Genomic DNA, 222,435 nt, shown 5'->3' with positions numbered 1-222,435 from the left:
GAACAGAGCACAAGGGGAGAGCACAGGGAGGAATAGTAAAACACTAAACACAAGAACCAAAACCCTAGGAACTAAGAAAACAAAAATTAACCCGAAACATAAGATGCCACCAATATTAAACACAAAACGCTGCGTCTAACAACCCAGAACCATGACAAAGAGGTGATGGGAATATGAGAAACATATTTAAATATCTCAGGAGACTGCATGTTAAAAAAGTCATATCTAACCATATGGTTTTAGATTGTTATCTTAATTATCCCAACAGATTTGTATTGGTGGAAATATCAGGTTTGCAGAACAACACTTTTATTCACAAATTCAATTAGTTGACTTCCACACACATATGGACAAACAAACAGTTTTCTATCTTTATAAGGAACCTCAGTGACACACGGACCTCACAAAGATAGGCTGACACATACACACTGGCTCAGCTCGGTGTGTATTTGGGTGAGAGCCATGACGCTTGCTGCTGGTTGACATGTTGCATCGCAGCGTGACTTTCTGAAGCAGCAGTGGGTTGTTCAGAGCTGATGACGCCAATCAGGACTATGAATAACACACACATGCACACACAGACACACACAAAGACAGAGGGAAAGGAGTACACCTTGTGCGTCACTCGGATTATAAATGCCACCAGCTTTCCTCCCAAACATTTGTCTTTCCTTTTTTCCAGTTCGGTTAGTGCTGCAAAATCATCATATTTTCCCATTTTGTAAAAAGATTATTATAAAAAAAACACACAAAATAAAACTACCAACCGGTTTCATTTTTAACTTTTGAAATGCCATCATCTTTAAGCTTAGATAACGTCCCAATCATCCCTCAAATTACTGTATGTGGAATAAAACATTTTATATTCATGTTTTTTTATGCTCAAGCCACAGTTTATTAAGTTCATGGTTTATTTTTTGTTCTCGAAACCCAACTCTGTGCGTGTGTTTGCTATGTTTTCCATTTTCCAAACACTACAAGCAGACAGCAAATAATTTGCCTGCTTCAAACGTCACTCTGTTTTCTCAATCCTTTTATTGGCGTAAGCTCTGAAACCAATTTCAGTAAAATGACAAATATATACCAGAGTGAAGAAGATCATGTAAAAACAACAGCATAAAATTCCCCAAAACAAACCCAAAAAATGTCACATATTATTAAATAACAGCGATGAACATTATTTTGCATAAAGATCTCATGGTGCAAACGATTGTTGGAATTTTAGAGAAGTTTATTTTCAATAAAACCATTTCTTAGCTACAATAACGCCTTCAGATTTTCTCAGTTACGGAACCGGCAAATATGTGAGCCAAATGTGGTCTTACAGTAAGAATGGTCTCTGCACACCTGACATCTGGGCCGTCTAAGTCATCAATGTAGTCAAGGCCAAATATGGCTCACAGAAAACTGCAGGGGTGGGCCACATATGGCCCAAATATTCATTCCAGTGTCAGTGCAATCATTAAAGCAAAACAATTCATTCTTTGATATCCGTGGGCTTCATCTCAAACGGACATATTTTCATTCAACATTGTTGTATTTTGTAGTAATAAACTTTTTGACTTCGCTGTCTGTTGACAATAAATCCAAAATGTAAATCACATGATCCAATTTTTCTGTCCTCGCTAAGGAAACACACCGGAAAAACTCACGGGACTCGTAGGAGACTCAAATGTACAACAAGAGGAAGAAAAAAATAACTGAAAAACAATTCACACACAAACAAGGAGCCAGGAAGAAAATGAAGGAAAAACAGGGCTGCACAACAAAGGAGCACAATTAAAGACCAAGGGGAACACAGGAGTACAAACACTGTGGACTGATTGGGGATAAGACACCAGTGCACACAGGAGAAGATAATCAGACAGGGAGGAAGCAAAAAGTAAAAGAAGAAGCATGAGAAAACCAACAATCAGAAAAGACACCAGAAAACTGAACATGATGCAGAGAAAAGGGAAAACTTAGAAATGAAAAAAAAACATCCCAAAAATCCAACACACACACACACACACACACACACACACACACACACACACACACACACACACACACACACACACACACACAGAATCGGGTCTTGGCAGAGTTATCACTCCTGTCACAGTCTCTCTGGGAGCCTTGGCTCTCGGTATAACAGCGGACAGTTTCAAGGTAAAAACGTGCAGGTAAGTGTGTAGATGCAGGATGTTCCCGTACGTGTGTTGTTTTGTGCTCCATACTTGTGTGCGTGTGAATTTATTGGCTTTGTTCCTTCATAATATTGATGAGTGCAATAACTCTTCTGCAGGGCACGCACACACAAACACACAAACACACAGAGGAGAACTATCAATTCAGCTGATGTCTCTAAGAAGGAAAAGGGTTTGTTGAATCATAAACAGGCTATTTTTATCACTTATGCGTACATGTGTAATTGAAATTGATGCCATCTTTCCCCTGAATCTCCGATAATAAATTTTTCAGATCTACCGCCCCACACACACAGACACACATACATGCACACACACAAACAGCTGTATTACAGCAGTTGAGGCTCTACCCACAAGTCAGCTGGAGCTGACACAGCCTGCAGTGTGGGTAATGTCACCTGAAGGTGCAGTCTGCACATGCTCTGCCTGTCTGGAACAGAGGAGGATCAGAGGGCTGTAGTTATAGTCGGGATAATAAATCACAGACATACATCCACTCTGGAAAACACATTCGGCTGAATTAAATATTCAGTTTTTGCTTTAAATTCCCTTTTCCTTATTGCACAATGCGTGACAGCAACTTATTTAAAGCCTAAAATGTAATCACAATTGATGATGCTGTTCTTACAGTAGCCATGACTGTAAGTTGTAAATAACTCTAACTTTATCAAGAATTGATAGATTAGTCCTACCTAAGGTTGATCAGCGGCGAACACATTTGTGCTACAGATGCAATTAGACATTTAATAAAGTTTGTCTATTAGGGCCAGGGGCTCTGTTAAAACGAAAAAGAAGAGCTGGGAGACAGTTGGGAGACCAAAACAATCCAACTTTGCAGGGGCTAATTTTACATCAGAAAGAGGAAGTTGACTGACAAGCAGCCCTGAAGAATGTTTCACTTGTAATTTGTTTGAGGAACTTGTTTGATCACGATATGCTCGGTAAACGTCTGAAAATCCCTTTGCCTGAAAGTCTGAATCAGAGTGGTGCTCCTGGTGTTTTCTTAATCTCTCAAGCTGAAAACAGGACAGCGTGCAAGATCTAAGACCCCCTTTCAAGAATCTGTTCTTATTTTTTTCACTCAACTTTTCCATCATCTTTTCTGTCCAAATATGTGGTGGACCTGAGAGGTCAAACTCAATGCAACTTAAGCAAACAAAAAAATGATGCAAAAGTAGAACCCGCCCTCAAATCTGTCCTGAGATGTCTCAGGGTCAACGCACAATAAAGTGGAGTGAAGCCTGTGTGAAAGTAAGCCCAGCCTCTCCTCATTCCCAGAGTGCTAATCACTGCCACTTTATGAAAGCCGGGGTGTTTGTGAGATCCTGCACATGCAAGGTGTACTAACTGTTGGTGTCTTATTTAAACTGGCTAACCATGAATGTAGTTTTTTACATGCAGAGTTATGAAAAAGTGCATCTTTAAACCCCAAATCATTTTTTTTACTAAGTATATCCAAGTAGTTTTCATATGTAAATGTAACAAATCAGCAAGTGACACAATAACACTGTAACCTTATATGTTATGTATACATAAATACAAGCTATTTTATGAAAAGAGACATTTATAAGACTATGCAGTAACAAAATGGAGTGATATGTCTGTATTTTCACTGCCGATGAAGAAAGAAAAAGCACAGGCAAAAATAGGAACGTCTGTTATATGATGATTAGATCAGAAGCCATATGCTACTTACAGCTTTAAATAAAGTAGGACCTTTGAGAGGATGAAGGGTGCATTTGGAAGAGACTTGGGACTGGAACCATCTACATCGGCTGTGAAGAACAGCCTGGATGTCTGAAAGCTGCCAACATGGGCACTTGGAGGACACCCAGATGGAGAGGATCCCAAGAGACTCACTGGATCAGAAAACAGACTTCGTCATTTGTCCCGTAAACAAAAAACTCAGATCCAGGTAATGTGTGTGACTGCTGTGCAGAGATATTTTGGTTCAATCACTTCAATGACTTCGAAGAGGTTTAAACCATTTCACGTGAAATCAACAAAACAATTTAAACTCACAAAGAATAAAAAAAAACAAGGTTAAAAAAAATCTGAACATAAAGGGTGGAAAAACTCTAGAAAAGGAAGTCAATAGAAAATCATAATCACAATGAAACTGTTAATATATTTGTGAAAGTTCAAAATTCAGTGGCTGTAAAGAAAGCCGTTTATTTTAAATCCTATAAATAAACTGTTATCCTTATATTTTATTCCTGAGTGCTGAAACCTTTTTAGTGGCACCAAAAAAAGCTGAATTTCAACATCTGACATTTACAGTTTGGCTGCAAAGTAGTGCTAAATTTACAAGCTGCACTTTCAGCCAGTTTTACTCTGACTTTCTTTCTTCTTTCTTTTTCTTTTTCTATTTTAAAATGTTCATTTCTACAGGTCGTCACATTCAGTGCACCGGTGAGCCAAGTTGTCAAAATGATTTCACAGTATTAATTAACTTGATTATTTTATTCATTTTTTCACTTTGCCTGCTAAATATGAATTGAGGAGCTGAAGACATACTACTTTTTACCTAATCATGTTGTAGTATCGTTTCAACAATCAAGTTATTACATTGCTTAAGTTTTTAGATTCCACTTACTGAAACTCACAACACAGACAGCTGGACCTTTATCTGGAATTTCACTTTGACTTTTTTGTGGTAACTACAAAAATCCCTAAAAGCAAACATTCAAGCACCATCTGCACAAACCTACACAAACCCCCGAGGTCTACATGATGAAGACTAATGAGACGTGCAGGTCTGCTGGTACCGTCTGTCAACCCTCCATCTTCAGGTCTCCTTCTCTGCCTTGGTTGACTTCAGCTCCTGATCCGTCCTGTTGCTGATGGAGATAAGATTTGTTTTTAAAATCTGTTTTGTGTATTTTCATTAATGTTGCAGATTAGACTAGAACACCTCACAGGTGAGATATTTCAGGTACATCTTACTGGGAGGAGGCCCAGGAGCAGACTCAGGGCATGCTGAGAGATTATGCCTCTCAGCTGGCCTGAGAAAACCTCGGTGTCCCTCCCTCGGGTTGAGCTGCAGGAGTTGATCTAGGTGCAGGAGGTCCGGGCATCTCTCCTTAGACTGTGATCTAAACCCAGATAAGCAACAATAAATGGATGGATGCTACTCAAGCTTAATGCTCTAAATTCTGGTATATATTTGTGGTTTTATGGTGGTCAAAATTGAAATAAAATTAAAAAAAAACAACAACAAAAAAAACAACCCAGACAAACAAGAAAAGTAAAGTTAAGGTAGTTTTTGTTTGACTAGATTTCCACTTTGATTAGCGATCTCGTCTTCCACGAAGATCACCAAATGTAGAGTGTAGGTTAACTGTTAAGACTATGTAAGCTGGACCCTGAGGTTTATTATAAACTGAGTTGCAGAGTTGCTTTCTACAAGGGGAATTTGTACAGTAGCTGGTGAGGAATGGAGGCTGGAGCTGGCACATGGCTCTGATGGTTGGGCTTTGGAGGGTTTAACAAGGTTGTGGGCACACTGATGAGGCGATGACTGCATGGTGGAGAACGGAGAGAAGAGTTGTGGTTTAAACGCTCCAAGCTTAGTGTGAAGATGAGCTTCAAGTGTGCCAGGTGATTTAGCATGATCTGCTATGCCCAGTGTAACCACCTACACCAGAGAGAGGGCTAAACAAACAGGAGACACGAGGAAGGAGAAAACCGAGGGAAACGAAGAGAAGAGGAAAAAAGGAAAGCGTTTTATTTCAAAGGCAATAATATGTCCGCATTTTTGTTCTTATTTATTTTCCTGGCAAAATTCTGAATTTCCTTTGCATTTATTTCGATTTTTTTTTTACACCGTTTTACTTTCCAAGTGCAGCACTGAGCGTCAGTTTGTCATCGACTGCAACCTTATTTTGAGAATGGCCTGCAGTAATGTGGTATTGCCCTTCACGCTCCAGTGTGCAGTAACTATATCTTGCAGAATAGTTCAAAGCTGACAAGGTCCTTCGGTCAGAAAATTAAACCACATGCATAACTGCTGTTTAACCAAAGCGCTTTGGTCTCGTAAAAAGCAGTTTTTAATCAAAGAGACGCAGATAAGTAACAGGCATAATGTCCACAGAGGGGGTCGCTCTGCGGCTCTGCTCCGGCCTCTAACTTGCACCACAAACGAGAAGATGGTTCCAGTAAACAGCCAACAAACAACTTATCTGCATCCATATCTGGCACTGGTTAGATACTCACCCACAAATGGAACAGATTCACCGATTACAGATACGCTGATTCACTAACGGCACCTGTTTTTTATGTAATTCAACTCAGAGCTGGGAGGGAAAAACAAGACAGTCAGCAGTTTTTCAGGCAGGCAGATGCCAGCTGCTACCTGGAAGTCCTTGGCTCGGTTTGAAAGTGAGCAAGATTTGGTCCTTTTGATGGAATAATGTTACTCTCTCTCTCCCCCTTTTTTTCATTAAATAAATCCCAGTATCCCTGTGACTCAGGGTGTTTTATGAGGTCTAGGTTTCTTGATTGACTTCCAGGAAACAGAAGAAAAACAACATTTGTCATTTCTTCCAAATGGCTAAATCTGTGCATGCAGTACCTCAGTGAGCCAAAAGGGGTCAGTGTGTAACTGTGGTTCTGCAAGCAACTGTTAATTTCCCTCCTTTCTTTCTCTTCTTGTCGCTTGTTTTTCTGTCCTGTTTTTGTTTTGTTTTATCTTTTTTCTTTTCTCTGCTTGCCTTCTCAGATATGAAGATGTTCCATCCTTCCTATCTCATATCGTCTTTCCTCTTTATAGGAAATTTACTCCTCTGTCCCCTCATCTAAATCTTCCTTTGGCCCCCTCATGCATTTCTCTCTCTTCTTCTTTTGTTTTTTTTTTTTCATCCATCTCAAACTCTCCCATCTGTTTAAATGTCTAGTTTTTCCCATCATCTTCTGGCATAGTTATCATTTCCTTCCCTCCCTTTTACTGCTTGTTCAGAATAACACTCTCCTCTCCCCTCTCGATCATCCTTTTGCAAATTTCCCAACTCCATTAGTGTCGACTCTCCTCCCTTTTATAACTTCAGTTATTAAAGTTTCAGTTGTATCATTTCTGCACATTTTATCTCTCACGTTTGTTTTCTTGTTGAAAGAGGGAGGATTTTCCACACCTTTCCTATCCTTCTTCTTCTCTCTGTGCCATTCTCCTCTTTCGTGTCTCCTTATGTATGTCTCCTCTACATTTTTGTCCTCTCTCCCGTCTCTGTTTCTCTCACCACATTAAAATCTTCCATTAACCTTTGTCTCGCTTCCCTTCTTCTTGCTATTTCTCCTTCTACTTCAGCTCGTCTAATCTTCTCATCTCTATATATTTTATCTTTTTTTAATTGCTTTTGGAGATCATGGGAGAAAGCTTTTTGTTGGGTTGCCCATTTTATCTCATCATTTTTCTCCTCTCATCTGACCATGTTTGCTATTTTCTTCTTCTTCTATTTTTTTTAAACAAATGTTTGTTTATAAGAGCAGTTGCCCTAATAAGTAAATTTGCATCTGTTTTGTCCTCCTATCCACTCTCTCGTCTCCTTTGTCCAGTTTATTCAGGAAGCACAGCGAGGCTCCTCTCCCGTATTTCTCTGGGTTAATTTCACCTCCTCTTCTCTCCACTTAAAAGACAAAGGAATTAATTTTAGAATTCTTCATGCTGGCATCTCCCTTAGAGAAAAAAAGAGCTATCACTTCTTTCCATTTGGACACACACACACACACACACACACACACACACACACACACACACACACACACACACACACACACACACACACACACACACACACATAGTTGGGAAGGATTTTTTGCTAATTCCCTCTCTTTTTCCTGGCAGCTAAATATGGAAAGTTGTTTATTCCAATGAACAGATGCCTCTATGACACACAAACACACACACAGACCATCAAAGACACACATACACATATGCACACAGACCTGTAAAGTAGACATATCACATTCAAACACAGAGACCACCCGTGGCTCCGGGTGTGTGTGTGTGTGTGAGACACACACTGAGTTGTGTGTTTCCCACTAAACGAGGCAGTGATCAGCTGAAACATCACACTTTGCCGTTTGATGTGATGCTTCCTCCTCCCGCAGGGAATAAAACTCCAAATATTCTCATTCCTTCTTCTCCTGCGCAGAAGGAAAAATGTGATCTGAGCAGATTTTTTAGGCGGGTATGTTGGATCGCTCAGGCGAGGACAGGCTAAAACCACACTCGGGCCAGATTTACCCTTTGTCAAGTCTCGCCTCTCCTCCGCGCTCCTTGGTTACGGTTGCTCGGTAGAACAAACAATAACCAAAGAGAGTCTGTTTCCATTGAAAACACCTGTTGATTTAATTGACCCGTATTTCTATTCAGCCTCATTCAGCCAGTGTGGTTTCTATCAGAGTAGCAGACGATGAAATGACTGTTCATTATGAATAGCTATAAAACCCAATAAAATTCATTATCAGCTTCATCTAGGGTGCTGATAATGTTCAGAATTAGTTCACAAACATACAACCATAAGTAACCAAATTTCACTGTCATAGGTGGAGTTGTCCTGCAGGACATGATATTTTAGAGCAGTTTAGAACAGCAGGGTCAGCACTGCAAGTCTCCAAGTCTTTGCATAGTCCAAAAACATGCGCACTGGATGAACTGGTGATTGTAAATTGGGTGAGGTGTCAATGTATGTTCGTCTCCATGTGTTTGACCTGCAGCTTGGTGACCTTTTGCCCTATGACAGTTGATGGAGGAAGATGAATGGATAACATATGTCTATATTAAAATATCCAATTTAATGACATTAAAAAGCATGTCTGCAGTTTGTGACTCTATGGATAATTTCCATCAATTTGACTCCGATGCTTGATGGCAGCTGTTGTCAATCACTGTCCACCAATTAGAGTCACTGAACTTTACTTTTTTCAACTGTGTTTGTGTGGTTGGTGCCTCTCAGAGGATTTTTAATGAATTACCTGACCAGTAATACCTACTAGTATGTCTTGATGTGTGTTACAGACAATCCAAGAAGTTTGTGCTTTTGTTTAGGTGAGCGAAATTATTTTATTAATCTTTTACTCAGCAGTAATTTGCAGGTACATTACAGCCACATCTGTATCTGAAGCCACAAAACATCGTAATATAAACTTGTTTAGAAATTATTACCTCAGGATGGACTTGGTTGCAAAATAACCACTTTTTACACATATTTATATTGTATTTATAATTATGATAATAACTCTTTGGGTCAAACATAACACATGTTCATCCAAATGCCACACAGCAATCACAACAGTTGTCGGCACCTTCACACTCTTTATTCACTGTCAGCTTGGCCTTGTGTGGCTGCAGCTTCAGTGCCACTTCTCAGTCACTTGTCAATAAAGACAAATTAAACTTCCAATTCCATTTCCTCTCAGCACAAACACATTACAAAAAGAAAATGCCCGTCCCTCAGAGACTCTTGTCATATTACATCAGCGATGGCGAAGGCCAACCCGAGGATAAAGTCTGCTTAAAAGCTCAAACACCCAGAAGTACGACCTGTTAAAACTCAGAGATGAATTCATAAATCATTCACGTTGTGATTGGTATTATGCAGGAATAAACAGTGTAAATGTGAGTAATAGCAGATGTACGAGTCAGTAATCTGCTGACTTTATACTCAACAAAATCAAAATCGACCCTCACATGATGAAGTGTCAGTGTGATTTATTTAAATTGGAATTACTTGATAATCTCTCAGAGTCTGACGGTGAAAAAGCCAGGGGATTAAAAGGGGTATTATCACTCTTTAAAACTTTATAAGGGCAGGTTTTCACATGTGAAGTTGACCTGTAAGATCATATCAAGGTCTAAAACTATTTCCACCACCTTGGGAGCTGGATCATGTGGAGTTGTTTGTACTTAACAGGGACCATGAATGGTCCATAGTGATTTTTTTTAATGGTGATAAATAAGAGGGAGGATATGCGACGGTCAAAGCTAAGTTTTAACTCTGGGAAAAAATCTGTGTCCACTTCTTTGTGCATATACAAATAGGAATGTATTTACAATGCAGGAGCAGACACTAAAGGTTCATTCCAGGACACGTCACTCTGTTAACCCGAATTATTGTTACTAGTGTGACCTTATGGGTCATGCTAACTTTGTACATCTTGATGCATTCTCAATCATTCAGGAAAGTTAGTCTCCAAAAGTTGATTCTGTTCATCTGGACGTAGCATTTTTGTGGGAGAAACGTTTCGTCACTCATCCAAGTGACTTCTTCAGTCTCAGCTGACTGTTTCCCCAATCTTATAAACAGTACATTTGCATAATGACTGAAACCAGCCCACTGAAGGAACAATGGGCTGGGAGGTCAGTTCCTTAATCATAATTATGCAAATTCTCATGACCATTGATCAGCAACCACTGACCAAAACCCACTGACCAAAACCCACTGATCAAAGACCACTGATCAATGGCCATGAGTACCATTCACAGAGAATTGGGGAATGGCTGCAATCACAGCATTGTAAGATGGCGAAAGATGTACCCTTTGGCCCGCTGGTGGGCAGCTCTGAACACCACATCCAGAACACCCTGGATTTTGTTGAGAAGGTGAGAGATGTCATTATGGAGGCAGATGAAACCATGGTCTTGTACGACGTTACATCTCTCTTCACTTGCATCCCGGTCACGGTAGCGTTGGAGGTAGTCCGTAAGAGATTACAGGATGACACCAACCTCAGCAACAGGACCACTCTCAGCATCGACCAAGTGTGTTTGCTTTTGGAGCTGTGTCTTCATTCCACCTACTTCACATACAAGGGTCAGTTCTACAGGCAGAAACACGGGTGTGCCGTGGGCTCCGCAGTTTCACCCATCGTGGCCAATTTATACATGGAAGAAGTGGAAAAGAGGGCTTTGCTATCCTACCCTGGAACACCACCAAGCCATTGGTTCAGATATGTCGATGACACCTGGGTGAAAATCAAATCTGAGGATGTACTACACTTCATGGATCATATTAACTCGGTGGACCGACACATCAAATTCACCAGGGAGGTTATGAAAAGGGGCAGGTTAGCCTTCTTAGACTGTGAGATTTCCATCAGTAATGGGGGACATCTAAAAGCAGACGTGTACCATAAACCTACACATACGGATCAGTATCTAAGGTTTGACTCTCATCATCCACTGGAGCACAAACTGGGTGTCATCAGGACGCTACAACACAGAGCGAACACCATCCCCACAGACACAGCGGCCAGGAAAGCTGAAGAACAGCACATCAAGAAGGCCCTGAGTAAATGTGGTTATCCCAGCTGGACTTCTGTCAAAGCAGGAAAGGCACCTAAAGAAAGCTCCAGCCGATCCAGGAGAGAAGGATGACCGGTGCCCAGGCGAAAACCTATAATGATCCCATATGTGTCAGGAGTGTCAGAGCAGTTGAGACGGATTTTTTCTAAACACCAGGTCTCTGTGGCTTTTTAACCCCAGAACACGGTGCGCCAAAAATTGGTCCATCCCAAGGATCGGGTCCCCCGACACAAACACAGTAACATAGTGTACGCTGTTAAGTGCCAGGAGGATTGCCAGGATTTATACATCGGGGAAACCAAACAACCTCTGGCGAAGCGGACGGCACAACACAGAAGAGCTACCTCGTCAGGCCAGGACTCTGCGGTCTATTTACATCTACAGGCCAGTGGACACTCTTTGAAGGATGAGGATGTACACATCCTGGACAGGGAGGAACGCTGGTTTGAGCGCAGAGTCAAGGAGGCCATTTACGTGAAAAGGGAAAGACCATCTCTGAATCAAGGAGGGGGCCTAAGGGTACATCTTTCGCCATCTTACATGCAGTGATTGCAGCCATTCCCCAACTCTCTGTGAATGGTACTCATGGCCATTGATCTGTGGTCTTTGATCAGTGGGTTTTGGTCAGTGGTTATTGATCAACGGTCATGAGAATTTGTATAATTATGATTAAGGAACTGACCTCCCAGCCCATTGTTCCTTCAGTGGGCTGGTTTCAGTCATTATGCAAATGTACTGTTTATAAGATTGGGGAAACAGTCAGCTGAGACTGAAGAAGTCACTTCGATGAGTGACGAAACGTTTCTCCCACAAAAACGCTACGTCCAGATGAACAGAATCAACTTTTGGAGACTAACTTTGTACACTTTAACGGTTTTGTTGAGCTTCGGGGGAAAGTCACACAAAGTCACTGGTTTATCTGCACGATAGCACAAGATCTCTACACTCAGGTAGGTGATACAAAGATTATACACAGCTGTGGCACAAAAATGGGTGGGAAACAGAATAGAGGCAGGAAGTAGAATAACTTGGTTATGTCAAAAGTGTTTTCCAAATTAAACATGAAGTGACAAAACTGAAACCAAGCATACCTTACATAATAAAAGATACTTTATATCATTTTGTGTTAGTTTAAACTTCTTAGCTTTTTTCAGCTTAGGTACAAAAAAGATCTTTTGCTTACTAGAGTTACAGGTTCATGATTCCCTATAAACAAACACTTGGTGATGGTGGGGAGGAACAACTTTTTTTCTCAGGTCTCAGATGAGGGCACTCATTTCCTGCATCTGGTTTAGGGGGTGAGAAGAAAGTCAAGGTGGAAAACAAGAGTACTGAGTGACCATTAAAAACAAACAGGACAAAATGTGACTACGGGAAAGGGAAAGGTAATGGTGAGGGGAGAAGAAATTCTTAGTGCATCATGGAAAGTCCCCCAGCAGCCTGAGCCTACAGAGGCATAAGTAAATGATGGTTCAGGGTCACCTGATTCAGTCTTATCTATGAGATTTATGAAAAACGAAAGTTTGAAGGCTAACTGGGTTTGGGTTTTGAAATGTTTGCTCTCTGTTGGGGTAATATGATGCTACAAGGTCTTTAAGGTACGATTAGGCCTGATTGACTCGTTGAAATCTAACTGTACGGGGGAAGACGGATTTAAATTCAGTTCTGAATTCAACAAGCAGCTAATTAATAGAAGTCAGGTATGATCTCGCTCTTTGTTTAATGTCACTGGGGAATTCTGGTCACGGTCAATTGTTTTAAGGCTTGTTAGCATTGACAGCAGAAATCAGGAGCATAGTTATCTGGGCCACAAATTCATGCTTCAAGCACTGGTCATTGTTTACAGTCAGATTATAAGTATATTTTTAAAAGATACAAAAAGACAAATAACTGATAATAGGTGATGGGCTGCAAACAGAAACCAGAAGGCTTCCGGCAACCTAATTACTCACGTAGTTTTATTAGATGCTGAACAATTACAATAATCACCGCCCGGTGATTGACTGTAAGACTGGGACTGTAAGATGCCCAACTCAAACAACAGTTAAATATGGCTGGGCTGTGAAAACGGTGTTGATAAAAATAGCCACATATTCAGTTTTAAATACTATATGTGTTGCTTTATCCGTAAGCTGACATTTTCAGCATGAGCCAGAGAAATCTCCTAAAATTTGGCAGCGGGAGAAAACCCTACTTTATCTTTAGAGTTAATTACAGCTAGGAAAAATGCTGCAGCTAAACGTGGTATTCCCTTTCACAGACACACACACACACGCGGGCGTCCCACCACAGGCTGTCTGCTGCTAACCATTAAGGCATGTAAACAAGGCGATTTGGGTGACATACAACCAGAAATGAGAGCTTTCCCAGGGTGCGCTCACAGATCTATCCTGTGTTCGTTGGCTTGCGGCTCTGACAGAGCGGCGTCGATAGCGTGACTTTGCAAAATAACTCCCAGTTGGGAAATGACATGCTCAGCAACTTGTTTGGTGTAATTGGCTCTTAAGTACTTTCTGACAAATCATAATAGTCAGTGTTTGTGACAAGAAATGTGACTGCAGAGCCAGCAGAGGAGATATTTTTAAGATCGGGTGATCCCCTGAGCAGGAAAATGTTGGTTTTTCATTTTTATTTTTATTTTCTTCCTTGCTGCCAACAACAAGGAAGAAAAAAAATGTGAAACTGCAGCTTTGCTTTCATTATTTTAGATACACTGAATTATGACTGCACTTTGTTTAATGTTAATATGTTTGTCCACAAACATGACTGCAACTTTGGAGATGGGCGACCACCGTTTGGCCAGCCTTCAGGCCTGTCACAAGTGACTCTCTGAACTGGTGCCGGTTATCAGAGACAACCAAACATCCACAGGAATATGGTATCATTACTTCTAGGCAGGATTCGGACTTAGAGGTATTCAGAAATAATCCCATAGATGGTAGCTTAGCACCAATGGCTCCTCATGGAGTTCTCCGTACTGAGCAGAATTCCTATTGCAACAACAGATCATCAGCAGGGTAAAACTAACCTCTCTTATGGAGGTCTAAATCCAGCTCACTTCCTGTGAGAGGAAGAGCGACAGAGAAGCAACGCTGCTATGACTGCTTGTTCGCCACAAGTCAATTATTCCTCTGGTAACTTTTCTGATATCTCCTGCCTAAAACACCGAAAGCCAGAAAAATCATGAGACCTCACTTTTGGGTGTTGGTTAGCACTTTTGTTGTATTTAGTCCTCTTCTAGACAAAATAATGACAGCTTCGTGTCAGGGTTGAGCCAACTAATTGGAGTGATGTTGCATGTTGCATGCGGCACCACAGTCAGTCTGGAATTTTATAATATTGTTGTCCATGAGCATGCTTGCAAAGAGCTGAGAATCATTCACTCTTTTAGTGTCCACTTCATTTACATTCTCTGTCACTACTTTGATACACAGAGATGTTTTTTCTCATTCTGCCTCCTTGTGTACAAGTTTCTTTTTCCTATGTTCTGAGCATGCTTTACATTTAGCTGTGAAGCGATTGTTTCTGCCACATTTTTTGCATTTCTCACCATACACTGGACATCTGAGTTTGGTTTTTTCATGTGATTTCCCACAGTACCTGCAGTCCACTGTGCTGCTTTGTCTCTGGCTAGCTGTTCCTTGGATAGCAATGAACCTGTCCTGAGATGGCTTTGTTGATCTCCTGGGAGAACTCTGCTGCCCTGCAAAGCTGTATGCATGTGTCAAGTATCAAGCTTTTCTCCCGCAGTAGTCTCTCCGTCATGTTGGCATTATGAATCCCACATGTTGAGTGAGTCTCTCAATGTCCAGAAATTGCAAAATTTGTCAGCAACAGCTCAGTGACATAGGTGTTGGTAGGTGTCAATCATTAAAACAGATTATTATTGATTTTTAAAATCTTTTTTGAGTTTCATGTGTACCTATTTTCAGTGATATCAATAGTGGGAAATTAACAAGGCATATAATCCTCTCTTTTTGCCATGTTTTTCAAATAACCTGTATTTGACAACAGCATAATGAAACTAGTTTTGGTGTTGCGTCTTGACCGTCTCCAGTTAGTCCAGAATGCTGCTGCAAGGCTTTTAACTAAGACATGGAAAAGAGCGCACATTACACCAGTGTTACGTTCTGTCACTGGCTTCCAGTACATTTTAGAATTCATTTTAAAATCTTGGTACTGACTTTTAAAGCTTTGAATTGTGATGCCCCTGCCTACATTTCTGATCTTTTAGAACGCAGCCTGAGATCATCTAATCAAAGGCTGTTGGTAGTCCCACGAACTCGTTTTAAGACCAGAGGAGATAGATCTTTTAGAGCGGTGGAATGCTCACCCTCCATCATTACGTTGCCTTGATTGTATTTATTCTTTCAAAAAGCAGCTTAAGACTCATTTATTTAGATTGGCTTTTAATTAGATTTGTGCTGTGTTTGATTATTGATGTATTTTATGTATTTCTGTTTCTATATTACTGTGAAGAACTTTATGGTTTTTATCCTGTAAAATGTGCTATATAAATAAATTGATTTGGTTTGATCCCTCTACATAGATTTTAACAAAGTCCACAACCGCTGCCACCATCTTGTTGACATTTTTTCACATAGAGGTGACAGATTCAAGTGCAGCACGATTCAAATATCAGTCTCCAAGCAAGACAATTATTGTCCCATTTTCAGATTCTGTGCGATCTTATATGACTCTGAACTCATACTGTACAAGCAACAAAGCCTACTGTCTGTCTGTGGTTTGTTAATTTACAGTTTCCATCTTAAGTTTGTTTATTTTGTGCCTTCATCCCTTCGTTGAGTCTTGGCCTGTCTCTTCCATCGTCAAACGCGAACACCAACACAACATATTCGTCTATATATATTTCCACAGAAGCAGAAGTGGACTGACACTTATAATGCACTGGTATTACTGACCACTTAAAGCACTTTAGACTACAAGCCACATTCACCCATGCATTCATGTCTTTGGACTGTGGGAGGAAACCCACACAGAAAGGCGCCGGCCTCCAAAGCCAAAGGCTTCATGCTGTGAGGCAACACCAGGGGGGCACGGAGCAAATGGCGTGGGGTGGATTTAAACTCGGGCCACCGCAGTAAGGATTTAATCGCACAGTACATGTGGAGCATGCTCAACCAGGAGAGCTGCTCCAGTGCTGCACCTTTGAAAGTCAAATGGTTCATTTTGGAGACCAATAACAAGAAATGCATCGTATCACGTGCCCACTCAGCAATTCACTGAAAGGTAACCACATCGGGTCAACAGTATCCACCCCCATTACATCACTTAAATGTAAGTGACTGCATATTCATCCTCCAGTGGGCAGAAACAGATTTTAGGATTTAATCAGAAAGCAGTGGAAACCAGTGAGATAAAAGTGTTTATCCAAAAGCAGTCTTGTTAAACATAAGGCCCAGGGGCCAGAATCGGCCTGGCAAAGACGCCACTCTGGCCCACTGGACGGCTTTGGAAAATGTAATGCAGAGTGTAAATTTTAGTGCAGGTTTTACAGCTTTATTGTCCCCCTGATCCATTCATACTTTGCCAAAGTAATTAAGCAGTGGCTAAATACTTAAATGACAGGAAGGTTCCTGCTTTTTCACTGTCTACAATAGAAATTTCAATTTTTAATAAGAGGATCAACAGTGGAAAAAAATTCTGCAATTAAAAAAAACTTTTTGTAATTTTGTTTTGCAATTACAAGTGAGTCTGGGCATTGAGCTACCAGAATGTATGTTTTCTGTAATTTTACACTTTGATTTCTTATAATTTAGGCCCAAAGAGTCTGACAGATTTCTTTCATTTACTATGACAGCATTTCTTTATCTTGTAGAAAAACTGAGATGTAGTGTAGAAACTATGCTTCTTTTTTTCTTCTATTAAGATATCCAAGGGATTAAGTATGTAGTTAAACTTCTTTACAATGGCAGAGAGGTGAGTTTAACTACTCCAGCCACTTCAAAGATCAAAGTGGGCTGTGATATGAAACGAGTTTGACATCCTTGTCCTAAAGCCTCAACTACAGCTGGGTAACTGCTGACTCAGTCATTGGCTAATTGGACTTAGCTTGCTCAAAATGTAAAGAAGTCTTCATGCTTTAACATTGTTATTCACACGCATGCAAACAACAAAACACATTCTTACAAACAGAGAAACAAAAGCAGTCACACACACACACAGATGCTATAAAGCAACGACGCGCTGAAGTCTCAGGGGAGATTTCCATATGCTCGCAGCGCTGAACCATGAAAACTACACTCGCGCTCACACCCTACAAACTAGTGATGAAAGTGATTCCTCCAAACGCTAATCATGACTAAAATAACTCGCTTGATCATCCTCTATCAAAGGCCACGGGACTCACCGACATGTGGACAGACTGACAGAATAAATGTAAGTTGACACCAACCCAGTTGTGTCAACAAAAAAGAAAAAAAAAAACATACAAAAAAAGAGATGTAGACAGGTAGACATATGTGGGACATGGCTAACAACAGGGACTGTATTAAAATTAGAAAAATGAGTGAGACAGAAAAGAGGGTGAAGGCAGAATAAAGACATTAATACTGTTGGAGTCGCATGTGCCAAAGACTTATTAGCTGACCTTGTTCAAAGACTGTTTTCCAATAGTGTTCATGTTAGACAGTTTGAATTAGTGCTCCTGCTTCTGGTGACATTAAAATCGGACCTATTATTATTATTTATTCTTTGTCAGTACTGCTTTTGGCATTACTACAAGTATAATCTATTAATAAGCACTGGGGGAATGAATCCCTTCCACAGTGCTTAATAATCACCATCTTGTGTTCTTTTGTTTGCAACACATGGACAAGACGTTGAACGGGGTACTTCCTAGAAAGTGTCCCTTATTTATTTATTTTTTTGCATTCTTCAAATGTAATGGAAATGAGATGGAAATAAAGCACCGCTGGCTAAAACCGTCTTCAACAATAGTTTGTTTTCGAGGCTGAAAGACATCATCCTGACAACAGCTGGGCATGCTCTTTTGGTCTCTTATTTTTTTGCAGCGCCAACACAACACAAGCGTCCATCAAAAATTTAAACATTCATTGTTCTTGCATTCAAGTTTTTATTTGCTGCTGTTGGGCTCAAAAACAATTGAAACATGTCAGAAATAAATTTTCAGCTTCTAAGCTTTTGAGGGAAAAAGGCATTGGACGTGTTTGATTGACGGCTGAGTCAGAGGAGGCACAAAACTGAATGTGAACAAATTTTCAAAGACATGCCAAGCAGCCAGGCGTCAGCTCCGAAGTGTGAAAATGCACAAGACACTGTGGACAATGTGTGTCTTTTACTGTGTATTTTGCTGTGGGTTGTTTTTTGTTGTTTTTTAAATGTTTCTAGTTTTAGGATGACCACACGAGCACAGTGTAGTTCAATTTTATTTTTAAATCTTCATATTGTAAGGTAGGGACTCTAAAATAGCAGAGAGAAAACCCCAACAATCAGACAAGCCCCAATGATCAAGCGCTTTGTGACAGTAGGAAAGAAAAACTTCCTTTCAACAGGAAGAAACATCCAGCCGAACCAGGCTCAGGGAGGGCCGGCCATCTGCCGCGACTGGTTGGGCGTGAAGAGAGGGAAACAAGACAAAAGACACACTGTGAGGATGATCGTTACTCCTCACCACGAGGCAACAGGAAAGAGGACCATACAGTTAGAAGTCCAACATATATGTGATGATGAAGGTTTAGGTAGAGGTTACAGGATAGCAAGAATATTCTAAATATGAATGATGAACCACATTTGTTGAATGAACGGGGAGAAAAAAAGGCCTGGTACATATATTGAGGAATACTGAGAGAATGGGAAGTAGGTTTGGTAAATCCAGACATCACTGCAGGGAAGGAAAGTGGGAAACTGGATGGGAAAGAAAGTCAGCAGGCATGTGGTAGATGGATGGAAAATGGCAGGGAGGAGTTAATGCGACTGACAGCTGACTCCCAGTCGGCATTGATGTGGGGAGGCTCTGACACATGTGGATTTACAAGCTGCTTCTCCCCACCTGCCGCTGAGGGGATTGTCAGCATGTTCATGCATTTCCCACACATCCACCCTTCGTGCTCTGCTGTCAGCCATTAGGAATCACCAGGGCAGCGACAAGGACATGATCCCTCACAGGCTCCCCACCTGCCAACACTGCCAACTGTGTTCGAGAGAGCGCAGAGCCAAGACAGAAGCACCACTGTTGGGAATTACATATGGGTCTCAGCAGTTGTGGGTAAGTGGTTTTCTCAAACAGTATGGCGCCCCTTGCTGGGTGCCTGAAAAGAACATGATGGTTTTTCCATATGGCAGCTTGGTGAGCTTAGTGACAGATGTCCATATTTGTGTTTCATAATACTTCACCAAAGACATAAATATGTCAACAACTAAATGATAAGGAATCCTAATACAATCATAAACCAAAACTAGCTCAAATACAAAGTCAACAATCTCTTAAATGGTTGACAACAGATTATGTGATGTTATTATGTTGTAGGTTAAAAGCACGATGACACATGCCTGCGAGAAGGTCATTTTTCACATGTGCAGGTATTCACTGTTACACCAAATGACAACACTCTGGGCCTAAATTCAACTACTTCCCTCGTCAATCTACCTAGCACACAAAGCAGCAACCAGGCAGCTCACGCTCGTGCTGGAGGGGATTTACATTCTTGCAGGAAAATCTACTCAAGAGGCTGGATTCTCCTATCCGGTCGTTAAGTGATGACGTGATGAATCCTACTTCCGGGCCTAAAGTAGTCTGCGTTTAATATGGCTTTTGTGTTGTTAACATGTTTAATGTTATGTATTTTCTTCTATTTAATCTCAAAAAGCTCCTAAAATAGTCAGTGATCACTGTTGACCTCCCTCGGCTTTTATTACCGCTAATCATTTATTTAAGATCAGTTTTTAAAACCTTAGGATGTAACTACAGCCCAGCCCATGCAGCAGTATATGAATGACTAACCTCCCGTTGTTCTCCTGGCTGAAGTTTGGTTCTTTTACAGCATCCTGCCATGCGATTACATTTGTTCCTGACCACCGAGAACACTCATGTTAACTTTTATCGAGTGGAAAAAGGTTAGCTTGTTTATATTATGCTAACATAGCTGTGTCGCTAGCGGTCACGTAGCACATCATTATATACCAGCTAGCCAAACTTCAGTAACCCTACAAACGTCACTGCTGTTTAGTTTTCTGTCTTCATTTATGTTGGAAGTGATAACAGAGCTGTGCGTTTTAATTTGTTTCCAAAACCCCGCAGTCAGGACATGCTATCCGGTGTTCGTCTCCTGGCAGCACTTCCCACTCCTGACAGTGATATTCCACCGTGTAGATTAAATCCTCCCGGAGCTCAGCGGAGGGGTTGTGAGTTGCTGGGTCCATGTCGTGGTCGTAGTCTTCTGTCATGGTTCGGCTGTGTGGCAGGCAGGATGAGGACCCAATCGCAAAACTCACGGACTCAAGGGATGAACTCAAAAGGCAGCTTTATTGCTGACAAGATGACAGGAAAATACAAAACTTAAACTGGGCACAATAAACTAATACTTGGGGAGAGACACAGGGAAATCCACGCAGCATGAGGGAGACTACGACACAGAACTGAGGGAGACGCAGACATAAATACACAGAGGGTTAACGAGGGAAGTGGGAGCACACGGGGAACACAGCTGACACAGATAATCATAACGAGACAGGGCAGGAGTGAACACAACATGACGCATACTGACGAGAGACTGTCAAAGTAAAACAGGAAGTACAGAGGTTCAGACAGGAGGAGAGAGCACGGGGAGAACACAGACATAACAGGCTGGGGAAAACATGGAATAAAACACGAAAGGGGACAAGGGCTCATGAATACATAGAGGGGCACACAGGGGGTGAGAGTCACAAAGGGAAAGCACACAGGGAACCACATAACAGGGCAACTCAGGAAACAGAACCTAAACAGGGAACTGAATACAAAAATACAAGAGAACTAAGAATACTGGGCCAACACGGCCCAGGACCATGACATTTATGCTGGAAGTGATAGCAGAGCTGTACGTTTTAATTTGTTTCCAAAACCCTGCAGTCAGGACATGCTATATTGTATTTAGATAGAAGCTAGCGAGCTAACTCCCTGCTAACTTCTAACTCCGTTAAATGTCATAAATTCCGTTTTCATGGATGCCTGGATGTTAAACTTAATTGTTACACCTGGTAGAGCAAAACGCTGATCATTTTATTAAAGATGAAAGACTTTAGACAGTTTTTCAACTCTCAGTAATGCCATAGTGATCGTTTGATATATGGACCTGCAGCGGAGTTTAGACCCAGACACGGCTAGTGACGTCAGACTGAACAACATTTACAGTCGTTATCAGATAGCAACTTGGGGTGAAGGATCCAACTACCACCCTTCCGATTAGTGGGTGACCTGCTCTACCTCTTGAAATGACAGTTTCAAGACAACATGTTGTAAACTACTGTGGGTTGCAGCTTTACAACCCACTCATTAGCTTGTGTGCATATCTGATATCTGCTTTCTTTGGAGTTTTAGCTGCTCCTCTGCCTGCCCTTGGTTTTTCCATGTGTGCATATGGAAAGGCAAGTGGGTCCCAAACGAGCAAGTGAAAAAAACAGGCAAGAGAGGCAAAAGATGCCAAGAGGTCCAGCAATAATTACCTCCTATATTTTTCTATAAGCAACACTTCGCAAAGTAGACACATTTATAAATATTTTATTAAAATTTCTTGTTAAAGACAAACTGAACGCACACAAAAAAAATTATACTATTCATATTTATTTGAAAACAACAATCCATTTCTTCCACTTCTACTGCGATTCCTTGTTGCAACTGGGGTCATACATGATATTTGTATTAATTCCACAGAACACCATCACAAAAGTTACCCTTTTATATGTATGTTTACCTCTTTTTTTTGTCCTTTTTATGTATTGTTGTCATTTCTATACAATGACTTGTGCTTTGATATCTTCGAAAGAGAGAAAGAGTTTTTAAAGACATCATTGTCATCAGGATAAGTGTACATAACAGAGGATCGAAATAGAAAAAACATTGTAAGAAGAGGATATACTGGTCGAATACACACTGGTACAGAATACAGAGATACACACTCACATTGCAGCCTGCCCGACTCGGCCCGAAACTGTCAACAAGAGTAAAGAGTTGTTGTCCCAACCGCTCCCTTCTTCTCCTGATTTTAGGATTTTTAAGTATGCTGTTGTTGCCTTGCAACAAATACAATCCCTGCTGGTGAGCAGAGTTTTGGCTAAATATTGCTTAGCTACAAAAGGGATATCCAGGAGATGAAGAGGGACCACAGGCGGGCCAAAAAAGCAGTGCAGAAAGCCTTAAAATCACAACTGTTGTATGTATTCTTAATATTCTCAGACAGTTTAGGGTTAAGAGCGCAGAGCAGTTCTCCCCCTAACCACTTCTTTCAAAGTTCGCTGCAAAAGAAAAGGAAAGAAAAACCGATGAATCCCGGGACGTCCACAGAAGAAATATAAGGTGCATTTGTCAGAAAGTTTGATGCATGTGTTTGCATGTGTGTCCCCCTCGAAATAAATCCATTCAGTAAGAATTTCAGTGGGTTGATTGCCATTGCCCAAAAAATGTGCATCCATGACAAAAAATGTGTGTATGTGTGAGTTTAGGGGGAGATGACTGGGTATTTACATGGACTGGAATGTTTTTCCCGTTTACATATCTGGCATTCATTCAAGAATGTGGAGCTACCTTTGCCTCTGCCTGATGTTAATCTTGGTTGCAGATGGATGCATCGGTTGGGCGGGAGGAGTGCGGTGGTGTATGGAGAGAGGCGGGGCAGAGTTAAAACCAACATTTAAGCACAAAAAAAGAAGAAGAAAAAAAAAGCCAAGGTGCAAGAAGGCATTCACTTAATGCTGAGCGCAAATCTGTGCCTTCTAAAAATCAAAAGAAAAACAAGACATAATACCACAAAAGTTAAGATAAAAAAGAGGAAACATCACAAGCAGGGGGCAGGCAAAGAGCAGCAGAGAAAATGTACAAGCAAACTACCATAACCTTAATGTGAATGTCATTCTACATGTTAAGTGCAGATAGATAGATAGATAGATAGATGATAGATAGATAGATAGACAGACAGGTTGATAGATTCTATACACTGTATGTATTAATATGCTGGGTAAATATTCTGGTAAATCTTCTATGTGTATATACCTCCAAGTAGAGGGGGCTCACTTAGACGTATATAAATAGGTCTAACATAAAAAGCCATATTACAGTGTGCATATCCTCGCCCTAATGTAAGCGATAGCAAAAAACCCATGCTTTACATAGAAAAAGGCATCCACGACATTTAAGAAAAAATGTACAATTTATGAAACATGGTAACAATAATAATAAATAGTATTATAGGATTGCTGCTGTACACAAAAAAGCAATTTTTTTAAATTTCACTCATATAAAAATATGTTTTAGTGCAACCGTACGTAATAGTCATATCCATAACTTCACATCGTTTGTCGAGACTTTTAAGTTTAAGGTGTCCAAAAAAAAGAGAGAGAGAGAAAGAAAAAACAGGGATGAAAGGGGGAGGAGGATGAGGGAGGGGGCTGCATTTATTACAAAGCTGATACGTGATAGTATTGTACTTTATTTACATTTACTTTCCTGCTTTGTTTGCTTATAAGAACATAAGCAAAACAAAAAGAGAGAGAGATAGAGAGATTAAAGAAAAGGCACACACGTAGCTGTCCGATGGTTTTTTGTTTTTCTTCGTCGTACCGTTTAACTAGAGTCCTTTGTTTTGTTTTGTTTTTAGCAGATTTTGGTCGGGCTCACGTTGGTGGGAGTTACCGTACATGTGTATGCTCTTTAAAGTCTTTAAATAAGAAAGTCTCTGAGAGCAGGCCCCGTTTAAAACAGGCATGCTGTACACGAACATTAAGAGGTCCGTTTGAGTCTTTCATTTTTCTTTGTATGCATTGTTTTTATGTGTGTAAGAGAGAGAAAATGGGAGAAGAAATTGTATGTAAAGTGTGCAAAAGTCAGTTTTTCTCTCTCCTGTTGCACTTCATCCCTTCCTATTATCCGAAAACAAACAAACAAAAAAAAGGAGACATCCATCATTTCTCCTCCTCCCCTTGGTCCTCCTCTGCAGCACTACGACACGTCTTTGCTTCTCTTTGTGCTTTCTGCCTCTCTGTCTCTCTCCAGCTTGAGAAGTTTGGATGCCATTGGAGGCTGCAGGCTGTCAGATCCGGGGCTTGGAGGGTAAGGGGATGAGGAGGAAGAGGGCGAGTGAGGAGAGGCTGGGACTGATGAGTGGGGAGGCCTGAGTTCCAGGCTGCTAAAGTGCTGAATACCAGGACCTTGAGGAGGAGATGGTGATGGGTGGGGAGATGGCGAATGGTGTTGATGGGAGTCTGGGGACAAAGCTGAAGGAGAGGAAGAGGAGGAAGGCGCTCTGCTTCCGTCTTTCCCGTCATCCACTCTGCCTCCACCTCCTCCTCTCTCAGCAAACTCCTTGGAGTCAATGTAGAGGGAGGCGATGGCCTTCGTGCACGTCTGGATTCCCTCTTCCTGCTCCTGCTCCTGCCTCACGCCTCCTTCTCCTTCCTTCTCCTGTGAGGAGCGGAGAGGTGATACTGAATCCCTCACTGTTTCTCCCACTACTGCTCCATGCCCGCCCCTCTCTGAAAAGGAGGTGAAATGTGCCTCGCTGGTGATGGAGTCCTCCGATATGCTCTTCTGCAATGACATCCGAGCAGCTTGCAAAGCCCCCTGCTGGGCCAGAGGGGTGTTAACGGACGCAGGAACAGAGTGTACAATCTGGATTCCACCGATGGGGATCATTGGGTAAGGCGAGCGCACCTGAAAGAGAAACGTTTAATTCACTCACGTGTTAAATGTCTGATCCCATTTATACTGAACTAAATACTCCACTGGAGCACTTATGCCACTGAAAACAGTCCTTGTTTACTCTGAAGTGAGTAACATTTATGCTCTTTTGCAGTTTTGGAGAAAAAAATCTTTAAAAGAAGAAGAAAAGTTGTTTGTAAATGACAAAAACCTGTTTTCTTAGATAAGATCGATTGTTATCATCTTCTTTAACCTTTATTTATCACATAACAAAACTCTACTTAATTAGCAGAAGTAGCATTATTACATACACACTTTTTGAATAAAATGGCTTTATAATTATGGGAATAATAATTTAACAATAGAGCACTTTTACAACATATGCTTTTTTTTCTCAAATTAAGTCAAGTAATAAATGAAATATATAAAATATTACTTAACTAAGGACATGCAAAACATGAAAATGTCTTAAACTTTCATTCTTTCAAATTTCCAGCAGGGGGCGATTATTCTGGTTGCAAACAAGAAAAAATTACCATACATCTCACCGCAGGAAATACTTTCCTGGTGAGTTTATAGCCTCAGTAGCTAGTTTCATGTCTTTAATAGAACATGATGTTCATTTTGTAAGCGATCAAATGAACAATAAAGCATAGTACGATTAATGCGTGGCTACTTTGCTATCCACCTCTTGCTCGTGACAGCTGGCTTTGGAAAACCAAAAAATGCTAAAGGTTCAAGCTGAAGCTTTAAAACAGGATGGTGACATCATGGTGGTTAGGTCCATCTTTTACATACAGTTTTTGTGAAACAATCAAAATCTGTATTATAAGAAAAAAAATAGAAAAGATACCTGTAGTTGAGAATGTAGGGGAAGGTGACTGAAGAGGACTTGGTGGGGTGGACTAGACTGGTTACCACGGCTACCCTGATCCACTGATGACGGTGAACCTGGATGCTCCTGGAAGAGAAGATGAAGATGAAAACATGCTGCTGGATATAATCACAAACTGCTGAGTTTACTTGAAAATTTCTTCTACATTTTGACAGGCAGCAAATGCCCTCAACATAAACACACATGATTATTGGACAATTCTTCTTACAATAAACACACACAGGAGGTTTTTCAATGTAAATCCAAATCTTATGTAACAAAATAAACAAATGAACCCTGATGAAATGCGCGACGGTGCTGGACAACAGGTGTTGGTACGAGAACAAAGAAATCCAAAGAATGAAGGCTCGCTCAGATTTCTTGTGTATGAAAAATGGTTGTTAAAGCATTAATCAGTTATTTGAAGAGCAGTCAGTTATCCAAGCAGAGTCGCTCTCTGCTTCACGCTTTGTTTAAGTGGGACCAGCAGCAGGAGCTGGAGTTTGAAGTAGAGCTCTTAAGAAGAAAAACAGCCGCGCTATTAACCGCACCAGCCAGCCAAGATCCCATTACCACCAAAACCCAGCAGCCCTATCTTCAATCATCCGTCTCTCCAACCCTCTCAGTCTATCTGACTCGCTCTTTATTCCCTCATCCTCCCTGAATGTTTCTTCTGTCTGCCAGACGGCTTCGTCTCTGTCAGGTTCTTTCTTTCTTGGCTCCCTCTTTCTGTCCTTTTCTTCTATATTCCTAAGTTGCGCTTCGGGTTTTTCACATCGAAACCACAGTCCGCATACTCAAAAGCTCTACCTCAACGGTAGACTTTAGAGAGGCAAATGTTTTTAACAAAACCACAAGCATGCATTTACTGAAAGTGAGGAGAAGTCCATTTCTGTGAACAAAACTGATCAAAATTTTCCTCCCAGACTAATAATTTTCATAAGCAAACTTACAGAGAAATCTGAGCCAAAGAACCTGTGAAACAAGCTAACCTTCTAGTTATGAACATTTATTGTTAAAAAGAGAGAGAAGATATCTTCTGACATGAGCAGCAACAAGAACAGTAGAGAACTACTGTTGACAACTGAGAGGAAAAGGAGGTGGATTTGGGTTGCAAATTGGCTTGCAGCAACATTTCAGAATTTCACATCTCACATCAATGTTCATAACCTAGAGGTAATTTTTCATCAACACTTACAGTATTACTCTCGAGATCTCGTTTGTTGTAATATAAATAAGTTAAATAAAGGATCCAGAATTTCAAAATATGTGCTAGAGATGCTCGTTCATGAATTCATCTGATATAATTGTTAACCCTGCTTCCAAAATATGCATTAGGTTCAAGCTCACAGTCTAACTATCAGACTGCTTATGTCCCTTTCCTGGCCAATTTCCCTCATGTGTCCATGTTATTCTTTAAAGTTAAACCATTGTCTGTCCCATGCACCAATCAGCGTCAGTGTGGAACTAAAATATTTAAACATTGAAGCATAATCATGAACAAAATCTTACCGTCTCCATTTCTGTGCTGGCTGTGTGACGTCCCAGAGCGCTGAACTCTCCCTGACCCAGCGCACCAGTCTGATGACTCAGCCTCAGGCCCCGCGCCCCGCTCTGCTGGCTGGTGGTCACAAATACGGACAAATATCACATTATACCTTAATCAAGTGTAAAATGTGCATCTGTTTATCTGTTAATGATACTGAGTAGTTTTAAGTTGAACTGAGGTTTGCTGTTAAGCTATTTAAGTGAATCAGTTAGGGGTACTGGATTAAATGGAAAAGGTTCTTCTTCGGACCTGGAACTTGCTAAAACCATTAACCATTAAGTAACAAAGTGGCTGAAATCATTCAGAATTTGAGCTTACCTTTGGTGGTGAAGGTGTTGGTGAAGTCCTCTGCGAGGAGACACAGGCCGGATCATCCCCCTGTGGCGGCCTCGTGGTGAAAGGTCTCGCTTGTAATCTCTTCCCGATGGTGACGTGGGCCGAGACAAGGGAGAAAGCAGTGACAGGTGTCCCCTTCTTGGTGAAAGGTCTCGCCTGTATCCCCCTGCTGCTCCCAGGTCTCTCTTAGGGGAGATGTGACGCAGAGGAGAAATGTCCCGCCGGGGTGACAGGTGTCCTGCGCGGGGTGAGAGGTCACGACGTGGGGAGAGGTAACGGCGGGCTGAGGGTGAGGAGGATGGGGAAATGGGGGATGGGCAGCCAGAGTTGTCCAAACCGGGTGAGGAAAGTCGTGATGAGGGGGAGGAGAGATCTGGGGAGGGGACGGGAAGGTCTTCATCCATGGAGGAGGAGGAGGAGGGTGGAACCAGCAACCTGCTACCCTGCGACCGCTGCTGGCCTCTCTGGTACTCTGACTGACTGTGCTCCCGCCTGGCCAGGTCGGTAGGCGGAGCCTGCGGTGTGATCTGGATACTCGGCACGGTGGTGAAATAGCCAAACAGAGGCGGCCTGCTGGTGTTTCCCAGGAGGTCGGACGCTGAATGGTAAGAGAAGTGAGGAACAGGTTGGGAGGCGGCCACAGCTGTGACAGAAAGGGAGGGCAGGCCATAAGGCTGCGGGCTGGTCGAGCGAGAGCGAGTCTTTGGGGTGGAGTCACCATCATAGTCTTCTTCGTCGTCGTCTTCATCATCCACCTCATCACCATCTTCTTCACCACCCTCTGAGTCATCAGCATCTGAAAACTGGTGATCTGCCATCTCGCCTCTGGAATTCTTCTCTGAAGACCTCTGGCCTTCATCTCCGACATCTTGAAGAAGAGGAGAAAGCAGCAAGAGAGAGAAGGAAAAAGAGGAAGTGGAAGAAGATGTGAAAAAATATTATAAGCAGGAGATGAAGAGTGAAAAACAGGTATGAAAAAGAGATAAGGAAAAATAATTGAAGGTGAAGTAGTAAGGCAAGAAGAAGAAGAATGGAAGGAAAGATAAGAGACAGAATACAGACACAGGGATAAGGACGAAAGGACAGGAAGAGGAAGAAAAAAGGGGAAAATGGACGAGAAACAACAACGATAATGTATAAAGGAGATGAGGGAGAAAAAGCAGAAACAAAAAGAGTGGGAAGAAACATACAGAGGAGGCAGAGGAAGAAGAAAAGAAAGCAGAAGGAGTAGAAAGAAGGAAGGAGAGAAACAGGAAGAAGACAAAGAAAGGATAAAGTAAAAGGAACAGGAGGGGGAAACAATAAGGTAGAAGGAGACGAAAAGGACAATGAAGAACAGAAGAATGAGTGGAGAGAGAAATGGTTTGTATTAATAGGTGACAGAGTTTAGGTGTAAAACAAAACACCAAATAAAATCTCATTCCCACCAGCTCAAAACAATAAAACACAATAAAAAGAAAGTTATTTAAACCCTCAACACTTTGGTTTTTCCCACAGGATGGACTACAGCCAAATGTTGGCAGGGTCTTATTGTATAGTAGCAGCAAAGTTACTGCTGGCAGGTAACCAACGCTTTAAAATGCAGCCAGACGATTGGCTGAAAAACGTTAATTCTGGGAATTAAAAAGTTTGTTTGCTTTTTGTGACTTTCAAAAGAGTCCAAGTTGAAACAGAGGCATGTTTTTGTTGTTCAGAGCTTCTTATCTGTCCAGAGAGAGATCGAAAAATATGAAATTGATCTAAAAAAAAAAAAGAAAAAGAAAAAGAAAGAAATTCCATCAGCATTTTATTTTCCCCCCATATGCAGCACAAGGAAGAAGTAGTTAATAAATCGTATTTAAGCAACTATTTCAGCGGAAATCAGTTGCACTAACATTGGACTACTTTTCCAGTTAGTCTTATATACAACAGTTTCTCACAAACCACCAGTGTTTATGTCTCAGTGACTCACTCACTGGATTTCTGTAGTGCTCCCTTTCCCCAAAAACCCCCTGTGTATATGTGGGATCATATCCCAATTAAATGGCATGCCAAAACATAGTTACATTTAATTTGGTGGTCTACATGGTGGGGCGTTACCACCAGCTACCAGTCCCATTCTGGTTAAATATGATGGTAAGGGCTCAGTTCATCCGCTTTTACAAAAATTATGCAAAGAAAACCTACACTTTTTATTCGTAAAACATTTTTTCATAGAAATCTGAAGTGATTGGTTGAGAGATGCTCTCGCTGGTATGTCAGTCAGATATGACAATAAATGCTTTATACTTGATTTTTTATTTGTTGTTTATTTGGTTGCTTAAATAATTAGTTAACGGCTATAGAGAGGTATAGAGAATCAGTGGATCCATTACAAGAGCAAACTAGATACCAAGATGCTGTCCATTCAGATGTTTAAAGAACAAAGTGTAGCAAAGATCAGCTGAAAGTAATAACTGCGAATGGTGAAAACTCCATAGATTATAAAAATAATCCCACTAATTTCCAGCTTCATTATCAAGTCATCAGGAGATTAACGGGAAATCGAGACCACAGCCCCGAGAGACAGCTGATGAATATTTCATGGAAAATCATATTCATTCGTCAATATCAGCCCACGACAAGTTCGCCAGTAATAATTTTCAGATTATTTCCACATCAGCAGATTAATAGCACGGCGTATTCCTTGGCGTATCCTCATGAACCTCGTCACCGAGGTTGACTGGCTAATATTTGTTTCTTTTTCTAAGCTGTAGCTTTAAATTGTTCCTGGAGTATTTCAAGGCCATAAGAGGTGTTTTTAAAATATTTTTTTTAGTCAGCTTGTGTGTCAGGTGTGGTTGTTTGACATGGATGCTGGCTGTCAGGATAAGCTCTGCTTTCCATTACACTAATTGTCTCTGCACAGCTACACCGAGCCAAGAGCTCTGCAGGCTGCACTCAATAAGACAGCAGGATGTAGTCCAGCTCAAGAAGTGTGTGTGTGTGTATGTGTGTGTGTGTTTGTGTGTGTATGTGTAAATGCATGAGTGTGTTTGTCTCCTACCTCCTTCGTCTGCCTCAGTGTCCTCAACGGAAGACATGGAGACTCCCAACTCCAGACACTTTTTCATATGAGCCTTAGACTTCATGTGCTTCGTCAGGTTTCCTGCAAAATGCGCACACACAAGCACAAACACCATTTAATGACCCTTCGACTAGTCTTACTGGAAACCACAGCTTGTTGGGCTGCATCAACACAAGACTGTAAAAGAAAGGATGAAATGGAAATAGAAGCGGATGAAAGAGTGAGACCGCAAGATTGCAATTTATAAATAATATATAATTTATAACAAATTTAATTTAATAACAAAATTACTCAACCTGTCTGGACTCTGCTTCAGTTGGCAGAATGTATAGAATCCAAAGATACGCATACTTTACATATGAATTTGAAAATCTATCCCGTGGATAATGGCTTTTTATTAAAGATCACATATCGGGTAGTCAGCATCTTTAACCTCTGATATGATGGAGGTTCCTGCTGACCACAGCTACAGAAAAACAGCCTTTCTGCATGTTTTATTCATTCATTTAACCACTTAGTGCTGCCCCTTAAGAGTTTTCCTACTAAAAGTCTGCCGTAAAAAGCTGCTAACACCTGGAAAAATGTTTACAAGGTTTACTGTGATGGTCAAGGAGAAAGTTTAGAAGATATTTATGGAGGTCTACAATATCCAGTGGTTACTGCAGTTATAAAATAAATCAAACCCCGGCCTTAATAAGTCACTGCATTACTTGCATACAGAGATAAACATAGTTCAGTCAGTAGCGCTGTAGTCAAAATAAGATTCATTTCCTCTCCACTAACTTATATTCGACACTATAAATGCAAAAGAAGCAAAACCCGATCAGAGCAGACATCAGCGACAACAGATACGAAAAAGCACCTAGGGCGGAGGCGGGTTGCAAGGACGGTTGCAGTTGCACAGTGACTGTAGCCAGGCTTGCTCATAGCATGCTGCAAAACACAATATAAAAGAAGCCCTACCTTTCGTCTTGAATGCAAAGTTGCAGAACTTGCAGACGTAGGGTCGGATGTCGGTGTGCGTTCGGATGTGTTTCTTCAGCATGCTGGGCTTCTTGCAGCGGATGCCACACTCTTCGCAGATGTATTTCCCTCGTCCACGACCACGGACGTAGACGTAGTCCTCATTGGATTTATAGCTGGAGGAAAGAAACAGTGCAGCGATTAGGTTTTTTACATTTTTGCAAAACAGGCACTTTGTTAACACAATAGCAGAAACAATTGTTAACAATGAAGCCATGAAAGTGAGTTTTACTTGTAATATCATAATTTTGTCCTGCCACAGTTGTTATTTATGCTTATGTATACAGTATAAAGATAAATAATGTACTGCTATAATATAACTGCCAGACAGCCCTCTACGGTTGGCTGTGATTCAGTTCACTTCATCACAATTTATTTTTCCCAGCGGGACAATTAAAGGCTGGTGAAACAGTAAACGGATACACACATACAGCACAATGCTAACACACACACAGAGGAAGACACCAATCCAGTTTTATATTAAAAAATATATGAAACATGTATTCCAATCTTCATTGGACACTCTATTCATGGTTATTGAAGATCTTTGTCCTTCACCACAAAGAGGTCAGAGGTCAAAGTCAGAGACACAGATGCTTGCTGACACAGAGGTTCTGGTTAAATAAGACTGAAATGAGGTTTCCTCTGCTCAGATGCATCATAGGGATCAGAGGCTGCAGTAACCATTCATTCATGTTTAAATCCCATCACCCCTGCTGGGATGGTTCATATAGTGCTATATTTTACACCTTGTCATATGTCACTCCGCGGAATTTTTAATTTCCATTTGCAGTCATTTCCAATTGCTTGCCTCAAAGCTGAGGTTAGTCCCATTCATTACCCAACCACTGCATGCCACCAATAACCCCTGGTGACACGATGGACACCAGAAGGACAATACACCCACACCCTTCAAAAAAATGCTCAGGAATGACTCAAGGCACTGATTTGGCCTGTACACTACCACAATCCCACAAGCTGAGCATTCGCTCGAATGATTCCAGTGAAAAACACAATCCACAGAGGTCCCAGTGACGTCTAACAGATCTGATGGGTCAGAGGTGTTCTGGCAGCTTAGGGGCACCAACATATTGTCAGGCATTATCAGTTTTACTCTGAGGAATACACCTGTACACATGTTCATCTGTCTTTTGCACAATCCCAAATCACACATTTGGCATAAACAAAGTCTTTTATTTTGAAAATAAATATCATTGCCACGCCTGTCTCTGCTCATCAGCTCTGCACATCTTGACGCAGCTTCTGTCAAAAATGGAGAGCGGAGAGCCGCTTCTGGGATGCTTTCGAAGCACGCTGTGAAGCAGCTGGTGGCGTATTCCACGGGGGTTATTGCCACAGCTGATCATCGTGTGTTTGTAGTAAGCTGCAACAGATTACTTTGTGTCTCACGATGATTACCATGATTAATGTAAGCAGAAAACAAGCCTGCTGTCTTTTATTATCCCTGTGAATTCTGTTGACCTGGTCGTAACCTCCATACAGATGCAACCTTTCTTTGTTTTAAGCTAAAACGGGAACCACTGGAGCGTTCCACTTCTGGCTTTGTTGTTCATCATCTTTTCTAAAAAAAAGATAACCACATTCCTTCAGCCAGTCCCACTTATTCTTTTACAAGATTTCTTTTTTTTAAGCATCGCTGTCAGTCGTGATTTTCTATCCCACATGAGTGAAAGAGTGGACACTTGGCAGTGGGATCAGTGCATGTCTGCCTGAGTCTGTCAGTCATGGAGGGAAGTTACCACCAACCACCAGTCAAATTCTGGTAAATTCTGTCTGTTTTTGCTCTGCCGCAGAAGCATCGCATTTAGTTCAGTTTTTTTGTACTAAAGAAAAAAACGAATAAATCCTTGTGGAGGAGTAGCAAAAGCTGCTGGAGGATTGTATAGTTTCCTGTTGTGTCTGCAGTGGCTGGAGAAGTGGATAATGTGTAGTTCAGGGCCTCATGTGTTAAAGGAGGTCAAATATCAGGTACATCAAACAATCCATCTGCAGCAGCGAGGGGAAATTTGTCTTTCAACTGCACCGCGGACTGGGAAATACCTCTGAGTGCTCGTCTGAGCCGAGACGTTTGCACAGCTGTGTCCAGTTACCAAAAATGAATTATGATGATTATTTCGTTTTATTCTATTTTATTCAGGGCACACGGTAAGATCATAAAAGCAGATTCACTTTCAAAACTTCTGAAACGTTCGACTGACGGCGAAACGTAAAGCCAGTAAAAGATCTGGTTCTTCGGCCAAAATTTGCACTTAATGGATTTCTGTCATAGAGAAAGATTTCAGGTTTCTTTCTTTTTTTTAAGGTATAGTCTGTTTGTGTGCCTGTTTGTGTGAGTGTATGTGTGCATATGTTTGTCTTTCCTGTGCACTCTGTTTGTGTGCTTTCATCCACTTATTCCTCTTAAGTGTCCTTTGGGGACACCAGAGAATTACTTCACTGTCTGCTGCATTTAATAACTCCCCTCCCTGTATATATGTGTGTGTGTGTGTGTGTGTGTGTGTGTGTGTGTGTGTGTGTGTGTGTGAAAGCGAGAGAGAGAAGGGGTATATTTGAATGTTGTGTGTGTCTGCACCGTCTGTTCCATTCGGTAACCTTGGTCTTACTGGCTCTACTGTAGGCTATAAAACATTATGACACTGTGGGAATGTCTCTCTCTACAGGGGTTAGCTTTAACTCCCTCGTACAGGCTTTATTTGACCATTGAATGTACACTTGAAAAAAAATCCCTTAGTTTTCTATGTGGAAAATAAGCCAGATGTGAGTTTAATGACAACACAATAATAAACAAAACATTTTCTCTGCTTCGTCGCTAGATTTGAGTAACTTTCAGGAATATAAATAGAACATATAAACTTTGACTGCTCAGCAAAAGATGCCAGCCTTCTCAAATAGACGCAGACATGCAAGCCAATTTATGATATAAAGCCAGAGTAGATTAAAGATTTCATGTTTCTTTGCATACTTTGTGCTATAGATACATTTTCTTTAACCAAAAAAGTTTCATGTGGCCATATTAACCTATTTAGGAGCCTCAAGGTGCTGTGGGCCCCTTTTCATCCTCTGTAAATATATTCTACCTCCATACCAGGTTCCTGTAAATAGTGAGAATATATCTGCTGTACTGAAACATTCTTAATATGTCTCTTTACTCAGCTTTATCGTGAATCTATCTGAAAATATTCCGCCAACATGAGAACAATATAAAATAAAACAATTAAAAACTTTATGCACCCGACAAGATGCAGTCCTCTCACAGTATCAGATGCTGGCGGTGTCTCACATACATGCACACACGCAAGCTAAGAATCCTTAATTGTTGGTGCAGCCATGGTGGTACTGGATGCTAAATGTCCATTTTTTATTCTTTTCCCCTTGGACGCCTGCTCAGGTTAACTCGTTCTTCCTTTCTGAACTGAGCGTTTACTCTTGTATTTCACGTCTGCTTCCTGCACCAAATGACAAGGTGTGCATCAGAAGTTAGTGAGGGTTAGCTTACCAGGGCTACCCTTGGAAAACCCCAGAGCCTATTATAATTCTTGTCAAATCGCGTGTTTATTGATATGTAGTGAGGTGTCAAAACATGTCATTAAGAGCACAGGGAGGGTCATCAGATGTCTTTCTGGGGGAAACAGCCCAAAGTTCTTACTAGAATAAAAGGAGCGTGACAGTCTTGAGCCAGAACACACCAAAAACTACACATATTGGTTAAAGGTTTAAGATTTAAGATTTGTCTCTTCTTATCATAACCCTGGATGGTGAAAAATGATGATCATCCAGTGTTTTTCATGTGACCCCCAGAGGTCTTTTCCAACCATTCATACGTGACTAGTTTGGAGTGACAGCCCTTAAATGCGGTTCATCACGGCACAATTGCCAACGAGTATGTGTATCTTTGAGCCGCCACTTTGACTGAACAACAGTATCTGACACTCTGAGACTAAGAAGGAGACATATTTTATTCAATTTTTTAAAACACATTAGTTTGACATGGTTAGATTACCCCAGGCATAAACTTTAGTTAGTTTAGCTGGTGATAAATTTTGCACCTGCAACATCTGTTGTGCTGAAACAATACCTCATACGCTCATTTTTTGGGGAACTGATACATTTATTTGGGAAAATACTGAACACAAGGATGAAAAAGCTAAAGTACGGTTTTAACAACAGTTAAATATTTATGTTAAAAGGAGGGGCAACGTTTGCTGTAACAGTGTGATTAAGCAGTTCATCTGCTTTGAGTCAAAACCAGAAGATAATTCTTAATGTTATGACTTCTGCCAAAGATTTTCTGCTTCTTTCTTTTTTGGCTTCTGCTTTTATTCATCAGCTGACTCGTGTTCACAAAGATGGATGCAAAGTCGCTTAAAAGAGCTTTCTTATCTCATGCAGAAAAAAAAAAACTTTCTAAAGCTCTGGTCAATCTGAACTTTCATTTCCAACGTGTCCTGCGTTTTGTCATCGCTGTATGGTGGAAATCTTTTCAGTTGTGTGGGAGTAAACGAACTTTATGCAGTTCTAAAATGCTGGAAATGTTCTCTAAAAACAGAAATTGGCAAAAAAAAATGCACCGCTTTCAAAAAGGTGCTGCACATTGCAGTAATTTATTAGAACTGCAATCGCACATGAAGTCACAGACAAACAATAAACTTTGAAAAAAAATCTATAAATAATTTGGAATAAAGGCAAAAAACTCGTAAAAATTTTAAAACTAAAATAAAACATTGCGCCGAATACATGAAGTAATCTAATAGGATTTTTAAAAAAGCATTTCTCCTCTCAGCAACTAACAAAAGAAATAAATACTGAAGTTGTTGGTGTCAGAAAAACTGCGTGAAAAAGGCTTTAAAACACAACTAACGAGGGACAAATCCCACTTCACACCAGGCTATAAAACTCAGAGCAAGAATTATGAAAGTTGATGTCCAATTACAGCAATGCAGCCTGAGTCGTTAGCCCGTGATGGGTTTACCAGGCTCAGGCTCTTGGCCCGACTCTCGCAGGCACAAATTAAGCCCAAAGAATAGGCTGTAAAGGGATAAGTCTTCTTTTTTTAATACCTAAGAAGATTTTTCTGACTAATCATGATGAGGCAGATGTCTTTACAGTCCATACAGAGGTCACCAGTGCTCATTTTTATTGAATACTCAGCTGTTAGGATTAAGAAAAAGACAAAAGGCAGCTCAGTATTTTGAATCACGTACTTGTAACAAATCACTTTTCTGTATGCAAGTTTTATACCTTATTCCTGAGTTTCTAAGGGAAAAGCATTAATACAAATAATATCATAAAAGTGGTTATTAGTTAGTATATGCTTACATTTTAAGTAAAGCCTGACCTTTTCCTTTGACGATTTAATTTTGCATATCTTTAGGGTTTTATCTTTATCTGCTCTTTTCATTCACAGAAAAATAAACTGATTTTGACCATACAAGTTTTATCCCTGTAGTCTCTGAGGAAGTGCGAAACACACTACAGAATGATCTCTTTATGTGATCTATGATGCCACAGCAGAAACAGCATTTAAATGCTTTTAAAGGAGCAGCTGATCCCAACATCAAATATTTAAATGTTTGCTACCCTGTACATGATTTCTGTTCATGTTGAAGTGAGAAGGTTCACCAAGGAATTATTTTATTTCTGTACCTCTAGCAACTACCACCAGACAAACATATTGCTGTGATAATGAGAGGCTCCTCCTAGTGTGACAGGATGTAAACATTCGAGCATCTTCCTGAGCTGAGCTCTAAACGTTAGTTAGCCGCATGCTTTTATCTGTTAGAAAGAGGACACTTCCTACATGAAGATTTGTCCTTTTCTAGTCCACAATTTCTCCCAACAAGCTGATGCTGCGTGAATGACATCAACTGGCATGGCTTCAAGTACACAAAAGAAAGAGAGAGTAGTTTTCTGGAGGTTTGACAAGTCATGTTTAGAGGCTGTCCCTGTCCCTTTTAATTGTGTATTTTTATTAGACATACCCGCCTTCGAAGATCTTGATGCGTGTCGGTTCAGCAGCAGGCTGTTTGACTGAGACCTCCTTCTCCACCTGCTCCTCCTTTGAACGATCCCATGAAACCACTCCTTTCATCTTCCTCCCAAAATGACTGACATCTACTGGCATCAGCTCTGGCTTCAGCTAAAGAAAAAAAAAAAGGTAACATAAAGGGCAGATTAAGATTCTTGCGGTTGTGTTTCTCTGTAGTTGTGTCCATGCGTGCATAATTCAATATTTCTCTTGGCAATCTTTTATCCTTCTGATGACTGCAGCACATACCTGATCAAACCGCAGCTTCCAGGCTACAGAAGAGACCAGTTTTCCGGAGCTGGGTGGAGACATGGCTGCTGTTGTGTACATCAAATCAGTGTTCCTCTTCTGTTTGGACCGCAGCAGAGCCAGTGAAGCCTTGGTACTCAGGTTCAGAGGATTGGGATTGTATGAGCTGACACACCATGAACTGTAGACGGAGCTACGCAAAGCTGCCTGGGTGCTGTTGGGTTTGGTGTAGTTCAGGAAACACCAGCTGACTCTGCTCATCGTGCGTAAGCTAGGGAACGGGAAAAGCTGCTGGACATCCGCCACATCTGTGAGCAGCAGAGTCTGACCCGCTGCTCCAGGTAATCCTGGGCTTTGGTTGGCATCGAGCTGAACCAGCATGCTGACAGGCATTTTATTTGAAGTAGGTTGCTTCGTGCTGTCAGCGTCTTCTGCGTCGTTAGAGGAAACCATGGACTCTGGGCTGGAGCTCGGCTCTTGGGCTGAATCGTCCACGTCAAGCTCCTCTGGGGAGTCGCAGCCACCTGAAGCTGGAGAACGGTCTGTGACAATCTGGAGCGGAGGGGTGAAGCTCTGAGGCCGAGGGACGTCAGAGAGATGGGGGGCAGAGGAACGGACAGGAATGGCAATCTTGGTAGCAACTGGGAAGTCACTTAATGGAGGAGAAGAGGACATCCTTTCAGAATCATCCATGGAGCCTTCGCTCTTCAGACCTCTTCCTTGTCCCTTGTCAGGCTTGCTGCCACCTTCAGTTCCACTTAGCTCCACAGCACTCATCTCCTTGACAATCTGTCCATACATCCTCTCCTCCTTTACTCTTTTCTGTTGCTTAGTCTCAATGAAGAGCTCAAGTGAGCTGGTAGGAGAGAGCATGCGCTTGCCCCCTCCGATAGCAGACCCTGATGCATCTGTGGTGGATATGGTGCCTGATGTTAGTGATAGGGGGATCCCTGTGTTTAGACGTTGCTCTGGTAGTGAATCTGGACCCTTCCAGAGTGGGTGCCGCAGCACTGCACCATCCGTCTGCCCTAGGAAATGTGCTAAGTTGAAACCTCCTCCAACTCCTCCATGTGGCTTTGTGACACTCACAACACCAACCGGGGGAGACATGTTGCTGTTGTCAGTACTGCCTGGCCTGGCTGAACCCAAACCTTGTGCTCCACTACCATGAGAAGCTATCAGCTGGCTAACACTGGTGTACATAACACTACCAAACGATGGCACATGGGTTTGGATCCGTACAGGAACCAGCAAACCAGGAAAAGAGGCCTGTGAGCCCAGGTTCTGGGTAGCAAATATGGGTTGGATCTGTTGCAGAAGCATGGAGGAGGTGGTGGACAGCGAGGCTGACAGAGGAGAGCTGCGATTTGAAAAAGAAGCAGAGTAAATCTGAGAGGTTGGATTTTCTGATTTTCCATCATATGGCTGTTGATCGTGGACTTGTTGCAGGGAGTGGAGTGGCTGCTGTTTGTGAAGTGGGAGACCGGGTGACCTGATGTGGAGTTTTTGGAGTTGCAGTTGGGCCTGCTGGGTCTGCTGCTGTCTTGGTGTCTGTTCAGGCTCCTGATTCCAGAAGAGGCCTGGTTGTGGGAAAGAAAGGAAAGGAGGGCCACTCTGGTACTGCTGCATCATATCTTTACTCATGACCTCATGACCTGGATGCTCTCCCTCTGATGACGAGCTTTGGGCCTGCAAGCGATGCTGCTGGGACCTATAGAGGACAAAAACATTATCAATTTTGTTGAAGGCTACAGCAATTTCTGACATAGTACTTGCAGTAATAAATGTGACCCTAAATACAACCATAAAAATGTAATGCAATGATTTTCAAATAATGTAAAGCCTCTTAAGAGAAGTTACAACCAAAATAATAACATTTCAAATATTTATTTTACAGAAATGTGAGAAAAAACATTTTGTGGTCTAAACAATCAAAATCTTAAATCTCTTTTAAGAATTCTTTGGTGTTCTGTATTCAGGCTTTCTTATCACCACAAATTTAAAGGCCAGCATCCATGATACTACTTTCAACTTTAAATTCTATGCAATTCACTACATTCTGTTCTCATTGCGTTATTTTACACAGTTTCCCAGATGTTTTTGAAGCAGGGCTGTACTATTATTATTTTAGGTTATTTCTCTGTAAGTATATTTTGTCTGACCTGCTATAGAGAGGTTCCTCTGGAAGGCTGTCTTCGCTGACACTCTGTTGGAGAATATGCTGGTGGTGCTGTTGATGTTGGTGAGGTCCTATATCTGTGCATAAAATGCATACATTTGAAAAGAATACTCATTTTACAAAAGTAAGCTATAATAGCAGAATGCAATCCATGCACGGAAGGATGTGGGTAGTTTATTGAGTCGAGAAATTTTTCAATAAAAGTTTGGGAAAGTATGATGAATAAAGTATAAGACAAAAAAATGTATAGATAACATACTAAGATGAATGTAAAGCTTACCAGCACCAGTCCCAGTTCTCTTGGTTCTGCTGACTGCTTCGCTGCTGCTGTGAGGGGATCCTGCTGGACCAGGCCATCCACCATGCTCCAAACTCTCCTGTTTGATTGACGTTTCTGCGCCCCCTGGCTCCTGGGTAACTGCCTCTGGATAAACACTCAGTGAAGCCTGCCAAATGCAGAGGAGTGTGGAGGGAAAGTGGTTTAGCTTTAATAAAATTATATTTGGTTAGCTTGACTAAGGATACCATATAAACCTTAATATAGTGCATGATAACATTGTGATTGCATTGTATTGAGATGATAATGTCGGTATAGCATGGCATCATTAGGATGTCTTTGAATGAAGCTGATGGGGGTGCTAAAATACTAAATTATTTTGTAGTGCCTTCATCCTTAATAAGCTCCTAGTCCTCTTCTTCCATCTAGCTCAGAGTTTTTAAATGTTCAGTTGAAGAAGTTGCAAGGTTGTTTACTTTACTCCAGCTCTTTTATTCCATGCATTGTCACTGACAACTTCTGTGTTCTCTTTCTGAGGAATACAAATGGCACACGGCCAAATTAATCTAAATATAAGTTAATCGTTTATACACTACCTGTCTAACAAGATATCCACGCCGACGTTCCTTCATTGCAGAAGCACTGGAGTACAGTTCTCCCTGTCTTGAGGTTGACAAGCTTCCATAGTCAAAGGATTTACTGCGCATTTCAGGCAACTCCATAGGCAGCGTGCATGGTGCCTGTTCTGATGAAGACCTCCTCATTTCCCTCTGCTGGTGGTGGCTAGAATAACCACTACCTGGCACAGTCAGGAACTCTGATTGCTTTGGCCCACCACCAGATACTGAAGAATCATCCTTTACAGAAACAAAGAGACAAAGTTTCCACTTTGTTCAGGATGCAAACCCCTCAGTGAAGACCTTACTATAAAAGAGACGTAAATGCACTTGAAATTACTAAAAAAATGGGGTACCTGTTTTGTTGGTGAGACAGACTTGAGACCTTCATCTCTGTCAAATGACATGGAAAGGGAAGAGGAGTGGGACAAGTTACTCTCTTGACTGGGGCTACGAGAAAGGCTGGTGCAGGTCGATTCAAAGCTTGATTCTCCAGATGAGTGTTCCATGTCTGCTAGGCGGAGCCTCTTCTTCTTGGGTGGGAGCTTTTCTGATGGCATTTGGGATAGTGTGTCGCTTCTCTGTGGCAATTGAAACTCCTCGACATGCTGCTGCTTCTCCAGCTCCTTGGTCATTGGAGCTTCTGTGTCCTTATCAGGCTTGTCTGGCTCCTCTGTCACCCTGATTTCAGGAACCTGGATGTTTGGTTGTCTGACTAGTTTGGGTGGGATATGATAAGGCTGTCCAGGTGAGGCTGCAGCTGATGATGATGAAAGGGAGGCCAAGTCACTGTCACTTTGTGGCTGCTGCTCCATGCTCTCTGTCCTCAGAAGGGTGGATTCAGGACCTAGAGCATCTTCAAAGATCTCTGTGTCAGACTGCTCAGAGTACTGAGTACATGGAGCTTTATCTGAAGGCTGATATGCTGGCTGTTCAAAAGACTCTGACTTGTCGAAGGAATTTGGACGGCTGAGAGAGTTGGTGTGCTGGATAACTGATATGACATTCCCAGCTGTTTTTCTGCCCTCAGAGTCAGTAAATAGTGCAATGTCCTCGGAGCACATGCTGGCACAGGTGTCAAAGCTGTCAGACTGACTGTGTGCACTATGAAGGGAACCTTTACCTGTTGGGGTGGCTCTGGACCCATCAAAACTACCTTGTTTAAAGTCATAGTCCCCTATCATTTCCACTGAACCACTACAGCTACTGTCGCAGTGTCCAGGGCTGTCCTCATCATCCCCAACACTCTTTTCTTTCCTCCTTTTTCTTGTGGCTATTTCTGACATACTAACTTTAGTACCATAACTAAAGGCAACATGTTCTGGAACTCCTGGGCCGCGTTCACCAATCTTCATACCCAGAGACGAAGTTAAATTCTTAGGTAAGTGTCCAAAGCCCTCGGCCTCTCCTACGTGGGCTTCATTGGTTGAATTTTCAAATGCACTCTGTCTTGTGAGCCTACGATGGCCTGGCGGGTAAAACACATCATCTGTCACAACATTGTCAAAGGATTGGCTACCCCGTATCCCTTGGGGAACACTGAGGTTAGGAGGGGTGGAAGTTGGCATGGAGTTACTCCTAATAAGATGCCCAGAATCTGATGGAGGCTCTAGAAGTCCTGTACTGCTTTGACATGGCCCAGTTGGATACTGCTTTGGATCTTCTGAGATTCCTACATCTTCTCTAAAAGAGATGTGATCCTCAGCTATCTTCCCTATTTCCAGAATTGCACCAGGTTGCTTCAAGGTAGTCAAGCTAGTGGGGTCTGCCCCTGCCATGCCTACTGTTATAGAGTGTCTTGACCTGGAGCTTGGTCGGTAGTACCAAGTTCGACCGAACATAATCTCCTCGTACGTCTTGACGTTGGTATTTGGAGGGCTGATCTGCTGCTCTGCGCTCTCAGAGCGTGAAAAGTAGCCAGAGTCTGTGCTGCCTTTGCTGTGAGGACTGAGGAGGTTAAGTGACTGGGACATGGCAAGGTCAGTGTCCTGTCCTTTTTTGTCACTTAGCCTCAGGGCCAAACGTTGCTTGATTGTTGGGGAGTCATCCAGGGAACGTGCTCTTCCACCAGCCTTTGATGCTAACATGTGGTGTGACACTTTTATGTCATGAAAGGGGGGGCACTCCATCCCTGTGGAGGGGACTCCCCCAGGCTTGGGAACGATAAGAATAGGCACTTTCATAGATCCAATGGGTAGCTCTTCAGGTGAATCTGCATATGCTGGTTCGGCACCACCTTTATAGTGGGAAAAATGAAGATGATACAGATTACAACCATTCACAGTAAACAAAATACATGCAGAGTTTATATCACTGTAGCTGAACTGTGTAACAGCATTAATGTAAACCAATACGTTTTTATTTTGGATCATTGTAAACATACCCATAACAAATAGTATTTTAAGCATCAAAAGATGTTCATAGATATAAAGAACTAGCTATGTGTTAAGAAGGGGTTTCTATGAACCAAAACTGTTTTGACTCTTTGGGAAAATTCTACTTAAAAATTTTTTTTTAAAGTGTCTTATAGAAGAAAATAACCTGTATTCTTGTCAGCTTCAAAGGAGATCTGCAGGGTTGGACTGTCTTTGTCTGTTAGCATGGTGGTGGGCTCCACGCCTTCCTCATCCGTATCGGTACTCTGCTCTCCATCTGAATGGACCTCAGCCTCACCCACTGGTGATGCCTGGTCCATGTCCCCACTACGGGCCACAGCTAGCTCTGAAAATGGTACGAGTCCAGCTTTGATGGCATGAGCATGGGACTTGCGATGCTTGTAAAGGTTGCTCTTGGTTTTGAAAGAAAAGCCACAGGGTACACAAGGGTATGGCCTCTCTCCAGTATGTGAGCGGATGTGCTTCTTCAAGACGCTGGGCTTGGCGCACGCTCGACCACAGTAGTGGCAGATGTACTTGCCAGGCTTTTTTGGCTTTTGCTCTTTTTTGCCATAGGCCTCCTCTCCGGGCTCCGGGCCTGACTGAGAATACTGTCCAAAGGAGCTGGGTAAACTAGGAGATTTGTGCCGAGGGAACCTTCCTGCACCAGCCCCATGTGGGTGAGTGTGTCCTGGGTGTCCTGGGAATAGGTCATCCGAGGGCAACTGGCCAGCAAATGGCCAGGCATGAGGCTCTAGGCCTGGCTGTGGTTTGGCTCCTGAGAGAAACCGTTCAGATTGAGGATGTTGAGGGTATGGCTGGCCAAGTTGGTAAGGATATCCCCTGTGGAACCCCTGAGCAAAGTGGCCTTGTGGGTCTTGAGATGGCGGGCCTCCTATGGCCCCAACTGCAGATGGTCCAGATAGCAGCTTTCCAGAATTCCCTGTGATTGGGTACTTCTGCTGGGGTGCTGATCCTCCAGGAGCCTCCAGGTCAGCAAAAGTGCTTCGTTTGGTGTTTGCAGAAGGCTCTGACGCCCATTTTCTTTGTAGAGGTACCTTCTCCCTTGCTAGTTCCTTGTTTGGACATTTCTGCCCTGTCGCAGGTGATTCACGAGCCTCCATTTTCTTGAAGCTCTCCGTGGTTTAGAAGAGGGAGAGAAGAGGGGATGCAGGGAATTTGGGAGGGTAGGTCTTTGAGGGTTACAAGGTCCCAAAACTACCAGGCATGATAGCGGAACCTTTGCTGGCTGCCAACAAGTTCACAGAAACATAAAATATCCATCCATTTCTCAGAAAGACTGATTATAGAGTCAAGCTGGAAACAGGAATTATCAAGTGGAGCAGAAAGGGGAGCTTCAGTGGATAACATCAGAGAGGTTTCTCTCCTTCTGCCATTTTGTAAAAACACGAACGCTGCTCTCTGTTGTTCTTCTGTCCAGTTCATCTAAGAGCAGAAGAAACCTTGAGTGACCTGCAGAGGGACAGAAAAAGAAAAGAAGAAGCACATGGAGAACATTTTAGGCAAATACTGTAGTCAACAATTGTAATAAACTGTGTTTAACAACATACTCAATTACTAACTTTTCTTGAGGGAAGGGTGCTTGTAGATCCTTTTTCTGTAGCTTCAAGTCCTTCAGTTTTCTCACCAAAAGACCTAAAGCAAAGCAAACGAGAGAAAAGGCTAATTAGTGTTGTGTACAAAAATCATCCAACAATACAGTAATCAGATACACAGATGGTAAATAACCTTTAGTCTGACATCACCCTTATAACATAAGTCGGACTGGTGTTGATGTGACATTTTTTACTGCTAAATTCAGCACGCTACCACATACTTTGTTGTGCAGAGACGACTCACTAAGTTGTCAAGTACATGCCTGATGTGCGAATATAAATGTCATTGATTGCTCAGTTAGTTTCTTCACACTGGATTCCATCTGTGCTTGTTGCCTTTTTTCACTCCTTTCTCCTCCCTCCCGCCCTCCCTCCTCCTTCCACTCAGTGAGTCACAGATGAAAAGCAAACCCACACTGTTCCTAAAGAGACACAAAGGCTTATAAATAGCGCTGTGGAAGTGACGTCGGAGTGTCATAATATGTGTAGGCGTCCAAAAAGGCCAAGTCGAAGAGCAGCAATCAGCATTAGCACCTTTTCTTCCTCTCTGGGTTACATCTAACTTGGTATGCACTTGGTTGAAAAGCGATCATGAGAATGCTCACAGATACGCAGAAACAAAAGAAGACACACACAGATGTAGACAGAGTGCTTGCAGGCACTGTAACTGCACTGCAAAACTGCAGTAGACAGTGTATATGTGTGTGTTTCCGTTGTTTAACGTTTCTTAACCACACCAACACCTGACAGCAGAAGGGGCACAGAGCCACAGAGCACATATAAACATGCATGCTGAAGTTGCATTTTTGCTTTGTATTTCCTCATCTCAGAGTTTAAACAACCTCCCTCACACTCTGATTGCGACAGAAACACACACACACACCCACACTGTGGCCTCAGTGCTGGTAAGCAGGGCTCAGTGACGTTTGTGTCTGGGGGCCCAACGTGAGACCTATAAATAGCACCGGAGGAAAACATGTTTTATTCTTAGCAGCAAGAAAGTTAAATTTAAGCTAACTTGTGTTTTTCACATGTACTCCCCAAACCCCTACGCCCACTCAGAAAGACAGACAAACAAATACCAGAAACATTATCTCAACCTTGGGTCATATCTTTGTGTTTTCCATGGTGTTAAGAGTGAAAGAATGTGGAAGAAAACTCCAGTTGGGCAACAATGGGGATTCAATTGAGTTTAGCTAGCATTATAATCCGGTGATGCTGATTGGTTAGCATTATGGTCAGCTGACACAAATGCAGCCAAAGGCAGACAATCTTGGTGATTACTACAGGGGAAGTATGGTACTAATAATAGTCAAGGCAAGGCACAGCTTTTTTTAAGACCTTTCACAGTGTGAATCCAGTAATGTGAATGGCATAATTCCCTTATATTGAAACACTCCAGTATCAATGAGTCATGGCTCATGTGTCCTTTGACGCCTGTAGCACACATCGGATGCGCCAGTGTGCACAGCAGCAGAGGATGTGCCAAAGAGGAAAGTGGATTAACGTCAGTTCTGGGTTAAACACGAGTCCAGAGTGAGTTGAGATTAAAAGTTTGATTTAGCTGTCAAAACAGCTTGGTCACTGAACATACAGAATATAACTCTACACATGAGGATAATGGTCCGAGATCCTGTTCAAAGTAACCAGAAAACCTTTGATTACTTAAACATTCATAAAAGCTGACATGACAAGAAATTCCCGGACCAGCTTTTATTATTATATAGTTTGTAGGAGCTGGATTGGCTTGAGACTTCCTGTTCCATCCTGCGGTCATGTTTTATAAATGCACATACATTTTCAAGAGCAATACGAGGTAATTTCACCCTCAGACCATATCTGGTGATTTTGAGACAGCTTTTCAACAACTGTGATCTCTCTGTTTCTGGACCCATCCACACGTCTTTCCTTTTTGGTTAATCAATAGGACTTTAACTGAAAGCAGAACACTTTGCTTAACAAAAAAGTTGCCCTTGTCTACAGATTGTTTAATATTTATATGCAAATATGTGGTTTGTAATTATCAGAGGTGTTTCCTGCCTTAGGCTTTCCACGTATGAGCAAGGAAGGGCACGGAGGTCACAGAACAGAGCTGCACCATCATTAAATATTGGAGATAGACCATTTTTGACTGAAGGGATTCTGTGTTCCCTCTTAAGCCCATTGGGAACCATATGTCCTTTATTATTCTTTTGACCTAGCAATATACCTTTACACAATTTCTACTACTTGGTGTGGCTTTTTGAAGAGATCTTTTAAAAGCACCCAAGATGACTTCGACTCAGTAAACGTTTCACAATCCTATCCTAAAAAGCCGCATATGGCTTCCTTAAAAATCATCTCTAATAAAAAAAAGACAAAAAAATCACTTGACTTCTACTGTACCTCTTGTTGCCATTTGGAGGTCTCATATGGATGAACCTGCCAGTTGCAGCTGTAGTAGCTGCTATCACGCACACGTCAACATCCATCAGAATTCAACTCACACCCCACAAATAAACCAGCGGTGAAACTGACCTTTCAGCTTACATGGTTAACTTGGCTTAACTTCCCTTCAACCTTATGCAAGGTGACTGGTTTTGTAATGAAAGTTTTGAATGGTCACAATCTGCTGTGTGAGTGGGAGCCTGTAGTGAATGGCTTACATAAAGCTTTATTCATACATTCACCGACACAACCTGCCCCAGTTCCTGTGCGTAGGAGAGACATAGCTACTGGCGCTGTTTGTGTGTGTATGAGCGTGGGAAGTATACGTGCCAGTTGTGCGTGCGTGTGTGTGTGTGTGTGTGTGGGCTGGCAAAGGGCATGACGAGACACCCAAGTTGTAGGTAGGTCAAAACTAAGTACATTCAGAGGCTACACTCAGAGGTAAAAATAGTAGAAGTGATACACACTCAAACACTTGTAAAAAGTGATCTATCAAAATGCCCCAAATAAACACAGTTACTTAACATAAAGGAGCAGAGATCAGCTCTGCTTTCATAGACATGGAAATAGATCTAGGCAGTGTTTTATACCCACGGCATGCTTTACTTGGAACAACACACTCGATCTAAGTTTTTACGTTTGTGTGTAGGCAAACTGAATGGTCCTCTTTTCAGTAAGCATGATAATGTGCCCTCAATCCTCCAACCAAAACACATTTCACACAACATTAAACACAACATTTAAAGACAGTTTTAAGCACACTACATGTGCTGTTTGTATGAATGCAGAAACCTCCACGAATTTACTGAAAACGTGTTCAGGTGTTTTCTCAATAATAAATAATTTGGAGCTTTAAAATATCTATATGAAGGTTAACACATGTATTGATGAAACCTGTTATATTTTGCTTGTGTTATATAAGATCTATACAACCCACCTGCTGTTCAAATCTTTTGTTTGTGAAATGCAGCCAATCAGAAGCTATAGTAAAAGGAGAGGAGCTAACATGATAGTGGATGAGCTGAAGGGCTGCACCCGAGGCCGGTCGGTATAAGGAATAAACAAGGATTAAGTGAACTGCGTCAAATGGCATAACGCTGTACAATGCCATGAATAAGTGCATCCAGCTAAAACAACATAGTCAGATCCTCAGAGACATTTTCAAAGAGCAACATGGAAACATGAAGGGGGAAGGTCATTATTAGGAGGTATGAGGGGGTGTTGTTGGCTAGAGTCAATTTCAGATCATGGTCCGTGTTCAGTTTGTCCTTGTCTCACTTTGCTTCTTACTTTTGCTCTTCTTGATTTAAGGTACCTGGTTAGCTTGTGGTTCTGGAATTAGATTAGTCTCCTTTCTCAGTGTCAGCTATACGTCCTGAAGAATTAGACTTAAAGGTACTCAGTGTGTTTAAAAGTGATGACAAGCAGTCTATAGAGTGTATGAGGAGCTGAAAGTGAAACTCCTCTCACCGTTGCCTTCACCCAGACCTTGTTTGAACTGGCAGTTTTACCTTGGACATGAAACTTGGCACCTTTTCAGCAGTTTGTTGAATCCATCCTCTAGCTTTGTCCTGCTGGGATCTTTCCAACACACCTGTCCTTTAAAACTGAGGAATTCAAAAGGATATTGCAACTACTTCTCAATATCCCAGTTTCCTTGTACGGGAATGCCCTCAGACCTCTTGACAGACTGCTTTACAAAATAGAAGTTTGATGGAAACTAATTAAATAAACATGTTGATATAAATTAAGCAACAAGAGATTCAAGAGAATTCATGTGCTTGCAGGTATGTACAAGTAGACTCATACGCACATATGCCCAAACCCTGGAGGTATGAACACTGTGTGGGCATTAACCATGCAGTAAGAACAAAAGGCTGTGTGTGTGTGTGTGTGCTGCTCTGTGAAGTGTGTGGGAGGCTGTTCAATCCTGAGGGCTGAAGGCACTCTCTCTCTCTCCCTTTCTCTTTCACTCGATTTCATCCGACTTATTGGGAAGACAGTTGGGAATAATGTTGCCAAAACGACAAGATAATAGATCAACATTTGTACAAATCCCTTCCCTCCTTGAATCATTATGAGAGTATGCATGCATCACTAACACACCCACATGCACGCTCACCAGTAATCCCTCTCCTACAGTGTCTTGTTCAGATATGCAGTAGATAAGCCTCTCATTTACTTTCAGTGAAAGAAACAGTTGAGGACAGAGCTCTGTGCGCGTGTGTCTGTGTGTTTGCGCGCGTGTACGTGTGGCTAGTTATTCTTAAATTGGCCCGCTAGGGTGCTGCATACCAACTCAAATGGTTGGAATTCCTGTGACAAAAAAACAGAGAGAAAGCATATTTGCAAGTGTTTGTCTTGCCCTGTCTGTCACTCATTGCATAATATATTTGTAAAATAGACACAAGCAGAATACAAATTAGATCCCCGTTCCATATTTGATACTCTATGATTAAGACTAAAAGGATAAAGAGGGAGAACACATGACAAAGATGCAGGGAGGGTGCAAGGAAACAGAAAGGGAACAATCATACAGGACACAAATGAGGAAACAGGTATGGATTATAGGATAAAGAAGGAACAAAGCCACTGATGAGGACTCAGATAAGGGAACAATAATACATAAGGAAATAAGAAAGTAGGGATCCAGTTGGAGAAGGGATACTTATGGGTATTAACTTACAGGAGAGAGAACAGGAACACAAAAGATGGAACAATTAATGCTCGTTAAGAAAAGAAAGGGGAATTTATAAAGAAAAAAAAAGATAAAGACGTGAACAATCATAAGGGATCCAAGGTAGAGGTAGAGAGAGAAGGAACAAGGATGTAAAAGGCAGGTGGAGGATTTTGGGAAGAATACACAATGAACAGAAAGAGGACAAAGAAAAGGGAACACGTACCCAAGAATACAGATGGACGGAAAAAGCACATAATGTAGAGAGTAAACGAGGGAGAAAAACTGTTTGAGAAGAGGAAAAAAGACCAAAAGAGCAGGAGAAAGGGCACAAATTACAGGAAGGTTACACAAAGAGCGAGGACAAAGCTCAAGGACATCAAGGAGGGGGGAAAGCACTTGTCAAGAAAACCGAGACCTTGCTGAGATGTGGAAACCAAGAAAGGAGAAAAAGAACAAGGATGCAATGGGATCGGGACAAAGTGGAAAGACTAAGGACTCGCTTGCGGGAATAAAGATGAAGGAGAGGTGAGGAAACAAAAACGACAAGCACTCAGGTGAAGTTAAATACTAAGAGTGAAGAAGACTAAATGAGGAGTCTAAAGTAGAACAAAGGTGAGGAAACAAATCTAAAGAAAGGAGACAAGGCAAAACATCAGTAAAAGAGCACACAATGACAAGCCAAAAAAGGAGGATAGAGAAGGTATTTAAGGTTAAGGTTTAAATTGAAAGATTTAGGAGTTTGAGAATAAGTACTCACAAGAGTAATCAAGGAGAGTGCAACAGGACAGAGGTGAGGAAATAAACACTACAGAAAGGTAACAAGCATAGAAACTGGGGAACTAGGCCACAGCAGAGACAATTCAGGTGAGGTAATGGTATGTTTACAAATGGAACGTAGCTGGTGAGGAAGAGGGTCATGCAAGCTGGTGTCAGATGCCTTTACTCTACTAACACACACACACACACACACACACACACACACACACACACACACACACACACACACACACACACACAGTTATATGTATACCAAATAGATGCATGCATGGACTGATCACACACAAAGCCTGGGTTCGAGTTTCTGAGCAGCAGCCGAAGTGTTCTGGTGCTTTGGGTGGTCAGAGGCTAAGTAAATTATTTAAACATGTTACTAATGGTTTCCATTCAGTGATTAACAACTTTATACAGCCAAAGAGAGAGAGAGGGGGGTGGGGTGGGGGTGGAGGGAGAAGGGCCGGTTGAGGGCAGCTGGCAGTGTGTTTGTTTTTTGGCTCTGCTCTGTTTGGCCCCAACTGGACTGAAACCACACACACCTCCAGTAAAACTCTACCTTTGTTTTACCTGGAGGGACACAGAAGTTACTGGAACAATAAGTTGGACTGCTGAGAGAGTGTGTGTACACCCATGCCTGTGTGTGTGTGTGTGCTGTTAGAGTGCACCAGGAGCTGGTTCATTTACTGGCATAATAACTAGGTGTTTCATCTGCCCTTCAACCATCTGTAGATGTAAATTGTGCCAATAAGGGCTGAAATATCCACAACATCTACTACTACTTAAATCCATTCTAAAGTAAGCTGAATGAATATGATTTGTGCAGTGTGCCTATCTAATCCTGGCCCAGTATCCTAAGACTGTCATTCTCATTGGAAGAAGAAAAAAGACACACTTCAAGCATGAATGACAACACAGGGCTCTACCCTCTCCAAGCCCAGTGAGCTGTAATATACCTCTCTTGGAATTAGATTCAGAGATAATGTGGTTGGATTCAGTCATCACTGTCATTGTGTTATAGTCATCAAGTAATAATTGAACCAGGCAGGAACAGGAAACGAACGCCTGCTGACCCATCCATCCACCCCAGTGACCACAGTGCCCAGGTCAGATTGGTGTAATCACCCACAACTCTCACCTGTCACCCGATTCCAATTCTCTCTTTTGGACTTTTAGGGTTTTTAGTTCCCTAAATGTATATCACCCTAAAAAAATGCCCCCCCAATATTTCCTTTTGCAAAGACATTTCCAAGAAAGCACAGTTTGATGCTAATTATGAGTCAAAAAAATGTGAAATTAAATTTGAAATCAATTTTTTATCAATTGAAGACAGCAGTGCAGTCCATAAAGATTAGTATAATCTGGACAAAATGTGAAGAAAGGGAGTTATGTCTGAGAGAAAACATCCTTTTATATTTCTGGGTGAAAACAAAAGTGGCGTATGTGTGAACCACAGCAGCACGCTGACTGCAGGTTGCTGCAAAGTTAAATTTAAAGCACTTTAAGACTTCTCTGTGCCAGGCCAAATAAAATCTGTGGCCAATTTCACCCCCTGCCAAAAGTTTTCTAAATAAAAAATTCACTTTCTCAGCAGTTATATTACAATACCTGCTTTCTTAAATTAGGCCAGGTAAAAGTTTTACACAACTCCGTGTCGAAAATTAAAAAGCCATGTGTGAATTATGATGGTTGCACAAGGCTTACGTCTTAATGGAAATTAGAAACATCACCTTCCTTCTACACACTTACTGTGCCCTTGAGCAGGGCTTTTGAGCTCAAGCTGGTCCAGTGAAGGCCAACAGCAGGAGTCTGTGGTTTCACCAGGATGTTCCCAGCATGAAATAAGTGAAATGAAGTTTAGCAGAACAGGAACACATGCAGCTCTACCTACTGACAGAAAAATCCAGGTCTTAGGAAGGGAACTGTAACACTTTCTCCATCCCAACTACCCTTCAAAATGTCTCCTTGACTTCTATTTCTGTTTTTCACTTTCTACATTTCCCAAAGAGCTTTGACAGCCTCAAAAGAGAGTGCCTGAGCTGGTGCTGTCACCTCTGGGTTATACGTGTAGGTGGTCAGAGAGCTTTTCCAGGTAAAATACACTCAGACTTTTTCATAACCCGTCCTGTCTTTTACTGCAGCTGCACCGAATTCTGGTCTATTTTCTGCTCTTGAGGGTGCAAAATTCAACCTTCCTGCCTCTTTAACAAAACATTTCTTCTTTTGAGAACGTTGAGTGGCACCACAAGAAGGTAACTCGAAAAAGAAGCCCTCGCTGTTCGATTCAGAGGGACTGACGCCAAAATGTGGGCAATAAGCTGCCAAAAGCAGGTCCTCATTCTCTAAAAGAAGGCAGATGGAATAATAAAAGAAGCAATAAAAAACAAGCATTTACATCGTCGCAAATAAAAATGTACAAGCGCATTGAGCGCGAAAAAAGTTATAAACAGCAATGAGATTCAGTTTATAAGATCGACCGCAGATATATAAACTGTATACGAAAGATATACACCACATAAACCTGCAATTCTTCTAATGGACAGCATTTGTTTGAAAAGTCAGACACTATAAAGGCCTATGAGAAAATGCCCATGACCCCAGTCCCTGGTTTCATGATGTTCATTTAAATTATAGTTACATTTTGAGTGAAATAAATTAGGTTGTGGCTATATTGTGATTTACAGATCACTATGGTAGTGACAATCACAAGGAAGCCGTAGCGCTGACCCCTTTGACTCTAGATGGAGACCAATTAAATGAACCAAAAATTAACAACTGAGGCCATAAATGTATTTGAAAAAACTCGAGAGAGCTGAAAGGTCATTTTCCAAAAGACTTCTGCATAGTAAGTCTTTGTGGTCTCTGGCCCACTGCAGAGGAGGGGTGGCACGGTGAGCTCCTGGGGCGGCGCAGAGGCGTGGCTGAACAGGTGTTTGTTGTGACTCTTCTTATGTTTCAGTGACAGTCGAGGAAGGGAGGGGAGTGACTACTGAGCGGGAGTGTCTGTGTCCCGTGCGCTGAAGCCGAAACCACGGCTATAATAAAATAAGTGAGTGTCACTGTACCCACGGTGTGTGTGCGTGTGTTGGGGTCCGACGTCACAGTCTTCTTTTTGAAACCTTAGCCGTCACCCCCTGCTGGTCATTGAAGATTTAAGAGCATGTCTTTTGTCCTGTCTTCCTTCTCTACCCCCAACCAGTCAAGGGAGATGCCCGCCCCTCCCTGAGCTTGGTTTTGCCGGAAGTTTCTTCCTGTTAAAAGGGTTTTTTTACTTCCCACTGTTGCCAAAGTGCTTGCTCATAAGGGGTCATATGATTGTTGGGTTTTTCTCTGTATGCATTATTGTAGGGTCTACAATAATATAAAGTGCCTTGAGGCGACTGTTGTAGTAATTTGGCGCTGCATAAATAAATTGAATTAAGGCGCTTCTGCACTGACCTTACTTTTCAGTATGGACTGGCTGTGTTTAAATACCAAAAACTTGGCAGATACTTAATTTTTCGTAAAATCATTCAAGTTGCTTCATCCATACAGCAAATTACAACAGATACAACACATTTGGGAGCTTTGACAGGTGAAAAAATGCTGCAATTTTATCTAAATAAAGAATTGGCATGATAAACTCTTGTTCATGTTCACTGTTGTCCTATCATGTCACCTCATCAACGAACACAGTCACTGTACCAACAAGGTTTCTGTGTAATTTCATGTAAAGTGATACAAAACATAATTTCCTTTGTCATTTCCTGGTCTGAATTCGCACTTCCACCGAGATTTAGCATTACAAAGTAGATTTTTAGGGTTAAGACTGACTTGAAATGACTAAGAATGGGGTATTATGATTGGCCGCAGAGGCAAATGAAGACATAGATTCATTTTGGACACAAAAATAATAGCACCGAAAACTGATTATTTTATCTCCAGAGTGCAAAACTATCATCATTGTTTTGTCAGTCAAGCACTCATGTTGCCCACCGTTCATGTTGAGGCAGCCGTGTTTGGTTTTAATTTAGTGCTGTCAATCATCAGGTCGGCAGATGCACTGCTGGATTTGAAAGAGAAAAACAGAGAGAAGAGGCTCTCCAGAAATGACTGAAATTTAATCTAAAAGAGTGTGAGAGAGATGAATCAAATGAACTCAATTTGAACTGTGATGCACAACAAACACGCACGCATGCACATGCACACACACACACTTGAGCAGGCGGCTTGTAGACACTGATTTACAGCAGGTAGGAAGTCATTATGCTACTGAATATTTCTCTCAGAAAAAAAAATCTGAAAATATGTGTGTGTCTGTGTGTACAAGTGTGTGTGTGGGCCCAGAATAGAGTAAATGTGTGGGAGGTGGCAGCACAGGCAGGTTTGCAGAGACAGGATGAGGGTGTATGTGTGTGTGTGTGCGTGTGCGTGTGTGCGTGTGTGTGTGTGTGTGTGTGTGTGTGTGTGTGTGTGTGTGTGCGTGTGTGTGTGTGTGTGTGGGAGGAGGAAGTTTTTGGTGTGCCAAGGTTATAGTTTTGCTGCTGCTGAATTACAGTTATAAAAGCTTCAGTTACACAACGGAAAATACTCCAAACTTATCACTACTCTGTGACGGAGAAGAAATCTAACTTTATCTTTTAATGCTAGATATAGATATAGATATATAAGGACTGGAATGAACAAACTGATGCATAATTCTTTCTGTACCCACATGATCTCTAAGAACATTACAGAAAGTACAAAGGATTTTTCTCATCATTATTATTATTTATGTCAGAAATTAGGACAAATCCTCTGACAACTTGAATTCTCATTAAGTGAGAAAAACATCAACCTGTAACATCGGTAAAACGCTGCTGACATAATTGATGCATCATTACAGCCTTGATGCACATAATGATGCATCAAGGCTGAATCTGCGTGCTTTACTCTTTAGTCTTGATACCAGTAAGACTGAAGAATGCAAGACATTTACTCATAATGCAGTATTTTCTTACTTTGCTTTATGCTTCTTTAAGTAACAAGTCTACAGTACCAGCAGTGTAGAAATGCTGAATGACTCATGAATCTAAACTCAACCAACAAATGGGTTTAAAAAACAGACACGAGAAACACAAAATTTGGGCGACATGATAGGCGGAGCGGTTGGGGTCCCCTGAGCATCTGATCCCTGCTTCCAGGTGGCCGGACAGTATGCTGAATGTCATCGTCCTTTTCTCTAGCCTGCTTAACTGTCTTCATCGAATTGTTAAGGAACAGCTAAAAAGCCAGTGCAGTATAGAAATGCTGTTTAATTTACAAATTTAAGAAAATACAGAAAAATTAAATGATGAAGAAGGAAATATGTTTTTTTAAAGAAAATATTTCTGGCGCTCAAATGAAAAGAAAGCACCGCAAGCTCATAAAGTCCAAGGGGAAAACAATATGAGGGTATTTGTATGTTTTCCTACACACGGATTCTTCTTCCAGGCTTGCTGGTGGAGTAAATACATGTGAAAACTGTGTGTGAGCCTGCCAGTGTGAAACATGTGAATCAATGATTGCTTTATGGTGTTGTATATGTACACACGAAATTATATGTTTTCAGTCTGAAAGTCCTGAGCGGTGAGGTCACTCTCTGGTCTGCTGCAGCGCTGTCCAATGTCCACATGTCTGTATGTGGTTTCAGCTTTGAAAGACCACGACCATATTAGTCCTGGAAAAGAACCTTCAGTGTCAAATCAAATGACATCAAGTTTGGCTTTTCTCTCACAAATTACATTTTTTTTACTACTGTATAACCAAAGGCCGATCTACTTGACTTCTCAAATTGTTTTCTAATTTAGTCCCATTTGTTTACCTCTGTTTGCTCTTAACATCAACCATCTGTTTCAAATTAAAATGTTTCTGGCTGCTTACTGGGGATACTCCCCACCCTTTGCTGGGAAGCTTTAATTGTGAAACCCTTAAGGAAGTGTTGGGTTTTATTAAGAAAGCATGCTCAAAAGCATGGCGAACACTAACAGAAAGACAGGAGGTGGAGCTGGAGGTGGCAGAGCTGAAGATGTTAAGATTTTAATTGGGAGTGACGAGGACCGACAAAATTAGAAATGAGTACATCAGAGGGACAGCTCAGATTGAGCAGTGTGTGACAAAGGTAGCGAGGCGAGGCTGAAATGATTTGGACATGTGGATAGGAGGAATTGTGGACAAAAGGTGTTGAATACAGAGCTACAACGCAGAAGGAAAAGAGGAAGACCACAGAGAAGATTAGTGGATGCGGTGAAGAAGAACATAAAGGGAATAATGCAAGGAATAGAGTGAGATGGAGGCAGATGATTTGCTTTGGTGACCACTAAAGGGAGAAGAAGCCTGAAAGCATCACCGATCAGACTTTATTAAAGTGCATTAATAAAGATGTGAGGACAGGCTTCTTGTTTAGAATTAAACACTGATTTGCAAGATGACTGTTTACACAGTGGGAGCTATGAAAATGTGTGTCATTGCGAAAACTGGGGTTTGGTAATTGGCAATTTTGGTTTTCCATATTTTTCCCCCAAAAGCTGAACCCATCTGTTAAAATCATAAATTTTAGTCGAAACAGACTGTATATAAAAGATGTTCCAAAAAATACCAGCACCACCACAAATACTGACTGATCCAGTTCTGTGACTTGAACTAGCAGAGTTGACCGATATGAGCTTGTGTCAGTCAAATCAGTTAATTCTGCCAAACTTTGAGCCCTAATGAAATTTAAAAAGGGGCCTTACATGCAGTTTAGCATGTTCAGTTATAACTGAAGGGGGAAATTAGCTATTGGGACCAAAACTGCATATCTGGATGCCAGGGTGTAAACTGTTAATTGCTGCCGTAAAGCAGAACATTTTAACATCGGGGTCTATGGGGACTGACTTGCTTTTGGAGCCAACCTCAAGAAACTTCTTTCTTGAATTAGCTTCATTTTTCAGGCCTGGAGGCTTTTTCTTGGGCGGAACTTTCTCTGTTAAATAATGTTCATTTCGAATTTGGAAACAGTGGGAGCCAAAACCACATGGCCCATTTAGTAACTGTCCTGGAGGTATCAGATGTATTAAGTTCGTTAGCGGATCAAGAATCTGCAGAGCTACATGAGAAGTACTCATGACAACTTGGCAAACTTCGTCTGTTAGGCTAGATTGTGTGCTAAAATCAAAAGATCCCGAACAGCTACTAAGCAATGATTAAATTTTGTCAGCTCTTCAGTTTAGTATTTTTCTTTATTTATTCTGTTCTCATGCTGCTCAATATATTGCAGTGTACAATTACTGAGCCACAGTGATTCTGAAGAGGTAACAAGAGTTTACACACACACACACACACACACACACACACACACACACACACACACACACACACACACACACACACACACACACACACACACACACACACACACACACACCCTGGGAAAGATAATGTGACACAGCACCAATTCAGGCTGTTAAAGAATTCCGTGTTCCATGTTCAGGCTCCTGGCTCACGCTCAAACATACAGTATATGCACTGTACCTACAGAGTTTTCTTTTCCGACACAGCAGTTCTTCCACAGCTGTGGCTGTTTGACCAACATGTTTCCATTTAACAGAGAAAGCAAAAAAGAGAGATGGTGAAAAAGATGGAGGAGAGAGAGGAGGGGGGGGGGGGGGGGCAAAAGAGACAGAGGGGAGGGGGGTGAAGAGGTGAGGAGGGGAAAAACAGGCGTCCTGTTGGTGTAAATTGCCAGTGGAAAAGAGAAGGCAGTCATATTTTCCACAGGGCTGCTGGGCCAGCCTTGAAACTATTACTGAGTTAGCCGCATGCATGTGTGTATGTGCGTGCACGTGTGCATGCATGTGTGTAGCTTCATTACATTTTCCACAACAGTTTGCAAAACGCACTAGGAAGCGAGATGGACAGAGGAAGAGGTAGTTAAGATTTTTTTCAGGGATGGACATCTTCTCATGGTCTGTTAAAGGTTCTTCTGTAACCCGGCAACAGCCAATAAGGAGCGTAAAGTTACACAGAGAAATTATACCGTGTTGGAGGTTGGTGGAAGCACTGCCATATTTCTTGAACATGACGGAAATCCAGGGTTGTCATCTGGCCCCTGAGTTACCGTCAGATGGGCAATGCTACCCGGTTTGTCTGAACCACTTTAAATCTCCTCCTGGAGAAATGCTTTAAGTGCACAGTCCACAGTCAAAAAGTTGTTGAGGATGACGGCACGTCTCTTCTTGCTCAACCACAAGTCCAGAAAGTGAGATTTTGGTGAGTCCAAGCTTGGCCAAAGCAGCATTAAAAATAGGTATGTTACATTAGCTTGATACTTGATTCTATTGTTTTGATGTTTAAATACAGCAAATCCTGTTTTCTCCTTTTGAACCAACGCCTCTGCTTGAAAGACAAAATTGCATGGTCATCAAGTGACAAAAGTCTGACTCAGTCAGGAGGCTCCATCTGGGGCTGAAAAATGAACCCAATGTGGAAGTGCCCCAAACTGCAGTTCCTCAAGTAGCTGACACTGGCCACAGAAACACTCCTGTGTTAAAATGCGTATCAAACATGTTAAGAAAAAAAAGTTCTGTTCTTGTTACAGCTTAAGGCTAGAGATGTGGCCACTTTGACTGACTAGCTGTGGCCGCTCGCTGTCTGCTATGCTAAAACCCTGTGAACTGGAGCTCTTGACAGTGACTGTGGTGTTGGTGCCATTTGGGGCAATGGAGGAAATTATTTGATGAATATCATTATTATAATAAGTAATACATCTATGCAGTTATTTATACTAACAGCCCATTCAGCGGGACGTTGCTCCACTTTTGGGGAATTTGGTTTAATTTAATACTTTATACTTATTCTATACTTTACTTTCTATATAGAAGGACACCATACCCAATTAAATGGGAGCACTGAGGCAATGCTTAACCCTGCTGTTGCAGCAGTACAAAAAAAACAAAAAACATAAGACTTCTGCACAGTCGCTATCGGTCTGAATCATGTGTGAGTTTGTGGCATGTTTCGAGGTTTAAGAGTCGCAGAATGCACAAAGAAGACACAAACTACAAACCACCAAAGCTACTGCAGGAGATGCAGGAAATGAAAATGTAACCCAAGTAACCAAAGAGCAAGAGCACTAGTGTATCTGAAGAAATGCAACCAGAGTTGAAATTAATGACTAATTGTTTAAAGTCTAAACAGTTCAAATGTTTAATGAGATGGATCATTCAAACAATTAGCTATGCTAAAGCCTGTTTTAACCAAAAGCTTGGCCTATGTTCTTCTCCATGAGATGTAGTTTAATAGGATTTTTAAAACTATTTTCCAGTTTAACCAAATTTACTTTTGGCTCACTTCGGTAACGTAGGTACAAGTAGGGATGGGTTCAATTCACGGTTTTGAGTTCAAATTCCAGTTTCAGATTTGGGTCAGTGTTTTTGTTTACAGGTTTCAGTTTCACACCCTTGTAGACCTCTATTGGAGACCAGGGCAGCGTGTCAGAGTAGCTAACACTCTGATCTCCTTGATCTGGAATTTCATTTATACTTGAATCATCTCCGAGCTGACCTGAAGCCATACCAAAACAATCGCTCCTCTTTCCTGGTTGATGTATATTTAGCCGTGATGCCTGCAGCTGCGGCCGCAGAGACGTTGGTGACGCAAACTGCAGAACCTCCGCACACTAGCAGCTATTGTAGGAGCCCTTCTTCATGCATTCATGTTGAATTAGCAGCGTGCACAGTGGCAGCCGTTGTAGAAGTCGGTGTGTTTTATGTAACTTGCCTTTAGAGATCCGTGAGTCTTTGAATGAAAAGATGCATCGATGCTCTGCTGCTTCCAGAGTGGGAGCTTCCAGCCCACAACAACTCTGTAAATGTTTGACTCAAGACTATTCCTGGTGTGTGTTTGCGCATATGGGCATGATGCTCACACTTATGTAAGTGTCTTTCATCTGCATCCCTCTTCCCCACTACACTCTCCTCCCCTTGTTGTTTTCAGTCCCCTCTTCTCTCCCAACTCAACGCTTCCTTCGATTTTCTGCTGCCTTGTTTACGCATCTCTCTCCTCTTTCAGCCTTCTTTTCCTTTCCATTCACCCCCCTCCTCTGCTCTCCTCTTGTTAAAAAAAGCCTGCAGGCAGGTTTTAGCAGCACCTATAATGCTGAGTTAGTTTTACTCTCAGGAACCAAGTGTCATCCTGGAGGCCATTTTTCACTGTGTTACATCAGAATCTGCAATCCAAAGCTTGCAACATCACCAATAATAGAACTCCTACTATGTAGGGCAGATAATTACCAAAACTTTCAGTCACACACTTCAGAAACCAAGCGAGATGCACTCGGGGCTTTTGTTACCCTCATTTATGTCAGGAAGGCAGACAAAGAGTATTCCAGCGCAACTACTTTTCTGGCTCCAGGCATTGGGAGTTGCCCATTGTGGTGGGCAATAAAATATGTATATTATGGAAACAACACCTTGTACTTGAATGAAGGAACATGCAGTCCTGTAAGAACTGTTGTACTCTACAAAAAGAAGACTAGTATTACTCAGAATTGCAGCCTAGACTTAGAGTAAGTGCTTTTTGATAATCACAGTCTTTTTCTCGGGCATTCACTGTAAATCTTAACCTTTTATGCATTCATCTCAGTGCCTCTGCGGCATCAAAAGCATCTTTGGACTATCTACTGGAGAATGTAATTTTTAAAAGAATGGGGTTAATTTCCTAAACTTGCGAGTTGCCAGTGATTTAGCAACAGATTATTTTAACAACCTCCAATTACAGGAGGTTCATCTTGTAGCTACAAAACAAGCACATTTTAACCTTTTACCACCCATCAGGGTCAACAGTGAACCACTTTGGGCTAAGGTTTGAGTTAGGCTGAATTTTTGATGAATGCTATAACAGACATACTTTCAGAAAGTTGAGGATGTCACCTTTCAAATTTGGACACAAAAGATCTTCTGTAGCTACTAAGATTCCTTTATGGGTATCCCAAAAACATGAAAATTCCATATGCTCCAGGCACAGATTTGAAGGTAACACTAACCTACCCGCTCTAATTGCAATACAGTAATGATAATAATATATCAATATTAGCTTGGGGACACATCTCTAGGCTTGAGCAACACATTGGATGAGAGTGTCCAATGATAATGGCTGAAACTCAGAAAACTGATCTAATCTGCTAAACATCAAAGATACCAGTTGTTTCAACATTTCAGTATAAGCACATTTACACCATTTAACTTGCAATACAAACTTAAATACACTCCCTTGTTCTTCAAATGGCTTTTCCACTTTGCTTTGTGGTGATCTGAATGGTTAATCCTCAATCCTAACCACTTGGTTTTCTAACCCTAACTTCCTCTGCCATGCACTGCTTTTTGCATTTACACTTCAGCCTTCTGTCTACCATAACCCTAACCTCTCATCACCTCTGTGCCTAAGCATAATCTTGTGGATGTAGCTCATCTGCCTGATGTAGATCTTTAATCGAGTTATAGGTTTTGCTAAACATGACAAATACTCATCCACCTCAGAGGCCTTTGCTTGTGCAGCTACGGCACATTACTTCTGTCAAAAAAATGTTGGGTATGGAGCAAAACCCGCATCTTCAGTCCAACATTATATATTTACACGGTTCAGGTGTTTGTCACAAGGATCTCTGTATCCTCCAAAAACACTCAGGCGAAGTGAACCGTGAACACATCGAGCTGTGTTTGTTTGACTGCCAGAGCTGCTCAGCATCATCTGAATCATAGCTGGTGTTTCTGATACGAGCTTCCAGCACTTTCAGTAATGTGTCACAATGACATCATGGCATAAAATAAATCTTTTACACAGCTGCAGTATCAACATGAGAAATTCTCTCCGCTCCCAACGCTTTCTTTTCACCTTAAAGGTGAGAGAATCATCATGGCTTCGGGGCTCGATGTGAGTTTTTCGTTTCTTGTTGTGTTTCCATATGAAACTACTTTTAAACTACTGTTAAAAGCAAACCTATTAAAAGGCAGAGTTGGGGTACAAATCTGCAGCTTAAATCTGTAATTCCACTGTATGAACATGTCGGGATGGATCTGTGAAGACGTAAGTGCGACGAAAAGGGAGTAAAAGCTGCTTCTAACATGATAGGTATTCCAAGAAAGCAGCAGCCATCACTGTCGCTCAAGTGGCCAATTCCCCCCTCTGCCAGTAACTTGATGTTTACAGAAGAATACAACTCCAGAAGGACCAAATGATGGTTGGTTAGCTGCAAAATTGGCCGACAGAGTAGAAAAACCCAGACTCTGCCAGAATGTATCCCAACTGGATAGCTGCCGGCAATTTCTGAGTCTGTTTGTAGCATCTTATCCTGTCCTGGCTGGTTATTTATAAGCAGCAAAATGTATGTGCTGTGCATGCTGTAGGTGTGTGTGAGTGCACTGCAGTTTATTCTTGACACAATGGGGGCGGGTGGTTGAATGACTACTGTCCCCAACACCCGTTACTTGCACGCATGCGCGCACGTATACACACACACACACACACACACACACACACACACACACACACACACACACACACACTCTCTAGTGCTGACTGTCCACCCACGCACTAATCTCTGTCCCTTCACATCCGCAGAGCAGCAGGTAGGTAGGAGGTGTGTGGTCTGAGTGTGTGTGTGTGTGTGTGTGTGTCTGTTCACCAGTATGACTAACATCTTACAGAATTAAAAACCCTCAGTAGCACAGATGGCTCGGTGAGCAAACTAGACGGACAAGAGTTGGCTAATTTCAACTGATTAATGCATGAAATTCTTCCTAGATGTTACCGCATTTTCAGGCCAGAAGCAGACACATCCGTTTGTTTGCGTGCACGCCCCACCTGCATGTAAAACTCTTCCTGTTACATTTGCTGCTGCAGTTTTTGCTGCTGATTTGCATCTCTCTTCCTTCTTGCCCTCACACTTTTCAGCATGTAAGACAGAGAATGGCCAGAACTATGCGGACACCTAAACATGACATTGTAATTCCCAAGAAGGTCAACACTGACATTACAGCATGACCTTTTCTGTATTCTCGCTCTTCTCTTTTTAAGTCTGCCTGATATTTTTCACATGGTGGTTGTTTAAGGGTTCCCTACATGTGATGAATTATCTTATTCTCTACATTGTGGACACAAAATGGTAATAAATTGTACTCCTATTGTGTTCATTCACCTCAACAATGGTCAAACATTGAAATAATAAAATTGTTCAGAGTTTTAACATTTGCAGACTGAATGCTCTTGTAAGTAGGAAGTAGGTGATGCTGTGCCAGAACCCTATACATGTTGCTCTCTGACGCACCAGAAGGAAAATGTGTTGTAAGAGAACTTCCAGTTTAGAGTCAACATTGTTTTTGCACAATAGGATGAAAACATGTCTCTCACTTTAGGTGTCACTTTGTTCCATAAAAGACACCTTAACTTGTCGCTATAGTATGATAGTATGATGTCTTGAGCCAACCCCATTTCTTTATATTTTTCTGAAAAATGTTAAATAGGTGCAGTGATGTATTGAGACATCTGACAATATAAAATATACACATAAAAGGCAAAAAAAAGATTCTGTAAAAGTATGTGTGAGTGTTTGCATTTGGTATGACCACTCTTTGAAGGACATTTAAAACTTTTCTTTGGCTGCCTTTTCTCACACTGCCACAGTGATATTGAGGTCCAAGTTCTGGGGAGGCCAATCCATGATTAATAGTTAATAATACTATAATAATAGTAGTCTATTCAGGCATGCTATTACTGCACTGGCAGTGTGTCTGGCATCAGTGTCAGGCTAAAAAATGGTGTTGCCAATCAAATACTTTCCATATCCCAACACCACTGCCAGAAATGCAACCATGTTTTCCAGACAACTGTAGAAACCCACTGTTGAACCTCTCTCTTGACCCCCTCCATACATATTGACAAATATTTTAACCAAAAATATCTAAATTGCATTCATCACATCATCAGACCTGTTACCACTGATTGTCAGTCCAGTTCTTCTGTAGTTTGGCGTACCTCACCCTTTTCATCCTGCTTCCTTTCCTTATGAATGGCTTCCTGACAACCATCTACTGAGACTTCCTGATGAAGCTTCAGTGAACAGTAGGTGGATCAACAGGAGAGCCAAATGCATGGCTCAGGTCCTGTGTCCGGATACTGTTAAAAAATATTGTTTTATGCCTGTCAAACTGTGTTATCATTAAGATTTTTCATTGATTTTTCTTTTAACATTCAGTTCAGTGTTTTTGCAACAGACGGCTAGTAACAAAGTGTGAACATACAATTTAAAGTTGTCTGCTATGTGTAAACACAACACTGGATCAACCCTCGAGGTAGGTGTCTTTTCTATGGTTGAATGATTCATAGGTCAGTGGCTTAACAAACAAACAAAAAAACATTCCTTTGAAATGGTAAGGTACAAGGACTGGACTGAAAACGAGTGAAAAAGCAGGACTGGAGAACTGTTGCTCAACAAAACAAAGTCTGGCTCCTTGGAAGCAAAATACAAAGAAATAAGGAGCAGCTCAACAAATATGCAGGAGAAATATTGAGATGTTGGCATTTGGATTAATATTTTAATCCAATCATAAATTTTACCATTGTGACCCTATCACATGACTCCTACCATATGATTGATGATGGTGTTTTTTAATACGTGATTGTCTGCTGAGGAAGAGTAGTGCTCTAAACATCACTCTGTTTGAGATATTTCAGTACTGGCTTTTTAGGGTGTAGCAGCTGCCTGCTTTAGCGTGGATGTGCCTCTCTTCCTTTTAGTGTTGTATATACTTAATCATTACTTTCTACCTGAGCTTGAAACTCCATTGCTGGGATTTTCCTTTCATCGAGACACAACAAGACAGAACTTTGACATGCAGTCTGCTATGCTGACCGGGTCGTCTACATACCTTTGGTCACATCATATAAATCGACATCAAAGCATCAGTGAGAAACTTATCAGATTTTCTAGATCTACACGGCTGCATTATACATGCCTGGGTGAGTATACTGTATGTGTACAGTGCTGGACTGTAGACAAATCCCCAAGTGTTGTAAAAATATCCCGCATGAAGGGCGCTGACATCCCGTCTCTGTGGAAACCAGATGGATGTTTACAGTCCAAACAGCACACCTGATAGAAGCACACTGGACCTTTCAGCTGTGGCTTTTTTGTTTTTTTTCCAGCAAGTGAATGAGAAAAAGAGACATCCAGAGGGACAGAAAGAGAAGCAGAGGGTTAAGTTAATTGGATGGAGGACAAGAAGCAGGGAGAGGAAATGTAGGAGAGAGATTGCATAAAGCCGGAACAAAAGGCTTTACAGCAGATGAAAAAGACACAGAGAGAGAATCGTGTGCAGAGGTCAGGTGAATTTCAGCTTCCAGGAAACAGAAACTTCAGACTGATTAAAGATTCCTGCTTCCTGCTACTGTTCCTGCCTGCAAAGATAGAGGTTTCCATTCACTCAGAGTCCTTAGAGGCAGAGCTCAACACAGAGTAGCCATCTTGGTCACACCTCCACTCCAGTATGTCAGTGCAGGCTAACTAAACTAGTCCTGACCATCATGAAAAGTGCTGGTAAATTTTCTAAAGTGTTCCCAAAATATCCTTTTAAATCAGTTTCCTTCCTCACAGGACGATACAACCACCATGGTGGCGGTGCATTATTTTTCTGTAAATTTCTATTCAGCTTTGTCTTTAATTTAACACCTCCAACTCATATAGTACACAGTATAAATATACTCTGATTTACAATTCACATTAAAAAATATTTTCTAAAAAATGAAATACAAAATGTGAAGAAGAAAATGTGTGCTACTGGAACAAACAGAAGTAGTAGTTCACTTTTAAATTAGCACAAACCTGCAGCGACTGATCGGTAAACATGGCTTCGTTTAACTAGGACTTAAACCCTTCCCTAAATTTAACCAAGTAGCTTCTGTGCCTAGACTCTACCACATCTTAACCACAGTGCTGAAGGATCATGAGACACGCATATGCTCATTTTTGGAACAATCACATGGATGAGTTTTGAGATGCTGATAAACAAGTAAGTGTGGGGAATTTAAAACAGATGCAGAGACAGACTCTGTCTCTTTACATGGTATTGATTATTAGTATTTGTGCTTAACTCTTAGCGAAATGTGCAATTCTTAGCTTTTTCCTGGGCTTTATCAGCAAAAAATATTACAAAAGTATCTGGTGAAGGCTCACTCACCTCAATAAAAACCAAATTAAGAATTAATTAAGGAGAAAAATGTAACAAATAAATCAGATGACTGTCACTAAGAAAGACTAGTGTAAGCACTTTATGTCCAAGGAAGTTCTACCTAATCAAATATTTCCAGAAGTCCATCCATCCATTTTCAGCAGCCCAAGCAGAGAAGCCCAGACCACCCTCTCCCCAGCCACCTCCTCCAGCTTATCCAGGGGAACATCAAGGCGTTCCCAGGCCAGCCGAGAGATATAATCTCTCCAGCATGTCCTGGGTCTGCTCCGGGGCCTCCTTCCAGTGGGACATGCCTGGAAAACCTCACCCAGGAGGCGCCCAGGAGGCATCCTTGTCAGATGCCTGAACCACCTCAACTGGCTCCTTTCGATGTGGAGGAGCAGCGGCTCTACTCTGAGCCCCTCCCGAATGGCCGAACTTCTCACTCTAAGGGAGAGGCCAGCCACCCTTCGGAGGAAGCACATTTCCGCCGCTTGTATTCATGATCTCGTTCTTTCGGTCACTACCCACAGCTCGTGACCATAGGTGAGGGTAGGGGCGTAGATCGACCGGTAAATTAGGAGCTTCGTTTTTAAGCTCAGCTCTCTCTTCACCACAACAGACCGGTACAGCGTCCGCATCACTGCAGCCGCTGCACCAATCCGTCCCTTCTCCCATCACTCGTGAACAAGACCCCGAGATACTTAAACTCCTCCACTTGGCACTCCACCCTTTTCTGGCTGAAAAGGGTGGAGTGCCTCATGGTGGAGTGCCTCTCATTTCCAGAAGTGAGAAACTATTTGGATTTTCTTTTGGCTTTTACCCTCACACTGAGGAGCTTATAAGGTCATTGTAGGCCACGCTGTGGGATATGGATCTCATAAACATTGACTGCACACTGAATTGGCAGCAACTTTTTATTTTGCATGTTTTACTTCTGTCTTTTCCTTTTTTTCTTTAAACAGTGACTGTGTCAACGATCCACTTTTTTTTCCCCATGTAAGACCATTACCCCATCTGACATCACGACTCACATTATCACTACGACTCTTTTATTTGAGTCTCCTGGGATTTTGGTTACCTCGAATAGCGTCATTGGTAAATGCCCATTTTATGCTACGTAAACACATGAAGGCAAAACCACATGCGTGATCAATACCAGCCACACATGGGCTTGACACAGTTCTTGTTTTCTCCTGCAGTCTTTACTACTGTCTTGTTTCACACATGCACACACAGAAGGTGAGGAAACCAAAGGAACAGATGAAGCTGCTGTCAGCAGCACCTGCTCCTCCTCCACAGCTCACAGTCCTCCCCTGATCCCTCTTGTTTCTCCCCCCTTTTTTCCTTCATATCTTTATCGCTGTTCTCCCTTCTCTGTTTTCGTTTGTAGTCTCCACTCAACTCTCTTTCCAACTTCCTCCTCACTTCACCCAACCACCTCCCTCAACAGTCTTATTTCTTTACTGCCGCAGCCTCTTTAACCTCAACGCGGGGTTACAAAACATTAACAAAATCACACGAGGTGAACCATATAATTTGCTGGAAAAAAAGATTGGGAAAAAAAGCTGTTTTCATTCTACAACTACTTTTGCTTTTCCTTGCAATAACTTTTATGTTCTCTTACAATACTTTTGGTTTACCTCGCAATAAACTTTGCACTGCCTTGCATAAAACTTTGCATTTCTTCCCTAAGCCATATGAACAGCTGATATGTCACTTTAGTCCAGTTCAACACACCACCAGTTCAGGGAATGGCATGACCGATGATGTGACGCGCTACATAAAGCATTTGCTGCTCATTACTCTGTTAAACATGTGGATCCCTGACGCTACGCAGCCACTGGCTGTGAGGACAGCTGCGCTGCTCAGCCTTATTTGCACTGCAGCCACAGCTTTGCATGGGGATAGATGGTTATACTGCTCACACTGCAAATGCGCTTGAATTATTATATTAATTAGACCATGGCAGCAAAGGATTTGAATCAGCAGTGCTTCAATTCACCAAAAACACTACAGTACTACAACCACACATACAACTCCTTTATGTAACTGGTGCCGATTCCATAAATTAATGTTTCGCAACCCTGCCATTACTTTATAACGCAGTATAGGAAACACATTAACATTTGACCTGTACACTTAGAGAGAGGGGTCAAGAGGCAACTGAAAATTATGTGAATTAACTACTAGAACATTTGCAGCCACCACACATCAGACTACTTGAACACCTCAGAAGATTTTAAATGCATTAGTACACTATTAGTGTACGCAACTCAGACTATGATTGGATGGGCTACTCAGGTGTATAAATAACAACTGAAATATTTTTTGATATACATTTCAAGATTTTCATCCACGTTATTTTGTGGTTCTTGATATGAACACCTGTCTCAATAAACACTGTGGAACAGACTCCAGCTCTACTATCTTGGATGGCAGATATTGAAAGAATTGCTCAGGTTGAGTCTTTTGGAGGCAAAGTTAGGGAGGCAAGAGTGAGATGGTTTGGACATGTGCAGAGGAAGGACAGTGGATATGTTGGATAAAGGAAGCTGAATATGGAGCAGCCAAGCAGGAGGAAAATAAGACGAAGGTGACAGAGGTATAGCGTGAGATGGAAGCACGCGATTTACTGTAAGCGGTGTAGCCCGAAGAATAAGGAGACTTGGAGAAGCAATGCCAAGAAGTACTGAAGCTGTTTAGTGTCCCATCACATTTCCCATGACAGGTGCTTCATGTTCTTTTGGCTCATTGGATTTGGCACTGATCTGAAGCTCTGTTCTTTATACATCTATTTGCACTGGCACAGACTTTCTGCTAAAGAGTGACACAGAAGCATGTTAAAAAAATAATACAATAATACAGTTTAGAGGAAGGATGGTGGAGATGGCTTGAATCAACTGGCCAACTGAGGTCTTTCTGTGTGGAGCGTGCATGTTCTTCCAATGCTAGGATGAAAAAAATCGATAGATATGATACGGTTTATTTTTCCTCCATGTGTGGAACTTAACTTAAAAAGAATTAAAACCACAAACAAATTAAGTTGAGTTGTTAGTCAGTTTCTTGGTCATGAGGAATAAGAACAGGAAAACACAAAATAATCAGAGCGTTATTTTGAAAGGAGAAAGAAGTATTTCTTTCTTCTCTTCCAGCGTGCTAAACATTTTGATCCCTTAGCTCTCGAGGTCAAATTGTTCGACCTCAGATGTCCAGCGAGGGGAGCCGTCACACGACTCGTACTCGACTCGGCCAAACACAAAGAGGAGAGATTCAGGAATCTGCATTTGTGCGATTGTGTGTATTTATGAAAGAGAAAGAGAGGGAGTGAGAGCGTGAGAGGCTGTTGTATTAAGCCTTTGTTTTTCTCTCCACAGTCTTTCTTTGTCTTGATGTCTTTTGACCTCCGCCACCCTCCCTCTTTCTCTCTTTTTCAACGACTTTCAGTCATTTCTGGTTGACAAAAGCAGGAACAGTTTCCATCTTTCCCTTTTGCGTCTCTCTCTCTATCTTTAAGTTGGAGAGAACCATGGGGAGAGACTTTCTCTCAGCTTTTCATCCTTCTCAATCCTTCACTTTCTCACTCCTCTGCTCTCTTTTAATCTTTCTTCATTTTTCCATTTTCACATCTTTCCTTTTCCCACTCTTTCAATTTCTTCCTCATACTCTATATCACTGTTTCATACTTCACTCCCTCCCTCTCCTCCATCATCTATCTCCTGTTTCTATTCATTCCTCTTCTTTTCCCCCTCCTTCCGTTGGTAGTAATCATCCCTCACCTTTTTCCCCATTTAAAGTTACACTTTCTGTCGTCTGTAGTTTTAATTAATCACACGACTCGTTAGCAAACTCTCCCCCTCGACTGTTAATTAATCAGGTTTCTGGCTTAATGAACAGTCTAAACTCGTTAAACCTGTTTCGCTCTTAATTAGACCGTTAGCTCGGGGGTCTAACACTCCGACAAGACTATTATCCACTACTACGCCTTAATGGCAGCCGCCGTGAGTGTGTGCGTGAGCGTGTGTGTTAAGATTACCTCACTCTCTAATGGGGCTACTCAAATATTTATAGGGCAGGAAGCTGAATGGGAAGAATGATAGCGCTCAGGGAGACAGCAGACACTGAGGGAGTACATGAGAAGACTGATGCTGCCTTCAAGTGCTCCACGTAAGTTCCAACTTCCGGCCTCGGAAGTTGTAAAGATATGAAAAGCCTGAAGGGTCACAACACACCTCTCCTCCTTCAAATGTAATGTGGACATCAGGTTGGATTGGTGAATGTTTCTAAATTAACGATGGCGGTTATTAGGACCAACATCACCCCACTGTTGGCTCACAGAAATATATTTGCATGGCCGTTATTTGCCCACATATATCAATAAAACATAGCAAACATGCGTGGCACAATTCTGCTACAGCAATAAAAAAAATCAACAAGGGTAATGCTTTACTCTGTTGGACTGATACTCGTGTTTACGAAGTTATCTGCTGACCACAAAGGTGTTAACATAGCTGTGTACTGTGTGAACAGAGTGTCCAGTTAGTTGTCCCATGATGTCTAATAGAAACTTATAAAGGCCTTTTGTATGTTATACCAAAGGGTAATCTGATAAATTAAGGTAGCAGGCAGTACTTACCTGCAAGGGAGATTACAATTAAGGAATTATCTTAATTATCTGAGGTTGCTGGAGCAGTTTATATGAGAAAGTGTATGGAAAAGATGGATAATGCGACACCACTCAGTAGTTTGTGAAGTCCCATCTTGAAGCCTCAAGCACACTCCCTTTAATTTTACACACACAAACTAAAATAAAGTATCAAAAAACATAAAACCCCATTTTGAAACCTCACGCGATGACAGAGCTGGAAGTTACCCCAAAGTCCATGAGAGAGTGGTGCGCTAGGTTAGCAGCTAATGCCAAATGTTAAACGCTGGCCTAGTTAGTAAGCTTCACTGACCAAAACTGGAACGCCGACTTATGCATGCAGCAAGCCATATTATTGGTCAGATAATTGCATTGAAAATGCTCCAAAAGGTAGAAATAACCACAAGCAGTCACACTCCTAATAATACACAACTTTAAGTCTTAGTAATTGAGAACATGGTTTAAACTATAAGCCATAAAAAATACACCCCAGTAAACTCACGAAGAGACTGAAAAACGTTTTTCATGCAAGCCTGTTAACATGTTTATCTCTGCTATAAATTTCAGCACTTTAACATCAGAGTCTGCGAGGGCTGACTCACTTTTGAAGCCAGCATCACATGCAATTAATAAGAACGCCCTAACACCCTCCGTCTATTTTAATAAAACCATTACCTGAAAACGCTTTAAATATAATAGTTTTCACCAGACTAGCATGCTTTAACTAGCAAGCTTGCCAAGGAGAGGATGTCATCCATGAGTTTTCTACTGGCGATGTTTGGATAGCAGATTCAGTCTCAGTCTGAGAACTAGTCTTAATTCTAAAAGTCTTTGTTTCAAGTTTACAATGGGAAAAATTGTTTTCAGGAGTCTGAGTGTAACAGAAGCATTTTGCTAACACACCTATCAGGACATTGTGTGCATGTAGCCTTAAGGTCTGAGCTGCTGAAAGGTCTCACATCCCCTCTGTAATTTTAGACAAACACAGTAATATAAAGTGTCAAAACTTGTAAAAGACAACAGAGTATGCTAAAGTATCACAGCAATAAGCACTGGAACAATCTGCTGAGGACCATTGGATGTTTTTCCGCTTGTTTGGCAGGGGAAAGGTTGGGAAATTTACAAAAACACAAATCTCAGTGATTTAGAGCTGCAATTTAGATCAGATCTGAGTCCTGAATGGTTGCTTCGTCCTTCGGGCGAATCAAAACAGCTCTGCCAAGGGAATGAGGTAATTCCACTTGTTTCCAATTCAGTTCACTTGTTTCAGGAATTTTCTGGCAGCAAGTGTAAGGATCTTAATAGAAGAGGAAAACAAAGGCAGATTGCTACATGTAATTAAAGAGCCGAAATGTGTGTAAACTGGCACGTGATTGAAAGTAGGTCATGACACAAGTGGCACAACATTGGAGTGACCTCACCCTCATTCAGAGATTTCCCCCTTCGTGTAGAACAAATGGGACTTTAAGACCCTTAATTATGTTAAATGACTGGTTGACGGTTATCTTTAGCGACACAGGAGGCAGAATGACAGGCAGCAAATGAGAGAGATGGGAGATGACGGCATCTCTGTGGTATCTGGCTGGGGAAAGTTGGAGCGATGACATCACACTGTCAAACACACACACACACAACACAAATCCACAACGGAGAAAAAGCATGAGGTCAAGGTGTTGTGTTACACTGATGAAGAGCAAGGGAAGACGAGGATAGGAAATGAGAGTTAGGGGAGAGAGAGAAATAACGTGAGGGATAGCCGGCGAGAGAGAGAGAGAGAGGAGGGAGAGAGAGAGAGAGAGAGAGAGAGGAGGGAGAGAGGAGGGAGAGATGTGCTCTGGCTGCTAAAGAAAGAACAAAACAATAAAACATGAGAAAGAAGAAAGATGAGGGAAAATAGGTCAGCATTAAGTCAGTGTTGAGGGACTGGGTGGAACCAGATGGGAAACACATGCTGTGAAGCACACACAGAATGAGTGTGGGTGGAGCCTAATGATGATGACCTATTGACACCAGATACATGAATGACACTCTTCCTCTTTACTTCCTCTCCTCCTGTCATTCGCTCTTGAAAAAATATCTATCTGAACTTTATCACTATCAAGCCTGTGGAATTCTGGGTATCTGAGTCCCTCAAGAATTTTGCAGCAAGCCCCTTTAATCAGTGCTGTAACTTCACAAGAATGCTGCATTCAAGTCACATGGGAGAGGGGGTAAATAAGAGCTACCTGTAAGAAAACAGTGATTGCCTAACTTTCAACCTGAGAATAAGATAAGGAAAGACTTCCCAGCCTATTTTCAAATTCTAAATTGCAATACTATTAAAATAATACCATAAAAACACATATTCCAACCAGAAATACTACTCAAATACATCTATATAACTGCTCTGAACTATAAATTGTAAAGAAAACACATAGTTTTAAGTCACGTGACTGGAGCTGAGGCCTGTCTGGAAGAAGTCACTGTTCAGAGCTGCTGGACACTTGTTACAAAGTGACAGTGTCAAAGTGCTTAGGTATTGAAAACAAAGCACTTGTATGAATGTGTGTGTGACTGAGTTGTAGTGAATAACAGTTACGTTCAATTTTTGTTTTTGTTTCAAGCTACGAATGTTTAAAACATAAACCAAAGGTAAAAATAAAATCAAACTGCACGTTGTGGTCACTGAATGGCACATGCTGCAGCAATTTCAATTACTAACATCAGCAAAATTCCTGCCAAAGCTTAATTTTAGCAATGTTGGAAAACCCTTTCCTTTGTTACTGCTGTCTAGATGATCACATACGAAAATAAAGAGCGTAATATATTTCAATCTGGAGTTGTAGATTGTTTTACTGTTTGGGGTTTGCAGGGTAAAAGGGCCAGGGGCTGCTGTGAAGAAGGACAAATCGGTATGATTTAGTGCTGATGTTTGCACTGCAGGTTAAAAGAAACGTTTTCACGTGCAGGGCTCTCTTTGTAACAGGTGTGAACTAAGTAAATGGCTACTTACTGCACCTGGTTGAAAAATTATTCAGCACTAGAAAAATAAACCCATGAGTAGAGGAAAGCTCATCCTTTCCTGAGCTTTCCTGTAATGATGTGATGTCACCTAAAACTCTACCTATCATGTCATTCCATGTTATGTTACTGGATAACAGAAACATTACATGACTTAGGACTCAGATCTTAATTTATTTCTATTATTAATTTAGACTGTTTATGTCAGTGTTGAATACCCAAAGGTAAAGAGATAACACTTCTATTTCCCCAGTTTATTACCGTCATATCAATAAACTACACAGTTAAAATTTTCAGCCTACTGGCTACAATAACTAGTATTAATTGTCAGTAATAGTTCATATGGCTGAAACCTGCTTATTTTTCAGTTCATTAAACATTGAAATGACACGATTTGGTTTACCATTATTAAAAATGTTTTATGAATTGAAACTTGAGAAACTCGGAGCTGCTGTTCTGGTCTCAGAGGTGAACTAACAAAGAAGAGGCCACAATAATAAACACTCTATTACAGTTAGAGAAATCTAAATGGCTATGTAGGCTGGTGTGGTCTAGCTTAAAGCCACATTAAAAATAAATTAAAATTGTCAGTGCATTTACCAAATATCTGGAAAACTGTTTACATGACCTTAACATATAACCCTATTTCGTAAAGAGGGTACTCTGTGGAGATCGGATCAGGTCATTTCTGGATGTGCCAAAGACAAAACATCTGTAGAAAAGTTTTGCACGTCACAGTCAAAAGAAATTAACTCACACCTGCTATTGAATGAACACCTTGTGGAATTCAGGTGTCCTGTCAGTGTTGTTGCTCACACATGGGAATGTGTGCGTGGTTTGTCTTTGTGGAGCGCTACTGGGCGTATACATCTTTGCATGTTTGTTTTCTGAATCTTTGCATGTTGTTACCAGTGTGTGTAAGTGTTTCTGGGTGAGGATGAAACAGCATGACACCTACGTTTTATTGTCTTTCAGAGCCGCTGAAGCGTGAATACCTGATTGTCTCCATCGTGCAGAGAAGCCAGGCCTCGACAACTGTGGCCGTCACACTGCGGTGACGGTGCCAACGTGTGTGTACGCGCATTAAACAATACACACTCTCACACACCCACATAGGTAGTATGTAAAGATGGGCACACATCGCAATTAAGGTACAGTTCATTCACAGCCTGTGCAGTTAATACTTTTTATAATAATATAATGTATTAGCATAAAATACCCAACCTTTGCAAGGGACTGCTGGGTTTACATGTCAAAGCCCGCAGCTTTTCACATTGATGACATATTGGTGCAAGATCCAAGAAATGAAACATATTACAGTACAAACTCCTGACCAACACTGAAACCAGTCTCACTAACAGTATGCACCAACTGTTCTTCATCCAGGTGGTGTTAACAGTAAAATAGGCAAAGAGTAAATTTATCGCTGCTCCTTGATTATTTTAAACTGCCTGCATCTTTTCTAGCCTAGCTGACCATTCAAAGTATTACCACAAGCAGATTAACAGAAGCATTAGTTTCAGTTAGTTTTCATTTTAGCTTACGTTAAGGTTCACATGGACATTAATTACAACTTAACCTGAAATATACACTTTACCCTGCATGACTTGGCAGGGTGACGTTTTGTCGTAGCTCACATAGCAGTGAAGAAAACAACAATAGCCCTACTGATTTATGCTCACATGGCAATGACAGGGCTGACACTACTAATGTATAAATACATTTACTCCTTTTTAGCAAGAAAGCAAAGTAAATCGATCTTACTGACAGCTCAGTTTGTACAGAGACACCTGATTTCCGTCAAAGACAGAAAGAGCACCGTTCTACTTGAAAAACCCTTCTCCTCACATATAAAGGCTTGAACAACCAGCCTTATCTTAAAGACCTCACAGTGCTGCATCACTCCATTAGAGCTCTTTGCTTTCAGACTGCAGGATTACTTGTGGTTTCTAGAGTATTTGTTGGAGGCAGAGCCTTCAGCTTTCAGGCCCCTCTTCTGTGGAACCAGCTTCCAGTTTGGATTTTCTACTTTTAATTAGGCATAAAACTTTCTTTTTGATGAAGCTTATAGTCAGGGATGGATCCTGAACCGTCTTTTAGTTACACTGTAAAAGACCTAGGTTTTGTTTATACACCACTCTACATTTAATCATTTGTTGTTATTAATCTCTCGCTTGCCTTTTGTCTTGACCTGGTGCTCTGACCTGAGCCTGGATCTCCCGGATGTTTTTTTGTACTTTATATACAAAAAATTGAATTGAAATAGAAGAAAGTACCAAATGAAGCAAAAATTAAAAATTAAACAAGCTTAAGTGTCCTCAGGTGATAGACAGTGATTTTTAAACTGCATTTTGAGCCTGCTCGAATACAAATCATATAAATATCACATCCTAATTTCGTAGTTTATCATATTTTCTTTCATGTGTAATGAAGTAGATTAGGATTCAGAAGTGGAAAACTGTACTTGTGTAAAACTTGAGTAATTGTGATTTTTGTGATGCAAACATCAGATTTCCAACCAGCTTTCCCATTTTTTCCTGTCACCACACATCACAGCGAGCTATCACCTGCTACATCACAAATCTGGATCCTTGTAGACATGTTTCCTACAGCTTAAACGTGTTATCAGGTACCATAAAATAACACATTAATTCAAGTTCCGTCTGATTCTGCCGAATCACAAACTCATTAAAGTGCTTCAAGCACTCTCTGCCACTGCTGTGATCCCTGCATCATCACATGTGAAGCTTTCCGTGTGGTATTTACATGGGAATAATTTGGGATTTTCCACACGTGCCACTGATGTGGTCCCTCTGTAAACACACTGAAAGAACTAAGCAACAACCACTAATCATATCTGGTCGGAGAGACGTTGCCAGCTGCTTCCCTTGTCAGGTGTCGTCAAGGCCATTTGTACGTCATCACATGTATGCTCACCCCAGAGAACCTCTTTTAAATCTTCCACAAACATTTTGCATGTGGCAGGATTTTTTATTAAAGCATGACATTTTTTCCCCTCATTTAAGGAAACCTAAGCTGTTCCTTCATTCAATTTTATTACAAACACATGAACTGCACAAAACAAAAAAAAAACAAAAAAAACCCAGCCGGTCCAGTTCTGCAGGATCCAAATACCTCCACAGGTGTGACCAGTCGTGATCATACCAAACATCATGCACATTTAGACAGAATAACAGACGTCTCCTCTGTAAGCTTTAAGTCAAACAGCTGACTCGAGGTTTACTTCAAATGAGTCAGTGGTGGATTCTGGGAAAGGGTTTGGTAAGGATGACCATGACTGATGGGAAATACATGTACACACACCCAACACACATACACACACACAGTCCCAGATTGTTATGTATTTTATTGCTTTGGCAACATAGTAGTGACAGCCGTGCCAATGATGGATGTTTGAATTTAACTGAACAGAGGGGGAGGAGAGGGGGAGAGACACACACACAGAAAGATTAAACAAAAAGTGAAACACAAACAGAATTATATTCAAAAAAATAACCAAAGGTACTGAATACTCAGAGACCTGTTTTTTTTTTTTTATAGTTTCCCATTTCAAAATACAACCACACGAACTGGGCAACAGTGGAGAAGAGGAAACAGATGCAGCTTTCTTTTCAGACCCTGTCACATGTGTTCTTCTATACCCACGAGGACTCTCAGTGACATGCCCAAGCTTCACCGTCTGACCTCTAACCCTTAAACGTAAAACCAAATCAGGGTTTTAAATGAAGATGAAAGAAGTGCAAGAGCACATGCTCACATTGTTGCATGCAAACGAGAATAAATATCTTCTAGATTTACAAAATTATCCATTACCTCATGGAAAAAATGAAACACTTAAAAACTTAATTTTCTGCTGATGTGCAAACCCAAAGCTTAAGTGATTTTAGTGGCACTAAGCTATTATCATTACACGTTAACACAGAAACCAAACCAGCCTCTAGGCCCGCACCCAGTGCTGTGTTTCTGGGTCAGCTGCAAAATTATCAATTCCCTCTAAACCCTGGACCAGTCCCCAGTTGGTCAAAAGAAAACTCAAAGATGTATTTCTAACACATGTAGTTATTAGCAGCTTTTTCTGATCTTGAAGTTCTGATCGTTTTTAGAAAGTTCTGACCTGCAATGATAATCGCTCCTCGTGGAAACCACTTCAGTGTCGCCAGCATCCAGTTACATATCCAGCAACTTCTTCTTATCACAAATTTCTGGATTTCAGAAAACTCCCTCATCACCGCAGAATAAGGAAGTGGCTCAATGACATCATTTCTGATTGACCAATAACTGAAATGGTGCGATGTCATGTCTACTTTGCTGTAAACCAGCTGATTTTCATGAAATGTGGCTGTGCTGCTTGACTAGTTACACATTTTTATTCACCACATATGTGCCACCACCATTACTGTACCTTTCTGTTGTATGCTGATACAGTTTAATAGCGTACAACAAGGCTGCTGTACAGTACTGACCCTCGCCCATTATTCATCCTGTGCTACTGCGCGCTCAGCAAAATGCTGAAGGTTACAGCTGACTCAAGAAGGTGCTATAGTGGGAAATAGTCAAATTAAAGCATCCCACAGTTGTCTGCAGTGCACTCCGAGACTCAGTCTCTTGAGTCTCACTCAAAAAGGCACAAATATTTTATTTTTATTTTGTGCAATATAACAAATACGTGTGAAACAAAAGATTACCAAGTAATTACCCTGTACTGGTAACTGTAGCAGTGTACAATATTACAAGTACAATATTTTTCTTTGTATTAGAAGATGGTAGATATTAAAGTACATGGATTTTGTAAGCTAGCATGCCTGGAAAGTCTTGCATGGAAACAGAAAAATGGGCTGGAGCTTTAAAAATAATTCTCAGATAAGACTGGACTGTCCTTTAAAGCCCACAACAGGCTAACCAGTCAAATCAAGGAACAACGAGCCATAGTCAGCCGAAAAGGGTGAGAAAGGTGCAGTCTGAAAAGCTTTAAAACAGACAATTAGTGGCATCTTTGAAAGGAAAACGTTCCCTTCTTCCCAGAGACACATATGTAGATGGAAATATAGACACAATGTTATACAACCACAGCCAATCAGAGCAAAGTGAAATAAAACAACGTGTTTAGGACAGATAAAAATTGATTAATCAGATCTCGAGATAATGCAAAACTACTTTTGTAAATTTGTCCAACAATAAAAATATTCATCCCAGGACCACTTTAAATACTTTCCACCGCTGGTATCTGTGATAGGTGTTTGGAGATGTGCCGACAGTGATCATGACAAAGAGGATGACTCAGGTCTCCGAGGCCTAGGTCCTCATCAATAGTAGGAAGTAACTCGAACCCTATGGCCTCAAAAATCTTTCCAAGTAACACATGAGACACTATTTATATTTTTCCAAAGAAGTCGTTTTTATTTTTCTCACAAATATATGGACAGGAGTTTGGTTTAGAATTACTCTTCATGAGACCTCAAAGGAATAATCAGTCAATTAATCATCATTTTAATATACTGCCCTGCACGTTTTTTCCCCCTCGTCATTCTGGCTTGGCCAGAGTACATTTATAACCCTGCAGGGTTCCCAAGCAGGATCTAATTATCTAATTACGTCCGTTTTGACCTCGAGAGTGGCACGCATCTCCTCTGTCCTTGAAGTCATCGTGCCCGGTCTCTCAATTTGGCATTTAACCAGCTGATATTTACATCCCTTAAAAAGGCCTGGACCTTTCAAGGAAACAGGACGCATTGCTTGTTTTCCTTGCTCTCTGTAAACTCCTCTTTAGGGCTACTCAGCATGTTCGGCTGAGTAGCCTTAAACATTGTTGTCATCACTGTCAAGTTTGCTCAGATCTTAATTGACAGCAGATGCTTGCTTGTTCTAAATCTACAACAATCTGCTGCTTTTTACGAGTTAATATTTTCAATACTCACAGCTAGTTTAAAGTCACTATCCCAGATGTCTGCCACCTGTTTGCTTCGCGTGCATTTCCCCTCTCTGTCCGCATGCAAACATGTATTTCCATTTAGGTCGTTGCTGTGCATGGGGGCTGCGAAAACAAACTGGATTTATTCTGAAGTTGATATCAGCGCAGCGGGATGCCTGACTTGCCGTCTCTGGAGGTTGTCGGGGCAACTGCATCCTCACTCCCTGTCAATAAACCGAGCGTGGGTGAATTTACCCCTGAATTATTCTGCTGTTTAGGTCTATCTAAATACTGCGGTGACCCGTAATTTGAGCCAGTTCAAATTGTTTGTCATTGCCGTTTATTTTGCACTCTGGACCTCAAATTTGCAACAAAACTGCACCAAACAAACTCTCGCCTCACATTTTGCTGGTGAATCACTGTCTGTTGCGTCATTTGATCTCTTGTTTCTGTATGTTTGGATTATTGTGAGTGAGTACTGTGTTGATGAAAGCCATATTTCCCACTGGGGAGAGTAAAAAAAAAAATCCTCGAAGCCTCGACCCCGAACACCTCTTTTTGCTTTTGTTACAGTGCAAGCATTACTCAACTGGGGCAAAACAGCTGCAACAATATCAGAGCAGAGACAGAAAAGCGGGGAGGGAGTAAGGAGATAGAGGGACGGAGAGGGAGAGAAAGAGGAGGTCAGCGAGGTTCTATTTTTATCTTTCCAGAGTTGGGTCTCAGCTTGAATGGACGTAAAGAAGAATTGTGTTGAAAGGCGTGTGCATGCAAATTGTTTCATAACCTTGGCACGCAGCAGGCTGCTGAAAGCCTCTGAGTTTGTGTGTGTTTGTGTTTGAATTATCAGAAAACACTTCATCACATCTTCGCTGTGACATAACTATGGCACATCTTCTCATTGCAACATTTTCTGTGGTGCTGATTTGTTTTGTTTTTCATGGTGTCTGTTCATGTCTTGGCTTGTTAATCTTGTGCTGGCAAAGTTTAGAATGCTGTCTGTGTGCATGTGTGTGTGCGTGTGTGTGTGTATGTGTGTGTTAGCATGTTGGGGCAGGTAACGTATTATTTTACACCTTTCTAAAATACTTTCTCTGTCTGCCAACCGCAGTGTCTGTGTCAAACCAAAATCATTTCAGCTACTTCGGGTGATGGTAATTTGGCTCCCTGGAATGTGCGTGTGTGTGTGTGTGTGTGTGTGTGTGTGTGTGTGTGTGTGTGTGTGTTTTATATTTGACTTTTCTGTTTGTGGTCACATTGTAATCCTGCCCTCTCCTGCAGCTCTAATGGTTCACATTAAAAGAATTTTCCTTTTTTCACACGCTCATAAAAACATCAGAAACACTAGAAAACAAGTGCAACCAGGTCAGGAGGGTACAAAACCTGAGAAAGCTAACGCTACATTATGATCCATAAAGACATTCAAAGGTTATCAATAAGATAAGAGAAATAATGTGTAATCAGAAAGAAAATAAAGTGTAACAATCAGAAATAAAGTTTGAAAAGAAGACAAAAAATACTATAAATACCATAGAAACCAGTGTAACCAGGGCAACAAGAGCACAGAAACTCGAATAACTCGTTTTGCAATATTAACTGTAAAAACATGCTAATATTTTCACAGAGATCCATCAACAAGTTCAGCACCACCCTGCATTGCTGTTTAACTGAAGAATCACGGATCCCAAACTAATCGGCGCATTGGCATCGTGTCCACACAAGACGCAGGACGCTGGATCGTGAAGCAGTCAGACAGGATGTAACCACCTCCGCTGCACTCTGAAACACAGTATTTCCAGTGGCGGTGGTAGTCTGCTGCTGCGTCAAACACAGCCTGCAGCTTCAGAGATCTCATGTAAATTCTATTGAAAGTTGAAAGTTGATCGCTCTGTGACGAATGTTCGCTTGGCCAATAGAAACAAGGCAACTAGCCATCAACAGGCAGAGAAGGCAAACAGGAAGCTGATCTGAACTGACTGAATACAATTCTGCATTTTCACTGAGACCACAGGAAAGCAGAACTGTATCTATTAGTGTGTCGCAGCTTGGAAACCCAGGGTTGTAATCACAACATTTTAAGGCTTGCGGTTAGTTCTCACTGGCCAACTTATAGATTTGCATGTACTCCATGCTCAAGCCAGAGATGAGCCAGTCAGTATGAGATTCACAACAGTGTTGAGCTTCTACACTTGTGGTTGGATTTTTCAACACAGCAGTAAAACAATGATCTTAACTCTTCCCCCCCTAAAGATGACATTTAACGACCTCACCAGTACCCTCAGTGACGAGATCTGACACCTCAGCATATATAGGTTGTGCAATTTTCCAAGAGTAGCGTTAGTAAAATGTATAGGCAGAGATCAACCTCTCTAACAATTCTGAAATATGAAAGAAACTGCTGAGTTCAGAAAAGAGAAACAAGGGTTAGCCCTAGTAGGCCTCCAAAGGGAAAGGGTTACATTTACAGATGAGGCATCCAAAGAGGAGGCTGATTGCCCACACAGCTTCTACTTAAGTTAGCTCCACGTGAAGGTCAAACCTCTGCATAAGCTGTAACAACAACTCAAAGCTCCAATATTCAGTCCCTTTCAGTCTTCTGGAGAATGACATGTGATTGGAAATGTTCTCAAAATAAGATCCTAAGTTTGAATTGTATGTATTTCTCTTCTAATTCGGGGAGATTTGAGGCTGAATGCAAACCTGAAAGTTCATCAGTTGTTCAGAAACTATTAATATTTTTTTTTTCCCTGTACAATTCAGTGTCACGTTGCTCCAAAACATATGGTCATGGTTGGGTGAGGAATAGTTATCACCAACAATTACCTAGACCTCAGAGGGTTAAGCAGTCATCGTCACTTCAAATGCCAAAATAACAAAATAATGTTTTACAATGGAAAGTCTTTGCAATGTCCCTCCAGTCTGACTGTATACAGGTGTTAACAGTGAAACTGAAAATTCTTTCCTCAAAGAAATTTCCTTTAAAGCGGATTTATGTTCTTTCTAAATGCAGCATTAAATGTTAAACATGCTGCGTGGAAAATCCAAAGGTTAGAGACACAAACCTGAATTACCCTGACTATTCAAATGTGTTTGCGTACGAACGGTTTGATAAGTGGATGGAAACAAAGCCTTTAAGGAACATTTTTGGCCCAAACACACTGCTCTGATTCACACCGGTGTTTATTAAAGGAAAAACTCATCATCGCATCTACAAAGCCCACATTATGCAACACAAACCGCACAGTCCACTGTCCAGAAAAAAAACCTTGGAACGTCTAAAAGGCCGTCATGAAATCAGGATGAGATGCCGGCACGGCTTACCTTTCGGTCTGCGCTCTGTCAGACTGGTTTCAATGGGAGTCCCGACAGAAAGTGTCCTTATGTGGCCATCCTGTGAGAAAACACACATGACAGCGATCATTAGTGTGAGATCATTCATAAAACAAACAAACAAAAATAGCTGTGACAAGATAACAATATTTTTCCATGATGCATAGAACATGTTAGCCATGAAAATGTGTAATAAGTTTCAGTTATCAAATGCTGTACAAACATCCTGTAGCATCAGCAAAGGGCCCAAAAGGTCTGTCTGCCTTTTTTGCATTTCCAGGTGTGAAATCAAGGCTCTTTATACTGCTCATGCCTGCTGTGCTGTTTTTAAGTTTGTCTTTTTATAGAGTTTATTCTTGTAGATTCAATTAGAGGCTGCTGTGTGTGTGTGTGTGTGGGGGGGGTGGTCCTGTGTATTTTTCTGAGAGAGTCCAGTCACAGGAGTAACAGGAAATAAACAGGATGCGGTCGAGGAAGTGGTCACAGGAGGTGCGAAGAAAAGAAATCCTAACCCTTTTTAGTGTTGTAAACCCAGACAACAGGAAGACACACTAGAAAATAGAAGAGAGGAAGAAAAAATAGTGTTGGATGGACAGAGAGAGAAAGAGAGCCATGAAAGTCGGGGTGAGAGAGAGATTAAAAGTAAGAAGGTGACAAGATAAGATGGGGAGAGAGGAAGAAAAAAATGGAGAAAGGCAGAGGAGCTGGAGAACAAAGGAGGAGGAGAGGAGACAGGCGGGGAGAAACCTTAGAAAAAGAGGAAGAGTAGAGAGAAAGACAATAGTGAAAAAAAGAAATGTGGAGTGGGATAAGAAGGTGAAACAAAAGGAAAGACGTCGAGGTTGAGAAGATGAGGGGGAGAACAAGATTGAAAGAAAAGTACCAAAAATAATAAGAAGAGTAAGTACAACAACGACAGAGATGGATGGGCGGGGTTAGGCAAACAGAGTGAAAGAAAGCTGCACAGAGAGAGAGCACGAGAAAGGAGGAGAGGAAGAGCTGAAGAAGGAGAACGGGAGGAGGTGAAAGAGGTTGCTGCACAAACATGGAGGAGACAGGTGGCAAAGGGAGGGCCAGACAGAGGAAGCAAGAGAGAATACTGAGGGGAGACGGGAGGATGGTGTAAAGACAGAGGTGGCAGTGGGGGAGAAAGAAAAAGAGGGAGAAAGAGAAGAAAGAGGAGGGGACAGGCAGAGGAAAATAGAGATGTGTAAACAAGAAAGAAACAAGGGTGTAGAGGAAAGAAAAGAAGGGAGACGAGAGAAAGAATGAGACATGGTAAGAGGGGTAGCGGGGAGCAGGAAGTAGCGAACAGAAAGAGGAGGAAGGAGTGAGTAATAAGGGGGAAGAGAGGAGAGAAAGAAACCTCTCAGACAGGAAAGTTCCTTCTATTCATCTGATTTGTCGTCTCGGTGCCACATGGTTTCAAATATGGCTGAGAACGGAAACACACGCGCGCGCACGCAAACACACACCACATATACTATTTACACACAAACAAGAGCGGAAAAGACCAAAAGAAATCCAAACACATACCAACAACGTAATAGATGGAAAACAACAAAACACATACACTGAGAGAAAAGTGTACAGTCATATGTGTCACTCACACACACACACACACACACACACACACACACACACACACACACACACTGTGTTTGGAGATCAGATTTTTCCAAGTCGTCCTCTTGCTCCAGTCTGCCAGGAGCGAGGCAGGGAAAAAATTACGACGACGTTTTTTCTGTTTCATGTCTGTCAAAACACACGTGCAAACACACACCGCACACACATGGCGAGGCTGACTCGTGTGTTTCCATCCGTGTGCATGCATCAAGGAAAACAAAGTCAACCAGCTGCGCCGGATCGAGTCTCTTTTATTGGACAATTCCTAACAAGATGATCACACTTAATCTACAACGCAGCCTCTCTGCATGTTTTAGCCATAATCCTGTTAGGCTGAGTCCAGTGAATGATTCCATGAGAGCCTAACATGAAACCGATCAGCTCCACTTATTGATTGTAAAACCATGCCTACTGCTACACCTGATGAGGAAATTCATTATGCTTCCAGACTCACAAAAATGCCAGAAAATAATATTTAAACCAGCTGCATCACTTCTAGAAATAATCATTTTGTGCCATTTTGCCCCCCAAAAATATTATTACAACTGGTTAATCTGCATTTAATGATCTTGCCTGATCAGTCGTATTCTGTTTAATTTCTCAAATCATAGCAATTGATAACTTAGATTTTATCCTCAATAAATGACAAACTAACATTCAAATAAGTGTCAATTAGTTTATCATTAATCAGCTATAAATGGGTTAAAAATAGATAAAGTTAAGCAGATTTTAAGCACTATTAAACCCTTATCACATAAACACAGATGTATAAACAGGGTGAAGGAGGGGTGATATAAATTCCGTAGTCTTAATCAGGTTAACCTCATTAGTATGACTATAAACACACTTACGGGAGGCAAATGAAGCTGATGCAAGTTGTGTGACACTATAGGCTTTAAAGGGAAAGCCCATGAATTATTTCTCTAGAGTCAGCAAGAAAAATATAGTTCAAGTAGCATGCAAGATTTAATTTTTAAGTGATACAAAAACACAATGAAGCAAGCAAGGATTTGAAATGCGTTTGCCATATTTCTCAAATTTTTACAAAGATATGTATTTCTGAGACCTTACAAACCCAACAAATGTTCTTCAACAAACAAAGAGCCTCTTTTCTTAAGTGTGAAAGGTGGTCAGTGGGCATAGCGTTTAACACACATTAGCCATACAAAGGAGAACATTGGATTTGTTGAGGGGTTGCGTTTAGTTGTGGACTGACACCCAACTGGTTTCATGAACTTGATTGGAATGGCCATTGGATCAAAACAGTGACGCCAGTGCAGAAATGCCTTGCACACTCCATGTTCTCTAACAGCCAGCAGGGGGCGAGTTATTAGAAAAGCAAGTCAAAATAGTTTCACTCTACTTCTCACTCAATATACGAACTCGGTAAACACCTTCCTGGGGTGTTTATGGCCTTGGTTGCTAGCTTTAAGTGTTGTTTTCTACAACCCGATGGTCATTTTGTACATTTTGGTCCCATTCAGCTTAAATCTGATGATAAACTGGGTATGCTTACCACTCTGTCATCTGTGGTGTAATCTGTCTCTCAGTCAGAACCTCTTGTCTTGTTTCAAAACTAAGAGGTCAATGGTTGAATTGCTCGACTAAGGGATCAAAAAAGTACTTCACATACCAGCGAGTGATGTTAACTATCTTTTTTGGATAGAGTCCATGGATGCACTGGTTCACATTTGAGGCAGTGGGATGTGGAAATCATAATACAAACATTGTGTGTGTGTGTGTTTACATTGTAATTAAGGATTATGTCACCCCGCACAAAACTGTGACTCATTTCCTATTCATCAACTAACTTACAACGTGAAATTCTTCAAAAAAACAATCATATTTTTAAAGGGACGGTCCAAAATGATTCTTGTTCTAAGGAAAGCCCGAAATACATGTTTCTTTAAAAATGTAATTAGTCATAGCCTTTAATAAGAACTCACGGAGAGAAATGCCAACACCAAAGCTGCTTTGGGACAGGTGTCTATTTCAAGGTCATCTCAATAAGAGTTACCTGGAAAGAAGCTCTTCCCTCACTACTGGTAGGTTTTTCCAGGAATACAAGGAGTGTGAACTAAAAACAATGCAGTTTAAGGTGAACAAACTTCTCTTTTTCGGTCATCCAAATACATTTTTTGTATTCCACAAACGAGATCATACTCAAATTGTTTCAATATTTTACTTACAGTACTGCTCGTTGAGTGTGGAAAGAATGAGGAAAGACTGGGAAAGGAAAAAATTCAGGAGAGAGCGCGAGAGAGGGGATGACATGAAACAAGGTCACAAGTTGGATTTAAATCCACAACATCTGGAATACATGACTGGAGGGTGGGAAACTACCACCAGCCACCAGCCAAACTCTGGCAACTTGTGCCTGTGTCTGGTAGGCTTGGCTTCTGAACCAGCCAGTTTTGGCAGGTAACCAACTCTCATCTGGAGTTTGATTCTGCTCTAAGTAGCACATTCAGCTGCCAAAATGAGGAAAGAAGCAAGTGAATTTTGGAATCTTTTAACCGCCCTAGGCTGGCAGATAAAGATCTTCAGCTTTCTTCCCATCATTCCCGATAGTCTGCTCAGTATGCTGCCCAATAAAACCAAGTTGATGTAAAAAACAATCCTTAAAGCCATGTGACTTTGTGAAAGCAAGAGATTAAATCCAGCTAATCACATCCTTCTCATTCAGCTTCTTTTCCTACCTTCCTTCCAAACTGGAAGATGGAAAGATCAAGGTGGAGAGGGCAAGGAGAAAAAAAGAGATGTGGAATATTCCTTTGTTGATTTTCCACTGAGTGCAGAATGGGAAGTTATAGGCCTGTGGGCTAGGAACAGTTTGGATTCTATTCTCATCTCTTCCCCATTCTCTTTATTCCTCTTCTCTGATATTATTCTAGTCTTTCCAGACGTGTCCTACTTTTATTATATTAATGTGACAAAACACCCATAAAAAACACCCACTAATCAATCCATCTCCCACAAATAAGGAATCTGAAACAGCCTGGCAGCAATAAGAAATTCATTAAGTTTGCTTCAAAACAAGTGTCCAGTCAGCTGGCTAAATGCCTTCTACATATCATTCAGTTTTTCGTATAATAATTAGAAGCTGTTAGAAACAACAACGAAAAGTTTGAATTTTTGTTTTTCCAGCCTATCAACCAATTAGCTCTTGGCCTCTCGTGTCTGCTTAAGCTGTCCCGTCTGACTATTTCACCAGATATTTTTATTTTCTGTTTTGTTTTTTTAAATTGTGCAAGTCGGCCACAGCTTCTCTCACTCGGTCAGAGTATTAATTAGCAGTAACATAAGATTATCTTAAAGTTGCTACATTGTTGGTAGTTGTATCCACTTTTCATATCAATGACACCACAAGTGATTTTGAAGTTAGATTTTTGGCACCAAGTAAACCAAACCACTGAACAGGTAACCAGGCCTCTGGTTTGATTTTCCCCATTAGTGACGTTATGGGACTTGAAGCACTCATTTTGCTGACTTTGGAATTCCAGGTGGATAAATGTGGAAACAATCATGTTATGCATACACGTGATGCTAATAGTGGTAGATACGCATTGGTATTCTACTTAGACTGATCCAATAACATTGATGATATTTTTTTACATTAAATTGGAAATAATATTTTATTTTATAGAGATTTTTTCCGCACTCAGTTTTTTTCTATTCTGCTCCTATAGGGGCAGCACAGTGTTTTGGTAGTTAGCCTTACTGCAACTAGTCCTTGGTTTGAATTTGAGCCAGAGCCCTTCTGTGTTGAGTTTGCATGTGTCTCCTGGCAACTACTGTCACTGTGCCCTTGACCCGGGCATGAGCTTACAGCTGCAGACGCTGTATGATAGCTGCCCACTGCTCCCAACCTTTAGGATAGGTTAAATGCAATAAATCTCCTTACAGTGATCCCTTAAGCGATCACTGTAAGGAGATTTATTCCATAAACTTAAATATTCACATTCAATTTGATCTTTTAGAAGGTGTTACGTGTCTATCATAGCTTGTATTAACCTAGAGAACACATGTATTTTATGTACACTCAGACAAGGAGCCACTAATAAGATAAATACCTACTTGCCCAGCCAAAAACAGTCTAATCCTTCCAATTTAAACCGACTGAGCAGAAAAGCAAAGTTTCCGAAAAATGTCTAAACATCTTAGCAAAGCAACAATTTTTTGGTTTCTAATTCCCACCAGATTAAGAACATGAAGTTTTGACCATCAAATTTTCCAATCAAGTATCCACAAATTCTGTACGAGCCCCTTTGAACCTGAATACTGATGTACTGTATGGCGCTGTATTTTAGGATTTTATGGTGGTCCTGCAGTACACAGAGAAGTATAGAGAGAAGCAAAATAACACTCTTTATTCCACTCTTAAGCTGCTCATTATAAAGGCAGACACTGCACACACACACACACACACACACACACACACTGATACACACATACAGTAACCTCCAATCTGACAAAAACACATAAACACACATATGCAACATGCAGCTCTGCTCCTTGAGATTTAACGCACACACACACACACACACACACACACACACACACACACACACACACACACACACACACACACACACACACACACACACACACACAGACCACAGAGGAATTTCCTAGTTTCATATAAAACTGATAATGGGATGTGTCCCAGCGGGAGTGGAAAATCAGAGGTGACTTACGAGCCTCCACATTCCAGCCGCACACACATACACAGCTCTTTTCCTTCATCACACACTCACACACAAACACACTTACTTTAACACCTTGGAAGAAAAGCAGAAAGAAAGAGGGAGAGGTAGAGAGGGGAAGTTTGGCAGGGAGAAAACAGTTAAGTTTCCACGTCCTCGCTGGGCCTCTTTATCGTTTTTCTTTCGTTTTGACGGAGAAGGAAGGGGAGGCAGAAACATAAGGCCATTCCTTGGAAGTCAGGAGGGCCTTTTCGAACATGTTGCTGCAATGTGCAGCACAGTTAGTGTAAAGAGGTGACAATGCAGAGTCCTGAAGAGATGCAATCTAGGCATGGGAAAGAAAAGGAACCGACAAAGGAAAGAGGGGGACAAAGCAAAAAATAAATGGAATGTAGATGAGGGAGAAACAAGAGAAGGAAGATCCAAAAGGAGAGAAAGATAAAGGAAAGAACATGAGTTCAAAGGAGAGATTAAGTAAGAAGAAAAGAGCAGGGGGAGGTGACAAGAACAGAGAGAAAACAAAAGGAGTATGGAGGAGTTGAGAATCAGAATCAGAATCAGAATCAGAATACTTTATTGATCCCTGGGGGAAATTATTTTTGAACATTGAAACGATAAGTTAGGCAACAGAAAACATTTGATGACAAAGCATCTCCATCATCAACCATTAGCTTTCGTTCTTTCAGTTATCATTTCTTCACTTAAGTGGACTTTTAACCCCCATCCTTCATTTCTCTGCCCTCTGCTCCACATCACTCTTTTCATCATGTTTCCTTTTCACTCCATCAACACCTTCTCCCACCTGCGTCTTATCCTCTGTCAGTTCTTCTTTAATACTACTTCATCTTCTCTTTCATCTCTCCTTTCCCCCATTAATCAATCACTCTTTCCATCATCTGCTAACTCTTCATCACCTTTTTTTTTACCTCTGTTACACACTCCTCCACCTCATTCATTCCTCCATTCTGCTTCTATTCTTCCCTCATCTCTCTTTCAATGTTTCCATCTCTCCCTCCATCAAGCTGGAATCCCTCAGTAATTATTTTCCTTCTTTTGTCACTCCACCAACATCCCTCCACCCCTCCCAGCCTCCATGTATTATTTCTGTTTCATCTGTCCTTCGCTCTAACCCTTTTTCCTCCCTCCATCTGTGCAACCATCTTTCCTGTCATCCCTCCATCATGACGCTCTGTTCGCCAGGCAACCAGAGGCTATGATATGCTGCCACTACCTGCTGCGGGTGCGTGTGTGTGTGTGTGTGTGTGTGTGTGTGTGTGTGTGTGTGTGTGTGTGTGTGTGTGTGTGTGTGCGTGTGTGTGTGGTCCTGGCAGTGTTTGGAGCACAGAAGGTATAAGGGGCTTATACCTGCAGAGAGAGAGCAAGAGAGAGAGAGATGACTGTAGAGTGAGGTGTAAAACTGGACGTCAAGGTGATACAGCCACCTGTCCTGCTATGTGTGTGTGTGTGAGATAGTGAGTGTTAAGGATAATAGAAGGAAACATGAGTTTTGCAGTTGATTTGGGGTTGAAGGGGAAAGCACAGTTACAGGTCTGAGCAATGTGCTAACCTATTAAAAGTAGGGCCCCAATATTTATTAAAAGGCAGAATAATACATGTAGTAACTCTTAATTAATCATGTGAAGCATTAACCATCAGATTTAGTAGCAAAGTTCATTATTATTTACCTCTGAAAGGCTTAATGCTTTTTGTCTTTATAGTCATTTAACTTATTTTGATAGCAAGTTTTCCTGAAATATAAATTATATATTTAACTTCACTGTACATATGAAGCTGAGATTATTCAAGCAAACCAATGACTGGCAAAGTAGGTCAGACCTCACGGGGTTAATTTGGTCTTATTGGCTGGAAATGCAGTTCCTTTAAACAAAACATTTAGTTACTCTGTTACATTTAGTTACTCTCAATGTTACTCTGAAAGAAAAATAAGATGTCAACTTTTCTTTTCTTGGGTTTTGAAATAAAACTATAATAAAAAATGAATGAATTTAAAAAATGCCACAAAGAGATGCTTTTTAACCACCTGAGCTCTCGTTTGGGATAAATTTTTAATTTCTCCAAGCTTAGTTGGACCTGATAATAATATATAAAAATGAAGGTACCTCTTCTAACATTTCATTGCATATGTTACATAAAAAAAAGTATGTCCTCGTGACGACAGTGGGTTTATTTCACGACATAACGCCACAAAGTTAATGCGGCTTAACAAAGTATAAAACACTGTTGAGCAGAATGGATTACAAAGTGCTATATGAAGACTCAAGGTCTCAGGACGATAAAACCAGGCACTGAGGGCCGACTATGAAACTTAACACAATGACATAGTGACTTAGCAGTCATGCCCTACATCAGGATGTCAAACTTGTCTTATATCTTGAGCCACATAAATGATATATTTTTGTTAATTCATAGAAAATGTTCTTTTTCTTCTGTGGACTCACAAAAAACCCCCAAAACAGACAGAAAATTTGTGAATTTTCTGTCATTTAATTTTTTTTATGTATTACTTAATTACTTTGGTTTAGTATGAATGGCAAATGAAGAGCATGTTAGATTTACTTGATTCAATAGTGGACATTGATTGCACACAGATGTTTTGCTTTGGCAGAAACTTAACTATGTTAAATCAACACAACTTATTCATATTAAATAAACTGGTGCATTTTGTGTTGATAAAACATGATTGAAACATGTTTAGATGAAGTAAGTTGAGCCCTTGGAATATTTTAATCCTTCACAATTTTGTCATTTTATTCCAACACTATTCAATAACCTTTAGCTCAATACTACTTGGTGACTTAAATACTACATGTTGTCTTTATATTAACATATTGTTCAACAAAGGAATGGATTTACAACAACTTCCTCCCTTTATCTGGGTTGCAGGGGCATGACCCCAAAGTGATAGGTTAAGAGGCAGGGTACACCCCAGACAGCTCACCAGTGTATCACATAGAGACAAACAACCATTTCCACCAATTAACCTTACTCTAATAACTGCATGGCTTTTCACTGTGGGAGAGAACACAGTGCAAACTAACCAGCTTGTGGCTTTGAACCCAGGAGCTTCTTGCTGTGGGGCAACAGCACTAACGACCACGCCACCAATCCAGGGTTAACATGGCTTATCAAGGCTTGATGCACAATTTTTACGTTTTTGTCCTTGACAGGTTCAACCACAAAAAATGGCGACAGCATATGCGTGGTGTGTGTAGTTGTCTGCCTCTAGTTGTGTGATCTTGTGAATTTCAACTAACCACTCTTACTAGATTGTATCATGTCATCTCAATGAGATCAAATTAAGTTGTTGAATTTCATACATATACTACATGATTTAATTACGTTCACCATAGAAACATGAAATTATTTTGTTCAAATTACAAGTTAGACTTTTGTAAATGTAACAACCACCCATTTTCCTTTTTTTCAGTATTCTGAAAAAAAGTAGAGGCGGCTGCTCAACTTGAATGAGATGGATGCCTTCCTCAAACCATGATCCAAAGTGCGCGAGCCAAAATCACAAGCAGTGTCGCAGGATTTAACATTGCTATATTATTGACTTACTTCACTGAACATGACATGAACAGTTTAATATACCCTCTCTGCATATCATGTAGTTTCTACACTATATAGTTACACTTAACTTTAAAGCATGAGGCAATTGTGTTAAATACACACAAGATGCTTACATAACTCCAAGAAATGGGCAATCCCTTTTTTTCAGTGTGCAGGGCCTGGGAGTGCTCTATCAATAGGAAAGGCTGTAAATCCTATGAAAATATAGTATAAATAAAATTGAAATTTGAAATCTATTAACTTTGTCGCATTTTCCAAAGCCGTCCTATGTTTAACACCACTGCCTTATATCATCCACATCAACTGCCTGACCTTCTGTATTACTGCAACTAGAAGTATTAGTTACCCAAAAAAAAGTGCTGTATGAAAAAAGACTCGAAATTAGGTATTCATCAGGAAAGTATTTACTGCGGTCACAGATCCAGTGAGTAGTACTGTAATCATCTCATAGACATCAGTATGAGTCGCCCCCGCTGGTCATTGGAAGATTGCAGCTTTAGCCCCCCCCTTTACACACACACACTTGCCTATACGTAAAGATCTGCTACCCCAATATTTAATCAAAAGTGTTTCAGAGTTGCTCACTAGCAGTTACTCTTCAGCTTTGTGCCACAATCAACAGCTGTAATGGTCAACAGTAGGAAGAGTGAACTCAAACTGTAATAAAATAAAAATATATTTTAGTTGTTGAGTATGAATGTTGTTTCTTGACCCTGGAAATTTGATTTATTTTACATTTTTTTCAGCTATTTGCCATTTCTTTAATTACCATTTCATAAGTTACTAAGGACATCTGTGTTGCAAACTGCTGTTTCCTAACTTTGCATGCTACCGATTCCATCACCGGCACTGTATGTGCATTCAAACTAGTCAAAGCCTAATTTCCTGTAGAGAAGAGAATCTTTTTCAGAATCTTTTTCAGAGAAGCAGTTCCGGTCCCAGACAGACTTTACCAAGCAACAGCCACACAACACGGCCAAAAATAAAAGCACACAGTGTGTGAGGCTCGATATTCGCTCTGTGGACGAGCTGTTTCTGCGGGATGATTTTCATACCGTACGCAAATGAGTAGAGGCCTACCTGGAAGGAGAGCAAAAACATTCAGAATTTTTAAACACTGCACTATTCTCTGGGCAAATGTCAGCTCCAATATGAATTTGTGTTTTTAGTGGGAAATGAGTTTAAACAAATATGACTTTCCTCACTAACAGGCATTCATCATCAGTAATACGATGACTAAAAGTTTATAACCCCAGTGAGCTCTTCATGTGGGGAACAATGTGGTTAAAGTGAATAAACTGAGTTGTATAACGGCACATTTCTGGGAAGCAAGGTCTTAGAAAATTCTCCTCTTCAGAGTCACAACTCGCAACAAAATGCATTTAAATGAACAGTGTTATCAGTGCTGAAGAAAAGCAATTGAATGTGGCCTTCACCCACTCACCCGCCTCCGGAGCATCACACCGCTCATGCACGTAAACACACGCACACGTGAACTGCAAACACACACGTGCACATACCAGGGCAGAAGCAGCACACTTCACTGTCTGAGAATTTGTGAATGGAAAAATGGTTTAACACACTTGGCGGCAGAGCGGCAAGACTTCCTACGCTTTAGGACCGGAGGGACTGATCATCTCTTGGTCTGCCTGCCTGCTCTGTCTGTCACTCTGTCCATCAGTCAGTCCGACTGTCTGTCAAATACATATTTGTATAGGAGCCTTATCGCTTGTGCTAAACGGCTGTCTCAGAATTTGCCTGCACGTCTGAGTGTCTGGCTGTTTTTGGCTGAGTTAGCAAGAGAGTTCTTTTTCAACCTCTTCTGCCAGGCGTTCTGTCTGTGTGTCCTCGTGTACATTTGTTTACCTGTCTGTCTGTCCGTCTGTCTTTTTCAATGTGTTTACTTGTCCGTCTGACTGCCAGCTCGTCTGACTGCCTCTGTTTTCGAGTGACTTCCTATGTCTGCCAGTCTCCTTTCTTAGTTCCCAATCTCTGTCTGTCTGACAGCCCGTCTCATGTTTATGTCTGTCTGTCACTTTATTTGTCTTTTCAGCTACAGTATTTACCGGGCTGTCTTTCTAGAAAAAAAAAACAAAAAAGTTAGACACACAACTGCATCCTTTTAACTGTCTTTGTCTGTCACTAAATTCAGACTGTGTAGGATGTAAATGGTGTAATAGAAACCTATTTTTTAAAGCATAAATGGGAGCTGTTATGCTTATTTTCTTGTCTCTATACTTTACGTGACTCACACTTCAAAATAATCCGTATGTATCTGCAAGTCCTCGGTTCCACTGTCTTAAACAAAGGTGTTTTAGCATCTCTTCCTTTAAGCCTAAGTCTTCTTCTGACGGGCTGTCCCTCATAAATAGAACATAGAAATGACCATATTAGGGACCCCCCCCCCCCCCCCCTCCCTCTCTCTATGATGTCATACACAGCGAAGAACAGAAAAAAACTATTTGAAACTGAGCATTGAGAGCAGTTTGAATACTGAGCTTTTGCCTCCCAGGGATTACTTGTGCACGTACTGACCTCATTTTTCAAAACTTTAACTTGGGCAGCCACCCTTTTAACACACCTATACACAAATATGGAAAAGAGGCATGCTAAATTGGACTAGGCATACTTTAATATATTTTCCAAAGTACAAAAATCAGATGATGAGAAGAAAGACAGGGCGACGATGTGAACCAGAGAAGAAGAAGGTCAAATAACATGTATGAAAATAAAACTCATTCTAAGGTTATACTGTGATGCCACTTGTAGTAGCAAAAGGGAAGAAGCAAAATAATAAGTAATGAGACAGTGAACACTGTCAAGAAGTATTAGTGGAAGAAAGAGGAAAATAAAAGAAAAAGAATGGCATTAATAGAAAAGAACCAGAAGGAGAAAAAAAGCTCCAACAGGGGAGAGCAAGGTCACTGTAATCGCACCTCTTTGCTCTGACAGACAAATGGCAGTGTGTGTATACAAGTGTGTGTTTGTGCTGTGTGTACTAGAGTAACTTGTTATGCAAGGGACGTCCCAGCGGCAGCGAGGGAGACATGAAACATAAATACAAACACACACAGGCGCGCGCGCACGCGCACACACACACACACACACACACACACACACACACACACACAGAGTTCAGCCTGTTTTCTTGTAAATCACTGTGCTCAAGGCTCAAGAGGACAAGCACACTAGGTGTGTGTACGTGTGTGTTGTGGTGGCACCCCTCGGTTAATGGAGGGAACTGACACCGCTGTGTGAGACAGTCAGCTGTCTAGTTTATATGTGTGTGTGTCCATTAACAGCATCCTGGGAGGAAGAGGACAAGAGAGAGAGGGGGGGGGGGGGGGGGCAGATAGATAGATAGATATTTATGATGAACTACTTTATGTCATAGTCACCCTTCTTGCACACATATTACAACACACTGTCATTCACAGCCGCGGACGAGGACATCCCCCCTGCTTGGTTGCTACACACAAACACAATCTCACACAAACACACACACACTCACAGGAAAGCACCCACTTGACTGAAAAAGAAAGCAAGGCAAAGCAGACGAGAGCAGGGAAAGGAAGAAGAAGCCTGGATATGGACAGACAGACTTTGAACCAACCTGGCCGGCTCTCCTTTTCTATCACCGAAAGCATTCCTCTGTTTTCGCTCTCCCTCCTTCCATCGCCACGGAAACAGACACACCGACCAACCGGCCGACCGTCTCCTTCTCTCTCTCACGCATACACACACTTTCTCTCACATGCACACACAAGTTCAAACCCCCAATATGAAGTCCAGTTTGTCAGCAGCCACCCATTCATCCATGCCTCCATCCGCTGCTCTGTCCGTCTGCCACTGTGTGTGTTTACATCTGAGTGCGCTCACTCGTTCACCAGGCAGGCATGTGAGCGTGTCTCAGTCGGGAGGTGTATGTGTATGTGAGTCTCTCTCTCTCTCTCTCTCTCTCTCTCTCTCTCGCTCGCTCGCTCGTTTTCTGTGTGTGTGTGTATATGTGTGTGTGTACAGCAGAGTGGGAGCCCTAGAGAAACACTCCTCTTGCCACAGGAGTAAAGCCCAGGCATGACGCAGAGCCAGAAATAGATGGAGGGCCCCAGCAGGGGGGGAGGAGGCGCCAGGCCAACGCATATGGCACTTTTGCAAGGACATGAAGAGTGTGTTGTAATATGTAATACACAGTATATGAAGGCAACTTAAATGCACGCTTATATTTAGACTTGAAAGGGGTGGCCAGCATATGCACTTTTAACAATGACAGCATTAGTGCGGAAAATCAATTTTATAGCAGTAGAATAACGTTTCTGAGCAAAGGAACTACAAAAAGTGCAACTGGCTGTAGTGCACGCAGAAGACCAGATGCATCAAATCTGACACCAAACAGCTCATCCAACTTCCTGTCCCTACATATAGAAGACTTATTTTGAGGATGCAAAATAAGGCACAAATGACCACTTTCTCATCATTGCCACATTTTAATTTCCAAAAAGCCAGACTTCGCAAAATCTCAGCGCAGACTGCGCTGTAAGCACAATGTATAAACGCAAAAATGTGAAACTGATCAGAAGAAAGCAAAAACTACCACTGCCGTCATTATAACTGCTTTACAAAAGTAACTCGTGCACTCTGTAGCATCATCGATCACACCTGACTTAGACAGACTGACAGAATCCAAAGTGATGTGCACCTCTGTGGTTTTTTAATCCAACCAACAGCCACTGAGTATTCCCTTGAAGCATGCATTTTCTTTTTCACCAAAACCAAGATGTTTAGACATTTACTCACACACTGTATCATGATATAACACACAATAAGACACACACAAACTTTTACAGCTTCCTTACTGAGCATTTCCTTATTTTCTGTTACACACATACAGTTACAACTTTAGATGTTCACATTAAACAAAGTTTCAAATAATGTGGGCTATGTACAAGTGATCCCTGTAAAGCATTAATGCACAGTTTCAAACTCTGTTTTCCTACTTTTGGCTCTGAATAAATCCACAAAGAGGTGATATTACAAATTTCAAGCACTGAGATCTGTGCTGTTCAAACCATCTGTTTATGAGAGGCAGCCAATCAGAAGAAAGACAGCTTTAAGGGATAAGAAAAAAGAGGCTTGTTTTAGTCAGAAAATAAACTACTTTGCTTTAAACAGTCAGCTTACAATGTTTTTTTTTCTATTTCAGCATGGTTGATGTCAGCTAGAGGGAATTTCCTTATATGATCATCTCCAGTGCTGCCCGTGTTGCAGCTCAGAACACCGCAAACCAGTCAGTCTAACTCAGAAAGCAGCCATGGATGCTTCCTTTCAATGGAAAATACATTATTACACTTTTTAGTGTGTATAAAGGCTGTTTTTGAAACCTCCACAAAGGCAAGAGAAGGAAGCCCACAAGCATTGAGTTTGGTTTGTGGAAGAGACGTGAGGGGCAACCAATCAGAAAAAAAATGTGACTTTTAAGGAGAGAGAGGCTTTAAAGAGACAGGAGCTAAAACGGCAAAGATTCAGACAAAGAATTAACAGAGGGCCTGCATAAAAAACACAGTATAAAAGGTACTCCAGAGGAGTCCAAGAACAAAAATAGGGAGCTAGAAATTAGCACAAGTGGAGGTGTGAGAATATAAAGACGGGAAGCATAATAATCCACATAAAAGCAAAAGAACACATTACAAGTGAAAAGAGATTTTGAAAAACCCCACACAAACACATATGCAAATACTGGATACAAACACACAGGAACTGAAGAATCTACATGCACAAACGGGTAAATAGACAGAAAACATCTGACTGTACTCTATATGTGTGTCTCACTGGAACCACAATCCATGCTGGTGTGCACTGGGAATACTAAACTTCAATGCATTTGGTATTATTCAAGCACAATGGGCTAGCCTCCGCTCGCTGTATGTGTGTATGTGCCTCACGCAGTGCAGTATATTTGTAAATCCCAGCACTTTGCAGCCTGCGCCTGGTTTAACACTGATGTATACACTATGTATTATGTATTGCTACACACACATATACGCACACATAAAGATTTATGAATTATGCACACGTGCAGCCTGGCCTGCTCTCTATAAATAGTCCTTGTTCGGTTTAACTCAGCACAAGTCGCTGAGTGTTTTTCTTTTAATTAATACAGTTACATAGTCTGCTGGATTAGCAGTTACATTTCAATTAAGCGGCAAACAATTAGTGTTTTTTTTTTTTATATTTAAGGAACAGAAAGCGCAAAAATATGGCCACGCACACATACACACACACTTCCTCTAACGAGGCCAGATAGATGTCTGTTCTCTCCTAAGCATTAACTGCACATTTATAATTCAGTGCTTTATTGTTGACTATCAGCTATCACACCACACAGACTTGTTAACGTGCACACACATGCATACAGTAACACACAGAGACACACACACAGTGAGTAGCGACTGCTGGTTATGAAACAGCTGTTGAGTCGAGAGAGCTCTGTATGTATTTGAGCAGTGAGAGTGCAGCTTACATAAATACTTGATCATATCTGGATTGCTCTCAGTCTGAAAATGTATAATCCGCCTTGTTAGGATCACTCGCCAAGAAGATAGAGCAAGAGAAAAGGAGCAGAAAGGCAGGGGAAGAGTAGGAAAACAAAAAAGAAGCATCAACTGTCAGAGCGGGGTGGATACACAGCTCAAAGCGCATCACTTGAACATGTCATTCATCAAAAAACACCTTTTGCATTCAACAACTACAGTTCCCAGCAGGCTTTGACACCCCTCATTTTCCAGCATTGTCATGCCACATCATGTTCGCACTGTGGGAGTTTGGAACATTCATGCATTATTCCAGTATATAATCCCCCAAGAGCCACACCGCAGAAGTGCTGTCTAAGTTGTCCGTGTTTGTCCTGAAGTATATTTGGAGCAGCCCCGTAACAAGTTAAAACAAAAAGAATTAAAGTGGAGAGGTGAATCGTTTTAAATTAGATTCAACAGTCAAATTAGTGATAACATCAGATTTGGGCACATTTTTCATTTTCATGTGCCAACATTAAACTATTATCATTAAAATCACATGCACAATGTTTCATTTTCAGTATGCAGGGTTACTGTCATTAAAGGATGCAAAACACAAGCCACCCAAGCATATGTGGCCATTTGTTTCTATTTTTTCCAGACAGTAACTCGGATCATTTACTACCGGACAATCCCCTCAGTCTTATTTTATTCTGCTAACCAGCTAGGTCTGGTCCTTACTGTGTTTTCCTAGAGGTAGGGTGGTCAGGTGGGCAGCACTGTGGTGCAACAGTTTGCCCTTCTGCCTCACAGCAAGAAACTCACCAATTCAAACTTTCTGCTCAGCTGGGTCTTTCTTTGTGGAGTTTGGATGCTTTCCCTGCGCTCCTGTACCTGTGTGGGTTTCCTCTGGGTGCTTTGGTTTCCTCCCAGTCCAAAGACATGTTTGTTAGGTGATTCCAAGTTGGCTGTAGGTGTGGATGCTAGAGTGTTTGGTGGTCTGTCTCCCTGTGTTAGCCCTGTTAGGGACTGGTGACCAGTCCAGAATGTACTCCGCCTAGTGATAGCTAGGCTGAGCTGACATAGATCTCCTACAAGTCTTAGTTAAGATGTTAAGAAAATGAATGGATGGATGGATCTAATAGGGATTACCATCACCAGCTGAAATCTGTCTTCTGGAGAGCTAGTTGATTTATGCCTCTATATTAGTGAGGTGGCTGTGGCTTAAGAGGTAGAGTACTGGAAAGTCAGTAGTTCAATTCTCCCACGTCTTTGTGTCAAAATGGCATTAAAAGATAACAAATTAGCAAGTAAAAAAAGTGTAAAACACAAATCTCCCACATGAGTCATGAAAGAAACTCAGGATTTATGACAGGACTACCTCTGGGCACTTAGTTTTCCTGCATCAAGACACCAACATATATCTCTGTGACTCTGCTTCAGAATGCTTGTACTCCATGCTCTGGCATGGGAACCAGTTACTCATTCTTGACGTCACCCAAAAAGCACTGATTTATATTCTGTTTACTCAGTAGGTAGAAGCAGTCATCAAAGCGACACAGCCACACCTTTTTCTCTCATCAAAGATGTGAATGGTGATTCAGAGGTATGGAAACACGTTAAAAACGGCTGATACTGAAAACTAGACAGTCCGGTTAAAATGAAACACATGAAACAACAAAAACTTGCCCGGTGACAATACAGTACGCCCGTTCCTTTTTCTAACTTTCAGTAGCCGGCAGCTGAAGTGGACCATTTTCTACCCATTGGATACGTTTGACTTTACTGCCTAAGCCGTCCATCATCTTGAACTGTCACTGAAATCAGCGTCATTATCATTTGAACTGGTGTTTTTTAGAGTGAACTAAGGAAGAGAAACTGGGTCAGTAAGACAGTTAGATACCAGTAAGACCAGTACGTACGCAAACTTAAATTTAAGACCGTCCAGTCCACGTTTGACCGGCAGGTGGATCTTGGGAAGTTTGTTATGGAAACACGGCTACAATGTGCACTTAGCAGCAAGGGAAAAAACACTTTGAGGAAGTAATAAATGATTCATTTAAACAGCATAAAATAAAGAGTGAAGGGGAAGTGAGCATGATAAATGTGAGGTGGAACAGATGAGTGTTCAGATTATCATATAGGATGTAGACCGTGACCTGATTTGGATCCCATAATCAGGGAAAGTAAGAACAGAACGTAAACCTCTGGACGGAGGCCGTTTGTCTTTCGTGGCCATTACAAGCCGCTGCTCACTCTTCTTCTTTGTTAATGGGGAATATTAATTTCCTGTATTCCATCTTTACTGCATTAATATTTGATGATTAAATATGGCCGGGAGCGTCTCAGGCTCATTGCCAGCAAGGCTCTGTCTCAGTCTTGGTTTGCATTCAGTTTCCCAAAAAGTATTTAATTTGTCTGTTTTATTGTAGCATTTGTCTTTTGCTTTGTGTCTTCCTCTGTGTGTTTTCTTTGGTCAGTTAATCAAGATAAACCCTTGAAATGTCTTCTGTTCCAATCTCTCACTTGCTCCCTTGGAATTATTCTCTATCATGGGTTTCTTCCTCTCGGCTCCATCCGTCGGTCTTAAGCCTGTTTCAGGCTGACTGTTGCCAACAGGATCCCAGGGCTTTACTTCCTTTTCTTCCCATGAGTGACGAGGCATGATGTGGATCCAGCCAAAAACTCTAAAACTGGGAGTTGTCAACCCAGCAACAGTTGTTCAAACAAGTGATATCCCACAGCCAGTTGTGGGTGGATTTAGCCAAAGAGAGCTCAGCTCTGAAGTGGAATTATTCGTGTATGTTGCTATTCGTCTGTCCACAATAGTCACCATTTCCAAACAAGTTATTACTTTCTTTGATTTATAATGCTATCTTAGACCACATTTACAAACATATGTTGAATCCATACGCTATTAACACATATATTTTACATTCAATCACATATTTGTGTCTTTGTTTGTCTTTTCGCAAATTCGTGTTGGTTTTTCAGGTGCAGGAAAACCGGAAGCTGTATGGTAACTGTCAAAGACACCACAATGAAAAAGAGCAAAGCATGAGTGCAGACAGGCCACGAGGTCAAGCTAAGCCACAATCCTGCCAGATTAGTTCATCTCAGTGTCAGCCCTCATGCGCTGCTAGCTTAGCTCATGCCCTTCTATGTATCTGATTGGCTCACACAGAGTACTGCCTTCAGTTGTTGTGCCCCTGCAAGCCACTTTTCAACCCACCTCCTCTTACTGCTTTTCATTTCCTCCGTGTCTGACTAAGTCCCTGTCATGCCCGTTGTCCCTGATGCCTCCTCTGGAATGTGTGGGGGGCACGCTGCTGCTTTCTCTGCCCATCGTTCCATGTTTGAACACGACAAGGTGAGCAGGCCCGAAAACAGGGCCGTACTACTACAACTACTATTATGCAGACTACTTTAACAGTTTCACTACAAATATAATGTACTTGCTAGCTCACATTTATGAATTCCAATATTCCAATAAAGTTGCGCTCAGGGCGCTCTCTCGCTCGTATAGATTACTGCTGTTTCATGTCGTTTTCACACTTCCAATGAAGAATCAATGGCTACACGTCTTTTTCAGTGAAGCAGCTTGTCGATGAATGACGGGCATGACGCACTACAAATGGAATGTGAGCAGACCAATGATGCATTAAGTGACTTGTAGCTAGCATTGTAGCTTCTGATGTTTTTTTCCAACTTTGTGGCTCGTACGTGGATTACTCCATCCATCCATCATCCTCTGCTTATCCAATTCAATTTACTGGGTGAACTGAGAGGTGGGATAAACCCTGGACAGGCCACCTATTTGTCACAGGGCTAGAGAGACAAATAGGTTCATAGAGATGAACAACCAATCACTCACATTCACACTTATGACCAATGTAACACACTTGGCTTTGGATTGTGGAAGCAAGGAGAGAACCCAGGGTTGGTAGATTTGGATCTTAACAGTTACAGAGATTACTGCTGCATCGTTTCGGTAATTTTGTACTGGACATTGTGTGTGTTTGTGCCTTCTGGCTTTTGGAAGAATTAAAGGTGTCTTTTGGGTAATGTCTAAAAAGGTCAGGGCTGCAGTGCAAACAGCTCATAATATGTGTACGCAGCGCAAATTACTCACTTGGATCATTTACCACACCATCAGCTGTCTACTGTACGCACGCCCTCACCTCCTTCTCCACTTTCCACAGCTTTAAACATCGACCAAAACGAAAGATATCCTGAAGCAGCATTTAACACACATTAATGTGCACAGACACCCACACACACAAATACCGGCATGCAAACAATTAAGACTGCCTGCAAGTGCCCACATGCGGAGTACACACACACACATACATACGTGTATAGACAACAAAGAGCAGCCAGCATCTTAGGAAGTAGAGCAGAGAAAATGCAGGGCTGTTCTTTCCACAGCAGAGCTTCTCCACAGCAAAGCACCATGGGAAATATGGCATGGTCACAACAACAGGGTGCTTCCCTTCCCGACACTTGGAAGACCCGCATGAGCGAGCGTCTTCTCCATACTTTCTACCTTTAATTTGGATTCTTAAATGTTGCATTTGACATGTTCTTTCCACAAAGATTTTCCATATTTGAGAAATTATCAATATTGTTTTTCACTTTGATTTTGTTAATAATATTTTCTTTTATAAAAATGCCACACAGATAAAACCTCTCTTAGCTCAACACAGAGGAAGAGGGAGCGAGAGAGGCACCACTTTAGCCTCTAAGCCATGGGGGACCCAGTAGAGTGTTATGCAACTCAGCCATGCCAACACACACACACACACACACACACACACACACACACACACACACACACACACACACACACACACACACACACACACACACACACACACGCCAGCTGTCCCTGATTCCAGCAGTGAAAACTATCTCTATGTCTATTTGTCTATCTCTGCTTCCCTGTCTTTCCATCCCTTCCTCTCACTATCTTTCCATCCATCTCTCTCGGTCAATTTGTCAATCCCTTCTCTAATACACTGCCAAAAGTACGTGGACACCCCTTTCAAGCTTGGATCAAGTCTCTTAGTTTAGTAAACCTCAATGCCACGGCATACAGAGGTATTTTAGACTACTTGATTTGGTTGGTTGGATGTTTTTTCTCCGGCCCTGCCATAACATCAAAATTCCTGCAGCCAGGATTAAAAGGTGACGTCACAGTTCCTATGTCCATCTGTCATATACAGTCTATTTTCTTGACTGGAAAGCACTTTAGGTTAATTCCCATTGTGATTTAACTTGATATAGGATTAACATTTGTGTGTGTCCGCATACTTTTGGCTCTGACTCCCTTTGTCTAACCTTTCCATCTCCCTTCAGTACTTCTCTCATCTCTTTAGTCCCATTTCTTCCATCACTTCACACTGTCTCTCTTTCTCTCTCTCACCATGTCGGTCTGCAGAGTTTCATGTTGCCTGTGGCACCTGTCGCCCCGTGGGGGTGACACAATGTGCGCACACACACACACACACACACACACACACACACACGGGGTTCGACTTACTCGAAAAGGTGGTATTCATTATTAGAAGTCTTGCAGTGTGTATAGGGGGCTTCCCAAGCATAACACACACACGCACACACACAAGTACCCATTGCCAGCAACCTTCCCAGCAGGGCAAATGAAGACTAAGCACAACCCTTCGAGTTCACCCTCATTAAAGAGACTGTTGCCTGCGTCTCAAACACACACACACACAGCAGTGGCCGGCTGCACAGGTACAGCGGACAAAAGCGACTGACGTCAGCTCTTAAAGGTTACCATAAACCTCCCTTGGTGAAAAACACAGCAGATCCAGCCCGATTCCAAAAAAACACAGTGTTTACCCCAAACTTCTGTTCATTAAAGCCAAACCTCAAAACACAAAGGTTATCCCTGACTTTAATTACAGAAAATCAACACAAAACTCAAATCACCCCACATACCCGCATTTCAGAGGTCACACCTGTGACGCAGTGCCTTGATGGAAACAGTATGACAGATATAAAGATGAAAAGGAAGACTTCATCACTACGCAAGCAAATTTGTCCTTACAATGCAGTCAACAACCGGTTGTTGGAGAATAGTAAATTTGGTAAAACTACTTGATTTTCAGATAAAAGACCAGACCTTTCTTTAGCTCGTCCATTAGTTTCTGTAGCTCTAAAAAAAATGCCTGTCTTCTTAGAAAGAACATGGTTTCCTGTTCCCATCTAACAATAAATGTGATAGCTGAAATTCTTAACAGTTCTGCTGGCATTTAACATAATTTCCAACAAGCCCTCACCACTGCTATGTTTTAAGAGTCTCGTGGGAGCTGTACCTGGTTTATACAGTTATTCTTTAGGTAACAATTCAGGTTCTTGAAAAAATGTCTAATTGTATTCATTATTGTGAGAGTAATCGCTCAGTTATCTGCATTACTATGTAGAATAGAGAGGTAAGCAATACGATTTTAATAAGGAAAACTGGTCCCAGTGGTGAGCAAAGGAGGGACAGCATTCACAGAAATGCAATTTGGAAACCAGCAGCCATCATGTGATAGAGATTTATCTTCAGATTGAACAGAAAATCTTGCTCTGGCTACAAAAAAATAGCCATTGCTCCAACTCACTGAAAGGTCCCCAAATTGTAATAATAATGACATGTAAATCTGGACCATAAATCTGGTAACTGTAATAATCCAGGATTGGATAAAGTCTGCCCAGAATTATGTGTGAAGGTGCCAGTATAGTATATGAAGGGATCACTGATATGCTGAAAGGCTACTGCGATGGCCTGGGTTTAAGTTTCCCCCGGGCCACTTCCTGCTAGTAACCTTTGTGTATTTTTGACATATTTTGATAATGTGAATTGTAATTACACAAAAAAAAATCTACAATATGATTTAAGATTTTACATCTTAACGTCTGGGAACTTTAGTTCAATGAGCCAGAGTTTGCCCACTTGCAGAATAGCTTCCTGAATTGCAAATATGGTTTCTGACAAATGACCCCGAGTTAGCCTAAATGCTACTGGTATGAATCCCCTAACACACAGACAACCTGGCTTTCAACCAGTCAAAGGAGGCTAACATCTGAAACCTCTTTTTAAAATGCACCCAGAATATTCTGCACAATTTTGGCTGAACCTTAGTGACAGCCATCTGTCTGTCTGTTTGTATTTCTGTCTGTTCAGCTATTTGTCTCTCTGCATCATCCGGCCCAGGCTTGCCCCACGATGCTAAAATTATTCGGGCTGTCCCCGTGGACGCTCCAGATATGTGCTTGTTTCACAGAAGCCTCTTTGAGACATCAGGGGTATCCAGTTTAGTGTTACACAAGTAAACCATGCCAAAGCACACACATGCACAGTCACATAAAAAGTCTGTGATAAATAGCAGCATGACAGGACCAGGAGGGCAGAGCTGTCCATCACGGCTGACTGAGTCAGAATAACTGACAGGCTTCAATACGCAGGTCACTTTCACATGTAAAGACAAAAAAAAATCAGACCGCATGTGCCCTCGGATGTGGGGTCTTAAGAGGAATGTAATCAAGGTTTTAAATAAGGAGTCTTTCCAAGACAAGATGAATTTTAAAATGAGTTCCCCAATTCTTAGTTAATTTCAGTCCAATTTGAGTAAAGTCTTTTTCTGCATCGTGCCAATTCCCCGATGCCTTTTATAGCAATTATAAAACAGCTCTTGTCCTTTTCCAGATGGGTTTCATCTGTGTGTGTTTACCCATGAGTTTCATTGTGTACCTGTGAGTTGTCATGGAAATGTGGGGGGAACATTTTGTAATAAGATCCTGTGAGGTGGGACACACTTATCAGCAACAGTCCAAGCTAAAGAAGTGACATGTTCAGCTTGTTTATTTAGAGCCACACCACCTTCCTGACTTCCTGCATCACAAAACCAAAAAAAAAAAGCATAGTAATCAAAAACAACCAAAGGTAATGCTACCATGAAAGCATTAAGCTTGAATAAGGTAAATTTCCAGCTCAGTTACTGGCATAGGAAGTGCTTTTCAGACTTAAATGACCCAATTTGGCTGCATTTTGGATCAATCGTTGTTAAATAATGAAACAGTATATGTGCTTTAATTCATTTAAGGTTATATTTAACAGATCTGCTAAGGACCAAATTATCTTTATTATGTCCTGATATGTAAAACCTTTGATTTTAAAGAGGGTGTACTTTCTTTTTACTATGATTGAACAATTAACATAATTAATATTATGTTTTTAATGTGTCTGCAGTATAAAGAATTGTGTTGTGGTCACTGTGATAAAGACACGTAACAGTGGACTAAAAAAAACTTCCATTAAAAACAAGTATTGAAAAGTCTTATGTGTGTATTATAAGTTAAGTGGAGACGATTCAGTTTGATATCTTCTAAAACATGAAAGTTATGGCACTTTCAGCTTTGAGGGTATTTAAATTTTTTACACTTCTACAGATTCAAATCTACTGAGAAGTAGTTTGTTAAGAGACTCTTACCTTCTCTTCCCCTGTGCTGACAAGAGGAGAAGCTGCCAGGCTGACTCTGTGTGTGCTTGTGTCACTCAGTCAGCCAGTGGTTCGTTAACTAATTAGTAAGCTCGTTTATCTCATTAGGCTCTGATTGATCTGCCAGCTGATGGACTGGCAACTGAGCGCCCCTGTGTGTGTCTGTTGTACGTCAGACGGAGCGTGCTAATCGATATTAACAACACTGTGAAGAGTTTAATTGTTACGCAACCTCATTATCTGGCAGCGACTGCACAGAGGGGAAGGATTCCTGTGTTACACCAATGTCAGCAGAAGGGCAGACTTCCTGTTACTGGCAGGAAATTAGGTCAGGTAGCACGACTAGCTGGCTGCCGGATGATATCTGAATGCCAGGATGCACACCAACACACATTTACATGGGCAGTTGGTATTAGTGTGTTCCACTGGAAGAGTGGCAATGTGTAGGACTTTTGCTTAGTATTAATCATTTAAAGAACAAGCTAGTCACCATGAAACTTTATCAAACAAAAACTGAACATCCTTTGAATCTCACTCCTCAAAAGTGGGTCCTTACCGTACAATATAGAGCACCCACAGGTGACTGTTGTTGCTTTTTGGTGCTATATATTAAAAATAATAATAATTAAACTCAAATTAATGCAATTGAATTATTGATGAGTAATCCCAGTCCCTTGAAAATGACAATAAAAAAGTAAATAGTTTCTCATGTACTTCAGTATCCCCGATTGCCAAAACCTGCGAGAACAAGGGCATCAAAGGTTAACTTTCATATTGTTGTTAAATTCGTAGCTAAAACAATACGTCTCGCGTCATTTTCACTTTACTATTACTCCTTTTTTTCTACCTTTTACACTTTCAAATGTGCGCACAACAACACAGCAATTTTCTTTTCTGCCTTTGTGACTTCCTTTGTACCTTTTCCGTCATGTATGTCGATTCTCCCAACACAACATTTCTGTCTCAGTTTTTTCTGAATTTATTTTTGGCTTTTGCCTTTTTTAAATAGCAACAATTATAGAGAAGACAGGAAGGTGGGGGGAGAGAGAGTGGGAGGCTGACATACAGGAAAGGGTTCAGCCTACAGGTCCTGCGCTACACCAAGTGAGCTATGTGGCACCTGGTTGTCTCAGAATTTGATAGATTTTCTTTGTGTAGAGATTAGATGCTATGAACGAGTTTGTTTTTCCATTTTAGCTGCTTCTGTTTGCCAGACTCACTATGACTTACTTCCTCCCAGAAGTGAAAGAATGGAAAGAAACAAATAAATGTGCAGCATAGCCAGCTGACGAGTCACCGGCTACTTCCCGACAAATACAAATTTAAGACAAGTTGTTTACCACCAAAGTACAGATTCTGGCAACCCAGAAAACTTAAAGCATGTCAGGAAAGCTTAATTAAGGTGGCGTGGAATGTTTTTATTTTGTTGTTTTTCCTATAAGAGGGAATGCCACACATTCCCACCTGGCAGCTGCCAGTATAACCACAGCTTTGCTCAACTGGGAGCTCTAGCGGGGCAGGCTTTTGACCTTAGAGTGTAAAGCTTGACTGGCTGCTGCTGCTGATCTTTACAGAACTGAAAATAGAGTCAAATGAAATAGCTAAGTGGCCTGATCTGTGGTATGTTAGCAGCAGTGCTGGGATCTTAATGGGAAAACATTGCTCTTTCTTAATAAATCAGTCTGCACCACATTTCCTGTTTAATGCCATTTCTTAACTCTGTACATGTCAACCACACGCGTTCACTACTTCCAAGAAAAATAAACCTACAACATTGGTTTTACGCTGATGCAATGTAGAGGAAAAGCAGTCATACTTTCATGCATTTGTCAACCTGACAGTTATTACAATGCTGCAGTCACAGAAAAAAAGCAGAGCTCTACATGAATATTACAGGCAAAAAAGGGAAATCAAAAGCCCTGAAAGTGAACTTACACCCATCCACCGAATCAACAATTATTAGTGACTTTCTTTCTTTTGCATTCTGTTTATTTTGTAGCCTTTTTTTAACTTGCTCGTGTGAACTCTGCTCCAAAGCATTAAAATTCCCACAAGACTTGAAGGCAGCATGAGGCAAGTGAGTTCATGCTTTTGAGGAAACAAATAAAAATGTGGTGAAAGGGGCAGTTTTAACATCAGATTCCATTTAATTGTCACAGACAGTAAACCTCAGTTCTGAACTGCATTATGGGAAATGTAGGACATTTCAGGACAAAATAAAAGGCCAGATATCTCAGACCCTTCTAGATTAAATTATGGCAGTTCCTTTCTTGATCTGTCCCTCATGAGTCAGTCAAGTTTTAGTTCTCAAGTTTCCCTTTCATGAGGATAATCTGAACAATAATCTTAAGCAACCGTTCAAGACAAATCTTTGGTAGTAAAGCACCTGAAGCAGTACAAGTCAGCAAAAAAAGCTGACCTTGTTTGACAGCGACATCTAATGAAATGTCTGCAGTCCTTCCCTCCGTTATTTTCTGTATCCTGAGTGTGCAGCCAGCAGGGGCATTCCTGATGAAGTGCATCGATGAGGTGAACCCAGGTAGAAAGCCATTAACCTTCATTGATCCTCTTAGTCTACTTAGATCAATGGCAGAGGAGGAAATGGAGAAGAGAGAGAAGTACAGGAGTCACAGGACCAGCTTTCAAACTCTACTCTGGTAAGATGACACTGATAAAAAAAAAAAAACATATAAGCAGCTCAGTATCAAAACAGTCCTTTCATACTGAGCTGTAATATACTTTGGAGATTCACACACACACAGACTGACACACACACTCTTTTAGTTGTGACTGCCCGTTCACCTTTAGCTTTCCCTGTGACGTAACAACTCAGGGAGGGCAAGGGCAGGCCACATTGCACAAATCTGGCTTACCTTATGTACACACCCACTCACACATACACAGACACACAAAGACACACGCTCACAGCTTTCTGCATTGCCATTGCACCATTCAGCATCAAATATGCATCAAATTATATAAGAGAGCCTCTTATGTAACAGGCTCTATCCCCTTCTCTACCCCAGCATGTGTGTGTGTCTGTGTGTGTGTGTTTTCACGCTGAGGTCTATGGCTAATGAAGCCATCTTTGCAGGGGCAAAACACAGAAACGGAGGGCAGAAAGGAGGAGGAGGAGGAGGAGAGCAGAGCTAAATATAACTCTTCTGGCCCTGAGCAGCATCTGAGAAACAGGAAGAAAGGAGCAGAGGGAAGATGTAGAGACGAAAAATGATCGCAGTGGAGATAAGAGGCGAGAAAAGACAAATTCTACATATAGTTGAAGATTTAAAGATACAGAACAAAATAACTGTTTTCCAACAATCTTTCAATATTGTTTTGTATACGTGCACCTGACTGCTTTCCAGTAATTCCCCAACCTACTGCTCTAGACCCAACCTGCTTCTCTAAACAAAACTCTCTCCAAACAAAGTCTATTCTTTCGTTGTGACCACATGTCATCAGAGGGGGTTATTTTGTACGTTTCCACTTTCCCTCAAGTGCAGGTCAGGACAAACCTTGAGACTCACTCAAAGTGGACAAACTACACGTAAACACTTGGTTGTTTTTGACTATCGGGCAAGAACAGGAACCGTGGAGTCATTAGACCAAAAATAACTTGTTGATATGTGTTGATATGCCCAAAGTCAACAGGGCAGGTGGGAAACCTTCAGTTTCTCTAGAATTCTTCAGCTCAGATCATCAAGCAGCCTTCCTTTCATCGCATACTCACACCGCCTAAGAAAAGCATCACCACACACACACAGACAGAAACACTTACAGCATCGCAGTCTCCCGCCACATACTGTAGCAGCCTCTCTGCCCGCCGCTGGAATCCACAGCTCTGACATTTCTGCCCGCCACAAGCTCAACTGGAAACCTTTAACAGCCTGAGGTCAGCCTGAGAGAGAGATGGAGATAAATTACAGTGTTTGGTTTGGTGAGGAGGCCAGAAACAGTGACTGGGTTCATGAGCAGCAACTTCGTCCCTGTACGTGCCTTTATATGTACATGTTCATGTGCAAATGCATGTCAGGGTGTATGCATGTATTTATGATGTGCTGATTTTATGTAATGTGCATGTTTTTTTTCAGTTATTTCCCTATATCCTCCACAAATAAAGCAGCCAAATAAAGACACACTCACAGGCAACTATGTTAGGTACATAGACTCCCCCATTTGTTAACGTAAATGTCTAACCTGCCAATAAAATGGCAGCAGCTCAATACCTTTGGGCATGTAGACACGGTCAAGTTGAACTGCAGAAGTCCAAACTGAGCATCGGAATGAGGAAGAAACGGTGATTTAAGTGACTTTGGAAGTGGAATGGCTGTTGGTGGCAAACCTGCTGGTCTGTATTTCACAAACTGCTGAACTACTCAATTTCCCTGCACAACCTTCTCTAGTGTTCACAGAGAACGGCCCGAAAGAGTGAAAATAATCAGTGAGCTGCTTCGTGCTGACAGGAAGGCAAATCAATTTCTGCCACAATATTCGGATGGTAGGGTCAGAATTTGGAGTAAACAACATGAAAGCATCGATCCATCCTGTATTGTATCAACAAATCAGAGTGGTGGTGGTGGTGGTGTAATGATGTGGAGAATATTTGGTTTGAATATAGTTGGGCGTCCTTTAAATGCCACAGCCTGAGTATTGTTCCCGACCATATCTGTCCATTTATAGCCACATCGTACCCGTCTTCTGATGCCACAAAGCTCAAATCACAACCCGTTCTCACTCCCAAAGCGTAACATTTTACGCTAGGTGACAAATCGTCACCATATTACGTTTTCGGCTACCCACCACGTTCCTAAATGACGACCTCGGAAAAAGAGGAAATATGAGAACCGTCTGGACTGAACCTACACATGTTCGCTCTTTTTCTTCAAATCGCTTAGAAACACGCTATTTAACATCATTAAAGTCCTGGTTAAGGTCAGGAATAAGGTTATGGTCAGGGCTAGGGATAAGGTTAGGTTTAGGGCTGGAATACAGGGCTGGAACGTCTACTACCGCGGGAGCGTCATTGCACTGGATTCCAGCCATAACCCGCCGCGGGAGTGAGAACGCTCTGCAAATCATCTCAAACTGGTTTTTGAACATGAGAATGAGCTCGCTAGACTCAAACAGCCTCCGCAGTAACTAGATCTCAATCCAATAGAGCAACTTTGGGATGAGAACGAACGGGAAATCTGTGATGATATCACTTTGGACCAAATCCTTATTATTAAGTCATAAAGCATTAAGGTGGATCTGACGGCAAAAGGGGGTTCAACCAGGTGAGTATAGTAGTCCAGTATGTGAATTTACATTATGGCACCTTCCCACATTAATACATGACATCGGTTCCTTGTCTTGTGCTGCTAATTAACATGTTCTAAGTGAGCACCAGCCACACAAAAATGTACTGTGTATTGTGAATGTGGGCCTCCATTTAAATTAGATTCACTATTCTAGGATTTCAGATTATATTATTAGTCTTAGTTAATTATTCATGGCTTTGTGTGGTTTTTCCTCAACAGACTACCTCACTGTTGTTTGTCCAGCATACTGTTTAAGGCTCTAGAGTTACAGGATCAGCAGGATGTGCTGGTATCCATGACTTAAATGTTCACTCTTTGGTGAGGTTTATTCACATTTACTGCATTCTTTCATTTTTGATTTTAAGTGTGTCGCATTTTCTTGTTCTTACTTACATTTTTAACTAAGCTAACCAGGAGAAGTATTAAGATATCAAACTGACTTAATGGTCCTAAATGCAGATAAATCACCTCTCCGTCTTCACTGAATTAAAAATTGACACAGCTTAGCTTATACGCCTATATTCACGAATGTGAAACACCTGAAAATATCCCCTAACTCTAATACTTCCCCATAATGTGCTTTACGTTCATGCCAACAATCACACTTTCTGTAGGAACGTCACTATATTTACATTTTTTTTGAAAAACAGGACTTATCTGAACATATTTGCATAGATATTTCTGGCCCTCAGTTGAATGTCTCTGTGTTTAATATCCAGTGGGAATTAGAGAGATGAAGGACAAATTTTACTGATGACACTAAGGTAGTCCAACGCGAAATCGCACGCATGCACACACAAGATGCCTGACAGCTGCTTCTGATCATCCTATGTAGTTTAAGTTCAGAGAGAGGTCTAATATCACCCAGCTGTCAGACAAATCCTGTCACTGACACCGTTTGTGCGTCTGAGTGTGGAAAACACATTAGACACAGATACGTTCAAAACTAACAGTGGAGATATCTGAGCGTCTTTTAATTTCGCCTCGTGCCTCGTCACTTAAAAGCCTGAAACTGAAAAGAGAGCCTGGAGAGAGACCTTACCACTGACAGCCGAAAAGAAAAAGGAGGATCTGTTCTGGATTTTTGGGTTTCTGTTGGTGCATTAGGATGAAAGAGGAGCTGAGGGGAAAGAGGAAAAGAAAGGACAAGGGAGGAAAAGTTAGTCAGAGAATGAGGGAAAACAAGAGGAGAAGCGAGGGGAAAGAGAGCAGATTAAAGGGAAAGGAGCTGGAAGCAAGAAGTTGAAAAGAGAGAAGGGGGAAAACAGGAGATGGGGGAGAAAAGGAGAAAAAATAGAGGAGGAGGAAAGGAGGAAGAAAAGAGAGAGGAGCACATCACAGGGGAGACAAACAGGAGACCAACGAGTTGAGACAGGACAAGAACAGAGGAGAGGAGATGAGAAGAGAGTGGGGAGGAGAGGAGAGGGAGGAGAGGAAAGGGTGATGAAAGGGAGGAGAGGACTGCATCCAGAGACAGATAGACAGAGCTTTGAAGAGGCGGAGGAGGTGGCAGAGGAGGAGGGGGGATAGACTGGGATCAGAGTGAGTGATGGATGAAACAGAAGGCAAAAGGACTGAGTGGTTGAAAGAAGGGAGACGCCTGGATGGAGGGATGGACGGGTTGTGGAAAAAACAGTGAGCGAACCACTCAGAGTGATGAAAGGAGAAAAGGAGCTGGACAACAAGAGGGGAGAAGCTGAAATGTGAAGGGAGAGAGAAAAGAAGTAGTTCTGTTTTTTCGAGAAGTCTGACACGTTTTAGTTACATTTTCTGTAAAAATGTGCACAAAACTTTAGTCGGAAAAGGGAAATTTGCAGTATAGTTTATAAAAGCAGGCAGACAAAAACACAGTCTGGGAGTTTGTGGTAAAGTGGAGGGCTCTGTACAGCATTGGCGGTAATAGGATGTGACAATTTTGCATAAACATATGCAAAATATTCCGACTTCTTTTAGAACTTAAACCTTAGTGAGGAAAAGTTAGACACAGACCATGTGGATTTATCGTCAAACAGTAATGAGTAGCGTGCACACAAGAGGGAACATTTAAATTTAGCTGTCGTGCCATGTCCATCTATCCATCCATTCCCATAACCGCTTATCTAACTTAAGGCGACCGACAGGGTGGATTTCTCCCAGCTGGACAGGTCACAAGTGCAACACTGGGCTCAGAAAAATGCCCGGTTACAACACAGCGTCTGCTTTGACATGATAAAAAAAATGTCGCACTTTGCTCTGAAATGAAACACAGCTGTTGTCAGAAATGCGTCTGAGAAAGTCATCGCCATACATGTGAGAAAGAGTTAATCAGTTATCCCTGAACATCATGGCAACAAACTCCACCTGTTTACTGACAACATTTTACTCTAATGCTGATGCTGTGGTGTGTTCAGGGTAAAGAGAGAGTGAGGGTGGAGAGTGCTGGGAGAGCAGCTGACATGGAGGTGAGTGACACATAAGAGCAAATATTGATAGTTAAAGGGGAAAAAACAGCAATATATTACAAAACACTATTAGAGATTATTGTCTTACACAGTATTTTGGAATTGGATTTCATATTTTGACTTATTACTGCACTCAGACCCAACGCAGTCTGATTAGTAAGATGTGTGTAAGTCACTAAATTCCATCTTGTATTATCTCAATAATCTACTGATTGTCTAAAACATAGCAACACACAGGAAGTGTTAGCTAGACTTGAGAAAATCTCCACATGGCAGTGTTAACTGTGACATTATGTTATAAATACTAATACTAATCTCAAAATGTATATATCTATTAAAACATGATCTAGAATCTATTAACATGTGTGGCTATTCTTCATGCACTCTATGCATGTGAATATAATCTGAATAAAGACCAATTCACACTTTTGCCTCCACAGTATTGTTTTAAACTCAACAGTAACTCATGAATTAATAATCAGTCAAGACCTCACATTATGTCAAACACTGATTGCTGGAATATTTCATCTTTAGTGGGGATAGTGTTGCCAATACGGATTATCATTTTACACATGTAAAGACATATAGATATCCACATATAGCTTTCATTTGTACGTGGAAATGATAAATAAATCCACCAGGATTAAGCTGTTTTCTTAACTCAGCAGTTTCTGTCATATTTCAGGCCTGTTTATAGAACAAAATGATTAGCTTTGGGTCTGATTTTAATGAGGGTGGTCTCTCCCTATGCAGCTACTCTCAAAAAAGCCAGAAATGGTTTTGAAGGTTGTCAAACTACATCTTTATTGATATATACCTAGTTCGTCATTAAGGGTAGAGGGGAGGTCGTCAGATGTTGTTTTCATGGGGGTAGATAAAGAAGGTAGTCAGAAATGCACAAAAGAAATGAACAGTATTAAACAGGCCAATATCAATAGTAGGTTCAATGTGTTACATTTCTAGGGAAGCAGACGCCAGGTTTCAGTGTATGATTTCAGAGAGGTTTGTGGTTATGACTTAGCTACGGCGTAACGTTCCTGCTGAATCATAAATCCCCTGTAAGCAGGCCATGTGTGGTAGCTCTGCTACTATTAGTGTGAATGTGCATGCAAATGCATTTTTGTTAACATTATATCTAGCCTGTTTAGTCTTTGCAAATAAATAGCCATTCTACATTTAAACTTGGTACCAGGAATATTGATAATATTCTATGGCACTGCAGGAAACCACAGTAACTGTTGCTATAAACTGCTGCTCAGCTTTAGTCTTGTTTGAGTGACTTGTGTTGTTGTTGTTGGATAGTCTTTATATAACATCCAGAGAAAGTTTGAGTTTTTAAAATGCCTGGAGACTAATGTTCTTTATTTTAGTTTCACAATGATGGAAGTTTATCCCATGAAGGTTTGAAAGGGTGTTAAGAGATAAAATAAAAAATAAAAAAAGGGGGTAGTTTTTTTGTGAACCTGAAGAGGAACATTTAATCTGTTTACTGGAATTAAATTGTGAAGAAAGAACTTATTTGAGCCTCTTCTTGGTTTGTTTTTTCTCTTTGTTATTACTTCAAGTGGTGCCTTGCTGATAGGCATTTTAAGATGTGAAAAGGGGACACTTGTTTTACCAAGACTTAACCAGTAATTATACATAGAAACATACATACCTCCATAGTTAAACACTTATGTCTGCTTTGAAGACATCAAAAACATTCAGCTGGAGCATATTTTCAGGTCGTGCCAGATTTACTTCGTCTTTGAAGCACTAATTCTTAGCCTGCCAGAGAGCTAACCATCGTTAGCATGTGCTAATCCCCCATCACTTGACATGCGAGAGGTGCGAGAGGTGCTAGCCAGCTGTGCTAGCTTTTAAGCTTTAATACTCTGAGAGTGAGTGAGTGAGCTAGCGTTGAGCTAATCGGTCTTAATGCCATGCATATGGAGATGGCTAGCTACTATAGCAGCAGCTAATCCTAGTGGCTACAGGAACAACCTCAATCCCTTCACTTTTAAAGAATATGTCAATTTTAGCAACTACGGCATAAGATTAAGATTAAAGCAGGGGAATAAAAATAGTGCAAAGGAAAGACAAGAGATGGTAGGAGAGAAGATTGGGCATGTTATTTTGAAAGCATGCACTTGCTCATGTTCATTTCTAAGGTTTATTTATAATAATTATGTCTGAACAAAAGTGCAGAGATAAATATTATTTTATACAAAGGAAGCTTAAAGACAAAAGATGGAGATGCAAAAGAAATAAGGACTCAAAAGGAAAACAAATGAGGAAGTGAGAGAGACGACCTATTCTAAGCTAATCTTTCTGGGTTAAAGAGCAGCTAAATTACCAGTTTGAGACAAACACCAGAGGGTCTTTAGTGTGCCGAGTTACAGTGTGAGGACAGGAAATGATGTCATGCTGGTGTGGGCACAGAAGTATCTCAGTAGCTCTTATCTTTAAGTGCATGTGTGCGCCTCTACAAGTGCTTCACACTGAAGCACCTGCTGCTCGCTTTCTCTCCCTCAGTCTCTGAAATCACAGCCTTCAGACGGACCCCTCCTCCTCCTCTTCCATTTCCTCCCGCTCCTCCTCCTTCCGTCCGTCACATGTTATAAGCCGGAGAGGCAGTGCACTGACATGGGCCACAATCTCTCTATTGCTCTCTGTGTTTCAGGCAGGAAGCCACCAAGTGGCACAGCAGAGGCGAGCCACCTGTTCCTCCCTGGCAGAGGAGATCATGGAGGGATGAAAAGATGAAGGAGGGGGTAGAGAAGCAAAAAGGAAGAGCGGAGGGATGGAGGAAAGGGGTGCAAGAGCAGAGGAAGATGGAAGGGAGGAGTAACAAATTACAGATCATTATAAACAATTTAGAATAAAGGAACAAAAAAGGAAAAAAGAAACCAGGCAGAGAGGTAAAGAAAGGCAAAGGTAGATAAAATGTTAAGAAGATAGAAGGGCAGCATAGTGAGGAACTGAAGGAGAAGGGGCGAAAGGGGAAACTGAGGACAGAGCAAGGGAAAGATGGAGCCATCAGGATAAGAGAAACTGGATGGATAGTAGGAGAAAAAAGAAACTGGCTGAAGGTAAGAAAGCAGAGAGATTGATGGTAAGGCAAAGGGATGAAAGGAGTTAAAAGGGAAAATGAAAGATTACAAAAAATCAACTGGAAGCAGAGACGGAGCGAAAGGATGTTGGAAGTGACAGGAGGCGACTCGAGGTGGAGAAAGCAGGGGACGCCTAATTACAATCCCTCCTCCCTCTCTCTTGACCTTGTCCTCTCTCCATTCATCACTCCAGCTCTTCCTCCCACAAACATCCTGTTATTTTTTCTGAACACCTCTTGAGCGGAGCAGTCGCCACGTCACTCTGCAGGCCACGAGTGATGCTTCGACTCGATGGCAAAAGAAAAGGAATCGTCCCTGACAGGGTTTAAACTGCACTCTGAAGGTCACCTTTGTGAATGAACAAATGACTTGTGTTGTGTTTACAGGAAGTTTAAAGATGCTTTCAGATTATAAACATGGCCAGTGACTGTACATATGTATTAGCACATATTCATAACACGATTTGATTGGTTAGTGGCAGCACGGGTGCAATAAAGCAGAACTTTTTTCAATTCTTTAACGCATACAAAGTGGAGCAGCAGGCATCATCCCATTCAAAGGATGAGTGGCAAGAAGGCGAAAGCCTGAAACCAGTATCTCTGAATGAATATGAAGAAAAATGCAAAACCTGTGCAGTGCTGGCAACCGCCTGTCCAAACTGGCAACGGAGATGAAGTGAAGACTGAAAGAAGGTGAAATAGTGTAAAACCACATGGATAGATTAATATATGCAGATACGCATGAACTAAATTTGATGGGTATAGTTTCTCTTTCTCTGACTCACACACGCACGCACGCACGCACACACACACACACACACACACACACACACACACACACACACACACACACACACACACACATATATATAGAGCATGTACAGGAAATGTGCAGGCTGCAAGCGCAACAAAGCTGTCATTTGCATGAGGAACGATGCGGAAGCGAAACTGAGACTCTTTATTGTACCGCACTTTACTCAGACACACCACTATTACTCTCCCTGTCTCTATTTTTCTCTCTCTCTCTCCCTCATACATACACACACACACACACACACACACACACACACACACACACACACACACACACACACACACACACACACTGCTTTCCATGCCATTTGAATGCACAAACAAAGAAGCCAGTGGACTTCTGGTTACATGGAGGAAATGGGAACCAAACTAACTGCTGTTGTCTCGGCAATATTCATATCCCACTAATGCTATTCAAATTCATCACTCTGTTATCTCACTCATGCCCTGCACATACACACACATACACACACGCACATGGATGAATGCACACACACGCACATCAGGAGGGCAACCACTCACTCTGACATAGTACACACGATCGTCAGTCTGCCCTCGACAAGTGTGTGTGTGTATCAGACTCACTCTCCAATGTGATGCTGTCAAGGGCACAGCTTGCATCCGCTGTACCAAGCTGTGGTCACCATGGTTACAGAACATACACTTCTTCCTCTTCACCTCCTCTTTTTTTTTACAGTCTTTATGAGAGCACAGTATTTTGTCATAGTGGACGGGTGTGTTTCTCTCACTTCCTTGTCTGCTTTAACCAATGACTCAACAGATGTGAAGCTTTCACTGGTTTGCTGTTCATTACTGGTTTATCTGCTTACTTCCCAACTCACCGTTTAGCATGGTGTCCATTTGGTTCTCTTTTTTTTTTATTAAAATTTTCCTTTTATTATTTCACCTCACTTTTGTGGACTTTTTCTAACTTGTTTATGTGGTCTTGTCAGACTAGGTAAAAAAGTGTGGCTAATATTAGCAGCACTGGTATCGGCGACCTTCATTTTTCGCATTTTACCGTCCTCACATCTGTGCAGAAGTTCATTGATTCATTGTACAACATAAAATCTTTACTTTCTGAATGGCTTGTCTGCCACTTTCCACCACAGAGAAATGGAGCAGGTTGCAGCCTTCTGTCAGGCCTGGAGTCCAGGCTAGTGGTAAGTAGTATCATGAAATGTCAGGAACAAAAGTTTATTTGTGTTGTAGATTAATAAAGCTAGCAGGGAATCAACAGCGGTTTAATTTGAAAACTGCTGCTCCAGTTTTGAGTACATTACCATCAACTTGTGCCAAGCAAACAATGACCCACTTTTAGTAATACGTGCATAGAAATGTTCTCAACCTGCGCAAAACATGAATGTGTCATGATCCTGGGTCCTTTTGACCCAGCGTTTTGTGTTTTCTCTTCGCGATTTTGGTTCTGTTCTTCCTCTGGTTAGTGTTTACTCTGTTCTGCCCGTGTGTTCCTGTATCTAGTCCGCGTTTCTTAGTTTGTGTCCTTTCATGTGTAAGTTCCTGTTTTATTGTGAAGGTCTGTGTCTTATGTGAGTGTTTTCAGTTTGCCTCCCTAGTCTCGTCATGTTAATTACTCCCAGCTGTGTCCCCACCTGTATGTAATCCCCCTGTGTTCTCTGAGTGTATTTAAGTTGTGTCTTCTGTCATAGTAGTTGCTGGTTCGTCTGTGTTGTTTCCCCTCGGTCTCCCTGCGTCTCTTGCGTATTTCCCCGGACCTCCCTGCATCCTCGTTTCTGGTTTGTGTTATTAGCTTACCCAGTTTAGGTTTCCAGTTTCTTGTTTTTCCACCAGTGCTGTTTTGTGCCCACCGTTGTAAATAAATATTCACCTGCACCAGAGCTGCCGCCTTTTGGGTCCTTTTCTACAACTCCACACGGCTTGCCCCGCAAACCGTGACAGAACGAACCAGCCACCATGGACCCAGCGGCAGTCAATCCGTCCGAGGAGCTCCAGGATGACATCGGCTACAATGTGGAGATCCTCCTCGGGCTGTGGCTGGAGAATCCTCCGTACGAGCTTCGCCGCGCCGTGGAAGGTCGGCTACAACGGCTCTTTTCCGGCCTGCCATGGCTACTAAATTCACTTCCTCTGACCATACAGGCTTTTCTCCGGCACACACCCCACCTTCTCTCAGCCACTCCTGCCTCGCTGCCCGACTCGCCGGATGCGATCTTGCCCGGCCCGTCGGAGCCGTCTGCGGGGAGGAAACGCCGATCGCGCCGCAAGCGCGCCACCCCACAGCTGGACGTTCGGACTTCTAATTCGCCGGCTGTGGTGAGTGAGGACTGTTTTCCATTTGCGGACTGTATGACTGTTCATTCAGGGGCGGTGTTCTGTGCGGCAGATGACTTTGTGAACAGCATATCACCTCCCCCGCAGCCACTCTCAGCTCAGTTAGCTCCCCCGCAGCCACTCTCAGCCCAGTTAGCTCCCGCGCAGCCACTCTCAGCCCAGTTAGCTCCCCCGCAGCCAGTGCCACCCTCAGCTCCGTCTCCAGTGCCACCCTCAGCTCCGTCTCCAGTGCCACCCTCAGCTCCGTCTCCAGTGCCACCCTCAGCTCCGTCTCCAGTGCCACCCTCAGCTCCGTCTCCAGTGCCACCCTCAGCTCAGTCTCCAGTGCCACTCTCAGCTCAGTCTCCAGTGCCGCCTGTAGCGCAGGCCCCAGTAGCTCCAGTGCCGCCTGTAGCGCAGGCCCCAGTAGCTCCAGTGCCGCCTGTAGCGCAGGCCCCAGTGGCTCCAGTGCCGCCTGTAGCGCAGGCCCCAGTGGCTGCAGGCCCCAGTGGCTCCAGTGCCGCCTGTAGCGCAGGCCCCAGTGGCTCCAGTGCCGCCTGTAGCGCAGGCCCCAGTGGCTCCAGTGCCGCCTGTAGCGCAGGCCCCAGTAGCTCTGGCTCCAGCATTACCGGTTCCACTCGTTCACTCCGTGCAGGGAGAAAGCCTAAGTCCTACTCAAGGTGCTTTTCATGGTTCAGCCGCCATTGGCACTGTTTGCCGCTCCAGGGCTTCCCCAGAGGCTAGGTCCCAGTCCTCAGCTGATTCTGGACCCCTGGAGTTTAAGCAGCCACCTGGGAAGTGCCCCGTGTCAGTGCTGTCTGAGCAGGGCCAGTGCTCAGCACAGCACCCATTTCCTTCATGTCTGCCAGTGGACTCCATGCCTGCTGGCTTTGTGATGGCTTCTGCTGGAGGGTCCAAGGGGCCCGTCCAGCCTTCGTCTCGTATCTCCGCTGGAGGGTCCGAGGGACTGCTCCGGCCTTCGTCTCGTGTCTCCGCTGGAGGGTCCGACGGACCGCTCCGGCCTTTGTTTCCTGTTTCCGCTGGAGGGTCCGAGGGACCGCTCCGGCCTTTGTCTCCTGTTTCAGCTGGGGGGCCCGAGGAGCCCGTCCAGCAGCCTTCCTCGTCAGCTGGTGGTTCCGGAGAACCACACCAGCCTCACGCCGCGTCAGCTGGAGGGCCCGAGGAGCCTGTCCAGCCGCCACCTGCGGCTGCCTCGTCGTCGCCTGGTCCAGCTTCATCCGAGTCTTCGTCGTCGCCTGGTCCGGCTTCATTCGAGTCTTCGTCCTCGCCTGGTCCAGCTTCAGCCTGTGCTTCGCCTGGTCCGGCCTCATCAGAGTCTTCATCCTCGTCTGGTCCGGCCTCATCAGAGTCTTCATCCTCGTCTGGTCCGGCCTCATCAGAGTCTTCATCCTGCCTCCCTCTTCCCGCTCCTCCACAACCACCCACACATGCAGGGCCTTGGAGTGGGGGTATGTCACCAGGGTGCAGAGGAGGCTACCCCCCCCTGTCCCCTTCTGGCTGCCTCTGCCTCAATTTTATCCCACAACTTAGACATTCACATTATTCACACTCTCATTACACATACATATAGGATCTTGGGGGTGGGCACAATCACGGAGTCCAAATCACCATCAGGGTGTATACCTCACCCCTGACGTCGTTGCCCACCTCTCAATTTTAAATACACTTAGTCATTGAGGGTTAGCAGGAGGGACTATGCGCTTACCTGCTGCTCCTTGGCAGGTAGCTCCATGCCCTCCTGGGTTTTAATTGCACCTTAGAACACATATGCATCAACACTACAATGAGCGGGTGGAGGGAGGTTTGGAGTCTTCTCCCACCCCCATTCTCTGCGGCCTGCTGGAGCGGGAGGGCTAGTAGGAGGAGTTGGCCGTCCGACTGCGGTCTGGGGTGTGGGGCCTCCCTGCTGCTGCGGAGTCGGGGTGGTCTGCCTCTCCCCACCGCAGGGAAAAGGGTAACACCACCTGGGTCTGGGTGCAATTCCCCCCTCCAGGGGCAAGGGTACCTAGACCCGGTTTGTAGAGTACGCTTGGGGAGTGTGATTGTGTGTACAGCGTCTCTTTATGTCTGTCTCCACGTTGGTTGAGTGTGGAGTGAGTGCATATGAGAGCATGAGGGTGGGAATGGATGTTTGTGTCTGTGTGTGCCTGTATGTCTGTGTCTATATGTCAGGTTGGGTATCAGACGCCACCTCTCTGGGGACACCTCAGGCCCTCCAAGGTTTGGAGGCCTATCTCCACCCACCACCACTTCCCCTGCCGGTGGCGGACTCCCTCAGGTGTCGGTGTGTTGGTGGTTCTTTGTGTCTGGGGGTGGGCGTCCGGGTACACACCGGCTCACTCCTTGGCGGCCGCTTGTCGGGGCCTGGGGCCTGGGGCTCGCTCGGGCCCCTTTGGAGGTGGGGTGCCCCCGGCCTCTCGGCCTAGGGCTCGGTCACTCAGGCGCAGCTGGGGGCCGGCGGAGCTCACGGGCGCGCACTGCAACTCCCCCTGACTTCTGCTCCGCGGCTGCCCCTCTGTTGGTCTTCCATGGTCTCTTGTGTTCTGGGGGCCTCTGGATGTCTGGAGTTTTGATCTCCTCCATACCCGCTTCACACCCTGGAGGACGGGGCTGTGGCCCCCCCACACTCCCTAGCAGATCATTACATGGAGAAACCTTTGGAATGCAAGCATGCTGATCCACACAGGTATGCACACATGGGTATTCACAGACACGGACTAAAGCTTTCTTGGCTGCTGCCTCAAAGCACACTGTGCGCTGTCTATCTTGCGTGCTGCACAATATCGTTTATTATTTAGTAAATATTGATATCTATGACTAGCTAGTTTATTGTGATGGTGCTTTGTTTTCTCTATTATTATGTTGCTCTTTGTTGTTTGCTGTCTCCTCTGTTTGTTTTTTTTGTTTGTTTGTTTGTTTGTTTTTTTCTCCATACAGGTGACCCAGGAGTTCTTTTTTTTTTTCTCTCTCTTCCCCCCCTTCTCACCGTCTCTTCTCCTCTTTGGTTTTCTTTCTTTCTCTCCCCCTCTCTCTCTCATTCATTCCCCCTGTCCTATTTATTAAAAAAAAAAAAAAAAAAAAAAGACAAAGGATGAACTGAAGCTCTGCCATCACGTAAAAAAAAAAAAAAAAAGTCTTCATCCTCGTCTGGTCCGGCCTCATCAGAGTCTTCTGCTACGCCTGGTCCTGCGGCCTCTGCTTCTGCTACGCCTGGTCCTGCGGCCTCTGCTTCTGCCACGCCTGGTCCTGCGGCTGTTATGCCGCCGCCCAAGCCTCGTTCTGCACCTCGATATCGCCGGCCATTTTCCGGGCCACCTGCTGGACGTCACCGCCATCGGGGTCGGCCCCCTGAACTGCTCCGTGGTCTCCTTCGTCGCCGCCGCTGCCTTCCGCACGGCCGGCCCCCGGACCGCCATCGCCTGAGTGGCCGCCGCTGCCTTCCGCACGGCCGGCCCCCGGACCGCCATCGCCTGAGTGGCCGCCGTTGCCTTCCGCACGGCCGGCCCCCGGACCGCCATCGCCTGAGTGGCCGCCGTTGCCTTCCGCACGGCCGGCCCCCGGACCGCCATCGCCTGAGTGGCCGCCGTTGCCGTCCGCACGGCCGGCCTCCCGAACTGTATCCACGTCGCCGCCGTTGCCGTCCGCACGGTCGGCCCCCCGAACTGTTTTGGACTCCTGTGCTGTTGGCCCCCTGGCCGGCCCCCTGAACTGTTTTGGACTCCTGTGCTGTCGGCCCCCTGAACTCTTCTGTTTTGGACTCTGTTTTTTCCTGTGTTCTGGTGTGCTTCGTTTCTTTTGGTTTTGGGCTCGTTTTTTGTTTTTGTCTTTTGGCCTTCTGGTGCTCCGGTTTTGTTTTGCTTCGAGCCCTCCTTCCTGGGCCCCCGCCGCCCGCCCTGGTCGGGTTGTTTTCTGTTTTTTCTGGCTGTTTTGTTTCTTGTTGGGCTGTCTGGAGCCAGCCTTTGAGGGGGGGGGGGTACTGTCATGATCCTGGGTCCTTTTGACCCAGCGTTTTGTGTTTTCTCTTCGCGATTTTGGTTCTGTTCTTCCTCTGGTTAGTGTTTACTCTGTTCTGCCCGTGTGTTCCTGTATCTAGTCCGCGTTTCTTAGTTTGTGTCCTTTCATGTGTAAGTTCCTGTTTTATTGTGAAGGTCTGTGTCTTATGTGAGTGTTTTCAGTTTGCCTCCCTAGTCTCGTCATGTTAATTACTCCCAGCTGTGTCCCCACCTGTATGTAATCCCCCTGTGTTCTCTGAGTGTATTTAAGTTGTGTCTTCTGTCATAGTAGTTGCTGGTTCGTCTGTGTTGTTTCCCCTCGGTCTCCCTGCGTCTCTTGCGTATTTCCCCGGACCTCCCTGCATCCTCGTTTCTGGTTTGTGTTATTAGCTTACCCAGTTTAGGTTTCCGGTTTCTTGTTTTTCCACCAGTGCTGTTTTGTGCCCACCGTTGTAAATAAATATTCACCTGCACCAGAGCTGCCGCCTTTTGGGTCCTTTTCTACAACTCCACACGGCTTGCCCCGCAAACCGTGACAGAATGAGCACATAAAATCACCACCAGATTTATGACGTATACATACCAGCCGGTTTTGCTCTTGCCACTGTGTTTATGTTGATATATCGGAGTCATCCTAAATCAACGGGCTTGTGCTCACTGTCTGCAATCTGCAGGATAAACTCCAGCTGAAGAAAATTAAATAATAATGTCTGAGGTGCAAGGGGGAAAGGGGGCAGCTGTCCAAAGTGTTTCCATGGAAGTGATGACCTTTAAAAAACTAAAAACTGATTTCCTCATTCATTTGTTTTTCTTGTTTTTATTACCAAAAACGTGTATTTGTAAATGCTGGACATTAAAATAGGAAGAAAAAACAAAGAAGGTAGAGACAACATAGATCCCACAGCCTAACATACAAAAAAGGCCATGTGTAAAAGCCATATAGCTACAAAATCGACACAATTTTAGGTTTGTGTAAACATTCACAGAAATGAAAAGCTAGCTTTATGCCAAATGAAGCTACTGCACAATGTGGAAGAAATCTAAAAAGAGAGAACTGCCCTCCAGTTCTCACAGTACCATCCCCTTTTTTCACCTCTTTATATCAACTAAGTCGCCAGTGACTCATAGAGGTGGGGAGAATTTTAGGGTTAAGCTACTGTCTCTTTTTTATGGAATTTTTACCTGTTTAGAAAACCTACACATAAAAGCTTTTAAAACTAAATCTGCCAAGCTAACATCATTCTACATTTTTCTTCTTCAACAAAACCCAACCCCTGACCTTAAACCGAGGAGAACCTTAGCTCAGGTGGCCTGGTGGATATTAAGAGGTTAAGTTGTTAATTGCATCAACATTACCCCTCCAAAATCTAAGAAATACTTTTTTGTGCTTTGTGCCACTTGCATTCAGTTTCTTTCACAGAAATTCGCGCACACAAGAAAACGGACATGCACGAAGACGCTGTCAGAACAGCTTGTAACTGTCTAGTGCAGCCGTTGACATTTGTCACCTTCGATATCCTCAAAAACCACCTGACACGCACAAGCACACGCAGACATCATATGCATTTTTGAGTGCACCCTGTGCAAGCACTGACGCACATCCTGTGCATGTCTTCTGCTCTGTGTTTGTTTGCATGAGTGTGTAACCTGGTGTGTGCAGAAATGACACAGTGTGAAGTTTAAAGGCCCACACGTTTATGCTTTGAGGTGCAGATAGTAATCTCTGCTTTACATGATCTATTTCTGTGCACGGTCCGCCTCAACCACACACACACACAGAAACAAAGACTCGTGGGTGACAACACATACAGTTATAGAAGAAAGCATGATGTGAGAGCCAGCGGGAGATAGAAAAGAGAAAGACGGAGGATTTTTGGATTACATAGTTCATCTCATCCTTGATACCAAGCCGCCTGTTTCACAGGAAGAGGAAGTGACACCGCTGACTCTCTCTCTCTCTCACACACACACACACACACACACACACACACACACACACACACAGTTTCTTCTGCTATCCATCATATTTGCAACCAACACACATTTGAAAAGCAAAGAACGCAAAAGCCCAGTCCCTAATCTTCAGCCACACACTTCTTCCATCCATCATTTTTAGTGTAATCTTCACCGCAGCAGTCACTTCACGAGTCCTCCTTCATGAATTATCCTCCATCTGTTTATAGTCACTGCTGCATCAGTATTTTTCTTCCAGCACAAGCACTATTCTTGCACAGCTCCTTTACTCTACTACTCCGCTGCTTTGAACTCAAATGCAAAACATTTGTCCTTGGTGATCATTGTCAGGGGATGCTAGTGCTTATGACTGTTTTCTGTGTCTTGACCATTAACCTTCCCATTATTACTGGAAAAGGGGCTTATATCAACTACATTAAAACATTAATGGCCCACAAAAAAAATCATTTTCGACCTGACTTGCATATTAATTTTAATACAAAGCAGCTGTACAAGGTCGGGAATAAGATCTGCATTCAGTCTTTTGATGCTGCAAAGCACATCATCTTTTTTTTTTTTCACACAGTAGTAGTGCGTTGAGGGAATGAATGCATTGTTCATCTGTGTTTTTCTAGTTTCTTGCACTATATGAGGCCGTGGAGGATGTTATTTAGAGGGTAAGCCAAGAATATCGCATAAAAAATTATGTCAAGATTTCTATTTGATTAAGAGAAAATCATAAGATTACACACTCGCTTTAAGATTTTTAAAAACTCAGCATCATGTTTCTTTGTGATCGTGGCATCAACTAGCAGAAAACTAATGTGTCATGTTCAGCATTGGGAAGTTATGTGTAGTACTTGTACTTTCCCTTCTTTAAAAAACCCCAACATGCTAAGTTTATGCTTCCTACGTCAGCGTCTTACAAGACAGATTAAGAATCTCTTTTGTTAGCATGTTCTGGTTTGACTTCCTGATAAAATAAAAGATCATTGGCAAGGACCACAACCTCAAACGGGTTATACAATGCTTACTGATAGGGAATGGTAGATGGATTTTAGGCCTCAGTTAAAGCCTTACACTGAGGTTTGGGGAAGGCGTCGCAGAGGATCAGTGGTGCTTCCCAAGCCAGGCAGATCCCTGTGGTACCAATGACGACAATAAACAGGCACACGAAGCGGGAAGGCATTTATAGACATACAACTGGAAGAGGGGTTTATGAGATCTTGCTCCTGAATTTTGGATAAATTATCCCCAATTGAAAAGAAATGAGTAACGTGAACGAACGATCTGACAGCTTCCAATAACACTGAATTACCGGAGACATTAGCATGACAGTTGTTGTCCCACTGCTTCACCTAAACAGCCAGTCATCTGCTTTAGCTGCTTCAGGAAATATATTGCCAGGGGAGCATAATTACTCTTTATCATAGTAAACTTATAGAGCACCTCCTTTTCCTCTTATTTGGTGTTCACAACACCATCTATTCAGCACATTGGTGGGATGAACCAGAAACATTGACCACGTCAATAAAACCTGAAAATTTAACGACTGTGCTCTTAATCTAGCTGGGCCTTTAACTAGTTTCCAGGATGGTTGCTGAGTGGGCAAGACTGCTATTATTATTATTATTATCTTAACAACACGTGTGCTGACTTATTTTTTTTCTTTACTTTGAATTTAGGAGACTTAAAGTGATAATTACTGTCAGCTGAAAACTATTGAAAAATTGTGTAATATTGAGAATTGTTTGGCTTTGCAAATATGACATTTTCAAAATTAAACAAGAAGGATAAAATTAATGCCAAAGTTTTTTTTTCTTGCATTCAAAATTTGTGATTATATTTATTGAGTAGTAATGATTTGTTTAATTCTGTACAACAATTAATTCTCAAGATCCTTGCAAAACGTTTCGGTATTAAACTGTATAAGAAGCCATGCAAAAGACATTTGTTATTTTCTTGTGTTTAGTCTTAGAAAAAGTATATTTGTCCTCAACAACTGGCATGAACAATTTTCTGGTACACACACACACACACACACACACACACACACACACACACACACACACACACATATATATATATATATATATATATATATATATATATATATATATATATATATATATGATGTAAGTTTGTTTGTTTTTTTTCTTTTTTTTTACATAAGCCTCATTTGTTTTTTTGGATTTTTTTTTGTATATCAACAGAAAAAGCCACGCCTTCTGTCAGTTGATGTCTGTCAATGACAGTTCCAGTAAAATGCGATGAGGTGATGTCATCATGAACTCAGAAGCTCAAACAGAGACATGAAGATAAGCTGTAACTTGACTTGTTTGGTAAAGGTATAAAACCTCAGGGCAGTAATTCCAGTTTGAGATGACAAAATCTGAGAATCAGTGACATGCATATGATGTCTGGCAATTCTGCACTTCTTGCAATGATACAAACCACTGCTGCCAGCCTGGGGTATATGTTTGCTTTTATTACACCAAATATTATTTTATTTCATTTTTCAGGCAGATTGGCCATCATTGTGAAAGCAGAGTTAGAAGAGATGGGTATACATTTCCGTTGGATTTCCGTTGGATTTGGATCCTAACACAGCGTCTGCTTCTGCCTTTACTCACCATAATCAGCTCAGCTCGCAAAACTTTGGTCTTGGCAAACAAAAGCTCGACCTGATTATTGTGCGTGCGAGGAGGAAAATTAGATCATTTACCAAACAGTACAAAGGATGTTAATGAAAGAGAGTCACAGAAATGTGATTGCAGGCAGCGGGAACGTTAAAGTGAGCTCTATCATTTGCACTCCCAGCTGAGGTCGCACCTCCAATAACGAAGCTGGCCAGTTTCCCCGGCAACCAGCCGGGAGGAAACAGTTGAGAGTAATTCTGGTTAAATGAAAACAGCTCAAATGGCTCCTTGTCTTACCGTCTGTTTTTTCTTTATGAGCCTCCCTCTCTCGCTCATCACAGAAGAATCAGCCATTTTAAAAGACGGTTATTATTGCAGAGAAGCACGACTTCTTAAATGAAAACTCTACTCTTGCACAGATAGTTGAAATATTTTCAACTATTTTCAACATTTTTTCTACACAAACTGCATTTTTAAACAGTTTTCTTGACTTTTTTTTTTTTTAAATTAAAGTGACCTACTGTACTTTTCCTTATTATCTGCCATATAGAGTCTGTTAAAGTTGTGGATGCTCATATTAAACATGGCCAAAGTTTCAAATAATGAGGTCAGTGTAAGTTCAAATAATCCATGTGGCAGAAGTTTTGGCTTCAGACTGGTCGAAATGCTCCTTTTATGCTGAGTGATTTGACGACAAAGAGAGGATGTCCTTATATGGACATCTCTGACTATCTTCTTATTGGGGAGTTTTTCCTTTCCGCTGTTGCCACGTCTTTGCTCATAAGAGGTTGTGTAATTGTTGGGTTTTCTCTGTATTATTATAGGGTTCTTGCCGTAGAATATAAAGCATGCTGTGGTGACTGCTACTACTTTTGATATTGCAATAGGCAACCAGTCACTAGAAGCTGGCTTAAAGGGCAAAATGTCACCTGAGCTATAAATTTATTTATATTACTGAGTTTTAAATATCTTCATAGATAATCACTGACTTGTCAAAATTGACCTCTATTCATTGCACCCGAAATGTTTTACCTAAACTAGCTCATAAATTACTCTATTTTGTGCGCAATGACTGGATGTCATATATTATTTTACACTATCCGGTCGTTAAGTGATGACGTGACGAATCCTACTTCCGGGCCTAAAGTAGTCTGCGTTTAATATGGCTTTTGTGTTGTTAACATGTTTAATGTTTTGTATTTTCTTCTATTTAATCTCAAAAAGCTCCTAAAACAGTCAGTGATCACCGTTGACCTCCCTCGGCTTTTATTACCGCTAATCATTTATTTAAGCTCAGTTTTTAAAACCTTAGGATGTAACTACAGCCCAGCGCATGCAGCAGTATATGAATGACTAACCTCGTATTTTGGATGGATTATCTCAGTTGTTCTCCTGGCTGAAGTTTGGTCCTTTTACAGCATGCTGCCATGCGATTACATTTGTTCCTGACCACCGAGAACACTCACTTTAACTTTTATCGAGTGGAAAAAGGTTAGCTTGTTTATATTATGCTAACATAGCTGTGTCGCTAGCGGTCACGTAGCACATCATTATATACCAGCTAGCCAAACTCCAGTAACCCTACAAACGTCACTGCTGTTTAGTTTCCTGTCTTCATTTATGTTGGAAGTGAGAACAGAGCTGTGCATTTTAATTTGTTTCCAAAACCCCGCAGTCAGGACATGCTATATTGTATTTCGATAGAAGCTAGCGAGCTAACTCCCTGCTAACTTCTAACTCCGTTAAATGTCATAAATTCCGTTTTCATGGATGCCTGGATGTTAAACTCAGTTGTTACACCTGGTAGAGCAGACACTGATCATTTTATTAAAGATGAAAGACTTTAGACAGTTTTTCAACTCTCAGTAATGCCATAGTGATCGTTTGATATATGGACCTGCAGCGGAGTTTAGGCCCAGACACGGCTAGTGACGTCAGACTTTGCGACCGGGTAGTCGCGATATACAAGTACACAGTGGTTATTAGGTTTGTGGATCCTACCTGGTGCAACCGTTTGCTTTCTGGTCCGTTTATCAAGTCCACAAATTGCCCCTAGAGGAGAAAGACAGATGACAGAATTAGAGCATGATGGCACTCTTATGCAAAACTGCCAGTTTTAAACACACTCTGTGTGCTACATGCATACAAATGGCTGCCTCCTGCACTGGAGTCATGCTGATTTCTGACATATTGCCAAATGCCCATGCAGTCTGTATCGCAGTACGGTTGTGAAAAAAGCCCCCCACTGGACCGACAATATGAACATGGCTGGGGGATGTTTAACCCACCCACTGCCCAAAGCCACATTATCACCAAGATGTGACCCGCAGTATTTGCATAGTTTTGGCTTAGTGCTGCTTGTCCTGTAGTTCAAAACAGGAGAATCTTCAAAAAGCATGCAAATTTCCTTTTTGGCAGAGAGTTAAACATGACAATCAATATTTTTGTTCATCTTTGTCGATTAGGCTACACCCAGCAAAACCAGACATGTTATAAATAATCAAAATCTATGGGGGGCCTTAGAAATACTAAAAACGGCATTTGTATCACACTTGTCCTAAAAGGCCGGTCATCTGCGTTTGAGCAGTTAAAGCAATATTACTCTCTTTTTTTTTCATTAGATTTGGCAATTTTATATATACAGCTTTTCCTTTCTGAACGGCTTCTTGGTCCACAAAAAACTGCCCTGGGGTTTTTTCAAAGATGACTGCCAAGTGGTGAGAAAAAAAGAGTAGAAATAATAATATTTCCCTTACAGCTCACTAATCTACAGCTCACCAATTAAAGCAGTTACACTGAGTCTATTTCATGCCTTTTAAACTGATGTGTAAAAATGATAAATTACTGTTTTAATTGGAGTATTGCTGAAGAGTACTTGGTAACCTTCAGTTGGTCGCCTAACAAACATCCAATGAAAATTATTTCCCTACAGCAAATAAGATTTTTAGTTTAGATAGATTAACTTTGTGGCAACAGTTTGGGGAAGGCCCTTTTCTGTTTCAGCATTACAATGGCTCCAGACATGAAGCCAGGTTCAAGAGGAAATGGTTTTCAAGTTTGGTGTGAAAACACTTGGCTGACATCAAGGCCATAAAACACTTTTGGGATGAACTGGAATGCGTGTTGTCAACCAGGTCTTTCATCCAGCAGCAGCGTTGTACTGAACCAGATTAAATCCCCGACTGAGGTGGGGAGAAGTTTATCCCAGGAGACCGACACCACACCTACCGCCAATTTAGAAACACCAGTTAACCTAACAAGCATGTCTTTGGACTGTAACAGGAAACTGGAGCACCCAGAGGAAACCCAGGCAGGCACATGCAAACTCAAAACAGAAATTTCTCAGCCATCTAGAAGGACAATTAATCTTCAGAAACAGTGGCCCCACATGAATCACAAGCCCCACTCTCCTTGATGAAAGTTCAGTGTTGCAGGGAATTATTACTTTCTGGCCGTCTCACCCTCAAAACACTCGGCAGCCTTGCTTTGGTATAGGATCATAACCAAAATACAACTAGTTGGCAACCAACTGAGTCAAGTGTCCAATTCCAAAGAGAGCCATCACAGACCAGACTCATCGGCACAGACTGACTCAGTCTGACTCCAGCGTGTTAACAGTTCTTCTGCATTTAGAAACTAGACAGCAGTTATTTTCAAAAACTCTTGCCCACAAGACTGACTGCAGTCCATCTGAGTTACACAAGGCACCCTGTGCAACTGCCTTGCGATCTATATGCAATCCAAAGATTTAAGGGAATCGGCAATGACTGATTTTTTCCTAGTTCTAAGGAGGTTTCTGTCCTATATTTCTTAATATCACTGAGCAAAGAGAGCAAAGGGTCTGCGCACTTATAAATTAATAAAAATGAGAAATAAGTCATTAAATATACTAAGGTGTCGTTTACCATAATTGGCAAGCCTGCCAGGTGAGTGCGTGGGAAACAAAAGTGCATTTGTGTTATTTCAGCAGTTACTGACAATTGAAAACTGTTCAGGTTTGAGGACGTCTCACATTTTCAGTCGTTTTTGAAGGTGAGAAAGTTATAAGACACTCTCGGCGCATGAATATCAGCGTAGAATTGAAATGGGTGTCAGCTAAAAACACACAGCAGCAATGCTTCTGTAATATCTTCAGAACAGCAGAGGTGACATGCTGATCCTGTGGTTTGTAATCATAAATTCCTAAAAACACGTCTTCAGTAGCTGAAGTCTCTGCTGCCATCTTAGAGGATTGGGAACATTTGACACTGCCATATCAAACCCCACAATGAATCCAGCAATAAGCAAATAAAAACACACGACATTCTGTCTTAGAGCTTCAGATCACTCATGTCATCTGTTTGTCATCTTGATTTTCGCTTTTCTTTTGTCACTTTTTTCTTTGGATGTGATGTTTTTCCATTGTTTTATTTTTTTTAAGCCCACTGGGGTTTCTGTTTAGTCTCACCTGCTGAGATTGGATTTTTTTTTCATCCCCAGATATTTTCTGAAGTGTTTTTATCTTTTGTATGGATATGCAAATCACTCACCCTAAACCTACAGTAGCAGCTGTCTCTGTGTTTTCACTGTGATAATATCAGACTGGGCAAACAAAGCCTGGGAACGGCACACCGATACCAGCTAGAGTGTTTAACGAAGTTTGTTCTTACAGATTTACATTAACTTTTGATGAAAAACACAGGTTAGATTAAGCTGTAAAAGTAAATATCAATGCATAGTTCAATTATTATGATTTTTAAAAACCCAGACATTTGTGGTAGATCTTTTGTAATGAGCTTTAAGGGGGAAAAACCCTCATATGGATTACACATAATCAGTTTGCAATGTTTTTCTCATTCGAGTAATCATTTTTTAATCATTTTCATCATAATTTACCATTTAAAGTTTATCTGCTTACCCTAAATCTGTCCAACCTTCGTCACTTGGATTGACTACATTTCCCAAAATGCCTCTGGACACCCCCCAGAGAAAATGCCAGGGTTCAGCAGGGTTTTACCTACACTTGGACTCATCAGTGAAGTATGAAAGTGAGAGTTTCCCAGTGAGAGAAAGTGAGAAGTTTTTAATTGTGCAAACACTCATTGCAATGTATTCTGGTTCGGGTTTCGTTTCTGTGGGTGCAGATATTTAAATACTTCCGGTATGACTGCAGAGCGTCGGCACAAAATAGCGGCAGTAAATTCTGAGTGACTAACATCAGAAAGGGATGTATGTTGGTGTTTGAGATCACAGATTTTTAATCATTTTAAATCATATTATCATACTTAGACATCTAAGATTTTAAAAAAAATCAATACAAGCGAGCGTCTGGGTGTTAATGAAAGCAGGAGTTTGACTGTGTCATCTTACTTGTGAAGTAAGAAATAATTCCTACTACACTCATGATATGAAAGACTTGTATTTACTATTTACTGTTCACTGACCACTTTATTAGGTACACGTTGCTAGTACTGGATTACACACCCCTCTTGCCCCCTCGTGCTTTTCCCTTTTTTGGTGAGCTGGTGTGAACTGTAACCTCAATTTCCTGTTCTTAGCTAACAAGAGTGGCAGACAGTGTGGTCTTCTGCTGCTGTAGCCCATCTACAGTACTTCAAGCTTCAATTTGTAATGCATTCAGAGATGCTCTTGGTTATAACAAGTGGTTATTGTGGCCTTCTTGTCTGACCTCTGACATCTACGAGGCATTTACGACTGCTGTTCACTGGAGATAGTTGTGTGGGAAAATCCCTGTAAATCTGCAGTTTGATAGTAACAAAAAGTCACTTAAATCACCTTTCTTCCTTATTCTGATGCTTAGATTGAACTTCAGCTTGCAGGTTGTCTGGACCATGTCTACATGCCTAAGTACATTGAAAAGGGAGATGGCCTCAGAAAGGAGCTGAAACTGGTTGGGATGAAGTACAGGGCTGCAGCAAGACTCGGTATAAACAGTCCAAGAATAAGAAGAAAGAGCAGCATATAGATCACCTTTAAATCTTTCCAAATGTCTCCAAAAACTGAGAAAATATGCCAGTAAAACTGCATATAAGTGTAAGGTGATCAAATTCTGTCTGATCACAAGTCCAAAGGCATCCAGTGTACAGTTATAGAAGACATGTTGGCAGAGAAGGTGTTGTATTTGATTTCAGGCCCTTATAGCATACAGTGTCATGACAGAAAACAGCAGCTTTTACAATGATATTCAAAATTATTCAACTATAGTTTAAGTTGTCAAATTGGCAGTGTAGAGTACAGTAAAGGAGAACAGGATGACGGTGGTGTCATCTGGGATTTCCTGATTACAAAACACTGATTTAGCTCCACTGTCTGATGCATAAATGCATGAAGTGAGACTAATTACAAGCTGCTGAGAAAGTAGGCCAGTTTGAGTAAAGGTCTCTCTTTCTCCTTCTCTCCATTTATTTCTGTAGCATCGCTATGTCCATTTGAAAAGCCGCAAACACACACACAAAAACACGCACAGCCCACAGCATGTTCAGCGCCTGACTTTGCGTAAAAAGAGATTAGATTTCAATATCAGCCTCTTTCCCCCTCCCTCTACCTTTTTGTTTAAAAACCTGCAATATAACTGGCTGATATGGACCAATGGACAATAAAGAGTTCATCGCTGATTGGCTGAGGGACAACTAATGTCCCAGCACATGACATGCTCGCACACTGTTCTCCTTTTTCCCTTCTTTCTTCACCTCCTCCAGTCCTCCACTCCTCCACGTGTATAACGGTATGAAACTAAACCACTGTGGAACGATTTATCTGGTACACCCAGTCAACCACCTCATTAGGCTTTGTGTGTGCATATGTGTGGATGTGTCTTAATAATTCACCCGTCGCTGTCAGGACCTCGGTCACCAGAGCGCTCTCAGGTTCCTTTACAGCTCTCAGGTGATCGCACACACTCACACACACACAGGGAAAAATTGTGCAATTGCATTCAAAAGCAGCACAATGCAATGAGATAAACTTTATACGAGTTCAGTGTGCCGTTCGCTGAGCGCAGTGTTAGCGTGCTGTGGGTGCATTATGTTGCAAAGCAAATTGTGCACTTCTTTGTTAGTAATAATCCACTCTGAGGTGTCTCATACAATGGTAGTACAACAACAGAGTGAGTGAGGCAAAGGACAACAATATACAGAGTGGAACAAAGTTCCTATTGTCAAATCTTTTCTCATGGAGTGAAATCCAGCAAGGTTAAATGATATAATCTGAATATCAGCGGCTATTTTTTCACTGAACTATGACATGTGGAATGTATTTTTTGGCAGTAAAATATGAAATATGAGAACGAACTACTAGATGTAACCCTATTTGGTTCTCTTTCAACTTTTCAAACTGTTTATCAGTCAAAAATACAATATTTACTCTTTATATTAGGGTCTATAGGTTCATGTGCACGTGCATGCTTTTACCAGCGAATCAGTTCCGAATGAACACCCTGTACACCAGTGAGTCCCAGCTACAATGAAAGCTGTGTGCATCTGTATGTGTGAAAGGGGTTATGTCTTCACACCATGCCATACATCTGCAGTCATTTCAAATTCTCCAGCTATGATGTGTGCACTGTGATAATTGACAGCAAATGCTAACCTAACACGTCTGCAGCGAACCGGCTGCAGCACAGTCAGCGGTGAGACAGACGAAGAGACAGGAGGAGAGGCAGAGCGCTGCAATAAGAAGTATGTGAAAAGAAAAATGGAGGTTGTCAAACAGACATTTGGAATTGAATTCTCTGAATTCTTGTGTTGAATTCCAACTATTCAAAGTAATTTAAGCCTTGCTATTGTTTTTTGAGCCAAACCGGACACCGTGAGTCCAAAGTTCCTGCTGCATGCATAAGACTTTCTGGACAGTGGCATCTTGCAGATAAATGTAATGTAATCAGATGAGGATTCTGGTCACAGCATGAATATATGTGTGGCCACATGACAGATAAGAAATATTTATTACATCTATGGCAAATCCAACAAGGAGACATGTTTGAAAGCCTTGAAGAAAACTGGACATTGAGTTTTTCAATTTGAATTTTGAAATAATGGTTAAGAGATCCTTTATTATTTGGCATAATTCTCCCACTATTTAAATTTAAAGCTGTAAAGAAGCTGTTGTGTAAGATTAACAGTCTAAACGCTGTATTTTTAAACTCAGTATAAGCCCAAACTTTTGAGGTGTGGAGGTTTTTCAGAGGACTGTGACTTCTGTCTGCTAAACATTTGGTTTTCAGACTTTTTTGTTCTCCAGGCAGAACAAGAGAAAAGCCTATGTGAATAATAAAGTAGCCCCTCGCTTATCTGATCTGGTCTTCTTTGATTGTATTGTCATTCGCAGCCACTTTTGACAGCCCTTCAGTGGAATCTGGACCTATATCTTCTTATCAGACACTTCCACACATTGTTCTTCTGGTTCATATCCAGTGCTCTTTTGAAGCAGTTGAAGGGATGTTTAGTTTCACAAGTGCCTTTTGAGCTATATGCCATATGTTATCATTCAAGAGCCTCCACAATAGCTTTTGCAATACTGTCTATGGGTAATTTCTCCTTTAGGTGGTGGGTCACACTTGTGGTTAGTTGTAATTTGCCCCACAAAAGAAACAAGCTGTTTACCGTGTTTGCAAAGGCCTTTGATGAGCCATGCCATCACCTGGAAACTGCACAAGCAGCCTGGGTTTTTTCTGTGACAGAGGCTTTTTAGGGGAAATGAGTTAAAACAAAGGAGAGACGCAGTGAATTTGCAAGTCATTCATAATGTTTTTCGCAGTTATACTTCAACAATAATGTATGGATTTCACAAAATCCCACAACACCTCACAGAACACCAGTCATCCAGGAACCACGGCATGACGAAAAGTAGCACAATCAACTGCTTCACTGAGTCTGACTCAAATTCCCACATCAGGCACTGGTGACAACAGCCGAGCGGTTGAGCCCGTTCGGTGCAGCTCTACTCCGAGCTGCTTTCACAGCTCTTAACTCTTCTGTTCATTATCCAGTGAAAGTGTCGAGCGTGCACGATGCTGATTGTCAGCGTGTGAGGATGGCATGGGTAAATCTCCAGAGAATTCACAGTGAGCGCGTGTCATTTGTCCAACCTCCCGGACCTTCTAACCAGGCACCCCACTGCTGTAGTGAAAGAGTGTCTGAAGTGGACTACTTCCTGCTGTGTGCTGCACGTGAGAAACGGCATCTTTGATAGTAGTCCTGTGCTGATTCTAACAACAAACGGTCAGCAGTTTAAAGGCACTTCCCAGTCACACAGCAACAAGTTCCATTTGTGTCTTTTTGCTAGTTTGTGACTTAATTGTGATTTAACATCAAACAAGCAACAAGTGAAGAACGGTATCCACGGCGCTGTCTGCAACCTTTCCTCTCTCTTTCATTACTTGGTGGGAACATTTGATGGCACTTACACTACTGTTATCTTCACTTTACTTTCACTTGTCTGCTAAAATTAAAGGAGTGAAGAATAAATACATTACACAGTTTAAGTTTTCTTATCTTGTTTCTGTTACGTGTTATTTCATTAATAAATGTATTGATTTCTTCGTTACAATTCCTTCTCTGTTTTAGTCAAACTTTATGTTAAACAAGAAAAATATATATTTCCGTCCCTTTTTCTTGAAGTTAGAGTCAAAGAAGACTCAATATCAGTATCAGGCCTGAGAAGGTCAGAACAGTACATCACCAGACGTAATTTTAATGTCCTTGAATTTATACAGTGCTTTCCTAGTCTTACTGACCACTCAAAGCACTTTAAACAATTACATTTTTAGCCGTACATTCATACAGCACTTTATTCTACACACTTAAAGCACTTGATCTTATTCATCATCATCTTTGACCAACATCCGGGTCGCTTGTAACAACCTTGTTACAACTAAAGAAAGTTGCACTGAATTTTTTCGTTTTTGGTGACTGATTGTGAATCGCTCACGATCATAACAAACTGGTCGACCTGAAGTTGAACAAGCAACAACCTCAAACTCAAGTTGGGAGGCAACTTTCAATCTGAAGGCAATCGCGCAGGTCGCCTGGTGGAAAGCAACTTGTCGCCAAACATTCGCGGTCTGATTCAGACAGACTGTGATCACTCTTAGGCAGCTGGTTGTCACCACCATCCTGCAGCATTTGCATCACTATTTATGATATGATATGTTTTATAATCTCCTTTGGGAAATTCGCTGCGGACTTAACTGCTTCCCAGGAAACATCTTAGCAAAGAGTCAATAAACATTAAAATAAAAAAATAAATAAATGAATCGACAAATAAAGGAAAGTAGTCTATTTATAATCACAAACACAAACCACTCAACTTAAAGGCAACGAACACATATTGCACAGATAACTTCAAAAACTGTTATTTAAAATCTTTATTGAAGCTAAATGATTTTTTTAAATTCTTGGGTTGTAATTCCAGGACTCTATTTTGGGATTTATGGAGGAATTTCATAGTTTCATTTTCTAATCTTTGAGATCCTGGAAGTAGTTATCGTCAATTTCTGTTCAATGTGTATTTCTGTGTATGTCAACACCAACAGTGAATTGCTGTATCAACACAACCAGACTGCATGTAATTGACAACTTGACCCCAGTCAATTGCAAACTGATAGCAGATGAACTCTGTCTTATTTCCATGTTAACACATTAAAATTGCGTTGAAGAAGGCAACTGACTACAAGTGGTCACATGCCCAGTCCCGTTCTTCAGAGCAACCGTTTCAAAGGCAATGAGATTACACGTTCATTGCACACAGTTGCCATAATTTTTGTTAGTGTCACCAACCACTGGTTGCCCTAGGGTGACTATAGCATAATGTACATCTCTTCAGGAAGGAACCAGAGTACCCAGAGGGAGCCCATGCAGTCACAGGGAGAATAACACTCTGAAGGCCCCACCCAGATGGAGTTCGAACTAGCAACTTTCTTGGAGTGAGGTGACTGTGCTACCCGCTGTTATTGTAGGTTGTTACATATGTAGCTTGTTGTTACATAAGCTCACACTGCTTCACCGACATAAATGACTTTCCAGACAGCTGCTGCTTAAATCTGGCATACTGATCCATGCAGGCAGCTGCCCTTGAGCCAACACCGCTGTTACGGCCAAGCCACCGGGCTATCCATAGGCTTAAGAATGGTGTGTCCCAAATGCTAACACAGCAACTTCTAAATTAAAATGCTCCTGAAACTGTGCCAGCCCTGGCACAAGCATGATATATGTCAAAAAAAATCTCCAAGACATTAAGCCAAGGACTGTTAGCACTTTATGAACCTTTTCAACTCCGCTGCGTGCTGCTTGTACAAGGGTAGCTTGCTGTATGTTGGGAAGACATAAGAGTTCCCACAAGGCCTAAGTAATAAATTAATTGAATGTTTAGTGCTGAAAGTCTTCTCACACCTCATGCATGTTCTCCATACGCCTGTCCTCCCTGGTAACAGTGTACTTGTGTGTGTGCGTGCCTGGATGCTTGCTCCTACGCAGTAGCTACACCGCGATGGCCATCTGAGGTGGCAGTAGGACAGATGGTACGTAGGTCGGCCTTCCCCCGTGCACACTCTCAAACATCCATCCATCACTGACACGTGCACGCACAGAGTCAGCAGCATGTTCCCTGACAGCAGAATACATACTGTAATCATCTCTTCAGCTGCAGGCTACAAATGCCACCAACACCATGAGCACATTCAGGACTCACTTCTGTGGCTGCTTTTTCCTTCTGCAGCTTTGACTGGCGGAAAAGAGGCATTCATCTGCAGTTATTCTTGCCATATTTCTCATTATTTCACAGTCTCCAAAGCTTTTTACTGTTTCTATAAATAGCATGCGCATGGTGTCCATTGTAGTCTAAAATTAGCCACCATCCCTGAACAAAAAGATAATAAAAACACACAAATGCATTATTTATATAAAATTGTTATTGATTCCACTTTTGCAATTTGACTTTTACTTTTCATTAATTATGAATCTATAATTTCTTTCACTTTTGTTTTATACTTTTTTTTTAATCTTTCTTACAATTTATCATAAAATGTTACTTATTTGATAACTGCATGCTTTTGTAGAGAAGCTCTTTGTTTGAACTTTCTGTCACACATTAAACATCAAACAAATGCTCTGAGATCCACAAAGTCATATTGGCTGCAGCTTGGCTGCATGCTGCCCTTCAGCTGTTTCAAACCTGCACTTCAGACCTCACCCTGCCAATCATGTGCACTGCTGTGAGTGTCCTTGAGCAGGATCTTACCACCTGTTGCATGCAGTTGCGTTTGACCCTGATCTTTGACCTCTGACCTAATGGAACCCAGCCTGCAGAGATGACCACTACGAGATGATAATGTAAATCTTCTTTGGAAATGGAGACAGGCTAACATATTTTCCAGGAGAGTACAGAGGGAGAGGGAGAGAGGGAGTGAGAGCAGGAAGAGCGGCAGGGCCGAGCCGTTAGTCGCAGTCTCCCCGGCTGGGGCCCCTCTCTATACGGCAACACGTCATGGAACATTCCCGGAACCAGCCAGCGCACCACCCACCATCTCTCTCTCCCTCTCATACACAGACACATACACAGAGGAAACAAACGATGAGCATATGAGATAAAGTCACCCCCATCCGAAAAAGAAATGGCCAGTGTTCCCCTATTCGTTTTCGGCAAGCACAGTGTAAACCAACGCTTAGGTACTGTAGCAACAAGAGTCGTTTGTGACTCTCTGAGGAGTGTCACACTGATCATACTGTAGCAGCAACAAGGAAATACCAAAGAGTGCGCGGAGGTCACTGCTTCAACTCACTTTTGAACATTCCACGCGCGCTATAGAGTGATTAAAGAAGTCTCACATGAACGTCAGAGAGAACTGCAGGTGAAGGTCTATTAATCAAACCAACCTGCCGTGGGTTTGTGCTAAAAACAAATCAACCTTCGGACGCAAAAATCACACCAATCACACACCATCCGAACTTCCACTTTCATCGCTTCCTATCCACCAACACGTACCCTCCCTCTCTTCCTCACTGTCTATCTCTTCCCCGGCCTTGCAACCAGCCTGGCCGGGCAGGCTACTGCAAATTCCTCAGGATATTACGCAACCTGGGTAATCTGCATGCAATGCAATGCGTGCCCGGGGTATTCCCCCAGCATAGCCTTGCCTTTATAAGCTAAGCAAAAGCTCAAGTGCCTTGAAAAGATGCCATAAATGTCCACCATGGCGCATAAAATCCCACTGTCACTGTGATGTGTGTGAGAATATGATCCGTAAGCTTTCGTTTTCCCCTCTCCGCTCTTACCTTCTGTCTGCGCTCCGGCTGCGCGTCTCCGTGCGAAAATGACAACAAGCAGCCCGGTGACAGCAGATCCGATTCCGGGCGAGCTTCGCTCGTCGCTCCGCTACAAACAGCCAGGGGGTGGTTGTTAGAAATCCACAACAATCGAGGGGGGAGCGCTGGAAACGCCGCAGAGAAGAAGCCGGCGAGGAAAAGTTGCGCGTAAAATTGGAAGGAATCCTCTGCGAGCGGATTTCTGCTGCCAGAGCTCCACTCCTGCAGTCAGACAGACAGTAAATGTGTGCGTCTGACTGTGTTGTGAGTGTGTATGTGTGCGTGTGTCAGGGTGAAATCAGGAGACACATACACACGCACACACACACTCATACGCACACGGGGGTTATTCCAAGCGCCACTTCCCAGAATAGCAGCATAGAGGAGAGTGAGAGTGAGAGAGACGGAGCGGCAGAGAGCGAGGAGAGAGGGCGTGTGTGTGTGTGAGTGTGTGTGTGTCCGCTTGCAGGCGCGCGTCCGTGCAAATGTGTGTGCCGCTGTGACGTCGTCGGATCCCCCAACGCGCAACCAGGGCAGAGGGAGGGGAGGGGAGGAGGAGCAGTGGCCGAGGAGGAGGCTCTGTCTGCCGGCAGAGAGAGAGCAGGATTCCCCGGTCACCTCTGGAGCGACCTGTCTGTCTGACTGCCTGCCTGTCTCCGTGCCTTCTTTTTGCTTGCACATCCATAGATATATAGTAAAACGGAACACATTCAAAAGCATTATTTGCAAATTGTACTTCAAAATCTAGCACATGTCGTCGTATTAAAAAAAATCAAATATTTCTATTGTTTACAGATGGCACGACCTTATTGAATTATAGATGTCCACAGATATTATTAATATTATATGTGTTTGTTTTATTTCATCTTCTTACCTTTTCTTATGGGTTTACTACACAGCTGGATGCAGGGAACATGTCTTAATTCCCCATGGCAGAAAATTAACCCGTTCACCTCATTTCCCTCTTTCTCTAATACAGTGTGTGCATGCAGTCACTGCTGGAATGTTTAGGCTCCCGCATGTGCAGTGTATTGATTTGATTAAACGGATTGAGAATTATCGCTGGTAGCAGACACATATGGGCCTACCATGGGCTGTTTTTGACGCAGGGCATGGGATTAGCATGGACCAGATGTGGCCCAAATGTCTCACCTGACTTGACACTTGGCTGGACCCAGAACCAAGAGTATGAATGAGGGGCTGCATGTTTTGCCACTCCTCTACTTTCATTATTATGCATGTACCTTCTGGTTGAGGAACAGGATTGAAACCCTTAGTTTGAAGTTTTCACCTGCAGAACATGAAGCTTGTTTTCTCATTCAATCTCTTTTCCCACTACAGAAACATTTGGAGCTGCTAGATGCTGGCTCCACCACTAAATAGAGCATTGGAGAGATAAACAGAACATCTCATTATTGCTCAGCCTTGTTTGCTTTTGGTAGCATGAGCACAAAGCCTGAAAAATTATTTTCTTTCTGCTTAATGGCACAGATGCTACTGTTTTTTGTTATTTTAGCTGTTACTGGTTAGCATGGTTTATAAAGTGCATTCTTCTTCTTCTACAAGACCTACATCATGAGTAATTGATCCCTAAATCACACACTTTGACTGAGTATTGCCTTCACCACGTCTGCGAAATTAGAATGTTTGATTTTAAGACAGGGGACTTAAAATCTTAGTCTTTCAGAGAAAGTTTTTATCCAAGCAAAATAATGGTTACAATTGTAAAAAGCAATTGTAAAAGCAAGCTTCCACACAGGCTTCAGTATGAAAGCTAAAGGCAGACCGGGGCATGTGATTAAACAAAATATATGCTAATGTCAAAGTAATGATATTTTTTAAACATTTCTTGATGCACACATTTCTACAGGTCTCACAAAGCCTGTTCTAAAGCCACTGGTCAAGGCTATGTGAGACGTGTTAAAAAAAAAAAAAAAAAAAAAAAAAAAAAAAACAAAACACAGGAGAAACTCTTTGGTTGTGTCATGGTCGGCTGTGTGGCAGGCAGGATGAGGACCCAATCGCAAAACTCACGGACTCAAGGGATGAACTCAAAAGGCAGCTTTATTGCTGACAAGATGACAGGAAAATACAAAACTTAAACTGGGCACAATAAACTAATACTTGGAGAGAGACACAGGGAAATCCACGCAGCATGAGGGAGACGCAGACATAAATACACAGAGGGTTAACGAGGGAAGTGGGAGCACACGGGGAACACAGCTGACACAGATAATCATAACGAGACAGGGCAGGAGTGAACACAACATGACGCATACTGACGAGAGACTGTCAAAGTAAAACAGGAAGTACAGAGGTTCAGACAGGAGGAGAGAGCACGGGGAGAACACAGACATAACAGGCTGGGGAAAACATGGAATAAAACACGAAAGGGGACAAGGGCTCATGAATACATAGAGGGGCACACAGGGGGTGAGAGTCACAAAGGGAAAGCACACAGGGAACCACATAACAGGGCAACTCAGGAAACAGAACCTAAACAGGGAACTGAATACAAAAATACAAGAGAACTAAGAATACTGGGCCAACACGGCCCAGGACCATGACATCACCCCCCCCCCCCCCCTTAAGGGCTGGCTCCAGACAGCCCAAACACAGGAAAACAAAAAACCAAACAGAAAACGACCCAGGGCGGGCGGCGGGGGCCCAGGACAGAGGGCACGGAACAGAAAACAAAGGAGCACAGCAAACACCGGAGCCCAAGAAAAACAACCCAAAACACAGTGCAGTTCAGGGGGCCGACCATGCGGAAGGCAGCGGCGACGACGTGGAAACAGTTCAGGGGGCCGGCCGCGCGGAAGGCAGCGGCGGCGGCGAAGGAGACGGAGCCGTTCAGGGGGCCGGCTGCATGGAATGCAGCGGCGGCTCTCCAGTGTTAGGCATGCTGGCCATGGCCTGGTGGGCACAGGACCAGACGAGGCAGGACCAGGCGAAGCACAGGCCGGACCGGGCGTGGGTGCAGCTGATGCAGAGGCCGGACCAGACCACGTCCGAACGGGCCCCTCGGACCCTCCAGCGGAGACGAGGAGGTGCTGGCCGGGCTGACCTGAGCCCCCAGCGGAGACGAGGAGCGGCTGGCCGGGCTGACCTGAACCCCCAGCGGAGACGAGGAGCGGCTGGAGGGGTTCCCCCTGAACCCCCAGCGGAGACGAGGAGCGGCTGGAGGGGTTCCCCCTGAACCCCCAGCGGAGACGAGGAGCGGCTGGAGGGGTTCCCCCTGAACCCCCAGCGGAGACGGATGCAGAGCCAGCAGGTGCAGAGACTTTTGGCTGAGGGGACGCTAACTGTAGCTGCACAGGGCACGCAGTCGGCTTAGGATGCAACGGCTGGGGCTGTGCAGGGCAAACAGTCTGTCCAAAGTTTGTCAGCACCACGCAGTCCTCAGCTGGCGGAGAAAGCTCACAAAGGCTTCCAGCTGAGGTTGGCAGTGTCTGAGCGGGTTGCTGTGCTATTAACTGAGCTGGTGACAGAGGTAATGACAGAGCTAATAATGACTGAGCCGTTGACTGAGTTATGGACAGCAATGCCAGTTGTAGTGGGAATTGCGCTTGTGGTAGATTAGGTGTCTGGCTCTGGGCTGCTCTCCTCCGGGGAACAGGAATGGGTGCTGGGCCTGGCCGAACACCAGCCATCCCCACCCGAGGAACAGATACGGGTGCAGGGACGAGCTGGGCTCTGGCTGCCTTTACCCTGGGGGCTGGTGTAGGTGCAGGAGCTAGCTGGACCTCTGTCGCTCCCACCCGAGGAACTGAGACGGGTGCAGGAGTCGGCAGGGTCACGGCTGACCTCACCCGGGGAACCGGAACAGGAGCAGGCAAAGTCTGGGTGTCCATCAACCCCACCCGAGGAGCAGGTACGGGTGCCGGGATGATAGGAGCCTCTGCCAGTCTGGGAACAGAAGCAGGGACCAGCTGGACCTCAGCTACCCTCTCCCGAAGAACTGATACGGGAGCTAGGGAAGGCTGGGCCCACGCTGCCTTGGTTACAGAAACTGAAGCGGGAGAGCTGAGCTCAGGAGCAGAAACAGACACAGGGAAAACAGAGTTAGTGGAGCTAGAAACAGTGTTAGCGAACAGAGATTCATGGCGGGCCACTCCTAGCGACTCTGTAGGCCTTAAGCTGTCCATCTTAGGAGTAGCAGTCTCTAAAACAGTCATTGCACAGGAAGATCCAGGTTTAGCAGAGTCAGAGTCTGTAATACCGGGCACAAAGGGATCCGTTATGGACACAGGAGCATTCACACAGACCGTTTCTAAATATACAGGTTGGGGAGCAGCATAGTCCAGGAGTGGAGACACACCACTCACAGTCTCACACTCAGCAGGTACAGAGACCGCAGAACTGTTAACTTCACAGTGCTGTTCACAAGTATGCGGCTCAAAAACGGTCTTTTGCTTCTCTACGGTGAAATAATCTGTCTGTGAGTTAATTGCTGCTGACCTGGGAGGAGCACAGGAAACATAGTCGCTCTCAAACACGGGCGTGAGGGTAGGCACTGCAGGACCAGAATTAACAGACCCAGAGTTAATGGCCTCAGGGATGACGCGCACGGGGCTTATAGTGCCAGGAGTCTTTAATTTAGCATGAACAGCAGTCTCTAGAGTGGTGATGAAGTTAGTCTCGTGCGTAATAGAAGCGGAGGCGAACGTAGAAACAGTATGAGGCCTAGAAACAGTCATATTCAACCTTTTTGTTCTTCTCTGGTGAGTTACGGACGTGAAAAACAGCGGACTCAGAAAACGAATACTGTCCGAGACGGTCGGGCTTGGAACTCGCATGGAAAAAGCAGTCAGATTCACTCACCACCGGAGCTTGCTCAGTAGCTTTAGCGTGGCGACGGCGTGAGCGTCGTGTTTTCCCGGGAACTGTGCCGTGAGTTCCCGAGGCAGTGGGCGCAGGCACTTCGGTGATGTCGGCTGGCTGAGCCGATGACGAACCAGGCTGCGCCGGAGAGACAGGGAGCTTGTGCAGCTCTGAGCGCGGAAGTCCCAGGTAGAGCGCAAAAGCCTGCAGCGGGGTAAGGCCGTTTGTCGTCGGCTCGAAACCACTCCCCGACCGCCGAGTAACCCTCTTCTTTGCGCGGGACGTGGGCGGCGACCGGAGAGGCGAACCAGAAGTCGAAAATGCCGGAGGAGTTGTGGCAGGCGATAGGCTGACTCCTCCAACTCTTCTTACCGTGGGGCGGTGTGGGGAAAAAGCAGCAGCCTTTGCCATTTGGACGCTGCGCGGCCCACCTAGCGCCCATAGAGTCCCATGAAAGGCAGACTCGTGCTCCCGGGCGTGCCGAGCCTCCTGCCTTCTCCTCTCGTTAGGGAAGGCGGAGTTTGCACGCTGCCGGTTCCGAACGGAGTTTGCTGGGTCCATTACTGGTCGTAGTCTTCTGTCATGGTCGGCTGTGTGGCAGGCAGGATGAGGACCCAATCGCAAAACTCACGGACTCAAGGGATGAACTCAAAAGGCAGCTTTATTGATGACAGGAAAATACAAAACTTAAACTGGGCACAATAAACTAATACTTGGAGAGAGACACAGGGAAATCCACGCAGCATGAGGGAGACGCAGACATAAATACACAGAGGGTTAACGAGGGAAGTGGGAGCACACGGGGAACACAGCTGACACAGATAATCATAACGAGACAGGGCAGGAGTGAACACAACATGACGCATACTGACGAGAGACTGTCAAAGTAAAACAGGAAGTACAGAGGTTCAGACAGGAGGAGAGAGCACGGGGAGAACACAGACATAACAGGCTGGGGAAAACATGGAATAAAACACGAAAGGGGACAAGGGCTCATGAATACATAGAGGGGCACACAGGGGGTGAGAGTCACAAAGGGAAGGCACACAGGGAACCACATAACAGGGCAACTCAGGAAACAGAACCTAAACAGGGAACTGAATACAAAAATACAAGAGAACTAAGAATACTGGGCCAACACGGCCCAGGACCATGACAGGTTGTGTGGTTTACATGAAGAAAAGTAGCCGTCTGCCATGGCATTGACTGCACAGAAAATAAACTTTATATCTGACTGGTCCATTTCCTGTACTGCTGTGCTCCATCATTTTGAGATTTAGCTGGCAGGAACATATTTGGGTGTGGTCACGTGCTTCTTTCAGTAATTTTCTGTGGTCTCTGTTTGCTGTCGATGTCTCTTGTATCATCTTGAAGACAGATGGATGCACAGCCAACTCTTGGTAAAGAGGCTCTCAGTCCTGCACTCTTTTCACATCGTTTTCCTTCAGCATCGGCTTTCTCATCTGGGCATTTGGTGTTACCTTCATACTGACCATTAAGCTCTTAAACATTTGACTCAGGCATGCATCAGTGCTGACTATACAGCAAAAAACTAGGTGGGCCAGGAGTTATGCAGACTCTAAATTGCAACATGGGTTGAATTACAACGGAGTCTGTTTTGACCTACGTGACCTATTTTATGTACACAGTGTTCTCTCTATCACTTTATACTCTCTTTAATTGTTCGTGAATGAGTGTTGTGTTTTTTTCATTCTTATGTGAGTTTGTATTGTTTTACTGTGCTTGTATTTGATTGAGGAAGCAGAGGGTGCGTGACCTTCCCACCTGTGTGGAAAAGAAAATCTTCATCAGAATTGTTCATGACTTTTAATTATGCTGCATCCGTTTTACCAAAATTATGTGCTCAGCGTATACATGTTAGCAGCAGTCCTTTCTGCTTCACAGTAGTCTCTACAGCAGGGCGTGGCAGTAAAAGAGTTAAGGAAGGAAAAATCTGAAGCTGCACCAGTCAAACTGGTAGCGCTAAAAAGTTAAGACTTCGGAGGGAAATCCACATTGGAAATCTGATGTAAGTGGAAACCCATTTTAAACCTATAGCATAATTAAGTTATTACATTTCTGGTGAGGTGCATGTGGAAGATTAAAAGGGGTTTCTGGTTCGATTTCCCACAGACGTCACAGAAGGCACAAGTCTAAACGTGACTGGCAGGAAGAAAACTTATTGTCTAAACAATAAAAATAAAAGATTTTTCCTCACTGTCATTTTTGACTACACTCTAACTCACTCTCTAGTGCCAGATCAGTATCTGGCACTATAAAATGCTTGTCTTATGGTGATAGTTCTGTCCGTTTGTGTAGGTTTGCTTACAGAGAGACTGCAGAAAGGAGTTTCAGCCGTAGCAGTAGGTTGAATCCTGATTGGTTGATGAGCTGACCAGAGCAGGGAAGGAAGTGACAGCAGAATTCACTGGGAATGGGAGAAGTGCAAAAAACGTTAGTTTAAGTTAAAAAAAAAATACAGTGTGAGAAGTGGAGGCAGTGGCTGCAGTGGGCACTTTTCATTGTTTTAAATGCTCGGTTTCGATTCAGCTCTTTGTGTTTATAATGTCACTCTTCTCCACAGCTGACTGATGGACCAACAACAGTAGAAGCAAGAGTAACCCGTACTTACTTAGAGCTAGTGTCCTCAGTCGAGGCCAAATGTGGCCCACAAGAGAGCTGCATTCATTCCTATCTGGGATGTGCCATAATACAGTGAAATCTGTGTCTACACTATGGACAGGTCACAGGAGACAGTAGACAATAGCAGCAGCAAGTTTCCCAGCCACTTTAGCCTAGTGTAGCATGACAAAGGCATGGTTTAGGCTCATCTGATTCACTGCAGACTACATAAGGAAAAGGAAAAATTGAATTCTAACCTTAAAGATCAAGAGCGTGTGTCTCCTTAAGCCACACAAGGAGCTTGATGCTTCCACAGGAAAGGGACCAGAAGGCTGAAGACTCTGCCTCCCATTCTTCTTTTGGAAACTGCAGGAACCACAAGCAAGCCTGCAGTCTGAGAGCAAAGTGCTCTGATAGAATAATATGTCACTATGACGTGTTTAGGATTTTTGTGTGTGAACAGCAAAAGTGTTGGTTGTTTGACTTTATGTACTTCAGGACTGAGGGAAGCCAGCCAATCCTGCTGCACAATACTTATGCTCAGCTAAGCTGACTGGATCTTGGCTAAAGCGCCATATGAAGTGACATTAATCTTCACGTATTCCTAATAATGTTGAACTGTTTTAGGGTTTGACTATGTCAGTTGCTTTTGAAGTTCAGAGTTACATATTGCCAAGAGCCAACATCACATGAAACTAAAACTGTAGCTACTATATTCTAGTTTTAGTTCAGAACACTCTGCCGGTGTTGAACAGTTTGAAAAATAACCATAATGATGCCAGAAGATGACCGTGTGCTAATGGTTATAATCATGTTTCTTACCACTGAAAATCCAAGAAAGTGAGTGCAACAATTGTGCATCAATCTGGTGGGTTGCACTATATTTTTAGGTGGGCCCTTAGTATTCACACAATACCTACTCTGGCTCCTTTCATGTGTAAAACACATTTGGAAATACAGCAGAGCTCATTTAGGCAGCCCTCCTGCTAATAAATTAGGCTTGTTAAAGCCTCTTTTTTTGAATGTGGCTATCTCTTTGTGCTATTAAGTTACATTAGGCTGTGCAAGTGCCTTTCAGTAGCAGGTGGCAGATTTTATAAATGACTGGACCTTGTACCTGCAGCTTCACAGGTTTGATGCCTCTGACAGGTACAGCATTAGCCAAAGACACGGGCTCTGACGTAACCATTCACTCTGACAATAAACAGGTCAGGCCTTTTGCACAGCCCTCAGACATCTTCAAATGGCTCCCATTTTACCCGGGAACACATAATGACACATAATGGTCTGATAATTGTCTCGATGGCATCCGTCCTTTTAGAGAAGTTACCCAAGGTGAGAGTGAAAGAGAAAGAGGAAAAGATCTTGTTCGGCAAAGATGGAGCCATCAGTGAAGGGACTAGAAACACTGTGGGGGTTTTTTGTTTTTTTTCTGGTCAAGGCTTCGCTGGTGCCCACAGCCGATAACACCGTGAAAGTTTTATCTCAAAGGGTTGTATTTGTGGCATTATTATTTCAAGGCCTACAGTAAAGAAACCAACATATGACTGTCCTGAGTCACATTTCAAGCACTTTTCCTGTGGTAATAGAGCCACCAGAAGAAGCAAGTGATTTATTTCTAATTTGTTTTCCAGTGTTCCAGGACATAGTGTTTGTCTGGAGTGGTGTGAATTTTGCAGAGTGTGAATCCCACCTTCCGCTCACAGTTGTGATGCCAGTTGCTCCCCTGCAATTCCAGCTATTCAAAGAACACTTGAGTTCTAAACAAACAATCGGCAGTCTGAGATGCCGAGAAGTCATCAGAGACTGATTTGGTACTGACTAAAAAATCAGTTACTCAAATTTGGCTTGCTTTATCATCCACTTTGACGCTTATGGGGAATATAACGTAATACTGCATTCAGTAAGACTTGATATAAACACCTGAGACCTCATAAGGAATGTGTTTACAAAGGTCAGAAGTAAAAAGAGACAAGGATTGTTTTCTCATAGACTTTGCAAAGAAATCCTTTTGAAACTGGAAGAACTGGTTTGAGGAACTCCTGAATTGTCTTTGCTTTTTAGGCCCAGTAGCTATGATCATCTTTTATATAAAGTTAATAATATGACTGATCATTTATAAGCTAAAACTAGCAAAACGGTTTAGTAAATTGAACCCAAAGATGATTTAAAGGGAACATATTCCATTTATCTGCATCAGACTGGTGAGAAGTCCATGGTGTACCCCGCCTTTCTCCCTATGGCAGCTGGGATAGGCTCCTGGATGAATAGATATCCACAAATTTTTTAACTTCATATTTTTTTTTCATGCGCTCTACTAAAACAGCTTTGCTTAATTCACTTCTGCTCCCTTTAAGGCCGCCTTCCTTTTAAGCTAACTCCCTTCTGATTGGCAGCCCCTCACAAGCAAAACATTTTGAGTAATGGGTGGGGCTTCTGTGCTCACCAGTAGAGCTGTGTTTCTATGACGACCATATGACAGAGCAATGAAACACCTGAGCTTTTAGTTTACATACGCTGACCTCATTTTAAAACTTGTTTAATGTCATCATTGACCTTTCCAACATATATTTAAAACAGAAAATAAGAAAAAGTATAGCAGAAGGTTCTGCTATCATGAATTATTCAATTTTTCATTTGATTTGTTTCATCATTTTTTTAGTCATGCTACTGGTGTAGAGACCTGGAAGGGGGAAAAAACATTGCTACATAGGACAGTCGGTGGAGCTACTTCAAAAGCTGGTCGATTTTCCATCTGTATAAAACTATAAACATTTATGACACCTCTTCACAAAAGGAAAATATAAATAAATCAGATCTGAAAAAGCTTCAAGCAATCGTGAAAAATCTGTTCTCTGATGAGGCTGCAAAAAACCCCCAAAAAAACAAACTACATTGATAAATATATAAATACTCGGGGTGCAACAATACTTTATCGATATTGAACCATTTGATACAGTGCTTTCGGTTCGGTACGCATATGTATCGAACAATGCAAAATTTTTCAACTTTTCTTCTGACGATGCTGTCTGTGTTGACAGCTCAGTGGATCTGCGTTCGACTACTCCGCTTAGGCTGCACTGTCGAGCGCAGATCCACTGAGCGCAGCGCAAGCTAGCAAGACAGAAGCTAAGTTCGTTGCAACATGGCAAATTGAACCTCCCCTACCCGCCTTCAGATCTGGCCTTTGGAACTATTTTGGTCTTCATGTGAAGTATGACCCTGAAGGTAAGCGCGTCATGGACAAAAGTAAAACAGTATGTTGGATGTGACACGCAATTAGGGTTGCCAACCGTCCCTTAAAATACGGAATCGTCCCGTATTTCGAAACAAAAGTACACGTCCCGTATTGAGCTAATAAGGGACGCACTTTGTCCCGTAATACAGTGAGAATCAAAAGTAGTCTATAAATGTTTATGGAATTAACGCTTTGTTTGAAAACATAATTCCCAGCCCCTCTCCTGCTTTGTGACCAATGAGCTGACACCACACTTATGACAATTCGAGTATGACAATTCAGATTACCGCTCATCTCATTGGTCGAGGAAAGGTCGCTTACGGAGAAAATACCGGAAGACAACAGATGACCACAACAAGAAGCATGGCCAACAGGGAAACAAACGCCGACACTGCGGTGCAAGTCTCGGACGACAGTACACCTAAAGCTGGGCAGACACTGTGCGATTTTTTCAGTCACGTTATTCAGCTCCTGCTCAAACTGCACGATTGACTCGCAGGGGTTAGAAGTTGGTAGGTCACGATGCAGGTCTCACACTATACGGCCCGATGCTCTGATGGGACCTGAGTGCTCACCCTGTGCGTCCATAAAATGAAGGTTATAACAGAAAATCTGTCGCTCTCCCTCTGTCTTTCACTCACACAGACACACCACTACCATCAACTTTGCTAAATTGCTAATGAAAAACATTGATCAGGCAGCTGTGATTGAGCAGCAGTGTAAATCCAACTATTTTCACGGTTGTTGTGGTCGTGATAATTTTGTGAGGCCACATTGGAAAGCTCATCCGAGCCTTTTCGAAGTTCTACAAGTAGTGCCTCCATCGCTTGTGTCCAGATCACACGCTGCACTGCTGTGCTGCTCCGTCTTTTTCACCGACGTTTACGTGTTTGCGCGTGAGCAGTGTGAGCGCCTGTGGTGACACCCTCCCGACCAAGCGATTGATGATCGGGAGCTGGTCGTGAGGTGTTAATCACTTCTCGTTACCCCACGTATACTACACGATGCACGATGAAGGCCAAAATCGGTCCGATCACCAAAACGGTCGCACGACTCAAAAATCGGCTCAAAATGGGCCAAAAATCGCACAGTGTGAGCCCAGCATTAGAGCAGCAATGTTTGTTCCCCTCAGAGAAAGGGAAGAATGGGAAAAGGAAAACACCTGGCTGGAAAAAGTTAATATGGGCATGTGCAGTGAATATCAGCGCTATGTGGCCAGAAGTGTGATAATATAATTTATTTTGTGTAATAAACAACTGCAAGGATAGATGATTACAACAAATAGATGACTAATACATAAAAGTAATACATAGATGAATAATGATGATGAGTTATGATGCGTAATCATGGGAACAAGCGGGTTTACAAACAGGAGCAGCTGATTAGCATTAGAAAAGCTGAAATAATACCTCAACTGAAGCCAATTGTACTAAATGCACTAAATGTGCACTGTTACAAGAATATTTTTCTTTCTATTGTTTTCTATTATTTTAAGTTAAGCAGGACAGAGTTCTTTTAAAGAAAGATTTACTTATATTCTCAAAAGTTAAGCATGACAGGCTTCTGTTTAAGAAAGAGACCTGTTTTACTGTGTTAATGTTGTCATTTTGAGCTAAAAATAAATGGCTAAATGATCATTTGTTTCACATGTGTTCATATCACAAAGAATAGAATATGCATCTACTTAAATCAACTTCAAGTCAAATGGTTAAAAAAATAATTTCACACACAAAAAAAGAGCTAGAAAATTCACCACACTGGGAAGGGTGAAGACAACTGGGTCGCCCGGCCCTGGCCACGAGGTGTCCCTTATTTATTTTTCAGGGAGTTGGCAACCCTACACGCAATGCTCAATTACATGGGTGGGAACTACTGCGTTAGCGCAGTTTGCTCGTTAACGTGTTGACGCTGTCCAGCCCCACACACGGGCGATCCGCGGTAGCTCGTTAACGGAGATTTGTCGTGTTTTAAAGCAAAGATGAGCGCTTCAGTGTTTTGATTGTTAGTTTCAGTGGGTCCTGTGGTCAGTGCTCTAAGGCAGTATAGTGACAAGGCAGTAATATCATGGTTAGGTGTCATGACATGCAGTGATGTGTAAATGTCCAGGCCTTTCTCGTCATTTTTTAGTGATTTGGAGGGCTAGTTCTCCAGGTTTTCTGATGGTATGATGAAGTTTTTCTTTGAACATTTTTCATCTATTTTCACTGACATTTCAATCATTCAAGCATTATAAAGGAGCCTAACACAGTATGTTTATCCTAACAAAGTACCAAAGAGCTATTAGCTGAAAACATATATATCTTGCAAAAGCTCTCGCATTGCGCCTGGAAAGAGTTATCCATGTTTTGGTCAATGCAGACCAGACAGGATTTATCCGAGGGCGGCTTGCATCTGATAACATAAGACGGCTGTTGCACATCATAGATGCTGCTAACAGCTATCAAAATCCATGTGCAGTATTTTCACTTGATGCAGAAAAAGCCTTTGATAGGCTAGAGTGGGACTATATGTGGATGGTATTAAAACACTTTGGGTTTAAGCAGAAATTTGTTGCTATGATTCAAACACTATATCACTCACCTCTTGCTAGTGTCTTAACAGGGGACCTGGTCTCTCCCCCTTTCACGCTGCAGCGTGGAACGAGGCAGGGTTGCCCTCTCTCTCCTCTCCTGTTCTGCCTCTCTCTAGAGCCCTTAGCACAAGCCATTAGACAGTCCACGATTTCTCCCATAAGAATTGGTGGTCATAATCATATCATATCTCTATATGCGGATGATATTATTCTGTTTTTGGACAACTATGAGACGTCCATCCATCCATTGATTAAAAACTTTGACCATTTCAGCTCTCTATCTGGCTACAAAATAAACTGGTCGAAATCTGCTTTGATGCCTTTGAACGATAAAGCTACGAAAGTTTCCTTACCCGGTTGTGTTCAGATCAAAAGCACTTTTACTTATCTGGGCATTTCAATTCATAATAGTATTCCAAAGATAATCAAGGAGAATTTTACTACTATGCTAAATAAGATCAAATCCGACTTTCAAAGGTGGGACAATTTAAAAACTTCGCTTCAGGGTAGAATCAACACAGTAAAGATGAACATACTGCCACGGCTTAATTTCCTTTTTTTTATGTTGCCACTCTCTCCTCCTCTAACTTATTTTAAAGACATACACTCTGCGGTGTCTAAATTTATTTGGAATGGCAAAAGGCCTAGGATACGTTTGTCAACATTGCAGTGGCCCAAATTGTTTGGTGGCCTGGCAGTACCAAACTTTGAGTTTTATTACTGGTCATTCCAAATCAGGGCGCTTAGTACGTGGGTCAACCCAGAGACTACTACTGCGTGGAAAATGATCGAATCCGCCAAGGCAGCACCGCATAGACTACAAGATCTTCTGTTTGCTAATGTTCCCGCCAATACGCTCTACAACAACAACGAATTTGGACCTATTATTGCCAACTCTATACAGGTATGGAGGAAGATAGAACGGCGGCTGGGTGCTCCAGTTAAATTTTGTAAAAGCTCACCACTCTGGCATAATTTAAAGTTACTATGTGGCAGCCGACCATTTGTTCAACCCTCTTGGTTCTCACTCGGGATAAACCTTTTTGATGATCTATTCAACGCCCAAGGCCTTTGCTCATTTCAGGACTTAAGGACACGTTTTTCTCTTCCTGCATCTTCTTACTTTGTATATCTGCAGCTCAGATCCGCTTTAAAAGCATACGGTGTCCCCTGGGACTCTCCTCTTCCCTCTCATCCCATGTTGGACTGGATCCTGCCTAAATCTGGCAGACCCTCTGTTTCCAAAATCTACAACAAATTAGCTGAACATGGTATGAAGTCCCTGCCCATTGAATCTATTTGGGTCAGGGAACTGGGAGAACTACAGGTTAATATAGACTGGGATACAGTGTGGTCTAATCTGAGTTTGACTTCTAAGAACCTGGCGCATCAATTAATTCATTTCAAAACCATACACAGAACATACATTACGCCCTATAGGAGGTTCCAGATGAAACTACAGGCTACATATTACTGTCACATCTGCAATGATTCATCACCTGGCACGTTTTTGCACATGTTTTGGGACTGTCCTGTGGTATCCGATTTTTGGGTCTTTGTGAACTCTGTGTTATCTGAGGTACTGGAAGTTTTTTATGTTCCCAATCCTGGTCTTTGTCTCCTTAATGATACCTCTGAAATCTCCTTAAAACAAATGCAATGCAAAATGTTGTTCGCTGGATTTACATCCGCAAAGAAGACTATTACAAAGCAATGGTTCTGTCCTGACATTTGTATGGAATCATTCTGGAGACGATGTCTTATCCGTGTTATTGGTTTTGAACATACCACAGCAAAATTAAATAAAGCTCGACCCACGACTGTTGACGCTTGGAAAATCTTCTCATCCAGAGTTATCTCCTGGAAGAGGCAATAATTGGTTTTAACTTTGTGTTTTTGTGTCTTTTCTTTGCTGTCCCTATGCCTTGTTTGCTAATGTTTGCTTTGCTACTGCAGTTTACAGTTGTGCTGTATATGTCTGTACCCCCCCCCACCCCGTTTTAAATCAATAAAATGTTGATCACAAAAAAAACCACATATATATCTCAGCATGGTGTGCAGTGTGGTCTTAAAGATTTTGAGAAAACTGGACAAGTGGAAGAGAAAAGTTGTAGGCCTACATATCCACAGCAGAGGAACAGTATCTGAAAGTCATACCATTATGAAACTGGGGGGAAAAAATCCACGAGCTGGACATGAGAGATGCATTTGGCTCTTCAGCTGATTCATCTAATGCTTCATCAAAAATGGTCTCAGTGAAAGGATGTCTGTCAAAAAGCCATTCTAATTGAAGGGGGGAAGGAAGAAGTGGCTGAGGTATGCTAAATTACTGGAAGGAAAATCAACCCAGTTCTTGTAACTTGAAAATCAGGTCCAGTGGAGAGAATTAAACATTTTTGGTTCAAATTGTTGTCAGTATAGAGGACATCAGGAGAGACATACAAAAGTAAATGTCTACATCCATGTGTAAAACCTGGTGGAGGCTCTGTCATGGTTTGGGACTGCATTTTACCCAGTGTTGTTGGACATTTTGTCAAAATTGATTACATTTGAACACATACAAAAGCACCATCAGAATAGCTTCACTTTTCAGCATGACAATGATCCCAAAAACACTCCCAATGCAGTAAAAACATACCCAGATTGAAGAAAACTGAAATTCAATTCATGGACTGGCCTCCCCACAGCCTAGAGTCTAACTTCATTGTAGCAGAGTGGGATCATCAAAAGGCAGAAACAGCCCAAAACAGCTTTGAATGTCCTTCAACAATCCTGGAGAACTGTTCCTGAAGACTACGTCAAGAAATTACAAGAAAGCTGCTAAAAGAGTTCTGGCTGTATTGAAGAAGGTGGTCAGACCGAATATTGTTGTTATTGCTTTATATACTAAATTTCCATATCTGTTTACACATGTTTCAAAAATTGCCGCATGTACTTCCCATTTTCCAAGCAACAATGTAAAGAAGCGATGGGTGGCTAAGCACTTTCACACAGTACCTCATCTGATCTGATCAACACTGACTTCCAATGTTAGATTCAATGACCCAGCATTGAAAAACCTGAGTAAAAGAAGGGATTTGGGCCGGGAGAAGTATGTTCATACGTGCTACACATGCTCTAAGCTACACTTCGCAAGGGTTACTCGTTATTGCGTCTGATTTAAGAACTATCCAGCATTTGGCTGAACATCATGTACCCTGTCATAATAGCTGGCTTGCCTCGTCTTGTTCTCCATGTGGGCGTTCCTAACGTGATAATGATGTGATGTCACAGGGGAACAATGAATTGTTTACTGCCACACTAGACAGACAGACAGACAGATTTCTCTCTTGGCCTGTATACATGCTTATTGTTGCTTTGTGTTCCTGTTCATGTGTATTTGTATCTGTGGGTGTGTTTGTGCCGGTTACAGATAAGTGGATTAATGTCTGCCATCTCCCATAAGAGGCTCATCGGGATATGACCTCATCACCACTGGCCCCGGAGTCCCCATGGCGACACCGTGGTAACACAGCACCATGGCGACAGGGAGCTGGAGCATTTTCTGATGTGACAATTTGCATCTGCTTTTCATACGAAGCCCAGCGGGAAGGTGAATGCAGTCTTGGAGACCATGCAGTGTTTTTCAATGTATACTGTACAAATATTGTATACGTACAGAAATGTTTGCAGGATTTCAGGCCCCAGTGCCATACATGAACAAAAACACGTGGAAAACACTTGAATGCCATTAGTCGATCTCTAGCAAATGCCTTCGTATGACTCACAGCTTTAATAATTTGTTTTTCTTTCAAGCCAGCTGCCGTTTTCATGTGGTGGATATGTCATTCTACTTTAATGAAACACATCAACATCTTTTGATTATACACTGTTCTTCTGCCATGCAGTACGCCTCTGCTTTGAAAGATAATTTAAAAATAAGAGGGGAAAAAACAGGCATCACCTGCGATATAAAAAGGAATAACATTCACCAACCCTAGAGCTTTTTAGACGTGGATTTTAGTATTATTATTATTATTAATTTATTTATTTTTTTGCTCTTTCAAAAATGTAAATTTAGGGTAATCGAATGGATTAAAATTGGAATGTCTCCATATACAATAATACAAAAGCATTTATCACACATGGCTCATACTTTTTTCTTAAATTATGTGAGATGTTAAAGAAAAAACTTCTTTTCATGTATGTTATTGGTGGAGCAGTCTGGGTCAGTATTATTTTTAATTATCATCATCATCATTTTAGCTTCAACTTGCTTCCACATCCTGCTGAATATAAAAATACTTACCAAAGAGTTAGAGTAACACAGAGTGAAATGTCTGTAGTACACAGTAGACGCTTCTTTTCTATCATGAAAATCATTTAAGTGTTTTATTAAAAAGTAACAAAAATCTTTCCACTAACATTTCACAGCAAACTGACACAGCTGACGTTTTATTATGAGATTCTGAGTACAGTCAACGGAGAAGTTCCAGTTTTACTTTATCTTTGTTTTGGTTTCCATCAGTTCCTGAGAAAAATATCATGTTTTTGTATTACCAGTTTTGCATTAGTGTACATTTGCGTAATCTAATTTCTGTTTCAAAACCAAAACAAAGACTGTAGCCCTCAAAGATTTGAGGAGAGGAAATAGAGCTGCGACTCATTCATCAGACAGAACGTTTTGTGATCCCGGTGACTAAACAAGTCTCAGAGGATTCTAGCAAAAGTCTTTCACAACAGCTACACATTATTTTAAATGACCTTCTGATGATTACAGGTTAACTTTTAGAGACTATTTAGTGTCAAGCATGACATCAGTTCAGGTACAAAAGCACAAAGTCAATTTCAGCCCACTGTTACTGTAAAGAAGTTGTGTTTGCTTGGCTCTGCAAGCCACTTTACAACCCACCTCATTTTTGGCTCCACCTTTCCATGGTGTATCTGACTTAATCTAAATGATATCTGTGGTCACTGAGAAGCTCAGAAGCTCTCCTCCAGCTCATCAAGGGGAACATGGAGTTGCCCCCAAGCCAGCAAAGATATACAATCTCTCAAGTATCTTCTGGGTTTCTGCCAGGGCTTCCTTCCAATAGGAAATGATAATTGGACTGATTCTTAAACAGCGCTTTATACAACATGACTCATTCACCCATTTACACCCATTCACACAAGCACTTATCGCTATGATTTGTCCCACTGAAGTGCCTTCTATCTAACATTCACACACATTCACATTCCAATGGATGCGTCAGAGAGCAACGTGGGGTTAGTCTCATACCCAAAGACATTTGGCATGCAGGCTGGAGCAGCCAGAGATCAAACCACTTTGGATTAGGAGATGACCGGCTCTAGCTCCTGAGCTACAGACACCACAAAGCACCTTACCTACGAGGCATTTAGGAGGTGTCCTGGTCAGATGTCAACTACTTTGCTTTCATGCTCAGCTCTCTCTTCACCACAATAGATCGACACTTGTCTGCCTGTCTATCTCCAGCTCCCCCCAATCTATCTTCCCCAATCACGAACAAGAATCTGAGATACTTGGGGCAGCAAGTCTTTCTAGACATGAACTTATCATTCCTCCTTTTTCCAAATGAGAACCAGTGCTTTGGAGGTGACAATTCTTATGCAGCTTCACTCTCAGCCGCAAACCACCCCAGACCCAGGTGGAGACCACAGCCTGATGAAGCCCGAAGAACCAAATCATGCACAAAAAGACAATTTTACTCACTAAAACTCATGCACACACTTTTTGACAGCCTGTCTCACACAGTAAGCCATCTTCTTTGTCAGATAATTACATCAATATGCTGCAAAACACACCGAACGTCCAAACGTGTGTTGGCACTTACACACTGACTTTATTTTTCGGCCCCTGAAGTTGCTGCTTGGTCATAATTCTCTGTGGATTTCAAGATTCGCCTCACACACAGGTTATTTGGTTCTTCTGATTAAAGCTGATATAAGAAGTACTGAGTGGCAATTCATGAAAAATGAGATCATGGCACATGACTCAAATTAAATCAGCCATTTACAACTACTTAGCATTAGTATTCACAGAACCTTCTATGACACAGAGATGGTTTTGGTGCCAATTCTCTCATCACATTGAGTATCGGCTAAAATAATAAGCATGGCCACAATCCCATCAAGCGAGTCATTTATCAAGCTTTAATGTACTGGTTGTAGTCCCAGACTGGAACTCTTAATCCTCTCTATTCATGGTCTGTATGCTCTGCTCAGTGTAAAGAAAAACAACCGTGAACAAGGAACCTGCTGAGTATTTATGGGAAGTTGTGAATAATCCATTACATAAGAGAAGTGAATACACACACACACACACACACACACACACACACACACACACACACACACACACACACATGCAGACAGTCAAGTAGTTGCCTTCAGCTTTGTGTTTGAGTTGAACTGTAACGCTTTGCAAGACAAAGCACTTCTATGACAGCTGAGTGATTACTAATGCTTACTCATACAAGGATACGCATATTCAACACACACACACACACACACACACACACACACACACACACACACACACACACACACACACACACACACAGAGCAAGACCGCTCCCCTTACTACCACACCTAGTTTCTCACAGAGTGACACACACTTCTCAACATGCACACACACACACGCACACACACACACACACACACACACACACACACACACACACACACACACACACACACGTACTGTACTCTTTATCTTACCATCTTCTGTTCCTTGCTGGTGGACACAGACACTTGCACATGCTCACATTTTACTAAGGCGTGGCCTAAGGGTTACGTAAAAGCTTGGGAGGGCAAAGGTCAAACCACATGAAAATATCGTTCAAAGGGGCATCTTCATAGGTGGTGTGATACTTCCAACAGTAATAGCACCATACCAGAGATTTTAGGGCTAAACAGTGCCCCTTGCTGGTCTGTGATACACAGACACACTCAACCAGTGTCTTCATTGTGAACTTGGAAAAACAAGGAGTTAAAAATCAGTGTGATTATTAATAATTATGTTCATGATGTGGATAATGTTCTCAACTAGCATTCTGTTGACATCTATTTATATTCTTTACTGTTGCTGTCATTATAACATGACATTGTTCACCTATTGCTTCCACTTTTTAAGCCAATCAGAAAATGTCTAATCGTTCCCCACTTTATTTTTTTTTCTATCCCAGAATTTTGTTTTCATTTACTCTCTTGTGGTGGATCATAACTAGTATTTCAAAATAAAAGAAAGCAAGACAGAGAGTATCTGCGAAATCACCTGGACCTGTGTTTATTCTTCTGCAGATAGACCTTGTTTGGTCAAAATGCTATATACTTTGACTTGATTAATTGAATAATAATGTATTATTTAATTTACAAAATATTTGGAATTAAATAACTTTATTTTCTTTTTAATAACTCATCACACCTACTGGCTTCATCGAGCTTTAAAGATAACATAAAGTAAACAAACCTACATAAAATGACATTTTTAGGAAATAGCTAGGTGCTGCTGATCAAATGCACTTCCATAACTGATCACCAGTAAGTGTGAGCACCTATATAAAAAAAAAGGAGATTTTGTGCTGGTCCAGATGAACAAAATGTCAGAGGAAAGATATCAACTGTAAGCTTAGAGAAATTGCCTATCAAGATGGGAAGAGTTATAAGAGTTATTACAATTTCAAGTTCATCCTTCTACAATGAAAAGGTACAAGTGGAAACAGTCAAGACATTCACATATCTTCACATGAGTGGATGTCTCAGTTACTACTTCACCACAGACTGTGCAATTCTGAGAGAAACTTTAAAAAAAAAAACCCCAGGAGATACATCTCAGACCCTACAGGAATCAGGCGTCAGCATGTTAAAAGTTAAAGTTCATGGCTGTATAACCATAAAAAGACTTAACAAGTATGACTTATTTGAATGCATGACTTCTTAACAACAACAAAAACAACCTTCTGTAAGAATGTCCTTTGGACAGACAAAACCACAGCAGTGTGTCTGTGTTTGGTGAAAACCCAACACAGCATATCAGAACAAACACCTCATGCCAACTGTCAGCACGGTGATGTAGGGCTGATTATGTAGGCTTGTTCTGCAGCCACGGGACCTGGGCACCCTGCAGTCGATGAGTTGACCGTGAACTCCTCTGTATACCAAAGTATTCTGGAGTCAAATGTGAGGTCACCTGTGTGACATCTAAAGCTTAGCTCAGATTGGTTCATTCAAAAGGATAATAATGCCTAGCACACGAGCAAATAGAAAGAAGACAGCAGTCAAGGTGTTGCAATGGACCAACCAAAGTCCAGACCTGAACCTAACTGAAGTGCTGTAGCAGGACCTTAAGAGAGATGTGGGTAAATGAATCCCCTCAAACCTCAATGAACATAGAGAGGACCAATATTCCTCCACAACAATTTAAGTAAAGTAATCTTTTATATGTATAGCACCTTTCTAGATAGACATCACAAAGAGCCTCAGAGCAAAACACCAAAACAAATGCGAGCTGGATAAAGTCATTCAGATCTTACTGCTGTTCTACAAGTTATTTCAGGAAGTGTGGTTAGTTTTTAAACTCTGGAATATGTTGACTTGTTCTTACTTTCTCCCTCTTATTCCCCAACAGTCACAATAATGTTTCCACACTGGAATATTTTGGAGAGGAAAAGAGGAAGACAACAAGAACGAGAAAAGGGGAAAGAGGAAGCAAGTTTCTGCCAGCTCTATGCAGACCCTCCATAGAATTAAAAGTGTGTCTCCACAAGGCTGGAAACTGGCATCCTGGTACAACTGACTTATTTCCACAATGGGAAACTCACATGCCCCTAACACACTGACAGAAACAGAGCTATCTTTGTGAGGTCATATACTAACATAGTTTCCTAGAATCTTACTTTACCTTAATCAGTGCAACTAAATGCCACAGTCTACCCAAGCAGCTACCCCATTAATCTGACCTAAACTCAAACCTGAACCCTTCAACAGTGGGACCTATTATTCCAAAATGTTATACTTTTTTAGCTTTTTATGATTTGCTATTCAAAATAATCCTTACTTACCTTTTACTGGGCACAGATACAGCCCAGCAGTTCATTCACAAGCCTTATACACACAGCCACACACTGACACACATCCACACACACTCTCTCACACACTCAGAAGCACCAGCTTTTTCCAGGATTCTCAGGGATCTGTGAGGGTCAAAGTATTCCATCCAATCATTCTGGCATTTTCCACAAAACTCTTCCAAACCCCAAAACAAGCGGTACTAAGAGCTTTCTCCCATGGCAGCCATGGTTACTGCTTTGAGTTGCCAGTCGGAATAAGACACTGTTTTCAGTCACTCAGCAACGACGACTGAGGTGCCCTTTAGCAAGACACTCAATCTTTAAATATCTCGAGTGGAGTTGTTCTGTTAGCTCTGTTGTTGGGAATCTTTTGTGTTTACAAAAGATACTAGGAAAGCAACAATGGCAGTTGACAACAGATTTGTTCACACTTTGTTACTGAATCTCAAAGTTGCATTCACACATATTACTTGCATTTTAAATGGAACTGACTACTTGGATTTGGACACGTCTATCACTATGTTATGGTAATTTAACAGCGGAAATCCCAAATCTTCCCAAATCTGGATCATCACCAAAACATATTCAGTATTCCTTGTTCCAAGCCTTGGAGGCAGGCAGCTGGATGAAGTCATAATGTCTCTGGCACGACTAAATAAATGACTCAGTATTTTAAGAGGGGGCTTTACCAGTTTGACTTCAAGCTCAGACCCTTCCAATTTATAACAAGAAGCTTGCAACGTAAACTGGGGGTGCAGAGATCGACAGTTTTACCAAGTGTGAATGGTTTTACAGTATAAACTACTGTGTTGAGTCATACTTTTTTATGGAAAAGGAACTAATTGCTTTGGGCTCGACCTATAAGTATGGATGTATTGATTTTGACCTGTTTCTTATGAGTTCCCAAACTTGATAGATACACAAAATTAAATCACTCGTCACTACTCTTATAAACAAAGATGTCACAAATCAATTCATTACTCTTGCTGGTTCCACGGAAAGTATCTAGCAGCTAAAAGGGACTGGATTTTACAAAACCGTCAGTGCAGGCAGACAGTCCAAACAAGGTAAGAGGGGAAAGCTAACCATCATCTCAATGTCTATTCTGAACAAGGAGGAATGCTGAATGTTCTGGAACAGGAAGTGGACTTAGATCCACTTCCTGAGTTTTGGTGTTCCTTCATGGAAAACACAACCTCGTGGGTGGCTGTAGCTCTGGAGGTAGAGCAGATCATTTGCTAACTGGAAGGTTCATAGTTTAAACCCCGGCTGCTGCAGTCTGCCTGCCAAATATCCTTAGGCAAAAAACTAACCCCAAATTGCTCTCAGATCCACCCATCGAAGTTTAGATGTGTGTGAATGTTAACTAGAAAGCACTTAAGCATAGAATGAAGTGCTTGCATGAATGGGTGAATGAGGTAAAGTTGTACAAAGCGAGTTCTTTGAGTACTAAGGTAGAGTAGAAAAGTGCTTTACTGTATAAGAACCAGTCATTGACAGGTATTATTTCCATGTATAGCATCTACCCCTGTTTTTTTCCCCTCCTAACCACACTGTGGTGGAGAAGTACGTATTTCTGAAAAGGTGAAAACATTTGGTGACAAAATTGGGTTTCAGCTGAAGTTTTTATTAGGTGGACCAAACTGAGAACAAACCCCCATAACCTGTTTTTTTGTTTTTGGTCTTTTTCCTCATGCATTGGTACAGCTCCAGCTCCCAGCCAATCACGGCTGATGACCATCCTTCTATGAGCCTGTTTCTGAAAGGGAATTGGGGGAGTTCTTCCTTCCTACCATCACCAAGTGTTATTTAGATCACATGATCACTGAGGCTCTCTCTGTATTCTCTCTAGATCTTTACTCTTGAAGGTACTTTGTCACAAGTGCTGTTGTGAACTGGGGCTTTGCAAATAAAACTAAATAGAAAGTAACTCTAGGTCTATGACATGTAGCTTAGCCACTTAACCACCACAACCACTGGCTGTGTGGTGTAACCAGATGGGCAGCTATGGTGGGATAGATGTACAGTCACCTCTTGTGGTCACCCCTTGGCTAGTCAGGCTGACTGAAGTTTCCTATTCCATCATTAATTTATCTTCTTGCTGTGAGGTGTCAGTAATAACCTCTGTACTGTGCCTACTTATGTTATCCAAATGAATAGAAATTTTCAATATATGAAATATATGAGCTAAAATACTAGAATGGAGCTGCACATCCTGTTGACAAATCTCTGTAGGTTCATCATTAGCACTGAGTTCTTCACATTGTAATTAGACATGAAAAGTGGATCTTCATCCAAAGCATGTTATTTTTACTCAAAAGGATGACTATTAACACTAAAATTATAAAATGATGGACCCTTTGCAGATGTGTCACCAAGCCACTAAGTTCCTTTACAATTCAGTTTGGTAGTTTTTGTGTTGTCTTGCTGGCAGACAAAAAAATGAACAGATAAACAGATGGCTCTGTAAACAGAGCTTCACCACAACATTTGGCCTGGCAAAGGAACCCAAAAAGGGAGCCTTTTTAGGCACAAGTGTGTGGTCTTTACAGTATTTTGGCAGGTGGAACAGGCTGCTCAGTCACAGGCGTGACTTATGTTGCACTAAACACACTGAAACACATTACATGACAATTGTATTGTATTGTATTGTATCTTTATTTGTTTCAGACATATAAAACAAAAAACAATATATACACACTACATATATTTTCATTTACAGATACGAATATATATGTAGATATACACACACACACGTATGTGTTCAGATAAACAAAAAATGTATAATGAAATAAAACAAAATCGTCTGACATAATGTAACAATGTTTGGTCTGAAAAGGAGTAGGAAGAAGTATGAACATACTTATTAATTCCTACCCCTGCTCAACATCTTATTGATCCCACATAATTCACCTAATTCCCATCATCACATACTCCACACAATCACAAGAGACTTGTGTAAGGTCTATCTGTTCGTGTGCCCATCCATCCATAAAGCTGTAAGTGCAGAGATGGCACAGCACTTCTGCCTGAGTAGCTGCTCAGCGTCACCATAGCAACAACATCACCTCTCTGCTCGCCTGCAGAGCTTCCTTAGATACTCTACATAGCTTAAATCAGTCGATTTTTATTTCAGCAACTGATTTATTAAAAACACACAGGTTTACCCTCCATCATAAAATTAGGTGACACACATTTACATTCATTATTTTCATTAAAGCTTAAGTATAGTTTAGAAAAAAAAACAAAACAATATTTGAAGTGCATGACAAACAAATGAACCAAGTCCACCATCAGGCTGGTGGACACTCTTGAAAACCAGAAGGAGCTGTTACAGTGTAACTGGTAATGACTCTTTCACATCACTGTTGAAGATATTTGGTCCAATCTTAAGATTTGTATCACTGCCAAATTTAACTGCTGGCTTGACGTTCTTTGTATAAATAATTTTATGCCAGACGTAACAGGGACTCAAACCTTCTAAAAGGTCTCTCGTCAGTCCACAGAATATTTTCCCAAATGTCTTGAGAATCCTCAAAATGTTTTTTTTGGCAATTGTGAGACGAGCCTTTGTGTTCTTTTTGGTCAGCAGTGGTTTTCACCTGGGAACTCTCCCAAGGATGTCATTTTTGCCCAGTCGCTTTTATATTGTTGAATCGTGAACTCTGACATTAACTGAGAGAAGTGAGGCCTGTAGGTCTGTAGATGTTTTTCTGGTTTCTTTTGCGACCACCTGGATGAGTCACTGATGTGCTCTTGGAGTAATTTTTGGTAGGCTAGCCACTCCTGGGAAGGCACACCACTGTTCCAAGTTTTCTCTATTTATGGGTGGCGATTATGGATGGACATGGTGGTTTCACTGGAATCCAAAATCCTTAGAAATGGCTTTATAACCCTTTCCAGACTAACAGATGCTTCTCAGATGTTGTTGCTTCTTTAGATGATGATGTCAATGAAAAAGAATAATTCTAAATCAAACAGAAAATACTGTCTGACCATGAAGCCAGAAAAGGCCACACCTTTCAAAACTATTTCCTTGGCAGTGACAAAGTGCAAGGCGAAATTATGGGGATGCTGAACATAATTTCACCAGAGACACTTGGTATGGCTCAGGTTTTAAAAAAGAAAAAAGTATGTTAAACAATGCCATGCTTTTGTTAGCTGGCCCTTATAAAACCTAAAACCCCAGTCTAAGATAACGGCCATCACTACAGCAGCTATCAGCTTTTCACTTCAGCCTCTGTGTGATTTTTGTTTCACGTGTCGTATGATTTTTCATATGTGCATATAGAATCGATGGGTGCTGCCTGTTTCAATCAGCTGTTATTAGATGATAAAATTGCGATTAAAAAAACTATTAAAAAAAGCCCAAAATGTAACACCAACATACAATACTGTTGCAAATAAGAGACTAATGCTGCAGAAAGCCATAAATCTGATGATTTATTACACACAGTGGTGAAACAAACATTTTAATTTGTTTTTTATTAGTTATTTTATGAGTGCGCTCTCACTGCTGACACTTATTTTTAATATGTTGGCTGGTTGCACATTACAGCTCTGACACATCATAGGGCTACCATGACATAGTCCTGTGAAGGAGATGATGTGTCAGTTTGTTGGTATATCAAAGTGAAATTATTCATTCACTTATTGATTAAACAGGTATTCTTGGTATGCGTTTACTGTTCTACTGGCTTTATTCCCACTAGTTTCATCAACATTTTCTGCACCACCAGCTGAATGAATGCACAGTACCCGAACCTTTGGGTCATTTGTATCTCTAAGTGCAGATTGATTTTTATTTAATTACAATTTTATTTTGGATTTAAACTAAACTAAGCTTTGATGTGTTTTTTTTATTGTCCTAGTGTGCTTTATTCTAATATTCTTCAAGCTACGTGTTCCTTAAGAAAACAGCAACATACTGTAAGTCCCGCTATAACTGCACGGACTGTGGAGATTACACTCCTCCCCCTTTCATCATCACCATAACACGGAAGCAGTACACAGACAGTAGGGGGGCAGGAAAAGCACGGACAGGCAGGCAGGTTAAACCAAGTAAAAATACGGACACATAGAGACATTAGGGAGGTGAAAAAAAGCGCAGGCAGGTAGACGGACAAACAGATACAGGTGCAAAGCGAGCATCATGGCGCTGATCCCCTCGCAGGTTCTCCGGGTCGCCATCCTGCTGTCTTATTTCTCCATCCTGTGCCACTACAAAGCCTTAGACATGCCGGCACACCAGACCTACGGAGGCAGCTGGAAGTTTCTCACCTTCATCGACCTGGTGAGATTTCACGTCTAATCTGATCTCAACCCTAAACACCCCGGTGAAGTTACCGCGCAGCTCGAGGCGATGCACGCGCTGGAGAGAGTGCGCGCGTGGCGCTGCGATCACATTTAAATTCCGCCTCCTTGCGCTCTTTGTTTGACTCGATGATTCGTCGGCAGTGGCAGAGGGAGGGGTAAATTACACGGAGTTTCACTTGTCTGCAGTCGCGTTTGAAGCTCGCAACGTGGTTAGGTGCTGAGGTGAACCGGAACAGGTGCGTTGTGGGGCAGAAAGCTCTCCCGTCATAAAGGCTTCCCCTTTCGGGAGCGCGCCGCGGGTGCACCGAACCTTGTGAAAGCTTGCAGTTGGGAAGTGTCAGAAAAATGATGACGAAGGACTGAGAGGCTCAGAAATGACAGGGATGTGGGATTTTTAGTGCTCGCTGATTGTTGGACAAGAAAAAAAAAAATCGGTAATAAACTGTCAATCAATTTCTCAGTTATTTCTTATGTGTTTTAAAGAAGTTTGAAACAAGCTGCAGCCCAGAACATATCTGTACTAAGAAAGTGGGATTTACACTCAAGTCCATTTTAGACCATAGACTATATATATAAAAGATGGACATAGCCACTGGGATGCTTGCACTGTTGGGCTAGATCAGACTCTAATCACCTTCTCAAGAACACGTTCTGGAAAATTCTCTTTTCTGACTTGCAGAATGAAATGATTTCTATAAAATAGACTTGATGTTTTATTCAGTGAAACTTGAAGCTACCTGCCAAAGTGCTTACCGAGGTCATGGAGCAAGGACACCGAGGGATGCTTTCGCATAGACTTCCCATAATCTCGGAGTTGTTTCGCACAGCACTAGGGTCAACTCCTGGTGGCCTTTATAAAGTGCCGGTTAAGGAATTTCGGGTTGATGATGTTGATCATCGTGCACACTCACGCTAATAGCAAAAGGGAATAAAAATATGGTGGTGAAAATATGCATAAGTTATCTGTAGGTGCTGCTTGTGAACAAATTTTGCTTGTTTTAACTTATAAATTAGTTCTCCACTTTACAGACATCATACAAGACAGATGTAGTTTGGAGAAAGTGGCTTAAACCAGCAGACGGTGTCTGTTGTTGTTGCACAAAGTCTTCTGGTTGCATAGAAGGCTACAGGAAAACGTTTAGATTTCTGTGTGACCCCAGTAAACAGTAATGATATAACCTGGATTTAGGTAGTAATCGTTGTGACCGGACTCAAAAGCCACAACATAAAGACTGATACCTTTATCCACCCCTCATCAGGTGTAGATCATCACACAGGATCAGGCCCAGACAAAACACAAAAACTCCTGTACAGTGTCTGAATAGAAGATAAGTGCCTGCAATCACCTGCAAAGCTCAATGCACAGAATTTTTTCAGTGCTCAGTGTCCCTGTTTTCTCAGTGGCCAATCAAAATCAAGAAGAAGCTTGACCCAATGATATAAATTCTGTGTTAACAGCAAAGGAAATATGTTTAAGTGCTTGAGAGTGACCTCTCAGGGGCTAAAGACACATAATGTTAAAACTAGAGATGGTACGATACCACTTTTTTATGTCCGATACCGATATCATAAATTTGGATATCTGCCGATACCGATATGAATCCGATATAGTGTTTTTAATCACTAAAAATGTTTTTTAATATCTTGCTGCTTTTTGTATAAGTTCATACTCAAGTTACAAAAAACAAACAAACACTAAAGCCATTCTGTTGTACCTGTATGCAAAAAATATACTGCACCCAAAATATTTCATAGTTCAGCAATACTGATCAATCTAATAAAGTTAAACTTACTCCATCCTTCCTATTCTGGTATTTTAAAGAGTAAACAACCTAACCAATAGGGTTCTAAAACTCCCAGCAAAAAATAAATAAAAATAGGGGAACCCCCCCACCCCCACCCCCCACCTCATGATGCTTAATCGACGTAATCAACTTTAATTTGATGCAGTGTGGAAACAAAATGCACAGAAATCAATTATTTTTCAAGAATAATTAAATAGATTCAACATCTTTCTTCAACAGAATTGCAGAATTCACAGATGGTACCTTCCCAAAGGAAAAAATACTATAGCTTACTAGGGTATATTAGACTTAACAGTTACTATATACAGTAATGGACTTCTATACATTTTTCATCAGATTAAAACTTTGGGTGTAAGATTCAGATAATTATTTATTAAAAGCTAGACATTTTAAATGAGAATAAGAAAGAAAAGTATGTCTTTGTGCCCCCTTTTCCCTGTTAATGCCTTATTGGCCCCCCTGGCTAAACTTTGCTAGATCCGCCCCTGCACAGTTACCAGCCATCAGCTGGTAGGAAAAGATCCTGGTGTACAAAGTAATATTAAATAAATTCTAAAAACAGCTTATCAAGCTTAAACGTGCTGCTGTTGTTCAACCGCTGGTTTCCTCTTTCTGGTGCAAAGTGGGCCAAAAACAAACAAGAGAGACGGACTCGCTACAGAAAAGCCGATCAGCTGATCATTGATCAGTTTCATGATTGAAGTAGCAGCAGGAGAGGGAGGGAGAGAGAAGAGGCAGTCACTCCATAAATCGGTTGTTAAGCTTAACGTGAGAATGCTTTACAAACATTCAGAGATGAACTTACACACTTGCTTTACTTCTCTCTGGTATAACTTTCTCGGAGATGAAATGCCGGTTTGGTAGCGAGGCTCCAAATACTGAACCAGACTGCCGAGAGGTCTCGCAGCCACAGTCGCTCTATCACGTGACGCACACTGCTCCGACGTGCTATGGTTATGAGCCGAATTATGCCATGTCGCAAGTTTTGTGAGGTGCTTTTTTGATATTTAATGGATCGGATTCCATTTTTTTTATTTCTCTCCGATATCCGATCCAGTAATTTACGTCAGTATCGGACCGATACGTAATATCGGATCGGTCCATCTCTAGTTAAAACAACACTGAAAGCTGATATTAGCAGAAGCTTGTGATTGACAAGGTGTGGACCAATGAGAGCGCAGTGTCTGTCAGTTTGAAAGACTAAATATGGTGTAGTGAAAATGCGCAGCATCCCCTAATCTTGAATAATAAAGCGTTTGAACGTTGCGGCTCCAACCCTGAGTGAGATCAGTGGTCAGCGTTCATTGAAGATTGTGCCCGTGTAGATTTTATTCTTGTACACTTACATGGTGTATCATAACGTCTCACTGTCCATTCAGTGCATGTGCTCTTTTTGCATCCATTTGTGCAGTTGTTGTCTTGTCACATTGCTAAACATATTTGTATTTTATTTGCTAAAAATGTGCAGAACACACATTAACAAACACAGAGATATAAACAAAAAAAGTAAGATCTAATTAAAACGTTTTTTTAGATGGTGCAATAATGTCATTGAAGTGAATTCTGTGGTTTATTCTTGCATTGAAAGCCTGATGTAATAACAGCCCTAATTCTTTTTTTTTTTTTGCATTAAAATCTTTTGTTTTCTTCTCACTCACTTTAGTTTCCAAGTTTTTGTGATTCATCAACAAGGAAGCGCTCATGCTTCTTTTTGCTGCCTTTATGCTTTCTAAACGGGGCTGTACTGCGTTGCACATATACGATATGATATTTACCTGTGATTACCTTGTGCCTAAATATCTAGAAAGATATCTGATTAGTTTTATGATACAAAGCGCAGCATTGCGTTGGTAGCCAGACGTCATGAGAGTTGCCAGAGGTTAATCATCAGCCATTATTTACTTACAGTAGTGACTCTAATAAAATCAGTTCTCCTATAGAGATCAGTAAATCGTGTCAGCTGAGTTTTCATTTGTGTGGTGACTGCTGACAGAGCGATATTGTGTTTGTTTTCTTGTGCTTTAAAATTGTCTTTGTCTCTGTTAGATGAGTTTATTGTTATCAAACTTCTTATTCTGAATATATTGTTAATTACTGATAACATACTTTATATAGTTTATACTTTATATAGTTTATTATAGTTGCTGCCAGTCGAACAAAGCAATTGATTACTAAAACCTGAGGGCTGCAATGACGGAAGCTGAAGTTTTTGCACTGGTAATATTTACTTTGTGCTGCAACGCAAAATGAAGTGCTTGGGCTAAAGTACACCGCGTATTTCCTTCAATAGTTGCAGCACATGTGTCGCTGTGAGGCCATAAAATGTGCACAACGGGCATTTTGTCTCGGCGCTCTTTACTGTACTTGTAAAAGCTGCTTAACATATCAGCTGAGAGGCAGCAACAGGCCAAACATTAGTGTTCACAATCAGTTTTCTTGATTCTCAACTGTTATTAAATTAAGGAAATTATGCTGCAACGAGAGGCACAAAACTGCAGACACACACAGCTCCCATTCATCCCGAACAATGCGCTCACACATGCACTCACAAAGAGGGACTTCTGTTAGAGGCCGGTTCTGTTAGGCAGTCATTCACAAGCACGCTTTAAAGTTGGTGTGAAGTCGCTATAAAAAGCTAACCAATTTTAGAGAGATATCCAGCCAGTGGTTGTCTTCTTTCTGCAATGTTTGTGTTTGTAGAGGAAGCTAGCTGACATTTCTTGTTTTGCGTGCACCGTTTGAGTTCTTGCTGTCGTTATCTAAATGCGGCTGGGATGTCGATGCGTTTGTTCATTCACTGGTTGACATCCATTGTTAAAGAAAAGTAAAACAACAACACATATCATATATAAAAATGCTCATGTTCCACTGATTGTGCTTCACAGTTTTTACAAATGTAATCGATTTTGGCCACTAGCCATATTCTTATCCCTGGCTGCGATGGCTCATTAATGTACAAGGTGAGGTGAAAAAAAGAAGCAAAGTGCAAAAGACAAAGGTGTGTCCTGGGTGATAACTCGGGGGGGGAAAATGTCACCTCCACCCCTCCAACCTACTAATGCAGACTTTGGACGTTTCTAAAATAGGCACATTATCTCTCGAAAGCCAATATAAGGACACCTTGCAGGCTCTACAACATGTCAGGATTAGAATACATTAGACTTTACAATAATTGTTTTATATAAAACTTCTCTTTAAATAATCATTATAAAAAACATGTTGCAGTTATCAGCAGGTTAGGGGACCTTTTGTCGTTCTCATTCAAGGAAGTTTCCTAACAGAATATTCAACATTTCTTTAAATTAAATAATAGCTACAGTATATCCAAGTTGATGTGACATGTTAGACATGTTACGTGCCTACAGTGCTCTGCAGTTTAGCCTCTAAAATACTAGTCGGTGGTAAGGTTTCTGTAATGCATGGCGTCTCTTTCTGTACTTCAAATACAGGCACATGTTGGGGGGGGAGTTCAGAAGTGTACCTTCAAATTGCTGCAACACAATTTGCCCGAACCATCTGAGTGTACACGTGGATCAGCAGAGCTATAAAAACAAAAACAGCAGATGGCTGCGCTCGCTGATTACCAGTTAGTGCATTAGCATTACGAAGATGCCAGATGTAATCATGACCCGTTACATATCACATGTTGTTCCTCTGAAGAAATATCTTTGCACAAATCAGCACGCCACGTTTCTATAGCTACGTTTTTTGATAAGGTGCGCGTCAGGCAGCAGCACATGCTAATTAAATTTGCTCAGAACTGAATATGTCTGTGACTGATTGGCCTGTCACCAGTTATAGCCGCTCAGCTGAAACAGGTTTGTCTGGCCTATCGGTAAGTGGATTTCTAATTTTCTACTTGTAGTAGTAATAATAACAATAATAATAATCCTTATTTATACACATACCTACATATTTATAAATCTGTGGGATTGATCAATTTGGCATGTATAAACTTTAGTTTAGGCCCTTTTAAAGGCAAAATAATCTCTGAAGAGCATACCTGTGTCTTTGTGAGCATGGGAAATAGCTGTGTCATATTTTCCACATTAGCCCTCTTCCCCCAGTTAACTGTACCATTAAAGACCTGTACACACCAGCAGCCAGGAAACACACTGCACTGCAACATCTGGCTCCAGCGTTTGTGTGTATCAGTTTCTCACGAGGAACACAAAAGCCTCAAAATTGATGCAGTATTGATACAGAAACGAGGGCTTGAGTTTTAGGTCCATTTCAGAATTTCTTGTGTGCGTGCCTGTGAGTGTGCTGTTGCTGCTCATAGTTCTCATGGAAACCTATTATTTATGTAGCAGGCATGCTGCTTTAGACATGCTTGCTGTCTAAGATTTATATTTGCTGTCCACACATATTTCAGTGAGTAGACACACACATTTATTTAAGCTGCCCGCTGTAAAATGCCAGTATTCACCAGCAGAATCGTGTATATACCGAAGCACCCCTAACTATGTTTTAAAGCCAAAATGCCTCTAATGACCAGCCATCATCACACCGGGCGATACCTAATAGTCTCAGAGGGAGGTTTGAGGAGAGGAGAGGTAGTCTGTGCCTCCTCTCCATCTTCCTCTGGAAGCGAAGGTCACATCCATCATTGCGAACATGTTGAAAGTGTTTCCTTACGCAAAGATGGGTAAAATATACAGAGCTGGTTTTCTCCTTCACCACAGCCCACTTAATGGAGATTCTATTGAAATCGAGCATTTGAAGTGTGAAGTATTTTTGGTGCATGTTGAAAGAAGCCACGTGTGGTTTTATTGAAATATTGTGCATCTCGTGAGGAATAGTTTTTGCACGCAGGTCACAGTGTTTCCTGCTGGTGGATGATTCTTTCATGTTGGACAAACACTCCAGAAGTCAGTTTGAGAGCTGTTAAGCTCAATTTTGCTCTCAGGGATTCATGCAGCAGTGCCCTTAGAGATTGTTCCAACTGTTTTCTATATGTTTTAGGTAATCAGCGACAATAATAGCCAGTTATAGCTGCTAGTTTCTTCACTGTACCTGCTTAAAGGAAAGCTCTTCGGGGTCTTTGCATCTTATTATGGCATGGCCTATTGTCATGTATATTTACCATTTTCTTTGCTCGATATACAGTAACTACACTATAATGCCTTTTAAGTAAGGTTCTGTTTAACACAGGAACTGTGCAGGATGTCTTTGGCATTTAAGTGTTTCAAGCCTGAGAGCACTGTTGCTAAGTGATGGGCATGAATTGGAAATATCCCTCCTCCCTTTTGCAGGCAGCAAATTATTTTTGTTCACTGGATTTCTGAATTAAGTTTAGAAAGAAAAGAGCAAAACCCACTGAAACTTTAAGTTATTTAAAGTGGACCTATAATGTTGGATTCCAGCTCCATGTTTTTATTCTTGGACACAAGAGTAGGTTTGATTAAAAATGACCCTTAGTTGTCCTAGCTGTTTTAGCTCCTCCCCCTTTGCCTGTTTCTCTGCAAACACTCTTGTGATTGGCTGTCCCTCACAAGTAGAAGGTTTGAGCAGCAGGTGGATGGAGCTTCCGTGCTCACAGCCAGAGCTGTGAACCTATGATAGAGACTGACCAATGTAGGCTTTTAAAAAACAACAATGATATTTAGTAATTAAAGTACTAATAAAAACCAATATCTTTCCTGACATTTTTTTTCTCAGACTCATATCGAAACATATTTTTTAACAGTTTTTTTTAATGTACTTCTATATCAGTCCTTGTTAGGATGATATCACAGTGCAGTTTTTTAAAAAGACTTCATTAATCTTAATAATCTTCACTTTCACAGCAAATCGCTGATTCTTCATTTGCGCTCAGCCCGACTCTATCAGCTGCTTGTTGTGTTTGTGGTTTTCCAAACACGAGTAACGCCAACAGTGAAGTTCCAGAGTGCCCTCTGAAGTTGTACTATGAAGCAAAATGAATGGCTTTGCGAGCATTGTTGAGCTTTAAGGCAGAGTTTCGTGTGTGTTTTTAACTGTGTAAATCACCATGGCGACCTCTGCTGAACAAACTGGTTAGGCTTGTTCTGAGTTTCACTTTAAAATCGTTCAGTTTTTAAGTACATTACAGTACGTTACAGATTCTGTGCTTTACACTTACAAGCTGTTAAACTGTGCCACACTGACTAAATGAAGCGCAAACTGTGTGTCACGTTGGTAGGGGAATGTGCATGTGTTCATTTAGCGATGCAGAAAATGTATATAAGGTATAACTAATTTTAATCAGCTGCTAAGTTGCTTTTACGCTGCTGGAAATGCAGCTACTAGAACACAGAATGTCTGTTCAGTCAATAAAATTTATTTCACTTTTTGATCTGCCAACAAACTCAAGGGATTTCCACATTTTTGGCAGATAAATGCTGCCCACTGTGGTGACCCCTTTTAAAGGAACTTCATACAAAGTTTTTCAACACGGTGCCAGTTTCTTTGAACTAGCTAATACCAACAGCTGCTCTTTACTAAACCCAATCCTAACTGCTAAGAGAATATTTGTGGGCTTTTGTTGGTTGCTGGAAGCAAACTTAAGCCAGAACTACTAAAATGATAGAGATATAGCACTCAAATAACTCTTAATAGAAGTCTATGGGAGAAACTGTTACACTTAACATGGTAGCTGTCGTAGCCCTTTTAGCTGAAGAGCTAATCGGCAGCTGAACTGGTAAACAAGCATTATGTGTTTATACGCCTCTCTGCATTTAATCATTCGTTATTATTCATCTCTGGCTCTCTTCCACAGCGTGTCTTTATCCTGTCTTCTTCCCCTCATCCACAATCAGTTGTGGCAGATGGCCAACCTTTCCTGAGCCTGGTTCTGGTGGAGGTTTCTTCCTGTTAAAAGGGAGTTTTTCTTTCCCACTGTTACCAAGTGCTTGCTCATAGGGGGTGATCTGATCTGTTGGAGTGTTCTCTGTATTATTGCAGGGTCTTTACCTTATAATGGAAAGTGCCTTGAAGCAACTGTTGTTGTGATTTGTATAAATAAAGTTGAATTAATTTGAAACATAAATGATAAGGACAAAAACACTGGCCCGCCCGCAGATTACCCCTACAGGCATAGAAACCAATGCCAAGAAGCTCCCAGCATACAGCGTTTGTACTGATGTTAATGCCAGAGGAGGTTTGAAACTCTGTAGTTATAGCAGATAACGATTGTGTTGTTGCTCTGGTTCATGACAGTTTCAGGTGAGTGGTTTGTAACTATGTGCCTGGGCACAGCCTGTTTTTTTTCTTTCAACCACTTTTATTGAATTTGACCGTCTAAGCTCTTTTTCTCCTCCTCTCTTCATCTCTTTGTTGTGAGAAAGTGTTTGTGCTGCCAAAGAGCTCGCTGAACTCCCCCTGTTCCTCTCTGCAGGTGATCCAGGCGGTGTTTTTCGGATTGTGTGTCCTGATCGATGTGTCCAGTCTGCTGACTAAGGGAGGCGACAGCAGGGAGCAGGAGCGGCAGCTGAGAAAGCTGATTGGCCTGCGAGACTGGATGATGGCCGTCCTGGCCTTCCCTGTCGGAGCGGTGAGAGGATTAATGCACATAGGCAAGCACGTACACAGGCAAACACACAATAGCCCGGGAATGGATGGGCTTGCCTTGCAGGAACTGAAGGCCGGAGTAATCCATTTTTAGTATAATCAACTCTCCGCCATGCTCCCCTTTTCTTAACGCCTCTCTTGCCCTTATTTTTCTTCCACTCCTGAGGGTGGTGGCAGTGTCCTACCAACCTGTAATCATGGAAATTGTTAATGTCAACCGCATAAAAATTGTCTGACATTTTCAGTCTCACCTCATGGGGTGATTAATGTCTGGGAATGATGCTTTAAATTGAGCTTTTTTTCTGATTTGGCGCATGGTTGGGTTAGCCCGAGAGCCTTTGACCTTGATGGTTCACATAACAACAACAATAAACTATTTAAAAACATCAGAACTATAAAATCTCATTACACCAGGTATCTGCAAACGATCACACTGCAAAGCACAAAGGTCTACAGTTTACAATGTGATATCTAAACACTGTCTGGTGCCAACAATTATTGTTTTTAACTTTTTTTATTTAATTTGTTTATTTGTAACAGGGACAATGTTCATTATTAAACATTGCTGTAAATGCCGTAGGCTAATTTTTCATCCATAATCCCTGGCTAGACCTTAAAAGCAACCTAAAAACAAAACAAAATATATAATATCGACATTCTAAAAAGAAATAAAAGGTAAAAAGAGAAAAAAAAAGGCAAACGAGAATAAGCCATACTAAAAGGAAACAACTAGGAAATAGGAGAATAAAACCAATTTCCCCCTGAGTGATTTCTTAGTATTTTTAATATTTGTTTTTCATGTTTCAAATCATTAAAAAAATAAATACAAAATGCATTTTTTAAATGATGATTTTATTTATTAAGGGAAAAAAGCTGTGCAAACACACCTGATCCTGTGTAGAAAAAGTAATTACACCTGGGATAAAACTAACGCCGTATTTCACAGAAAAAATATCGTACTGATAGTCGGTGATTATAGTGTTGTGGTCTGAGGCTGCTTTGCTACCAGAAAAATCCTGAAGGAGAATGTCCAGCCATCAGTTCATGCCTGAGGCTCGAGCTCAGTTGGGTTGTGCAGCACAACAATGACCTGAAAAAACACCAGCACGTCCACTTGTGAATGGTTCGATAAAAGAAGGTTTTGGAGTGGCCTAGTTAAAGTATTAATTTAAGTTATCTTAAATGGCATGATTGAAAACTCCCCAATGTGGCTGAATTAAAAGAATTCTGCAAAGAACAGGGGGCTGATATCAGTCCACAGCAATGCGAAAGACTCATTTTCAGTTATCACAAATGCTTGATTGCGGTTCTTGCTACCAAAGCTGGCACGATCACTTATTAGGTTTAGATGGGAATTATTTTTTCACTCAGAGTCAGGCAGGTTTAGATGGCTTTTTTCTATTAATAAATAAAATCATCTCTTAAAAAGCTAATTTTTGCTCTGCCGCAACTATGGATGGTCAGCGTGTTAGTAGGGAAACATGAGATGAAAAGGGTCCCGGCTGGTTAGCAGCAACTTAAAAGTAAAAGTGAAAGAAGATCAACAGCTGCGATTGCTCACTCAGTTAGATGGAAAAAAAATGCTGAAAAGAGTCACCAGATATACTTTGGCTACATTCACATACCTGGGTGAACTCCTTTTGTGAGAGTTTGTGTAAAGAGAAAGAACATAGATTAACTGGATGTGAAAATTTACTGAGGTTAAAAAAATGGGTGTAATGGTATGATGTGCTTCATCTTTTTCAATCCTGCTGTGAATGAACAGAACAGAGAAAGCACTGACGAATCATCCAGACAGCCAGACTTTGACCTCTGTCTAATCCATTTTTTTTGCAAGGCTGGCAGTCTTTTGCTTAACACACACACTTTTATTCAAGATTTTACTAGGCAACGTGCCCCACAGCTGGCATACTGGAGAATTTGTGTGGCTACCTGACTATTACTGTGTCCTGGCTGTTAGATCACTGGCACAAGATCATAAATATTCATGCTATAGACTACCAGACACTAGTGTCAAACACAGTTGATCTCTAAACCTAAATAACCCAATAGTTCCTGGCTCTATTGGCACACACACACACACACACACACACACACACACACACACACACAATTGGCCTCACAGTTTAGGTTACATACAGCACAACAGGTGCAGCTACTACATTACCACAGGTAATGTCTCAAACTTTGCCCGTCTGGTAAAGGAAGTGTGTGCATTCCTGCATATGTTGCTATAGCTCTATTTGTGCATTGCATATATGCGTGAGTGTGGAGTGTGCATATATTGCAGGCATTTGCACGCGGTATGGTGTGGTGGAAAATTGTGGGTGCCCCACAGGGGACAAAGTGCACGCATTGTTTCCCGCCACCACTGGCCTGTTGAAACAGAGAACATGCCAGTCACGGTATAAAAAGAGGTTGGTTGGTTCAGATGCCTCGAACTGGAACGCAGATGCCTGTCAGGTAATTCCACCCTCGTCTTACAGAACCTGGACTGGCCTTGATCCAAACCGTGAAGATACATTAGACTGGAAGCTGGTCAGCTTATGGTGGGTTCAGGTCATGTGGGAAATCTGATTGCTGCAATAGCTGCATGTATCATTGGGAAGTTTTTGGTTTACAGAAGGCATGCAGAAGGTATCACAGATGACCCTCATGTGTCTCCCTCCAATGTCCTTCTTTACCCAATGGATAAATGAGGACAGTGTATATGTATCTCTAACAGTAGGTAAAAAGTAGAGTGTAGCCTAATGCATGTGCCAGGGGCCAGGTTTTCACTGCCTAAGAACTAAAAGATGTAAGTAGTCAACATGCATGCACATGTTAAATTATTACATCCACATGTTAAATTAAAAATTAGATAAACAACATACATATCTTAAGCATATTGTATTTTAACAGACTGTATCCAAAAGATGGATGCTGTCACCTATTGGTTCCCAGACTCAGTTCCAGACTCCCAGACTGCTGCCATTTTAGTTTTTGAAGCCAGAAAAGATCAAATTGGGTTGAGAGGGTTACAAGCTGAATCATAAACTGTTCAGGTGCAGTACACATATCTGCTAGTTAGTGCTAGCAAGTACTAAATTTTCACTCACCAAAAATACAGCACACAATCCTTCGATAGTCTGTACCTCACAACAAGCAATAATATTTGTTAAAATAATTTAATTTAAAAAAAAAACAACTGAAAAACTGTTATTTGAACCAAGAGGTTCATGGTCATTGACTTGCTGTTGCCTCAAGTGGCCATTAGAGGAACTGCATTTGCACATTGATTTCATTTGTTAGTGCTGGAGTTTGCCTCCTGAACGATTCTGTATTGTCTGTTTTTATTAAATTATACTGAGATTTCACTTTCTGCTGACTTTTTTACTCGTGTAGCATGTCACAAACATTGAATTGGCTGTCTCTGTAACGCTTAACTGCATTTTCCAAGGTAAATAGTCCCAGTGGGGTACCGTCAACATATTAAATAACCACTGATAGAGTGTAATGAAATGTAAGTGGTGGATATGAGGAATGTTTCTCATCACTGACCTGACAACAGAGCAGACGTTGTGTAGGCAGGACTAGTTCAGAAACGTTGTGCTGCATGCTAAAAGTCACTGTTTTTGTCCACTTATCTGGCACTGATGTCTTTTCCATAAAGTGTGTTGCACTTTAGTTGCTAACTTTTTGGGGTTTTTTCTGTGTGGGTGTCTCTCTCTCTCCAGTTTGTGGTGTTTACTTTCTGGAGCCTCTACCTGTATGACAGAGAACTGGTCTACCCCAAATTACTGGACAACTTCATTCCTCAGTGGCTCAACCACGGCATGGTGAGTTGGATTTTCTCTACAGATGTTGTGGTTCAACTGATCATACGACTTACTGAGATTACAACACATAAGGCAGAGCTGTAGAGGTAGATGGTGAAGGAAAGTGATGAGATGCAGTAAATGTATTTAAATTCATTGGATTAATATAAAGCAATCATCAAGGTCTGAAAGAAATGGAAAGAAGGAAATTTTCCTCTTCTTCTCAACTTTAGATAAATAATAATGAACACTGAATGATTAAAGAAACAAAGAATTGCTCAAATTAATAATTAAAAAAAGTCACTGAAGGCAGCTTTTAAATTCTGCTGCTATCTGCTGATATAAGTTAGTTTCACCAGTGTAATACAAGAAGCCATTCCTTTCATCCACACATGAATTAAAGGTAACGTATTTCCATATTTTTCCATGATAAGAATCATTCTCCTGGCCTGGAGTAGTCCAAATTAGAGTTGAGTGCTTCAAATTAACTGTAAAATTATTTGGACACATACCCATAGAAACACATTTTTTTTTCTTCGTAGCTTCTTCTGTATGAAGGGTATTTACTCAGTCTTGAGCACATCAACATGCAGTTAGCCAGAGCAGATTTTCCTCACAAACTTTTTCAACATGAGTCTGGGATGTTGGGACCAATTATTCAGCTTTTCTGGGATTCAACCATTTGTATTGTAACGGCTTTATCTAACCTCATAATACATCAAAGAAGAACGCGAGGAACATGTAAGTTTAATCTTTCCTTTTTAGGCTTTCAGGTGTAGGATTTTCAGATGATAGTGGGAGTTTAGAGTTGGATGAAATAAAAGACCTCAAAATGTGCATTTTAGGAATGTGATTTATTTTGACACGGCGCACCGAGTGAAAGATAATTACCATTCAAAAAAAGGTTTCCTGTCTTCTTTACACTTTTGTCAGCACATATTTTGAAACCACCATCTGCCCGCCCTGCTCTGAAATAGGTGTTTTCCCTTGTGAGGGAGAAGTGAGAAATGAGAAGGGTATCCCCAATATGCTGATAGGCTTTATATAACTTTAATGGAAGGTTTGGTACTGATGCATACTCAGTATTCACCCAAGCTGGTGATACATCTGTTGAGCAGAAAAGATTGTGGAACATATCTGAGCAGACCAGTAAAACCATTTCATGTTTGGGAACTAGAGTCCTCCCCTTTTCTAGAGCTGAAATAATAGCCTAAAGCTTAGCCATTAGCATCCTGGAGCCAGAATTAACCATGAGCATCAGCGAGTGGTAGAAGCCTGATCAGCAAGCTGTGTGTATAAACTGTATGGATGCACTGTGTAGACTAACCGCAAACTGCACATCAAAGTTATAACTTCATGAAGGGGTCCAGTTGAGTTATTAGAAGTAGCTGATGCAGCTGGTGAACCACGTCGCTAATAATCCAAACGTTTTAAATGAGTGAGTTGGTGCAACATCTGACCAATCTCTAAAGACCAAAACCGTTAAACATGTTTATTTCTGCAGTTACATTAGCTTTTTTAACATGAGTGTCTGTGGGGATTGACATACATTTTTGAGCCAGCCTCTAGTGGTCATTAGAGGAACTGCAGCTTTTGGGACTTAATTTGAACCATTAAGATTTCTTTCAGTCTATGTCAGGGGTGCCCAATCTCGGTCCTCGAGAGCTACCGTCCTGCAGCTTTTAGATGCATCCTTGTTCCCACACACCCGAATCAAATGAATGGCTTGTTATCAGGCCTTTGCCAAACACGATGGCATGCTGAAGAGGTAATCAAACCATGTGATTCAGCTGTGTTGGAGTAGGGATGCATCTAAAAGCTGCAGGATAGTAGCTCTCGAGGACCGGGATTGGGCAGCCCTGGGGCCCGTTCTTCGTACCTCGCTAAGTAGGTTAGCCGGATGAGATTGTTGACGATTTCGCGTGATCCTGGATCGTTCGGTTCCCCGAAGCTCATCCGGGACTTGCTGTCATAGCAACAGAGCCGTAAGCGTAAACCTGCTCGGGAGCAGGTTTACTTTATGTAAACAGGATTAGATCGCGGCCACGCAGGTATGTCCGCGTCATTTATACGAAAGCAACAGCGATATTTTTCCACTGTTTCACCATAAATAAATAACATCAATGTAACTAAAGATAATGCAGCACTTGATCCTTTTATTGATTTCACACAGATACATACAGGTCATTTCCTAAAAAAGGGAAATGTACTATTAACATTCTATTACATGTATGTGATTATTACAGATGTAATTCATATTTCAGAGTAGCAATTGTAAATTACTTCGTGTAATCAAGATGAGAGACCACGGCTATAAAAGCGAAGGTGGATTTGGGAAGCCTGTCGCAGCCATGTCCTGTCCGTTTACGCGACCAACCCATTGCGGAAGGTGCAAGATTGATAAGGAGAGTCCTCAGAATTCAGCGTATATTGCGGGACAGACAGGATCCTTTAGCTCAGCGCGACAGTGTGCTCATAGAGAGATATCGATATTCCCGTGAGGGTATTATTTACTTAACCAACTTGTTGACGAGGGGGTGCAGGACCACCACCTGTCTTTTTTTTTGCTCTGCCCTTTTCTTGGTTGCTGTTATGAACAAACAAACAGATTATTTCAGGGTCTCTTTCCAAGAGACGACAAGCAATATAAGTGATAAATATTACCATTCTGTAGAATATTCTTATATTTCACTTTTACCTGTTCCCATGTTCTAGTGGGTCCTGTTGTGGCTCTAATGTGAAAGGGGATATAATATAACATATTATAATATAATATAATGTAATATAATATTGGATAATATGGTGTGATATGATAAATCTACCCTACCGCCTACTGGTGTTGGCCAGAGGGGCCGATGGCGCAATATGGCAGCCTGGCTTCTGTCAGTCTGCCCCAGGGCAGCTGTGGCTACAACCGTAGCTGCCTCCACCAGTGTGTGAATGTGAGAGTGAATGAATAGTGGCATTGTAAAGCGCTTTGGGTGCCTTGAAAAGTGCTATATCAATCCACTCCATTATTATTGTTATTATTGAATTACTTACGAGTTTGATTTGTCAGCAACTTTCTGCCAGCCCTCTCTCCTTGCTTTTGCAGCCTTTGCAGTGTTCTCTTGCGTTTTAATTAAACTCTGAAACTCCTGAAATCCCTCACTCAAGAGTTCTTGCTCTGCTGCCGGAAAATACCGAGCACGCCCCTTCGACATTTTCGCCGACCAATCAGCGGGTTGCCGATCAATGTTTCTACTATCGATGCGTAGCCCCTTTTACGACACCCAGTGATGTCAAATTCCTGCGTCCAGCTGTAGTAATCGTCAACAGCAGGTGTGTTCGGGGAACCGGATTAGCGAGCTCACGGTTAGCGCGATGATTTGATCTTGGATGTGTCATTTGATCTTGGATGTAGTAAGCGACGTACGAAGAACGGGCCCCAGGTCTATGTTGTTCATAGGGGTCACTGAAGCCTATGGCAGCTCTCATAGAGTGAAAGGTGGGGTGTACACGTGGTTTGGTGGTCACAGGGCTAACACAGAGAGACAGCTACATGCTTACATCCACACATGTGGCTGATTTACATTCACAAATTAACCTAACAAGCTTGTCTTGGGACTGTGGAAGCCTGAGAACCCACACAGACTTCAGGAAAGTGTGAAAACTCCACACCGACAGGCTGTGTCTCTGTCTAGTATTGTGCACTTTTACAAAAAGACATTACAAGTTCTAGACTCATCTGATTTGAAGCTGAGAGGGAGAATTTGTCCCCAAGTTAAGAAAATAAAATGGTTAAAAATGTGATCCCATTTGTCTCAAGTCAGGGCTAAAGAACTTTTAACTAAATTGAGGACCTTGTATTTTTATTTTTTATTTTTTATTCCTATTTATTCTATTTATCCCCTTTGTATATTTTATTTATATTTGTCTCTGTATTTATATATGTGTGTGTATGTGTGTGTGTGTGTGTATATATATATATATATATAACAGTTCTGTAACTGTAACTTCGGTCGTTGCTGTGCTTTTTTTGGAAGTCGAATTTCCCAGAGGAACCCACCCGAGGGATTAATAAAGTTCTATCTTATCTTATCTTATCTTACCTCTGTGTAGAATAATAGATGTTCAAAGACGTAAAATGTAAAGCAGAGACAGGCAATGTCTAAAAGTTTTTATATTTTTTGCACAGTATCAGGCACTTTGGGTGAGCACATCAAGTGCAGGACTCATACATCTTTCCCCTGGCATGCATTTGCCTCAGGACTGTCATGGGAACCTGGAGGATGTTTGAGAAACCCTCTCCTCAGCCTGCTGTGGAAGAAGTGGCACTAAACAGTTGTATTGATTGATGAATCGCCATATTAGGTTTCTGTATGGCAGGACATGTAAAGCTGGTCCTCCTTGGGTTATTAGTCATGTCAGTGGATCATAACTCCATAAACCTTAATAAATCTTATCAGTGGAGAACACTGGTGCTGGTGAACCTCTAAATTTGAATAGAGCGAGCGGCGGGTCGCTTTGATTTGTCATCTAGAGGAAGCAGGTTTAATCTCATGTTTAGACAACGACCAGCACACCACACCTCCTGGCTGATAGTGCTGTCAGCTGTGTGTGTTGTGAGTGATAATCGGAAAATTTTCCAGAACTCTGTCTGTGATATGCAAAACCTCATGAAACTTCCTGCAGCCAGAAAGTGATCCACAGAGGCGTGTGAGGTGATCGTTCCCGTTAACGCTTGCTGAAATGAAAAAGACAAAGATGGTGTGTGTGTGTGTGTAGTTTGATGTATCATACTCCAGGAGTTGATGTAATAGAATTGTTGCTATGGTGCCATCGCCAAAGACCAAAACAACCAGAGCACTACCAAAGCCTTCGTGCATGCGTGTCCCTTAGACACAGAAAACGTGAGGAGTCTTTTGTATGTGTGTGTGTGTGTGTGTGTGTGTGTGTGTGTGTGTGTGTGTGTGGTTGTAAATATTTTGCGGTATTCCATGGTATCACTGTTGTTTGTTTATCTGGGCTACCACGGCAACCATATGGCCGTTCCCATTGGAGGAGGGAAGGGTTGAGTGATGTTGACCGAGGGAGAAAGAGGAGACATGATATTGTAATAATGTGTCTGACTCTCACAGCTAGAAGCTAATTGGAAGTTAACAAAAAGAAGATTGCCTGCAGGCTCGTAACTGAACTGTCGTGATTTATCCGCTGTTTGCTAATGCTCATTATGCAATGAGTTTATACACACAGATTGCAGATTGCTTTCTTTTGTCATTTGCAGGCTTGGGTTTGGGATTAAAGTTAAGTATGTTTCCCCTCAGTTGACTGCACAAGGGGGATGGGTGGGGTACAGAAATGAGTAAGAGACTTATTTTGCCCTGTTGTTTGATTCAGATTAACCGTGCTTGGGATGCTTTTGCTAAACTTGCAGTAATAGAATAACTAATGTTCTCTGCTATTTTAGCAGTGCTGTGCAAAGTGGGGTGGATAATTGGTGGCAGTATCAGGGACAGGTTTATCAGCCAGGAGACCACGGTTCATTTCCTGTTTCGAATGTGGTGCTCTTTGTTTCTTTAACTCGTAGATTCATTTTCTTTTCATCTTAGTTTTACTTGGTTCTCATCCCGTGACGGGGCCCTGAGACTGTGGTACGCCACCCTTTTGGACTTTGGTGTTTTGCAGCTTGTCCTCCTTTTTACTGTTGCTTTCACTCGTTAATTTAGTTAAGGCGCAGTTTTTGCAACTTAAATTTTATTTTAATGTCAATCTTGACCCATTTATAAGTGCAGCTCAAACTCTCATTTTTCCATTTTTAAGATGCAAGAAAATAAAAGCAACTGCATGAGAGGAAATCAAAAAAAAGAAAAAAAAAAAGCCCTCTTGCTTTTAAAAAAAGATTTATCAGCTGACTGATATTATCGCCTGATATTAGCTGTTTGTTGATCTGTCTGTTGATTTCTGTATTTTACACCCTTTGGCCATGCTTAGAGTGTTGACATTGCAACGTTGTATGAAAGTAAAAAAATATCACCCGATATATCAGAATCACTGAATATTAGCATCAGTATCAGTCTTAAGTATGCTACATTAGGTGGGCTCTAATAAATCAGTCCTTTTACTAAAGGGATGTTCATGTATTTTATGTAAAACCAGCATCTTAGATACATTTTTTAAGCCCTGGATGTGGACTGGCTTGGTTCTGCATTATGTGTAAGAGGAGGTAAGAATTAACTTCATATACCAGAGAAGCTGATGAACCATTAACTGCAAGAAAATTAATTTGTTTTATTGTTAATATTCAGTTTAATAAAAGAAAAATTCCTTCTTACTCACCATTTAAAAGAGAGGTTTGTTTCTTTATAATGTTGATAAAGTGAGAGGTATTATTAAAATTGCCTTTTTTTTCTCAAGACATTTCAGACATTTCTTTACACTGAAAGTAACAATTCAGAGGTCTTTTTTATAGGTTTTACAGCCTGCTTGACTGTGTCTAGTGTTTTTATTATTGTCTTACTGTGCATTTCTTAACAACAGAAGACAAAGTGAAACAAGCAAAACAACTTTGGAAACTAAATGAAAATAAAATAAGATAAAGATAATTAAGAACTCTTAAAAGATATAAAACTCTAATAAGAAGCGCACACTGTGAGACATGGTAGTCAAGAGTGAAGAGAGAAAGGCTTCCAAAGAGCATGGCTGTAAATGACAGCGGCACACAGCAGAGGCTCGCACACCGAAGCTGAAAGAAATTCAGGAAATGTGGAGAATATAAGTACAAGGATGGGATCCTGTTCCATCATTGTGCTTAGTGTTGGTGTCTAGGAAAACTACACAAATAACAACAAAAACACTGACCATCATTTATTTATATTTATATCCTTGTATACTTAAAACAGAATTGTCCCAGCCCCACAGAGGGTCAGGCTTCTCCATGGTGGCCAAAGCAGTGTGTTCATAAGTGTAGCAAAACCAGCAGATTGATAGTGTGTGTGTTTTCTTTTTCTGTTAATCTTGCAGTTTATAAAGGCAAACACACACACACACACACCACAAGGTTTCTCCTAGCAACAGGGGATTATAGCCTCACACTGGGTCTGACACCATTGACTTATGGCACGTACACACGCACGCACACACACACACACGCACGCACGCGCACACACACACACACACACACACACACACACACACACACACACACACACACACACACACAGTCATTGTTTTGTTATTAAAGCTCTTCTGGTTCTGGCTGTGGAGTTTCAGTACACACACACACAAACACACACATGCACAGAAGCCTCATTCAGCATCCACACTTAACCTTCATCTCTTGTCTGCTCAGCCTGCATCGTTATCACTCCGTGTGTGCTCGTCAGACTCATTCGCTGTGCCAATGTGAAAACCTATTTTTACCTTTTACATATCATGTGGAGCTGCAGTGATGTCAAATGAGAGGAAATTATCAGAAATTGCTTCTCCACAGTGAGAAGGTGAGCTGCTGCTGTTTTATTATCCAAGACTGACTAATTTCGGAGGCAAGAATTGTGGGTTGATTAAAACAAGCAAACTGAAAGCATCGTTTTTGATTTGGGGAAATTGAAAATGCTACTTAGGCTGCAGGTTTTTGCCAATTTTACTATTACAGTTATTTAAGGTGCAGTACTGTGCAAATGTCTTGAGATACTGTAATTTTTTAGGGCTTTCACTTCTTTTGTCTTACTTACCTTTAGTTGATGCAATAAAGCAAAGAGTTAAGTTTATCAAAACATTTTGGGCATTTGGCTTCATTAAAGATCAGTACTCTGGAGTAGGCTTCAGAAGTAGAAGATAGCTAAAAGAAACTTTAATATTGGTGTTAAATATGCAACTTATTCCAAGAAAAACATCATGCTAAATACTGGCAGTGTTGCCGCAGGATCATTCAAGTTCACACACGTTTTCAGTGAGTGATAGAAAGTGTAACTGGATTGTCTCTCTGTGACATGATAAGCTCCTTTAGTTGGAAAGCTGAGAAAAATGTCAACAGGAGACTTATCTTTTGATTTTCAGAGTTCAGCTTGAGTTCAGTTAAAAACCTTTATCAGTGCAGGGTTAAAAGACTAAGCAATGAGCTCTGCATCAGCTGCTTCCCTCTGACTGCTTAAACTCTAAAGCTGTAACTATAGGGAGGGAAATATTTCCCCCCAAACCCACTGAAGTTTATTTTGAATTCTCTTCAGGTTACAAAAGTTTGCAAAGATATGAAAAGTGTCAGTTTAACTTAATAAAAGAGTCAATTTGATGTTATTGTGGAGAGTTAAGAAGTTGTGTTGGTCTAGAATGGCACTCACTCAATATTTTATACACCAATCATATATTTCTCATACATTTAAATAAACACATGGGAAAATTAAACTGATTAAAGTGGACACGGCTAGTAAAACGAGCTGTAACCAGTTAATACTTTCATCATCAGTTACTCTGAAAGAATAATACCCACCACAGTATCCCTGGATACAATGAATGCAATCATGAATTTTATTTTTTCAAGGTTACCCAAACATATTCATTTCAGAATTCATCCGGCTCCTTCTGTCAGCAGTCACATCATCAATAAACCCTTAGTGGGTTTATCCTAAGATTTTTTTCTCTGTACTTTGCAGGCTCTTTAAGTGTTTTCTGGCAAAGTCTAATCTGACCTTGTTGTTTTGGGTGTAGCCAGTGGTTTGCACCTTGTTGTAAAACCTCTGTATTTCCATCCATGAAGGCATGTCTTGATTGTAGACTTGGAGAATGAAACCTCCAGTGAGGTAGGTGCACCATATTCTTGGATTGTTCAGCTGTTGGGAAGCGGGTTTTCCTTAACCATGGACAGAATTCTGCAATCATCCACATTTTCTAGGCATTTGCTGTTGCTTAGCTGACGTTCCTTCTTTGGATCTAATATTTCCAGTTCCTGTGAAATGCTTCCAAGTGCAAGTTTACCTCAAGATCTCTTGTCTGCTTAATTTGTCTTGGAATAACAAGGAAACAGGCCTCAACTGGTCATGATACTGGTTGTCAATCAATTGTTCAGTTACCTTTGAGCTTCTGAAAACAGAGGACTGCTCTGACTAAAAAAGGCTGTAATTTGTAATCAGTCAATGTAATACTTTTTTAAGCCTTTGAATTAAAACTGAAAGTCTGCACTTCAGTCACATCTTGATCGTTTAATTTAAAACCCACTGATGATTGCAGTGATGCAAAAATTACCAAAGTTGCCTACTTGTTATACTAACTACCACTTGAGTGTCATAATTTCAGCCGTAGCACCTTTCTCAAGAGCCAATCAATAGCATGGTTAGTGTTTCTCGAATAAAATGTTTTCTTTTGATTTTGGTGAATTTCGAACTTGCGAGTCAGATGGTTTCCTTTTAAATCCTTTCCCACAGTAAAGCTTTTTTTTCTGATGCGTCAGTTTCAGCGGTTCGTTGCCGCTGGAAGATGTTTGACCTCGCGAAGCTGCCCTCAGTCATGTGACCCCACCCGGCCCCCAGCTGTGTATTTCTGTGTGAGATGGTTTGTCCCATTTTTAGCCCCAGACCACAGGATCGCACCACTGCTGTTTGCCGGCGAGGGGGGATTTTCCACGGAGGCCGAAAGCTGGCTGCTGGAGTGTAACCGCAAACCTCCTGGGGGGAGATGGACATAGAGAGGGTGAGCGAGAGAACAACAAAGGAAGAGACACAGGAGCAAAAATAGAGAGCGAGAGGGACAGAGGGAATAAAGGGAGTATTATTTACGCGTCCTCTCAGCAGATACTAAACTTATACTTGACCGGGAGACTGGAATTCCTCTGAGGCGCACGGGGGAAAAATGCAGCGTCAGGACATTTGCTTGTGTGTCTGTGTGTACAGTACAATGAAGGAGGAGAAACCTAAAATTTAAGACCCTAGGAGACAGAGCTATATTGTTACTCAGTTTGTGCATTCTTGGCATCTCCACGCTGACCTTTCCGAGTGCTTCAAGGGAAGCCTGAAAAGGAGTCAAGGTCAGGCTTTGACACCGCGGTCAGTGTACAGATCAGTGCTGCGTTCACAAATAGACACTCAGAAATTTTTAATTTGCTGTGAAAACCACTTAGAATGTTTGAGAATTGCTAAACTGTAACTGAACGTCAAAACCTTCCGATTCCCTACAGACACAGAAACTAAAGCCATTTTAAGACATGCACAGCAGCCTTGAACTTTTCTGACCCTCTTTGAAGAAGGTGCATGTGTGATATTTGTGGATATATACAGTAGATAGATTGGGAATAATCTGTTGTTTTTGCCTGCTAATTCTCAAGCGCAAAGACTTTGTGATGTCCAACTGCACACATAAGAGAATGGTGCGGTCATTGTCCGGTGAATTCACAGCCAGTGAGTGGGCCTCATGCGTCCTGCTTAAATTCACTTTTAAACACGATATTTAGTAAATGAAAGAATCTGTCACATGGATTAAAATTTTAAATATTTTAATTTAATGGTAAGCTTGTGAAAACACGCAATGACATACTTAGGAGTTATTTTTCAATTTTCTTTTTATTATTTGCAAGCTTCCCTCGTTTCGCTCCACTTAATTTGCGACTTTGATTAGAAATGAATCCGGTTTCATTGTTCGTGCACCACATGTTAGCTAGCAAGAGACCTTGAAACTGCTTAATAGCACTGTGGCCAGACTGGACAATTTTCTCCAGTTTCATTCAGAAGCATTGACTGAGATAAACAAAGTCTACATGTTTGTATTGCACCGTAGTGTACATATATAATCATCGTGATCAGCTCATTAGTCCAAATGCACTTTGTGGTTCTTCAGAAGGCTGTAAGCTGCAGCGAGTATGGGTATGTCACTTGTTTGTAGCCTGTGTAGCTTTCAGGAACTTTAGAAATTATGCATATTGGCTGCATTATTATATAATCATTTGGTGTTATGCAAGCATCTGATTAAAGCCTGGCAAGCCACAAAAGTCATGCTACCGTTGATGATTGAAGGAAAGATTACCACTTACTGATTTCCTTGCTGTTTTTTTCTTTTTAGATTCATTCGTTTATTTGTAAGGTGGTTGTTTTGAAATGTATTTATGAACTGTAAAAAAAATCCAGCACCAGCCATCACTTAGCTCTGTCTGCTCTTCAGTCTGGCTGTAAAGCCACAAGATCAGCTAATCAGGCTGGGAAAAACGAAAGTGATGCTAATCAGTGTGGGCCACTCCACTTATTGATCTGATAAAGATTGTTTTCTGTAAATGATGCAGTGTTGTTACTTACTGGCATGTATGCTACATACACATCCTGTCTCTCAGACAATGAGAAGTTTAATACTGAACACTTAACACTGAAATTCTGCTGTAATCTGAAGGTCACTTATTGTTTTCCTGTGTCGAAATGTATATACTGATTTATTTGAGACATTTACAGCTCACAAGGTAGAGCAGAGGGCTAAACTACAAAAAACTCAGCCGATCATTCTGTCTTAGCTGAAGCAACTTAAGCAACTTAAAGAAGTCCAGACGCTTTTCTTTGCAAGCTCCTTTGACTACGATGACCTGGATGACTGAGAACCTTCACAGACATGTCTGAAACCCATCTGAGATAATGGCAGAAGTTATCAACTTCCTCTGTTAAACCAATCTTTCCGCTTCAGGTTCTCACATAAAAATGGCATTTCATATGATTGTTTCTGCACAAAATGATCCCACCTACAAAGCCAAAGATGTTGTCGAATGTTGATGATAAAACGGTGAACGTGGTGCGCATTAGCATTCGTACCTTCTGGCCCTTGCGGCATGTGAATATAAAGAGGAAACCATAAATGGCAGAAATTATTTACATTTTAAGGCTACTTATTTTTAACCATATGGATCCTTCATAATTTACTGCTTACCTGAACTTTATGCATGAGTAACTAAGGTGGCACTTGAAAGCGTTCAGTTTCTGTCACTGCAGCGACTTTTCTCACACACCAGCAGAGATCATCTCCTACAGTGAACCTGCTGAGATACGCTGAGTCACTCGCACAGGAGCCGCTAATCTGTTACTTTGTTGAGTGAAGCGTGGATACTGTTGCATAATTGTGTAGCTAATTGATTGAATTACAGTTTTGTTGTCTTTTGCGCCTCTGTTACAGCTGTTTCTTCAGTTTGTGGCTGGGTACTCCATTTTTAGCTGTTCACATTGATGCAGGCATTTATTGTTTATGAATTTCCTTATAAAGAATTCTTATAGGAGAAATGCACCAGCGTGTACATCCACTGTAGCCCACAGCATCGTACAAACAGCATCACTCCCAGCTGTCCGTCTGGGAACATCATCCCATTGTAACATAACAAATCCGACAAGCTCAACTGCTGGAGACTAAAAGGCTCAACTGTTTGACACTTCTCAGGTTAGGCACGCACACACACACACACAAACACACACACACACCGATCGACAGCTGTGCTCCTCTGAGAGCAAGTGAAGTAAGAGGTTTAAACTCTACTGAGACAATTATGCTTGATTTTTGGTTTGTAGGCATGTGTGTGAGTGCCCCCTGCTGGATAGTAGTGCACACTAGTGGACTTTAATAGTGGGATGAAATGATTGAATTAGTGATGTTTGGTGGATTATGAATAAGACAGATGTTACAAGCATGCAGGAAGTGTGTGTTTGTGCGTGTGCAAACAGCTGTGAGTGTGTCACATTAATGACAATTCTCATGTGTTTTTGTGAGAAATGGCTTCAGAGAAAATAGCACCACATGTCGTGACCTCCATTAAATGGCACTTTTGTGTTTAGATGGATAACTCTGGTGCCTGAACACACACACACACACACACACACACACACACACACACACACACACACACACACACACACACACACACACACACACACATTCTGTATTTAGAGATGAATGAATAATTAAAAACAGACCAAACCAGTGACAATTGGGGTTACATGTAATGTAAATAGAGTACAGGGATCTTATTTTATTTATTTTATTCCAGTTTTTCTGGACTTCTGGGACTGCAGAAATGAATCAATTAAAGAAAATTAAACGCTGGTGGATAGTGTGTTATTTCCTTGTTTGTTTTGCTGGTTGGATAAAGGAATACAGAGCAGAATAGAGTCATGGCTCTGTCTTCATAATCGAGATTTTTCCAATAATGGTGATGACAATAATAATAAAGTGTTAGCTGTTTATAGCTTGGCTGCTTTCATGTGCAGTACCACAAATGGCCATTAGGTGGTTGTTTCTAAATAAAGGAACTTAAGCTTCAATCAAAAAGCGTTTTAAAATCCTTTCGTTTTTTCTTATCCACGTCATTATGACTTCAACCTTATCAAGCTGGTAAAAAAATTAAATCACAGTACGAACAAAAAAAATATAATGAAGTCGTTTTCAATTAAATTAACTTGAAAATGAAACTTTTAGGATATCATCTCAGTCTTAAAAATCTTCAGTCTCTACTCCAGCCATGTTAATTATCATGCTAGTGTTTCCGTGGCCTTCAGCACCTCAAGGTTAAAACTAAGCCGTAACCTTCTTGTCCTGTAAGGATTGTAAGATTTGTGAACTTTTTTTCCCGATGTTTTGTGTAACTGTGACTTTTTGAAACTGGAAGCCTTTGGTTTAGTAATATAAAATAATCTTTGAAAAGGAAAGCACTTCTTTTTCAAAGATTTAACTAGCTTCAGCAGTCACTTTACCATCTTTCGATTTAAGTCTGCACTGAGCCTTGTCCATGATGTAGCTGCGATGAATATTGGGTACAATATGCCAAAAATGGCAATTAGTTCCCTAATTCCCATTTTTGCTTTTGTTGGTTTTGGGTAGTTCAAGAGAAACCTCTCAATGAATGCCAGAAAGATGTTTACTGTTTTGAAGCTATCCTTACCTTCATCGGTTCCCCTCTCTTTCGCTCAGCACACCACTGTCCTTCCCTTCATCATCATCGAGATGCGGACCACCCACCATCGGTATCCCAGCAGGTTGTGGGGTCTGGCGGCGGTGTGCTGCTTCGGTGTGGGATATATCCTCTGGTAATGAATGTTTACTCTTCTCAGCAGTCAATAAATGCCGCGTACACCACACGTCCTAAATAAGTAACAAGTGAAGTGCCTTGACATTTAGCAGTATGGGAGAATTAAAGGTGCAGTATGTAATCAAACAACAATTCCGTATGTTTAGCTTTGCGGTGAAATCTACTGGTTTTATTATGCCACAGAATACATTAATAGTCAGTGTAGCATCCAGTCTACCTCTAGTTCAACTTAAGCCAAAGGACTACAGTATAGTAACTGATGTGTAAAATAAAGCCCATCAATATCTCTGCTTGCTCAGGACATGTTGGGTGCACCAGGTGACGGGCGTGTGGGTGTACCCGGTGCTGGAGCGCATCGCACCCGTAGCTCGAGTCGCCTTCTTCAGTGCAATGATGGCAGTAATTGGTGTCTTCTATGTCCTCGGAGAAATCCTCAACAGCTACATCTGGGAGAAACCACACACAGGTATACACACGCACACACACACACACACACTGGGCATTTATATCTTGTGGGGACATCTGATTGACATAATGCTTTCCATAGCCACTTACCCTAACCCTAAGCATCAAAAATGAATGCCTAATGCTGACCCTAAACCTACCATAACCATAACCCAATTGTAACCCTGACACTAAAACCACATTTTGAGTCTCAAAAATCCCTTCAGCTGTCACACATCGAGGGCTAAATTCGTAAAACATCCTTTTGAAGTAATAAGAAATAATAAGAAATTATTTTGTTATTTTCAAGTTGAATAAAATGTGATTCAGAACCAATCGAACGTTGTAAAATAACGGTCACTAGATACAAGCTTCTCAGAGACGACAGAGTCAAAATCAGGCTCCAAGCAGAGATCTGAAAACACACAAGGACAGACGCTTAAGAGCGGAAACCTTTTTATTGTTGCCGTAAGACAGAACCTGCGACTCTGTAGCTGCACGCTGCTCTTTAGCAATAAAACAAGTGTCATTTTCACTCATCATTGCTGTAAGTGATTCTTTCCATTCTCTACAGTGCATCTGTAAGGATTCATCGCACTTCACTTGGTCCACATTTGACTGTGTTACAGCCCTAATCCAAAATGAGTTAAATTCATTTTTTACCTCAAAGTTCTACACACAGTACCCCATAATGACAAAATGTAAAGAGTTACCTTGAAATTCTTGCAAATTAATTTAAACACAAACAAAACTAGGCACCACTTATCACCTGGTGAAGCATGGTAGAGGCTCCATGATGCTGTGGGGAAGTTTGTCATCATGAAGAACTGGGAGGCTAGTTGGGGTCGAGGGACATATGAGTAGAGCAAAAAGAAAGACATCCTTGATGGTAACCTGCTCCTGAGCACTCTGGACTTTGGACTGGGGCGAAAATTCATCTTCCAACAACAACTCTAAGCACACGACCAAAATAAGGAAGGAGTGGCTTCAGGATCCTCTCTGAGTGCCGTTGTGCGCCCCAGCCAGAGCCCAGACTTGAATCTACACACCCCATCCAACCTGGTGGAGCTTGTGAGGTTCTGCAAGGAAGTATGAGAGAAACATCCCATAAATATGTGTTCCAAGCTTTTAGCTTCGTACTTAAAAAGAGCATGCTTCAACAAAGTATTAAGCAAAGACTCTGAATACTTATGTGTATGTTACGTTTTTGTTTTTAATACATTTGCAAAAACTTCAAGCTACCTTTTTTCACTTTCAAATGATGGGGTGTTATGTGCATAATTTTAAAGTTGAATATAAAGGCTGTAACATAACAAAATATGGAACAAGTGAAGTGCTGTGAATACTTTCTAGATGCACTGAAAGTGCAAAAACTATGCAACAAATACACAGAATTTTACAAAAAAGTTCATGTTTTGACAACTAAAATGCGAGTCACAGTCTGTGTCTATGACCTGGTTCATTATCCTCTTAGTTTATCTGAAGCTCAGTTGTGGTGTTTAGTATTTAAAAGGTTAGTTTTGAGTCCCCCTAGCTTTGGACTCTAAATCCAAACAACAGTGGACAGATTTCTTGCTTTCACCACCAACACTGCTGGCTTAGCGGCATGCCTGGTCTGTGGGTGGACCTGAGTCAAAATTATATTGAAAGTGTCCTGATAACTGACCCGAAGCAATTTCCTAGAAACCTGTGCAATTTTTTCTGTCAACGTCTCTGTTTCAATCAGTATATCAAAAGTCTTGTCCAGCCTCACTGTGCGCAGATTACAAATGCAAAGGTCAAACCAGTTCTTCCAAATAATGCAATCGAACATCTTATCCATATCCTCATTTCCTTCTGATGAGATTATTGCAACTCATTGTAAACATGCCTCAGTGATGCAGCAGTTTCCTGTCTACAGTTAGTAAAAAACACAGCAGAAATATCGCTCACAAGCACTCGACTCCAGCCCTCGCAGAATTACTCTGGCTTCCCATCCGCTACAGAATCCAATTTAAAATTTCACTGATTACTTTAAAATCACTGCATGTCGACCCTGAGTCCCTCAGATCAGACAATCAATTCCTGTTATAGATTCCAGGTCTGGGCTGGAATCTGGCTGCTTTTTGCCGTTTTGGCCCAAACTGTGGAACAATTTTCCTCTTACGATCAGCACAATCAGTTCCCCTCAGTAAATAAACAAAACAAAATGTGGAGGCTGGCTTTTGTTTGATGTTTCATAATAATTTTGTTCAAGCCTCACGTTTACTCATTTTACGTACTTTGTAATGTTTTAACACTGCTATTTATTGTGGAGCACCTTGTGAGTGCTTTGCTATAGAAATGAAGCTTGTCACTGTTATTTTTGTAGTATTTTCAAAGCTATTCTATTTTATTTATTATTAAATTAGGTCACTTAGTTTGATTAATTTGCACAAAAACATGTATCTTTATAGTAACTGTGTGTTCACAGCGTGCCTATACATGAGCATTTCTTCTTAAATGCAACAAAAACATAATATTATTTAAAATGCACAGTTAAAAGGACCAAATAATCATAAATGCGCTCTGAAGAGTAGCCGCACACCTGCTCATTAACCTGTGTCACCTACACTCTAAGGACCAAAGGTGGCTCTGTGCGGGCTCATGTTTTTGCTCAAAAAATGCTCAGATTTCTATTTTTTGTAACATAAAGGTCACCTGCCATCTTTTTCACTAAATCTGGCCCCTTTTGTCTCTGTCTCAAAGAAAAGGTCAAAGGTGAGTGATCTTCAGAATCGTTTCAGAGGACTGCTCCTGCCCCGCACTCACAGGACAGCACCAGAACACAAACAAGCGACATCTCTGGACGTGGAAAAGACACGTACTTTTTGAACTCTATCCATAACATTACGCAGTAAAAAGAAGAAGACAGATGCATCATCGATTAAATGTAAATAAGGAAGAAAAAAAGGTAATGAATGAGAGCTCATCTTTTTGTTTGCTTTCTTTCGTTTCCTCAGAAGCGAAAGCTAAGCATCCATCCTGCAGATCGAGGACAAAACATGGACGAAATATGCACATACATACATCTTCATAAAACATAGGACATCAACTCTGACATGCAGCAAACACGTGTATGTAACACATGTATGCAGGGAAAGGAAACACACATTAATGGGACTTGTTTTTGTGGAATGAGCACATTCAAGTGAACAAATTTCTTTATTAGCTTCTTCATAATGATTGAAAACCAGTGCTGTGTTGAAGATTATTATTATTATTATTAGTGCTATTCATCCTGCGCTCTCACTACATGTGTGAAAGAAACTAGAGGTCGGTAAATTATCAATAAAGTCTGATTTAAAAATACTTTCTTTCTTCATGTGAATCCAGAGTTGCACTCGATGCTGCAAAAAACCAAAGAAACTTACGAGAACAGGTTCGTCTTGGCTGCGAGTTACAACCGCAGCAGCTCTGTGCAGAGGCTGACTGTCGATTTAACAAACTGTTCAAAGTTCAAAACATATTAATAGCAAGTCACAAGACAGGAAATACAGCCACACTTTACATGATGACCTGCCTGATTGATGCTGTTGGAGGCCACTGATAATAATCAGGACAGCTGTAATATGGCGTTTACAGGTATGTCAAATGGTGACAAAGGGGGCAACAGAAAGTAGCTTTTTCCTGGCAGTTATATTGAAGTAGTGGATCTAACAGAGTAGTTAGTGCTCTCTGCTCAGCTGTGATGCTTGGACTCGTTTACCATACTCTGTCCTTTTTAGTGTGCCAATCAGATTTATGTCAGTACTACCGAATACTATAGACCAGAGTCCATCTGATTTGAAGAAATACAGCAAGACCATGTCACGGGAGACGAGGCTTCCTGCAACAACATCAGCAAAGCTGGCGACACATCTAATCAAAGAAACACCTGGAAAAAAAAAAGGTGTCTGAAAGCTGAATATTGTACTTGAGACTGAAAGACAGATTCATCAAAGGTCCTCCAATGTGTGTACTTCACTACATCTGTCGCCAACAGAGATGGGCAGTAATCCAATTACCTTTTTTAAGTAACGAGTAAAGTAAGGGATTACTATTGCAAAAAAGGTAATTATATTACTGTTACTTTCCCGTAAGCACGCTGCGTTACGAAACCGTGATTTCGTTTGCGAGAGTGTTTTATGACAATGACATAAACAAGTGCGACGTTCGTGACAACAGCTGTGTGCAGATCAAAAATGGATGATATATCGAGTGCGGGAGAGAGGATGAGCGTGCAGCGTTTGAAGCGTGGAAGTACTGACCTTACTTTGAGATTGATTCTGTAAAAGTGACAAAAACATTAGCGTCCGCTGTTCACTGCGTGGGAAGAAAACGATTTTATTTTATGTGCTGGAATGTGCAGAAAATAGGTTTAAATGATAAACTAATTTCTTCCAGTCAGAGAATGTTGCATATAATTTAATGTTTGCTTCATGCATAAAGTTAAAAGATTAAAACTAATAAAACAAGTTTTAAAAAGAGACTTTTCCATTTGATTACATTTTATATGATGGATTATGCAGAAAAAGTAGAACTGGGCTGAAAGATCCATCGCTTTATCACTTATTCAGATTGTGTATCATGTTTTTAAAAAGTAACTAAGTAACTAATTACTTTTGAAAATAAGTAATCAGTAATTAGTTACTGATTACTTTTTTCAAGTAACTTGACCAACACTGATATAAGAAGTTGAACCCATGGATGATGGTGAGATTCATCGACATCTTCTTCAACAAATAAGGTAGTTTGATAGGAAATAAGGTTTATTTTGAATTTGATATCTGCAACATATCAGATTCATTGTCATTTAAGATTCAAGCCACACCCCCTTTTTCACTTTATGTGCCTTTTCTGCAAAAATGAATGATACATTTCTCCTACTGTGTCACTTAACACTTTTTTTTTTGATTGAGTCACAAGGTTTTGGTCGAACTGACCTCCAATTGGTACAAAGTGTTCGTATAATCACTCACACACCAGGTAGAATTCAGTCATCCAATTAGAGAATAATAATCAGATAATCAGACTAATAAAAACATCGGTTTAGTCATAAAACCTTCATAAGGCCTCTAAAACCAAGAATAGAAATATAAATTCATCCCTAATTACACCCACACACATTACAAGATGCTAACAGTCTACACACTACTTTGATTTATAAAGTCTGTAATATTTGGCCTCGGTGTCCATGCTGGTCGCACACACAAGCAGAGATGGGTTAAAGCAGTGAGCAAAGAGAGAAAGAATTCACCGCGCCCGAGTTTTCCAGCTCTCTGTCACAATGGAAACTTCAAGCAACAATAAGACACAATGTGAATGACACTCATGACACCCCGTTAGCTGTAAATTGCCAAGGCCTCTGCTGAATAAACCAGAACAAAATAAATCGAGATCTGTCGCCCAGATGTGCGAGGCTGAAAGCAAACATGTCAAGAATGAAAGAAGGAACCGAAGCAGTTGGACCCACAATGAAAGAGGAACTAATTAAATAAGGAGACGAAAATAAAACTGATGTGTGCAGAAAATTACCAAAGCAGAAAAAAATAATAAAGCGGGAACAAACAGAAAATAAGTAATGCGGTGGGTTTCTCAATGTTGGACAGATGTGACAAAGAAAACAGACAGTTAGGACCATAAAGACCATAAAGTAAATATATGCAGACTGATTGAAACATATTTGACTTAAAAGAATTTGCAAAACAAAGCAGAGGCAGAAGCTAAGATGCCTCCCCCTCTGTGCTGAGCAGAAAGGTGGAGCACGACCCTTTTAGTTCGATTTCTTTAGACTGCAAAGGTTAAAATTGTGAACCCACAAAAAACACATCAATGCAACACTTCCTGTCAGCAGCTAAGCTCCCCCCGCATCTGCTTCCTCCTTGAACACAAACACACCTCTTCTCTTGTGACAGTAATATAATAAAAACACCTTTACACAACGTGACATCTCGTATTACACAGCTTTTTCCTTTTTTTGGTGTTCTCCATTGTGTGTGTGTGTGTGTGTGTAGAAGTGTGGTTGTGTGAGACTCCTCTCGCTGTCGTTTTGGAAAGGAGAGTTTGACACAACACACTCTGTTCATTAGCGCCTCGCAGCCAACCCTGCACTGCTCTGTGTGTGTGTGTGCGCGCTGTCTCTTCATTAACACATCAACTCCTCCACTCTGAGGTGACACATTAAAACATTCTCGAATATTCTGCTCTGCATGTATTAGCATATATTTACATGCTAACGAGAAGAGAGGAGCTGGACTGAGGCACGTGTTTCACGTGAATACAAAGAACTGTGTATCTGATATATCTGATGTATCTGTGAGCTCACTGTCCTCAGGAAAACGGGTTCATGAGAAAACCTACGCGGCTTTAAATTCTCAGCTGCTTCTTGTGATGATTTTAGTAAACAAAAAATATTGTGGGAACGTGTGCATGTATTTTACAAGTTTGTAATAAAAGGAACGAAAAAGTGGAAGTGGGAAAAAAAAAAAAAACCCTGTATGATAGAAGAGATAGTAAGGGGGAATGAAGGGGAAAGTGAACAAGGTCATGAAAGGAAGTGGAAAAACGCTGAAGTAAATTAACTGGTGAGGAACTGCTAACACAAGAAAGAAAAAGGAAGAAGGCAGTTTAAAACATCACACCATCTAAGATCACAGACTGTAAATGAAAGACAACACGTGAACGTGCCAGAAACCTGTACTCTTTCTAACGACCAGCAGGAGGCGACACCAACATTTGCACAAAATTAGATTTTATAGAACAGCCATTTGGAATTTAACAAACTTTAGTTGTGACTCTTGATGAAAACTTCATTCGCCATTAACTGCTTTAATTTTCAAGTTAAGTTCAATTCCAACTAATGACAAGCTCAGCAATAAAAACAGGTGAGAAGAGGAATGATAATGGCACATAAGTATTTTCAAATCCCACTGCCGTGTTTGATTAGTTCAATTTCCTTCTAAAAGTGTAATATTTAAGTCAATTTTAAGCTGAAATACAGAAAGTATTGGGATTAGTTCCCATATCAGTATCCCAACTGATATGGGAACTAATCCTAATGGATTTGATCCTGTAGAAGACTGAAAGCATTTTATTCACCCTATAAAAGGCATCTTATCACAGAAGTGTATCCTACAGGATTCATTTGTAGGTCAGCAGCAAAGCTTTCATAGGTGTAACTTTCATATAAATATATATAAATATAAATACAGTTTTTTTGTGCAGCGTAGCCTACCTGGATTATGTGTAGGAGGGAAAAATGAAGCCAATGTGGAAGTGTGGCGATAGCTGTGAATGCAAAAAATAAAAACAAAACAAAACTTCCAGGCCTGTAAGAGTCTGTGGAAAAACAGCTTTCTGACTTCACCCCCGTAAATACTTTCCTGCTGAGTTTATTGGCTCAGTCACTCATTTTTAGTCATATAGGCTAAAAAAGTTAAAGCTGTTTAGAAAATGATTCTTGTGTTTTAAAATGAAGGATTGGCGGTAGTATCAAAATGATATACTCATTGGCTAATGAGATGTCAGTAATTAGACAATTAGCGTCCAGTTTAACAATTAGGGCCTCCTTCGTCACGTCTAAGAAATCTTAAAGTTTCAAAACAGCACATCAGAAAGCCATGTGTAGTATATGGGGGAAAAACAAACTAACTAACATTATGGAATATTAGACTATTGATGTGCGATAGCCGTCTGCTAAGCATCACTGCTAAAGCTTATAACTCTTATTATCTAAAGAGAGTCGCTGATCTGAACGTCACATTTATGCTTTTGGTGCATTTTTAATGGAATTACTATGTAACAAATAACATGAACTGCTTTGAGCTTCAATAAGTTTGTGCTTCAGTTTTGGTGATTAAAATGTAGCACTTAGTCTATTACATAGTGCTAATTAGCAGGTGTATTATATGCAGCTTGATCGTGTTAGCACAATGTTATTCTGTTTCATCATTATTATTATTTTATTATGCAGTGACATAAAAGAACTTTCTACTTTAAGATAGCAAAAAATGAGAATGGCAAATTAAAAAAGTAAAAAGCAGAAAAAGGACGGAAAGTAGAAGAAAGTTAAGACAAAAAACTACTTTTCCAAAATTATGGAAAAGAAGGGGAGTGGGAAATTAACAAATAAAAGGACGGAAATGGAGAAGGAAGGAAGGAAGTTATCAGCCACAAAAAGGAAGGAAGGAGACAGGAAGGAAGTGGTGACAACCTTGAAAAGACAAAGAGCAAAAGAAAGTGCAAAAAAGTTTAAATTCCATCAATCCCTTTTTTGAGCCAGGGGGAGGAATAAAAACAGCAGGACACATGAAACAGACACACATACCCAGCAACGCACACACAGACACTGTCAATACAACCTAACTGCTAATGCTACCAACTGACACACCACAGAGTGTGTGTGTGTCTGAGAGGAAGTGAAACGAGCTGAATTGTGTCAGCATGTGTGTTTCTCTTATACGAGCAGCTGTGAAGGTCACTCCCGTTGAGAAGCGCTCTCAGGCACACTTCCTTAGTTTCTCACACTGCCTGACTCGTTCTCGGAAAAATATCACAGGAAGTGGTATGCATCACATTTAGAGCTGAAGCAGGCCAAGAGTGTGCTTCTGAACGATACAAATCAATACGCAAGACGGAGAAAAGAGCGTGTAAAGTTCACCCACACAACATCCAGTGAAGATTTGCCTCCTCTTTCCTAAAAATTATTTCTTATTGACATTCTTGAGCCTTTACTTTTGGAAAATATCATAAATTTCTTTTAAATATAGTATTTATTAGTCCAAAGACTATAGTTTTATTTCTTCTATGTGGAGGTTCAGTGACAGGAAGACCGCTGGTCTATAGCGCCCTCTGGTGGCAGTCTGCATGAACAGAAACACTAATGCTAAATTCTAACTGTAAATAAGATGTCCTTTATTAAGGTCATATTAATAGGTAAAGAAAAGGTTAGACAAATAGTAAAAAAAAAAAAGCAATAGACAAAAATGTATGTAAAATATAATTTAATTAATAATATTATAAAAAAATCCTTGTAATAGGATGTTTCTTGGAGATCACTCCTTCCTTGTTTTGGGTTTGGGGGCTGAAACAGACAGAAAGTTTAACACTGTGAGAAAAGAAGAGAAGGAATAATAGTGTAAAAAAAGCAACAGTAAAGTATGAAAATATAAAACATTTTGATAATGGAGCATGAGGAGGAGAAAAAAAAGACATGCAGAGTGGTTTTGTTTTTCACCATTTGGATTCTGCTGTTTGTAGAAAGTCTTCAGCATGTCTACGGCTTCCTCTGCTCTGTGACCTGAAATACACTGAACACACACACACATATAATACACACTGCACCACACAAGGACTTTACATTCATGTAACTCTTGAACATCCCATTCAGAAAAGGAGCTGATCTGCTTGCCTAAAGATTTCTGAACTCAGCTGCAGGAAGCACAAACTACTCCACAAACATGCAGGCGGAATCCAGAAAGACATCAGGAGCAAACACTGACCTTGAACTGGGTCCCAGTGTGAGGCAGGTCTGCAGAGGAGACATCCAGGACTGAGCCGCAGCCTCCGAAACGCTCGTTCCTGCAGCCATACACGATCACGGGGATGTCTGACAGCTGGTAAAGGAACAACAACTGAATCCCAACACACACACACACACACACTAGCAGAGAGGTGAGGCGAGGATACTGAGGAGGCGCAGCGCTGCAGCACACATTATGCATGGCTCCACGGTGACGTACAGCGCTATCCGCTCGCACACGCTCTTCACGTCCAAGCTGCTTTGCCAACACCAGTCCAGGACCTGATCCAGAGCGACCATCTCAGCGTGCCGAGTGGCCTGAAAAAAACCACCACGCACAAAGAAACGTATGCAAACCTCAGGTATCGTGTTGACACTCAGGTATTTGTTCCTCTACTTCATTAAACAGCTGATTGAAACTCTGATATATCCCATCATACTGATGCTCAAAAGCCAATGGCGAGTGTGACCCTTAGAGTGGCTTTAAATTGATTTGGTTGCAGTTTTTAAACAGAGGTTCAGCCCTGAAACTTTCAAAACTTACAAAAGACTCTTTGTAATTTAATGAGATGGGCTGAAATCATTAAACAAAAAAGCACAGCTGATTCTGTGGAGGTCAGGTGGGAACTTTTTGCACTTCGGTCCAGATAAGGTGACGCTTTAACTCTGAATTTCTTCAGCAGTAAAAACACTTTTTGATACCATCTCTCTTTGCACTCAAATGTAAAGCTGAAAGGATTTCCTGTACCTGTATGGACTTTAAAAATAATGCTATTCAGACTTTAAGACAAAAATGACCCAAGCAACCAAATAAAAGGAGCAAAGTGTTTTCCCTTTTGCTCATCTTTCATCAGACATGATGCAGGGACAGCGGGGACTTTTCCTTAGTTTGAGCCACATTTACTTGGAAGGAAAACTGTTCACACCATGAAAGGATTTTCTCAGTTATGGGCTCTCACTCCACACGCCGCAGAGGACTCACTATTGCAGAGTCACCGGCTTACTTAAGGACAAATATTGATCAGTGATTGATCTGACACTCGCAGATTACAGAAACTAATTAGGTCGGTCAAAGCAAACTACACAGTGGGGGATTACTGTACAGAGACCATCAACCCAGACCCTCTGGGACCTGTTTGTTCAATAGTTTGAACAGATAATTGTTCAAACTATTGAACTTGTTACATTTTAATATACCAATATATTATTTCTTCTTCTCCTCACCAATAGTTAATGTATCAGTTCTATAATTTATTCATTTTGCTTTGTCTTAGTTGTTGACTTATGAGTTTTGAAAGAAGACCACTCATACATACATCTCCATTTGCAGAGACAAATAACTGTGCTGTACACTTTGCCTACATTTTTAGTCTCATTGACTTCATTCCTTCCCTTCCCCACAACTTCGTCTTTGTAGACCATGAGACATCCGACAGGCACCTCTCCATTCTCCAGAGCTTCTTTCGCCTGCAGCAACACATTTAAAAAGGCAGTTAACAGGAAGCAACTAAAGATGGAAAATTGGTTAGTGTTAAGAAGAACTTCAGAAGAGAAAAATCCCCAATACACCTGTGCACAGATCTCTGGCTGCAGCTCACAGCTTTGAGAGCGTGGTGTCTTTAGGGTTCTCTAGATTAAACTTTTAGACATTTCTTAATATCATAAAGGAGGCACATGAAATTATTTTTAACATTATACACTAATTATTAAGGATTTAGGGATTATAATAGTGGATCATCTGCCTCCTGCCATCTCTATCATCCTCCTCTGCCATACTAACCCTTCTTTCACTACATCCATGAACCTCCTCTGTGGCCTTGCCTGGCAACTCTGCATTCAACACCCTTTATCCAGTAAATGTTCTGCACATGTCCAAACCAACTCAGCCTTGCCTCTTTATCTCCAAATACTTAAGCTTTCCCTCTGATTTCTAATCTTGTGCATCCTGCTCACTGCAACTGAAAATCTGAGCATCTTCAGCTCGGCCTCCTGTATTTTTCTCAGTGCCACATCTCCAAACCATCACAGCAGGTCTCACTACCATCACCTTCACTTTTACTCTTGCTGCTGACCTTCTGTCAACAATCACCCCTGACACTCGTCTCCACCTGCTCCATCCTGGTTGTACTCTCTTCTTCATCTCTCTTGTGCACTGTCTGTTGCTTGGGATGGTTGACCTCAGGTATTTATACTCGTCTACCTTGACTATTACACCTATCTCGTTCTCATTCACACACAGATTTTCTCTGATTTTCATTACACTCTCTTCCACCTGTTTACTACAGATCACAGTGCTATCTACAAACATCCACGAGGTTCACGGAGACACCTGTGTGACCACATCTGACAAATGTTTACATTATTTATTATTTACTATTATAAAGAAACTTTTTTCCAGCTGTATATAATATCACTACTTAATCCCTAAACATGATCAGAGCCTGGATAAACAGCAGAAAAAGGGCATCAGAGGGCTATAACAGAAAAACTGAAATACAAATAAAGACATCTAAGTAGCATTACTATATAAAATTATCTAGAAAAATAACCAATACCTCAATCAATACAATAAGGCAAATAAAAAAATAGAAACTTCGTAGTTCACATACCGAGTAGTTTAAATGAAAATTAAATAATTACTTTAAAACTGCAAATTTTACAAAACAAACAAAGTCGCCGTGACTCGGCTGAAGAGTTAACGGAGTGATTAAAAACACGAGCTCACCATGTCAAAAGCTCTGGCCATCCACCTCTCAATTTCCTCTTCACTCGGACAGAACAGCTCCACAGACTCTTCTTTACTACCCTCCTCTGTTCCCATTTCAACTGCTGTGACCAAAACTCAATATAAAAAAGCTGCATATAATACACCTGCTAATTTTTAATTCCTGTTTTACCCGTAGCCACGCCGATGTAACGAACTCACACCGGTGGGGGGAAGATAATATTGGACGGACCACTCGCTGCACCTGCGCTCCACGCTCGTTCTGGTCTAATGACGTCAAGTTGATGACTATTGTGGAGGGATCTAAACCGGATGTTATCGATTTTACCCCCAAAAATAAAAGAACAAAATTTTTTTAGTTTATACAGGGAGAAACTAAATTTTTAGGGCTCGATACGATTCGCTTATAAGATTAAAAAAAATCTATTGTGTTTTACTTCAGAGACCAGTCTGACGATGGTGACAAACTAGTGTCCCAAAACTATCTATATATTAGATATTCATTTTTTGTTTTCGTCAAATTTTGAAATATTTTATTTTAAAATTTGTGTATCAGTTTTGCAAAGCTTGTATGTGCATTGGTATATTGCACTGTATTGTATATTTTAAAAGCATTTAAAAATATTAAGTGTTTTTTCCTTGCCTAAATAAATAAGAATGTTTCCAGGAGCCTTGTTGCAGACACAAAGTCACTTTATGACTACTGTAGTTCGACTTGTGGTTTTATTTTGACATAAATAACCGGAAGTCATTACAATAGTTACCATGACCAAAGTACTTTGGCACTTTTGAGAGTTAGCAAGCTGCTATCCGAAACATGTCCGTAAAATAGTAAGAAAGAATTTAGAAATAGAGTTTTTGTTGTTTTAGTTGGTGGCCCTCTCTCTGTCCGAGGATGTTTTCGTCTGCGTGGAATTTTATAAAACGCCATAAAAAGAAATTTATTTTCACCGGAGCTCTAATTGGAGGTAAGTCATGTTCCTGTTAGCCGCCGTGCTAATGCAAGACTGCAGCAACACGCCAGACTCCGCAGAACAGCCTTTAGACTGGGCTTTTTATCCCCCTGTAAAATAAAGACGGAAGAAATGCACGCTAACCCATATTTCAAAAGCATAAAGAAAGAATGGTATTTGGTTTATTCGGAATTTGTTTTCTCCATCGTGCCGCAGAATATTTAGTGAAACTACCCTGTTTTTTTTTTTTTTAACAACCCACAAGGTGTGTTTGCATTGAAAATACCTTTTTAGGAAACCAGTTAGTTTCACCGAAATTAACACTGCTTTATGTGGTAGTTGATTACTAAGTTAAATACTATTCATTGGAGTTCTTACTGTGTATTTTATTTGGGGCTCTTTAAATAGCCAACAAATGAATGAAGTTTGGTGTAGCTGTTCATTATTCGTGTTTAAAATTAAGTAAGTGTACGCTGACCTCCACATAACTGCTGGCCTTTTATCTCACGTGGCATTATGGAAAATTCAGTGTCACTTACCATATTAATTGATAAGCTATAGCATCTGCAGCAAGTCGTAACATATGCACACATTTGTAAGTGGGATCCGGTGGCTATTTGACTTTACTGGTTTAAAACTGAGTGGTAAATATGGGGGTGGGGGGGGGGGATCTTGGGCCCAACAACTTTTAACTTTGGAAAGAGGGTCAGCTAACTGATCTTGCAGTAAATGGTACATCTTAGAGGTAATACCTTTACCAAAGGGTGATCTTGAAAGCAGTGCTTCCACAGGGCTGCCTGCAGGACAACTCATGGGGCTTTCCAGCCATTTTGATAAAGAACTGCGCATTTGGACATATCTCCAGAATTGATTGCACTGCAAATTATATAGCTTAACAATCTGATCGAAGCTCAGGAAATGTTTGGTTCTGCGATCAAATAAATGTGATACATAGAGGATGCCTGCCTTACGCCACTGTAGCCAGTCAACCTGTGACCCACCAATTAAAATTCTTTCCCCATAAAGGTGCTAAAGGTGATTTAATGAAGTCCCAATGGCTCGTCCTATGTAATTTGCACCATAATGTTTTCACAGTTACAATTATTGGATGGTTAGGTTTAGGGAATATACTTTTGAAAAACAGTGTTTATCCTTGCACTGGAGAAACTTGGAGAATCCATTTCAAGTCTCATTTCAGCTGTTACATTTTACACAGTGATTCAACACCTTTAATTTGTCACAAGTCTGTAAATCTGCTACTTAAAGTACAGCCCTCTGGTATTATTCCATGTCATAAATATCTGCAGGGCAAATCCTGGTTAGCTTTTGCATCGTACCAAAGCCAAGGATAGTTTTCTGCATTTGATGTGACCTCATTGTGCTCTCTGCGTCCCTCCTCAGGCGTATACCTTCTAGGTAAATATGCCCAGAAGAAGTTCAGTGAGATCCAAGAGAGGGAGGCTACAGAGTACATTGCTCAGGCCAGAAGACAGTTCCACTTCGAGAGCAACCAGAGGACCTGCAACATGACTGGTAATTATTTTACACTTGACCTGGTTATGACTAACAGTTGACAGAAAAAGGTGAGGACCAACACTACAGTGAAAGTTTTAAATGTGTTGCAGTGCTGTCCATGCTCCCAGCGCTCAAAGAAGCCATCGTCACGCAACTCAACTCAGAAAGTCTCACAACACTACTCAAGTCCAAGTGAGGAAAAAGCTTCTTTAACTTGGTCAAACAGTAGTAGTACACAAGTTTATTGTTTAAGGCTACATTTTTCTTTTGTTCGTTATTTTATGCTGATTATTGCAGTTGTTGATTTTATTCTTGAGGAAAACATAAAATTTTGAAATTAGCACAAGTTCATGTAGTGAAATAAATGTGTACAGTGGCTGACAACCATTTCCCTCATTCACATCTACTTTACAGACCGGCTAATAAACTGGAGATCTGGGAAGATTTAAAGATCATCAGTAAGTGTTTTTCAGTTCAGATGTCCCTGAGTGTATCTGAGTAAAATCTAAATGCCTCTAAATAATCTAATAATAATAAATAATAATTGACTTATTGGATTTAAAAACAAACACAAGAAAACTTAAAATATGATAACAGAACTTGTCGTTCCGTTCAGGTTTTACACGCACAGTTGTGGCGGTGTACAGCACCTGTATGCTGGTGGTTTTACTGAGAGTCCAGCTGAACATCATTGGAGGATACCTGTACCTGGATAACTCAGTGGGAAAGAGCACAACGGTGAGGAGCACAGTGACTCCTAGAACTGATTGACTGTGTGTAAAATGATCAGCTGCAGCTCACTGTGTCAGGAGTTTTGGAAACTGTTTGGAAAGAGAGATACATATTAGACAGGTTAAATATCGGTCTGATAATATTTATCCATGATCATAAAAAATACACCTTTTAAACATTACCTGGTTTCCCCAAAAAAGCCCTGACCTGTTGTGAACCTCTCGGGCTGTCCTGCAGTTTCTGCCACACTGAGGTGATGAATTTTGGGGTGGTTTGTCTGTTGGAGAGTTTGGAGCCCAGGGCAAAGCCTTGGGTTCTTTGTCATGCTCCATACATGTCCACTGGCAGGGTGGACATTGTTTGGGTGGGTGGTACATGTCAGAAAATATTTCCCACATCTGTCAGTGATATGAGAATGTGAGAATGCCCATTTCTGACCTGCTAGTTCCCAGTTTGTGTCCAGTTATGCTGATTTGTGTCAGTCTGAGAGTAAGACGGGTAATATTTTGGTGTACCCACAGCTAGGAAATACTCATCCTGTGTACTGACTCCTGCACCAGAAACCTGTTTCCTGTTGTAAAATGAAAGATTATCTAAGGTTTGTGTGAAAATGTTTGAATCGATATCCACATATGCCAGGACCCAAGGTTTCCCTGACGAACATGTTAACAGGTTAATTTGATTCCCCAGTAAAACTGGTGAAGCTTTTCGGTGCAGTGTAACACATGGATGTGATTAAAGAGAGCAGCACAGCAGTGCTTTTTGCCTGAACTGAATAACATAGAAGAGAATACGTTAAAGATTTAATTAATGACCTGTTGATTAAAATAAGCTTAGATTGGCTCAAAAAATCTCTGCCTGTTTAAAGCTGAGGTGAATATTATTCAGGAGTGTGTCTGTGTTGTGTGTCTGCTTGCAGACCCCTCTTGCCCCCCCAGACGTCCAGCAGCAGTACTTGTCAAGTATCCAGCACCTACTGGGAGACGGTATAGCACTGACACAAAAGCATAAACCTGTAAAATCCTTGTTTCCATCTGTCAGTGCAGGACTCTTGTAGTAACAGACTTCTGTCTCTGTCTCACACTAGGTTTGGCAGAGCTGATAACGGTAGTGAAGAAGGCGGTACAGAGCTCACTGGGAAGGTGATCTGCAACAATTATTCTCTTCATTATCCATCAGTGATCTATAAAGCAACAGAACAAGTTATTAACAACGTAGCTTAGGCTGGTAAAAACAATGTGGAACAAATTCTTTGTATTGATCTTTGTTGTGCATCTTTTAAATTAAAAAAATCAATCATCAAAACATCAACGTGGTTTATTTCTCATCTCCAGCGTGTCTCTGAAGGAGACCTGGTCTCTGCTGGAGCTGGAGCAGCAGCTGAACTGGATCAGAGCGGAGGTGGAGGCCAGCTCGAGGCGGTCTCTGTCCTGGTACCTGCTTGCAGATGACGAGAACGTGCTGGCCGATCAGGTGACTGCTCAAAGCAGATTTACACTGCCGTTCACGGGAAAACCCCATTACAGAGTCTTACAGATCTCTTTTCTTCTGCTCCTGTAGGCGTGCGGGCTCACAGAGAATGACATTATGACCATAAAGCTGCTTAACGAGACTAGAGACATGCTGGATAGGTAAATGACACACCTGTCTGTAGGTATGCTTTAACAAGATTGTGTTTGTGCTCCTGTGAAAGGTGAATTTCTGCTTTTTGTGTCTGACTTCAGTCCAGACTTCACCACTGTCCTCAAAGTCTGTCTGAACCGAGGTTTCTCCCGTCTCTGTGACAACCTGGCCGAGTTCTTCCGCCCGCCTCCAAGTGACTCTGCCCCCAGCTGTGCACCTGATAGGTAAGCCATAGACACCTGTTTTATTTATTTGTTTTACTGCTATCATTTGCATTTGAAACATGGAGAAATCTTATTAAATCCCTACATATGTGATAGCAGCTGGAGATATTATTATTCTGTCACTGGAGTTTGGTGACCTGAGGGTTACACTATGAACAAATTTCAATAACGCCGGGCTTTCTTTGGCTTCGTTGGCTTGACAACTGCTTCATTCTGCTCACATAAAACGGGGCACTTCATATTCTTCCACACAAAATAATCCCTATGTGTCCTGCATTCGAGCAGCTGCAGTTCCAGCAGTGTTAAACAGACCAAGCAGCAGATTACCATCAAATATTAAGACATTTATACAATTTCATTCCTGTGAATGTCCCTCCAGCAGAGAATCGATATTGCATTTAAAATGTGCTGCGAGTATAAGAATAAGAAAATGTGGGCCCTCCTGGCGATTTTAAACTAAACCTCTGAGCATAACCAGCTCCTCACCAGGGCATATATTAAGTATGGGTTGACGCAGTGATTTAGACAGGTAACCAGAGAGCCAGTTTCACAAGCTGAAACTGAAAATGCACAAATGATTTAGAAGATTTTAACATTCAAGTCAGGTCTCAGACGTGTACTTCGGTAGTTCTTTTTAAGCTTTTCCTTTTGGAATTCCAAAATGGACATTAATATAGTCCTACCTGTTCAGGAGGACTACATTAACATCTAATGTGCTTCGGTTGTTTGGGGTTGTTAGATAGGATTCTGTTTAGGTCGTGATCACTCCTCGGTTTTGTCTGAACATAAATACCGGCCATGTGTAATGTAATGTAAAACACACTCCTTATACACATATTAAGTGTTATGAGGTGGGTGGGGGTTTTTTTTTTGTCCTTGTTATTTCCCAGCAAACATTAGCATGAAGTGGGCATTACCTTAACTTTGCTGTCTTTTTCTGTGTTTGTGTGTTCAGTCTGTCTGCAGTCAGTCTGCCGCTGGCAAAGATCATCCCCATCATCAACGGTCAGATCAACACCATCTGCAGTGAGACCCCCAGTCACTTTGTTCAGGTAACATCGAACACCAGACGGTGGAGTGAACTATCAGAGTGATGTGCAGTATGGCAAACAGCCAGATTCAGGGTGAAACAGTTGGAACAGGCAGCTGCTGTGGCTGTTAGTTATCTGTCAATCGGTCATTGTCCACACCGTTTGCTTTTTGATTTTCTTTACTGTTGGGAGCGTAATGTTCAAACATGTTCCAATCTGCTGACAGGTGCAGCTCTCATTTCAGAATACACATGTTAATGAGTTCTAGAGAATCACTGTCAGATTGGTTATGAAATCTTTAATCTTGCACGATCCGTTTCACTTTCTTTAATGTGTTTCAAACAGTCTTAGATTATTTTATTCTTATTCATCTGCACGTTTGGGCTCTTTATCAAACCTTTATTTTGATTGAAATTATTTAAGAGGATTGTCTGAGTGTATATATAAATTTTTTTTATTTCCAAAAAAGTTAGGATTTGTGTAACATGTAAATAAAACCAAATCATTTATATCCTTTACTTAATAAAAAAATTGTACAAAGACAACATATCGCATTGTTTAACTGAGAGATTTGTTTATTTTCACTTTTATTTTCTTACAAACTTGGTTGTATGTTAATCAAACATGTTTAAATCTGTGCGATCTCTGCAGGAGCTGCTGATGAACGACCAGGTGAAGGAGTTTGCAGCCAATGTCTACGAGACCTTCAGCACGCCGCAGGAGCTGCAGAAGTAATTGTCTGGATTGGACGAGATGAGGAGGAGAAGCAGAGGGAGGATTCGAGAGGAAGAAGAGTGGAGATTATTAAAGTCCTGGATTGTCAGCTCCTCCTGAGACACTTTTCCTCCTCAGCATCTCGCAAACTTCTCACTCCGTGATTTGTGGCCACGGCAGGACAGCAGGGGTGTTCAAGCTCAGCGCCGTGATGAATTACCAAACGGGAGGAGGAAGATGAGACCTCCACTGAGTCTTTAGTCAGAGCAGAGCCTGCAGTCAACTTTAGGACCATTGCTGCTTGGGAACTGGAGTCCCATTTAACCCAGTAAGGTGGCTTTTGTTTGCTCTGCACCTCAGCTGTGTGTTTGAAGATCAGAAGAGTTTACAGTGTGTTTCTCTTTTTCTGTTCAAACTTCTGTAGTGGCCTGTTTGTAAGATAGGTCAGGTGTGGACACATTTCTGTTATTAATCAGTATTTTTTTATTGTGGGGTTGCTGAAGCAGATGGTGTTTTCAGAATATTTCAACTTAAACTTGGATGAAGAAGCTAATGAAAATGTCATGGATAGTTAAATCTGTATGTTTGTTTTCATTCTGGGAGTGTCACATGGTGATGGAATGAGAGTAAATGACCCATTTTTAGAGCTCTACAAACATTGGGAGGTTTGAAGGGTGCTGATGGCGTGAGGTCTCTGGTCACAGGTTGATCAGTCAGTGCACAGTGGTTTGTGTCACCTTTGGACCTTTTTTCACATGTTTTCACTCCTATTTACTGGTTGAGTTTGGGCACTAAAATTCATTCGGCTGGTCTTAGGAAAAGACGTGGTGGTTTGGGTTGAAATGGGGCGCTCCACAACAGGATATGTGTGAAGCATGACAGGCTGGGAGTGACAGTCGTATGTCACCAATGCTGTAATCCAGTGTATATAGCTACGGAAAGAGACAGTGTGCATAGCTGAGACATGCCAATGGCGTTGTCTTTCATCCTGGAAACACCCAGTGTAGTTAACTGTTTTGTTTTTTTTTATTTGTTTTTATATGGAGCTATAAATTACATAAAGACTTCATTGAATTTTAATCTGTTTTCATGCTACAGATCTGTTTTGGAGGCTCTTTTAACTCTAACTTCTGCAGTTCCTTTGTTGTCCAGAAGGTGTCACACTTCTTCAACTGTTTATATGCTTATTTCCAACCTTTAGCTTCACATGAAGTTGCTTCCCCTGTTTTGAAGTTATTGGTATAATATTCTGGTCTTTGTGAAAATGCAGCATCATTTTATTTAAATGGCACAGATATTTTTCTCATTAATTTCAAGTTAATGTTATTTTTGGTGCAAAATCTTTCTAATCTTTCCCATTTTTCTTATGCTCATGTATTTGACCACTTGGCTTTAGACTCATCTGTATAGACACAACAGGACTGTTATTCAAAGCCCAATCTTTCTCCTGTCGTCCTGCTGTGCTACATATTTTCACTCTCTGCCTACACATGCTACATCAGGCCCTTTTCTGAGACATGGGCGCATATCACTGCTTTATTTGTGCATACCTCTCACGGTGATGGAAAGAGCAGCAGTGTGTGCATTTGCAACAAGGGCAGACAAACCTTTGCACTCTTTGTGTGTTGTTTGCATTGTTTCTAGAAAAGTGTAACCCAACCTTTGAATGTTGGATGGTGTACCTACCCCTGGGCTGTCCTCTGAGAAAGAAACGTCTTTTGTATTTTTGAAACAGTAAAAATTCATCCAGTAAATCAGAAACTGAGTTTGTGAGATGAATTGTTTTATGAAATCGAACTCACAAGCAACTCACAAGGATGCACACTTGTATATGCCTTTCCGTTAGTATGGCAGCGTGTATGCAGTCTTGTTAAAATGAATACTAGTTAGGCGCTGGTATGATTGCAGTTTTACAAAGGAGCAGCCACTGTTTGCTTTTAGATGTGAAGCTGACACTGAGATGCCATCGGGTTGTGGGGAGGAAGAAGTGCATGTGCAAAAGAGTTTAAAAGAAATAGTCACACCTGATCAGCTGATCGTGTAGGTAGAACTGTGATAAATACTGCACTTTGAGCCCCTATGAGTCACTGAGAGGAATGAGATCGCAGAGAAGTCAGTGCCAGATTTCAGTTTTGAATTCTGTCTCCATCACAGTTTTCATATGATGTGTGATATGTTATGTCTCATCTGGCTTTGATTGCAAGAATTTACAACATCCAGCCAGGTGTATTCACTCTCATATCTGCTGCATAAAAAGCTCTCCTCCTAAAAGTCTTAATTTAAGCAAAGTTGGGGATCACTTTTGATGACCTGAAATGCTCCTGCAGCTGTAATGGAGAAAAACTTAGTCGAGTCAGACTAAGTTTTCTAAGTCATCCCTTATAGTCGAGTCTGACTTTCCACTAATTGTTTGTCAAGGCAGATTTTTCACTTAGTTTCCTTCTCAGAAGATGAGGAAACATCAGGTGACAGTCCGACTAACTTAGTTCCTGGTTCCCGAGTTGCGTAATAAACGCAGCAGGGTGAGAATGTAAAACTCTGTATTTAATCACAGATGTTATGCCTTTTTGAAGCATAATGTCCTGAATGACAGCTGAAATGTATGTTTGTATCAATTTATTAAAGAGATAATACATATGACACGTGATTTCATATACTGTCTTTCTTTTGTGTATTTTTAAAGGTTCAAACTGGAAATTGTCATGGAGTTTTTGTGCCACTAGGGGGCACTCTACTGTGGGCTCTTATCATCCTCAGATAAGATCCCACATGTTGGAAAATGCTGGTATTGGAAAATGATCATTGTGGCTGTTAAAAATTGTGTCACTCTTGTGACGTATGAAAGGAATAAA

At 41.6% G+C, this 222,435-nt stretch overlaps 4 protein-coding genes and 1 long non-coding RNA gene across 7 annotated transcripts; 2 read left to right on the top strand and 3 right to left on the bottom strand.

Moving 5' to 3' along the window:
• Nucleotides 1-22,212: 22,212 nt before the first annotated feature.
• On the bottom strand, nt 22,213-145,681 carry hivep2a (HIVEP zinc finger 2a). 3 transcript variants are annotated; one of them, XM_085432541.1, is made up of 18 exons: nt 145,284-145,681; nt 134,017-134,067; nt 113,252-113,371; nt 84,520-84,589; nt 45,515-45,587; nt 44,098-45,404; nt 41,913-43,792; nt 41,536-41,796; nt 40,943-41,108; nt 40,646-40,739; nt 38,484-40,194; nt 38,188-38,345; nt 32,129-32,304; nt 31,145-31,246; nt 28,102-28,987; nt 27,747-27,855; nt 26,214-26,321; nt 22,213-25,372 (listed from the first exon to the last, which is right to left on the bottom strand). In XM_085432541.1, the coding sequence occupies exons 6-18, from the start codon at nt 45,053-45,055 to the stop codon at nt 24,662-24,664; spliced, it is 7,320 nt and encodes a 2,439-aa protein (XP_085288667.1). In that variant the 5' UTR covers nt 45,056-45,404; nt 45,515-45,587; nt 84,520-84,589; nt 113,252-113,371; nt 134,017-134,067; nt 145,284-145,681; the 3' UTR covers nt 22,213-24,661. The 3 variants fall into 3 exon arrangements, with proteins under 3 accessions (XP_085288667.1, XP_085288668.1, XP_085288669.1); XM_085432542.1 differs by lacking the exon at nt 113,252-113,371; XM_085432543.1 differs by lacking the exons at nt 113,252-113,371; nt 134,017-134,067; nt 145,284-145,681 and adding an exon at nt 98,068-99,035.
• Nucleotides 145,682-172,637: 26,956 nt separating this feature from the next.
• aig1 (androgen-induced 1 (H. sapiens)) lies at nt 172,638-204,438 on the top strand. Its single transcript, XM_085432539.1, has 6 exons — nt 172,638-172,933; nt 182,119-182,274; nt 186,008-186,109; nt 199,985-200,100; nt 200,402-200,568; nt 203,274-204,438. The coding sequence occupies exons 1-6, from the start codon at nt 172,793-172,795 to the stop codon at nt 203,291-203,293; spliced, it is 702 nt and encodes a 233-aa protein (XP_085288665.1). The 5' UTR covers nt 172,638-172,792; the 3' UTR covers nt 203,294-204,438.
• Nucleotides 194,571-200,020, bottom strand: LOC146692453 (uncharacterized). The gene is made up of 2 exons (XR_014915194.1): nt 199,956-200,020; nt 194,571-195,726 (listed from the first exon to the last, which is right to left on the bottom strand). It is a non-coding gene; the product is annotated as an uncharacterized LOC146692453 (long non-coding RNA).
• Nucleotides 204,439-209,531: 5,093 nt separating the features above from the next.
• Nucleotides 209,532-213,059, bottom strand: adat2 (adenosine deaminase tRNA specific 2). Its single transcript, XM_085432538.1, has 6 exons — nt 212,792-213,059; nt 211,429-211,533; nt 210,234-210,384; nt 210,047-210,153; nt 209,782-209,854; nt 209,532-209,628 (listed from the first exon to the last, which is right to left on the bottom strand). The coding sequence occupies exons 1-6, from the start codon at nt 212,885-212,887 to the stop codon at nt 209,600-209,602; spliced, it is 561 nt and encodes a 186-aa protein (XP_085288664.1). The 5' UTR covers nt 212,888-213,059; the 3' UTR covers nt 209,532-209,599.
• Nucleotides 213,060-213,561: 502 nt separating this feature from the next.
• pex3 (peroxisomal biogenesis factor 3) lies at nt 213,562-222,223 on the top strand. The gene is made up of 12 exons (XM_085432537.1): nt 213,562-213,759; nt 215,146-215,277; nt 215,370-215,451; nt 215,674-215,717; nt 215,876-215,997; nt 216,911-216,977; nt 217,079-217,133; nt 217,326-217,464; nt 217,552-217,622; nt 217,716-217,838; nt 218,794-218,890; nt 219,521-222,223. The coding sequence occupies exons 1-12, from the start codon at nt 213,687-213,689 to the stop codon at nt 219,602-219,604; spliced, it is 1,089 nt and encodes a 362-aa protein (XP_085288663.1). The 5' UTR covers nt 213,562-213,686; the 3' UTR covers nt 219,605-222,223.
• Nucleotides 222,224-222,435: the final 212 nt, after the last annotated feature.

Source organism: Copadichromis virginalis, linkage group LG15, assembly GCF_057382275.1.
Source record: "Copadichromis virginalis isolate Kocher_CV1m ecotype Utaka linkage group LG15, C_Virginalis_male_GT1.1, whole genome shotgun sequence".
Classification (NCBI taxonomy): domain Eukaryota; kingdom Metazoa; phylum Chordata; class Actinopteri; order Cichliformes; family Cichlidae; genus Copadichromis; species Copadichromis virginalis.
Note: the sequence above shows the minus strand (reverse complement) of the source record. Positions and strands in the feature narration are given on the sequence as shown.

Coding starts and splice junctions, on each gene's coding strand:
- hivep2a (XM_085432541.1), bottom strand. CDS start 45,055: ATGGAGGCTCGTGAATCACCTGCGACAGGGCAGAAATGTCCAAACAAG. Junction 38,346..38,483: donor GGAAGCTGCGGTTTGATCAG/GTATGTGCTGCA, acceptor TTTTTTCTTTAG/CTGAAGCCAGAGCTGATGCC. Junction 28,988..31,144: donor CACTGAGGCAGACGAAGGAG/GTAGGAGACAAA, acceptor CTCTTCTTCAAG/ATGTCGGAGATGAAGGCCAG.
- aig1 (XM_085432539.1), top strand. CDS start 172,793: ATGGCGCTGATCCCCTCGCAGGTTCTCCGGGTCGCCATCCTGCTGTCT. Junction 172,934..182,118: donor TTCTCACCTTCATCGACCTG/GTGAGATTTCAC, acceptor TCCTCTCTGCAG/GTGATCCAGGCGGTGTTTTT. Junction 182,275..186,007: donor TGGCCTTCCCTGTCGGAGCG/GTGAGAGGATTA, acceptor CTCTCTCTCCAG/TTTGTGGTGTTTACTTTCTG.
- adat2 (XM_085432538.1), bottom strand. CDS start 212,887: ATGGGAACAGAGGAGGGTAGTAAAGAAGAGTCTGTGGAGCTGTTCTGT. Junction 210,385..211,428: donor AAGTCAATGAGACTAAAAAT/GTAGGCAAAGTG, acceptor GGTTTTTTTCAG/GCCACTCGGCACGCTGAGAT. Junction 209,855..210,046: donor ACACTGGGACCCAGTTCAAG/GTCAGTGTTTGC, acceptor GTGTGTGTTCAG/TGTATTTCAGGTCACAGAGC.
- pex3 (XM_085432537.1), top strand. CDS start 213,687: ATGTTTTCGTCTGCGTGGAATTTTATAAAACGCCATAAAAAGAAATTT. Junction 213,760..215,145: donor CACCGGAGCTCTAATTGGAG/GTAAGTCATGTT, acceptor GTCCCTCCTCAG/GCGTATACCTTCTAGGTAAA. Junction 217,839..218,793: donor CCCAGCTGTGCACCTGATAG/GTAAGCCATAGA, acceptor TTGTGTGTTCAG/TCTGTCTGCAGTCAGTCTGC.